This window comes from Emydura macquarii, unplaced genomic scaffold (genome assembly GCF_026122565.2).
Source record: "Emydura macquarii macquarii isolate MOO-44397 ecotype Brisbane River unplaced genomic scaffold, CSIRO-AGI_Emac_v2 contig_3295, whole genome shotgun sequence".
In the NCBI taxonomy this organism is placed as follows: Eukaryota; Metazoa; Chordata; order Testudines; family Chelidae; genus Emydura; species Emydura macquarii.
Genome location: NW_027133432.1, coordinates 7,150,546 through 7,438,903, shown reverse-complemented (window position 1 = coordinate 7,438,903; position 288,358 = coordinate 7,150,546). Strand labels below are relative to the sequence as shown.

Sequence of the window (288,358 nt, the reverse complement as noted above, 5' to 3'; positions counted from 1 at the left end):
ATATATTTTCCATCCAGTCCACATGCTTAATTATTGGTGGAAATTTAGATTCTGTCAAGCTTTCATCAGCTACTGGCTATTATATCCACATTACTTGACAGCTTTAAAAACCACCTTTTATGTTCCAAAGAGTCAATCAAAATGAACACTGCCAAAGTATGATGGAGTGTTCATCTCTCACCAGCCCTGAAGGGGTTAAGATGGTGCAGTTAGGGCCAATTAACCTTAGAGGCCCTATAAGAGAGTCTGATTTGATTGAAAATGCCTAATGGCTATTAAAGCCTAGCTGGGGAAGAAACGGGATAAGGTATAAAGTCAGGAAGGAGCTGCAGTGTGGAAGTTGGCAGCCTCTTTCTGGGTTTAGTGAGGGAAAAGGAGGAAACCCAAGGAGATAGAGAACTCCTGTGATCCTGGCCCTAGAGAAGGGTTTACTCAGAAGCATGGAGAAGAAAGCCTGTGCGAGGCAGAGTAGGGAACAACAATGTTAGAGATTGTGCTGCTGATTGTAGGGTCCCTGGGCTGGAACCTAGAATAATGAGTGGGTCTGGGTTCCCATGCCAACTACTGGGAAGAGATACAGGATTACAGGAGATGCCAACCAGACAGTGGTCCAGAGGGACTTTGGTACCCTGGAAAGGAGGACTGTATTGTGACAAATCCAGAAGGCTGAATCATGAAAGAGAGCACTCTGAATCCTAGAGAATGAGAGGTCCTGGAGGGTGAATAAGCATCAGAAGGGGGCACTAGACTAGATGAGCTGATCCTTAGACCCAGTCACAAGGGGGAGTCCCCAGTGGTGTGTGTACCATGTTACAAAATGACAACAGAATGAAGAGGTTCCCTACTTGGAATGGAAACTCTGTGAAAAATCTACATGCAGTAGGCCTATAAGCTTTAACAAATTACTTTCCAAAAATTACTCTTTTCTCCCCTCCAGGGAAACCCAGACTCTGTTGCATCTCTGAAGGGGACTATCAAAGGAGATGTAATTTCCACATGAAATTAATTATGGATTAAAAGTGAGATTCTAAGTTTTCTTCCTATAGAATTCTGTTCTATGCCCCAAATGGGACCTGATCCTACACCATTGAAGTCTATGGGAGGTTTTTTTGTTTATTTCCATGGGAGCAGGATTTGGGATCATATTGGGCAGACAAATGTATAACACATTCTTGAAATAAAATAAAATACGTCATTGGATTTGGGTCAAGGATCTGCCATTTCCATTACTTTGCTGATCACCCCAACCATGCAGCTGCTTATTGCTGCACTACTGCTTGCCAACTTCCAGGCTCAACACTGTAAGTAAATTGAATAGCCACAATGAACTGAAGGGTGGTGCTGTAACTATAAAGGAATACCAAGAAGTGGTTGGAAATGTACATGAGAACCCTGAGTTTGGAATCCTGTTGACCATGAAAAAACCCAAGGAACAATCTGAATCTAAACAAATTTGAACGAGGGGTTTCTCTTGGAAAGTGATATAAGGTGAAGCAGAGGATTGTATTTATGTCTTTAGCCAATGTCAGGTAATTGACAGTGATGGTTATCCAGCCATTCTGAAGCTTATCCTCATTAGGATTGACAGCTTCATCTTTAGACACTGAGGTGTTTCCCTGCACACTGTCAAGATAATCTTTCTTGTGGACAACATATGCCTATGTTAACCTAGTTTTTTTTATTTGGAAGGATATCAGGGATAAAGGAAAAGTAACCAATTCATTTATCATGTGTTTTGCTAATTAGTTGTTTTCTTATGTTTAAACTAATATGATTTAATTTTTCTAAATCAAATTAATGGGATAATACACTTAAACAAAATATTTAACAGAAGGATTATTAATAATAAAGTAATACAAGAAAAAATTGTCAGATTTATCAAACATTAAAAACATACATGCCAACAGAAGAGCCATAGAAACACATATAGTCAAGCAAAAATTTCATCCTCAGAAACTGTCAAATCAAACTGTCTTAAAGTAACTGCTCAGTTTTAAATAACCAACAGTTAATTCTGTCTGGATTGTTTCTCATATTAGGGTTTTATGATGTCATTCATTTTATCCTGCCTTTGTCAGATTATAGAGCCATCAGAAGGATGTCAGGATTTTTTGAAACGTTGGTAGGCATAACTTTTATTTGGAAGATTTTTGTGTTTTGGATATAAATGTGTTATTTGGGTTTTTAACAAAGCTGGAAATAAACAGTTGGTGCATGAACACTAACACAATTAAATAAATTAGAATTTGTGTTTTATGTTTCTCACAGATTTAATACACTGGAAGCCAGTTACAGGTCAAAATAATGTGAGATCTAGTCTATGGTAGTGTTATAATTCAGGAACTGAAATAATGTGAAAAGACCAGATATCATTTTATTGGCCCCTTAAGATATTAAAGGCTGTGAAAGGCCTCAAGGTAAATACTAGAGCTCACTGACATCCCAGTGTTCCAACTCTGTAATCAGATGGAGCCTGCACTTGCGCAGGGTGGAGCTGGGTGAGAAATGATTTTGCTGTCCCATGAAAATCTGTGAGATTTCCAAATCAGATAGAGCAGGGATTGAACCTCTGGCTTGCAGCCAGAATGAACAGAAGAGGAAAGGCTGGAGAATTGCAACAACACCAGGAAGAGATATGTCTATGTGATTAGGGACTCGCTATTAAGAAGAACAGACAGGCCTGTCACTAGCGCTGATCCGGAGAATAGAAGGGTGTGCTGTCTGCTGGGAGCTGATACAGGATGTGAGCTTGAGGCTGAAGAGGATCATAATGGGAGCAAGAAAGAATCCATTGATTGTCCTTTATGTGGAAGCAAATACTAGAGTGAGATTCTCACCAGGACGCATCAAGGAAGAATATGCCAGGCAGGGGAAGACACTTAAACAAATGGAGGCTCTGGTAATCATCAGTGGGATTCTATCTGTCCCTAAAGCAAAGGTTAGACAAGTTTATGATTATCCACATATAGTTCAGGTAATGGTGCTATAAGGAGGGCTTTGGGATATTCGATCACTGGGAGGCATTCACGGACCAGAGGACTGTTCTCATGGGATGGACTGCACCTAAGTAGGGAGAAAATAAGACTTCTGGGATAGAGGTTGGCACAACTGATTAAAAGAGCTTTAAACTAGGAATTTGAGGGAGACAGTTGGGAGATGCTCATGTAATCTCTATGCCTAATTCTAATATTGAGCAGGAGGAAAGTCAAGTAGGGGAGGATACAGCAGTGGAGAAAGGAAAAACAGAGGATAGGAGAATGGGTAACAAGAGGAAAGATAGTGCCAGTGCTAATGACTAACAGTCAGTCAGGTGATACTGGCAGTAAAATGACTGTACCTGATTGGGCGAGGAATCTGGGAGAAGCCAAGCACAAACAACTAAAATGGCCGTACACCAATTCAAGAAGCCTGGGTAACAACATGGATGAACTAGAATTACTGGTGTAGGAAGTGAAACCAGATATTATAGGGATAATGGAAACATGATGGAATAGCAATCATGACCAGAATACAAGTATTGAAGGGTATGTGTTTTTCAGGAAAGACAGAAATAAAGGTAACAGTGGTGGAGTAGCATTGTATATTAACAACGAGGTAGACTTTAAAGAAATTAGAAGTGATGGAATGGTTAAAATGGAATCTGTCTGGGTCAAAATCGCTTTGGGGAAGAAAGATAACAGAGGCTCCACTGGGATAGTGCTTGGGGTCTACTACAGAACCCCAGGATCCAATCAGGATATGGATAGAGAGTTCTTTAATATTGTTAATGAAATAAATACTATTGGGATTTGTGTGATTTGGGAGACTTTCATTTCCAGATATAGACTGAAGGACAAATGCTATGAATAATGGTAGGGCCCAGATATTCCTGGATGTGATAGTTGACAGATTTCTTCATCAAATAGTCACTGAACCAACAAGAAGTGATTCCATTTTAGATTTAGTATTGGTAAGTAGCAAGGACTTCATAGAACAACTGGTTGTAGAGGACAACCTTGGTCCAAGTGATCATAAGTTAATTTAGGTTAACTGAACTGAAGGATGAACAAAAATAGGTCTGTAATTAGGGTCCTTGATTTTAAAAGAGCAAACTTTAAAAAACTAAAGGAAAATAGTTAAGGAATTCAACTGGACTAAAGAACTCATGGATCTGAATGTGGAGGAGTCTTGAAGTTACTTTAAGTCAAAGTTGTGGAAACTATCTGAAGCCTTCATCCCAAGGAAGGGAAAAAAATTCCTAGGGAAGGGTAGCAGACCAAACTGGATGATCAATTATCTCAGCTACATTATTAAGAGAAAGCAGAAAGCCTAGAAGGAGGGCTTCTGGAAGAAGGGATGGATCAGCAAGGAATGCTACTTCTTGGGGGTCAGAAAGTGTAGGGAAAAAGTGAGAACTGCCAGAAGCCAAGCAGAGCTGGACCTTGCAAAGGAAATATAGCCAATAATAAAGGTTCTTTAGCCATATAAATAAAAAGAAAACATGGAAAGAAGTGGGATTGCTAAACAATGCACATGTGGTGGAGATTAAAGATAGTCTAGGCATGGCCCAACATCTAAACTAATACTTTGCTTCAGTTTTTAATGAGCAGCTTGGAGACAGTGTCAAGGTGGCTAATGGGAACACAGATATGGAAGTTGAAATTACCACATCTGTGCTGGAAGTCAAAGTCAAACAGTTTGATGGGACCAAAGCGGGGGTGAAGGACCCAGATAATCTCCATCCAAGGATGTTAAAAGAACTGATAAATGAAATTGCAAGCCCAATTTCAAGTATTTTTAATGAACCCATAAACTTGGTGGTCGGACCCTATGACTGGAGAATTGTAAATATAATACCTATATTTAAGAAAGGGGAAAAAAAAGGTGATCTGGGAAACTGCAGCCCAATTAGTTTGAATTCTGTTATATGCAAGGACAAAAAACCTTTTTTTGAAAAAGAAAGTAGTTAAGGACATAGAGGTAAATGATAATTGGGATAAAATTCAAGATGGTTTTACAAAAGGTAGATCTTGCCAGACCAACCTGATTTTTGTTCTTTTTTTTGTGAGAAGATAACTGATTTTCTAGACACAGGAAATGCAATAGATCTAATCAACTTGGATTTCAGTAAGGCATCTGATACAGTTCCATATGGGAAATTATTAGTTAAAATGGAAAGATGGGGATTACTATGAGAACTGAAAAGTGGGTAAGGAACCAGTTAAACGTGAGACTACAATAAGTCATACTGAAAGTTGAACTGTCAGTCTGGAGGGAGGTTACTATACTAGTGGAGTTCCTCAGGGCTCAGTCTTGGGACCAATCTTATTTAACGTTTTCATTAATGATGTTGGCACAAAAAGTGAGAGTGTGCTAATAAATCTGCGTATGACACAAAGTCAGGAGGTATTGCCATTATGGAGGAGAACCAGAATATCATACAGGAAGATTTGGATGACTTTGAATACCGGAGAAATTGAAATGGGATGAAATTTAATATTGCAAAGTGCAAGGTCATGTACTTAGGGACTAACAAGATTTTTTGCTGTAAACTGGGGACATATCATTTGGAAGCAACAGAGGAGCAGAAATACTTGGGTGTATTGGTCAATCACAGCATGACTATGAGTCGCCAAAAAGACTAGTTCAATCCTAGAATGCATCAGGCAAGATATTTCCAGTACAGATAGGGGAATATTACTACCATTATACAAAGCACCAGTGAGACCTCATATGAAAAACTGTGTGCACTTTTAGTCTCCCATGTTTAATAAAGATGAATTCAAACTGGAACAGGTGCAGTCAATAGCTACTTGAGATGATCAGAGAAATGGAGAACCTACCTTATGAAAGGTAACGTAAGGGACTTGGCTTGTTTAGCCTAATCAAACAAAGACTGCAGGGAGATGTGATTGCTCTCTATAAATACATCAGAGGAATAAACACCAGAGAAGGAGAGGAGTTATTTAAGTGAAGGACCAACATTGGCACAAGAACAAATGGATATAAACTGGCTATCAACATGTTCAGGCCTGAAAGTACACAAAGGTTTTTATCCATCACAGGAGTGAAGTTCTGGAGCAGCCTTCCAAGAGGGGGCAGACAGGGCAAAAAACCTAACTTGTTTCAAGAGTGAACTTGATAAGTTTATGGCGGGGGGGGGGGCAGTGTGAGGAGATTGCCAACACTGGCACATGGTCCATCTGTGACAGCTATTAGCATATATCTCCAATGGCTGGAGATGGGACATTAGACAGTGAGGACGCTGAGCTACTACAAAGAATTATATCCCAAGTGTCTGTCTGGTAGATCTCACCCATGTGCTCAGGGTCTAACTAATTGCCATATTTGGAGTTAGGAAGGAATTTTTCCTAGGGTCAAATTGGCAATGATTCAGAGGATTTTTCACCTTCCTCAACACTGTGGGCCTTGGATCACATGCTGGTTTGAACTAGAGTAAATTGTGGATTCTCTGTAACTTGAAATCTTGAAATCAAGATTTGAGGACTTTAACTCTGCCAGAGGTTATGGGTCTATTACAGGAGTGGGTGGGTGAGGTTCTGTGGCCTGCAATGTGCAGTAGGTCAGACTAGATGATCATGATGGACCCCTCTGACCTTAAAGTCTATGAGTCTGTCACATCCCAGCAGAGTGCGTTAGCCAGTGGGCTACTGGCTGTTCTGCTGGGGTGGCAGTGGGGGAGAGGGCTGCAGATATGATCACAGATTCCATCTTGAGCCTGAGAAGTGTTTCCTGATGAAAGATTTGTCAAAACGGATACATTCCCACAAAAAGCTGTGGCTTTGAATCTGCAGTTTATGTTGAAAAACTGCTCCATTGAAAAGTTCCCAGCCAGCTGTAATGCAGCATCCCACTGAAGTGAATGGGACTCCACATCAGCAGAGGAGTCCCTGATGGAAGATCTAATTGAAGCATCGGGCTTTAGTATTAGCTGGGAGGTGAACTCACACAGTTCTAATGTTAATTTTATCACAGTGATTGTAATAATCAGAGTTAGTACTTGACACGCCAAGGCTCTCCCAATGAAATGGGTACTAATGAGTTATCAGTTGTTGAGTATTTTGCGTCTTGCCTTATTGTCTAGGTTGCCGTAGCAACAGAGCTTAGCTTGTTGCTATAGCAATAGAGTTAGACTATTAGGGAATAGCTCAGCCAGTCCCGGCTGGTTTTTAGTGTAGTTCAATAAAGTGTTTTCATGGGTTTGCATCTCTCTGCGTTCCGTGCTGATTTCTCGCTGAATACAAGTATTTTTCCAAGGATTTAACATAACATCAGTCACTCCTTCTCCACAATCAGTTTCACATTGAATTTTCAAGAAGTCCTGTCAGTTGAACAGTTGTATGCCTGCAAGAGGTGGCAACGTTAATGGGAAAGTAGTGTTGTGAAAAGTATCATGAGTTGTATTCCTGAATTTGGTGTCAGTTTCTGATTAACTTCCCCTTCCTGCCCACATAGGGAATCTTTGGACTGCTGTGGAAAAGTTGAATGGCTCAGGCAAATCCCAGCCCTCTACAGACCAGCATCCTGAATGGAAGAGATCTGACCCAGCACCAGTTACTGAGAACCAGCCACGACCTCCCCAGGGACTTCAGATCAGGGAACCAGTGAGCCTGGTAGAAACCAGGAGAGGATCCTGATGCACCCAGGGCAAAGACACAGTAAGGGCTCATCCCTTTTTGTGTAAGCTGACCAATGTTCACAGTGCTTTAGCACTCATCTCTGGCCTTACCTTCAGAGTACCACCTGCCTGAGAAGCTCCCAGGGAGGGAGCTGGGGTTTGTCCAGACCATCCCATGCAGAAGCCTCAGCAGGAGTTTCTAGTCCACTCTGTCCCTATCTGTGACTCCGAGCATGCTTGGAAATGGTGTCAGAGGGCTCTGATAGCTATTACAGTTGTAATCCCAGGGTAGAACCCCCTAGAGGCTCAGTCTGGCCCTTTAGAAGCTGGAAAACTCCAAGTGGGTGGTTACATGGTTTAATTTTAAATTGGTTTAAAATCCATGTTAATTAAACTGGTGCAAAACCATGTGCGGTCACTTTTCGAGTTCAGCTAAATCATTATAAACCTGGTTTCAGTTAAATCAAGGGAGTTTTTCAACAGGATAACTAAATCAGTTTAAGGTCACACCTTTGGGTCAACTGGGGAAGCTTGTATATAGACAAGTTCTCTGTTACCTACTGTTTGTTTTTAGATATGACCAATGCTCTTGCAAAGTCTTTAACTTTGAGGACATTGATGTACTCTTTTAATCTGAACTCCAGGCTTATTGAAGTATTTTTCACTGGGGAGTATCTCTATTGTGGATTTTCAGGGCTTTTCTACAATGTACCTAGTAGTATACAAAATATTTCTGTATGAAGAGGCCTATAGTGTTTTGGGGGAGAGGAGAGGTGAGCAGGGAAGCAGCCTGACGCCATGCCAGTAGAGTCTCAGCCATTAGAAATGGGGAAAGACTGAGTAGATCATCCCATTTGGCTCTCTTCAAGTGAAGAATTGTTTCCTTTATTTTTCATGTTTTTAAATTACAATTGTTTACTTTTTTTTGTATTGCATTAACATCTACTGGCCCCTCTCATGAACCTCCTTGTGCTAGGACCTGTACGTACACAACAAAACACAACCTCCTGCCCCAATGAGTTTACAATCTAAAGATGTATCTTTAATCTAACGTTAGTAGTTTTTTGTGTTTGAATCTATTCCTGAAAGAATTTAGTTTTATTTATTTCTCTTCCACCCACTTCTTTGTTTGCATTAAGCGAAAACGATTGTGACCGAAGTTTGGTTTGTGGGACGTTTCCCCATTATCTGCTTCAGGCATCTGATCATACAAGCTCATCTGCACTGTCAGGTATGTGAACACAAATGGAGCTCTACTGATTTTAGTAGGGGTCCACCCATGATGAGCAGATTGGGGCATCAGGCCCTAAACTGGCTCAGAATTTGTCCTTTTGACATTTTTTTCATTTAAGTTAAATTAAGGTGATATAAACATTTTAAATGAATTTAGACAAGGGTGGGGAGGTAGGGCTCATGCCTACCCTGGTTTACAATTCCATGGCTATATATGTGGTATGAACATGAGCGTGAGTGAGTGAGAAAAAGAGAAGAGGACGTGACCAAAATAAAAAACATTCCCTGTGGAAAAATTAGCCATGTCTCTTCACATAATAAAATGATGTTGTTTCTAGACAATAGCCCTGGGAACATCAGCTGTCTCTCTTTAATAAGAAGTGAGCATATACCTAAAAAGTCACTGTACGTCTTAAATTTTCATTCCTCTTCCACATGTCCTGAACTCTTTTTAGTTTTTTTTTGTGAAATAAACAATAATAAACAACAGGCTGGGACTTCTTTAGAAAAAGCCTTAGGCTCCTCATGATTCACCTGTTCCACTTCCACCTGTTCTATTTCTTCCCATGGAAACACAGAGGGATCTCTGGAAATGGCTCTCCTGTAGCATTGACATGATAGTAGAAAACATTGCTTCATTTCTCAATAAATGGCCATAACATTTTTCAAATCACCTGCCAGTTATTTCAATTTTTATCCAGGCTCTGGTTGCTTTAAATGGAGTTGGGCTATTCTGAGGCATAAAGGCTGAAGATAAAACTCTCATTCCCCATTAATTAGTGTTGAATGGACTTTGTGTCAGAGACCTATGTAGGGATTGGGAAAAGCATTCTCCCTACTCCCAATGAGCAGTTTGATACTGCTACTACTGCTGGTAGTACTATGAAAAATATCCAATAACTAGAGGGATGCTCACCTACAGGGCTTTTAAAAATACTTTTAATTCTTGGTGATTTTTCCTTCCCGAATGCGCTCATCAAAACACGGGTAGGCAGAGTGCTGGTGGTTTCTGTAGAAACACAATTGTGATGACAGAAAAGTTGCTGGGTGGACACAAACCAAACAGTGTTACTTGTAACCATTTAATGAAATCATGCCTGTAAACAACCACCCAAAATCATGGTGGTTGTTGCAGTGTGGACAGATCCTTAGTTGCTGTTAATTATTCGAGTTACGGTAACATGTAGAGCCTGAGATCAGGGCCCAATGTGGCATGTACAATGTGTGTACATATATATATATAGTAAGAGACATTCCCTTCCCCAAGAGCTTAGAATCTAAATAGACAAGAGGGAAAGAGGAGGATGAAAACATGCAAGGAGAGTCAACGCAGTGATGGCTGGCAAACATCTTGTCAGCATCACTTTAATTTTTTTTCAGTTCTTATTTTTTGTTTTTTAAATGTATTGTGGGGTTGGAAGGAAGATGAGGGAGACAAGCTGGAGGGAATGAGTTAATAGGAGCGGGCAAAACAAACGGGGGTAGGAGGGTATTGCAAGGAGAGAAAACAGGAACTGGGGAGAGGAAAAGAGTGGGAGGAGGAAGAAAGAAAGAAAAAATAAAAAGGAGCAAGGAGGTCAAGAGGAGTGAGCTGGGAGTCAAGGGGCCGTGAGGGAAATGTGCAGGATGAGGACAAAGCAAACAGCCAATCAGTGAAGAGAACATAATCAACCAAGTCTATGCTGAAAAAGGTCAGTCTGGCCTCCCCAGAGCTATCAGGGGAGCAGCGGAGCCTGCGTGGGCCTCCCACCTATGCCCTTGTGCTGTTTCTGCTCCAACTGCCTCTGCTGGGGGAATTTCTGTATCCTCCAAGACTGTTTATGCTCCACTACTGGTGCGTCTACCTCCTCCTTGGCGCCATGTGGCTGCGGGAAGGGGCAGCATGGTGTCTGGTGTCCTCTTTCCCCATCTGGTCTGGGTCCAGCTAGGGGACAGAGGAGGGCAGGGGAGCCTTTAGTGAGTAATTGCATACAGTGGTGTGTTAAGTGAAGTCAATATGGCATAATCACATGCAGAGGAAAATACAGCTGTACCTTGTGGATTAACCCTCAGGGATATGCTTGTTTACCCTGAAAGTTATTTTGCAGGAGGACTGAATACCATATAGTTCATTCTGGAATCAGACAAAGTATCTTATTTAGAATTTTTTAACACTATTTTAAGCTAAGCCCTATGTTTAGCGTAGGTTCTCAAATGTTTTGCCAGGTGACATTTGCATTAATTTATTTACCTTCACTTCATTCTATGTTGCCATTCTTCTGTCTTTCCTGAATCCCATCAATGGGCCTGATTCATTGTTGTCCTGCTTCTTGTTCAGTCATTTATACCAGTGCAAAGTAAATATGAAAAGATTATGCTCTTAGATGATAAGACCAAAAGGGACCATGAGATCATCTAGTTGAACCTACTGCACCGCACAAGCCAAAGAATTTCACCAAGAGATTTCTGCATCAAACCCATAACTTCTAGTTGAGCTGTTTTAGAAAGACTTTGAATCTTGATTTAAAGAAATAATAGGGGTAAAGTACTACAATGTGGGTCTTTACACTGGTGTACATGACTAGGTGCAGAGTAATGGTGAATCAGGCCCAATAATTTCCTTGAAGATGAAGTCATCAGAACAGTTCAGAGAGCCTGCCCCTGACCGAAAAGGCTGGATGCCACTAGGCTATATCATGACTTTAAGATGTAGCCAGTATTGACTGAAGAAGGTGCAGCAACCTGTCAGGGCATCGCATGCAAGCACCCGAGATCACACATGGCTGCTGTGATACCTTTTCATGTGGTACAGCAAAAGAACATAAGACCAATGGTCCATTTAGCCCAATATCCTGTCTTCCGACAGTGGCGAATGCCAGCTGCTTCAGAGGGAACGAACAGAACAGGTAAGCATCTGGTGATTCATTCTGTTGGCTATTCCCAGCCTCTGACAAACAGCAGTCCCTGCCTATCTTGGCTAATAACCATTGATAGACCTTTCCTCCATGAACTTATCTAGTTCTTTTTTGAACCCTGTTGTAGTCTTGGCCTTCACATTCCTCTGGCAGGTGTTCCCTTATGTGCCATCCAGTTGTGCTGACCATTGGGAGGTCAATGGGGCTGGAGTTCTACTTTACTTCTGCCCCTCTACAGCCTCTCTAGGGTGCACAAGAGTGCTTCTGGCACTAAAGTCTCCCAGAAGCATAAAAAAAGAGGTATAAGGGGTTGAAAGCCTTGTTGTGCACACTCACCACCTGCACAGGACTTAAAAAAATATCCTCCCACATTTGCTTCCAAACCCAAATATATCCTAGGGGAATTTCAAGCATATGAAATGGGACTGCACACAGAGTACTTTAAAATAAACCACTGCTTACACATGGCAGTACATTTGGTTAGCTAAGTTCAGGAGTCCAGTCTGGCCTTACACTACTCTGAATATGAATTTGTGTGTTTAAATAATTGCCCTCCCCCCCACCGCAAGCTCAGCAACTTTACTTCTGTGCTCCTGTTCAGACCGTCACCACTTTTGGCTGTCATGCAGGCATGTTATAGTTTTTCTGATATGCACATTTATGCTCAGCTAAGCACGCAGCTGCCTATTCTAGCAAGGTAATATGGTATGTCTTTTTGAAAACTTTTCCTACACTGCTTAAGTTAGTTTTTAGTTTAGAATGATTCAGACTCTCCTGCTAAGGGACTCACTTCTCCTAATTAAATGGATGATGTGTCCCTGTTTGAAGGACACTTATATCATGTTTCTGATTCATGAAAATCATCTGAGGGTCCTCCAATTTTTCTGGGATGACAGAGTTTGGCTGTTCACTTCTCTGTTCCTGGAGCTCTTAATGGTTCTCTGGGATTTAAAAAATGTTATCAGATTTCTTAGTCACTGGCAGGGTACTGAGGACATTATTCTAGAAGAACCAATTGCAAAATTAGCAGCCACTTTATTATAGTCAGTTTCCTTTGGAAAGCTCTCTAGTATAAAAGCTTTGGATGTCCCCACCAGTGGGAAGCTCATTTCTCTTTAGTGATAAAAACAAAACCAGTCCTAGCTGTGATCTCTTGGATGACTATCAATCTCCAAAAGAAGTAGTTGATAAAGACAAAGTGGATAAAAGTGAGAGGGGGAGAGAAAAAGGAAAGAGAATTTAGCCAGAGGACATTTTTTAAAGTGTTTATTTTTAAGGGAAACTATAGTGAATAACTATCTAAAGTAATTAAGTGAGAATATGAATGTATTGAATGTATGAATATAAATAAATTTGAAAAAGGCAGTGCAACTTGTATGGTAATATATATATATATATATTATTTAATTTAGGAAGGGCAAATGTTCAAGTTCCTACAGCCATGTTAATTCAGTCACATTGTACTGATAGACTATTTTCTGTTTATTTTTCTCGTCGAGGGACATATTGCATCTAGTCCCGGCACATCCGTACAAGAGAGGAAGGGCACAGGTCCCCCCCTCCCCAACTTTCCTCATGCAGTAATTGAGCACAACTACAGTTCTTGCACTTCTCTGAACACAAACACTGCCCCTGGCTTGTGCCACTGAGTCACTTTGCTGTGCTGCATGAAGGAGATTTGGTCCCCTAAATCCATCAGCGCCTCAAGATTCTCACAGATTTGGAGACCAAGAAGACAGTACTACAAATGGTCCGGCAGAAGTAGCAGTGATGGCGAGATGTCCAGAGATGTGTAGCCTGGACTGGAAAGGGCTAGTCACGCAAGAGAGATTGATGGAGCTGAAGGGAGAGCTGGAGCAAGAGAAACTTGCTGCCCATGACAAACTGTTCCTGCTTGAATAGAAGAAGAGGGTCATGTCACACTCATGGGACACAGGAGGAAGGACATGTTTAAATCAACAGACCCAAGAGTTTTAAAAGAGCTGGCTGAGGAGCTTACTGCACAATTAATGTTGTCTTTCAATAAATCGTGGAGCCCTGGAGAAGGTCCACAAGAATTGAAGAAAGCTAATGCCATGCCAGTTTTTAAAAAAGGTAAATGGAATGAGCCAGGTAATTATAAGCCTGGCATTCTCACATTGATCCTGGGCAAGATAATCAAGGTGTGTAAGATAATATCAAGGGTGTGCATGGGGGTGGCAAACAGGGTTACAGACCCCCCCAATAATTGTCAGGAGCACAGAACTCCTCCAGCCCTGAGGTGGTGGTGGGGGGAGAGCAAGCTCCTGCCGCGGTTGTGGTGGGGGAAGGAAGAGGGAGCTCCTTCCCCGGCCAGTGAGTGGGAGGTGAAGGAAAAGCAAGTTTTTACCAAGGTGAGGGGGAGGGGGAAGAGTGAGCTCCTATTGGGGCCACAGCGGGGATGGAGGTAGGGGAAAGAGCGAGCTCCTACCAGCGCAAAGGGGGTGCGGCACAGAATGTGCTCCTCTGAAAGCGACCAATGTTAAATTTATGGGCATGCCCCCGGAGCAGCTGACATAGGACTCGGTTAATAAAGGATTAAAAGAGCGTAATGCAATTAATACAAATCAACATGAGTTTTAGGAAACTACATCCTGTCAAACTAACTTGATATTTTTTTTATGAGATTACAATTTTGATTAATAAAGGTAATAATACTAACATAACATAGTTAGAGTTCTTAAAGTGTTTGATTTGGTTCTGCACAACACTGATTAAAGAAACTGGAACTATATAAAATTAACATGGCACACATTAAATAAATTAAAAACTGGCTGACTGAGAGATCTCAAAATGTAACTGTAAGCAGGGAATCATCGTCAAGTGGGTGCATTCCTGGTGGGGTCCTGCAGGGATTGGTTCTTGGCCCTACACTATTTAGCATTTTTATCAATGACTGGAAGAAAATATAAAATCATCACTGATAAAGTTTGCAGATGACACAAAAAAATTGGGGAGTGGTAAATAATAAATCACTGATTCCGAGCCATCTGGATCACTTGGAACTGGGCACAAGCAGACAGTATGTGTTTTAATACAGCTACATGTAAATGTATACATCTAGGAACAAAGAATGTAGGCCATACTTACAGGATGGGGGACTCTATCCTTTGAACCAAAGACTCTTAAGGACATTTGAATGTCATACCAGCTGAACATGACCTCCCACTGTGATGATGTTGAGCTGATTTGGCTACTGATGCTGTGGCCAAAAGAGATAATTTGATCCTGGGATACATAAACGGGACTCTCAAGTAGGAGTAGACAGGTTATTTTATCTCTATATTTGGCATTGGTGCGACCAGTGCTGTAATATTGTTTCTGATTTTGGTATCCACAATTCAAAAACTATGTTGATAAATTGGAGAGGGTTCAGAGATGTGCCAGAAGAATGATTAGAGGTTTAGAAAACATGCTTTAGATGTGATAGATGCAAGGAGCTCAATCTTTAGTTGAACAAAAAGAAGGTTAAGGGGTGACTTGATTACAGAGAATGGGCATCTATATGGGGAACAAATATTTAATAATGGGCTCTTCAATGTAGCAGAGAAAGGTGTAACATGATCCAATGGCTGGAAGTGAAGCTAGAAAAATTCAGACTGGAAATAAGATGTACATTTTTAATGGTGGGAGTAATTAACCATTGGAACAATTTAACCAGGGTCATGGGGGATTCTCCATTATTGACAATTTTTAAATTAAGATCAAGTGGGGTTTTTTGTTTTTTTTTAGAAGATGTGCTCTAGGAATTATTTTGGGGAAGTTTTATGGCCTGTGTTATACAGGAGGTCAGACTAGATGATTACAATGATCCCTTCTGGCCTTAGACTGTGACATGAGGGTGTTCCTCTTCAGGGGATGGCAGGCAAATGGATGAGGATGTGATGAACCCCGGTGGTCTGTTTGTGGCCTGAGTGAATCCGGATGCCAAAGAAGGTTCTGGGATGCTGACAGTGGGAATATAGGAGGCTATGTCTTGTGATGTGTTATTTTGGAAAATGAAACTGGAGCTTTAAAGCTAAATCCAACTTTTCTCTGGGAGAGGCAGAAAATGTGAATCAGACTCTGACAGCTGACTCCAAACATACAGATGGAGGAGTCAGCTAGAGTGCGAATGGGGCAGCTGACAGTAAGAAGGAGGGCAGGTAGGATCGTCCTGCAATTAACAAAGAAACTGATGCCTGAGACTGCCAGGAAAGAGAGAGAACTTCTCCCCTCAGTCTGTCTGCCAGATGATCTGCGAAAATGTAAAGGACCCTGAGCTGGTGGGAGAGAAAATGCTGATCACTTTGACTCAGTGTGTGGGGAACAAAAGGCCAACCCAGTGTCTGTGTGTGGGCATATCAATATTCTTCATCCTCCCCACAGAGAAGCTGAAATTGTCACAGGAATTCTCAGAGCCTGACCTCCAGGGAAGTGGGACAAGGATCCAAGACCAGAGACAGGTAATAGCTGGAGACTGAGACTCCTGGAATGGACCATGGAGGGGGGGATGCAGGTGCAGCTAGCCTGAAACTGTGAAGAGCAGGGTTTGGGCAGTTTCCCATAAATAAGTCATGAGACCACATATTTAACAATGATGATACAACAGAATGCTGCCTAGCTGCTCAGTTCAGTGAGCTCCGTCCCTGCTGTGCACAGAATGAGGCAGGAATTCCATGGAAAAAATAGTATGTGATCATGTAATTAAAGCCTATATCACAATGCATATGCACAAGGGGCCTCAATTAAGGTTGTGTGGGCACCCCTAATTTTGGCATTTCCCAACCTCCAAGTGCTTGTCTTTGCAACCTTAATGTTCTTTTAATGTAGATTTTTGTATGTAATATTTAAATAAAATATAGAAATTCACTAGCTAAATCCTGTTCTCACACATGTTCATATAAATATTAATATAATATAATATAATTTTATTATGTACACATGTGTGTGGAGATATAGCTCAGACCAGAGTTCTCTCATTCCTTAGCTGCCTCAGGAGACTCTGAAAATGATGGTTTCCTGTTTACTTGTTAATTCCTGCTTATAAAATTATATCCAAATGTTATGAGTGAAGAACCTATTCCTGCTTTTAGTTGCAGTGGTGTGAATTTGGAGTCACTCTGTTGAAATTCATGGAGTTTTCCATTATCTACATTAGAGCAATTGAGAGCAGAATTTAGTACTTAATTTTCACTCCTATCACCCGGACATAATTTTAACAAAGAGAATGTGATACTTTAGTCATAATGCCACCTCCCCCCACCCAAATCCCACTTCATCTGAATAGTAATTGGCCACTGATCTTTATTCAAGATTTTAAAATCATAATCTCTATGCTGTTGTCTTGTTCTTGATATTTTCAAATACTGTAGTAAGAGCAAATTGAGCGATCACTTCAGTGCTGTCACTGATGCAGTAAAATAATAGAACAGACACTGAGCCATGCTGCATCATGGAGACAAACCACCAGGGTTACTTCAGTATGGTGAAACTTGAAAGGATGTATTTATCTTAACATCCCCTGCCCTTCACCATGCTCCAGCGTGATTTTAGGAAGATCTATTTGACTTACTCAGTAAGATCCTCCAGTCTTTGCTGAGTTTGGAAAACAAAACAAAAGAAAACAAAACTTTAATTGTGGACGTTTCCATTCCCTTCTTTCTTGGTGTTTAGAAAGAACTAGGTCTGTAATGTCTGACCTTGCTTTAATTCATGCAGAAATCACACTGGAAATTCCAATTTTCTGCCATTGGAACAGGCACAAGTACGATTCTGGAGGAGCCTCTAGCCATTCCCAGACATTGTTTATGGCCAGAGTTCAGAAGGATCTGAGCCAGCTTTGTTAGCTATTTGTACCATTTATCTTCCCCTCCCCCATCCAATCTCAACTTTTTCCACTGTTCTGAGAAAGAAGCTTTTATAGCAGTCTGCAATGCAGTCTCAACTCCCCAATAAACATCTCCTTCCCAATGTGATGTGACAGTGGAACCCATAAGGACTTTCAAATATGTTTTCAGTGACCGGGCTTGGGATCCACAGCTTTCATTTCCTCTCTATACATGTGGTGATCCAAGATTGTAAGGTACAGACAGCTGGAACATGTGCATCGGCACAATCCTGTGTCCCTGCCTCACATGCAGAGCTTGGCTAGCTATTCCCTCTTTGAATTTTACAACAACCAGAAACATGAGTGGGTTTGATCAATACTTTTACCCTAAACTAATTATTTGATTAACAAAACTTTTTTTTCTTCTTCGATCATAGAAGATTAGGGATGGAAGGGACCTCAGGAGGTCATCTAGTCCAACCACCTGCTCAAAGCAGGACCAACCCCAACTAAATCATTCCATCCAGGGCACTATCAAGCCAGGCCTTAAAGACCCCTAAGGATGGAGATTCCATCACCTCCCTAGGTAACCCATTCCAGTGCTTCACCACCCTGCTGGTGAAAAGGTTTTTCCTAATATCCAAGCCAGACCTCCCGCACTGCAACTTGAGATCATTGCTCCTTGTTCTGTCATCTACTACCACTGAGAACAGCCTAGCTCCATCCTCCCTGGAACCCCCCTTCAGGTAGTTGAAGGCCACTATCAAATCCCCCTCATTCTTCTCTTTTGAAGACTAAACAAGCCTAGTTTCCTCAGCCTCTCCTCATAAGTCATCTGCTCCAGCCCCCTAATAATTTTCGTTGCCCTCCACTGGACTCTTTCCAATTTGTCCACATCCTTCCTGTAGTGAGGGGCCCAAAACTGAACATAATATTCCAAATGAGGCCTCACAAAGGCCGAACAGAGGGGAATAATAACTTCCTTTCATCTGCTGGCAATGCTTCTACTAATGCAGCCCAATATGCCGCTAGCCTTCTTGGCTATAAGGGCACGCTCTTGACTCATATCCAGCTTTTTGTCCACTGTAAACCGTTAAATACTTTTCTGCAGAACTGCAGCCTGGCCAGTCTGTCCCCAGTCTGTAGCAGTGCATGGAATTCTTCCATCCTAAGTGCAGGACTCTGCACTTGTCCTTGTTGAACTGCATCAGATTTCTTTTGGTCCAATCCTCCAATTTGTCTAGGTCACTCTATATCCTTTCCCTACCCTCTAGCGTATCTACCACTCCCCCAGCTTAGTGTCATCTGCAAACTTGCTGAGGGTGCAATGCACTCCATCCTCCAGATCATTAATAAAGTTGCTGAACAAAACCGGTCCCAGGACCGACCCCTGGGGCACTCTGCTTGTTACCGGCTGCCAGCTAGACATTGAGCCATTGATCACTACCCATTAAGTCCACTGAGCTTCAAAAAGTTTTTGAGCTTCATGGAACTGAAGATCAACCCAATTCTACATTACTTTGCCAAGAGAGTTTCAATTTCATTGCACAGCTTTATTTTCAGGGGTTGGGGGAAGTAGTTCAACTAACTTTCTTTAATTGCAAAACCTTTGGAGCTTTTATTTTGTTTGTTGTTAGTCTGTTTAGTTTTTTATATTCTATGAATACCTGATAAAATATATTTAGACAATAGGAATGGGTATTTGGGAGTTGTATTGAGAAGTCTGAGTAACATATAGCTAATGTTCCTCACCTTAATATTATAAATCAGCTATAGTACTTTGCTAATTTGTTTAAACACTTCATTTGACATGAACCACACTATACTCCCTGATGAATAGGATGTCTTCCATAGATCCAGATGGAAATCCTCTTCTGTTCTTTGGCTGATAACACGTCTTAAGCAATGTGACATAATCCAGTACATTTATTGTAAGATAAGAGAGACTTTGAGGAACTGAATCTATTTTGCAGTGGTACTGGGACACCAATAATCAGTCCAGGTAATGATGGATGTTTCCAGACTACGGCCTGGTCTACACTGTTGGTGGATTTTGGCAGCAATCAACGGGAGATATGCAAGCTATGGAGAGTAGCTTGCGTATCTCCTGTCGACTTCCTAACTTCTACTTACTGCGGTGTGCCCACTGTGCTGCGCAGATGGGAAATGCCCTCCCATTGACGCAGCGTTACTCTTCTTGCAGGGGTGGATTAATGGCATTGACACTGCCATTCAATCGATCCCGCACTGCTGACGATGCTGCCAGCAGTGTAGGCAGACCCTTAATATCTCATCCAATGACAGGCTCTGCTACCTGCACAGTAGTCCCAAATCAGTTCAGGTCATGAATCAAACTTGGGAATTTCAATTCACAGTGCAGATCATGGCAGCTTTTCCCAAAAGCCGATCAGCAGAATAATAGCTAAATTTCTGTACTTTTTTAATACTACAGTGAAACCCCTTAATATATTAAAGGGATTACCTTTTTTTAGGAACTAATTTATTTTTTGTACCAAGTCCTTCCAGAAGGTCTTTTGTATTTTCTTAAAAATTATCAAAAAGCCAAAGACCTAGGGAAATATGAATGGAAATGGGAAAAATTGCTACTGTACCTGAGCTAAACATATAAAAATATAACCTGATTGTAATTAATGCTGGGTGGAGGGGTGGAATGCACCAAAAACATGATAGAAAACTATATATTTGATTAAGCTAGAGATCCAGGGGCCATAGTGGAAAAAAACAATGGAATCCCTCCCAGTCTGGGTATGAAGATAATTGAGGTTGAGACATTAAATTAGAATTAATTTTTCAAGTGAAAGCTAACTACGGCCAGATAGCTTTTGAGTCTGAGTTTCCATGACCCAAAAGGAGACCTCACTGCCTTCATTCCCAATTTTATTAATATTCATTATCTATATATATATACATATATATCTTGCTCTGTATTTTGTTTGATTTTTTTCCCAGAAAGTGTCTGTATCAGGCTCTAGGCTCTGTATAAACATGGAAATTAAACAAAATGAACAGACAGTGCAGAAGCTTGCTCATACTCCTCAAAACCAACTCAATTACTTAAACTAAATTTTTTTCATTTACTCAACCCACCATTAATAAGTCTTCCTTCTCAGACTACTCTATAGCTCTCATACCACTCTTTGCAAAAGGCCTATGAAAATAGATGAGGTTTTTATTATATCCTGTAGGTCAACAAATCTAGGCTCAATTGGAACAACAGAAGTGTGTTCCAGAGAAGAGGATGCCTTATGGAAAACAACATGCTACCAGCCGTGTCTGTAAAGCCAGTTTGCAGTCAGTATGAGTACATCAACTGATCACAACAGTGGTGATAGGAACAGGGAGAGAAGCAGCTTCTTGGGTAGGCAGCTCCTAAGCCATTTCGGATTCTGTAAAACAAAATGAACGTCTTAAATTACACCCAGAAACTAATCAGAAGCCAGTGACTTCTATTGCTCGAAAAGCAAAAAAATTCCCAGTACATTGGTTACAGGATCGGAAAAGTATTGGTAAAAATGATATTCAAAATTTAAATATATAGTGAAAAAGGTGTGTTTATTTAGAAAGCTTCCCATCTACAAGAAAAAAAGGCTGTATTCAAAGGAGGGAAAAGACTGGCTTGTGTAAATACTGTAAACACCCTGCCCATAAGTTAACGTTTACTTATCCTTTAGGTGTGGGATTCTAATTCTTCTCTCAGTTACACTGGTGTAAATGCAGAATAATTTTGTTAAACTTGTGTAACTGAGAACCAGAAGTTCAGTGCTGGTCTGGGAGTTCAGTATTTACCTGACTTCCCAACCAATCTGACTTATAACTTGAAGGAAGTATTTCCTACCTGCTCTAGGACCTGATCCAAAATCCATTGAAGTAAATGAAATTACTTCTATTGAATTTGGTGGGCTTTGAATCAGACCCTGTCAGTAGAACTGAGAAAATAGCCTCTATGCCAGGTGTTCTCAAGGTTTTTTCTGGGACCCCCTTTGAAAATATTTCTGGCTGTGATGACCCCCTCAAAAAGTGATGACCTCCCCATGCCATGCCACACCCACACCCCTATGCCATAGTACCCTTACTTGTGCACTGCTGCTGGGGGCAGCACCGCTTTCAGAGCACCTGGCTAGCAGCTGCTGCTCTCCGGCCACCCAGGGCTCTGTCTGTCAGTCATGCAAGGGGCTGACAGCTGCAGCCACAGCATGCGTGGGGGCTGGCAACTTGTAACCCCCCCATAATAATTTCACGACCCCTTGAAGGGTCCTGACCCCCAGTTTGAGAACCCCTGGCCTATGCAGATACCTTCAATCTGTCCATTGGCTTTCCTTAAAACAAAGAGTTACTTCCTAATACCATTTTGCCTGATTTACATCCACACCCCAAATAAAGGAAAGGAGAAATTACAGATAGAACATACATAGCTGAATGTATAAACAGGAAAAAACAAGAAAGAAGGGAAGTGCAATGGCTGACCTGGTGTTTGCTGGCAAGTCAGAGCTTGTGGAAAAGAAGACAAAGACAGTTTTAGGATTTTGGCATTTTGTGGCTAACTAATATTATTAAACAAAGACTAAAATATTTCTCTTCCCTTACCCAACCCAGAACTACAGTAGAAATTCACAGGGATGTTTGATCTATAAAAAATCATCTCTCTTTATTCAAGGTATACACCATTTACCAAATCATAAACAATCTTTTAGCACACCCACAAACTACTACTAAGCAACCTACATTAGAGAGTTTTAAGCAGCACCTGTGCTTGTAATTAAGGATTTTCCTTTTCTGTCTCATTTTAAAATGTAGTAAGCACTGACCTATAAATAGTTGTTATGGAAATAATGAGTGATTCTTTCAATGAAGTGAAAACATACTATAGGTGTGATTAACTGCACTATCATCAAGGTTCTGAGTCATGTAGTGGTAGGCCTGTAAGAGGGAAATTAGCAAGATAAAAGTCCATCTGTATTTGGAGAGAGACACAAAAAGCTAAAGCTTGTCTGATTAGAAGAGTAAGAGTATATTTTAATTTACTAATTATTTGAGGGCCTCCAACGCTACTGGGTTTTTAACTTGACAATGGTAAAGTTATAAAGCACATGAGATCAAATTTCTTACTACAAAATGATCTCGAATCCTGAGTATAAAATCAAACTGGCAAAGCTACCATTTCTAATGCTAACTAGGAAGCTTGATTTTTGAGATGATAAGATTATGGAAAGGCATTTTAATGACAAATTTCAAAATGATTTTATTTTTCACTGAAAAGTGACTGGGATGTATTCGTTTCCAAAAGCAGCAGAATCAGTGCTGCAAAGTAAACATGTGACAAAAGTACAAGGAATAAGTTTAAATATCGGGAGACTCACAGTATGTCTGTGAATATAATTCTGAATCCATAAGTCACATGGCTCCTGGTTTTTTTTTTGCACAATGCCTGTTTGCACCAACCAGTTGCATTTGCTCTGCAGTAGATAGCAGGCCGTTCTGCAATCCCTTCTATAAAAGACAAACAGGTGTTATAATGTAACTGGATCTGAGGCAAGGTAGGAGGCAGTTCTATAAGACCTATAGGATTGGGCATTTCACATTCTCTAGATGCAAGCACTGCGTTTTAAATTAACACAGGGTTGCTTTAAACAAGTTGTCAGACTCTTTTTTAATGGGACCTTAGATGACACGAGGGGAGCTACCTGCTTCAAAGAAAAGTTAGGCTGTGATTTGTAGAACAGAATACTCAGGGGAATATTCTAGGAAATGGAATAGTCTAGGAATCAGCATTTCAGGTGTCGTCATACTATCATGAAATGAGGTGGTATAAGAACACAGACAGATCTTAATATAATGAAAGTACTATGTATGTACAGCCTCTTTACCTCACATACAAATGAGCAATATCTGGAGTGGCCTATTGAAGCTCTTAACAGAAAAGCACTTTTGCAGGTATATAAATAATAATAATGAGGAGAAGGAGGTTGTTTTTTCTGTTGCATGTCACACAAGATATCTGTGTTCTCATCAGCCCTTTGCTGATGCCCTCTGATTGGCACTACTGAGCACTGTGAATGGAGTCAGTAATAGTATTGTGAATGAAGCTGAGTGAATAATTCATAACTTATTTATTGAATGTTGCCATTTTTTCTATATTCATAAGCATAATTCACAAAATTCTCTAGTTTATTAATGCATTGAAGTTACTCGTTAATTTCTTATTTTTTCCCAATATGAATAGCATGCTAAAGTTTGTTGCAAATATTCTTGAGGGAGCCACAGGATTAGAGCACCAGGGTTGCATGGTAGACAACTTCTCTCTTGTGTGCATGCTCTCTCTCTGGAAAAAATCCACTCTCCCGAGACCTCTCCCATGAGTTTTACAGCATCAGAATCCCTGTCCCATTTAAGTTTCCCTCCATCCTTGGAGTTTCCATCTTAACAATCATTTGTAGACAGTTGTTATGATCTCTCCTTAGTCATCTTTTAGCCAAATAATACATTAACTTTTTCTTCACATAAAGTAACCCCGTCACCTCTATTGTCAGTTATGTTGCTCTTCTCTGAACTTCTCCCCAATTTGCCAATATCTTTTTGTTAATCAGGTGTCCAGAATTCCAAGCCATATTCCAGGGCTGGTTCCCACAGAGTCGATCTAGGACACGTAAACCAATGCCCAATGAAGTCTGTAGAAGTCTTTCTATTGACCTCAGCGGTGTTGGAGCAAGCCCATAAAGATGGACTTGTTATCGCCTTGTTCTGTGACATATGATACCTTTGTGTATGCAGTCCAAAATTACATTAACTGTTTTGGCTGCCATAGTGAGTTGAGTACTCCAACTCTAACTTGCTGCCACTGTCACTGCTAGGTCTCTCTCAGCATTGTTGCTTCCTAGCTTCTCCTTTACACTGTGTATATTTGTTTCTCCCCAGTTGTATTAGTCTGCATTATTCCAAGATGAATCTCCTTTTATTTCACCCATATTCCGAATCCCTCTATGCTCCCTTACATATTTTCATGTCCTACTTGCTTTTTGCAGCACTCCCCCTAATTTTATACTTAGATTTCACCAACCAAGTAACAAGTGTGAACTTTGCAGGGACTGCAACAACCTTAACACAGAGTCACAGACAGCCCCCTTGGGTACTCTGGTCTATCTTGCCCTCAGGCAAGTTTGCCTTAGTGATAGATGGTTCTGTACACTAAGAATCACAACAATGTTCAGGTAATTCCCAATCCCAAAGGACCAGTCACTTACCCCAGGTCAATGGTACCTCAGATCTCAAACCAAAGACAACACTTGTAGCCAATCCTATAATAAACTAACTAAAGATTTATTAACTAAGGAAAAGAAATGAGAGTTATTCACAAGATTAAAGCAGGTAAACGTACACACACAAATAAGTCAGACTTAGGTTTCAAAAAATAATAGCAGCTGCCATAATGTGCAAGCTCTCTATGTCCTTTAAGGCTAGCCCTGGCCAAGCCCTGGGGAACTCTTGCTGATGCTTAGAAATCTTCACCCTTCAGAGTTCAAGCCTCTTAGAGAGCCCCAGTTTCTTCTGGTCAGGGATTGTTATTCCTTCCCTGCAGAGTCCTTGTGAACGTCTCCTCCTCATGGGTATGGAGAGAGCAATCAATAAAATCTGGTTATATTGACCTCTGCCACAGAATCACAGAAGTATCTGTCGGTCTGCCTTCCAATAGAGATTTGCCTCCTACTGATTGGTAATCGGAATTGTATGGCTGCCCCTGGAGTCCCAGGAAATTTTGCCTATGAACCTCCACTGTTGTGCTCCTACATGATGTGGAAGTTCCCTGTCCAGAAGGCCTCCCTAATCATCTTGGTCTGCAGGAGGGGCACTTGGAGTTACATTTGCCACTTCCGACCAAATTGCAGCTTAATGGCTTTCTGTACCAGTTCTTGGGTTGGTGCCCTGTCTCACCATTCCCTGCTTTCCCCATGCTGCATTGAAGTTCACTAAGCTAATCGGTGTGTCTCAGAACAAGAGGAGTCCGTTTCCTTTTATTCCTGTTGTTTAGGCTCTTTAGAGCCATTTTGGAGGTCTGAATACAGATGTCCCCCTTGTTGTCCACGACCACCTTGTCTGTGAGACCAACCTTGGGTGGCTCCTTTGGGCCCTACTGCTCTTATTTGTATAGGTTCCTTGCTCAAGTGTGGCCATGAAGGGAGCTCATTCCTTCTTTATGCTAAGTGATGGTTCTGAGTGAGAAGTAATTTGTTGAATTTTCTCTCTTAGCTCGGCTATAGTTGCAGGCTGTCCTGGTGGCCATGTCCCAAGTTTGCCTGTATAGTAGGGGGTCAATGTGGCGGCACAATCTCTTAGGGCATCTATGCTGTATGGGATGGTATCGACATTATTGTCCGCCCATAGCTGGGCTAACCCTGACGTAACTTGCATTAGTCCCCAGCCGGTTAAATAAGACTCCGGATCCTCATTGGGTTCTTGTGTCATGCCAGCCGCTTGCATCAGTATGTGCCAGCGCTCCATCTGAACCCCCATTTCCATGAATGTATCTATTGCATTTCAAATTTCACCTGGGGCTATTCTATCAACAGTCCCTTGTACCTCTGGCGCAGCACAGGTGACCATCGGCTGTTTTAGCTCGGCAACAGTCAGGTTTCTCTATTGGAAAAATGCAGGGCCATTAATGCCCATTTCAAGACGTTTTCTCTGTTAAGGGGTCCCAGCATCTTTGCCATTGCCTATAGGTCAGAGGCCAATAAGGGGACCATTGTGGTAGCTTTGCTACCGCCTCCCTCCACAGGTACAGTGGTTGTGGTTTGTGTTAATGCTGAAACAGGTTTCTGGGCTATGGGATCATCCCAAATATTCCCTCCCCATTCTTCGCTAGGATCCCAGGGTGCATTTTCCCAATCGGGGGTATTATTTTGGGAACCACCCTCCCATTCTGCTGCCATTACAGCCGTTATTTGGCGAGTGGCAAATCTGAGTTTCTGCTTGAGATGCTTAATGAGGGATTCACAGTGGCTGTGACCAGCAGGCTCTACCTTGCTCTAAAGTCAATTTCTGAACCATCCCTTATAATACCTGGTTTTCTCTCTCAATCTTATCCTTTTCCCCAATTTGTTCCTCCAGTTTCTTCTCTTTCTGTTTTCCCTCCCTGAGGGGATCTAACTGATTCAGTACTGCTGTTGCCAATACCCTCCATTTTTCCACTTCTTTTTCTGCTTGAATAAGTTTTTCTTGCAAAAAGGCATTCTCCTCTTGGCAAGATGCCAAGCAGGTATATGAATCCTTGCATGCTTTCCATAGTAACCAAATTGCTGCAAATCTTTTTTCGCAGGAGTGGAAAGTTTGTACAGGAGTATGTATTGTGCAAGCTTGTCTTCTAGATCCGAGATGGTACAAAATGTCAGCTAGTACCTGTGCCTGAACCTTTGCAAACTTTGCTTAAAAGGCATCATTTCTTGAACAAAGGATAGTGTCTGCTGTGTTTCCTGGCCCTCCCTAGAGGTGTCTCTAGGCTTCCTTCTCCTAAACATGTTTCTTGAATCAATTCACTTTAAACCCCTATGTCCATCAGGGTCTAAGAAAGAAACAGTATTATCCAAACTCCTATATCCTCCAGAGTTTATCAGAGAAGCAGAACTGCAAAAACTCCTGTATCCTTCAGCGCTTTAGCAGAGACACAGCTAAACTCCTATATCCTTCAGAGTTTACCAAAACATCATATCTGATCCTTTTTCTTACTACTTGGCTTACTATAGCTGAGAGTGTGCACACCAAATTCACAACAAGCATGACACAATGCCAATGTTCCCTCTTTTGCAATTCTCCACCAAAATGTTATACTTGCAAAAGAAATGATCATTGATCATTGATCATTTCTTTTGCAAGTATAACAGGTGCCATCACCTCCTTCCCTGGGATCCCTGACACCACACTGCTTCCCTCCAGTTCATCCAAAATATAGCTGCTAACATCATCTTCTTTGCCTAGTGATCAGACAGCACCATTACCCTTTGAAGCACGTCACTGGCATTTCCTTGCCCATTGTATTGAGTTTACATTTCTCGCCCTCCTCTTCAAGCACAGCACTGTGCCAGTCCTCATCTGACATTCAATTTTTTACCATGTGGCTTTCACGTCACATGTGACTTTAGCCTTATTGCTTCTTTCATTTTCTTCTCTCTCTCTGATGTTCATGCCTGTTTCACATTGCATGGAACAGCTTTCCCATCATATGCCAGGTCCTTACCTTCTCATTTCCTTCCTGAAAACTTGCTTCTTCTGTAGTACTCACAAACATTAACCCACATCAAATGTTTTCTGCACTCCAATGTTATATTATCAGAAAAAAAAGTAAAATTAGGGAACCAAACCCAACCAAAGAACTCTAGAATGTGGGTTTCCTTATCTGTGTCCATTTTTTGGATGATAATCTACCAAAGGTTAGGACTATCTTTATATTGGTGTTCTATATAACCCCAAGCATCTTTTTGTTGCTCATCAATTCTTATTTATTATTTTTTAACTAGAGATACTTGAACAGTTGAAAGTTTAATCAGGAACTATGAAGAAGTCTATCTAAAGAGGAAGGAAATACAGGGAATGTAGTATATTTTGATTTGAGAACCAAGTCTGGTGAAATCTTACTTACAAAATGAAATCAAATTGGCTTGGATGTGAGCTCAGACACATGGATTGTAAACAGGCTATAAAGAAAGGGGCGTGATAAACAGATGTGTTGTGTCAGGGAAGGTATCTGGAGACCTCTTCTTATTTATCATTTTCATTAGTGATCTGGAAGAATAATGGATAAAAAACATGTGAATGAACAACAGTGAGGCCAGAGAAATAATAAAGAACATGGAGATATAAGGAATATGAGCAGGAAATAACAAAATGAGATTCAATTTGGAAAAATGCAATTGGAATGCTCCAGGGGAAAATTAACTTAAACACAGATATACAGCGTGAAGGAGAAGTGGTAATGCCAAAGGAGATCCAGGGGGACAGAGGACAGCACATTGGATATGAATTTGCAATGTGATTTAGCTCTAAAGAAATCAGTATGTTTTGGGGCTGCATATGCAGACCTACCATATCTCTGAATAGGAAGTGATTGTCATGGGGTACTAACTTCAGTTCAGGGCACATCATTGCCGAAAAGATGATTGCAAACTGGAGAGAGTTCAGAGAAGAACAACAAAACTGATTAGGGGAACAAAGGGATTGATTTGTGAGGAAGAATTAAGAATGATAAATGCATAAGTTTTCGTGCATGTGAGTGACAAAAGTGGATATGATAAACATCTACAGGTATTTCAAGCATGTAAAACCAAGGAGGGTGTTGTTCTATTACAGTGGAACAGAACTAGGAGCAATAGGATGTTTTTAAGAAAAGGAGAATTTAGATGAAACATTAGGAAAATCTTCTTGACAGTATTTTCAACTATATGGAAATGTGGTTGTAGAGATCTGCTTGTAGAAGATTGTGATTTAGAGACACTCGCTAACATGGGACAGTGTTGTCTGAATTGGGAGATATGCCCAACATCAGATCTAACATGGCTGCTCCCAGCTGCACATCATGGGAGTTACTCCTGTCTGTGTTATTAAAGTTCTATTCCTTCTTCATTCAAGTGTTTTTAATGAACCCTCAATATCTTTACATGGTGGCAGAAGTGGTGAATGAGTTTGGAAACTACAAGGATTTGGAGGAAAACTCCTGGGTTTCCAATTGAAAACACAGACAAACACAGGAAATCTCTGAAAACAAAGACAAAGGAAGCCTTCAGCAAGTAAGTGAAAACTCTAAGAATGGATGTTTTACAACCTCCTTCCACTCTGCAAATGTCAGGCAATGTTGCAGAGAACTGGATAAAGTTTAAGCAGCGATTTCTGTTGTATTTATCTGCCACTGGGGCACAGAACAAAGATGAAAACCTAAAATCATCTATATTTTTACATGTTGCTGGGGAGGAGGCACTGGATGTTTATAATAACTTTGAGTTTCAGGAAGGTGAAAACATGAATTTAAATATAATACTGACTAAATCTGAGGAATATTGTATGCCAAAAAGGAATGTGACTTTTGAGAGGCATAGATTTTTTTACATGCATGCAAAAACCAGACGACACCAAAGAGCAATATGTCACAGAATTAAGGAAACTCAGTAAAATCTGTAACTTTGGTGGCTTGACAGAGTCTCTGATCACAGACAGACTCATTTGTGGCATTACAGACAATGTGCTCAGAGCGGGGGAGTTATCTTTGAATGAAGCTTTCCAAATATGTAGGGCTGCTGAAACGGTGAAAACACAAGTAAAACAGCTGAATTCACCAGAAGGGATTATTCATGCACTGAGGAAAGCAGCATATAGCCAGAGTCGCTCAAATCACAGTGTGGAACCAACCCCTGCTAAAGGGAAGACTGAGTCTAGACGGTCATGTGGCAAGTGTGGATCTAAACAGTATCCCCAAACAGTGTCTTGCCTATGGGAAATTCTGTCATAACTGTGGGAAACTTAATCATTTTGAAAACTGTTGCAGATCCCAAAGGCAGAAAAGTCAAGTGCATTTAGCCCTGGTCTATGCTTACCTGGAGATTCGGCAGCAGTCGACGGGAGTTACGCAAACTACTCAGAGTAGCTTGCGTAACTCACGTCGACTGCTCTGCTTCCCTTCTGCGCGCTGTCTACACTGCACTGTGCCGACAGGAACAGCGTTCCCGTCAACGCAGCATTACACTACTTGAGGGGGTGGTTTACCAGCATCGACTTCCTGATCGATTGAGCGGGTCTACACTGACCGCTCAATCGATCCAGAAAGATCGATCTGGCGGCAGCAAATTTGCCACCGTCAGTATAGACATGGCCTTAGTTACTGACACTGTGACTGAGGAGTGTTTTGTAGATGTACTGGGATCAAGCAAGCCTAATGAGAGGGACTGGATGCTGCCTCTGACAATGAATGGAACAGTCATTCCACTGAAACTGAACACAGGAGCTCAGGTTAATATTCTGTCTGCACAAGATTATGAGAGACTGAAAATAAGACCTAAGCAGCAGACCAAAAAACATACAAGTAACTGGGTATTCAGGAACAAATATGCCAGTGCAGGGACAATGCTTTGCTAGCGTTAACCATAAAATCACCATATACAGGCTCCCTTTCATTGTAGTGCCACAGATGACACCAATTTTAGGTCTGGCTGCATGTGAGAAACTCAATCTGGTAAAAGGGGTGCTCTCACTACAAGATTATACTGCACCTATGAGGCACTCTTTCAGGAATATCAGGACCTGTTCCAGAGACTGAGTTGCTTTCAGGGTGAACATACGATCTGGATAAACATGCAGGTCCCTCCAGTTATTCATCCATGTAGAAAGGTGCCATATGCACGCCATTATAAACTCAAGGCTGAGCTTGCAAGGATGGAAACAATGCACTTAATACAAAAAGTAGAGGAGCCAACAGAATGGGTGAGCTCCCTAGTCATGATGGAAAAAAGCACCAGCCAGCTATGTGTATACTTAGATCCCAGAGACCTCAACTAGGCTGTACAAAGAGAACATTTCAAACTACCAACCAGAAAAGAGATTATGGATCACTTTGCAAATGTTCAATTTTTCAGTAAATTGGATGAATCCTCAGGATTTTGGCAGCTAAAATTAACAGAGGAAAGCTCAAAATATGCACATTTAATACTCCATTTGGAAGATACAGATGTTTACACTTGCCCTTCGGTATAGCTTTAGCACCAGAGGTGTATCCCAAAATCATACACATGATCTATGAACATATTAGCAGTGTGGACAACCCTATGGATGACCTCATCATCTGGGGCTCAATGAAAGAGGAGTATGATCGTCGACTAAGGCAAGTTCTGGATGCAACTAGAGCTGCAAATCTCAAACTAAATAAGGCAAATGTGTCTTAGGAGTTAGAGAACTGACTTTTGTAGAGGACATTATTTCCCATGAAGGTGTAAAAACCTGATAAGATGAAGATATCAGCCATTGAAATGATGCCACGTCACCAATCAAAGAAAGATATTCAGCGGTTCCTGGGAATGGTTAATTATCTTGGAAAATTCATACCCAACCTTTCTGTCAAAGCAGCGGCGTTGAGACAACTCCTTGAGGACAAAAATGAATGGTGTTGGGGTGCTGCGCAGGAGGAATCATAGGAAGTTTTAAAACAACACCTGATACAAGAACCAGTACTGAACTTCTATGCACCAGAAAGGCCTATTAAGACTTCAGCGGATGCATCACAGTCTGGGTTTGGTGCAGTGATTTTACAGAAGCATGAGGCTTGCTGGCAATCAGTGGCATATGCATCCAAATCACTACCTGCCACAGAAACTAGATATGCACAGATTGAGAAGGAACTTTTAGGTATCATGTCTGCCTGTGAGAGATTCAATCAGTATATTTATGGACAGACTGTGGAAGTTGAAACAGACCACAAGCCCTGATTGCATTATTTAGTAAACCACTAAATGACTGTACCGTAAGGATTCAAAGAATGATGATACAGTTGCAGAAGTATAATTTGCTGGTGATCTACATGCCTGGTAAATTTATGTTCACAGCAGATACACTTTCCAGAGCAGTGGCACCTATGGCACCCAAGAAGACACTGAAGACAGAGGTGCAAGCCTATGTAGATATGATTGTGAGATTGATTCCCATAGCTAACAGGAGACTGCAACAAATAAGAGAGGTGACTGAGAAAGATGAATCATTGGGAATCCTTAAAGAAGTTGTAATTATAGGGTGGCCTGAAGTAATAAGCAGTTTCTGTCTTAAGTATAAGAGACTATTGGAACTGCAGACATGAACTGACCGTGATAGATGGCATGATTTTCAAGGGCAGTAAGGTCGTAATTCCACTGAGCCTCCGAAAAGAAATGCTACAGAATATCCACAAAGGTCATTTAGGAATTGAGAAGTGCAAAGAACTAGCACGAGAGGTGCTATATTGGCCATGGACCAATCACAACATCACTAATGTGGTAAGAAACTGCTTTTCATGCTTGAAATACAAGCCATGCCAACAGGCAGAGCCACTGAGACCCTATCCTGTTCCACAAAGGCCGTATGAGAAGGTAGGTATTTATTTACCAGGTATTCAAAGGATTACTTAATAGTCCTTGATTATTATTTTCTGTATCCAGAAATTTGCACACTGCACAGTACTAATAGTAAGACAGTGATCACTGTCATGAAAGGAATTTTTTTTCAGACTTGGAATTCTAGATGAGGTCTTCACCGATAATGGGCCACAGTTTTCCAGTGCAGAGTTTAGGCAGTTTCCGTCAAATTGTGATTTTCATCATGAAACCTCCAGTCCAAATTACCTCCAATCAAATGGACTGGTGGAAAGGTCTATATCAAGGGTCGGCAACCTGTGGCATGCATGCCACTTTTGGCATGCATGCCGTCTTTGAGCGGCACGTGGTGCCCTGGCTGGAGCCATGCTGCTCCATGCTCACCACCAACACAGCTGCCAGAAGGGGGGCTGCAGACCCACCCTCGCTCCCAACACTGCCGCCAGCACTGGGAGAGAGGCAGGGGGAAGATTGGGCACGGCCCTTCATTAAGGTTGCCGACCCCTGCTCTATACAGACAGTAAAGAACCTGATGAAAAAGACTTTTGACAGTAGGGATGATATGAAGCATTGCTAGTCTACAGAAGTACACCCTTGGAGAATGGCTTTTCTCCAGCTCAGCTGTTAATGGGAAGAAGATCAGATTTAATTTACCTATTACTGATAACTTGCTGTGATCTCAGAACAATGCCACAGTTCGGAAGGCAAAATAAAATCAGAAGTGGAAGCAGAAATATTATTTTGGCAGAAGGGCCCGTGATCTCCCATCTCTTAACCCAGGTGATAGAGTGTGTCTGAGAAATCACTTCTCTAATACTTGGGGCCAAAAGGGTACCATTAAAGAATAGCTACATCCATGGTCTTATGTGGTCCAAATGACCAAGGGGACACATTTTGACGTAATTGACTGGATCTAAGAGTTATCCCAGAGAGTTCCAACATCGTGAAAGATTCCAGCATATCTCCTCTGACTGATCTGGTATCATCACCACATGGTGAAGAAACTGTCAGGGAATGAGAGAACTCAGACTCAAATGAAGAGTGGGTTCTGAGGAGATCTAATCAAGTGATCAAATGTCTGGAAAGACTCATAGAAACTTGCTAGGTTATGTTGGGAAAGAGGGTGGGAAAGACTCACTTGGGAGTGATGTGCTAGTAACCTCTCCTCTTTAGGTAGTTGGCACATTGAGTTTATGGAATTGTATAATGCATGTGTTATTAGATAGCTGTAATGTGTTATTAGATGTTAGTGTATTGTTATGTGTTATTAGATGTTAATACATGCGTCATTAGATAGTTTTTTATTTGTATCTAAGGGTTAACTTGTTTTCCTTAAGAGGGAAGATGTAGAGATATGCATGTAGAAGAATGTGTTTACAGACACTCCCTAGCATGGAACAGTGTTGTGTGAATTGGGAGATGTGCCCTACATCAGATGTAACATGGCTGCTCCCATCTGCACACATGGGTATCACTCCCGTCTGTGTTATTAAAGTTCTATTCCTTACTCATTCAATAGTGTGGTCTTTAATGAATTCTCAAGATTATTACAGTGGAATAGTATGCCAACAGAAGTGGTGAAATCCCCATCCCTAGATATACAACTAGATTGGAAAGAAGCATTAGAAAATGCCTTTTTGGGAGCAAACTTTCAGTGGCTTGGGATGGATTGTCTGGCCTCATAGGGCTTTTCTTACTCTATTTCTGGTTATTTTGTGGCCTGTTCTATGCTGAACTGATAGTATCCTTCATGCCCCAGGGTCACATGCACCCTCTCAAAGCCATCAGAAGTTCCACTATTTTTTCTAATTCCATGTCCCAGTTTTCAGCCAGGCCCACCAATATTGTGCTGATAGCCCTTCCAGTCTATTAATGCTATTCTTGAATCAACAGTCAGGGTCACTAATGGGTAATATATGACTCCCTTCCATTCAAGAGCACAAGAAATAAGTTCAGGTATTGAAGTTGTCCCTCATTTGGTAGCATTACACTGTCCCATTAGGACACTGGGGAAATTCATATAATGGAAAATCTTTCTGTTCCAAGAAGCCTTGTATAAAGGGTATTGTCCTCAGTTCCTTGGAAGTTGAATTGAGGTGTTGGATGAACCTTGATATAGATTTGAAACAAAAAATATGTGAGATGTTGCAGGGCTTGCTTTTTTCCTCTCTGCTGAAGTTGCTGTTGTCTTCTCGCTCATAACAGTGCCAGATTAATCTGAAGATTAATCCCAGAATATCCAACAGAATATATATAGAAAGATGAGGTCAAGCTACATTCTTAATGTTAACAGTGGCACTGTGAGGACAGCCTTTCCAATGACTGTGTAGGTGGACATAAGCAGAGCATTCGAAATAGAATTAATTTGGGCCAAGAAGCTAATAGATTTTGGAACCCAGAAGAATGGCAGCAGATCCTTAATTGAGCTAACTTAAAACAAAAGAAGGAAGTTAGGACAACATGAATTCTGAATATACTTTACAACTCATCATTATGATGCCATTTAGTGGACAATGCTGTCACAACTGTATGTCATAGGATAGCTGCAGTGTATAAAATGATAATTCTTCTATCTTCATAATAAAAAATTGTTAACAGCTTTTGTATCATCACAGATGTACGTGACACAAACAAATGGATCCAACATGAAAGAAAAATGAGACTTCCGTGGATTTAGAACCCACTTATTTGAATACTGAAAACTTGAAGAATTCAGTTTTTCCAAGCTATATTATACTATAAAGCTAACCTTAATTTTGCCTCCATTTCTGAGATGTTAAACACCGTAGTATTTGCATACGTCAGAAATACAAAACCTCTTTCACAGAGATTGGGATATGAGGGAAGAGACTCTCCTACTCATTCTTACGGAAAAAATAGATTAGATGTCCTGAAGAAAGTTTCCAGGAGTATACCACAACACTATTAATAGAAAGCCAGAACAAAGATGTTGTAGTGGAGACAAGACTCAGGTTGAGGTGGAACTACAGTCAGAGTAAATTCCACAGTTGACAGTTCTCCGCTAAGTACACTCTTTCCTAGGCCTTGCCAGGTCCTCCCTGTGAAATGACTGCTGAAATATCCTTGCCCTTCACAGTTTCAGTTCTGGGGAGCAGAGAGAGAGAGAGAGAGGCATCCTCTCTAGAGGAGATCACTTGTTGATTTAACTATATGATACATATGGGAAGAAAAAAAGTATTCTTCCTTCTCAAGCTTTCTGAAGCATGAAAATGACCTGGCAGTCTCCATTGTATTCAATGGCATGATACCAAGCAGCTGTTATGTTACCATATCTGAATAGTTTAGAGTCAGATATGAAAAGCAGGAAAACAGATTTTGTATCAGGTGGTTAAAGAAAGAGGTCAGTGAATAGAGCAAAAGAAAAAATATCCATGAATATTTTCTCACATTTTTAAACAAATCTACTTTGTCTGTTTTCCTCTCTTGTGTGTTTTTTTTTTTTTTCTTGTTTGTTTTTTTCTTTTCTGCCAGGGTATTTGGCAAAAGCAAATTTCCTGGCAGGAACATTAACAGATACAAGAAATGTGAGATAAATATTGCAGTTTTAGAAATTAAATATTGAATCTGTGGTTGAGAATTCCCAGTGGGAAATTAAGAGTACATGTTCACTCAGTCAGGGAGCACAAATGTACCATGTGACCTATCTTTCCAATGAAAACAGCTCAAATATTTCCAACGTTTTCCTCACAAATAAGACCAGGAATTATTTGGCAAAAATTTTTGAATACTGGATAAATTCAAGAAAACTAGTAATCTCGTGTACACTTCATGAAGAGTGCATTAAAACTCATTCACCAATTTTGTGTCAAATTATTTGCCCAATTCTAATTTAAGCACCACTTGGGTGTCGTGCATATGCCAAGGTGGGCCTAATGTCTATGAAGCTGTCATTAAATCAAGATGAAAGGCAAATCAGAATTGTAGAATCAGAAGCGTATGAAATTGAACTCATTCAGTATCCAAAGAGATTATTTTTGGAAGACAGAAGAAATAATTGCATATTAAAGCCAACATGTGCTTATCTGACTTCTCCCCTTGTGGACGTAAAGATTCCAAGAAGATTAACTGACCAGATAACCGAAAGTGTGATAATTCTGTTTTTTAATGTAAATGCTGCAACTCATATGGTAGATTTAAGATGATGATCAAATTAAATGGAGAAATCACTGTTCATTGTAAATTTAGTGCTTTAAAGTATACACTGGTGATAGAATATTTGAAAATAGACTAAATTTTGCCTTCCAAAATGAGACCCAATTTGTCACCCTGATCATGGTGATTAGTATCTTATTATGTGAATAAACCCATTGAAGTAATGGACTACTTGTATAGTGTCTAACATGATGAGGGGGTGACAGAATCAGTTCCTTAAGAAGGCTTTGGATATATATACAGGACAAGTAAATCTGTCCAAAAAATGGTGCAGATGGTTCATTTAGTTAATTTGATACTTTACCACAAAAAATATTCATTAACCGAAACAAAAAGTTCAGTAACCAAATTAATAGACTAACCAATTTAATATTTCTGGCACAAAAGAATGAGGTGAAGGGAAGGTAGTCTGGCACTTCTCTATTTTCAATGCCTTGGAGAGGCAATTCACTTTCTTTACACAGTTTCACTTGTTGCGGTGATTGGAAAGCTGCACTGATTATACGGGCTAATGGCAGTAAGAGAACCAAGCCAGTTCCAAGGAGAAAAGTTAAAGGTACAGTAACACTTTAGGTTTTCCATTAGTGACAACAAGGCTCAAAAGATTTAGAGGTTCTTATGAGGTCAGTGAAGATAGCAGAGTAATTAAAGGTTTATGTAGTCAACACACAAACAAGGGAGACCAGCAGGAGAACAAAAAATTGGATGGCTTTTACCTGTGATCATTCCTGATTTTTCTCTTCATTGTGCCATTTTTAAAATATTGCTTGTAGGCTAAGTGGTGCTGATGTGCTCCACCATTCTGACTTAAATGGACAAAATGGCAGCCTGACAGTGCCAGTGTTCCTGCACTACTTGACTGTGTTTTCTGAACAGTGACGTGTCATACTTCACTGCATGCTCTTGTGCTGTACGCAAAAGATAAACACCCTGGATTATAGAAACAAATGGTAATCCCTTTTAAAAAGCTATTTAAAAAAAAAAAGTATTTATCCTTTTGTTATGACAAAATGCAAAATAAAGTCTATACGTAAGTTGTGGGTGACTGAGAACAATTAACATACCAATTTCCCCAATGCCACATTCCAGTCAGAAAAGTTCACACACCAGCCAGTTAGCATGGCAACAAAACCCCAACCCAGGCCACCCAGTCTAAAGGGTCACACCATTTGCTTAACCCAGAATACATAATTATAATGAATTAGTTTATTACTATTATTATTGTTAGAGCCCCTTCCAGTTAGCCCTCTCTGGCTGGAGGTTGAAAAATTTAGACATTCTCTCTAAATGTTGGATGGGTGGAGCAGAATGAATTCCAGAGCCCCCTCTTCCACAGTGGGGGGAAGCAGGAAGGTCAATCTCATGCAGCTGTGGTGCTTTCAGCCGTAGCGTTAGGATTTCTTTAAATATATATGAACTGCATAATTAATTAACTTTTCCAAAATGAAAAATATGCAGTTAGAAAGTGTGAGGAAGCAATACTCATTGTACTCTGATTTGGGGCCCAGTGTCTAACATCTTTGCCCTCATTCTTCATTGTGGTCATCAAGCTAGAAAATATAATGTCTTCCATCTGTCAAATATTGGCCTTATGTGATTATGCTATGCCTGTAGGACTCTCATCAAGGGAAAGCAAAAGTACACATCCCAGGATAGAGTGTGGATCTTAATTGATAAATTGTAAATGCTTTCTTATGCATTTTCTTATATATTATTACATCTCTATCATACTGATATGCCGAAATGGGAAAAACTAGTATTTCTCCAGACTTCTTAAATTTGCACTTTTGACTTATACATTTAGAGACTGATGCTGCAAAGTGTTGATCATTCCCTTAACTCCCAATAAAATCAGTGGGAATTAGGGGCATTCATTACCTCCCAACAGATGCTCAGCACCTCACTGAGATAGGCCTTTAGAGACATTATATATTAAAAATGCACAATCCTATCAGAAACTGGCCTTATTCAAGGTCAGGAGAGAATTACTGGAACTGGTGGAATTGTTTGACAAAATTATGAAGATCAGATCAAACACGTTTCCTACTGTCCCATTGTTTTCCATTCTGAATTTATAAAATCACTATCAGAACGTATAATCTGAATTGGTTCTTGCGTACCATATCAGTCAACGAGTCATTAACAAAACAAAGGTAATTGTTTTCAGTTTTTATTACTTTGTTTAATATTAAACATGCAGTAAGTTTAGCTTGTTTTATTTTCTTGGGATTTTTATTAAAATTCAGATGTGTTTGTCATTCTGCCTTATCCCACTTGAATTGAAAATGTTCTTATTCTGTATACTGTGGAAAAAGGACTTGTGCTTTTAAGTCTACTATCTCTGTCTCTAGTTCCTCTCCAGTCTGGTTTCCTCCTCTTGCACTCAATTGAAACCACTATTGCCAAAGTCCCTAACAACCTCGTCCTAGCAAAAGTTCAGAACGAGTACTCCATCCTCATCCTCTTTGATCTGTCAGCTGCCTTTAATGTAGTCGACTATGTTCTTCTTGAAATTTTGTCCCCTCTCGGTTCTCCTTTTACCTCTCTAATTGCTCCTTCAGTGTGACCTTCAGAAGATCCGCCTCATCTGCCTTCCAATTTTCTGTGGGAGTTCCCCAGGGTTTTGCCCTTGATCCCCTTCTCTTTGCTACCTATGCCTTATCTCTGGATAATCTCATCCACAAATAAGAATTCAGCTATCCTCTCTATGCTGACATTCATAGATCTACCTCTCAACTCCAGACCTGTTTCATCTGTCCATACTAAAATCTTGGCCTGTCTTTCTGACATCTCCTCTTGGATGTCTAGCTGTTAGCTCAAGATCCATATGGCAAAGCAGAGCTCCTAACTTCCCTTCCCATTCAAATCCTCCCCGCTGCCTCCTTACTTGATCACTGTGGACAACACTATCATCTTCCTGTCTCTCAGGCTTGTTAACTTGGCCTCATCTGTGATTTGGACTTCTCTCTAGGTCCTCGTGTCAGGGATATATCAAAATCCTGTTGATTCTTTCTGCATAACATCTCTTAAGATACAGCCTTTCCTATCCATCGATGCAGCTAAATCTTTTGTCCAAGCTCTAGCATCTTGATTACCTCAATGTCCTTCTTTCTGGCATTGACAAATGCAATCTTGCCCTTCTCATATTCATTCAGAATGCTGCTGCTAAGATAATTTTCTTAGCCTGTCTCTTTGCCCTTGTCAACCACCTTCTCTTTGAGTCCCTCCACTGTTTTTCACTTCTCTATCCATCAAACACATGCTGCTTGTTTTCACTTTTGAGGCAGACAATCCCCATCCTAGGTATCCGCTCTCATTTGCTATCGAGCAGTAGATGCTCACCTCTGATTGTCCCAAAATGCCAACCCCCATCATCCACTTGTTAAACTTTCTCCCATGCTGCCCCTGACACCTGGGAAACGCTCCCCCTAAACATCTGGAATGCTACCTCATTATCCACCTTCAAATCCCTCCTCATAACTCTCCTTTGTCATGATGGCTACAAAAAATGTACAATGATTAGACTGTTGGTGTGCTGGTACCACTGACTATCATGCTGATCAATGTCTCTTTGTTTACTTGTACTCCCCACTTGTGTCTGCCTGTATCCATCTGTTGGCTGTTGTTCTATGTTTAAATGATAAGTATGTTGGGGCAGGGACCATCTTTTTATTTGGTGTTTGTACAGCAACTATTTTAATGGGGTCCTGGTCCATAACTAGGACTTCTAGGCACTATGCTAATACAAATAATAATAGTAAGTCACTTACATGCTTTTGAAAACCCTGTCCTGCATGTTCAATTACACAAGCACTTTAAGGGCTATATTTTAAAGAACTTCCTCAGGCAAAATTCTTATTGAAATCAATCACTTCAAGATAAAGTGTTCTCCAGAAGGACTCTTTGGGTCTTGAATTCAGTTTTTCTCTTCCAGTGGGAGTTTTGCCTGAAAAAGGAAAAAGATTTCTTGTTTTGACCTATAACTGTGATCAGTCAATTGAGAATTTGAATACCTATACTAGCACAACAGAAGCAGAGCTAGGGAAGGAGACATATGTATTGGGTGGTCGTTGGTGGGTTTATTTTTTTTAAAGGGCAGCATTTTTCAAGAATAAGAAAATGAATTAACTTGAAACAGTGGATGATTCAAAACCTATTTGTCCATAAGATCTGATCTTACCCACAAACTTTGCTTTTTTTTTCTGAGTAATTGACTAAAACTGCAGAAATTCCTCTATATGGAAAACTGGGACTACAGGATACTATGAAAATTATTATTTTAAGTGTCTTATTGCTTGAGTGTTTATGGTTGTTTGTCTAGTTTATTTATTCCCTTGCTTGTTACTCTGTATGGTACATTATATTGACTGCAACAGTAAAGTAAAGGAGAGAACTGATGCACATACTAACTAAGCCTCCTTATTGGTAATCTTGGCCAAAAAGCTGTCCCTGAATCTAAACAGATGTTTCTGTTATTTAGACCAATGAGAAATTTATTGAGTGTGTATTTATCTTTCAAAGGAGAACGTTAAGAGTTCATGCAGGCTCAGAGTCCAATCTTTCCTGGACTTAGATTGCATAGTTAGATTGGAGCAAAACTTGATTATCATATGAAATAATTCTGCAGATTTCATAGAAGAGATTCTTTTTCCTGTTCGGAAACTGCACTGATTCATTGGCCACTTGTTAAAGAACTGGTCTTACAAAAAATGCTTTAGACACAGGTTCAATTGTAGACAACAGGATTCTTCTATCTGACCTAATTATGTCATTGTCAACTGTCATAAATAATGATTTATATTGCCAGCCAGATTAATATTTTAAAAAGACATAAAACTGTAGCCAATTTGGGAAAAATTAGTATGTTGCACCTATAATTAAAATATCTTTTAAAAACTGAAATAATAGTTGTGGAAGGGTCTATTCATGTGCTGAGCAGGTATAGCCTAGGCAGCATCAGTACTGTCTCCCCTCTACCACTAGTGTGTACTTCAGTCAGTGTACCTCAAACCTGTTCAGACACAAGAGTATCATTAGTGTCAGTTATCATATGCCAAATGTCAGCCTCAATGCCATATTTATTTTCTTCTCTGTACCTTTTCCATGCTGTCACTTATGTGAAGAATGAGCTCCCAATCCTGATTTAGTAAACCACCATCCTGTCCTCAGTCATATCCCTCTTTGTAAGTTCTTTTATGCATCTGTGAGTAGTGAGATCTTAACATAAGAAAAACAATTGTGATGGTGGCTTTTGTGCTCTGGATACTTGTTCACTAGGAACTTACCTGAGACAACCATACTCATTCCAGCTGCAGAGTGCTTTTAACAAAAAAATGGCCTGTTCGTGGAATAAATGTTTTCTGATTAGCTGTGTGTTGGGGGGAAGAAGGGGGGGGGGGTTTGATGTCTGAGCCTGGCAATGCTGCCCAGTGGCAAGAGTTGATGGCTAGTGGTATGGAAACTCAGGCTCTCCCTGCTCTACCGGGTTCCAACCTAGGCTGGCTGGTCAGATATGCAGCCTGCAGGGTGGACACCACCAAGTCTGCTTCCTCAGTCACTTCCTACCACATTCTCAGCCCTCTCCAAAGTCACAACAGGGGTTGGGTTATGAACTCACGGGGGTGTGGATGGGTTCTCACTTAGAGTGATCCGGAGGCTCTTCTCTTTCAGTAGTTACCCTCTGTTCCTGGTCTCCATGGGGACCTTCAGTGGCTCTGCAGCAAGGTCTGATCCAGACAGTATGGAGCTCCTACAGCCTCTCTGCAGGAGCTACCAGTACAGGACTGCTCCCTTGCTCTGTCTGTCTTGACTGAGCTGGGCCGATGTCTTTTGATCTCTGCCTTCATTGTGAGCGAACCCAGCAGGTGTTGCTAGGTGGAGCCTTCTGTGCCCAGAGCTACTCATTAACCCTTTATTCCCCAGTGTAGGGCCTATACACTCCATCATATACCCTCCCCCTCACGCTAAGACCTGGGGGCGGGTCTTTTTTCTGCCACTCTCCTCCATCCTGAGAGATTAAACTGGCATTCTTGTGTGCTTTCCTGGGAGGAGTACCTGGAAGCCATAGGTTTGTAGGAAAAGGTACCATCTCATGATCCAGGCATTGGTGTCTTTCATGGAGTTTAGCTACAGGAGGGGAGCGTGGACCTCTTTCTCAATGATTGAATAGTTCACCTTCCAAGGAAATAGCTTTCTACTCATGCATAAGATTGGATATTTTTTGCCCATGACCTCTTTGGACAGCAGAAACCCAAGGCCCACTTCTGATGCATCTGTTTGCAGAATGAATTGCTTCATAAAGTTGTGGTAGAAGAAAACTGGCCCCTGGATTAGCCGGTCCTTCAAAGTCCTGGAGGCCCTGCTGCAGGCCTTGATCCATTGCACTTTCCTAGAGCTGGTGCCTTTCACCATATTGGTAAGGGGGAAAGGGGAACGGCTATCATGCACCACGGCTTCACCACAGCTATCATGGTGAAGTCAGGCATGAATTGCCTGTATTAGCCTGCCAAGCCTAGAAAGTGTTGCACCTGCTTTTTGGTTGACGGTATCAGGCAATCTGTCAGTATTAGAACTTTGTCCCCCAGGGGTTCCAGCCAGCTCAACCCCATGGTGCGGCCAAGATATGTCACTTCTCTCTGTCCTAGAAGGCATTTGACCAGGTTTGCTGCCTTCTCATATCCTGCCTTCTCAAAGGCCTGAATGATTGTGGTGAAATGCTGTAGGTGGTCTTCCCAGCAGCAGCATGACTATATCATCAATACAGTTGGTTGCGTACTGGTTGTGGGGCCATAGCACCCAATCCATCAGCTGCTGAAAGGTGGCTGCCGTTCCATGTAGGCTGAATGGCATAGTCACAAATTGGTATAGTCCAAAAAGGATACAGAAGGTCATCTTTTCGCAGGAATCTGCCGTCAGGGGAATCTGCCCCTTTGTTAATGGGACTAGGCTGGTTTCCACTGGGGAGAACCAGGCCTGCTCTCTGTCTCACTTCCTAATGTGTTCTCAGCCCCCTCCAATCAGTGCCAGATTTAGGGGCAGATGACCTATGCGACCGCCTGGGCTACCGAGCTTGGGGGGTGCTGGCCTTGCAGGACTGTTTTTGTTGTTAGTGACAAAAGGAAAATAGCTGACATACAATGTTTCAGGTATTCCATATGTGGATTCATTTTTCACTAACCTCCTAGAATGTTCTGGACCTCTGTAGAATCTTGTGGAATCTTCCAGACTTTCTGAGAACTACATTTTTCTCAAACCTCCTAGACTGTTGTCAGCCATGCCCTTGCAGGTATATAAGGAGTGGGGCGTTGCCAGTCAGCCAGTGAGATATAAGAACAAACTGAAGTGAAGTGAGAGCCCAGCTGTGATACTGTGTTTTATTGTGTAGTTGTGAAAGTGTACTCGTGTTTTAAAACCTGAAGAGTGTAAGTAGCAATCACCGACAAGAGAGTCTCTTGCTTGAAAATGCCACTGGCCAGTCTTTGGATCTCTCTGACGCTGTGCTACAGTTTGGGAGGGCAAAAGCAAGAATAGCAACCTTTGTACAGAAGGATTAGGGTTATCATTCTAAGGCTGCCACCTGCTATAACACTATTTAATACTAGTCCACCCAATGTTGGTACACAGTTAAATTTCTTGACATTAGTACATTTCAGTTATTCTTAAAATTAAAAGTTTTTTATAAGCTTAGAGGAAATGAATTTTGTTTATTTGCTTATATGTGGCATGAATAAATACAGATTTACAGATCCTGGCATGCAAATTTATCATGTTATGTGACAGGGATAAGTCATGCATGCAAGTCGTGCACCTATGCATTTCAAAAGTTTAACAAATGGGCGGGACATTGAAGATGCTCCTCGTCTGAGGGGCCATTTGGTCTGGGGCTGGTCCTGCCTCCACTGTCACAGGGGGGTTCTCACTAACAGTGATCTGGAGGCTCCTCTCTTTCAATCCGCAGTTCCTGATCTCCACAGGGGCCTTCAGTAACTCTGCAACAGGATCCTGTTTAGGCAGTTTGGAGCTCCTGCAGCCTCTCTGCAGGAGCTACCAGCACAGGACTAAACGCTTGCTCTATCTGCTCTGACTGAACTGGGTTGCTCTCTTTTGAGTTGTGCCTCCATTGTGAGCATGCCCAGCAGGTGTGGCTAACCAGGGCCTTCTGGGCCCAGACCCATGGTTCCTCAGTGTGGGGCCATACACACCTTCACACTGTGGCACTAAAAGAAGTCCTTAGTGTGACAGTGAGAGTAAGCTTTTAACATGATGGCAGAATAAACAGCTCCATCAAACAAACATCCATCATAAAAAAATGACAACATCTAGATCTCTAGTAATTTCATATAGGAGAAATAAAGTCACTGGAATAGAACAATTCCATAATAAAAATGTCACCTGGTTGGCTGACAAATAGCCAAGGTTTGCTGCAATATGTAGAGGTGAACATTTTTGTGCTTTGTCTTATAAGGAAGAGAGAAAATTAATATGTGGCAGTGTTATATTCCATTGAAATGATCTAAGCATTCTATTCTAGAAAAGTATATGGAGGTAGAGAGAATGTCTTATCCAGAAATAACTGACTAAAGATAAATATTTAGGAGGATTGTTGGGGCGGATGGAAACGACATCCATTTCAATAGCCAAAGAAATGGAAATTATTGCAAGATTTATAATGACATAGACAGCATTTTAATTTTAATTCTTCCTTTCCAGTCAGTCCTATTAATAATGCCTTATGTTCAGACAAGGTAAAAAGAGATAGATGCCTAGAATTTGTTAGGTAGAATCTGAGTCATACTACCCTCAAATTGTACCAGATGGGGTTCTGACCAATGTCTAAGGGTCTTCTTAACCTCCTCAGATTAAAATCTGTCCCAAAGATAAGATCAAATAACCTACGTTGTGTGCCCTGTCTGTAATTAAGCTGGGTGAGGCCTTCACGTGGGGTCCAAATATCTTTGCCAAACAAGAGCCCTCATGAGTGAGTTAGCATTCTCAAAATTATTGATTCTCAGGATTTCAAGAAAGAATTCACTCAGCTCAAAGTATTTGGTCCAAAGTTATAAATTGGGTAGTATTCCAAAAGCATTCTTCAGCAAGGGTGTTCCTGAGAATAACAGCACTTGGCTGAATGCCAGATAGAGGACTGGGCACCAAACACATACAAGGCCAATGAAATCCAAATGGTGACAATATTCCCTCTTCTCCCTAGTCTTGGTGCTTGGAAATCAGAAACAAACAATTGGGTTCAGCAGTTTGTTCAAAACTATATCAGTTGTTTTGCCAGCCCTATTCCTTCTGATACACTCCAGGGAAGAATGAAAAAATATGAACCTAAGAATGTCCATAGTGGGTCAGATCAATTGTCCATCTATGCCAATATCCTGGCTTCTGACAGTGGCCAGTGTCAAATGCTTTAGAGGGAATTAACAGAACAGGGCAATTATTGAGTGATCCATTCCCTGTTGTCCAGTCCCAGCTTCTGTCAGTCAGAGATTTAGGGAAACCCAGACCTATTCTCCATGAATTTATCTAATTCTTTTTTGAACCCACTTATACCTTTGTCCCTCACAACATCCTTTAGCAATGAGTTCCACAGGTTAATTGCGCATTGTGAGAAGATGTACTTCCTTATGTTTGTTTTAAACCTGCTGCCCCTTAGTGCCCTGGGGTGCCCCTTAGTTCTTGCGTTATGTAAAAGGGTAGATAAGGCTTCCCTATTCATTTTCTCCACATCATTCATGATTTTATAGACCTCTATTATATCCCCCCTTTGTCTTTCCTTTCCTAAAATGAAAAGTCCCTGTCTTTTTAATATCTCCTCATATGCAAGCTGTTCCTTAATCCTGTTAATTTTTGTTGCCCTACTCTCTACTTTTTCCATTTCTAATTTTTTTTGAGATGGGGACAACCAGAACTGCATGCAGTGTTCAAAGTGTGGGCATACTGTGGATTACGATATATTCTGTCGTTTTCTATCCCTTTCTTAACATTTTGTTCGCTTTTTTGACTGCCGCTGCACACTGAGCAAATATTATCAGAGAACTATACACAATGATTCCTATCTCTCTTTCTTGGGTAGTAACAGCTAATTTAGACTCTATCATTTTGTATGTATAGTTAAATTATGTTTTCCAATGTGCATTACTTTGCATTTATCAACACTCCATTTCATGTGCTATTTTGTTGCTTAGTCACCCATTTTTATGAGATTCTTTTGTAACTCTTCACAGTCTGCTTTGGACTTAACCATCTTGAGTAATTTTGTATTGTCTGCAAACTTTGCCACCTGACTGTTTACCCCTTTTCCCAGATTATATATGAATATGTTGAGCAGCACTATTCCCAGTACAGATACTTGGGGGACCTCCTGTTTTTCTCCCTCCACTGTGAAAACTGACCATTTATTCCTACCTTTTGTTTCCTATCTTTTAACCAGTCACTGATCCATGAGAGAACCTTCTTTCTTATCCCATGACTGCTTACTTTGTTTAAGAGCCTTTAGTGAAGGACCTTGTCAAAAGCTTTCTGAAAGTCTAAGCACACTATGTCCATTGGATCACACACATTTGTTGACCCCCACTCAAAGAATTCTAGTAGATTGGTGAGGCATGACTTCCCTTTTTCAAAAAAGCCTTGTTGACTCTTCCATAACATATTGTGTTCGCCTATGTGTCTGATAATTCTATACTTTACTATAGTTTCAACCAGTTTGTCTGGTATTGAAGTTAGGCTTTCGGGTCTGTAATTGCCAGAATCGCCTCTGGAGCCTTTTAAACAAATCATTGTTACATTATCTATCCTCCAGTTATCTTGTACAGAGGTTGATTTAAGGAATAGGCTATGTACCAGTTAGTAGTTTTGCAATGTCATATTTGAGTTGCTTCAGAATTCTTGGCTGAATACCATCTGCTCCAGCTGACTTATTACTGTTTACCAGTTGGTTCCAAAACCTCCTCTACTGACACCTCAATCTGGGACAGTTACTCAGATTTGTCATCTAAAAAGAATGGCTCAGATGTGGGAATCTCCATCACATCCTCTGTGGTGAAGACCAGTGCAAAGAATTAATTTAGCTTCTCCACAATGTCCTAGTCTTCCTTGAGTGCTCCTTTAGCATCTCAATCCAGTAGCCTCACTGACGGCAGGCTTCCTGTTTCTGATGTATTTAAAATATTTTTTGCTGTTAGTTTTTGTGTCTTTTGCTAGTTGCTCTTCAAATTATTTTTGACCCTATGTAATTATACTTTTACCCTTGACTTGCCAGAGTTTGTGCTCCTTTCTGTTTTCCAATTTTTAAAGGATGTTTTTTTATTCCTAACTGCCTCTTTTATTCTGTTTAGCTAGGGTGGCATTTGTGTGTGTGGGGGGGGGGGGGGTCCTCTTACTGTTTTTTTAAATTTGAGATGTGCATTTAGTCTGAGCAGTTCTGTTGATCCTTGGGCCTTGTCTACACCATGAAACACAAACACACACACACACAAACAAAACAAAAAAAGAAAAAAATGTGTTCTTAACTCAAGTTAGCCAACTTGAGGTAAAATCCTAGTGAAGACAAGGGGTTGTAGTCTTCACATGAGTTAGAACGTTGCGTTAAAGACTATGAACAAGCCTGGGCTTTTATCTTGAAGTGCTAATTTGTGTGAAAGCTACAAACCCTTGTCTTCACTGAAATTTTACTTTGAGTTAGTTAATTCGAGTTAAGAACACATCTTTTTTGTAGTGAAGACAGGCTTATGAAGACCTAGTGTAGAATAGGAAACACATGGCATAAATTCTGCTGTCTCTGGGCTTCTTTCCCTCTCTGTACTGCTGACTCACATGATGCTGCTAAGGGATACCAGAGCCCCCAACCCACCCAGCAACAACACCTCAGCAACTCACTTCACTGCTTAACTAGAGACTACAAACAATTTATGAAGAAAATGTAATTGAAACAAACACTACTTCATCTTTCACACAGTAAAATATATAATATGGTGTGATGGGAATAACAGAGAACTGCATTTATGATGGGAACACTGTAATTTAATTCAATAGTTTGGCACATTAATAAAGAATAGTTTAAATCCCATTATTTGAAAAAAAAACCTGACATGCTAGAATTGTAATATTGTTTGACACAGTTTGAACTCTGGTGAAGAGCAGCCCTTTAAGTTTTGTAATCCTACAGCCATTTACTTGGTGGGCTGCATTATCTGATAGAATCAAGGCCAGACGAGGGTCTCTTTATTTGATTTTATTCATCCTGTTGTCACCTACGGGTTTTAATTCATGAAGCCAAAAATTCTCTTGGCTGCCCTCCCTGAGCTTCTGGGCCTGATTCTGTTTTCAATTCCAAAAGTGTAAATTCAGAGTAATTCTGCTGAGCTCAGAATCTGTTCTGTCCCAAATTCCCTGTCTTGAACTTAGGCCTAATTCTGCCTTCCTATAGTTTAGGGGGATTTCTCAGTTGCTGAGGCTGGGACTGTTGATAATGTTGAACTGCTGTGGCTGCATCTTCCTTTCAGTACTCTTTTCTTCTATGAAAGTGGCACATTTAATTTAGTTGAGGTTGGTTCTGCTTTGAGCAGAGGGTTGGACTAGATGACCTCCTGAGGTCCCTTCCAACCCTAATCGTCTATGATTCTATGATTTCATGAAATGCCATACCTCCTGCCCATATCTTGCACTTTTCTCTGCTGCCTGTTGTGCTTTTCCATGATACCAGCAAGGAACTAATGTGACCACTTCTTACATGTTTGCAGATGAAGGTATGTCTACATAGAAAGAAAAAACAACCTGGCAGCAGTAAGTCTCAGAAGCCTGGGCCAGCTGATTCAGGTTCCTAGGGCTTGCACCATGGAGCTAAAAACAGCAGTATACATGTTGGCATTTGGGTGCAGCCTGAACTCTGAGACCCTCCTCCCTCTCTGGGTTCGGAATCTGGGATCCAGCCTGAGCCTGTAAGTCTACACTAATATTTTGAGCCCCATGAGCTGGAGTCAGTTGACCCGGGTTCTGAGGATACGTCTACACTGCAATTATATACCCATGGCTGGTCTGTGCCAGCTGACTCGGACTCGTGAGGCTGTTCAATTGCGGGGTAGATGTTCTGGCTTGGTCTGCAGCCCAGGCGCTGTGACCCTCCCACCTCGAAGGGTCTTAGAGCCCATGCTCCAGCCTGAGCCCAAATATATATACTGCATTTAAACAAACCCTTAGCCTGAACCCTACAAGCCTGAGTCAGCTGGCCTGGGCTAGCCGCAGATTTTTAATTGCAGCGTAGACATACTCTGAGACTTGCTGTTGCAGATCTGTTCTTGCTCTGTAGTTTTCTGACATGCCCTTTGCCTCTTGGATGGATTTGGTTACTTTTGTGCCTCTTAACTGCGGGCAGGACCTTTCAGAAGACAAGTTTGTTTTGGTTCCTCTTGAGTTAGATCTGCATTAATGGCACAAAAGCATTACTATGAATATTTGTTCTCATATGCGAGTGAATGTACTTCCCCACCCATTTTGTGTTTACTCCTCACAAACATTTGAGCAATTGAGACTTAAAGAGGCAAATTCTCAAGGAAATGAATGCTAATCACCTGATTTGCATATTGGTGGAAATTGTTTTTATATTAGCATGTGTATTTGTGCTGCAACTGCCTGTGCTCTCATCCAATCAAGTAACACTACCATAGGGCTTAGCTGTTTCTCAGCTAAACAGCTAATCTTGATGGCCAAATGCTCACAGAAAACCCTTTGTCATCAAGTCATTGTTTAACATTTTCACACACATTCATCAAACAATTTTGAAAAATAAATAGATCTGCGTAAGGAGCCATCATCTTGTGGCTATTCCATGAGGAGAAAAAGAACCTAAGGTAATAAGTAACTTACTACAAATAATTTGTTCAGCTCTACCCCCAATGATTGGAGTTGGAGTTACATCGATTAAACGCACACATTTCTGAAAAGTAGTGTTCTATATTTTTCCCCAGGATTATTTTACAAAATCTGGAGTTGTGAGGACCTCTGCGTGGGAGATAGAAAGTGTTGTGGGGGAGAGGCCTGGATTGCTAGTTGACATTGTGTACCCATGCTCTGTATGAATGAGTTAATCATATGGAGAATAAGTGAAAGGAGGAAGGAGCTATCTATTTGTACTGTTAACAGCTGATAGGTTTCCAAAGCAATGACCAGTTCAGGGTAGTGCTGCTGGAATTGCACCATGATAATAGAATGGTATTCTGTTTCTGAGTTATAGTGGAGGCTATTCAACTGCTCTGAATTCACCTGCCTGGCTTTGTGGGACTGGAGAGAATTTTCAGATCAAAGTAAATATTTACTTTGCTACCCTTGAAGGTTCCTGGCTTGTGGAGAGTTGAACTCGCACATGTATCCTGGATGTCAATATGAGACCTGTTCTACTGCTGAACTCGGTTGAGGAAGCAGAGATCATGGCCGTTTGTAGGTTATGCTGCAAGCTAGAGATAGGATCCATGTCCAAAAGACTTCTTTTTGCTTTTGGAAAATGAATTTTTATCAAACTCAAAATGTTTTGCAGGAATGTGTTGATCTTGACTGTTCTACAGTAAAAGATCTAAATGAATAATTTTGACTTTGTTTCAGTTCAATAATGTTGAAAGATTGTTTTCTTTTATGCTAAATACTAATTTGATTTTTATTTATATAGTGCATTTAATATAATCAATATTTTATTCTATTAAGTTTTGACATTACTGAAACAATGTAAAGCAGTGGTTCTCAACCTTTCCAGACCACTGTGTCCCTTTCAGGAGGATGATTTGTCTTGCATGCCCCAAGTTTCACCTCACTAAAAAACCACTTGCTTACAAAATCAAACATAAAATAAAACAGTGTCACAGCAGCCTATTATTGAAAAATTGCTTACTTTCTCATTTTTACCATATAATTATAAAATAAATCACAATCCCACAAGTTGAGAAATGCTGATATAGTGTATAGATCAGTAAATAATTTCATTGTCTGTATGAAATTTTATTTTGTACTGACTTTGCTAGTGCTTTTCATGTCGTCTGTTATAAAACTAAGCAAATATCTAGATGAGTTGATGTATCCCCCTGGAAGACATCTGCATACCCTCAGGGGTACATGTACCCCTCATTGAGAGCCACTGATGTAAAGTTATAAAAACAAAATGTTCTGATGGTACTAAATAAAAATTTTTCAGAATTTACATTCTGCAGGAAATTGTCTTTTCCTTCCAAATTCACAATGAAAACAAATTTCAAAATGTTGGAATTTTCCACAGAATGGAAACTGCATTTTTTGACTAGCTTGACTAGCAAGTCATTTCCTTGGTCAGGAGTATGGTAGATATTCGAATAGGTATGGTGTGGACATCTGCCCTTAGGTTAATGGGTCAAAGTTAATGTCAACATTAGCAAGGTAACAACATATTAATTTTAATTGGACAATAATTGTTTTTTTGAAGTGAGTACGGAAAGGGTGCCCCTTGCTTAGGTTACATACAGCGGGAGGCTTAGTTTAATACTTCCAGTATGTAGCTTTTAGGGATTGCTCCAAAAGCTGCAGGTGTCCATGAGGTCTCTTATTGGTCTAATTCAGAATAAATTACTTAGTGTACAGTAGCAGAGAATGTAGCCACTGAAATCATTATAAGTGGTCCCCAAATGAGTGACTTCATAGGGATCCCCAGCTTTTCCTGAAGCAACCCTCATTTCTTCTTTGAGTGCTTGCTCATGTTGAGTCCATGTTAAGTGTGGGCACTGCCATGTGTACGGCTACTGGAAATTTTTGCCTTAGTAGTATCCTTAGGGTTGTCTCTGGTGCCCTCAGGAGTCCCACATTAATGCACTGGTGTATGAGGTGCTGCCAGCCCTGTGGCCCCTCAGTTCCTTCTTTCTGCCCGTAATGGTTACTGTAACGCCTTTCTCTCTTTCAATTGCCAGTGTTTTAGTGGTTGTCTTATAGTTGTTGTAAAATAGTTTTGTGTATCATTAATAGTTGGATAGCTAGGTATAATGGTCCTGTCAGGGACATTCACCTAGGGACTGGGCATGCCGCTTTCCCCGGGCTCCAAACCTTCTTCTGTCTGCCATAAGACCTTCCCAGTTAATGACCCCCATTTATTTCTCAGCAGTCTGTCTTCATTTCTTCCTGCATGGGCCCAGATTACATCGGATTGTTGGGTCCTCTACAACTATCAACTGGCTACACCTTGCAGTTTTCTCAGTCCGCCTGTGGTGGATTGCTATGGGCCCCCTGCCCTTCTGGGTGGTCTCTCCCCCTCCAGAACAAACAGGACTCTGAGGCATCACCTGTGCTCATTTATTTACAGCGTACAGATGCAAACCCCACTCCCAAACTAGGCCCACTTGGCCTTGAGGCTTTGGGCTGCTCACCTTTCCTTGGCCGGAAGGCAAGCTAAGTAGCAGGGCTTCCACCCTCCTCCCTGGCCACACCTCTCTTTGGTTCTGCTCTAGCTGGCTTTTATAGCCCCCCAGCTAGGGGGACAGCTGTTCCCACTCTCCTCATTAGGCATGGCTCTGGTGTGCTTTAATCAGCACCTTCAGCTGTGGCTTCCTTGCTTGCGGTCTGGGGCCCAACTGGCCCACTTCACCCCAGCCCACTGTGCCACACACCTCCCCCCTTTAATGAATCACCTGATTCATCCAGCCTTTCCCTCTTTGGCCTGATATACTGGCCCACGTGAGAGAGTTCCCTTTTCACCACCTGGTGATCCACGGGGTCTTCTCTAGGGGGTTGGGTCAGGCCTCATCAGCCCTTGTCCCTACAAATCCAGCATTCCTGGGGTTCTGGAGCGGCGAGGCACTCTAGTGCCTTGGGCACTACCGCAGGCCCTTTTACACCTGCCTCAACAGGTGCTATCTCTGTGGGGCTCGGAATTGCCTGGTTCGGGCACTGCTTCCACCTGTGCCCTTCTTTCCCACAATTCCAACACTCCTAGGTATCTGTGGGCTGTGAGGAGTCTGGGCTACCTGTCCTCGCTCCCTCCTCTATTCCTTGCTCCTTCCCCTCATCCTTGGGTTCCACGGGGCAGCTTTCCTTTTCCTCCTCTTGCTTGTGTTTTCTTTCTTCCGGTGGGGTCCTGTGCCCTCTTGTCTTCCTGTTTCCTTACCACGGGGTCACCCTGGCCCCCTTCCTCAGGGTCTCCTACCGGCCCTCCCAACTCTCTGGGAGGGGGTCCCCAATCATTCCCCAAGTAGGGTAACCTGGCCACTACCCCTACCTGCTGCCACTTGAACTGCCCTTGGGCCACCACGGGCACCTGCGCCAACGGATACTGCTTGGTATCCCTGTGGATGCATCTGAGGTCCACCCTGGCACCTGGTACCCTCCAGTGTGTCTTTACCAGCCCCCTCCAAATCAGCGTTCGGGTGGAGGCAGGATCCACTAGGCCCTGCTAGGGTCTTTTCCCACCTGCACAGGTATAGTGGCCAACGGCCTTACCTTTGGCCCTTCAATCCACCCACAAAAGTCCGCCAGTCTGCACTCCATCTCAGGGCAGTCCTGCTTTTTATGACCAGGGTGACCACACTGCCAGTAAGTCCACTCCTGGCTTTTGCCACCCCCTGGTTTGGACCCCTTCTTGGGTGCAGGTTCTGGGGGCCTCCCCCTGGTCCTGCTCCTTTGGTGGGATTTCCTGCCCTCTTCGGTACTTCAGCCTCTACATTCACTTCAGTCAGCCACACTGTGTTGGCTACTCAGCCCAGCTGGTACCATCGGATCCAGACATACATAGTTTCTGGTAAGCTGAGGAGGAATTGCTCTAGGAACACTGCATCCAACATTTCCTCTGCTGTCTGGGTGGCTGGCCTCAGCCACCGGTGGCCCAGTCCATTAACTGCTGGGCAAACGACCAAGGCCGTAGGCTCTCAGTCCACTTGGCAGCCCAAAGCTTCTGGCAGTATCGCTCCGCTGAAAGTCCCACTCGATCCAAGATGGCGACTTTGTCTACATCATAGTCTCTGGCTTGGGCCTCTCCCAAGGCCATATAGGATGCTTGGGTCTCGCTTCCCAGATATGGTGCGAGGTGCAGGGTCAGGTTGCCTTTTTCCAACCTGCCAACCTAGCTACCCTCTCAAAAGTTCCCAGGAATGTATCGGGATCATCCGCCGGGCCCATCTTACAAAGTCCTCAGTCCACTGTCCTGGTGCCATCCTCACTCGCTGGGCTCACCATGTGCTGGAGCATTTGCTGTTGGACGACTGCCTGCTCTTTGATGAAATCCTGGAGTCTCCACTGCTGGTTGGCCTGCCAGGTCATGAGTGCCTCTCGCTCCGTCTGGTGGGATTGCTGCATTTCTTGCGTGGTCTTGATGAGCCACTGCAGGGTCTCTTCCATTGTGGCATCCACTCTTAGCAATGGCTATGGAAGAGTCCTGGACAAGCCCCCACATGTGGTGGGTTGCCACAGGCCTCCTGCACTTCTGGGTCCTCTGGGTGATCTCTCCCACTCCAAAACAAACAGGACTCTGAGGCATCACCCATGCAGTCACCCATGCTCATTTATTTACAGCGTACAGATGCAAATCCCACTCCCAAACCAGGCCTACTTGGCCCTGAAGCTTTGGGCTGCTCACCCTTCCTTGGCCAGGAGGCAAACTGAGTAGCAGGGCTTCCACCCTCCTCCCTGTCCATGGCTCTCCTTGGTTCCTCCTTAGCTGGCTTATATAGGCCCCCCCCCCCCCAATCACCAGCTAGGGGGACAACTGTTCCCACTTGCCTCATTAGGCATGGCTCTGGCATGCTCTATTCAGCACCTTCAGCTGTGGCTTCCTTGCTTGCAGTCTGGGGCCCTGCTGGCCCACTTTACCCCAGCCCAGGCAGCTGTGGTGGGGGTGGCAGAGGCACCGAGGGGCTAATCACCTTTTACTCTGCTACACCCCCCTCCTACTATCCTTTCCTGTCCCTTTTCGGGGACCCTTCTCACGAGTAACTTCTCCTGCAGGAGGTGGGAACCCTCCTACGGGTAGGTGCTGTGGAGGAAGTCCCTCAAGGCACGAGGGAAAATGTTACTGTTACTTTCTTATCCGAAAGGCCAAATAAGGCCTTAGACCTATCCTGGACCTGTGTCGCCACAACAGATATCTCAAGAAGTTAAAGTTCCACATGGTCTCCCTAGCCTCCATCATCCCTTCTCTGGATCCAGGGGACTAGTACGCCACCCTTCACTTCAGAGATGTTTATTTCCATATCTCAATTTTCCCCAGGTACAGGGGATTTCTTCAGTTTGTGGTGGACCAATGCCATGATCAATTCATGGCACTTTCGGCCTTTCATCCGCCCCAAGATTCTTCACAAAGTGCATGGCGGTGATGGCCGCTTACCTGAGGCATCGGTGGGTACGGATCTATCCTTACCTAGATGATTGGCACCTAAGGAGTAGTTTGCAAGCTCAGGTTCAGTGCAGCCTCGATCTGGTACAGCCCACCTGCCAGTGCCTGGGCCTGCTCTTAAACAAGCAGAAGTCAACTCTGTCCCCGGTCCAGCAGATAGAGTTTATAGATGACTGAACCCAGGCCAGGTCCTTCCTCCTGGAACCCTGGTTCTCAACCATGACAAACCTCATCATTCATGTACAAGCCTACCGTCTCACAGCCACCTGGACATGCCTCAAACTGCTGGGCCACTTGGCAGTCTGTAGTTATGTGGTCTAACACATATGTCTGTGTCTCAGGCCTATACAGTTGTGGCTAGCATTGGTCTATGCCCCCACAGTCCCACCACACATCCTGTCATCCCTAACTTGGTGGACAGACCCTCATTCAGTATTGGAACGAATGCCCTCTGAGGGGCCATCTCCTTCAGTGACATTGGTCTCCAGTGCCTCAGATTTAGAGCGGGAGCCCATCTCAATGATCTCAGCATGAAAGGGATCTGGTAACAGGAGATTCACTTCCTCCACATAAATGTCAGGGAACTCAAGGCAATATGTCTGGCTTGTCAGGTATTTCTTCCCTACCTGATGGGTAGAGTGGTCCAGGTTCTAATGGACAATACTACCGTGATGTTTTATATCAATAAGCAAGGATGAGTCCATTCGTCAGCCTTGTAGTAAGAAGCTTTCCGTTTATGCAACTTCTATGTGCTGAATATCATTCATATTGTAGCATCACATCTCCCAGGTGCCAGGAAAACACTAGTGGATCGCCTCATGAAGTCTTTTTCATCCTGCCACAAGTGGTCATTCTATCCAAAAGCTGTCAGCATGATCTTCCATAGGTGGGGACTCCCCAAGTGGATCCGTTCGTGTCCAGACAGAACAGGAAGTGCCATCAGTTCTGCTCGATTGCGGTCTTGCTAGGGGCTCTATATCCAATGCCTTCCTGCTCCCAGGGGCAGGGGTGCTGATGTACACCTTTCTGCCAATACCACTGGTTCACAAGGTCCTTTTGGAGATCAAGTGGGACAAGGTGAATGTGATCCTGGTAGCTCCTAGGTGGCCGCGACAGCATTGGTTTGGCATGTTACTGGAGCTATCAACAGTAACCCTGTTGGAGCACCCACTCTGGTCAGACCTCCTCTCCCAGAATCACAGCCATCTATTATACCCGAGCCTAGTGTCCCTGCACCTGACAGCATGGCTGCTGCATGGCTAAATGCAGAAGAGTGGGCTTGTTCATTGCAAGTTCAGCAGGTCCTGATGGGCAGCAGAAAGCCCTCCATCAGAGCAATATACCTGACTAAATGGAAGAGGTTTTCCTGTTGGGCTTCAGGTTGGAATCTTTATTCTTAGCAAGCCTCAATACAATTTAAATTGGACTACCTGTTACATCTCAAGCATCAAGGCCTACCCCTTTCATCATTGACTATTTTCCTGGCAGCTATTTCAGCCTTCCATCCTCCGGTCCAAGGTAGATACGTTTTTTCTCATGATATGACAATCAGGTTCCTGAAAGGCCTGGAAAGGCTTTACCCTCAAGTTAGGGATCTTATCCCTCCTTGGGACCTGAATCTAGTCCTATCAAGGCTCATGGGGCCCCCTTTTGAATCATTGGCTTCCTGCTGTCTGCTGCTCTTCTCCTGGAAGGTCTCCTTCCTGGTGGCAGTTCCCTCAGCATGAAGGGTTTCCAAGATCAGAGTGCTCACTTCAGAAGCACCATAGATGGTGTTCTATAAGGACAAGGTCCAGCTGTGACTGCACCCAGCCTTCTTACCAAAGTTACTGTTACAGTTTCACAATAAAGAGGACATATTCCTAGCGGTGTTCTTCCCAAAGCTGCACAGATCCAGTCAGAAGGGTAGGTTGCACACCCTGGATGTTAGAAGAGCCTGGTCCTTCTACATCTAGAGGACTAAACCCCTCCACAGATCGATGCAGCTCTTCATCTCAGTGGCAGATAGGATGAAAGATCTGCCAGTCTCCTCCCAAAGGATTTCCTCTTGGATAACTGCCTGCATCAAGTTCTTCTATGAACAAGCAAAGATGCCTCCACCAGAAATTGTAACAGACCACTCTACCAGGATACAAGCTTCATCGGCAGTCTTCCTGGCATAGGTGCCGACCCAAGACATCTGGAGAATTGCTTCCTACTCTTCAGTCCATACCTTCCCATTATGCTATAACCCAGCAGGCCTGGAATGACGCCAGCTTTGGCAGAGCAGCATTGCAAATAGCACATTCATGAACTCCAAGCCCATCTCCAGAGATATTGCTTGTGAGTCATCTAAGATGGGATTGACATGAGCAAGCACTCGAAGGAGAAAAAATGGTTACTAACCTTTCATAACTGTTGTTCTTTAAGATGTGTTGCTCATGTCTGTTCCAGGATTGCCCACCGTCCCCATCGTTGGATTTGACAGCAAGAAGGAACTGAGGGGGTTCAGGGCTGGTGGCGTCTCATATACCGTCACTTGAGCGCAGGTCTCCAGAGGGTGCCAGATCCGGCCCTACAGATACCACAAAGGCAGAAATCTCCAGCACCAGTGCATATGGGCACACAGACATCTAACATGGAATGGACACGAGCAACACATCTTGAAGAATAAGTTACAAAAGGTTAGTAATCATTTTTTCTTATTCAGAAAGCTGGGGAAGGATATAGAAGTCTAGTATTTCATGTATTTCTCCGAGCAATATGTTAATTGGATCAATAATGTTTTTTCTTTAACAAAAATGATTTTGTTATTTAGAGCATGTTCTCACAAATATTTCACACATTCTGGGTGATACATAATAATAGTTTTCTGAAAATAGTTGACACAGGTTTTGAAAAAAATCAGAAAACTTAATTTTGGTCTCCTATTTGGAATTAATTGCTAACTTTAAAGTCTGTGGGCTTTTTGACCCCTGTTTGGGAATATCTTCCCACTCTCTCACAAGCAGGAAGTTTTAGAAACTAGGATTAGAGTTCATTGTAAGGAACTGGAGAGATAAATTTGTTTTTTTATTGATCCCTCGGCACTCTGAGTCATAATGTTTAAACATGGTTGTTGCCAAAAATTAAAAGAAACAGAACTTTCCTCCTTCAGTGCTTTCTAGTCTTATTGCAAACCAGTCCAGGCGGGGCCCATGGAACTATAAATTATAGTGCCTCACACAGTGATAACAGTTGCCATGTTGGAGTCTGTTCAAACACATAGGTCAAATGGACATTACGAGAGCAAGAGAAATCAAACTGTTCTAGTTGGAACTGAAAACAGGAGTGAAGGAATGTTGGGGGAGGATGCTTATCAGTGTCACATTTTTATGTCTCAAATGTGCAGTCTTCTTTTTATAGGTCTTTCTAGAAAGTACAGTACACAGTGTATACATTCTTTCTTCACCCGAAAATAGTATCCTTTGCATTTTCTCTTTCTTCCTAAGAAGCACAAGATGCTGTACACAACATCATAATTTAAAAATGTTGCCATGTTGCTTTCTGTTAGAGTGCGGAATAGTCTCCTAAAGTGGTGAAAGTCCTATCTGTTGAGACATTTAAAATTAGACAGGATAAGGCAACGAAGAACATATTGTAAGGAACAATCCTTCTCTTGCACGCAGATGGTCTAGGTGACCTGCTGAGACCCCTTAATGTCTATCATTTTCTTTTATTAGGCTTTTCTGCAGTCTTGGCCTGACCCACTAATTCAAAGACGTGCTTGGCTGTTCTTTGGACTTTTTTACATGTTTAGTTTTTAATGTGTAAAATGCTTCCTTGGGAAAGTAGGTATATAGGCCAAACATTTCAAACTGAGGTGCTTTAAAGTCAGGCTTCAAAATCCATTTTTAGACAATTTAAATGTGTCACTTTATTTTTTTTATTTAGAAGTCAATAAGATTCAGATGTCAGTTGAAATCATTGGGAAATAAATTGTTTGGCAATGCAAATTGTTCCCCCTCTATACAGGGGGATAAAATTTTCAGACGCACCTTAGCCTTCTAAGACATGTAGGGTATGTCTACTCTGCAATTAGACTCCCACGGCTGGACCGTGCCAGCTGATTCAGGCTCTCAGGGCTTGGGCTAAGGGGCTGTGTAATTGCAGTGTAGATGTTTGGACGCAGCTGAAGTTCTAGGATCCTGTGAGGTGGGAGGGTCACAGAGCCCAGGTTGCAGCCTGAGCCCAAACATCGAGTCAGGTGGTACAGGCCAGCTGAGGGTGTCTAATTTTTGGCCATAGAGTCGATTAATCACAAATACTGGCTTTTCTACGTTCAACTGTAAAAGCTGAAAAAAGACAGAGTTTCTGTTTCCAAAGATCTAGTTAAAAATGTTGTTTAACCTTTCATTTATGAATAAACGGCTAATTCCTTGCCTGCACTAAGTAAAAAAAAAGATTTAGAAGTATTGGGGAAAGCCTGCAAGAAGAAGCACCCAAAAGACTGAGGCAAAGACTGGAGAAAAAGGACTGGTTGGTGGGGAGAGAATAAAAACCCCTTTTGTCTTACTCCTGGAGTGAAGGATTTGTGTAAATGAAACTCTACCTCTACATTTATAGAACAGACTCACTTAGAAGAGTGAGTATCACTGCTTGTGCTGTCTTCTTCATATCTTTAACTGAGAACATAGCTGAAGGAATGGCAGGGTTCTGGAGGATTTGCTGGTGGTTGGAGTGGTGTTTTGAAAACTGTTTAAAATTACAAGCTATCGCTTTACATTCTAAGGGGTTTCCTGGTTCTGTTTGCAGACTAGGGGTTCCGATGAAAGCATCTAATGTGGGTCCTTAGCAGTCAATCTGCAAAAGAGCCAATCTGAAGCAAGGTGGGTTGAGTTATGCCGCTGCCTTAAATAGCAGCTTGCTATGTCTCTCTTTGTATGTGGCAGTTGTATGTCAGATTTTCGGATTCTAAGCAATTATGTTGCAATGTTTTTGATAGACTATTTGTTTGGTTTCTAACTCCCTGTGTGTATGCTGTGAATATACATTATTCCTTTATTTAAAAGAAGAAATAAGATCATTTTGGTGGGTTGTTTGGTTGTTTGTTTTTTAAACTAAAAATTAGCCTTGGAAGAGAAGCTGGCTAAAGTGTGTCTTTTGCTCATTACAAAACATATACAATCTGAAAAAAGCATATGGGCACAGTGTGTTTACTAACTATATGCAGGACCTAACTACATATATATACACTGCTATTCCAGCAGGTTTCTAGTGGCTTCTGAAGGGTATTAAATAGCAGGACCACAAGGGAGCTCACAAAATATTGAAAGGGATGCTACCAAATTCTATACATTATGAAGTTAGTGCTTTAATAAGACATGCTTTAAAAATCCATATGACATCCTTAAATCCATTTTGAATGCTGCCCTATGGCCTATATATAATAATATAAAGGAACAACTATTATGACAAAATTCATCATTGACCTTAGATAAGAGGCCAATCCATGAAAATTCTGCATCTCTAAAGCACACTGTAGCTCAGGCCATGACTGTGTATGCTGCCTTTTCTGTGATCATCTCCTGCAATTTCTCTAGAAAGCAGTTATTTCACATAAGATACTTTATTTCACATAAGATACTTATATACTCAAGGAGAGATCTATGTCAGTTTTTTAATTCATATCTGTTTTCTCGAGATATGGTGAGACTAAAGTTTGACCATGCCATATATTCTTGCAGGGTTTCTGGACAACTTCTTGTCCTCTACAGTACACAAAATGATCCACCGTACTGCTTCAGGCATAAAATAACTGAAACATCTCCTACTGTTAAGTCATGCCTGAGCTGTGCTTTATATAGAGCACTTCCTTTCACTTGCAGCTCCAGTCCCTTAGCTGAGCTACATCATACCGCTGGATCAGTTGCCAGACTGGCGGTTTAGCAGAGGAGCTGCAGTACACTAATCCCCTGTAGACTCATGGGGACTGTTTCGCTGTTCTAAATCCTCTTATTTAAGAAGATGTCATGAGTCATCCTGGCTGGGCAAGAGGTACCCTGTGGTCCCAGGTTTCTTGAAATGACTGCATTACAGATGCATTGGGTGTTTGGAGAATATATGAAGTCTGTGTTTCTCTGGCAGCTCATTTCTTGTCCTTAGGGGAGTTTGTAAAGATGTATATCATGCTGATGAAATTCCAGATGGTTCCGTATTGTACATTCAACTAGTGCATTGTCAAGCGTGGTTTTAAATGTCCCATCACTTCCTTGGCAGACAATTCCACAACATAACAGACATTGCTATCAGAAACATTCTGCTTCAGATTGTTTCTCCTGATAACTAGTTAAACCTTTTCATTGATTTCACTTAGGTCACCAAACAGTTGTTGGATGGTAACACCTTTTGCTCATTTCATTTTAGACCCGTTTTGCTCATGCAGTGAAAGTTTCCTATCCTGTTACTAATCACCCCAAGCAATCTAGCCTCATTTTCATTATTAGTAGAGATGGGCTTGAGCTACAAAACCTGGATCCAGATCCAAAAGTGGATTTGAACTCTGAACTGCCTGACATACAGGGATATTCAGATCTGGAGTTTTTCAGCCCATTATGGCAATAGGGTCAGCTGCAAAATGTGGAGTTAGATCCAGGTGTCGATTTACAAACTCCTCTCATGTATACACACTCTTTCCTTCTCCCTCTCCCAAATGTATGGGCAAATCAAATCCAGGAATATCATTTGGCTGGACCCTTACTCTAAGTGTAGCACCCTACAGTTTTAAAATGGTCTTCATTCAAGATATTATTTTAAGATGGATTCCCAGTTTTCACCACAAGCTAATTAAAGCCAGGGCTATTGGAAAATCCAGCAACTAATAAAATATTGGATATTATGAAATTTATGTTACATTTCAGTTGACAGCTCTTTCCCCCCAGGAAATTTTGAAAGGGTTCCTTTTAAGTCTTGAAACAATTAAAATTGCTCTTGGATTCCTTCACAAGCTCTGACTGGCCTGTCAAAAATTCATCTCACTCCTAGCCTATTATAAACTATCTGTCTGATCTAGTCCAGGGAACAAGGAACAGAGAATGATTACAAAGGACACAAAGAGAGAGGGAAAGTGACGGATGTTCAGAAGGAAAATAGAAGAAGAAGAAAAATAATGGAAGAAAGAAAAGGCAAAAGGGGAAAGACCATGAGGTGTAGCTGAGAGGAATCAATAAGAGCTTATTACTCAGCTGTAGGTTTTCATCTTGGGTTTCACCAAAATGGCCAGATTATAGAGCTAGTCAGACAGTGATCATTAACCCTGATTTCTTTTTTGATAAATTCAGCCTTGTTTCATTGTTTTTTTTTGTTTTTTTTCAAAAGAGAGCATTGATTGTGCAGATGTGTAACTTCTCACAGTCTATAATCAGAACTAATCTGGATGTTATATAATCTTGATGGATACTGAACTATCCATCCTATGGGAAGGGAGTAGAATCTGATGTACCTGGAAAAAGTGGAGGTTAATGCATTCAGTAGTGCAACTGTGAAACGTTTCTCATACAAAGCAAAGTCAGAAAATGTGAGGGATTTTCATGTTTCCCTTTAAGTGTAAAGAGGCAGTGCACAGAACTCACACCCCAGGAGCATCGGGCTAAAATGGCTTTAAGACATCTTTGTGCTCTCCTGATTCTAGGCTGTGCTGGGAGCTGGAGGGCCCCCAGTATAAAAGTTGCCATATGGGCCAGAGCACTGGCCTGTAATCTTAGTAATGCTGCTGCACACCACTCCCATTCCTAGCCCTGACGTTGGCCCTTCCCCTACTCCAAGGCTTGTGAAGGGGTCCTCAGAAGACAGCTTTCTGTGTGTCTCTGCAGTGCCTGGGCTGCCTCCCTGAGGTAGATTCTGGGTTTTAGAGTCCTTTACATTGCTCTAGCCCTTTTACCCTGAATAAAGGGACCAGAACAGGCTGAGGATATCACCCTATCCCTTTCTGTGAAGCACCTACCACACCTTTGGACTTGACAAATAATCATAGTGGGTGGTAGCTTGTCTGTTTTCATGCTGTAGGTTCTGAATGCCCTAGTGACTGCAGCATTTGCCCAGCCTGCACTCTGCTGGGGACGCTTGCTTAAACAAAGTTGCTTGAGACTAGAGACAGTATTTCTAGCTTTTGGGAATCTTAGTGATTTACACTGCAACCTATCCCGAGCAGACAAGTGACTGGGTGAATGGTGTGGTCTAACTGCATTAGACCACCAGTGCGTCTATGATCTACCAAAAACCAAGGTGGGATCTATGGTCCAGACTGCTCATCCTGGTGATGTGCAAATTGTCACGGTGCTTAAAGCACACCAGGTCACAGACCCAGGAAATGACATTGCTAAGCAGCAGCGGGGTCAATGAGGGGCACACCTTTTAGTACAAACCCCTCCAATTGGTTGCTTTCCCCAGCTGCTTGCCTCCTAAGATAGAGCAGCCAGTCAGAGCTGCTGCAGGAAGCAGATGGAAATCTCTCCCCATCCCCTCAGGAACAGACTCCATTCTCAAAAGTGGGGAGAAGTGAAGAGGGAGAAGAAAGAGTCCAGCAATTCAGGACAGCTCAGCTTCCCCCCCCCTTCTTCCCCTCCCATTCTGTGAGCGATGGGATAGCATTTCTCTTCCCCTTCACCTTGCAACATCCAGCCAAGGAAAGGGGAGGGGCATCCCAAGGCAGCCTCCACAGGCCCGGGAGAGGGTGGTGAAGACCTTAGGAGCTGCAGGAAGAGCAAAGGTGATGCTGGAGGAGGCATAATTAATTGCTGGAGAGGGGGCTGGGCAGATATGGGGGTGATGAGAACTCTCCACACTCTTTCAGAGCACTTTAAACACTGACTGTCACAAAGGTGTTCTTAATAAATTTGGCTTGGGACCCAAACCAAGATGCATCCTGAGTAGCACTGGTGACTTAGGAAGTACGTACATGCCCTGTCATTTTCACTTTCATGACATTTCACCAAAAGAAAATTTTCGCAAATATTCACAGAATGAAAATACCACATTTGCATGTCACCAAGCTCTGTATTCATTACTAGAATGTACATATAAATGAGGGATCTGTATTTTGAAATAGGTTTAATGATTTTGCTTTCTTGCAATTTATATTGCAAATAAATTATCCAACAAATTTTATATTACAAAACAATTCTTATTTCCGCAAAATGTATTAATCCTTTATAAGATTTCGCTCACTAGGTTGGACAACAATTTTCATCCTATCAGTTGTTCTTGGACTGTTGACTATTCACTAGTAGAGCTGATTGGGAATTTTGACAAAATGTTTTTTTGTTGAAACTGAAATTTTGCAGAAATGTACCAGGTTCAGTGAAATTTTGTTGAGAATGGTTTCTTAGGTCCACAATAGAATTTCTGGTCAAAATCAGAATGTGAGAGAGACCACACCCATAAGCCTGATGGCTAGGGTATTCACCTGGGATGTGGGAGATCCACATTCAAATCCTTGTTCTTCCTCATTTGGAGTAGGGACTTGAACCCTGGTTGTCCCCCTCCTGGGTGAGTGGCCTGACCACCAGGCTATTGGGGATTCAGGGTGGATGACTGTTTTTTCTTGAAAAAAAATTAGAAAGGTTTTTTTCATTCTGCTGCAGAAGAGGGGAAAATGTCCAAAAAAAAAAAAAAATCACGAAAGAAAGCAGTATGGGAAACCATTTCCTGCCTACTTCTATTCACTGTTTTATCTTGATGTGTAATCAGTCACTTAACTCCCATAGTTTTGGTTCCATTCCCTCATTAGATGACAAACATTTTAAACAGGAGAATAATGAATGGCAAATAAGCAGTAAGAAATAATGAGTCAGATTCTCAGATGGTATAAATCAGCTCTATTGGATAATGTAAACTAGAATTATAGAGTACAACACTAACTGATACACTAACATTATTTTATTAGATTGTCCAAGATGTCCTAAAAGTTTTCCAGATACAAAGGAAGAAATGGTCCCTGTGTCCTGAGAAACACACTATCTAAAGAGAGACATGAGGAAAGGGATAAAACATGGAAGCAAAGTATTCAGAGCAATGATATACACAGATATTGATAGTTACACTTCTCTAGTCTCAATTTTTGGTCTCTTGAGATTGCCAACAAGGATTTTTGATCATGTGTGTTACAGTCTGAGGCAAGAGCATACTTCACAGCAAATATCACTGCGGTATGTTAATATAACTGCCTGTCATACAATTTTTGCAATTATCTAGAAAACTCTAAAGTAGACTGTTAAAATTATGGTGCAGTTGCTCAGTTCTAATCAGATGTAAAAGGACAGGATGCTGATTAGTACCATGGGTATCAGTGATCTCATCTCAGCGGAATCATCTCACCAATTGGTTTCTCATATGAGAAAGCCTATGAGAAAGCCTAGGTTTCTCAAATAACCATCAGATGTTAATGTTTGCTTGCTATTCACTCGGGACAGAGAGTTGCTTTGAACCATTGCATTTTGCTTTTTTTGTACTTGTGCATATTTCTTCATCTTGTGCTGAAAATCTGAGGACTGTCATGATTTCCATCCTATTGTTTTGTGCAATTTGTGGATAGCACATTACTTTTACTATCCATAGATTAGTCCGGTTGCTGACTGATACAGAGGTGGCTGGTCCATGACATTGCTATGCCTTCATGTAGTCTTCCAGAGGGAACACTACCAAAGGTCTCACCTGTGCACAAGAGCTGCTGCTGTTAGAACATTAAACAGTTCAATGTGTGCTCTGGTACTGGCGGGTTTTGTTGTTGTTGTTAAAAGTAGCTTGAACATTAAGCAGCCGTTACGATGTAATAAGATTATGTAAAATTTGAGACTAGAGTGTTCTAAGATGATTTTTCTGCATGAACTTATTGTTCAGCTGAACTCATCTGAACCCACCCCATTGGAACATGATAAAAGTCTATCATTTTGAAATCTAGCAAATATTACAGTGTGATTTAAAAGTAGTTTCTGCTGTCTGGAACTATATCTGCCCACGAGCTTATCTGCCAGTTTGTGCTTTTATAATTTTGTATTTTCCTATTTAAAAAAAATCTCTCTCCACTGGTGTGTAAGAGACCCACAAATCTAAGGGAAACAGTGAAACTATGTATAAGGTAAACCCACTGAAAAATAGAGAGAAATATTTGTTCAGTTGTTCCAAATGAACACTTAAATTTACCATAATAGTTGGTTAAAAAAAAATTTCAGATAGAAATAAGGTTGTTTATGATGACCCACTTAGAATGTTGTGAATTTCCCAGGCTTGTTTATGCATTCTGTTACACCAGATTTATAGAGGTGTAATTCCTCTGATATAGAATACAATGGAGTTACACTGATGTAGAACACAGGTAACGAAGTGCTGGATCTTGCACTACTGATGTCAATGGTAGTTTTGCAACTCCTATTAAAGTCAATGGGAGCAGCTGCTGCTAAAACACCTCTTTAGATCAGGCCTTCAAGTTGAGGAAAAGCTAAAAAGCTCAGTTAAAAAGCTTAGCTTTAGCTCAGCTAAAAAGACACATTTATGTTTGTCTCTTTTTCCTTATAGTCTCTGGGAGAAGAGAGTGAAGTACCAGGGTGTTTCGTTTTTACTATAAAATACCATTTGTGTGGAAGATTGGGGGGAGTACTATGGAGAAAAAAAAGTAAAGAATCAGTGTAAGAAGTGACTTTGATTCTCAGGGAGCCATGCTGCTAGAAAGGGGATAATCCCACTGCCAAAATCTGATAGTGGATCGTGTGTTCTATTCTCTTCTGCTATGCTTGCTGCAGGGTAAGCTCAGGTTGCACTCTGGGTTGCAGGGTCTGTGTGGTACTCTGAGAAGCAGGAGACTCCAAGCTGTCATGTGTGTTGTGTATGCATGAGGACAGACTTGTAAAACCCAGCTACAATTAAAATCTGTTAGTCTGATTTATTGGTACAGATTTTTTTTTAAATCCTCTATAATATCATAAGACATGACTTTTTTCAAGTGCACTCAAAGTGCTGCAGATTTGGACACATCGCAGCATGTTTTCCATTTTAAGGAGTATGAATCTGACCTTTTGAGAAACTGGTACATCTGGAGTTTTCGCTGATATAATGTATTTGTCATCAGTCTTTCTGAATGAAAATGTCAATTTCTATATAATCCAAGATTCCACAGATTATAAACATAAATGATTTCATCCTTAATCCTGAACTCAAAAGCATGTCACCAATGTTTCTTCAGCTCATACATGTCAGAAAGAAAGAAAGATGTAGCACCAGCGGAAACAGATGCAATATGTCTACTTCCACTCTTTAAAAAAATAGATTTCAAATGCCTGAGATCAAATAAACACACCTGGTAAATTATATCTTAGTCCTCCTGATGGAAGCTAGTCCATTGCTCTTATTAATTCACCTCCTTGTGCCTGCCTGCGAAATAAAACAAACAGGAAGCTTGCCAATGAATCATCAAAATCAAGAGCCCTGAGTCTGGTCCATCATGTTGTAGATTCAGCCCCTCAAACCAAGATTGGCTCCTAGCCAATGTTGATAGGGCGTGTTCCAGGGTAAGGTGAGGTAAAAGCTAAATAGATAGTAAAAGTTATATACTACTTTATATACCTGTTTGTTGCTAAGGCAGATGTTACAAATCTGCTAAAGGAGTTCTGAACAACAGTTTGGAATAATACTACTTCTTTTCAGTTATCAGTCCACCTCCAACATTAATATTTGTATCCATTGGTGCAAAGTACAGCACTAGCTCAAACAGATGTGGTTCCTTTGCTCCACCTGTACTGTGATTCTTTGTTATATAAGAAACTTTTTGCTTAACTGAATGAAGTATAGGGCAAAGACGCAACCACATGTTGACTCAGGAATCATAGAATAATAGAGTATTAGGTTGGAAGGGACCTCAGGAAGTCATCTAGTCCAACCCCCAAGGACAGAGTAGGTTCCGACAGATATATCATTCCTGACTCAGAGAGATCAGCTCCCAATGTAACAAATTCATACATGAAGCATATTTAGTAAATATTTTTTCAATATATGTAGTATTTGACTTAAAAGTAACTTTTTGGCCTACTGCATAAACAACCTTGATCTTGCATTTCTTGTAAATGGAGATAATGCATAATCCACAGTAAAACAGATTATTTCTTATTCACAGAACAAGTAATTTTATTTGATGGAAATAATGCTACATAAGTTTTCTAATATTGGGTAATCCCCTGTACTTTTAAGGTAAGATTAGGTGAAGACCAAGTATTTCTTGAGCCAAGAGTTGATACAGAGCTTCACTAAATGAAGCCTTCTAGACTCTGTGACTAGGAGAAAAGATTCTTTTAAAAATTGAGTTAGCTAACATGACTCGAAACACTATTTAACACCCAGTATAGCAGACACCCAGACCTAAAGACGAGCTCTGGGTAAACTCAAAAGCTTGTCTTTCACCAACAGAAGTTGCTGCAATAACACATTATCTCACCCAATTTGTCTACTTAGTATAAACATAGTTCAAGCTAGTTCAAGGCTCCCCTAGATTACCAAACAGTGGGCTCACCTGACAATCTAATGGCCCTAGACCATTGTGGAAGCACAGGTCTCATTAGTGGCAGATTAAACACCTTACTGGACAAATAATCTCTAGAACCAGAGGCTTCCATGCTGAAAGAAAACATTAGAATTAGTTTTAGCCCAGATTGTGTAAACACTGTTGTATGATCTATTTGGTGCTTTTTTCCAAACTGGAAAGATAAAGTTTTATCATCTGGTCCTGACATCCTAATTTTTGGAACAATACCCTGACAACAGACAAAGCATAAGAGGAACTGACACTGATTCACTGTCTTTGTAGTTTCCCTGTCTTGAGGTCAACGTCTAGCTTCCCTAGGACTAAAGAAAAGTCTATCAGGAAGTTCAGGATTGAGTGGAACCATGGTCTGGAAAGTCAGTGGGGTGGAGTCAGATGGCAACAGTCTGACTAATCCTTCATCACATTCTGCAATTGTGGGTAGTAGGCTAAGAGTGCTTCTGCTCCGGCATAATGTCCAAATTCTCATGTCTGGATTGGAAACCCATTATGATCTGATTTCCTTCAGCAAGGTGAAGTAAGACACTACACAGTACACGTGTATGTCAGGCTGACAGCAACTATACATCTGTCTGGAAGCCTGAAAGGCAGATTGAGCAGCAGAGGAATGTCCAAATATTGTACTACCTTATAAAATTGTTAATGTAATTTGACAATCAAGTCAGTATTTGAGGAAAAGCAACAGAGCACACGTTATACAGTTTAAAATTCCATCAGCCACCATTTGCTTAATCATGTATGAAGGAAGGAAGAATTCTCCCAGGCTCTTAGAACCCCCAGGCTTGATTACTGTAACACATCTAGGAATGAGACTGCTAACCTTACAACAGCTTACAACCTTGTTCAGAACACAGGAGCTTGTCTGCTGAACAGCACAGGCTGCTGAGTGCATATCACCCCAGTGCCCTGCTCTCTATAGTTGGCTCCCTGTTGAAAACTGAGTTAAACTGACATTTTTAGGACCTTTCTTCAAAGCCCTAGAAGGAACTGTCCCAAGTGACCTAAGGAATTGGCTCGTTCTGTGTGATCCTGACTTACCACAACATCTATGTTCTGTTGGAACAATGGAAATGTCAACATCAGCAGTGAGGCTTGTGAGTCAGGAGGCAGAACTTTTTCATCAGCTAGCCCACATATCTGGAACTCGGCCCTGATCATGGTCAGAACGCCCGTGAACCTCAATGCTGTCATAACAAAATGCAACATACCTCTTTGATCGGGTTTACCTATAATAACCAAACACTACACAAGTAAACAAACCAACAATATCCACTAACCGGGGCATAACTGTGTGTGTGACAGAGAGTGAGTGAGGGAACTTTGCATTCACTCTAAGGGTGGGATTTTTCAAAAGTGCTTAGTAGAGTGCTAAATCTACTCTCTTTGAAGTTAACGTTGAAGCCAGTGGGGGCACAGTCAGGCTAGTACTGAAGATCCCACTCTGAGTCTATAAGGTCTGAGATACCATGGTTTTTAGCATGGTGTAAATACTTAGATGGGTTCTATGAGGCCAAATGTAGATGAACATCAGGTGAAACCGATCAGGTCTTAAATTTGGTAGGGGGTGGGAGGGTACCTCTTGGCGAGGGATATTTTCCAACAATTAGTAGAAAAATAATACAACATTATTCCCCAAGGTAAGAGTTCCTCAGTATATAAATTAATGACATTTCATAGAGTTCACTAAAGTGAAACTGTGTTCCATAAAGTAAAAGTATTAATAGTATTTTTTCTTTTTGTATGTTTAAACCCACTGAAGTATGTAATATCTTACTATAAACAATGCAGTAAGTATAATTAAGGAGCAATTGAAGTTCATAATACCACCTCCTCATCAACCTCCACACATTTAAATTAGTTTTAGGAAATGTAAAATTAGCCAAATAAGCACTTTTAGTCATGAACAATATGTCTCAGTTCAAAGTTTAAGTAGTTTGGGGATAACTGGTGGGTGTTTATAGCAATAAAAACAACATCTTACAATTAAACAGAGCTTTTAATTTCTAGAGAGCCACCCACCTCATATCTATGCACATATGTATGTATAGGGATTGTTTCACTTATGAAAGCACAGACAACGCTTGGAGAGAGGGTGTGATAGTCCATACCCCTATGTTCACCCCTTTTACAAGAGCATGATACATTATATACAAAGTATGCCTTCTGAGATATCATTTGAAAACTATTAATTTGCTGACCATTATTGTCCTAGTAAAATGTATGTGATAATATTGTATGCAAAGTTATAAGATTCTATTGTATGATATTACTAAGACATGTTCCAAGTCTGGGGACAGTCACAAACCAGTTCCCCAGAGACAAAAGGCTAGCTGACAACCAGGTGGTGGTCCATTTGATTTTGTTGACACCTGGCTGAGGTAAGTGGGCATTCATTGGCAGGACAGGATGTGGTTGAAACATCTACATCTTGACAAAGAAACAGCTTGGGGGTTCCCATCCACACACAGACTTTCTGTCTCCTGAATCTCAGCTGGAGATGGTTCTCAAAAGGGAGAAAGAACTATAAGAAGGGAGAGCTGGTGCCCCAAATGATTTCTCCCTTTCTCTCTAACTACGGCATTGATAACACTGAAGAGCAAAGGAAGCTGCATCGGACTGGGGGACGAATCCTGACTGAAGGACATTCAACTAGTAAGACTACTGAAACGTGGTGAGAGAGACTTTTGCTTTGAATTCATTTAGCTTGTTAAATTAGGCATTAGTTGTGTTTTACTTTTCTTTTCTTCTAACCAATTCTGACTTTTATGCCTCATTACTAGTAGTCATTTAAAATCTATTCTTCTGTAGTTAATAAACTTGCTTTATTGTTTTATCTAAACCAGTGGGCTTGGATTGAAGTACTTTGAAACTCAATTTGGGATAACAGGATTTGTACACATTATTTTCTATTAATAAAATGATGGACTTTTTAGGAGCTTGTATTGTCCAGGAGAGAGCTGGGAAGTACAAAATGTACGTATATGAGGAAGTCTAGACCTAGGAATATGCTGGTGTTGCCCTGCAGTGTAATTCAAGAATGGCTGGCTATAGCACTCAGGCAATATAACTGGAAGTAACTTACATGCTAGAGGCTATGCGTGAGGAGGCCAGGAGTGGTTGCTGTCACAGCAAAGCAGTATAAGAGGCAGTTTGGAGAACTGAGGGGACACAGCTGTTCATCAATCCAGATTGTACCCTGGGTAATGTTATACTAGGACCATGGCAGCTGTTCAGTAGTGCGTACTAACACTTTTTAGGATGGGAAGAGAAGAACAACATATTAAAGGGATTTAAACTGGAGGCATGTAGTTATTTCAAATTGGGTTTTCCCCAGGATACGGGACCTAGCAGATAGACTATCTCAAAAGGCGCCTGTCACCACTGCTAGTACACTGTGTCTGTAGCATTCCAGAAGGAAGAGTGATATCTATTATACTATTACCATTTTCTATGAATTCTTACTTAGTTGTTTCCTGTCTATATAAGATCAGATCTGACCCATTTTAGCTTGTGAGATATGACTAGATCATGACACTCAGTACAGTGGTTATTGTATTCTACATGTACATTTTAAGGTGTTCTGATATGTAGTGTGCATGTTATTAACTTTCTAAAAATAATTTTTAAGAGACTAAATAACTTGGTTTTATTTTCCAGAAAATACATGATGGAAGATTATCTGCAGTTGATGCAATTCAATGCAATCCAGAGTAATGTGCATAAATAGAGATAAGACAATATACATTTTTTTCTGAATGATTAACAGTATTCTATAAATGTAAAGACCAGGAACCTGGCAATATTTTTTTTTCATAAGTAATAAAGATCAAACATTAAACCAAATTCTGCAATTGTTCTTCTCATGACTTCAGTGGAGTTTTGCCTGAGTAGGGATAGTAGGACTAGCCCATTTATGTGACCAGGCCCAGGACATCCATGTATTTACTTGCATCCAGATTTCTACTGAAAACACGGAGCACATTTTTTTGCTTTATTTAGTGACAGAGTTATATGCTTTGGACTATAAATCCAAACTTGGGCACTTACTAGACTCTGAGGGTCTGAAGCACAAGCCCAGCATCCATAAACAAACATTATTAAAATGCCTCAGACATTAATTTTTGGATGTTCTAATTTTTATATATTTGTTTTGTTTTAACGTATTAGCAAAAGCACAGGCAACTGCACTGAAGCCCTAAATGTTAGAAAACTGAGCCAAAGAAATTCATGCAATATCAACTGTTACTTGACTAGTAAGTTGTATGGAGAATAAATAAGCTCTGAAAGAACACAAACAAGAGAAATTGGCTTAAGGTTTCCCACAGACAGAAAGGTCGACTTTTGATAAAATCCTTGTGCTAATTGTTTATTTCCAAGTGCCCCAAAGCAAGCTAGATGCCTTTTAGAAACAAATAATGTTGTTCCTGCCTAAGGAACATACATTCTAAATCTGACCGGACAAAACTAGTAATGGTCAGCAATGAAAAAATTGGAAGGAATAAGGGGAAAGGAAGGACAAGGGTTACAATAATATCAAGTGGCTATGCAGTAAGACATGTTCACATCTTGGTTATAATAAATGAAAAGCTTAGGAGTTTCCTACTGTCTCATTGTCTGTAGCACTACTGAACAAGATGGAAAGTCATAGAACTTCACAGTAGTATACATTGTCTCATTCTGCATATTAAAATAGTAGGCAGGAGCAGAATTCATTTGGCTATTCTGTAGTTTTAATGAAAGATTTCTGTGGTATGCTAGAACAAATTTTATTAATAAGTCTGTTTAATGCAAATCAGATGTTTGAAGAATGCTTTACTTCAGTATCAGCACCTCAACTGTTTACTCATTTTTGTCGTTTTGTAAAAAAGTGATGGATAAATGACTGCAGGTGGGAGGGAAATACAATGAATCTGTTAATATTGCAGATGAGCATTATAGTATTTATGATATGTCAGTTGCCTAATATTTTTGCAATGACAGGTGCAATCATACAATGCTTAGGATCCTCCCTCCCCAGTTCTTCTTTATCATAATTTTAAGTAAGAGTCTAGTATAGGTTATGATAGAAGGAAAAAATAAAGTTATATGATTTCTGGGATAGGGAATCAAAAGCAATCTTATAATATATTCATACCTAGCTTACATAAGAATGCAGTTCAACCAGATATGGAACCTGGTAATGAAATATTTACTCACATAAAACTGCTATTGACTGAGGCCCATAATTACAAATTTTGGGCCAGAGTTGCTTCCGTTGATGTCAATGGGAGATTTGCCATCAAAGTCAATGAAGGCAGGTTCAGGCTCTTGAATGAAAGGCACAGCTACATGTGTGTATGTATTGCCTGTCATTTATCTCCAGAACAGGTTTGTGCTCCAGTGTTTGGAGGCCAAAACCTTGAAAAAAAATGTAGCTCAACTTGCCCAACTGTCAGTGGCTGGTGTGGAGCTATATGTTCTAAGGAAATTTATTGGATTTTGACACTATTTGTGCACTGTGATATTGCCAATGCAAACGTGGCAGTAGAACAGGCCAACTTTTTTTTTGAGGAAAAATGGGTTCAGTGTTCATTAACGAAGGTTAAAAAATGAACGAAAGAGGGTTGCTTTTGCTTCCTTTCTTGCAAAAGTTTTGCAACTGTTGAGTGTTTGTTTCAGAGGCACTGGGCCAGAAGTGGACATTCTGGCACAGTAAGGACTGAAAGATCAAGTCCCCAGCTTTTAAATGTGTTCATACACTGTCTAGTAGAGTGCTCATTTTGTCCCTAAGAATTCCTTCTTTACAAAGTAATGTCCTAGTTCTAAGACGTGCTGAGCATCTGCTTCTCTCATTGACGTAAATGGTAATGAGTGCTCAGCATTCTCACTCTCAAGAAAAAGCCCAAATAAAAATGTGTGTTGCATGGCCAGAATACTTTGCCGTGTGCAAAATATAGATGGCAATAAATGAGACAAAACTTTACTGCTTCTATAAAATCCCAAACTTCTTAATTAGAGTTGGCTGAAAAAACGTTGAACATCATTTGTGACAAATTTTCACTGAAATTTTGAATTTTTAAATTGTTACCAGTTCTCCTTTCAATAATTTGCTTGTCTATTGACATAACATATGTCTTTGTGATGCGGCAGATAGGCACACTGGCAACAAGAGGATTAAGGAGAGCTTTTGGACCCAGTAACCTTGCCTGCTACACTGCAGCCAATGTGAAGCATGAAGAGAGGAATTAAAAGGAAGAGATCTAGACCAGGGATTCTCAAACTTTTTTTTGTGGGCCCCCCCTTGAAAATATTTCAGGCTGTGATAACCCCCCATGCCATGCCATGCCACCCCTACCCATGCCATGCCACCCTTATTTCTGCGCTGTTGCAGAGGGCGGTGCTGCCTTCAGAGCACCCAGCCAGCAGCCGCTGCTCTCCAGTCACCCAGCTCTGAAGGGCTCTGGCTGTCATCCATGCATGGGGTTGACAGCCGCAGCCATGGCATATGTTGGGACTGACAGCTCACAACCCCCCATAATAACCTTGTTACCCCTTGAGGGGTCCAAACCCCCAGTTTGAGAACCCCTGACATAGACAAACTGAGGGCCGACCAGGAAGGAAAGTAAAGCTTTGCTGTTTCCTTGATGAAGGAAGTCTTGTTCCAGCCAACAGCCTAATGCAGTCTGCTACATGGATGAGCCATTTGGTGGATGGGATGACTAAGTCCAGGAAGACGGACGACAGGGAGACAAGCCTGGAGCAGGAGGGTACAGTCCTGCTGACAAACTCTTGGATGACCCTGATTTTTAGTTCACTGTTTTCATTTTTGTTTTGGACAGGTCAGTGAGGGGCAACACTTGACAGTTGGGGATTCATGGCAGCACAGCTGTGCCCTGATAGGCCACCAGGAGGCTACTCCTACGCAACCCAACTACAATCTTATAATAGTACTTCATGTACCTTTAGAGGGGGCATTGTTTTGCACTGCTCACACTTTTTCCCTTCTTACTTGAATAACTTGCTTTTCCAACAATATATACGGAAAACTGAAAATGTTTGATAAAGATGTTAGAATTTCCCTGGAGCAGAGGTAAATGATCACTTTTGAGTTTTGCAATTACAACAACTTAATGTTATTTCATTGCTTGTTAGAGAATTTAGGTGGAGGGAATATTTGCAAAGGACACAAAGCATTGTCAATTTAAAGAAATGTTTAGTCTCTGGAGAAGAAGAAAGTGCGCTCAATTTTGGATTTTGAATACCTCTTCCCACACAAATTTCCAAAATTTGAATATGGAGTTTTTGGATTTGTTCATTTACCAGACAAGTACTAGCTACAATTCTGGTTCAGATGGGATTTCAGATTCCAAATACTAATAAAGTTTAAGTGTTCAGTTCTAGAGTTTTAATTTGGGACCCTGTCTACTAACAGTCAGTTCATGCCTATTTAAATCTATGTGGACAGAAAAGACCAATGGTTTAATGTTTTCCTGTAATTAAGAGAAAAAACTGTAAATGGTTTATAGGAAGATGTTCCCTGAAGAGTGGAGTTAGCCCAATTTCCATTAAGCCTATCTTTTCTGAAAAAGAGGAGAAGCAATCAGAAATAAAATTGGCAGAGGTGTTTGACTTGAAGAGAATGAGTAAATGAGATCACATCAGTCCCTAAATTCAGTCTCTCATACTTCACTTTAATCATATTTGCGGGATCTAATTTAAAGACTTCCAGCTGGTTTACCATAAAATAGAAAATTACTGTACATGCCCATATTCCCCATGATTATCAGGGTTTGAAATGACCCTATTTTTTATTTTAAGGGACACTTTAATTACCTTAAACTAGTCCAAGTGTTGCTTTGTGTCTGTATCTGTTTATTGTTCAAAATACACAATGTCTTTGTAAAATAGTGGCACATTTTCATCAATGATCTGGAAGTAAATACAAAATCACTGCTGCTGAAATTTGTGAATGACACAAAGATTGGTAGACTGATAAATAGTCATGAAGACAGGGTAATCAGAGAAAGCTGGATTGCTTGGTAAACTGGGCCCATTCAAACAAAATACAGTTTAAGTCAGCCACATGCAAAGTTATATGTCTAAGGAAGCAATGCAAGTCAGACCTACAGAATGGGGGACTGTATTTTGGAAAGCAATGACTCTCGACGGATGTAGGGGTCAGAGTGGACAAGCAACTGAACATGAGTTCCTAGTGTAGCGCTGGAGTGAAAAGGACTAATGTAATCTTGGGATGTTGGGACAAGGGGCTCTACTGTCTGTTTATGGCACCACCTCTCAGCTGTTCAGGGAATTAGCTCAGTCAAGTCAACACCCCCGCCTGCAGATGTATTCTCTCTCTTTCACCCTGTGCGGCCACTGTCTCATTCCAGGAGCCACTGCCTCCTCTTCATGACCAGGTTACTCAACAGTTTTCCCTACTTTGGGGTACCAAAGTCCTTCCACACTAACAGTCTCAGTCAGTCTTCTCAGGCACTGCTCTGAGGGTGCCACTTCCCCAGTCAGGGAAGCTGGATTCACCCACCCATTACTCCAGGTTCCAGTCCAGGGACTCTGGCAACTGTGGTCTGCTTTCCCTGAGGCTCTGATGCTCCTTCCCTGAAGTCTCTCCTACAACTTCTGTTCTGTCCCCCCCAAGCATACCAGCTCAGCCTCCCTCCTCCCAGGAAGTAACTACAGATTACTGACACCTATAACTTCAAACACACATTGCTTCTCCCAGAAAGTGACTACAGACTACTTCCTCTCTGTGGGCCCAGTTTCCTGGCTTTCTAAATCGGGCCCAGCTCCTCCTGCAGCTGGACTTCATCGGCCAATTAGGCCTTAGAATCATAGAATCATAGAATCATAGAATATTAGAGTTGGAAGGGACCTCAGGAGGTCATCTAGTCCAACCCCCTGCTCAAAGCAGGACTAACCTCTGCTATATCATCCCAACCAGGGCTTTGTCAAGCCGCAGCTTAAAAACCTCTAAGGATGGAGATTCCACCACCTCCCTAGGTAACCCATTCCAGTGCTTCACCACCCTCCTAGTAAAAAACTTTTTCCTAATGTCCAACCTAGACCTCCCTCCCTGCAACTTGAGACCGTTGCTCCTTGTTCTGTCATCTGCCACCACCGAGAACAGCCTAGCCCCATCCTCCCTAGAACCCCCTTTCAGGTAGTTAAAGGCCGCTATCAAATCCCCCTCACTCTTCTCTTTTGCAGACTAAACAAGCCCAGTTCCCTCAGCCTCTCCTCATAAGTCCTGTGCTCCAGCCCCCTAATCATTTTTGTTGCCCTCCGCTGGACTCTCTCCAACTTGTCCACATCCTTTTTGTATTGGGGGGCCCAAAACTGGACACAATATTCTAAATGCGGCCTCACCAATGCCGAATAGAGGGGAATAATCACTTCCCGTGACCTGCTAGCAATGCCCCTCCTAATGCAGCCCAATATGCCATTGGCCTTCTTGACAACCAGGGCACACTGCTGACTCATATCCAGCTTTTTATCCACTGTTACCCCCAGGTCCTTTTCTGCAGAGCTGCTGCCCAGCTCGTCGGTCCCCAGTCTATAGCTGTGCATGGGATTCTTTCTTCCTAAGTGGAGGACTCTGCACTTTTCTTTGTTGAACCTCATTAGATTTCTTTTGGCCCAATCCTCCAGTTTGTTTAGGTCACTCTGTATCCTATCCCTACCTTGCAGGGTATCTACCACTCCCCCCAGCTTAGTGTCGTCCGCAAACTTGCTGAGGGTGCAAGTGGCAAGTGCACTGGCTTTCCTCCAGGTGCAGCTTGTAGGTTAATTGGTTTAATATACCCCTTCAGGCCTTACATATGGTGGCTATCCTGTCACAGATGTATAAATGGGAGTAGTAGGCAGCAATAAGGAGATGATGTTACCTCTGTGTACAGCATTGGTGGGGCTAATACCGTGCACAGTTCTGCTATCATCAGTTTAAAAAAGGATGCTGTTATTTGGAGAAGTGAAGAGACGAACCACTAAAATGATTTAAGGGCTGGAGAAAATGGCTGAAGTAAGAGACTTAAAGAGCTCAGCTTATTCATCATATCAAAATGAAGATAGAGATGTGACTTGACTTCTGTATATAAGTAACTTCATGGGGAGAAAATGCCAGATACTAAAGGACTCTTATATAGTGGAGAAGGGCATAATGGTTAGAATCTGATGCTAAACAAATTTATATTAGAAATTAAGCACAGATTTTTAACAGTGAGGGAGATTAACTATTTGAACAAATCACCAAGGGAAAAGGTGGATTCTCCATCTCTGTTGTCTTTAAATCAAGAGTGGATGTCTTTCTGGAAGTTAGCCTATAGCCAAACAAAAATTACTGAGCTCATACATGGATGACTGGGTGAAATGTAATGGTTTTAATGATCCAGTAGTCCTTTCTGGCCTTAAACCTTCTGAATCTATGAACTTTTGGCAGTGTGCTGAAAAACTCTTTGACTCATTAAGAGTGCCACAAATTATCTTGCTATTCAGACTGATCATTCCATTGCTTTCTTCTACGAGAGTGGCAGGTCATCTTTATCTTCATGCCCATTTCTATGTGTCAGCAGCTTGATTTTATCATATTCATAAAGTCGTACATGGCTCTAGTGTCTTCACAACCTTATGGCTGTACCGACCAATATTTTCAAATTAATTTCAGGGACATTTGTGGTGATGACTGGGCCAAATTTGAGTGAATTGTTTTGTTACCTGGTGTGCAGGGTTGCTTCTCCACTCAGGTTTGACCCACCAAAATGGTTGGGCCATGCCTGGATGCCTCATCTCTACCCTCCCTCTGGCTCCGCAGCCTATACTGATGCACGTATGTGGCTGACGTGTATGGTTGTGGGTAATATAGTTAAATTTTTGAATTTGGCTTAAATGGATGCTTTTTGTTATATAGAGATAGATAACATTATTAAATCAGGAGTCAGGAGTTTTTTGGTTGTAAATGGGAATCCTCCTGACATACTGGCATACCTCTTACCACAAAGGTACCAACAATAGAGCATATAGACAGAGGATCTTTCATTGATAAATCAGCAGTCCCCAAAATATGGTTCACAGACTAATAGTAATCGATTCTGTCCTTGGCTGTAGTCTGTGCACAGCTGAGCTGCTGTCTCTGCCCCTTGATTCCACTGGCTGGGTGCCAGAAAAAGGAAGACAAGAGGCCACTGTTATATAAAAAGAGCCTTTCCTCTGACCTTGTACTTGTAGGCCCAGTTGTAGTCAGCTGCAGGTCCAGAGCCAGCAGTCAGACGAAACCACCTGGTGCTGGAAGGAAAGTATCTGGGATCCAGGCCTTGTACCCAGTCCAAGGAGGTACTTTAGGAAGCTGAGCTGGGAGCCATCAAGGGATGTAAGCAGCTGTGGAACTGAGGCAGGAAATGTAGTGCCAATTGAAGGAGGGGCTAAAGCCTGCACACAGCAGCACAGAGCTAGGAGATGAAAGAGCACAAAGTAGGGTTGAGGGTGGAAGGAAGGAATGTGGGGAGAGAGAGACTGGGCAAGAAGGATCCAGGGAAGTTAAAGGATTACATATGGTCTGTGGGGGTTGGAAAATGGATTTGGATCGGGCAGTGGGAGGTTGAAATTAAATTGGTTTTGTGTGGGGAGGGGAAGATGAGCTCTTTAATGTGACAGTTCTACTGTCCCCAATTTCTCAGATTCTATTCCCAGTATTTCTTTCCCCACTGAGCACATAGATGAAGAATTTACCTACATTCAGGGAATTACTACAGCTGCTAGAGAGATATTATGGGATTGAGCAGCAGAGAATGATTTGGGGAGGAAGAGGTGGTACATAATATCTTTCTATTAAGAGTTGAATGCTATGGAAAAGTTTGGGAACCCCACTGATAGAAGAATGGCTGCTATGCTAGGGGAGAGATCAGGTTGTAGTAATAATTTGTGGTGTAGATGGAACAGATAGGTGGGATACGTCACAGAATCCTAGAAATTAGAGCTGGAGAAGACCTGTTAGGTCAACTGTTCATTCTCCATGCCAGTTCGAGATTGTTCCCTGCATTTTTTTTTATGCCTTCTATCCAGCCTAATTTTAAATGGCCTGACTGATTATTATTCTACAATCAAATAGAACATGCTGTTAGGGAGCTCTATTACCTAAACATTGCTTTCTTTAATTTCATCCCATTACTCCTAGTTATTCCTCTCCCTCCATCATGCTCATATTGCTTAGTTCAGGAGTATGTAGGTTGCCCTTGTAATCTTTTCTCCTAAATTAATTTCTCAGGCCACCTAATCATTTTTGTTGCTCTACCCTGAACTTTACCCTATAAGTCTACAGCTCTCTGGTATTAACGCAGGAAGAACTGCTTTGTGATGTGTTATCTCAAATATAAGCCAAAATTACACTAGTCATTTTGATGGCAAGTCCTATTGCAAACTCATATCTGAAGAACTCAGGTTTCTCAGCTCACCATTTTCTCCCTCTCCTTGAACATGCAAAGGTTTTGAGGTAGGAGGGCCTGCAATATATCTTTGTGGGTTTCCATATTCACTGAATCATTGATCATTTCAGATTTGCTCACTATGGAAATAAAAAATATATATTTTTAACCTTTTTTCTTGTAAATCTGAGCCCCACAAACTCACCCTTGGCTCTGACTGTCAGGCTGGTTCTTTCCATTTCATGCATCACTAGTAATAAGGGCTCTGCTGGATGAATTACACCTATGTGATCTTAGATTCTCCACTATGTCCAAACATACAGCGGCTCCCATATCCTGGTGGGAGTTAGAGCAGCAAGGGTCCTACTCTTACTTTTGTCACTGGTGTGACAAGGTGGGTGAGGTAACATCTTTTATTGGACCAACTTCTTTTGGTGAGAGAGACAAGCTTCTGTCACTTGTATAAGCTCAAGGATCAGGACAAGTGGAATTTGGCTCTATCTCCACCCAGTACTGCTCCAGCCTGCTTGTGGCACACACCCCCTTCCCCCTTACAGCAGGATGAGGGTGCAGCTGAATTAGGAGGTGATAAGGAAGATGGGAGAAGGCCAGGACCAGCAGGATTTTCCTCATCTACAGGGCCTGTTGACATAAAGAACTGCCATCCTCGCTATAATGGAGAGGCTGAGCAAGACAGGAGTTGAGAACAGGAGCTGCTCAAATGCTAACTGATGAATCCTTGGCTGGTTCTTTGATTGTTGAAACTCCAAGATGTGATGTGTTGCCTTACTAAAATTTGCTATAAAAGAAAAAGGAAAAGGAAGCACATGGACCTCTTTTTAGTTTACATTATTTTAAAGCACCATCTGTAACACTGGTGCTTTAAAATAAGGTAAAAGGAATTCAGTGTACTCCCTTTTTCTTTTATAGTAAATTTTAGTATCGATGAAAGGTGAGAGTTTTGACTGAAAATAAGTCTTGCAATATGAAGTCAAAAGTTATATCAAAGGGGGAAGGAATAAAATATGGAATTGATAAAATGTAAAACTAATTCCTCCCTCTCCTCCCCCCGCTTTCCTCCATTATTTGGCAATTGAAGTGTCCTTTTCTAATTTGCATTGACTGTGAAATGTGAGTACTGAAAACAAAGCTTAGAATGAGAATGAGCAGCTGGGAGGAGAATCATATTGTTCAGGAGAGGGGATCACAACGTTTCTCTTACTTTTTGAATGCTGAAAATGAAAGTTTGAGTGGCTAGGATGGGTAGAAGACAGGGAATGCTGGAGAGAGATGCTACCAAATAAAAGGGGCATGTTTTTGTTTTAAAGCTAAAGTAGCAAATGCTAAAAATGGTGATGGGGTGGAAATGAACAGCTGAGAGCCAGATGAAATGAGGTAGGATGAGAGAAAGAGACATTAAATTTTAAAGTTACATTTTTCAGTATAAAAAGTTAATTTGGAGTGGAATAAGAAGCATCATGTGGGTAGCTAAGTCAACAGAATGGTTTTTCTGGCATAATTTCTTCAGAAAGCAAAGGAAAGTTAATTTAAAAAAAAGACAAATCCTACCATATATTGCATTACATATAAAATGGGATCAGTTGCAAATAGATAAACTAATTGTCTGCATAAATGATTTATATTGGAAGTGGAACTAAGATTTTAAGTGGAATTAACCAAAATTTTGCAGTAATTGTCTGTTGAATAACTGGTGAGTAGCTTTAGGTCCCAGTCCTCCACCAGGATCTAATGGAAGTAAAGGTCTGCCTACTCTGATCTCATTGTAGGATCAAAGACTTAGTCTCCCTGATCCTGCAGGGAAGGATATTTGAAGGTGATAAGTGACTGTGCAGTTTCTACTATGTTTTCGGTAAACGGAGTGAATGTTATATGGGATGGGAATGTGAATATTATAAAACACAGCAACTCTATGTAAATCACTGTCCTCTGTGTACTTAAATGTCTGAATTCTGTCCTTTGATATATGCAGACACCTCTTATAGAAGTCAACAGAAGCTCCCAACATGAATCCATGGGCAAAATATGGCCTTTAAATTATGTTTAATGTATATCTTGTATTATTCATTGCTGAAAGATCTGTAACTATTTTTAAAAAAACTCTGCTTTTTACTAAAATAGCTCTGCTTTTTTTATTCAGTTTAATAACATAATAGTGTTACTATAATAAATATGTCAGTGTTACCATGATAAAGCAATTAACTTTGTAAATTTGGTATAGATCTTTTAAAAAGATGTATAAAATTGGCTTGTCTTTTTATAGTAAAGCATTCTATTTCAGTGGTAATTATATCTTAGAAACTATGTAAGTTAAACGTATTCAGATTTTTTTAGCAATAATGCACAGGTAAAATTTCCTTAGAAAAATGTCTTCATGTACTTTGTTGCACTCAGATAGCCAGAGTGCTTAGGAATGAATTCTCAAAAAGTAGCACAATCACTCATTCCTACTTGGTTTTAAAATACTGACAGACTAAGAAATATGAGACGTGTGATGCAAACCAACAAAAGCAAGGAAATTAAAATTCTTAAAGCTGACATTAAGGCCCAATCTTATGTCACTGCTAAGAGAAAAATGTCATCTTGATGTGAAGTACAGTAACACCTTTGCTTTAAGTTATTCAGAGCCAGCCTTGTCTCACAGGTGAACATGTATTTAAAAATAAAAAATAACACATCAAGGGATATTTAAGAAAATGATCTAAGGTAACTTTCTTTTGGATTTCTTATTGCATATGGTCTTTTTAATTTTGCCTTTTACATTATGAACTCTCCAGGGCAGAGACTGTATTGATAGCTGTGTCTTGTATATTATCAACCCCATGGTTTGTGCTTAGTGGTAGTAATAATAATAATAATAATGTGGACTCACGGAAATATATATCAAGGCTTTCATCCTGTAAAGACATGCTAGAGCGATTTCTTGGTAGTAAGGAGAAGTACGGCAGTTTTTTCACTATCTATAAAGTCCACTAATTAGCAATCATAAGGCCCGGTCTAAAGCCCACTGGGAGGTTGTTTGATTCTTTGGATCAGGTCCAAGTAGAAATTATGAGACTTCTCTTGCTCTCATAGAAGTTTTTTGAGAAGTTTTGCCATTGACTTCAGTGATCACAGGATTAGGTCTTGTTTTTTGGTTTGTATGAGGTTAGTAAACATCAGTTGTTGCCTCAACTATTTTTTTAGTACATCAATAGTAAAATGATCTTAAAAGTTCAGATTAAGTTCAAACAGTAACTCAGTGCACTGTACCAAAATTGAAAATAATGCTTAAAATAGCAAGTCTGATTATGCATTTCATATTCTTAAGGCTGACTGGATCAATAAGCTTTGAGTTCAAATTTAGTGTGTGTTACTCTTTCTCCTCTGTTTAGCCTGAGGTCCAACCCAACAATTATTAAAGAGATCAAGGATTTCATAATGAAGCTGAATGAGAAAGCAGAAGTATTAGCACAGAAAATAATATATCGTGGTCCAGCTGGCTATGAGAAAGCATGTGCTACTGTCTTTCTCAAGAGGGAAGCAATGCTGAATGACACAATTCTCTACCTTACTGCCTTGACACCTCTACATCTACTGTTGAACTGATTTATTTTTTTGGCACAGGTTTCTATTGCTAATATGCCTGAGGTCCAACTCTTTAGTTAAGAAAATAATAATAGCCAAAAAATAAATTCAAAGCTGATGCTGTCGGTGGCTTTATGTGTACATTAAACATCGAGAAGATCATTTCAACGGATTACTGAGGATTTCCAGTGACAAGTAGCTGGTGTTTATTACTTTGCTGTGATATCTCAGCTTCAGAGATGACAAGCCTCCTTCCAAGCTACCCACAGGAAGTGTGAGCATCTCTGAATATAAGAGCATGCCATACCATAAGCACAAATGAAAGTGATATTAATCTAGATGACTCACCATAAGAGGAACAAAAAATGGCTGCATTGAAAAATATCATCTGAACCTTTCTGCAGCTAGTGATTTATTGTTATAATATTATCACTGCTGTGCTAAATAAAAACAAAACCCTTCAGAAGGTCTATAGAGTTGCCAGAGATGTTGGTGCACTGCCAAGTGAGATCTTGTGGGAGAGATTTTAGGGGCCTGCGTTAGCAGAAGCTGAGAGAATTGTTACCAGTGGCTGGGATTATTGATATTTTCAGTTCTCAAGTGTGATTTTGTGGGAACTGGCTCTGTAGTCTAGTGAGAAATCAGGGTTTGGGCCCCTAGCCTGTGCCTCACTCCGTACGCTAGCTAGCAGACACTAACATTTCTGCACAGGTTGGGGAGATGGTGCTTGGGACTATATCATCCTAAATTTGAGATAGCATTGGAAAGGGCACATCAGTTGTGGCAGCCTTTCAGCTACCTCCCCATTAAAGCAATACATACAAATCTGGTATCCTCTGCAGCATACGTTCAGTGCCTGCAGCATTTAATTTGAATGTGCACTCACACACCGAAATGGTTACCCGTGTGAGTTTGAGTAAATGAATGTATGTGGTCACTCCCTACCTAGAGAATAAAGTGACCAACGACAGACCTTCCCAAATCCCCTGAGTTAAAAACATCTCATTCAACTCCCTAAAAGCCACAAAAAGCTTCCCAGACCCTTCAGGAGACAAGTCCCACAATCTCCTGCAACTTCCCAAGCCCTCCTGACCCCTCTGTGACCTACCAACCCTTCCATCTTCTCACAGAGATCTTCCCAATGGCAATTTCCAGTGACAATATGTTTATATGAATGTGTGTTGGCTTTCTTTACAGAGAATCCATGGACAATTTCCCTCCTATTCAAACAGGCTCCTGGAGTAACAACAGAAGTTGTCAGTTCAAGCACTTTATCTGTATCAGATCCCAAGTTCTTGTGACTGCTTACTTTAGAGCCAAGAAAACTCGTATAGCTCCCCTCTCCTCAGCTTCTTGCATACCTAATACTAAAACAGCTTATGCAGTGAGCGACACAGTTCTTGCCGAACTGATATGAATGAATATACCCGTCAAGTTTTTGTGAAGCTGCAGGAATACCCTGGACTATTTTGACAACCTGGCTTGTACAGCTTCTGTGACACAGTCAAGGTGTTCATGGTGGCTGCTTGCAGAAACATTTATACAGTGTAGGCATTTTAGAGACAAATACTGAAACAAGCTCAGGAATTTAAGCAAGGGGTGCACAGGTTGGGGTCAAGAGTCCTTATGTAATATCCATTTGGGTTTCCCCCCAAAGTTTCCTTCTACTGTTTATGAGGTCACATTCTTGGTGGTCCTTACCAAGAGACACCTTGAAACTAAGGACTATGGCAGGGGAAACATTTCTGTCCAACTTAGGCAAACTGATATTGGACTCAAACCGAATGTTCATTATTCCCAAAATAAACCCAGTTTTATTCATAGTTTTCCGAGAAATGGCTTTACCATTTGTTTTTGGAAGATCTTTCATATGGCAATGATGGCACATTTTGGTTGCCCTCCAGGCTCATCAGTATTTCTAAATCTGTAAAACTGAACATCTATCTTCACCATCTTATTTTAGAGTTCACTTGCTCAGAGCAATGACAGCATCATGGACTGAGAGAGATTGCATAGTCCAGCAGTGAGAAGTTTGGATTCAGTTCAGGCAACCTAGGTTCTATCCCTGGGTCTTTCATTGACCTGTTATGGAAAAGGCATTTCACCTCTGCCTCAGTTTACCTCTCTTTAAAATGAGAATAATCTCACTTATCCTCCTTGTGAAGTGATTTGACAACTGAGGATGAATAGTGCCAATTATTATTTCTATAGTTCCATCTAGAGAAATTAGTAAAACAGCACATTTTTCATCATTGCACTCCCTCACAAAGTAATTTTTTTAAAGTGCAATCCTCATCTGATGCTACATTCTGCTGGAAAGATTTCCTCAGTTTATTTTAAAGACAATTTATTATTCCATTTGCAATCTCCAATTCTGTTTGGGACACTACTAACAAAATCCCATTATAGGATCTGTAGGGCTACATATGGTGCTGAATATGAAAATTTCTTTACGTGCCAGAAAATGATCTATCTTCTAATTGACAGGTCCATAAATCTGATCCTCCCTATCAAAATGGAGATATAATTGCAGTAAGGATAGGAGAACTTGAGGTTTCTTAGATCTGCAGTAGGATACTGTATTTCCAGACCGGAAGAAGAGCTTTGTGTAAGCTTGAAAGTGTGTCTCTCTCACCAACAGAAGTTGGTCCAGTAAAATATATTACTTCACCCACCTCATCTCTTTACAAATCAGAACATTTATCCCTATTCTATTACAATTATTAATCCATATGTCATAAACTGGCTGGCCTTTTAAAGGGAGTTGGACTCAGACTTGCTTGTGATGGCAGCTCTCGCCCCACTTATCCAGATCAGCTGGGGATCAGATGTCTTGGGTCAATTATCAGACCTACTTGGGAAGGAGTCAGGAGATTTCCATAAGGGATTAGGAAAGCTCAGCTGGGAAGAAGAGCACTAGGAAGGAGGTTGTCTCCTGTGACAGGCTTTAAAAGGAAGGTGGCAGGACAGAAGGTGGCAAACCTCAGACAAATGGCCTGGCAGTAGACCCAGGAATTAGGATCCAGTTGATGGAGAACCAGACTGGGGAAAAGACTCCAGGGACAAAACCTGAGGGTCAGAATCAGGTCTCCATGGAGAAAATCTGGAGGGTCAGCACTCTACATGAGAGCAGGGCAGAAGGATTTTATAGTTCCTTTGGGACTATAGTTCATTATCAAAGTGTCCTAGTGGGGTGTGCTGAGAGAGCTGGAGGACCACAAAGGGGTGCTGCAGAGGCTGACCCTGCCAGACCACAATAAAATAAAGTATATTTCAGCTTTGCGCTGGGTGGGCTCTTCCATGAGCTAGACTTAACCCCGTGCTGGTATAGTAAATCATAAGTCTCCTTCTGCCCCCAGAGTTACAATTCTGTTCATCTTAGGTTTTTATATTGATATATCACTCATCATCACAGTGGTAGATCCAATGCAGGATCTGTAGACCTATGTACTACAAGAAATTTTTTTTCTAGTAACTAAGCAATTTTCCTATTACACGCATCAACAGTCCATCTATTTTATTTGTCAGCTTCTCATTTTCTTTAAAGAAATGTTTGTCTGTTGAACAAATGAACATGCTGTCTGTTTCCTTTGGGGAGCTTGCTTGTTTACATGCCTTTCCTGTATTTTGATGGGTTTTTGAATTTGGATGGTCATAGCTTGTGTTTGTACAACTTGCATTTCATGCCTTTGTTTATTACAAAAGATTGGAGGGGTCTTTCTAAAAGGAAGCAATCCCTGTGCCTTGAAGCTTTAGAGCGTAAGGAGCTTTCTGCTCCCATCTATTGGTAAACAGTGGAACTATGGCTACAAAGAGCTTCATTTCCATATGCTTTCTACCCAGAATTCCTCTGGTGACACCTTTGAAGTCACCATAACTGTACACATATTCAGAATTGGGTAGTGGAATTGACCGGGGGGGAGAAGAGTTTTTGCCTTATAGTAAAAGTATTCCCCTTTGCAAAGACTTTGCACAAGGCTTTTTGTATGCTATTGTTTTTCTTCCACTGAGGCGCCTGTGCTGTTGGGAGGACTCTTTGGGAGAGAGGATACAGAGGGGGGGGTATCTCAATGGAATGAAATGCAGAAAAGTTCCTTGCTGAAGCCATAAAGCACAGTAACAGAATGGGATGAACTCTGCAGAGGACCATTCTACTAAATAAATTGAAATACTATTGTTGGATTATGTAGTGGATCCTCTAGACAGCACCAGGCAGCACTTCCCAAGGAACTGTTCCTCAGGACTCCAGGTCTATGCCATTTACTGATGCCAAATTGTGAGTAGGGTTTAATGGATGAGGAAAAGGAAAGTAATATGGTGAAGGGATATTTGCCTGTTGAAAGTTGTGATGGAGCTTAATCCCCATCATCTGTAAGGCAACAGAGAGAACCTAATTATTATGCTCTGGACCTGGGGGTTGATTAACTGATTGCCTCATGGCTAGAGTAGTAGGAGCTAGGCTGTATAAAGAGCAGAGAGTGCTCAGCTGGAGAGGGAGGCCCCAGAGAGAAAAATTAGGGAGAGTTCCTCCTTCATGGGAAGGGACTCAAGGAAGGCCTGGTAGTTTGGTAGAAGCCCCAGAGAAGTGAAGGACTTGTTTACCAGGAGCAGTGAAGGACCTTTTTGTTTAGAAATGAATGTCTTTAGGGAACTTGTGACTTGGCCAGAGGTCTGTGCCACAGAGGACCCAATAAGGCAGTCTGGAGAAGGGACTGAGCGGGAGTGCTCATAACACCAGAGGAAGTGTGAGAGGCAAAGTTCCTTGCAATGCTGCATCTGAGCACAAGACGGTGCCCTAAAGGTAAGTTTATGTGTTTACAGATGTTCACACTGGTGGGTGGGGAATGGAGTTAACAGACTCCTGCCAAAGTTACTCTGGAGGAGTGTTTGTTTATCATTTGTATTGATAGATTGTTGCTGTGTTATTCCCTTTTCTTCCAATAAAGTTTTCCTTGTTTTATAGACACTTTTAGTGCTTGCATGTGGGAAAGTTCTGCCTATAAAGGGAACCCAGGAAAGGTACTTAGTGATCCCTGAAATTCTGGGTGGAGGTTTATTTTGGGTGTTTGTTAATTTTGAGAGGGGGACCCCTCACTATTTGAACATTGATTATGTTGCTGCAGACAATACGCTGCAGACGGTTTCAGAGCATAACCCATCCAGCTTTAGGACCCTTGTGCATACCTTTGAAAAAACGTAATGCAAGCTAGGTTGATGGGAGTGGATGAGGATAAGAAAGTCAGTTCTATCTTAATCATCAGAGAAATTTGTAGACAGTTAACACTCATCACCGACTGATGAAATAGTACTTTGAGTGCTGTTAAAAACAATGCTTGCCACTAACAGTAGACGAACTTACTGCAGTTCTTGTGGAATTTCCCTTTCTAAGTATAAGGAAGAACTGCAAGTTTCAGGATAAAGATAAATATGATGCTGTAAAGAAGTAGTTTCAGTACTCAGAAAACAGATCTGGTGTCTGCTTCTTCATTTATGGTTTATGATATTCACGTTCTGCTGATTATAATTTGTGTGTACTATCAGGAAGCTTTCCTTCTGTCAAAATTAATGTTGTTCTACTAACTCAAGTCTACTTACTATTGCTGGTTTAAGAATCAATTGAGTGCTTTGATTTCCCCCCGCCATACTGATGAAGAACTTCCTTTAAGATTTCCTTGGGTACATTATTTTCATATTCCACAGTCTCAGATCATGGGAAATTTTCTAAATCCTTCAAATACTAGGAAAGACTATTATAGAAAGGCAAACAAGTAGAAGTGTTGATCCAGCAAAGCATTTTTGTTCATCTTTTAAGCAAACATGTATTCCCTTTGACTTCAGTGAGACTACTCATGGTTAAAGCTAAGCATGTGCTTAAGTACTTTGCAGGACTGGGGCCTAAATTCATAAAGTCTAATTGATGTAGGGGTGCATATGGAATTGTTTGTCTAATACTATTTAAAACAATGCCATACATGTAATGTCTGGGCATAATTGTAAGCAATTATGACCTATGTTCCTTTCAACAAGTTTGAGTATACAGATATTAAAAGATTTTTTTCAACTACCCACTCCATTGTTGCTAACTGCATGTCAGTAACCTTACAAATACCCTTTTAAAACTTGTTGACAGCTTTGGGAAGCTATGTACCATAAAATGACGACAACACAATTTGACCCCAGAAGAGATCCCTAAAAATTATGTCTTATAAAATCATGAATAAACAAGTTGTTGTGTGTCGTACATTAGAGGAAAACGACGTTGTCAGTCAAAAGTCACTTAGTTGTTCAAAAGATGAAACCCTTAGTATTTCTTAATATTTCCATTGTTTGGATTCACAGTTCAAGCTAAAACTCTAATCAAAGGGAGTGGGCAACTATCTAAAACAGGTGACACATCAGGAAGACATCTGTTTCCATGAAAGAGGGGTGAAGTTAGCTAACGAGAAGTCAAAGCTATTTTCCTGTGATGAGGAGGAAGAGGATGGTTTAGGATGGGAGTGGGATCTGGATCAGGCAGTGCTGCTAATGTGAACTGGAAATTTGGGAAATGTTAAGTTAGGGGAAAGTTTGTGTGGGAGAGGGAGGAAATTGTGACTGACTAGGTCTCCAGAAAATAGCATGATGAAGTTAGTTGTCTTACAGCAGGCAGAGAGATTGAGATTTTACTGATCTCCTGTGAAAGGGCAGAAAATAATTCTGAGAGAGAGAGAGATTGACAGTTGCTTTCATAAAATACAGTGTATTGGGAATGGGTCTGCTCAAAGTGGTGTCGGGTTGGAGTTGTGCATGGATTTTGCCAAACTGGGAGTTTGAAAGAGAATTGTAAATCATCTATCTTATCCATTTTATCTAAATTCCTAAAGTCAGCAGGAAAGATGGTGGTAAAAGCTGTAAAAGTCACTGTGTAGCTTCTTTAGACAAGTAAGGACCACACATGTTTTGTAGGAATCCTTTTTTAATTGTGCAAAGGCTAAAGACAGCTGGGTTGCTGCACACTGGTTTTTTCTTCATATTATGTAAAAGGCATGAGTTCTCACAGCTATTTCTTACCAATGTGCAATAGGCATTACAAAAATATGCTGCAGGAAAAAATGAAGTGCTCCAAAAATAGTGTGGTCTCAAGATTCAATTAAAATAAGTAAAGATGGATAGAAAAGTAATTTCAAGCCATAGATGTGAGAAATCCCTTTCCACCACATCATATAATCCTATATTTCTGTCTTGGAACAATGACACAAAGCATGAACTAATCTGGCAATTTTCAAAGTAATGAAGATACTGATTCTATGAATGCCACCAGTCAGAGGAAGAAAGAGACTGAGCTTTCTGATTATGTTTATATAAGTTTTGTATTTCTTACCAACTTTCCAGTTACTATGGAACTCTCAGCACCCGCCAAATAAGTGTTCAGGATGTCACATTCATTTTATTTCACAAATGTCAAATGCTTCACAGCACAGAGACTTGGACAAACCCAATGCTTTTCACTCCTGTTTACAGAAATTTAACCTTTATACAGCCAACCTGACATTAAAATATTAAAGACATCAGCGAACATAAGAGTTTGTTGTTGTTTTTTTCTAATGACAAAATAAGCTTATTTCTTTGTTCCAAAAATGTATGTGTATTGTGCTTGCAATATATTTGATAGCCCTCATCTGTTGGGATTGGTGAACCAGTTCAGCTAAAAGAGGAGCTGGCCCAAATGGTCTCCCAAAACTCAAACCAAGTCTTAGACCAGCATAACAGGGTTTATTCTTGTTATGGTGACAACTTAGTTTTAATGCCAGTGTGTCAATAAAATATACATTTCAAACTCACATACTGTAGGCAGTGTTCCATTTCAGGAAGGAATCTGTCATGTACAACACTCTCAGCGCACTTACCACAGACAAATCAGTGTTTATAGGCTGCTTTTGGTTTTTTTGTGATTATTCTGTTTTCAGCTTCAATATATATTGGGACCCTCCAAATCATCTTTTGGTGAGCCCAGGGGCAAATATAGCTACCACATCCATGAGACAGTTAGCAAAGACTTTTATTTGATTTTTGTTATTAATTCCACATCATCCTCATCCAAAGTAAATAAGACAAGAACACTTCCCACAGCAGCAGGTTGAGAGTAAGAGTGATCTATTGTTTGTTTGTTTGTTTTTTTGTAAATGTGAGTTTAGCATTCATGATGACTAATTGTTAGGTTTAGCCTCTTTATCTGATTCCTGACAATCCAAGCATGTGGTGTCTACTTCTGCTGGATCTACAAAAGCTGGGACATAAAAAATCAAGTCTCATTTATCATCCATCATTAGGCATGGATGGATGTGGATATTGAGAAGATGTCTTCCCTCTTTTATGATCTAAACAAATCTATCTAAATCTAAAACAATCTAATCAGTTTTCCAGAAAAATAAAACACAGACTGGTATCAAAAATGTCTATCTTGAAAGCATCTGCCAAAGCAAAACCAATAAATCTCTAATGGGCACCTGGTGACAGCAGTGATTACTTAGGTTTCCACAGGGAGGAAAACACTATAATGGATTCCTAGGGTTACACATTGATTTGGGAGTTAGATACTGTACTGATCATTCTGAGTCTGAGGGACCTGCAGCTACAACAACCCAAACAACAGAAAATATTTATTTTAAAAAATTAAGGATCCTTCACCCCAGTGCTATATCACATGCAACACAAGCCGTTATATACTCTGTATAGGAGCAATAAAAGTGGGTATGAAATGTGGGACCCAAGAGAAAAAGATTTGTGATGTGCTGGATAGGGCTGACTGGAAAAAAAGAATTCTATTTGGTAAAAATTTTTTAAACTTGTTTTCATTCTGCATCAGCATGAAATAAAGACCTATACAAATCTTGAGAGAGAGACCTATCCCAGAATATCCAATAGTTCTGTGGTGAGGGCACTCAGTTGGGATTTGGGAGGTTTAAGTTCTTGCTTTTGTCCAATTTGAAGCAGGGACTAAAGGTCAGATTTATAAAGGTATTTAAGCTCCTGACTTCCCCAGGCCCCAATGAATAGTTACTTTATATACATAATTAAGACAACTCCAATAGAACAAATCAGGTGGAGTAGGGATTTGAACCTGGGTCTCCTACATCCCCTGTGAAGCAAATGCCCTAACTACCAGGCAATTGGTTAGTCTGAAGGAAGGCTTTTTTTTTTCTTCTTCCTCTTCCTTTTCCCATTTAAAAAAAAAATGCATCCTACACCTGAGAGGTTTTTTTTTCAAAACAGATGCATTTCTAAGAAAAGTTTCAGTTCTGATGACTTGGCATTTTCAACAAAAATCATTTCACTGGAAAATAGCTGACCAGCTCTAGCGCTGAGATACTGTCATTTGAATTTCATGTCTTGGTAAACTCAGCTGGGAAGTGGCAAAAATCAGGACTATAGATTAGAAAGATAAGTATATCTGAAATTAAATTTCTGGGCTGAATAACGTAATGTTTTGCCTATTTGTCTCACACTCATAACTTTAAGGAAGGGTGATGATTAGATTAATCTGTTTAGAAATGTTTCCAAGACCTCTGAATCTCACTACTAGGGATGTTGAAGTGTCATACAGGTATTCAGGCACTTTACTACCTATGCTACTAAACTTGTGGTAGTAGTGACGTGTTCTTGGCAAAGTTCTTGAATGTGAAATTTTCTATGGAAATTGTTGTTCTGTGTATAACCTGACAATGGTTGAAATGCAGATTGGCCGGTGCTGTGATGACATTCTTCCCCACTCACAATAAAGCCTTCTGCAAGGGACCAATTATAAATAACAGGCATGAAGTTGCAGGAAGCATAGGGTAAAAGGGACTTATGGGAGGCAAAGGGTACCATTTGAGTATATTTCCAGGGAATTATAGAAGGAAACATGCTGGAACTCTAAGCATGGCAGAAAAGCATTGTGTACATCTGCACGGATCGTTCTGCTCTTCTGCAAATCGGTGGGGATCGTGGGCGGGTCCTGCAGCCTGTTCCATAGGAAACAAACTCTGCTTCTCAATAGAACAATTTGTGGGGAAATTGTCTCAGAAGGGCCACAGACAAAGGATCTAATATCACTGTGCAGTAAAAGGAATGTATTCCCCAATAAAAACATATTAAACAGATGGCAAATGATTGCACCTCTAGCAATATATATATATTCATATTAGTATTTTAATCCTGCTTCCAAAAAGTATACTGCTTCCAAAAAGTATTCTTAAACTGCTTGATCTGAAACACCCCATTTCTTGTTTCTTGAAGTAGAAATAAATTAATGGAGATTTATTGTAGTCAGAAACATCATAGATATATTAAACACCTTCCATTTGGTAGGCTATTCTGGTTTATATGGATTTATTCCAAATACCTAGGAAATTTGTATCTCTCAACATGCTGAAAATTTCTGCCAATTTGTAGCATCATAATTCATGGGGGTTGATTCTGAACACTTTATGATCAGTGTGGATATCAGTGAGACATGGTACTCCCAATTTGCAGATCAATAAGGTTTAATGTGCAAGGTTTTCTATAAATATACTAGTTAGATTCAAAGCCTAAAATTAACTACAATATAGCATACTCACTAAGCCTGGAGAGCTAAGTAGTCACTCAGAAAGCTGTGTACAGGAATGGCTTTCTTCAGGGGCCTCACCAGGGAGTCAGTGGATCCTTTGGTCCAACCTGCAGCACCTCCCACGGAGTCAGGTGTTGATGGAGCACCCCCTTTATCTAAGTGGTGACTACTTATACCCTTCCATAAACAACCTTCACCTAATTATCTTTCTCATTATCATATATGCTAATTACCTACATTGGGTTTCCACCCTTAACTACATTCCATTCTCACCATAATAACTGGGGTCGTCAAAACAACATCTGGTGATAGGAGGGGCGGAGTAAAATATGTCCCTTGGCAATAAAACTGTGTACCCCAGACGTTCAAGGACAACTTGTTGTTCCCATCACTGTTATCTATGTGCAGCTGCAAGCATACAGTATCTGTATTTTGTCTTGCTATGTGCCGTGCTATGCAGAAACTGAGACATCTATACTGTTGTTCAGTCTCTGCCAACTGGAAGATGTCATGCTACAGGGGTCAGAATAGCCAAGCAAGCAACTGAAGCTCTGCTAGGCCTGTAGGACAGTGGTCAAGCAACTCAAATTGTACTGGGCCTCCAACAATGAGTAGTTGGTATAAAAACTATATTGTTGCTTCACATTGAGAAATTTGGGAATTCGAAAATAGGAAACATTAAAGAGAGTTTCTTGAAGAACAAAAGAAGCAGAGGAATAAAATAAAGCGTATCATTGTGGAATTCCTCCAATGGGACAATTACAGAAAACATTCTTCTCAGCAGGCTGAATGGTAATAACTAAGAATTTAGTCCTGTTAATGTAAAGCACTTTATTGGTATAATTTACATTAGTGCAAATCCAGATATCTCTTATTTCAATAGAATTATTATATGGTGGCAGTGTGGTCCAGTGGCTAGGGCAAAGAACTGGGACCTAGGAGACTTGGGTATGACCTTGGAGAAGTCACTTCACCCTTCCATGCTTCAGTTTTCCCATCTGTAAAATAATTATAATAATGGATAATGTAAAATGCATTGAGATCTTTGTGTAAAAAATGTGATTTAAGAGCCACATATCATTTATAACTCCTTCAGGATGACCTCATTAACTACTCAAATACCATGGCAAGTTGCTAAACATGTGTTCTGTACAGCAAATACACACTGAGAAGCTCATTTAAGGGAACAGCCTATATCAGAGTAATCAAGTCTCTTCCTCTTGACAAATTTAAAAATGCGTCTAAATATGTGGAGTTTTTTTTATGTCTATTACCACAAGTTGCTGTACTGTCCTGGTGTATATTTAGGATAGTGTGACTGACAGACTTCTATCAATATTGACCTCTATCTGCAATTATTGCTACAGAGCATATAATGCACAATGTCTGATGTTGAAGTGATTGTTTCCTCAAGGGGGTTTACAGATCACAAAGGCTGCAATAATTTGGCCTAACATTTACAGCCGAGCTGCACAATCCTGGAACTCTTCAGTTTGCAGTGGAGTTTCTGACCTGAACCCTGCATCTTTGGTTTTCAAATGTTGAAAATAACCAAGCCCAGCAGGTTCTCTTGGAGATTCCTTGGTCATTACTGCTGAAGTCTGACCCTACTTACTGTTCTGTGTTTTGGCAGAATTAGTGGACCTGACCTGTTGTTAGTGTCCAGCTCGGCTGCTGATACAGCTGCTCACTGACTGGTTATCTTGTACGCTAAAGTTGGGGCAGGTTAAATGAAGTGGTGCATTTAAACACTATCATCCACCTTTCTTCCTTCCACAAAGTGTAAATGTAGGAGTCTGGAACGTCCTCCTGACTGTCTCTTTGGAGGTTCCACTTTAAAACTCTGTCAGCAAAATCCGAGGAGACAAGTGCTCCAAAGTCTTTTTTTTTAATGTTTATACTCATTATTGGCATTCTCTGCAAAGCAAGACTCTGAAGTGGCTTACAAAGCAATTGAAGCCATACACAAAAAAAGATGCACTACACCATTGCTTGCTTGGTGTCTTGAATATATTGTATTATACTGGATACTATTAACTAGTCTGTTCCCTCCACAGCTAAAGCAAAAGAACTGTGAGGATGGTGTTCTTCCTAAGGCTGTCCTTTTCTCTTGAATTCTGAATTATTTTCCAGTTTCTTTTTCACTTTTCTGACAATGGAGGGGTTATGGTCCACTCTTTGGCCCTCCCAAAATTCAGCCAGGTTTATCCCCCAAGCTCCTGGATATTTGTAGAACTCCTGAAAACTGCCAGAAGCTAGAACCATCTACAGGGAGGCTTTTTTGTCTCATTACTGTGTTGGAGCATCCCTGCCCTATACCTGTCTTCTTCCCTTTTCAGTCTCCACGTCTACCTTCTTGCATATACAGGCCAGCACCTGGGAGCAAGTAGGCACCTGCCTTCTTAGGGGAGGAAGAAGAATGGGAACATGCAGGGATCGTAAGGGGACTTACGGTCCCTTTCTCTTGTCTCAAATGTATTGTTTTGTCTTTTGCAGAGGCACATTCTGTTACCTTGCAAAGTTGTCCTTTTTGTTTCAGTTTTCTTCTCTGTAAAATGGGGGTAATATTTACTTACTGAGACGAACTCACACGGATTAATTATATAATATTAGTAAAATGTGTGGAAGATAAAAAACTGTGAACCTGTGAAACCTCAAGAGATCTCATTTGAACGTCTAATGATGTTTGGGTTTCAAGGGTTCAATGGTTTCATCTTGTTTGTGCTGGGGCACCAAAAAAATAAGAAACAAACAAACATGCGCCTCTTATTTCTCCGACCACTTTTCATATATGTTAGAGGCTTCTCCGCTCCCTTTGTTTATCTTCTTTTATAGATTGTAAGACCTTGGACCAGGAACTCTCTACCTTTGTGTTTGTTTAGCACTTAATGAGGGTCTTGACCCTTGCTTGGGCCTCTGGGTGCTACTGCAATACAAAGAATTAATATTAATGGCTTAACTTTTCAAAAGTGATTACTGATTGCCAGGTGTCAGTTTTTAGATGCCCAACTTGGGACACCATAAACGATCATGATTTTAAAACTGTGGGTCCGTTTTAAAAACTGGCTCTCTTGCATTGTCTCAAGTTGGGCACCCAAAAACTGGTGCCTCATGAGTCACTTTGAAAATGCAGGCTAATAATAGTAAAGCACATTTTCCTTTTGGACCAGTTTTGTATTAGAGTGCACAAATGGACAAAAATGCAAGTATTTCAGAAACATTCCTGCAGAATGCCATGCATGACGAAAGACATGCTGACATAATGTCAAATAAATTTCAAGTGCTTTTCTATGGGTTTTTAAAAAAAATAATATTGCTCAGTAGCTAGGGAATGGTCAGTTTGGGTTATATGTGCGCCTCAGAGGCCCATCGTTTATCTCTCCCTCTCTCTGTAAGTGTTCCAAGCTGGTAAAACTTTCAAATTCAGGTTGCCAAGTGTATGTCTGCATAGCAATTAAACACCCATGGCTGGCTCATGGCAGCTGACTCAAGTTCATGGGGCCCGGGTTGTGGGGCTGTTTATTTTCTGTGTAGATGCTTGGGTTGGAACCCTGGCTCTGAACCCTCCCCCTCATGGGGTCCCAGAGTCTGGGCTCCAGCCAGAAGCTGAACATCTAGACAGCAGTTTTTAGCTCCATGAGCCTATGTGCACTGGATAAGGTAGGGGTGGGTGAGTGCAGAGGGGAGGAAGAAGGGTCCCATGGGAGGTGGGGAATATATGATCATGTAATTAAAGACTTCATCATAATACAGTGCACAGTGGAGGCTGTGACAGAGTGCTGGCTGCAGCACCTGGTTGATGAAGTTGCTGTAGCATAGGGAAGGCTACAGGCAGGCTTAATTGGAAGCAATTAGCCAGTTTCTGTTGGGGGGATTATTGACTAGTGGGTGGTAATTGCTGGGCTAATGAGACAATTGGCTCAGAAACTGCTTGGATATATATCTGGGAAGAAGTGGGAGTCACAGGAAGCTCAGGAGGTGAGCTTGGGAGAAAAGTCAAGTTGTGTGGCAGTTTCTTACTGCTGTATAGTTGTGGTATGCTCTGTTATGTGTTGAAACTGAAAATTAAATACATGGGATGAAAGGGAAACTGCCTGGGTGTGTTTGTGTCTGAGACCGAGAAAACAGGCTAGGTAGCATAGCTCACTGGGTAGCTGAAGAAGTGCCTTGTGATAGGGGCATGCGAAGGGTTTCACATCCAACCCTAATTCTGGCATTTCCAGTCTTCTGGGTGCTTGACTTTGCATGCCTATTAATAAGGTTAAGATTCTGTCATAGATGTTTTTAGCAAAACTCAGGGAAAGGTTGCAGGAAATAAAGAAAAATTCATGGAAGCCTGTGACCTATCCCTGACTTTTACAAAAAAAAAAAAAAAAAAATTGGAGGTGCGGGACAAATAGAGCTGTTAGGACTTGCTGCTGCTCCAGTCCCAAGGGGACTGCTTCGGTGGCTACGGGGGGCTTGGCTGCCAGTCAGCTGTTGGGTGGCAGCCCTGGAGGGTGACAGTTACTCCAGCCCTGCCCCAGAAGTCACAGAGGTCCCAGAAAATCATGGAATCTGTGACCTCCCTGACCAAATTGTATTCTTACTTTTTAATGTCCTCTTAATGTATGTTTTTGTCTGTTATATGTATATATACACATACACACACAGATGTAAAACTGATGCCATTTTTAACTTCCTCCACTCATTTGTTCAACTAAAGTGAGGTGAAAGCGATATGCCACTAAAGATTGAGTCCAAAACAAAAAAGGTAGCGAGAGAGGAAAAATATATCTTAAAATGTTGCTTGCAAAAGAGTTGGAATCCATGATGAGAATACCAGGGATATTTGGTAACAGCTGAAAAGAAAGTGACACTTTTGACAAGGGGAACAAAGCAGCTGGACTCTCCATCAAATCTTTCTTCTTTGACACAAGAAAAGCATTTATATGTCTAGCAGTTAAATTCTACAAAAGATGTGACAGAAAAACTGCTGGCTGTCTCTCTAAACCATCTCCAAAACTCTTGAAATAGTCGTTCAGAAATGTTTATGAAGATTACAACTATAACAAACCAAACTCAGGCAACTGTTATATAAGCAGATCATGAAGAGTAATATACAGAAAGTTCAAATCAATTGTGTCTTCAGAGAACAAAAGTTTCTGGGCCCGATTTTGATTTCACACGTGTTCTTGGCCTTTAAAACTCCATTGGCTGCTCTGGCATCACTCCTGATTTACCCCTTGATAGTTCTGGCTCTGGATCTCTCTAATAACTCACATCTAAATAAGTAGAAGGGTTTGGCTGTGAAATTCATGTCTTTTTATTATTTACTGGTTTATGCTTCAGAGCATAAGCCAGCTTCTACCTATTAATGGTTAGAAGAGAGCTTTGCATGAGGCAGGCTATGTCATGCCTGCCTATCTCACTGAGTTGAGGGTGTGAGTCGTGTTTGCTTTTTTTCTGTCTCTTTGCACTTTCCTCTGAAGCATCTGGTACTGGTCATCATCAGTGACAGAATGCTGGACAAGATGGACCACTGGTCTGATCCAGTATGGCAGTTTCTATGATAGCATCTATTATGTCCTAGACACTTTGCAGACAGAAGTAGGAGCAATCCCTGCCCCCAAGATATCACAGTGTAAAGAGACACACACATACTCCAGTACACAGTTTAGAGGGATGGGGAAACAGGGTGGCATGACATCTGTGTTTGCAATGTATGCATTGCATGCCCCAGGATTGGCTGTGCCCATGGTGTGAGGTCACGCCTCATAGAAGATGCCATTTTGCATACAAGAATAGAATTGTATGCCGGACTAAAAGTGTCATGGCACACCATTGGGGATACAACATAGACTTAATATCTGGATCTCATTTTTCCTTCAGATGGGGATTTGCATATTCGGGAAAGGGAAGGTTTTTCAGACCCATATGTCACTCACTGTACTTATTATTTTTTACAAAGCAAGGTTCTCTTAAATAAAGATTAGCCTTCACTTGTACATCACTGTGGAATTTTACTTTGTAAAATCTTCTCTCACAATATGGGATAAAATACATTATTTATCTGAACACAATAGTATCAGCTTTTTCTCCTTGGTGAACTTTGTGTTGCTGAAGACAGGGATTTTAAACCTTTTTATGCATTTGTGTTCAGAGTTGTCATGTATTATGTTCTGCTGCAAGCGCATCATAAGGTTCTCTGTTGTCCGCAAATGTCACTTCAGAAATTGAGAACTGGTTGTTCAGTTAAAAGCTAGGCTCAGCACAAGCGGATTGTATTCTAAACTACCTTATACTGTAGCTATTTGTGGCTACTGTACATCTCGTATATAAATAGGGGACAGTCATCCCTGTGTTTTCCTTTATCTCCATGTTTTGTGAAGCTCAGAGAATCAATAGAAATGCTGGTTCATCATTCCACATTTCTGCAGTATTTTAACACTCAAACCTTCTGGTATCTGGTGTTGCAGACTTACTCAAATAGTGCAATTTACTTTGTAGATTAAATATTGGCACAAAGGTACAGAAAATGAGATTGACAACATTGTAATTGTCAATACCCTTACAAGTTTGTAATATTACAGGAATTTTCCTGTGTAGTTCTTGAGAAAAGCTAGTGATGGAGCAACCCAAGAAGTAGGTTGCACAGACATGGCTAGACTTGCTCACCATATGGAGCAAATCTAACTTTTCCAAGAGACTGAAACAGCACAGTCATAGTTTGTTTTAATTCAGTTTGTACTGAAAGAAATCTCCATTTGGAACTTAAAAGGTGCCAGTATTTCATTCAATAAAACAGAAAAGTTAAACACTGCACTCCCATATAATATTATTTATAAACAGACCACTACTTCCCTCCAGCAAAGCATACAGTGTAAAAACAAATATAACAGGTACTCTGCCCTCTTAAAGTACCAACACACACATCCAGCAAAGATAGGTAGAGGAGTTAGATTCCTGCTTCTGGTGTTTTACTCTAGGCTGACATGGGGTTGGGAGAGCTCAAAGCCAGTGTGTTCCACATTTGAAGGATGGTGGCAAAACGCCTCAGGTTACTTAACTAGCCCTGTGGTTATTTAAGGACCGGAGGTTAAATTCTTCCTCAGCCAGAAAGATGGCAACCACAAAAAGAGACCTAGGGGGTGAAATGTATAAAGTGCGCGTGGGAACAAAGAGGAAGAAGATTCACAGTACTCTGGTTGGAATGTGAAAATATTAAACAGATGTGATAGGAAAGTGTGGCACCCCAGCCAAAACGGATCATTTTTTAATATATATATTCCACAAAAGAAGTTGGAAAATCGCAGTTGACTAGAGCAATTATGCTTGTTTACTTCAAAAGCAAATCTTGTGTCTCACACTGGAGACGGCAGTTACAATTAAGGGGGGAAATGCATTTACTGGGAGGTGTTTTCACAGGCTCAATCTTAAACTTGTAGCACCAGATTTTTCAAACTAAGGTGCATGCATTTGTGAGGTATACATTTGCGGGTAAATTAGTCTAATGTGTGGGCACAAATTTATTGGCAAATATGTTTGAGGGGACTTTTAAACCAAAGTATTAGCAATTATTCAGGAAAAACAAATTTAAAATTCAAAAATATCTTTTAATCAGAACCATGTTTCTTATCCAATCAGAGACCAAAATAATATGATGCAACCCATGTGTCCAGTCAAAAGTAAAGCACACAGCTCAAATTTAATTTATTAAGGGTTTTCACAGAACTGCTCTTGAACAATCTACAGGCCAAGAATTATTCAGAGAAATTTTGTTGAATTATTGCAAATAATAAATTCACTTGAGAGAACCTGTGACTTACAGACAAATCATGAGCACAGAGACTCAATTTGTGGAAGGAATTATTCCTTGTGACTTCCTCTCTCTCTAATATTGTTGCAAAAGTCCCCCCCTTCCATCCCCTCGAATAACTAAGGATCCACCTAACTAAACTTGAGACAAATATGGAAAGCTCTGAAATGTTAATATGTGGATTCTACTTATGGGTGGGCCAATTCTTTGTTTCCTTTCAATAATAATTTCCAACAGCTTTGAAAATGATCACTGTCAGATGGGGTGCAGCTGAAGACACCATCATCTTTCTCTTACAATGTAGTCAGTCTCTGGAGTAATAAAATTATATGGAGGTATAGTGCTTTAGCTAGCTGTCCTGAAAGGTTTTGCTCTGTGGAACTCTCATGCCTGTACACACCTTCGGGAGCACATTAGTGAGAGGATAAAGGTGTTAGGAGCAAACTGGAAGACGGCTGTTCCACTAACATCCTTCATTTTCCCAAACGTTGCTAAGGATGGTTTGCAAAATTAATGAAGTAACAGCAAAATTCCTTCAAATTAGGCAGACGGTTTTCTCAAGTACAGTGGTTTGATCAAAATGTCTCTAGCCTTAGTCACAGTGTAAGACCTAGCTGAAACAAAAATGCCGTTGAGTTTTTTAGTGCAGATTTTGTTCATTAAGAGTATTTTGCTGTACGTGAGCAATTTTGTATTTACATGTTAACAGCTGTACAGATCTAAAGGTCAGACCTGCATATTATTTCACATCTCAGATACTTGTTTCTTTTCTCCAACTTTATTTTAATATTGTCTTTTTTATCGTAACTCTTGTAGTTTTATTTCTAATGAAGTTCAAATCTTTTTGGATGATAAATAAAGCAACAATGAGAAATGTTTCTCTCATTTGGCTTCCAGATCTTAATCTCCCTTCCCCCCCCCCCCCCCAACTTAGTCTGTTTAACATATTACTTTCTTTATTCTCAAACTTCACATCACAGTATTTCATGTATAGCTCTTGCATGCCATCCAATGTTCTTTATAATATCCTTTTACATAAACTCATCTTAGATTTGGTTACTAATTTCCTACATACTTCATGATTGTCTTCATACATATATGCTTAGCTGCTTTCACTCAGGGAAAGGGTGCTGCTTTTGCAGATACTTCCTATGTGGTGGTGGCAGTAAATATTTCTTAACAGAGGTGAAGCAGAGAAAGTCCAGGGCAGCAATTAGAGCTAAGTCTTTTATTTGATATCTCAATGAATTTCCTTTGGATATGCTTAAGCCTTCCTGGCGGCTGCTTCCTGTGACCATTCCTGATCAAATTTTTTGGCATTAAGTATTTTTTTTAAAAGTGAGGATGTGTCTGTGTTTGTGGTTAATCATTAAGACAAATTTTAAATGTGAAGTCATGGCACTATTCTTGCAGGAAGTGCTTGGGAACGTATTCAATCAGGGAAGGGAAAAAAAAAGCCATGTGATGTTTCTGACCAGTTTAATGTATGTTAATCAACATTAAGTATAGCTACCTGTTTTTTATGGATCTGTAGTTCTGAAAAATATTTGCAAAAAATCATGAAATAATTTTGAATAAAGAATAAAATTCTAGGAAATTGGGATCTATTTGCGGATTTTCCATGCTATGAGCAGAAAGACTAAATTAACTGGATAAATTATTGGTTGCGAATTATTCATTCTATAGAATACAGAAATACGGGTGCAGGTTGAATCTTGGAGTAAAAGGTGCAACTTTACTAAGTGAGGTGTACTATCATAGAGCTAACTTTGGCCCACTATATTTGGTAAGGTTGTATCACACCTACGTTGTCCTGTCACATTTTGACTATATATAACCTTAATCCATTAGCCTTTCTAGTTACAACTGATTTTTTTCTCTTTTATTCACTAAGATTTAATCAAGAATATTTGATTGTTTTCAGTTCAAACTGATTTTTGGGGGGTTTTCCAGCCAAACACTGCCCCCCTACTCCCAAAACAAACAAAATCTGAAAATAATTGTTTGGGCTGAATTAAAGATATTTAGAATGTTGATTCAAAGTGACATTTCAAATGAGATTTTGAAATAGTTAATTTCGAAACTGTCAAAACATTTTGACATTGCCACAAAAGATTTTCAGCTGAAACTATTTCCTGAATTCAACACAAATTTGTGAATAGTTTTGATGCCCCCAAACTGCATTTTTTTGGTGAATTTACTATTGGACAAAAAAAAAAAAAATTCACCCAGATCCATTCTTGATGTTTTAATACAAATAATTTCTAAAGAATTCCTAAGTAATAATGTACTTTCTTTGACCTAAGATATGGTACGTAAAATGTTTAATCTTAGCTACCACTCATAGAATCATAGACGATTAGGGTTGTAAGGGACTTCAGGAGGTCATCTAGGCCAACCCCCTGCTCAAAGCAGGACCAACCCCAACTAAATCAAACTGACAGTATAAAGGGGATGGATAGGAATGGACAGTATGTAGTATCTATCAATGTTTCTGTGTAATTACATGCACTTGTTGACCTACAGACATGCCAACCTGTCATGTCTCTTTGAAAGACCCAATCACAGGACCACCTATGCCTGAGTCGATAAGCTGAGCAGCGTCTGTCTGGGAGAATATTTGGATGTTACGCCTCCCAGAAAAACCCATATGCCATAAGAAGTGATGCTTGCTGAAGGCAAGATTCAGCAGGTGGTTCTCTTTCCTCTACGACAGTACTGAAACCCTAGTGTTAATATTTGAAAGCTCTTTCAACATAAGTAACCTTATCTAGTTATATATTTTATAATATATAGAACTATAAAAATTGTAAGTAAATATTAACTGCACATAAAATAATCATCTTTCTCCTTTCTAATGTCTTCTGATTCCTAACTTTTCCTTCCAGGAGGAGAGGTATAGGAGACTAGAGATGCCAATTTCTTTCAGAGTTATGGTTGGCGATATTGGGCATACTTAATTGTGTTCTGCAATAGCAGACTGACTGATTACTTTACAACTCTGGTTATTGATTACAAAATCCTCAGTAATGTACTATTCTTATATGTAATGCTACAGCTGGAGCTCGGTGAAATTTTTTAACAAAATAGTTTATTTGCCAAAAATTGCAGTTCTGAGTTGACTGAAACTATTTGTGAATTCGGGTTGAATTTGGCAAAAAAAATTTTTTTTTGCTGAAACTATCAAAAATGTAACAGCTTCAAAATGTTGCATTTTGAAATTTAGTTCAATGTATTAAAAAAAATTAAAAAAAAAAAACAAAACACCTGAAAACAAAATGGGGGGAGAGCACTGTTTCAGGTCAAACTAAACATTTAGTTTGACATGAAATTAATTTTTTTTTACTTTTCTGTTTTCATGAGGAAAAACAGACATTTCTGCCTCTGGTCAAACAGAAACTAATTTTTTCTTGATGTTTCTGCTCAGTGGCTGAACAAAAAATCAGTTGTTGGCTTGGGTCTAGCTACAGCTCCTTTGTAGTTACAATATATAACATAGCTAACTCTCTTTTACTGGAGGGAGTTCGACAGTTCTGTATATTTTAACACTGCAGCAACGTTAATCGCAGCATGTTGACTTCCTGTCACTTAAGGATTGCAACTGAAAATCTGGTTAATATCTCCTTATCTGTTGTTATAGTATGCTCCCTTTTAACATAAAGAATGACTAAATGCAGTTACACTGGTAAAAAGTTCCAACCAAAACTGTGGGATTACAGAGTCCTAGAAATTTCAGGGTGCATAGGAGATATAGTCTATGAATAATTGTTTGTTATGTGGATAGCTGTTTTATCTAATCTTGCCCCGGATATTATTGAGAGGGCAACAAGGAAATAATCTGTCATTTATCTGGCATGCATGGATACATGATTTTCGGCTTTAAAGACTATTAATTTATTACTTATTGAGATTACTGTCAGTTTCTTTCTTACTCACAGACTATCAGTAAAAACTGATGTTCATTTCTAAACTGACATCTTACTCTTGTACTCCTTTCTCACTCTGATACACACACACAGAGGAAGTTGCTGACTTCTAACTTTAGGAAAGAATGAAGAACTGGAGTTGTCGGATCTCTGTCTGTTTTGGGAGAACTCCCGAATCTTAAGAGCAAGTCCTGAAATTCCAAGAGACTAGTTTGTGTGGGAGATCAAGGTAGATGGGATGTGACATGAACTAGACATGTTATTTTAAACCTGCTCCCATGAGCATAAAGACTCGTTTGCAGCTTCCTCTCGTACAGTTCTGATTTTCAGTGCCAGTAAAGGGTTGGCTGAAGGCAGGATGCGTTCTTTGTAACTTTTTGATAGACCATTTATGTTGCTTGTTATTTCTAGGAGCTTGTAGTAATTGGAGAAGCATGACCAGTAATAAGTCTAACAGATAACATGTAAAGACTAGCAGTCAGATGTGCCTTTTAGTTTTGAAAAAAGATATGTTTAGTGCAGCCTGTATCCTGAATTCATGGCATTTTGCCCAGAGAATGAAATCTAGCCCAGCAATAAATCACCAGAATTTGCTCTGTTTGACTGTATTAAAGCAATAGCCTGAGAAAACAAGGACCACCAACGAAGCTGTTACAGCTCCATATATCTTCCATAACTGAATCACTTGTATCTTTTAAAACATCAACTGTTACTGATCTGAGTACATTGTTTAGCGATATCGGATTGTGCGGTTCATCACCCAACAGTCTGTGCTTAATTTTCAGAACTGCCCTATCTAGTTTCCCTAGTGAATGTTTTGCCAAAACACTATTGGAACTATATTAGTTATATTAGTTGTTTTCACATATTGCAAAGCTTCTAATCTTGCTATGACAATTCTAATCACCATTTCCAGGTAACTTAGAGATTGAAATTGAATCATTGAAATTTGCTTTAGACTGAAAGATTGGAGCAATTTAAAGGGCAACTAATTATATTGCTAAAGTTTTCCACTGTTTGAGCCCTATGCTGCTGGACTTGACATGTTATCCTGCATTTATGGATCTTAAGACTTGTTTTGCTTTTACTGCTTGTAACAATATTTTAAATCCTACGTAGTTTGTTTCCTTAATGTGGAAAATAGAACAAAATGACAGTCTTCAAATAATCCAAGTTAATTCTTTGTACACATTAAGCGCATGTCCATTAATGTACACATTAAGCGCAAGTCTTTTTTTTTTTTTTTTAGAAGGTGAAAATTTTCCTAGAAAACATCCAGCTGCTGATGGGCATTGCTGTAAATAACTAGTCTGAGTTCAGAAAATCAAGGTTCTAGTTATAGGCATAGTAGCATTTGTAGGAAGGTAAGTAAGTTTGGTCTAAATGATAGAAGATCTGGGTGCAATTCCTTCTGGTTCAACCATAGACTTCCTGTTCATCTGTCTCTATCCCCCATCTGCAAAATGGGGATAACATTTCCCTATGTCACAATGGTGTTGCTAGGTTAAGATCCATTAATGATTGTGAAATGCTCAGATACTGGGGTGATAAGAGCCATACTAGTATCTAAATAACTAAAATAATGAAATTGCATAAAGAATTGTCAAAAATGAATGCTTTGTTCATAGAGAATGCTGTGCATCATGGGATATGTAGCTTGGCTGCAGATCTGGGCCCATCAGGGTGAATGAGGCTATGAAAGACCTGGAATTAGAACTTCCATGTAGCACCAAGGCAGACCATACAGATTTAGAGATTAATATTGATCAGAATCAAACAATTTCATCTAAATTTTCCTGATGGAAACTTCAGTGGAAATTGATCTTCTCTCACAGAAAATTTCAATTTTGACAGAATTCCATTTTCCAATGGGAATGTTTTGTGTTAAAAATGTTTTGATCAACCCTCATTTTAGGAAGTAACGTGTCAAAACAGGAAGGGAAGAAAGAAGGTAAAATACACACCCGTCTTGATTTGAATATTTGTGTCACGAGATCTGAAACACTCAGAATGTGGTGCTGGCCACAGTTGTTGGAAACAGGATACTGGACTAGGTGGACCTATGTGTGATGGGGGTGTACCTGGCCTTTGCAGCTTCCTGTACAAGACCCCATGGTTCTACACCACCCAGTCCCAGGAAGTTGCAGTGTGGGAGGAATGGAGCAGTGAAGGTGGCTTCTCTCGGCCTGACTAGAGAGACCTTGTTGGAGAAGCCATTTTGGAAATTACAGAGATCTGGTTCTCGAAGGGCTAGTGACAGCCAATCAGAGCCCAGCAGTTTCAGATAAAATGAGCTGCAGACCCTAGCAGGGACAGTCCCTGGCTGGGGCCAGAGGAGCAGGAAAGTATGTTCCTCTCTGGCCAAAGAAATCCCGGCTAGTCCTTAGGATCATCTCTGGCTGCACTTGCATAGCTGGGTTTGCAGGGAGAGGGGGACCTGAGAACCTTGACCCTGAGCTACAGGTGAAGATAAGAGACCCAGGGAAGCAGCAGCAATGAACTGGAATTGAGTGGTACATGGCTGCTGTGTATAGGGCCCCTGGGTTGGAACCTGGAGTAGTGGGTGGGCCTGGGTTCACCCACCAGCCAAATTGTGTCCCCCTGAGAAGGTGGACAAGCCTAATCTAAGCCCAATATGGGGACAGGGCTCATTTGGAAGCCCGGTTGAAGGGCTGAATTTAAAGGGCTCAGAGCCAGGGCTAAAGACCTTATTGAGAGCACAGGCCATTTATTTGTTGGATTCTCATCTATCCCGGAAGTGGTTCACTTTTACCGTGTGACCCAGCTGGAGGGCTAAGCCACTGAAGACTGTAGGCTCTCTGGAACCTAAGTGCCCTTAGTTCCTTTGGATCTCTTGTCCCTCTTGTGTAGTCACCTCATATGCCCAGAGCCTAAGCATAGTTTTTTGGGCCCAGTACAAACTTGTAACATGGGCTCCCTCCCATGTTACAAATCTCCTAGATTTTCATATCTCACAGGATCTGGACGATAGATACATAGATACAGGGAAATAAGTTTCTACAAATATCCTTAGGCATGATCTACAATTTAGCCTCATTTTTTTCCTCATGGTAATGGTGGTTGCAGCCTGGGTCGGGCCCCCCCGGGCCTCTGGGACCCAGTAAAGTGTACCCTTCCCCCCAGTGTGGGGGCCCTGCATATGACTTGGGTGCCACTGTCCCCCTCATGACTCATAGCATCCACTCCTTCTGGTGTCTCTCTAATGGCTGGACCTCAAAGGAGTGCCTGCCTCCAGGTTCTTGGCTGATCTGCTGTACCTTGGCACCTGTTTTCTCTGATTGTTGGCCATCTCCATCCTTCTGGGCACAGCAGGTCTCCCCGCATTGGTAACAGGATTTTGGTCCTATGTCCCATCAGCGCCTGCCTTGGAGTGCTTTTCCTGTGTGCCAAAAATGCTAACAAGGGTCTGAAGCAGAAGAAACAACTTTGTGTAACAGTTTCTTAGCTGTTTTCACGGCTGATTCCATCTGACCATTACTTGGTGGGCATGCTGGAGAGGCATTCTGGGGGTCAAACTCCCATTTGTGTGCAAATTCCTCGAATTTTTCTGAGGCAAATTGGGATCTATTGTTGGTGAATACTGTGTCCAGATTGCCATTGCTTGCAAAATGGGCCTCCATTTTCCCAGTCACTGACTTGCTTTTGTGTCAGGCACAGCCTCAACCTCCCAGAAATTTGAATAGTTGTCCACTGTAATCAAGTATTGCTTTTAATTGACAGTAAATAGGTCCACCTTTTACCATAGTCAGGCAGACACCTTATATGGTAACAGAGTCTCTTTCTGATGGCAGTTATCAAATAACCGGCAGGTGTCACACCCTTCTATCAAGGAAAGGAGTTGTGTATTAATTCCCAGCCAGTAAGTACACTTTCAGGCTTATCTAAGACATCTGTTAATGCCCAGAAAGACGGTATGTATTTTTTGCAACATCCTTACGTAATGAGGCAGAGACAATAGCTCTCTGTCCTTGAAATATGAATCCATCTTGTACATCTTTAAGCTCATCTTTAAGTTGAAAATTAAACATTGTTGCACACAGTGGTTGGTATTGTTCCTTGTTGCTTCCCTGTTGCAATAACCTGAACCTGATATACTCTTGGATTCAAAGAGAAAGTCCTAATATCAGCACTGCTGTCCAATGTGCCATCCCACCTCTTGTAAAGTCTGAATCTTTCTGAGATCTTCCTTTGCTCTTGCACACGCTACTAAAATGATTCAACTTGCCACATTCCCTGCAATGCTGTCCTAGAGGCACTTCTCCTTTACTCTCTCATGCAGTCCCCCCATAGTCAATGCATCTTACCATGGATATGAACCCTGTCCACTTGCTCTCCTTTGCTGTTGTCTCACAGCATGTGTTTCTCGTGGTGGTGTGTCTCCTAGGGCTTTCATCCTTTCCCTTGAAGCTTCTGCTGCAAGACCCATATCTAAGCATCTCTCTAATATGAGCTCACCTCTGTGGAGTAGCCATTTCCACCAGTGGTGATCATCCTTCCGCCAGGTCTAGTTGGGCCAGGCAAGGTTTGGGTTTGGTTTGTGTCAGCAAAATCTAGGCCTCCAGGGGGCTTCAGACAAAGATCCATGTCTCATACTACCAGCTGCTGCACTGCAGACAACTCAGAGCTCAGATGCTGCCACCATGTTTCATTCACCACGTGATCGCTGAGTGAAGGTTAAGTGGAACAAATGGAACTTTACTGCACTGTGCACTGATCTGCCCATGTTGCTTCTAGCCTGCCACCCTGCCCTGTCAGTCCTGCTGGTGAGCCATCAATAACCCTCCCTCCAGGGCAACAGTTCTCAAACTGTGGGTCGGGACCCCAAAGTGAGTCAGGACACCTTTTTAATGGGGTCGCCATAGATGGTGTTAGATTTGCTGGCATTTGCTTGATTCTGCTTTGTCTAACCTTGTCAGTTGACTGGCACTGTAAATTAACCACAGCAGTGTCAGAGAGTGATTCATATCCAGATCATCAGACCATCATCAGCAGTAAACTTATATGGCCGGAGAGGGCACAATGATGGGTATTGCAAGTTGATGGTACTTTGTAATTTGTTAGTTCAATATTGTTTCCATGATGTGGTAACATCTGTGATAACATCCATGCTGTAGTAATGTCATTAAAGTTAATATTCATTCTGTGTTATAAGAATAATAAAAAGAATGTCTTATATTAATGGTGTGTGAAAATGCCTAAAAAGGTGTAATTGTGTGTGTGTGTGTGTGTGGGGGGAATATTTGCAATGTTGTGGCCCAAGAAATAATAGCTTTTTATGAAATGTTACTGTCACATCAAAATGAAAGATGACTCCAGGATGGAGAATTTGGCATAAATTCTCAGCTCCATTCAGAGCTACGGAGGTGAAGGGTAGGGGCAAAAGTGGCTTTAAGTTATCTTTGCCAATTTCTGGCCTTCTGACAGCTGTGTCAGTCCCTTTCTCAAATTAGAGAAGTTTTGGCCATGGCTCCATCCTGCTTCCAATGTGCAGACAAGATGGGCGGATTTTGCTATGGAGGGATTATGCCAGGCAAGGAATCCTCTATACCAACTGCCTCTCAGCTCACAGTCACTGTGAAATATCCAGTTTCTTCACTTGTATCTATGAAATTCTTTCAACCCCTCATGAAGGAGAAAGATCTACAAAGCCTTCCATCCTTTGTGATATTTTTGCAAAATTAGACCGAATGGTGAAAATCTCTAAATTTGAGCATTCAAATTTTATTGCAAATTTCCCACAGCTCCAAGTGATGTTACCAAAGCGTTACAAAGCACCTGACGATATTGTCTTCCTCTGTTAGGGTTGACCCTGCAATGGGATCCGTTTGGATGGAATCTTATGCTCCGGCGGAGATCACTGCAGTGTTGTTTTAAGACCCTGAAGGAGTGAAACTAACTGAAGACCCTATTAGACAAAAGGAAACAAAACAGGCATAAAAAGCTAGTCACATGGGAGATCTGGGCCTTAACCAGTTAGCTTTAATAGTTGCTGGTATCATTGGGGAGCACTGTCCATATTTCCATTGATGAACAGTCTCCTCACATCATGTCTTCTATCTCTCTCCTCTTTTCCTTTATAATAAATTTAGTTCGTTCAACATTATTCCTCTATACTTTGTCCTCTACCCCTTCAGACACACACACATCCACATTCAATAACATATTGATATTCAATAACATATTCAATAACATATTGTTATTCATATTTCATATGTATATTTCATACGGATTCATAATTCATATTGTTGAGAATTTCAAAGTTGAGTCGGGGGGATTTAACCACACGACTGTTAATCAATGGGTAGCGTGGCTAGATGCTCTAGACAGGGGTGGGCAAACTTTTTGGCCTGAGGGCCACACCTGGGTATAGAAATGTTTGGCGGGCCATTACTGCGGGGGAGTGAGGCTGGGAGGAGGGAGTGGCTGCTACGCTCTGGCCAGGGAGCTGCTGGGCCCACATGGTGGAAGAGGGGCGGGAGAAAGGTGCAGGACTGGGAGGTGGAGCGGCCGCTGCTGTGCTGCACAGCTTGTTCCGAAAGCTTTCCGCGGACCACCTGAATGGAGCTCATGGACCACTGGTTGAGCTGGAGGGCCTGATGAGAAGTTCAGATGGGCTGTATGCGGCTTGTGGGCCGTAGCCATATACTTTTGTACCTTTGGAGACATTGCTTCTCCTTCCCCTTGCTGTTACAACAGTGAAGATATGCTGAAGACTCTCTGGACCAAATTTTCAAATGTGTTTGCAAAGCATTCATCCACAATGTAGTGTGTGAGCACACCCCCCCCCCCCCCAGTACTTCAGAAAGGGATTTGTATGACTAGTAACTGCTAAAAAAAATTTTACATGGCTCAACAGGTTTTTTAGTTTGCATTTCTATTCATAGAGGCATGTCTTGCATAAAAAGTAATCAAGACACAAATCTTGTAGGTATAATATATGTCCCCAGCTTTTCCTCTAAGAACTGCTCTCACAATTCACCACTAAAAACTTCAATTGCTTTCTTTCTGAATAGATCTGTTTACAAGTAGCTGCTGACAAAATGCCATAGATTTCCCCAAATGACATGACAAACTGTCTGAACTAGTTAACAAGGACTTTCTCTAACTACTACAGGATGTGATGCAATGTGAACACTTTTTAGGGTTCTAAACTATGAGGTTGTTTGTTTAGCAAAATACTTTGCTACTGGCTGGACTGATTGCTCTTTCAGTACTGTACATGAAACATACCCTGAGGCCTCAAGATGAGAAAAATAAATATTTGCAAAAAGTGGCTGTATGCAAAGGGATTCCTTAGTCTGGTTTCTCTGAGGCTTTTCATTTTCCTGCTGTTACTCTCTTTAGAAACATACAAGCAGAATGCAGTGGTGCTGGTGTGACATACTGGGGCACAATCCAGACCAGTGAGGGGCTGTGTCACCCCTGCCCTGCAACCATGAGTGCATTACGTTGCCTTGCTGTAGTAGCTCCTACCTGGGCCTCTCACAAACAGCCTTCCAGCATGCAAGCCACATCCTGAGTGTCTATGTAACTGCAGCCTGCCAGCTACACCCTGGCTCTCACCAGCCGTGGTTATACTGCAGAGTGACCTCCACACACGCCCAGTCCCGGATCTTCTCCCAGAAATATGTGCCCAGCATTCTCCTGGACAGTAAATATATTAAGACCATTATTCGTTTAAGGGAATAATATACCATCTTATTTTAGATCGAGAACCCAGACACTCCAATTTAAACACGTTGGATTAGAAAAACCAGTAAAACAAGTATATTAAATACACAGAGAGAGATTTGTAAGTGAGTACAAGTAATGAGGCACAAAAGATAGAAATGGTTACACGATAAATAAAGATAATTCACTTAATAATAAATAAAGATAAGTTAGGAACTAGTAAGCATTCTATTTTAACGAATTATATTAGATTAAGGCAAAGTTTCTCACCATGTGCTCCAGCAGATTCCTGACCAAACTCTCAGGTCTGGACCCCCTTCCCCAGAATCCAGCAGCTGTTTTCCTTGGTCGTCTTAGATGCAATGCCAGAGACAGAGAGGAGGGTGGCTTGGGGCATGTATACACTGCAAAGTTAAGTTGACATCCAGTTAAAATTGCTATACCAGTGCTCAAAGTGTAAACCTCAGTCAAAATAAGAAGCTGTGCATAAACCATGGTTTGCTGCACCGTGTGACATACCGATACTGGGGCACAATCCAGACTAACGAGGGACTGTGTCACCACTGCCCTGCACCATTGGGTGCCTTACAGTGCATTGCTGTAGTAGTAGTATCACCAAGGCTGGTGAGGGTCAGGGTGTGGCTTGCATGCTGGAAAGCTGTTTGAGAGCAGCCTAGGTAGGAGCAAGGCATTGTGAGGCACCCAAGGTTGCAGGGCAATGGTGACGCAGTCCCTCACTAGTCTGGATTATGTCCCAGTCTGTCACAGCTGGATAGCAAGAAGGGAGTGTAAAAGAGGCTAATAGGTCCTGTGAGTTAACAGAGGAGGCTATAAACAAGGACACAAATACCCTTTAAAACAGTCTATTACAGGAATGGGTGGATGAGGTTCTGTGGCCTGCATTGTGCAGGTCAGACTAGATAATCATTATGGTCCCTTCTGACCTTAAAGTATGAGTGGTTCTCAAACTTGTTTTATTGGTGACCCCTTTCGCACAGCAAGCATCTGAGTGTGATCCCCTCGCCTCTGTGGGAGCCTGCCGCTGGGCCCTGTGGGCTTCCCACTCTGCCTCCGCCCCAATCCCTGCACTGTGCCCTCTTCACCCTTTAACCCCTGCACCCCCCATCCTGTGCCCACCTGGGGAAATTGACTTGCTTGCATGGAGAGGCTGGTATTGCTGCTCGCTCCTATCTCAAAATCTGCTCCTCCATGCACCCCTAGGGGCTGTGAGGGGGAGAGCAAGGTGCAACATCAAGGCTCCCTGCATCCAGGTCATTTTCCCAACTGGGCTGCAAAAGGGGAGGGCAGAGAGTGGAAGCTCCTGATACTCACCTCACTGCACAACCCAGGAGGGGAAATTGACCTGGATGCATGAAGTCCTGGTGGTGTTTCTCGCTTCCCCCCCCCATTCCCCCATTCAATATCTGTGTATCACCACTCGCCCTCTCCCCCCATGTTCCTCTGCCAGGAAGAAGCAGGGAGGCTCACAGCCCCATGACCCCCACATAACCATATGGGTCATGACCCCCAGTTTGAGAAGCAATGTTTTAAACAGTGTCTTAACCCAGGTGAATGCATGATTGCTTTGAGCTCAGCATCAATCATCAAGGATAATCAAAATTAACATAATACAGAAGGAGCAAAAATATGCAGCTTACTTTGTAATAGTATATGTAAACAATTATCCCATTCAACCAGAGCCAAGTCCTGAATTTCTTAATCATCTTTATGATTATACTTGCTTATGAAAATTCTTATGGCCCTAAGGTATGTTAAATTCCATCTTCAGATAGCAATTTAAAATCCAGTGTTAGTCTTCTCTCCATATTTAGTACATTTTCAGAAGTCATGGTAGCTTTTATATATTAGGAAAATTAACAATTAAATGCATGCTAGCCTCACATCTGTTTCCTTTGAGAGCATTTTTATCTGTTATTTAACTCTCTATTTTCTAACTAGTGAATTCTGCATGCCTTTGTATCATAAAGAGAAAAAATGAAGAGAGGAATATTTTAAGTGTTCAAGTTCAGCAACATTCTTAGGAGTGGGGGATTATAGATACCTTGCCAGTAAATATATTTGAATGATACCAAAAGTAATATGTACACAACATGTAATGAACAGAAGAACTTAAATCAGATAATTCCATGTGAGCTTTTAAACCTTCAGCTGATTTTTGTGTTCTGTTTCTTTCACTGTGTCCATGAAACTTTAAAAATTCCCATGTGAAGGAGAAAAATATGTAAAGATAGGTATTTGGGAAACTCTGACAATGCAGCTGGAGAGAGAGAAAGATAAACACATCAGAATATGCTTTAGGGTCAATTCTGCACTGGGACCCTTTCACAGGGCATGCAAACCCAGACAGACCGTAGAAGTATTGAGCCATTTTACTCTCTATGGTGGGGCACATGCCAGTCCAGAGATAATGGGAAGGTGTCTTGTTTTCCTCATGTGTAAAGGATGTGGGAGTCGGCATAGCCCCTGGCACATGCTTGGGAATACCCTAAACTTTCATCCTTGCTTTGGTGGCCCATGTGGGCTTTGTTGCAATGAAGAATCACAGTGTGTATTTCTGTCCTGACCATAATCTCTCCAGCTTCTACTATACCTATGCCTCAGAACACCCTGTGCACTTGTTGAAGGGGAGGTGACATAAATGCCCCCTGCACCAAGGATACATGATACGGAACATATGTCTGCCCTTTAGCTCATTTATAAAGGTCTGTGTGGCACAAAGGGACTATAGGACTCCATTGTGTTTTTGCTGTGCAGAGGCTACTGTTTGACATGCAGAGGGACTTGACAACCAATATCATGCATGCTGTGGAGAAGTGCACAAAGGGGCCAGCAGGCTGCCTAGAGAAATTTTTGATTATGCCAGTGGATTTGTGCCACTGGTTCAAAACCTCCAATAGGAGGAGATTCAGAGGGTCCCATCATAGGCTGTAGTACTGGCTACATTGCAGGTACAAAGACACACTAAATTCCTATCTGAATAGTGGGCAGAAGAATCACGCTAACTACTTTGTGTCCTTTATTTTAAAATGAGATCTGTGCATTAAAGTGCAGTTGTATTCTGTAAAGTCTGTGTTAATAGCATCCTGGAGTTCCAGCTTCATTGTGTCTCAGTTATTTCCAGCTCAGACTTACGCAGTTTAAAAGTTAAAAGTTGTGGGTTTTTGTGGCATTACTCATGATACAATCTGGACTGTTGATCAGCTGTGTCCCCTCAGTTCTCCAACCAGTGGTGCCTTTTTGCACTGCTTCGCTGTGAGAGCTACCACTCCTGGGCTGCTCACACACTACTCCAGCATGTAAATTATTCCCAGGTATCCTGTATGCCTGTATGGGTTCTATAGCCAGCCACCCATGAAATACACTGCAGGGCAACACCAGCAAACTCCCGGTCCCAGACTTTGCCCCAGTAATGTGCCTCTTTTGCTGCCCAGCACCCTCCTGGACAATACAAGCTCATATAAAGTCATTTCATTAATAGTAAATATGCACGAATCCTGTTATCTCAATGAAGTTTCCCAAACACTAAAATCCAAGCACACTGGTTAAGATCAAACAAGTTTATTACCTATAGAAAGATAGACTTTAAGTGACTGCAAGTAATGAGGTGCAAACACCAGAATTAGTTACAAAAAATAAAAGGTAAAAAGCAACTAATAACTTAACAAGCTAAACGAATTCAAAGCAAAGTTCTATCTCACCACATGCTTCAGCAGTCTTACTGGCTGGATTTCTTTCAGCCAGGACCCCTCCTTCACTTCATTATTACTTTCCTTGTAATTCAGGTGTTGTTGATACCGTGGGCAGAGATAAAGGAAGGCGTATTTGGGGGCATCTGTTTCCTTTTCTTATAGTCCTCTTTTTCTTTCAGAATCATCTCCAGCTGAGGTTCAGGAGACAGAAAGTCTGTGGAGATGGGAATCTTCAGCAGTTTCTTTGCCAAGATGTAAATTTTTCACTCTCACCCTTTTTTCCAGTCAAAGAATGGCCACTTGAAGAGTCCATTCAATCTTGTGGACACCTGGCTGAAGGGTCAGTTTGCCTTTTGTTTCTGAGGAACTGGTTTGTGGCTGTTTTTGCAGACTTGGAATATGTCTCCGTAATATCATATAGCCAAATCTTATAACTTTACATACAATGTTGCCACACACATTATACCAGGATAATCATGATAACCAAATTTTGAGTTTTCAAATAACACCTCACAAGGCATACTTTGTACAAAATGTATCATAGTTTTGTAAAGAGGGTGAACATAAGGGTACAGACTGTTCTTTTTTGTTTTTGTTTCCTTTCAGTCCTGCAAATTCCCCTGGGATCTGAAAGTCTAGCTGGTGTTCCTTTTCACACATCATCACCAGTAATAAGGATTCTCCAGGCAATACTCTGCTCACCTGTGCAACCCACTGAGTTCAGTTAGGTAGCACAGGTATAACTAAGTATCTCCACTGGGTTGTATATGTGTAACTAAGGGCATAATTCGGTGATTAGATAACAATGTTTGGTTTTGATGCTTGAACCAAAATACAGTACTGTTCCCCTCTCTCTTAGTCGTCTTGCCTCTGCAGGTGTGAAAACCAGAAAAGAATATCTGTCACCAATGTTAAACAGATATAACTGAAGCAGAGCTGGGCAAATATGGCTAACTGTGTTCAAACATTCATGCCAGTTTCAATCAGTAGTATGGTATCACCACGTTCATGCCCTTTATTATTTGCTATCTGCAAACATTCATGCTAATAGATTCTTGTTCACCCAAATGTTTGGCGAATGGCTGGTCTTTCTGCAAATAGCCATATTTACAGAAGGACAAGGGTATTCATGCATGAACAGGAGGATTACTATTTTTATTTGCAATTAATCCTTTCTAGTATTTGTTTATGTAAGTGGGGAATGGGCCCACTATTGCGGGGAATTATCCTGGCTTATACACTACCCTGATGGAGTTGGCTAGCAACAGAATCTGAGTCCGTGCTCCCACTCCCTTTATCCAGAGGCCTGCCTGACCTCAAGGGCTCACCTCCCACTCTCCTTTGTTGCAGAGTCCTTGTAACCCCAATAAGGCTGGCCCAGGATTCCTAGGGGCTCGACCCCCAATCTTGCTGTGGTCACTTAGGGCAGGGGCTAGGGTGTCCCCACTCCAGGGTACTAACTCTACACTGGGTGCTTCCCTGACCCACTGATCATTGCATACAGTGCAAAGCAATACAATTTATTACACAAACAGCAATCAAAAATCAAGTTTAAAGAAAAGAAAAGAGGAGAAAGGTTAAACACCCAGCACTGTCCCCTGGTATGGGGGCACCACACACAGCATCCCTGGGGTGTAAGGGACATTCACAGTCTGTGTCTCACATGTCATAGGCCTCCTGCCCAGGCCCTGCGCTGCAGGGATGCTGCGGATCAGACGTGTGCTCTGGCAGGGGCCAGGTGCCCCAGGCTCTAGGGAATGGGGTCCTTCTCCCCAGCGTCACGGTCCCCCTCTGAGTCCGGCCTGTGCGGCCTCTTGGCTGGTGGCGTCTCCCTGCACTGGGCCCTGCCCAGAGTCCCCCCCACCCTGCTCATCAGCTGCTCACCGCACCTGGCTCCAGACAGCACCAGCTCCACTCTGCTTCAGTGCGGCTCGGTATGGCTCTGCTCGGCTCGGCTCTCTGGGCTGCTCCATGGGCCCCTCTGGTTCTGCTGCTGTGGATCAGCTCAGAGCCCTGGACTGCTTCTCTGGCCTCCACACACAGCTCCAGATGGGTCCAGCCTCAGCCCCACTCTGCTCAGCCTGGCTCCTTGGGCTGGCTTCTCTGGTTCTGTTGTTCTGGGTCTTCTCAGCTCAGCTCCCTGGCCTGGCTTCTCTGGCTGCTTTGTCCTTAGCTTGGCCCCACTCTCTGCCCAGCACAGGCAGGCAGCTCGAGCTCACGGGAGAGGAGGGAGGGGCTGTTCTCCTGGCTCCCTCAGTGGCCTGCATGCCCTCTCAATCAGGCTAACCTGAGTTGTCGTCTCCCCACTGGCTCAGGGGCCTGTCCATTTCAGGGTCCTGCTTCCTCAAGAGATGCCCTTCAAAAAGACCCACTAAGTTTCAGTAAGGGGCCAACAGTCCTCTTACATTTACATAGTTTCAGTCAGCCATACAGGGAACAGAAACAAATCATGGGACAGAGGGGGCCAGTCATAAACCACGAATAGATGTGTACCGAATAGTCCAAGTGAACAATTCATGCTACTACCTAGACTGCAATTTGTTGGCATAACTATTCAGTGACTGCTTGTGAATGCTAAATACAGAATCAGTCTGCACACTATTCATGAATGCTGGGAAAGGGCTGAATTTGTCACATAATGTAATTGTAACAAGGAATTTGACTGACTCCGTTTTTAAATGCACATTGGAAGCAAAAAGGAAAAGAGAAATATATCACTGGAATTTGTCTAATCATTCAGTGGGATTGTTGCTGAACCGGGTGGGGGATGATGACAGTAGGCTCCCTTCTGTCCTGCCCTATCATATTTGCACTCCTCCTACTCTCCTGAACACAGGGACTGATCAGTGTCAAGCCACCCAATAAGTAGGTGAGCAGAAAGAGGAGCTGCAGCCTAATCCATTGGCCCCTGCATAGGTGAAGGGAAGTGCATACTGCACCGCTGAAGGCATGCGGCAGTGAGTACAGCCCTTCTAATCCCTGGGGTGTTCTGTGGGACACATTGTTTCCCAGGACTCCGTGTTCTGGCTAATAACCACAAGAGACCAGTATGTAGTGAGCAGAAAGTCACGGTGGTACTGTGGGACAGATTGACCTGTGCCATGATCCATTTTGCACAGAAGGGGGTGGGGGGCCCTCAGGCTGCAGACCACGCTTCCTGGATTTTCAAGCTTCCTTGAGCTAGGTTCCAGCAGCCTGCTTTGACTTTTATAGCAGCTAGCTATGGGCCCCAAAGAGCCATACGTAAGCTGTGAATTGGTGGAGCTGTGCCTTTCCCCACCCCCCAGCAATGCCCTCTTTCTCCTCTTAAACATTATTTACCTCGGTCCCTCTGATTCTCTGTCTGTGGCACATTATAGTCTAGTCTCCTGTGGGCTGTAACTCTTTGGTCTAATTTGGGTTGTTGGGTTTAATGTGCCGGTGCTAGGTATGACGGTGGCCTGTGACAGATAGGTCAGACTAGATCACTAGATGATCTGAGAGATCCTCCTGGCCTTAAACTCTATGAATTATGTTGGGGTGCGTGAGGGCAGCTGGTGCAGGAGTTGGCTCTAACAGTGTCCCTTTCTACCTAGCAAGGGATTCTCAACCAGGCACCTGTGGCCAAAATTGAGACCCTTTGCACCACCCAGTTGGGCACATAATGTGGCCCTGCATTTTTAAGAATGATGAGGTTTCTATATGTTTGTGAGACAACGTTGCGAGCTTTGATTTTTGGGATGTGTAAACTCCAGTGGTAGTAATTTCATCTTTATAATGGAAATAGGCTCTCTCCTTTCAAATATCTAAGTATCTCCGTGGATGACCCAAAATGATAATGCACAAAGACAAGTGCAACTTGAATCAGATATAATTCTAGGTACTTCAGGGCAATATCCTCCAGATTTCAGCTCTGCAGAAATGTTTAAATCATACTGCAGGCTGTTAGTAAGAGTGAAGTGGCCTATAATAAAAAATGTGACTATTCAGACTAGGGGCCAAATCCTGAGAGGTTCTGAGCACCTACAACGCCCATTGAAATGTGGTGGAGACTGCAGTTGAAAATAGGGTGGTTAAGGGATTAGGTTCAAAAGAAGTGCTGTGGGAGATTCAGAGTGCTGGAAATAAAGAAATATTGAATCAGTTGAGGATGAAACACTAATGCTCGTTTTTCATTTGAAAAGGTGTTGAGATACTGGGCAAAATCCCTTTCAGTACTTCATGGTATCATTTCAAGAGTAGTAGGAGGATATACATTTATGAAAATTAATGAGAAAAAATCCCTGTCCTATTCTGAGGAATAATCCTGTGTGTGTGTCTGTATGTGCATGTGTGTATATATACCTATATATGTACGCTACTGAACTTTAATATCTATATCACAGCACTCTGTTGGCTAGAATAAGAATGGCTAGACTGTGTGACATAGGCCTGATGCTGCTGATGTTTGACATAAAAGCTCCTTTAGCTCAGGCAATAGTGCTTCTGGAGCTAGAGGTTCTATCTCCATTGCCACTATGGAGCTTCAAACAGCCAGGGAATGCAGCATGGAGACAATCGTGGAGTTCCTACATAGCCATCAAGCTGTTACAAAAGGGGCTATCCCTTTGTGTTTATATAGCACCTAGCACAATAGGGCACCAATTGTGATTGGGCTTTCTGGGTGTTACCACAGTATAAATGTGAATGATATCATTAGTATAATGATAATGGGACATTCCTACTACTTGCACACACTCCTGTATAACAAAAGCTGTTTCTGGAAGCCTGTCAATATTATGTGTGAATTTTCAGAAGCTAAGTCTTTTCTCACTAGTTTTTGAGGGACTTAATGTGCAATATAACAAGCCGAACAATCTATTAATATCACCTAGACTACTTCCTTCTCTGGTGAATGCTTTTCGTTCTTCATTTTGTGCCATTTCTTATATCTTCTTTGTGGTCCTCTAAGTTTAAATTATTATTACTTATTTATAATACAGCACCTGGTGGCCCCAGCTAAGCTCAGAACTTCGCGGGACTAAGCTCTCTACGAGAGAGAGAGAGAGTGCCTGTTCCAAAGAGCCTACAATCTAAATAGACAAAGCAATGAGATTGGAAGAAATGAAGTGTGTCCATTTTTTACAATATGGGGAACTGAGGGACAGAGAGACAAGGCCAGTGAGCGTGGAAGAAAAGTTTAGCCACAAGTCCTTCCTCTAACAAGGAGCACTACTGTCTTGCATACAGCAGTCACAACTTCCATCACTACCACCCACCTGAGAGGGAGTGGTGAAGAAGCTGGAAAGTGGCTGCCTGCCTGGAGTAGGGAGGAGGCGTGCTGGCTGTGGACTGGTAGTACAGCATCTTGGCTTTCGACCCAGCCAGTCTGCCTCACTTAAACTTATTCACTGCCACTGCACCTGGGCTGACAACGAGAAATCACGGTGAAAATAAGTGATCAATCTTGTTTTACCATTTATTTTTCCTCCAACTGATTTCCGCTTTTGATAATAATTGCTAAAGATGCATCAACTGAGAATTCTATTAAGAAGGAGTCCGATGTTGTATGAAACCGTTATTCTGCTCTAAGCTCACTGACCCTGAATAGATTGAGTATGTGTGAACCTATACCACAAAAGAGGAGTGTTCTAAGATTCCACGTGCCTGGTTTAGGCTAAACCATGGTTTAAAATTGGCTCATAGAACTAGTCCAAAAATAGATAAAATACATTTATTCAAGGTTTAGCTGAAATTAACATGCCAAAACCAACTCTGCTGAATGAGCACAGCAATAACTGTATTTCATTTGTTGCTAGTTATGTTATGCTATCTGAGTAATTGATTTCTGGTTTATAAAAAGGTAAAAAAAAACCACGGAAACATTAGCCTTGCATAAAAGGGCTTAGTATCAACACAGTTAGCCAACTGCCACGTGCTCAGAGCTCAGTATCTTGAAAAAGGCACTGTCAAGGTAAAAATTCCATTAAAAATATTCTTTACCTTCCCTGTGAGACAAATAACATTAGATTAAAATGGAAAGTTTAACAGATCTCATTTACTCTATTTCCAGGGAAACTCACTATTTAATTTTTGCACTTTACTCAGCTTGGATAATGAAACGTATTTACATGGAGACTTAGCGTGCAGCAAGCCACGGTGTGAATCTACAAGCTTCTGCACACGAAGGCACGAGCTGCATGTCGCCACCATTAGGGTGTGTCTACACTGCACGCTCCTTTTTGGCGGTGTGTAGAGTACATGCACGTGTAGTCTCCCTAACGTGGGTATAAACTGCAGTGTGGGATGGCTTAGGTGAGTAAGACACTCCTGAAAGGTGTGGATAAATCTGCAAGTGTGCACCCTCCAGGGCTGTCTACTCACCCGAGCCTTGCCTCCCTGTCTGCACTGCAATTTTTAGCAGTTTAGTGTCCTGCTGTCTCCCCGTTACTGGAGCCCTTTCCTGATGCAGGAAAAGACTGGCCACAGGGAAAGGCTCTGAGAAGGGGGAGGCGTCAGGTAAAGGCTCTGGCACTACTGGAGCTCTTCCTCTCCATAGGGAAAGACTTCTGCAGTGGCAGGGGGGCAGCAGAAGCCGTTCCCTGCTGCTTTTCACTGAGACGTGTAGCTACACACCACAGGGCAGATACAGCAGGCTTTTCACTGGCATGTAGTTACATGTATACTGCATGCCACTGCTGCCGTAAGTGGCATGTAGTGTAGATGTAGCCTTAGTGGCTGTGTGGATCCTGCAGTAAAAGATGCCCGTATGTGCTTTGACATGCTGTTAGCAGTAGATGAAGGCAGACAACAGAACTGTTAGTGCACAGCAGCAACATTTACATGGCCACTTGCTGTGCTGTAGATTCACACCCTGGTTTGGTTTCCACTACAGCTCCATATAGACAAGCCCGAAGCCTCAGGTCTGAAAAATCTAGGATAAAATCGTAGCCCCATTGAACTCCATCTTAAAACGCCCATTCGACTTAAGTGGAACCAGAATTTCACTCCTTCTTGACAGGCTTCCTTCAAATCTCAGCGAGGAGGGACACTTTTTATGCTTCCAAGGTAGTTTGAGTATTTAATTCTATTCCGTACTATATAAGGTCTTATCCAGTGCTCATCATGGTAGTATCTGAGCACCTGAGTCCCAGGCAGGTTACTGGGTAAGGGACTTTGAGATGAGTCCTTAAAAATATAATGTATTGTCTTTGTATGGTCATGTGATGGGGTGTATAAATCCCACACTGGTGAAAAGGGGATAAAGAGCTGCTCTGAGCAGGGTTGGGCCCACCTCTTTGGCCCTGTCTGTCATGTCAGGTAGAACAAGGGTTTAAAAACAGGAATTTCTAGACAGTTGCTGGGCAGCTGTGGGAGAAAGCAGAGAGCAGCTCTACTGTTCCCAAGAGGGACTCTGGAAAGCTTTAGGCAACTGCCCTCAAGAAGGTCACACACTGATTCTACAAGAATCTACAGCAGACTCTCCAGTATAATGGATGGGCAGGATAGATTTGGCAAGCCCCAAGGTGAGCCATTTAGTTGTCAGTACTGCTATCCTCAAGCCCTCGCAGGGCTAGGGGATCTGGGTCTATACTGAAAAGACTTGGGGAGTGGGAGCCAGGAGCCCCATCCCATTTGAATGCTGTCAGATTATTCAGTTTGATTTGGTATTGCTGAGACACCTGTTCATGCAGATGGGGTTGCCGAACAGATTTTGCAGTGCCCAGGCAGCAGGAGGCACTCATCAGTAACGTGAGAACTGTGCCAGGCCGGGAATATTCTCTAAGCACTTTTCATCAGAGTAGGGATTGCCCAAAACAATTCTTAAACCCACCTGAAAGTCATGAGTGAGAGAGAGTCCAGCTCCAGGTTGGTGAGGTATTTAAGCATGTGTCTGAACTGAAGACCGTGGAACTACTCCTGTGCTTAAAGTTAGACGTGTTCTTAAATACACTATAGGCCAGATTCAGCAAGGTAATAGTGCACTAATAACCCTATTAAACCTTAAGGTTAGGTATATATTTAGTCTGATATATTTAATATCCCTTTAGTTCTCATGCATGAACACAATTCGGAGTGCATGTGCAGATTAAATTCCAAAATACTTTTTGTACTGAATTGTAAGAAAAGAATATTCCTATTCCTATTGGGCTTTTAAAGGGATTTTATAAAAGTTTCATTGACAAAACGTCCAGTAAGCTTCAGTATTTGAGTGTCCCCACTGCCAAAGATTCTTCTTGGGTTAACTTTTTTTATGATGTGTAGATGCTATTCAAGGGAGCAAATTCTGATGTTAGTGATACGTGTAAAAGCTGCACTAAATTCAATGAAGTTATTCGATATGATGGGAGGTAGAATTTGGCCCATGTTTTAGAAAAACATTTTAGCTCTCAGGGTTTTTATTTTTATGTGTGTGTGTATACTATTCATTCACTACATTCTTGGACAACATGCACACTGAAACAAAATAAGATATATCCTTTTTAAAATCAGCAATCACAAACTAGCACCATAGGGATCTCGTGTCTTTGCCAGTGGAATGTATCATATAACTGCTATTCTCTAAATGGTATATCTGTTAGCAATTCTAGTTGTAGACATTCCTCAGGCAGATATCTTGTAATCTAATTCACTTCAATTAGTTCAGACAAAAAGCTCTCTCACTTCATGTAGTTAGACCCTGTCCCCAATAAATTCTGCCTGTGCTCTGTCAGCATATATGGTAACTCATTTCTCATATAATGAAACTGCAATTTGTAGCTTTTTATCAACAAATTGTCTTAGGGAACCACAAAATCATTTCTCACTCTTTCTTAATTTTTAATGTCCTTACCATATGAGCAATTTAGCTTAATAAAAAAGGTAAAGTGAGGAGGACTGGAAAATTATACGCCTCCCCTTACCACTAATAAAATAATAGTTTTTAGAAATCTTAGAAATTTAAACAAACACAGAACTGGGCTTTAGGAATCAGATTCTGTCACCCTTACTGTGTTGAATAGCACCTTATTCCATGAGTAATTGATTTCACTGGGACTACGTTTAGGATGAAGGGGTACTGACTGTAAATAAGGATATCAGAATCTGTATCTGTGTTATGGGGGAACTATGGGGCCTAAACAATAAATCTTACCAGGAGTGTTTAGATATATTTTTGTGTTATGTGGTGGTTGATGGCCCCAAGAGCCATGACTGCGAATTCACAATATGGTAGGTACTTTACAATGAAATGTGATAAATATTTGTTTTCTTATCTTCTAAGCTAGAAACTTAGCCTCTTAACGCTGCAACTGCATTGTAAAAACTCATTGACCTACTTTAACTTAAATATATATTTGCCTAGTCTTTTCCAGCAACATGTACAGGTATTTATAATCTATTTTCCATGCAGTTAGTTTGGTTACATTGATACATCTGTCTTGTGCAAGAAATTGATACCCAGTATGTAACCCTCTCTGTTGTGCAAAGAGTCAAAGTTGTTAATGCTTATGTAGGCTTTACATACCTTCAGGTTCAACTATTTTCACTGTGTCCTATAGAGTGCTGTGAATCCTATAGAGTGCATGCATAGAATCTGGCATGATGGCTCTTGTGGTGCCTCCTTCGAAACACTGCTGAAGTCAGGAAAAAAGGATTTTGAGATGAATTTGGGAGCTGAGGATGATAAATGCACATAAGTGAGCAGGGAACAGAAATGCCCTTTCTGAAGTGCAACCAACACTGGAGGTTGGGTTTGGAGAATCTTGTGGTGGGGAGGCAGCGCAAGAAAAGACTAGAGTGATATTAAGGGTGAAGGATTAGGTGGACACTAGATCCTTTCTTCACCTATGTTGTCAACAACTGAACCATACTTGTATCTAAATGGTGGTATCTAAATTCGTACAGGTGGCAAGCAATACTCCCCCATGTCTGAAAGTTTCCAATTATTTAATGGGAATTCTTCCAGAGAGAAATAATCACCATTACTATCACTCTAGCCAACATAACCTAATGGACTGAGCACAGGCTGAAAGCAAAGAATACTTGAATTCTAACCTGTGCCACCTCCTTACTGCATGGCCTGGGGCAAGTTACTTAATGTCTGTGTCTCAGTCTCTTCAGGTGCAAAATAGCAACCTCCCACATAGGAGTACTGTGAGATGTAATTAGTGAGTGTTCATATAGCATCTTGAATATGCAAAATACTCCATAAGGTCAAATGGTGCAACCCTTACTCCTACCATTGGAGTAAATGGACTACTTGTGTGAATAAGTGTTCACCAAAGTCAGACCGAAAATGTGCACTGTCCTTATCTCCATGACCTACATCTTTTACCATGGAAATGTCTGTATATCGATAGCCCTTATAGTAAACTACCAATAGTCAAAGTGTTTTTTTGTGGAATACTAAAGTCTGTCCCCTCTAGGGTAAAATGTCCTGGAAGCAATTTTTGGAGCACAGTAAATAACGCTTCAATGTCTAGTCATGCCACCCCATAAGAGGATGAATGAGTTGTGCAAATACATTCCACTGGTGGTCTAGTAATAAATTCCACTTATATCAACTACATAAGAAAGAGAGAATTTTTTTTAATGTTTTAAGATTGATATTCTGATCAAGAATGTATGCAGAGGTCACACATCCAGAGTTAATTAATGAGTTGAAACTTTTTTATTCAGTGAAGTTTCCAGGGACTTTCAAGATACTCATAATTCACAAAATATATAAGAACAAACATGCTGTTAAAGGGCAAATCCATTTCAACAATATTAACATCCTGATATTCATTTCCCTGATAATTCTGCGGTTTAGGGTGGAACATTTGAATTGTAGGGACAAATTCTGTTACATTGGCAGAAATCCAAAGTAACCCCATTGGCTTTAACTATCAGCAGAATCTAGCCCATTGTATTTCCTGACTTTCAAAGTTCTATTTGCTGGACTTCCCAGCAATTTCAGAGCTGCAGTATCAACTGCAAGGTTGGGAGAACTCTCTGAGGCATTTAGAAACCACTTGATACATTGGGCCAAAATCTGTTCTCTGGTTCTGGCCCCCTCTGTGTTTCCCAAGTGGTGCAAAGGGGCCAGAATCCGTCAGCAGCTGCCCAGCTGAGAATCATCCCAATGATGCCAACTGCCCATGGCCTATAGGGAGCATGTTGAAGGGAGGAAGGGACATGTGGGGACAGTGTAGAGTACAGACCTCTTTTCCCAGTTCTCAGCCCTTTAGGGTTCCTAGCCCTTTAGGGTTCCTAGCCAGTGCTACAAATTTAATCAGTTTCCCCCACCCAATGCCTCCAGCTGCACCAGGCAGCTGTCTGCTTGACAGAGAATCTGGGCCATTGTTTCTAGATTTGGAACAGCATTCAAAAGTTTTGAGGTCTGAATTCCTTTTGGTAATTGAAAATGCAAGTTTGGGACTGCTGCATATTTTTTCAAACCTTATCTTATTCACTGGTATTCTTATAAATAGAGCAAGAATTATTTCCAGGCAGGAATCCTTATTCTTTGCATAACTCATGCTGCTGCTAACTTAGGGGAGAAATACTTTTTTTCTCTTGGAAAAACATTTTTGGAAGATGACAATAACTATGAAACCCAATATTTAAAAATAAAATCTAGAGGTTTCATGAAATCTTTAAACATTTGGTGTTTTCTTGCACTAAAACAGTAACTGCTTCAAGTTCTTCTGCAGTGGAAAAAACTCTGGCTTTGGTAGAGCGGATTTGTCCTTTCCTGCCTTTCATTTATGTCGTATCATATTTTGCACTGTCAATTAAGTTTCTTCACTTAGGTCTGAGGTGCACTGAAGTTAGCTGAATTATTCTGTAATAATCTTCTCTACAAATCTGAGCCACTAATTCAATTGTGAAATAGACTTTCCTGGTCATTTCATCCCAGTGGGTAATCTCAGTTTCAACACAGAATTTAGATTCATTGGGCCTGAATCTGATCTCAGATTCACTAGTGTTAATCAAGAGTAACTCTGCTAGAATCTGTAGAGTTACCAGTATAAATGAGATCAGAATCAGGTTTATCAAGCCTTCTTTGCATCTTGAGAATAAATATAAGGAGCCTGGAGGCTTTGTAAAAAGAACCTTGACTAGATAAACTATTGATAATAAGCAAGATACTGTACCGTGACAGAGTGAGCAACATTCTTTCCCAAGGATAGCTTTCTGAAAAAACCAATGCTTGCTCTTATCAACTCCATTATTACATTACATACATTATATGACCTATACATTCCCCACTCAAAGTAATGTTTTACTGGTCTGAAGCCAAGTGAGTATGCAACTGACATAACATATATTCAGCAGAGTACATTCACTAGCGTTTGACTTTTCATGAGTAACAGAAATGTTTGATACCGAGCATTTGGGAAAGAGAGCCTTTATTCTGTCCCACAGATCTCTTCACATTTGCAGGCCTCTCAATTCCCGGCACATAATGTTTTAAATATTCAGATTTGTTTTCTTTGAGACATGTCAATTAGCAGCAGTACTATCAAATTTCAATATCAAATCCTTGTATCAGAATGATACGGTCACACTCATGTTTTTGTGCTTTGGTTCATCCCAGACCTACTGCATCTATGAGAAGGCAATTCAACTGAAATGATTAGAGCTGGATTTCAGGTATCCCAACAACTGTGTCCTTTTAGCTCAGAGGTTCTCAAATTTATTTTTATGGGACCCCCCCCTTTGAAAATATTTCAAGCTGTGATGACCCCCCCAAAAAAGTGACGACCTCCCATGCCATGCCACACCATCCTACCCTTACTTCTGCTCTGCTGCTGCGGGCGCCGCATGCATGGAGGCTGACAGCTTGCCACCCATTCCCATAATGACCCCCAGTTTGAAAACCCCTGTTTTAGCTTGTAATGTCATGTGGAGGTGGGGATGACCTACATTTCCGCACACCTCCTGTTTTCATCTGCTGTTGCAATGCCAGTCTCATTGTGGAGCAGAGTGATGGCACATTTCAGAGCTCCAGAGTGATGGAGAAGAATTTTTAAAAAGGAAATCTCCTCATCAGATTCTGGAGGAAACACAACCACTCTTTTAAGAGCTGATTTTTTTTTTTCACTTCCAACTAACTTTAGATTTTTAAACTCAAAGGCAAGACAATTTTATTTTAAATTCCCTATGTTAGTTAGAACAGTTACCTCAGAAGATAAAGTGCTGAACTTTATATATACGTAGATACCTGCACCAACTGTAATTGCCACTGGGTATTAATGATAAAACTAAATTTGGTATTAGAGGTATTAATACTTACACTGTCTGTTGTGGAAGGAGGATCAGGCTCTTTAACTCCAAACCGTAGTTTGGTACTTGCTTCTAAGTGGCCATCTGTTCTTTATTGTCTGTCCTTCTATCATCTGCTCCACCAATTAGAAACAACATTATGAACCCAATACCTAGATTCAAGGAGGCAAAAGATCTGACAATCAAGGCTACTATATAAGCACGACTTCCTTTCTAGGTCTCTTTGCCCCTTGAACTGGAAAAATGGAATGAATATTCATATCCCAGTGTTTGGATCCAATTCTGTCTTTTCTTTCTCATTCAGCTCCTCTTCCTTAGAAGGAAGGAAGGGGAAAAAAAAAAAAACAGCTAGGAGGGAATAAGAAATATGGATGATGAAAAAGGAGGGGACGAGTGCCGGGACAGCATGGAAAATTCCTTTTGCAGACATCTTCACCCTGTAGCTACAAGGAGGTGTCTGATGAGACAACACATGAGCCTCCTTGGAACCACAAGAAAATTCTGTCCTCGGCACTTTACCTTCCTGTCAGGCTTTTCTCAGCTGAGATGTACCCAGAATGAACCCTGCCCCACTTTTGGGCTGGCGGCTCAGATCATTCTCCCAAAATGAGATTGTAAACAAAGTCTTTTGTATGCTCTGTCTAAAAGATCTGTTGTGTTACACAAGTTCTGAAGACCAGGATACCTCCACCATTAATAGCTGCAGCAACCAGAGTTGCACAGCAGTATAAATATGTTGTGTAAGTAAGAATTTGAAGAAAATTTTCTTATCAGATTATGTCAGAATGTTGTTTCTGACAAACACTTGTATAGCACTGTAAGAAAGGATACGCTCTTCCTCTACAGGAGAGCTATATATGAAAAGCACAGAGTGGATGATGGGCCTAACTATAATTTTCTCCTTTCTTTTCTTCATACACAAATAGTTTATCCTCTGTTGTATTTGGCTGACCCATTCAAAAGACATCTGTCACCTGTATGTTGGCCAAGGAACATCCTGCGTAGCTCAAATCATTCAGACCCTAGCCTTCCAGGACATGTCTTTTTTATGAAGCTTTTTCTCAGGACTGTACTTCCATCTTGCCAGTCATGTGTGACCAACATTTATTTTATTCCCCTCCAGTCACCAGTCCTGAAGCCACTGCAAGCCAGTCTTTAAACGCTTGAACTATATTGATGTGATGTCATGTTGGGTGTAGTGTTCCCTTACCAGTGTTTAAGCCATCTGCTAATGAGAAAATATGAACAACATCAGAAACATCTCTAACCAGATTTGAGCGACCCTTTCTCTCATTTCCCCAATTGTTTTATTGTTTCTCTACTTCAGACCTGGTAACTAGTAAATCTGTCCACTTTATAAGGGTGATTTAGTGGTTTTTTCCAAATAATCCATTGGAACGCATCAATGGATCTCTTACTAGAATTGATGGTGCCAGAGGAGTATTGAAATATATGATACTTATTACCTTCTACTTTCAAAGTCATCTTTAACTTCCACTTGGTGTTACAAGTTTTGACTATATGGAATGCTACTTAACACCATGTCATGCTGCAACATATGAAGAAACAGTTGCATTTCCACTTTCTGTTTATATTGGTGTATATTGGTGTTCTGAGGTGAGTGGGAAAATCCCTTGGGAATACAGTCCTTCAACCCAAGCTTTTAGACATACAGGAGTACACATACTGGTAAATACCCTAAAAAACAGTGCATGTATTCATCCTCTTTACCCCTTTCCCATGAGGAATGAGGATTCACTTTTTCTTTATAATTGTTCCTTATAAATACTTTGCTTTCTCTTTATTCCTAGTAAAATATCCCCCTTTTTAAAACTCTTTTCTTCATCCTATGTATGGTAATTTAAATGGTGTGAAATGGTCAGTCTTTGCTTTGTAAAAACTGCAAAGATGCTCAGACAACTTTTTAAAGGTTTTATTTTTTTTCATTTACTTTTGCAAATTCACCTCTGAGATAGCTGACAACTTTGTCTCACCATAACAATTATTTTGCTGTCAGCTAAATTCTGTTTTTCTTAATCAAGCAGAACTCACAATGAAGTCAGAATAATCAAAAGTTTAATTTTGTGTTTTATATAATCTGAGAAATCAGTCAAGAAACTGAGAGCCCATAATCTTAGTCTTAATTCATTAATATTAATAAGACACTACAGGTGAAATGCTGGCCACACTGAAGTAATTAAGTTTTTCTATTGCCTTTGATAGGGCCAGGGATTCATTCTTTGCGTTTGCTTATGCAGCACAAGAGAGAGGGGGTGACATCTGAAAGGCACCAAGATCACATTAGGTAAATAGTATGAATCTCTTAGTTGTCTAGATGCTGAGGGTTTGTGTAGACAAGGTAAAAGACTCTAAATCCCTTAACAGGATCAAAGATTTTTTTGCAGTGCACAAAAGATATTTGAAATTCACCCATGCAAAATATAAGGGCTTTAAAAAGAATTAATGAGCCTAAGCAAATACATTGTAACTAAGAAATAATATTTATTATTGTACATTAACATCTAAATCAACGGCTGAAGGAATGCTCAATGTGCTAATGAAGGCTGTCTGGGATCACAAAGCAGCAGAGGGTTATAAACACAGGGTCTTTGGTTACATAGAGATACACTTTTCCTGGCCATATCTCCGTAGGTCAAGTTACACAGACTTCCAAGGAGAGATGCTGGAAGACAAAGCTAGGCACAAGTATTACTGAGTTTCCATCTGCATGTTGGTAGATTTGTTTATATTCCAGATAACTTCTGTTTGGATAGACTCAGACTGTGGCCTTAGTGCTCGCCTGCAAATTGAAGAAAGCCTGGGGAGCTGCACTTAGCCAGCCAAAATTCATCTTGAGGGCTCCAGAGCCATACATAAGAGCAGGGCAGCAACTAGAGAAGCTTAGCAAGTCTGCAGTCCCCACTGGTGGACTGGTGGCAGTCTGCAGTTCCCACAGCTCTAGTGATTGGCATCGAAGGGCAACACCTTATTCTCAGTCTTTGTACATCCATGCAGGAGCTGACTACAGTCTGGGTGGGCCCAAGTGACTTTCTCTAAATATTAGATTTGGTGATTTAGTGGGGACATACACAAACATGAGAAAAGGTACATGAACTCTGCTGCTGAGGTAGGGATGAGATAATGGTGTGATCGTAAGCTCCAAGGTGAGGGAAATGCAGTCTGAGCCTCCATAAGAGGAGATGAGGACACTTGGACAAGTCAGGAACAAGGAGGGTTTAACATCTTTCAGGGTATAATTTGTGGCATCAGCCACTGCATTTGTAAGTAAATCTTCACTTCCATTAGCGCTGGAGGCGTTTTCACGTGGAAATCTGCTTTTCGTGCTGTTCAGAAATGGAAAGTGGGACATCTGCAAAGATTATGGATCAGTCACATTGCAGAAACTGCCTTTCAATATAGCAGAAAAAGCCTTACATCTTTCATTTCCACTAATCAAAATTCAGAGAGATGAAAATAGTACTTTGTTCATGTTACAGACAGTGTATATGGAGCACTCTAAGTTCTGCTAGTGCCTGGTTTGTTCATACATCAGATAAGTTTCCCTTAGTGATCTTTGTCTGGCGCGCTGAAAAAAGCCCCACAGCCCTAAATTCACAGAAGGGTGCACACATCTTGTATGATTGGTGATTTGAGCTTTCTTTGGCTTTCAAACAGAGAACTATAAATGGCACAAGTAAGGGCTTGTTGATGATAGCAGGATGCCACCAGCTAAAATTATTCAGCAGAATGCCAAAGGTTCATTGAAGTCTATTATAAAAATTGTGTACTTTCGTGGGGGGAGGGGAGTCAAAAGTTCTTATGGATATTGAAGCTTAGGCAGGAAATAAACACTTTGAAATTTGTTATATTTTTATTGATTTTTTTCCCCCCTGAAAATGAAAGTTGGAGTCTATTTCTGCTGTTTAATTAGTGGCATCACTTGTAGGAGCAATAGACTTTTTACTGAAAACAAGTCAGGTGTTAGTGAACAAACACCCTATTTAGTAAATGTAGTGTGGGAGGCTAGGACATAAACAGTGACCCTTGGCTCTCATGGAAGTGAGTTTGCTGGAGAGGCATCCTCCCACCTCCTCCTAGTAACTGGTGAAAGTGAGACAGCATTTTAAGCTCAGGCTGATTCAGTCCTAGCAGAGGGAAATGACAGAAAGAAGTCCTGTCTTCTCTGCTGGAACTGAAGGTGACTTTTAATTGCGTTTTCTCTGTTACACTTGGACAAACTCTGTTTCGTTTTTCTCCCAGAATTTTGATGTTGTCCTTTTTAATAAGCTTTTATTATTGTTTTGCAACTGTGTGAAAGTGGAGAATGTATACACCCAGAGTAGGGCCCTGCAGGAGATGAGAAAATACATAAATAATTGTGTGTTCTTTAAAGATTCAAATGAATTTGCCTTCAAATTCTTAAGACGCATTTCCTCCATTCCCAGACAGGCTAAGACATTAGCCTTTTTATTCATTCAGGTTTCTTTTGTCTCATAGCTACTGTGAACTAAAGGGTTAGCACTGGGGTGATGAATGTAACTTTGTGCTGAAGAATTAGTATGTTAATCACAGATACTACTGTTAATTTAAGTCTGCAAATTAGGCCCTGATTCAAGAAAAGCACTTGGGTATGTGCTTATGTGCATTAATGACTTGGATAATGACGTGGAGAGTATACTTATACAATTTTCAGATGACACCAAGGTGGGAAGCGTTGAAAGCACTTTGAAGGACAGGGTTAGAATTCAAACAGCCTTGACAAATTAGGGAATTGGTCAGATGTCAACAAGATGAAATTCAGTAAAGATAAGTGCAAAGTACTTCACTTAGGAAGGAAAATTCAAATGTACGTCTACAAAATTGGGCCATAACTGGCTAGGTAGTGGTCGTATGGCCAAAAAAGATCTGAGGGTTATAGTGGATCACAAATTGAATAGGAGTGAACAATATGATGCATTCTGGGGTTTGTTAACTGGAGTGTTGTATGTAAGATGAAGGAGATAATGGTCTCACTCTATTTAGCCCTGGTGAGGCCCCAGCTAAAGGACCATGTCCAGTTCTAGGAGCCAGACTTTAGGAAAGATATGGACAAATAGGAGAGAGTCCAGAGGAAAGGAAAGTAAGAAAAATGATCAAAGGTTTAGAAAACCTGGCCAAGAAGGAAAGATGAAAAAGATGAAAAAAAGGCATGTTTAGCCTTGAGAAAAGAAGCCTTATGGGGAACTCGTTAAGTCTCCTAATTTGTTAAGGACTGTTTATAAAGAGGAAGGTGATCCATTGTTCTCCATGTCCAGTGAAGGTAGGACAGGAAGTAATGAACTTAATCTTCAGCAAGGTAGATTTAGGTTAGACATTAAGAAAACTTTTTAAATGTATCGTCTGGAATAGGCTTCCAAGGGAGGCTTTGGAATCCCTCCCACGGGAGTGGGAACATGTTGGACATGCTCTAGGTTTACTTGGTCCTGCCTCAGTGCATGGGGTTGGACTTGATGACTTCTCGGGGTCCCTTCCAGTCTTACATTTCTGTGATTCTCTGATTGCTGAATTGGGATCTTATATGCTGTGCAGCACAGATTTCCCACCTTTCCCTTCACAATCCCCCCCCCCCCCCCCCCCCCACACACACACACACACACACACACACACACACACACACACACACACACACACACACACACACACACACACACACACACACACACACACACACACACACACACACACACACACACCAGAGCTTTATTTTGGACCCTGTAGAGTTAACAACCCAAATTCTTTGGAGGGTGTTGAAGGTTATTCTTCATAATGACTTATGGAAATAGTTGTAAAGTGACAATACATGGTACCATATAGCATTCATGCCAGTCTTTCCTTTCCAAAATGTTTAAGTGTAACAGAATTAGACTGATGCCCATTTTTCTCAACCATGCTCACAGTTTGACCTTGAATAATTTTCTCATTATTCAACCAGTTCTGTCCTTGTGCCCTTCTCAGTGAAGAAGGTGCAGAATACTTCTATGCAAAAACTATTACGTTGTTTATGTCAATGACTGGAGTGGATGGAGATGGCTTGAACAAATGACTGTGATCATGGACACAAACAACTTAGTAATGATTGCATGGATGATCATGTATTATGCTCAGTCCTCATTGTAAAAGGGAAAATTAAAGGCCAGTCAATTCAGTGAATGCATTTAGTAATTTTTATATAATCTTACTCTGTATGGATGAAACACAGCATTGTGGGGACTGTGTTCAAAATTAAGCAAATTATTTTGTCTATCTGTATTAGTATATAATGTATGGAATTTGTCTGCCTATTCAAAAGTATGTTTTGTCTTCTCTTATGAGAATAAAGAACAGCTTTGTGAAAGGCAACAGATTGTTAGATGGCCCTTCTCCAGTTATTGCTTTCTTTAATTTTCACTAAGCAGCAGAGGAAAAAAAAAAAAAAAACCCAAAACAAAACAAAACAAAAACCCTAACTTCCAGCATCTGGTAAATTACTAATCATAATTTAATGCTGAATGTTCTGATGATACATTCCTTTTCACAGCTATATCTTATGTACTGAAAAGTACCTTTCTTCACCTCTAAAATGAAATCACACTAAATCATATCAGTGAGAAATCCATGAAATAGTCTTTAACTAATCCCAGGTTTGATTTAAACAGATTCCAGAATTATTAATAAGTAGCACCAAAGCAGAGTGTCAAAATAGTGACTACACACAAGTGCTGAATCCAGCTAAATACTGTGCACTAGATTCTCAGTCCAAGTTCTATTTCCTTTGTGCCACCTTAGCAAAGGGGATGTACTCTGTCTGACATCCACTAGGGGAATTCTCAACTGGCGTAAGGTCCCATAGGATGGACTTAGGTCAGGCTGGGAGTGGGACAATCTGAGAATCATGAAGCTGTAATTGGCTTCCTGAGGACTTCCCCTCCTCAACCTCCCCACCCCTGACTTTGGCACCAAGCATATCCTGGTGCAGGAACAAATATAATCTGACCATGTTTTTGATCAAATGTGCAAGCTTTGGAAAAGGTTCATTCTCTTTTCTGTCAGGTGAAATTCTGTCAAAGTGAAAGCAACTGGAAATATACAGCCTGACTGGATTTCAATCCTTCAGTCCCATGCATAGAACACAAGGAATCTTGATTATCTTTGGAGAAAATTCAAAGTTCAAATGAATAGCTTTTGATTTTAAATTATCTTCAAAAGACAGTAGCGGGTTACATATAAAAGCTCTGGCACTTGAATGTGTTTTATTAATTACAATTGCCTACAGTAGGCAAGCCAGACATTTGGGGTGAAATCCCCCTTTTAACCAGGTGAGTCTTTGAAGCTTTTCTATCATTACTTAATTAGTATATTTTTCTTAAACTTAAAATACCTGCTCTCTTCCTGCTACTAACATGTACATCATATATTGCTGATCTGGGTTTTTTAGTTTACAAAAGTTTACAAAAGAATGCTTCATAAAGTAGACGTTGGGCATTCCTTTCTTTATATCTCTCTCTCACACACACACACCCACTCACACGTGCGCACCCACGACGGGTGGAGGGAAAAAAAAGTGGTATTCTTCCAACTTTTCCCACAAACTAAGCTCTTCCCACTTGAGACACCGCTCACATTTTAATGCATTGGAATGCCTAACTTTCACACAGTTTTATTTTCAGGAGCTTATAGCATAAAATATGACTTTTAACACAACTGGGAATTTGATAGGTGGCTTCTTCTCTTCGATAGAAATGGTTTTCCGTACTTTTTATTTGTCAGACAAATCCAAAGTTTCAAAAACAAGAAGTCGAAAGAAATCCTGATTAAAAATGAGGGTGATCTCAGAGATAGACACTGCTCCTAATACAGCTGGATTCATTAGTCTTGACCAAATGGAATGATAATTCCATGGGAGAAAACAAATGCAGAACAAATCCCACCCACTGCTGACACTTTGATTATATTCAATAGGATTTATCCTTTTGGAAGGGCTCAGCCAAGGTTTTGGCATGCTTGTCATTTTTAGGGCACTATAGGAATAAATCCTGTGAAATGTAATCAAAATGTGCATAGAAAATGCTTGGTGTGTGACGTCTCCAAGAAAATCAGCTCTTTTAGAACAGCTGTTTATCTACGGGGCAGCTTCATAACTGGCATTCGTATCTGCTCTCTAATGTACTTTGTGAAGTAAAGAGCTGAATTGAAAAAAGAAAGGAGTCTGGGGTTGCCCCTACACTTGCACCAAAATCCTTTGTGAATAAATGCAAGCCCCCTGGTGGGGAACAGCTGTAGTCCCAATGTTAATTAAATTTAAAATAAAAAAAAAAATCCCCCAAAAAACTCCTAACTTATATTTAAGCAAATGCAGCAGAAAATAGTGAACCCTAACTTATTGGACAAAATGAGGCATTAACTTAGGCTTCCTGAAACCAGAGAGTATGTCTTCAGGCCACCTTAGCCATGCATCTCTTGCTGCTTACTTGTGTTACCATGGCTACACTCCTATTTTTTACTTGTGCTAGCTAGGTGAGAGCTCACAAAAATATGTACACACAAGCAGGAGAATCACACCTCTAGCTCCTAGTGTAGACATAGCCCAAGTGGCTTCCTTAATTTTCTATGAAATGCCTAGGCACTGAAGGATGTTGGACACATTTCTAATTTAAGCAGGTCTATCCTTGATCCTGTTTGTTTGCCTCATAACTTGGAGTTATTGTAATTATGTTTGATATGTGATTTTGTTGTGTGTTATCTGGCCCCAAATCTTGGGCCCAGCCAAGCTGCATTTGGAACTAGACCCAAACAGGGGTAAAGGTGGCTTCATTCTACCATCTTGGTGGCTCCCTGATTCTGATGCTGGCTATTGGCTTAACTTACAGCGGCTTTAGGGGTTCTATGTTCTCTTGCTGTGGTTGCTTGTGGTCCTAGGGGCTGTTTCAGCAGCTAGAAATATGTGATATATTGAAAACGGTGTTAAAATTGTAAGCTCTGACTTTACATTTCAAGGTGTTTCCTGGCCCTGCTTGCAGGTGAGTGTGCTCTGTGAGGAGGCATGTGATTTGGGCCTACCAGCAGTTAGTCTGCAGGGAGCAAGCCTAAAGTTAGGTGGGTGCTTTGCTGTTTAGGGAGCAGCCTGCTTTCTCTCCCTCTGATTTTGGATTCTTGTGTGCTAGTGTTCTGATTTCTACAAAACAAAGTAGTGTTACTTTGCAACCTTCCAGGAGGACTATTTGTTTTTATCTAATTTCTCTGTTTGTATGCCATGAACATAAAAGAATACAGGAGCACAAAGATACTTAAGCTATGCCTCCTATCTTTGGCCCCACTCCCTATGTTGTAATATTGCAAGAGGGGTTGGCATACAGCTAACATTCTATGGAGAATCCCCATAAGACGTTGTCAGTTTTGTGGTGACAAAATGGCACAAAGAGGCCATTGTGTAACTGAGAATCTGTCTTAATGTATCAAAGAATCATTATACAGTATAACTTAGAGGAAAGTCAATAGTACTTCCTAGCAAAACTGAACTCTTATTTATTTCCCAGCAAAAGAGTAAACCATAGCTCAATGAGTCATTGCTATGTTAGCTTAATCATACTTTTTTCTGGGGCAAAAATGTAGGAAACAAAGATTTTTCTATTTTAAATTACAGCAACGGAACTCTCAGATATAAATACAAGCTCTACAGCTATGGGATAACGCTTAACCATCAAACCTTTGCCTGCCTTGGGATTTTCCATCTGTGATCTCGCCACTTCGACATATTTCCTTATGATGATTTATGCAAAATTATGGTCCTCATCTTGCCCAAGGTTCAGGAGAATGTTGAAGCTTAGAGCCTGAAAACCCCTGGCAAACTTTTTTTTTTTTAATCCAATTTTTTTTTTTTTTTTGAATAAAAACAAAATTGTTTAGACATTTTACAGCATTTTACAATGTATTACCTAAGTTTATAGCAACTTACATCATTCGGGAAAGACTGTAAATTGAGGGCAACACCCAAATAGAGGCTCAATAAACAGAACGGTTGTTTCTGAGCTTTTAGAGCTGAAACTGAAAAATTAGGAATTTTATTCATGTCTGGGTAGAATCATTTAAACTATCTTTTTCCCAAACTCTATATTCACTCATATTTAGGCTACCTCTCTGTTCAACACAAATAGTGTATAGAAATGCCTTATAAGCACCATCTGTTCCTTTCATAGATACATGACAGTATGACATTAATAGTGACCTAGAATGCTTTTTTGCTGGTGACAAATTAATCCAATTTGTTTTAAAAATACGCTCTTTTGTTGTTGTGTGGAGCAGTGAGCTCATGCAGGAGGTTATTGCACCAAATGTTCACTTTGATATCTAGGAAGATCACAAGGAAAATGGAATTGAAGTTTTATACATTCTTTTTCACAAAACTTGGACTGAGAAGAAGAAATCTACAAGAAACCTACAAGAAACAAGAGGATTATAAAAATACTGCTCGAACGTGCAGGAATGAAATCAGGAAGGCCAAAGCACAATTAGAGTTGCAGCTAGCAAGGGACGTGAAGGGGAACAAGAAGGGTTTCTACAGGAATGTTACCAACAACAGGAAGATTAGGGAAAGTGTGGGCCCCTTACAGAATGGGGGAGGCAACCTAGTGACAGAGGATGTGGAGAAAGCTGAGGTACTCAATGCCTTTTTTGCCTCTGTCTTCACAGGCAAGGTCAGTTCCCAGGTTGCTGCACTGGGCGGCATAGATGGGAAGGAGGTGAACATCCCGCAGCACTAAGGAACAGGTCCAAGATTATTTAGAAAGATTGGACATACACAAGTCCATGGGTCCGGATGCAATGCACCCGAGGGCGCTGAGGGAGTTGGCTGATGTGATTTCAGAACCATTGGCTATTATCTTTGAAAGCTCGTGGCAATTGGGGGAGGTCCCTGGTGACTGGAAAAAAGCAAATATAGTGCCCATCTTCAAGAAAGGGAGGAAAGAGGATCCGGGGAACTACAGACTGGTCAGCCTCACCTCAATCCCTGGAAAAATCATGGAGCAGGTCCTCAAGGAATCCATTTTAAGGCACTTTGAAGAGAGGAAGGTGATCAGGAAAGTCAACACGGATTTACAAAGGTAAAGTCATGCCTGACCAACCTGATTGCTTTTTATGATGAGGTGACTGGCTCTGTGGATGTGGGGAAAGCGGTGGATGTGATATACCTTGACTTTAGCAAAGCTTTTGATACAGTCTCTCACAGTATTCTTATCAGCAAGTTAAAGAAGTATGGGTTGGATGAATGGACTATAAAATGGATAGAGAACTGGCTAGATCATAGGGCTCAACGAGTAGTGATCAATGGCTCCATGTCTAGCTGGCAGCCGGTCACAAGCGGAGTGCCCCAGGGGTTGGTCCTGGGGCTGGTTTTGTTCAACGTCTTCATCAATGATCTGGAGGATGGGGTAGATTGCACCCTCAGCAAGTTTGCAGATGACACTAAGCTGGGAGGAGTGGTAGATACCCTGGAAGATAGGGAGAACCTAAACAAACTGGAGGATTGGGCCAAAAGAAATCTGATGAGGTTCAACAAGGACAAGTGCAGAGTCCTGCACTTAGGACGGAAGAATCCCATGCACAGCTATAGTCTGGGGACTGATGGGATAGGCAGCAGTTCTGCAGAAAAGGACCTGGGGGTAACAGTGGATAAGAAGCTGAATATGAGTCAGCAGTGTGCCCTGGTTGCCAAGAAGGCTAATAGCATATTGGGCTGCCTTAGTAGGAGCATTGCCAGCAGATCATGGGAAGTGATCATTCCCCTCTATTCGGCATTGGTGAGGCCGCATTTGGAGTATTGTGTCCAGTTTTGGGCCCCCCACTACAACAAAGATGTGGAGAAGTTAGAGAGAGTCCAGTGGAGGGCAACAAAAATGATTAGGGGGCTGGAGCATAAGACTTATGAGGAGAGGCTGAAGGAACTAGGCTTGTTCAGTCTACAGAAGAGAAGAGGGGGGATTTGATAGCAGACTTTAACTACCTGAAAGGGGGTTCAGGGAGGATGGAGCTAGGCTGTTCTCAGTGGTGGCAGATGACAGAACAAGGAGCAATGGTCTCAAGTTGCAGAGGGGGTGGTCTAGGTTGGACATTAGGAAAAAGTTTTTCACTAGGAGGGTGGAATGGGTTACCTAGGGAGGTGGTGGAATCTCCATCTTTAGAGGTTTTTAAACTGCATCTTGACAAAACCTTCGCTGGGATTATTTAGTTGAGGTTAGTCCTATTCTGAGCAGGGGGTTGGACTAGATGACCTCCTGAGGTCCTTTCCAACTCTGTCGTTCTTGCCATGAAAGAAAAAATAATCAGTTGCATTGCTGAATGATACTAGAAAGAGGTAAGAGTTAAGGGAGAGAGCAACCAGAAAATCAAATGAAGCTGGAAAATAGACTTGATCAATCTTCTTAATTGGCAGCATGGTTGGCTTTGAAGTTTTTTGAGAAGTTAGCAAATGTCATCAGCCAGAACTTTAGATGGTTTCTTTTGTCCCCGTGCTTCACTGATTGATAAGAAAAGGTTTCGTATTGCAGTTTATCCCATGTAATCACCTGATGGGGCCTGTGACCTCAGAAAGTAGAACATTTGTGATGGGAAAGGAGGAGAAGAGAAGGAAGAAAGCAATCCCTGTGACTGAAATTTCATGTTTATGTTTTTCATTTAATTCCCCTTGGTTAAGATGTATTTTCTATACTATTCTCTCAATGTCTAATGGAAAATCACCAGTGTGATTATTTGCATGCTTCAAAGGAATGTCAGTAGTTCATGAAGAAAAAAGAGACTGGGGAAGGAGGGTCAGTTGGTGCTAAGTAATTTTTATTCTCATTGTTAAAGTATTAAGTCCAAAGAATTTTTAAAAATAACATAAATATTTGTATTCAATTGACAGTTTCGGCAAAGCACACAATGTCAGTGTCTATATTGTGTCATTCAGTTCTGGAGCCCAGTTCTCAGAAGTTATGAAAGTGAAAACATGGCCTGCTGGACGCATGAATCCTATTAAATTAATCTGGTTGGGATCCAGATAATTGTTTTTCCTGCTAAGATTTTCCTGTCTCTTTTTAACTAACATGAAGTACCAGCATCTCGCAAACTCTGTACCTTCTTCTTACTCCTTCATGTTAACTATTTCTTCCTGTTAAACTTGCTCCGAGGGATGGAAGGAGATGTATCTTATTCATTTTGTACCCTCAAACCAATACTATGTCTGCAAAAGTTTTGCTATTTTACCACTCTCACTTGTTTTCAGATCAGCTTAGAACACTCTGGGCCTGATTCTCATCTGACTCTAGTGATGTATCACTATTGACTTTACTGGAGTCACTCCTGACTCACATTGCTGTAAATAATATCATAAACGTGCTTACAAAGCCTGGCATACGTTCTCACTCTGTCATTTTTCTGGCTAATAAATGCTTTTGGCAAAGTTGCCCTTAAAAACTTGTCAGTTTTGCTTTAGATAAACAGATATGGTGGCCTATTCTTCCCATGAAGACTACCTAGGGAATAGGGCAAATGCTTCAGTAATATTGTTTAGTTCCTTGAGGCAATTGGCAAGTTTTTAAGGGTGACCATTATGTTCAGCTTTTTCCAATGAAAAGACCCTCATTCCATTCTGTTTATTTATTCCTTAATGAATTCTAGATCTCAGTTTATTCTTAAAAATACACGTCTCATAATTTCACCACACAGCCTTTTGTTAGTTTCTGTGACCCTCCTGTTTTACTCCTGGTGGTGGTTCTTCTGTAGGGCAAACTCTGCACTGCTGGCAAACTGCCTTGATGCACATATAGAGGTCAGTCACACCTGGCAGGCATGGGCCTATCTTAGGGGCAGTAGGCCTCACTGTCCCAGCAGGATAAGAATGCTTCTCACACTTCTCAGGTGTATGGGCTTATGCCTACTGCTAAATTCCATAAGTGGGTGTAGTATGCACGGCCCTCCATAGCTTTCAAGCTGTGCTGGATGGGGGAAGGCAGGCACTACCTCCTCACCCCTTTTTGGGGTGCTGGCAACAGTGCTTAATTTGTGCCAAGGCTTAATTTGTGCCAACCTCTAGGCTTGGCAGTTCACAGCCCCAGTGCCTCTGGGCTTGCCACATCAGTTATGAAAGTAAAAAAAAATTGCTTGAGCCTTAGCACCTCTTTCATTACAAATTAAGCACTGGCTTGCAAGGGTGATAACGAGAGAACATTTGTTGTTCTTGGGTCAGTGCAGGGACCACAGTTCCTATAACTAGCATGAATTCAAGGAAGAGAAGTGGTTAATCTCCTTATTGCCTCCCCACAAATCCTTGCACCTGTGCCAAGAACAACTGGTCCTTAGTCTCTCATGGGGAGTTAATATTAAGGATCCTATTCTGTTCATTGAAATCCGAGGTGTTCTGCTATTGACTTCAGTAGGATCAGGACTGGGCCTTTAATAAATTGTGACTAGTGACTTCAGGTAATACTAAGAAGACTGTCCCTTTAAAAACTCTCAACAGGAAAGAGGTAGCTTCCTTTCTATCCCTTTCCTTACATTCTCTGGTATCTTCTGTTCTGGGTTATCTCAGTGCTCCGCTTGGTTACCCCATGCACCCTTCAGTGCTTTTGTTCCAGTGGGCTGCTTGCCTCCTGGGTGTGTGTAATACCTGCCACTCCTAATTGAATGATTGCTGGGATGCCTGAAGAACTGTTACCTTAGAGTAAAGGGGACAGCAACATACCCGGCTTTTTAGGTTAAAATCAAGATTAGCCTTGCAATTTTGCTGCACCTACTCAATGGTAGCTTTCATGTTCTGTAGTGTTTGGCTTGGGCAAAGTTAGGCTGGTTCTTCTCTATGTTAAGAAAAAAAAAACCAGTCTGTGAATCATGGGTTTGCCTCAAACAACATTTCTGATTTTTACTGAAAAATACCTGAAGTTGTGAAAGTCAGGAGAAGTAATTGCAATGTCTGCACGGCTAGCAGGATAGGTAACATTCCCATACCCAGCCAAAGGGCTTCTGTAAAATGGGTTTGATAAAGCTGTAGCAAGAAAATATGAGCACTGCTGAGGTGAAAGCATTCCTGTAGGCATCTGCCTTTTTTAAAAGTGCAGTCATATATTCTGAAAAGTTAATGTACAAATGGCAATGTCCAGTTCCATGTCTGTTTCGCAATGGCGGCAACATAGATTGAGCTCATTTTACAAGTAAAATGATAGCTTTTTAAATTGACAGCCTTTCAAGCTCAGCCTGGGATTTGAAAGCCCATCCTGTGTTCTTCCTGGCTCACACCTCACCACCAGTAATGAAGATTCTGCAACTGGAATTTAGCTGACAATCCTGTTGGTGACGTCTGAGCAAGAAAAGAATCCAGTTCACTCTTCCCAAGCGGGGCAGGTTTTCTAATGCCAACAGGATTAAAAAAAATAGTATAAACTTACATAATTAAAGCAAGAAAACAGGGCTTTGGATACATATAGGAAGCAGATTTTATTGAGTAAGGAGATGTCATTTACATAGTCACTTTTCTGACCATAACTATACCTTAAAAAGCCTATCAGTAGCTCCTAAGCAATAATGCATGATAATGTAACAACTGTACCAAATAATATTTATGCCTTGCTGATACTTCTTTCAAACTAGGGTCAGAGGACTTATTTACCACATGTACACTGATGAAAATAGCATTACAGACATTTTCCCAGTTTCCCTAATTCCAAGATCTCAGACTGTGTTTTCATAGTGGCAAAGAACTGCAATATATGTAGGACACTTCCTACTGATTCAGTGCATGTTTAATTACAGCTCATCCAAAGCTACCACTTCCTTTGCGTTCATCACCACAGTGGCCAGAAGCACCCAATAGACATCGTTCAGAAATATTCATTTGACAGGCAAGATGGAAAACTGATGACAAACACAGAGTTAAATACAGAAAAGGGAACCTGTAGAGAGTAAATTCTGCTGTTGTTTATTTTGTATGTTTCCAGCCAATGCATATGTTTTTGTGAGATTAACCACTGGAAACTGCTCAAGCAAAGTGAATCCTGCCATGCTGAACCAAGCCTGAACAGGCTTCATTTTTACTACACTTCTTGTGAATAAAGTTTAGAATGGGCTCTATCAAAAACATCCTAGAATTTTACATTCTTCACTCCTGCATTGGGGATTTACAGATAATTTTTGTTAGCAATGAGTAGGTATTATAATTTCATTAGAACTTTGTCGGGCATGAACAGGAGTCCGAGAGAGATACCTATTTCAGATGTTTAATATTTTCAGAAACAAATAGTCTACAAGGTGGAAGGAAAAGCATGTCAGCAGACAGATTGCAAGACTATAGAGGTCTCTGACAAGCTGAAAAATACAGAGAGGTGTAGGAAAGAAAAGCCCTGTTTCTGAGTGGGGATCCAAACATGTGTGTCATATATTCCAGGTGAGTGCATTAATCACTGGGCTAAAGAAGGTGACGGTGGGAAGTTGGCTGGTGGCACCATCTCTTCCTCTTCCTGCTCTGGTGGGTTTGTAAATGGCTGAAGCTATTTGTGGCAAATTTATGAAAAGTTTGGGGATGATCAAAACTTTTTGTTTGAATAAACTGTTAGTCTGAAAATTTCACCCAGCTCCAGTCTAATTCTATCCCCATTAAGGTCAGTAGCTAACTCTTATTGACTTCAGTGGGACAAGTTCAGGCCTTAAGTAAAATGCCTCAGCAAAGCAAGCTGGGAATGGGAGTACAAACTGAATCTGCACAGTAAAAGTATAGCTGGGGCTGGCAGAAGCAGAGATTGGAAGCAGCTGCCATGAAAGTGAATTATTAGCATGTATGTTTATGTTTGTATACTTGCACAAATGAAAGCATATGTTCTGGTGTACTTTTTCTGCTTTGCCAGCTATTTTCCCCTTATTTGACCTGTTCCTGTTATTCACTGTTCAAGTTGCTTCCACTTGGACAGTCTTGACTAATTTAGGTTTTCATAGGTATGATCTCATTCAGTTAGCATATATAAATGTATAGAATCCTCTAGTTTAATAACTATGTATTATGATACTAAGAAACAGTGAAGCAGCATGATATGGTTCCCAACCTAGCAGTTAGGATGCCTGGGTTCTAGTTTTGACTCTTCCACAGGCCTGTTGTGTGTCTCTAGGTAAGTCTTTGTGCGTCTCTGTAAAGCTGAGGTTAAGATACTTACCTTCCTTTCTAATGTGTCTTGAGATTTTTCAATGAAAAGTACTATGTAAGAGCTAAATAATTAATTTGTGGCAATTAAATGTATTGTTACCAGTTTTTCCTATAATGTGGAGTGACAGGTCATAGCAGGGATTCAGATAGGAAAAGTGAAAGTGATTTGTTTTTGTTTTTTAACAACTTTCACTACAACCTCTTATCAGATGAATTAGGTTTTTAAGAATACAGGGTAAAAACAGAAAGGAAATGGCCAAATGAATAATAAGACCTGCAATGTCATACTACTTTATCAGAACCGCATTGGAAGGTAGACAATTGTTAATTTATCCCATTTAATACAGAGGTAAGTACCAAGCAGTAAAGAAAAAGAAAACTGGAAATTTCACTGGCATGTAAGAGTTGGCATCACTCAAAATTCTATTGCAGCAAACTTAAAGGAACTCCTAAAGTAGTTTGACCCTGTTCCACTAATGTTCCACTTGTGGAATTGAAGGGTATCATGATGAAAGGCTGGAATAGTAGTGATGTTTCTCTGTGGCTATAGGGATTATAGAGTTCTCTGGTGCCTGGGAAACAGTAGTAATTTCGTCAGATATTCGTAATATTCGTCAGATATATTGATCGGTAACTCTCAGGAGGAATATCACCAGAGACACACGTAACCCAGAACACTAGCTAACTAAAACAAAACAGGATATTTTCCTTCAAGGACAAAGAAAGTTAGTTAGACTAATGACGTTCTTAAAGAATGATGGGAAAGTGAATAATTGTTTACATTAATTGACTAATTTTGACAATTGATCCCACTGATTATAATACATATGGGAACAAAACACAACAGTGAAGGATGAGTCATTTTAAGCAAGAATTACTTCAGGGAACTGGGACAAGGAATAAAGGTGGGCTTGATGGACACAGACGCACTTCTCTGAGATACTTCCACTGTCAAGCGTGAATGAAGAAATCCAATATAGGTCCCCTATTGCCCGTGGTTCAGAGAGGAAGGGTTTGGATGCTCAGAATACGACAATGACAATTAGCTGATTGAAATGGACTCTAGCCTCCTAGGCTGAAAATTTGACTGGATTTGTTAAATTGGTTTTGAAGTAGGTAGTAAGTGGGATAGGGAGCTTTCACTAACTGAAATAACAGTATGTAATTTCAGTTTACAAAATATGATAGTTGATATAGACGAAGATTAAAAGCATTAATTTACCAATATATTGGTATAACAAATACAGGTAGTGTTGCAAACAAGTATTAAATATTAGAGGAGTTCCTAAATAATGCAGAATATGGTGTAATGGTGAACAGCTATAGACTGGGGACCATAACAACTTAGATGTTTATTCTCTTAACAGTAGTGTCATTCTCAATTAGTATAATCTGTATTGGAGGCAAGAAAAAAGAAGTGTTAGAAATATATGTCAAAAGTAGTGCTGGGTGGAAAACAGGATAACTATTTAAGTTTAAGTGAAAAAAAGAGTTTCATGGGATTTTTCAAAAGAAAGGTAAGCAATATTTTTCATTTAAAATTTTCTGGTCTGAAAATCTAAAACAGTGGTTTTCAAGCTGTGATCCATGGACCGCCTGGGGTCCACAGATTATGTCTAAGATTTCCAAAGGGGTCCGCACCTGCACTTGAAAATGTGTAGAGGTCTACAAATGGAAAAAGGTTGAAAACCAGTGATCCAAAAAGAAATCAAAATCAACCTTTTTCCGTGAAAAATTTCTATTTTGAGGCAACCACATTTTCCATCAGGAACATTTTTTGGTCAAAAAAATGTTTGACTAGCTGGAGGCAAAAATATTGTATAATGCCAGGGAGCGACAACTCGACAGTGATGAATGTGGTGATGAAATTTAGTCCTATGTTGTGCTCTTGTTATTTCACATGTTTTTTCTCTTGCTCTCTCTTTCCTTTCCTGCCGACATAGCTACTGCCACTCGTTTAGGTGGTTTAATTATGTTGACAGAAGAGCTCTCTCCCATCAACATAATGTGGCTACACAAGCACTTATGCCGGCAAAACTTATGCTGCTCAGGGGAGTGATTTTTTTCACATCCCCTACGCAACAAATGTTTTGCTGGCATAAGTGCTAGTGTAGACAAGGCCTAAGTGGGTGGTGCACAACTGGTTGAAAGACTATCTAGTTCCTTAAGTACCCTAGGATGAATTTCATCAGGTCTTGCTGACTGCAATACCTCTCACTTACCTAAATATTTTTTAACCTGTTCTTTCCCTATTTTGGTGTGTGTTCTTTCCCCTTGTTCTTAATATTAACTGTGTTGAGTATCTAGTCACCATTATCTTTTTTAGTGAAGACTAAAGCAAATTAGGCATTAAGCCCTTCAGTCTTCTTGATGTCTTTAGTTATTAGCTCTTCTTCCCCACTAAGTAGAGGAACTACACTTTCCTTCATTTTTTTTTTTGCTCCAAATGTATTTAAAGAATCTCTTCTTATTGCCATTTATGTCTTTTGCTAGATGTAATTTATTTTGTGCCTTAGCCATTCTGATTTTCTTCCTCCATTCTTCTGCTGTTCTTTTGCATCTTTCCTTAGTCCATGTTTCCACATTTTGTAGGATTCCTGTTTCATTTTCTGGTTATTAAAGGGCTCATGATGGAACCATATTGACCTCCTACTATTCTTCCTTTATTTCCTTCATACTGGGATAGTTTGCAGTTTAACATGTAATATTGTCTCCTTGAGAAACTGCCAGAGCTGTCCTGAGCTCCTTTCCTTAGATTTTCTTCCCCTGGGACCTTATCTACCAGTTCTGAGTTTGTCTGGTTTTTTGGGGTTTTTTAAGTCTATTGTTCTTATTCTGCTGCTCTCGCTCTTTCATTTGCTTAGACCCAAGAAATCATCATTTCATGATCACTCTCACCCAATTTGCCTTCAACCTTCAGATTCAATACCAATTCCTCCCTGTTGGTTAGAATAGATTCTAAACTAGCTAGCTTGGTTACTTCCTGAAACAAAAAGTTGTCCCCAATACTTTCCAAGATTGGAACTGTTGTTGTGTTTCGATGTATCACTTTTCCAGCAGATGTCTCGATAGCTAAAGGCCCCCATTGCTATCAGGTCTAGTGTTTTGGATATTTGTTGTTTGTTCTAAACATGCCTCACCACCTCCTCTTCAGGATTGGGTGGTCTCTAGTAGACCCCTACCTTAAACATCGCCCCTATTTTTACCCTTTTTATCTTTACCAAGAGCATTTCTTCTGGCCCCCAGAACAAGTGTATCCATTCTGGTGCCATTTGGAACACTTCTTTCCTTTTTATTCTGTCCTCCTTGAGCAAGCCGTTGCCCTCTATACCAATTTTCCACCAAGTCTCTGTGATGCCAATGAAGTTATGATTTAGTTTATGTACCAATACTTCCAGTTCTTCTTGTTTATTCCCCTTACTCTTTACATTTGTGTATAAACATCTAAGATGTTCAGCAGATTTCCCCTACTGATTTCATTCTTGTTGCTTGTTACTGTAAATTCTCCTGTCTCACCCTTTGCTCTCCTCTCCCCTCCCCTCCATCTAGCTCTTTGTTAAGGTCCATTTTTTGTACATACCTGTGGGCTTTTGTCACTTTTGAGCTTAGTTGAAAGCCTTCCTCACTAGATTGGTGAGTCAGTGCACTAAGATGCTTTCCCCCTTCTTGGACAGGTGGACTCCATCTCTTCCCACCAGACCTCCTTCCTGGAATAGCATTCCCAAAATAAGTTCTGAGTGGAAACTTCCAAAGTCAAGATGTCTGCCTAGTGTGATCTCCACTCGTGCAGGCAGAGGAAAAGCTAATAGTGGTGCCATACCATTTTCTTCCTATTGCAAGTTCTTCCTTTTAGAGTGCCTGCAAATTAAGGAAAGGAAAAACAAAACACACAACCCTACCTCCCTGCCTTAGTCAGCTGGTTTAATCTCCCAATTGCCTTCATTTTACTAGCCCCCATGAGCCTGCATTTTTTTAAAGCCCGAGCCCTACACACAGCTGGAATGGGTGACTCCACCCTTCTCACTTAGCTGCTTCTAGTGACTTGCCTATCTGTTCAAAAACTGTACTGCCCTCACTTCAAAAAGTCCTGCTAGAAGGCATGGCAACCTAGTCCAAACTTTCAGAGGGGTAGCCGTGTTAGTCTGTATACATCAAAAACAACAAGAGTCTTGTAGCATTTTAAAGGCTACCAAATTTAGTTTCTGCAGGCATAAGCTTTCGTGGGCTGTAACCCACTTCGTCAGATGTAAGGAATAGAAATCAGGGAGGAGGTATATATATACATATAAGGGTAAGGAACAACAATGGGGAAGTCCAAACTGTGAGCAATCAAGTCTAGATTTCACAACACAACAACCAGCCCAGAATCCTACCAAACTCAATGGCTAGTTCCCAGCATAGAACATGCTCCCCTTTTGCCACCCAGAGTTAATCAATAGCAATATGACAGAAGTGTTCCAGAGATACTCACCAGGTGGCCAGCTCCCTTAGTCTCCCAGCAATGTATCTGACTTCAGGAAAGTTTGTAGTAGGGATATCCTGAGGATTAGTGCTAGGTGCCTAATAAAGTTAAACTGGGAGAAAATAAAGTGAGTTGGAAATATGCAAACTAATGCAGCTTGGAAAAATAAGTTAAATACAGATACTCATTGAGATGAAGAAACCGAGAAAACAGTAATGCTTATAGACTCATAGACTTTAAAGCCAAAAGGGGCCATTGTGATCATTTACTCTGACCTCCTGCACATTACAGGCTACAGAACTTCACCCACTCACTCCTGTAATAGACCCCTAACCTCTGGCTGAGCTACTGAAGTCCTCAAATAATGATTGAAAGACATCGAGTTACAGAGAATCCACCATTTACTCTAATGCTGAAAGACACTTTTAAGGGTTAGACAGAAAATTAGCAAAATTAGGTATGAGTTTGAGATGGGGCAGGAAAAATATTGGGCTACAAATACATCATCATGGAGAGTAGAAATAATGATCACTTTGTATATTGTTATAATTTGACCAGACCTGGAATATTACATTCATTGCTGGGCACCACTTGGCCAGAAAGATATTGATGAACTGGAGAGAGTTCAACTTTGCATTGGCAGGGAGGTAGACTAGACGGCCTGATGGGTCCTTTCCATCTTAAATTTCCATAATTCTGTAACTGAAAGCATTAATGTTGTTCCTGAGATTTGGGTGGATCTTTGAGGATTTGGAAGTTTATATTACAAATAGAGCCCTGACTTATAGGAGAGGTACAGTTTTCCCAAAAACTTATTTATTAAGTTTTTATTGTTATTTATTATGTTATTATTAAGAATGTATTGCTGAGCTGAAGTTAAGTAAAGAACTGACTGCGAGACAGCATCAACTAATAACTGGAAAGGCACTGAGAGAGAGAGAGAGAAGGAGACCTAGTTTGAAGGGAGAATAGTAGAAAACGAAATGAAATTTGAAAACATAACTGTGAGCTACAAAATGAACATTGACTTTTTCCTAGCAGACTCAAAAATGGAAAAGTGTATGTTAGCTAATTAGAAATGGAGAGGGCCAATTGATAAAAATGCATATATTTGCTGATGCCACTATAGCGCTAAGAGTTTTGCGTTGGTTGGGGGAAGCGCTTGTCCACTGGTTCCTCAGGTTTTCTTGTCATCTACTACTGTGTGTGAATACTTCCAAACAGTTACTATCAGTTTTATTACTCTGCTTGATATTTTCACGATCACTGCTTTAAAACAAATTAATTCCTTTCTTGCAGCATAATCTCCCACTGCAAGTATTAATAAGGGGAAGTTGTCTGAAGTTAAGTTCATTCTAAAGTAAAAATACAAGTTGATTTGAAAAAAATATGGTAGACAAATTTGTGTGTCTTTAGTGACAATTGGAAGTGAGTAACCAAGGGTTCGTCGTTATGAAGCTTTCAGTTTGGGATGAAAAATTATTTTCCAAAATGGTGTTTACAGGCACTAGGGCTGAATGACCAAGTGGTAATCCACAAGGGCCTAAGTTAAACCATCAGTGAAATGAAGCCAATGACATACTCACTGCATTGAGATCTCTCAGAATGAAAATGCTAGAAGCACTAACTTAATAAATAATATAATATAACATAACATAATATATAAATATAATATAAATATAATGTATGATATAATATAATAATTAATTATGGCTGTTCTTGTAATATGTCCAGACAAAGACAAGTAGAGATGCTCAAAATCTCATTAGAGTCTAATCCCATGACCCTGTTTCCAGCCCATTTTGTATTCTTAGGAGTTCTGACAAACCTCAGGCAGGCATCCAAACTTTGTGATGCTTCTTTAACTGAATCTGAATTCTGAACTTTATGATTCATCCATGTATGCTGCACAATCATACACTGTAAAGTTTGAGCCATTTATTGAAAAGTTTTGAAAGATTGAAAAGAAATGGATTTGGAGTTCTCATCCCCTATTGCAAATAATTCTAGGCTCCCTGATAGTTTGGAAAAAAAAATTTGTGAGTAAAATTGCATGGAACAAATTGGCAAAACTTATGCAAGGATTCCTCTTTCCCTCCCCCCTCCCAGTAAAAAGTCATCCACAATTTCACCTAGTTCTAGAAAAGGAAATGTAATATAACAGATCTTTTTTAAAAAGTGGCAAGAGGTACAATGAGTTTTTGTTTTGTTTTTTAATTTGGTTGAGGATGAACTTTATTGTTTTCCTCTGCCTTGCTGTGCAAAAGTTTTTTAATGCACAAATTCACAAGTAAGAATGTAGAAGCAACTGCAATCACATGGCCTAAAGGATTTTGTACAAGGCTGGAATGGAGTCTTAAACTTAACTCGCAGCTTTTACCACTGACGACTCCTAATATTTTGCATTTTCTGAGCACAGTATAAATATTTTATATGTATTATTACTAGCAGTATTGATATAGTCATTAGTGTGACAGATATAAAATCAAATGTAGGAAAATATTAACTAGTAAAATTCATTCTTCATTTTGCAGCTGGAGACATTTAGGAGCAGGAAAATTAAATGTTATGGATAATAGGCTCTAGCAACCCATGCTTTGGAGCAGCAATTTGAAATTTGGGAAAAGGGGATTGAGCTTGGATGAAAAGTTTGAGAAGAGGCACTGGAATTGGGATTTAGTGGGGACAGGGAACACAGGGAGAGGGACAATGGTAGGCTTATGGGGAGAAAGACAGATAGGACAAAGAGGCAGAAGGTGGACAACTGGGACTTACTAGGCTAGAAGACTGAGAGTGAGGTGGTGTAAGTGGGATAGGGAGTCTGGTGGGAGAGACTGGGACTGATTGGACAAGAAGACTGGGTTGGGGATGAGAAGTCTGAGGAGTGGAGACTGGAACTGGCGAGGTGAGAAGAATGGGACTGGGATGATAAACCAGGGGTGGAGAAGAGAGGACTGGGACAGGGACAGGTTCAGGCCATGAGGCAGAACAAATAAAGCTTAGGAGAATCAGGAAAAAGAGTTTGTCCACTGGAGAATACTCCCCTCTGGAGCCAGAAATGGAACCCAAGATTCCTGAGTCTCTCCATAAATATCTGTGAAATCCACTGGTAAAATGTGTGTCTCATCTCCCCTCTGGATCTGCTCCACACAGAAGATGACAGCCAACTATTGCTACTAGTTAATCTATAAGCTCAAGTGGCAGAGGTCTGTGCAACCTTAATTTGGCCCTCCATGTGTATTCATTACAATATATTCTTAAATTATATGATCATATGATATGTTTTCCACATGTAATGTTAATTCTGGTGTTTCCTGATTTTTTGAGTGCTTGACTTTGTAACTGTAACGTTCTTTTAACATAATGTTTGTGTGTAATTATTTTGTGTACATTGTTGGGCAACTGAGTAGTAGAAAACTTGAAAAGAATTGCTTCTAAATGGTTTTTAAACAAAGTGGGAATTTTGGTTGGTGACTGTAGAACCTGTTTGGCTTTAAAGCTACTGAATATATATATTCCACTGGGGATGGACAATTTCATTGGGAAGAAATGAGACTACCTAATAGGGCTGCCGATTTTGGTTGGACGTATCCCTGGAGGTTTCATCATATCACATAATCTTTAGCTTTAATTCCTGAAGACTCCAGAACAATCCTGGAGAGTTACCAACCCTACTGCCTAACAGTCATCTATGACATATTTATAAATATGTTTCATGAGATGTTGAATATCCTTTTGCTCATACTGCATGTACAGTGTATCAACTCAGTACCAATAATCTGTTTTTCACATTTAGGGCCTTAATTTATTTTTTTTTTTATTTAGGGTCAGACTTACGTTGAGTACCAACTTACTCCATAGATAGTCTTGTTGATTTCAGTGCTCCTATTCATAGAATAAGCTGCTATTCCATATGAATTAAAGGTGTCCAAATCTAGCCTTAAAGTTATTATTTAACTTTTGGGCCACAGCATACTACCCAAATGTAGCAAAATAATGAAAAAACCTTATGAGGCTGACTCAAGAAAAATTTGTAAAACTGGTTTTACCAGATTACATGGGATGCATTTACAACGAGATCTGCATTTTTCACCAGAATCACCTCTCTCGTGCCTTCCAATCCAATTTCCAAACACTCTGAAATTACCAATAGTTTTTCTATCAGAACAGATATTTAATTTCAGACTCTCTTTTCTGTCTCCTGCCATATCTAAACTTTGATTTCTTCTAAGTCTTTTTAAGAAGTGTTCAGCATGACCCTGCAGAGGGAAAATACCAGGATTGCAGTTCTCAGCTTCTTTATTATGAAGTGGAAATATTTTTTTTGTTCATTTCCCAAAGAACTCGTGCATGTTGTCATCATTTTTTATTCCCTTTGTTTTCCAAATGTGCTTATTAGAAGATCTGCAAGATCATTAGGTTTTAGCATTGATTTTTTTTTCCTTGAAGGGAGTTAGGAGAATGTGGGAGAAAGGCTCCCCATCTTGTGCAGGAATCATTTATTTCAATGTTCAGAATTTCTCATTAGATAAACACTAACCCAGATAAATATATATTACACACAATACACTACAGTTAAATAACATTATTAAGGTTGCAAAGTCAATTATTCCAGAGTAAGCATATGCCAGGATTAAGGCTGCCTGTGCAACCTTATTATAGTCTTTAATTTACATGATCACATTATTTTTGCCACAGGATCCCTGCCTTATTCAGTGCATGGGCTGCACCTACCCTGGAGATGAATCAGGTTGTGTAGTGAAGGAGACTGTTGTCTGTAAGAACCCTGTCTTGTTTATGCAGAAGTTGGAAGGTGTGTAGTTAATGAGGCAGGGAACTGCTGGAAGACAAAGGATGATCTCATGGTTAAGGCACTTGAATGCTGCCCTGGAGAACTGGATGCTATCCCTGCCTGTGCCCCAGAGTACCTATGTGATGCTGGGAAAGTCACTTAAACCAAATTTTTCCCGGGTGATCACAAATTGTATGTGCCTCATTTTCTGGGTGCCCAGCTTGAGAACTTGAGGTCTGATTTGCCAAAGTTCTGAACACTTTCAGCTGCAACTGAAGTCAATGGGAGCTGTGCTTGAATATTTTAAATGTGCTAAGTACCTTGAATGTTTTAAATGTGCTAAGTACCCTGAAAAATCAGGTCCAAGGCATCTCAAATTGGGCACCCAAAATGTATTGTAAACTTTTGACCTTAATCTCTCTGCCTCAGTTCCCCATCTGTAAAATGGGTATAATACCACCCCTCACCTCACAAGTGTATTGTGAAGTTTAATTAATTTTTGTGAAGTGCTCAGATATTATAGTAATGAGCACAGAAGAAAAGCCCATGAAATTGATAATTGTGTCATCAGAGTAGGGTTTGAACAGCATTCAGTAAATAAGGCCTGAGAAGAAACAATGAAGAGAAAACAAAATATCAAATAGCTGCTCATGAAATAAACAGCATCCATTCTGTGCAGTGAATAAGGCAGAGGTTCTGTGGGAGAAAACATGATGTGATCACATAATTAAAGACTGTATCATAATGCATATGCACGAGGACGGTGAATTAAGGTAGGAAAGTCTGATTTAATTCTGCTGAGATGCTGGCAGACCAGGTGCCAGCTCATGCCAAAGTCCCCATGCCCCAGTGGAACACTGACAAATATATAGTTAGCATCAGTCTGGCTCCCAGTGTTAGTATTGTTAAAATAGGCATTACAATTATTAGAATGGGTTTAGTGTTTCGACTTACTTGAATGCTGGAGAGTTGCATGCATTAATCTCACTTATAACATCCATAGCCCATACTGTAAGGTATTATTTGAGCAGTTGTATTGTAAGCCTCTCTGTCTGTGTAAATCACCAGACAGGAGACAGACTTTAACTAGTGTAAGTGTTAATCTGCAACAGAAGGTGTTACACCATACCCAATGGGAAAGGTCCATCAACATCAGATGGGCTGTTGTGGGACATCAAAGAGGACAAAAGACTCAGTCATCCAGCTCTCCCCTTCCCCCCCACACCAGTAAGATGAGTCATAAAAGTGAATTTCTCCCTTCAGCTGAGTTTGCAGCTCAGAGCACATGGCAGGAAAGGGATAAAAAACCCCAAACAGAAGGAACTGATTATCTGTATGCTTCTTGAACTGTGGAGGAAAAGATGTACTATGCATAAGCAAGATACCTCCAGTGCTTAACGTAAGTTGGCCCTACAGGTCATATAGAGTTTGCTTATTATAGAAGCTTCTATTACTTTTGAAACTCAAGATTGTAACTCATTTGTGTATACAGGATCACCTGCTTTAATATTGTAAATAACTCCTTATTTCCTTTTCTTATTTAATAAATCTTTATACAGTTTATTATAGGATTGGCTATATGAGTTCTCTTTGGTGTGAGATCTAAGGTGCAGTTGAGATAAGTGACTGGTCCTTTGGGACTGGGAATAACTTGAATATTGTTGTGATTCTTGGTGTAGTGGACCATCTATTACAAAGATATGCTCACCTGGATGGCAAAGTAGATCAGAGTACCCAAGGGGACTGTCCGTGAATCCATGTTTATTGTTATAGTGCCCGAGGAGTTTACACTTGAGAATTGGATGGTGAAATTTAAGTATAGAATTCACAATCAATCTGGGGTTTGTGTCCTGCTTTTTAACAGTCTGCCCTGAGGTTTGTACTCATGCTCTGGCATCACTGCAGGCAGCTTGACCCTGGCATTTCCTAACTTTTGTGTGTTTGACTTTATAACTTTCCTAATGTTCTTCTAATGTAGCTTTCGTGTGTGTGGTTTCCTAGGATTTTTAAAAAGTCAGCTCGAAAACCAGAAATTCCATCACAAGAGTTATTGACACCAGCATGGTTGGAACCTTTACATTCACTGCACAGACCTCTGCCACTAGAGCTAATGGAGTAACTGATAGCTGTAGTGGGTTGTCATCTTTTCTGTGCACCAGAACTAGTGGGGGATGAAACATTTTGCCAGTGGATTTCACAGATATTTGCTGACAGCAAAGAACTGTTGAGATGTGGGGATCTTGGTTTCCATTCCAGGCTCTGCAGGGGAGTATGCTTTAGGGGGCACAGACTTCAACAGATTTGTGGGAAAATGTAGTGGCATCAACATCTTAAATGTTCCTATGGGAAAATGTTGATTTTCTTTCATTCAATTTTTAGGTTTTTCTGATTAGAAAATTCTAAATGAAAATTGTGCTTAGCTTTGAAAAAATCCTGTGGACAACTCAATTTTTTTTTCAGTCAAAATATTTAGCAAGGATGTTTCCTGTGAAGTTTTTCCACAGGAAAAAATTGGGTTTTCCACTCAGCTCTACCTTTGACATCTATTGCCATCACTTTCTGGCACAGATTATACCAATCTTCAATAACACAACTGTTAACAACTGGGGGAGTTATTTTCTTATCACCATTACAGCATAAACACCATGTATGTCAATGCTTCAGGGCAATGGTGTCCCTCCTGGCCAAGTGGGCCATGTCCCTGGTGCTATCCGCTCATCAGGAGTGTCAGTCTATTCTTGCTACCCCAGAATCTGGAAAACTCTCTCTCTGATCTCAGGTCCATCAGGGGGTTGTGGGAGGGTTCCAGTTCAGGGTCCTAGAGCTAAACAAGCAGGATCGGGTTTCCCCAACTCTACAGTGCCCTGAGTGCCTTCCTACCTTCCCCCAGGCTTCAGTAGGCTCTTCAGTCTGTTGGTCCATTTGTCTCTTCCTGGGGTATTGTCCCTGGACAGCTCCTTAGCTGTTCCTATCTCCAGCCTGCTCACTCCTCTGGTAGCTACCCCACCCCACCCCTCTGTTTTCCAGACCCTTTTTCCTCCCAACTGCAGTGAGACTGCTAATTAGCAATGGCCAGCAGTGCTTGTATTAACCCTTTAGTTGCTGGGTTGGCTTGGGGTACATATACCCCATGACAACATTATTTAGGAACTGTCTACTACTCAATTCCCCTTTTGCGACCCTGTGTGTATTACTTTATACTGACATATTAGTAAATTGATGGTCTTATTTTTCATCTGTTTCAACTATTGTGGTTTTTTTGTGAGCTGAAATAATTATTTAGGATAACTGAAAGCTCACTATCCCATTCCCTCACTGGCTTGACCCCTTCTGCCCTAATCTGTACCTATCCCCGTCCTGTCTTTACTCCATCACAGGGTTGTCATCCCAGTCTCATTCTTATAATGGAAATGTCAGTAAAACTTAATAATAGGCAGGGCTACTAACCCTGCCTATAATTCAGACATCAAGTATCTCCAAGTACATAAATAGTTTTGCTGCGGCACAGAGAAGTTGTACTCAAACATCAAACTCCTTAAATGTGCTCATTTGTGTAGAGCTGGGCAAATAACTGATTCTTTGGTTCACCAGTAGTGCCAAAAGTGGTGCTAATAATACATAAAATTGGTCTGGTGGAAGTGAATCTGAAAACTCAGAAAAATTTTGGCAAATTGAAAAAGTCAACAAAAAGTTTGCTTCAGATTGACTGGAATGTGTGTTTTACCTGAAATTAACTGCTTAGTGTCTGGGCCCTTTTGCACATTAAAGCAAAAGGAGTGAAGGGCTATATTCACCAAATGGTTTGAGCAGGTGATGAATGTGGCGCTCGCCTTATAACTTTTAGCCCAGTGGCTAGAACACTGGGGTATGGGAAACTCACCCCCTACCCGATGTGGAGAAGGGTTTTGAACTTGTTCCGACATTGTAGGGAAGTGCCCTAGCCACAGAATTATAGGATATTCTGGAGTGTGGCTTTCTCAATCTCTCCTGTTGAAGCTGTTCCACTGTGTATAAATAATTAGTCACTAGATTAGGGAAAATGAACTTGGGTCTCCTCCATCCTGGTGAGGGCCATAGCCACTGGGCTGTAGAGTTATTCTCCCTTTCTTGCTGGCTCAATTGCTATTCAAGTACATAACATGGAGTACCTTCAATGGGAGAGTTATGTGGTAGGGGGCTCCTTCTATCGTCCCTCTTATGTGAATGATTCTGTCACAGGATAGTCGATCTCTGTGGATACCCTGGACTACACCTGGATCTATAAAGTGCTGCTAGTAGGCAGCTGGGAGAGACGACTGTGGCAGGCAGAGTCCAGGAAGGAAGGACTGAGACAAGCAATGCCCTGGGCAGCAAAGGCCACACAAGTGTGGAGCTAACTCCTCTGGTCAGTCTCTGGAGCAATGGGGGAAGAGGGGGCACAGGGAAGCAACCCTGAGGCTGCTGCTCCAAGGGGAGTAGAGCTGGCTGAGGCTAGGAAGCTGCCAGGAACTGGAATGTCAGAGACCCCTGGGAGGAGTGAAGCCTGGGGGCCAGGTACTGACTTAAGACTGCACTCTGGTTGCTTGCTTAAACTTTTAAACAAAAGAATAAACCTCCTTAATTGGGACTGGGCATGGCAATGCATGCTTGGAGCCAGGTGTGGTGGTAGCCATCTTGGTGACAGATGCCTAAGTCCCAGAAAAAAACATTTCAGTGAATTCATGTCATATTCTCAACTAGTTTCAGATTGATCAAAATATGCATTTTCTGGCAAATAAACTGTTCATCCAAAAGAATTTCACGCACTCTGTGGTTGTGCTTTCATTTACATTACTGCACGACACATCTGACAATGTAAGCAATGTATTAATTTGTAGATGGGGAAACAAAATCCACTTTAGATCTGATTTAAAGTCGATATGATTCCTCTTACATACTTCATGAACTCCTTTAGTGATAAAATGCGTCAGTGGTAGAAAGGATACAAAAGTTTCCAAAGTGTTTTGAGTCTTCTTTTCTTCAAGATCCTGTTACAAATGAAAAGGTCTTCATGTGGTACAACACTGGAATCTTCATTTGAGCCTACTCTAATTGATACTCCGTGTTTCCACAGGGGCTCAGGTTAATATGACCCAAGATGGCTCCAGCTGTAATTTAATTTGTGCATGAATTAAATGGTTATCCTTAAAAGATTATTACAATTCTAACTATAAAAAGAAAAGTTTTATTCTGAAGGAAGCAAGCACAGAGAGAATATAAAATAGCAACCTTTGCTGTGGCATTGTTACAGAGATGGCTGGGAATCCGATTTGACTCTTCTTTCCCTGCGCGTCACAGTTCCAAAATTTGATTATGGGTCAGACCCCAAATGAGAAGGGCTTGTTTCCTAAACCCACTCATTGCGTTCAGCTGTGAGGTTTTTTTTCTATCTCTTTTGGGCTGGATCCTCAGTTGGCATAAATCAATGTAACTAAGATGAAATCAAGAGTTAGCAGCGGAGGTTATGGCTCTTTTCTTTGTTTGGGTGGTTGTTTGAAAAGTTAGGACTAAAAGCTGCATTCTCCTGTATTTAGAATCCATGTTGTATTGTATCAAATGTTATTGTTTGATTATATAGAAATGCATAGAGCGTTGTAGAAATTAATAAATAGGCTTTTGTTTTGGCCCATTAAACTTATCTTTTCTAGCAAATTCATTCAAATTCATTCGCCCACCCCTCACCTCACAAAAAGAGAGGGAGAACATGACCAAATATAGAAGGGCCAATTCTCCCTTGTTACTTCCGTGCAAATCCATATACACCTATGGGGTTGCTCTGGATGATTTGGCTGGAAAGCCATCCCGTGGTAATTATCTGTCTGGAAATGAAGCAGCTAGGGCATCAGCACAAATCCAATGAAAGACCTGATATTTATACATCTAGATACATTATCTGTTTGAAAACATTTGTCTCACTGGAGTGTCAGTGTCTTGTGCTGCGCTGTGGAACTAGACACGCTTTTTACCTATCAGGCTCCAAATAAAGATGTATATTCTGTCTGCTCATGGAATGAGTTGGCATGTAACATTAGCAGCTGCTGAATATTGAATTAACTCTAGAAAATCCTCAATTTGTTTTCATGATAAATGATTCACAGTTGTTTCATAAAGTAATATCTTTCTGAAGGTAAGTTTTGGCATTGCATTGCAGTTTGAATGAAGTATGCATGACTGGTAGCCTTGGAGAAGTTCAGGTCTGAATGAGTTATATAACCAAAGTGTTTCTATAGCTAGTGGATGCTAAACATGTGTCTACAGTTAGTGAATGAAAATATGTGCAGTATATAATTTTTATTAAAACGAAAAGTAAGAGAAAGAAAACATAACTTAAAAGTGGAAGTGATGAAACCACATGACAGACAATTTTCTTGTAGTATTTCCAGCCTTCCAGGAAGAAATCTTTCATGACACGCTCTGCATCCCAGTTTTTGCAGCCCAAAGATGTTGGGATAAGCATCCAACTTCTGGTTACTTAAAGTATCCGGACCACTGCTTTGAGGTTTGTCCATACCCATTCATTACAAAGCAATTGGATGTTTCCAACTGGTGATTCTTTTATAATCTACTCTCACTGGGCCATATTCTGCTATTAGGTACAATGATACAACCCTACTGAAGTCAGTGGAGTGGCACTAATCTAACTGAACAGAATTTGGACCACTCTGTTCTTATATGCAGAATAAACATGCTGAATCCAACTCTCTTATCAATAAACATCAGTAGGATTATGCCAGTGTAAATGAGAATAGATTTTGGCCCACTGCATGATACTTATGAAATATCCCTTATTAAATATGAACTGTGTATGTGATATATATCCATCACTATTGAGAAAGATGGGATCAAAAGATGACAAAGAATTACACAAAATGAGTGCTGAATCTGCCTGCAGAAATAGTCAGTTTGAACAAATAATCCAGACTCATCAAAAATGCATCATGTCTATTGGCACATTAACAATCTAGATAAATGGCACTGCTAAAAAGAATGAAATATTGTGCAATCAGCACAAGCAGTTCCTTGCTACCCATTCCAGGACTGGTCTGGCTAATTCGCATCCTAAAACCCAACATCTGTTTGTCAGTTACATACAGCTTTACAGTTTGTGAGCTGCTGGTGATCAAACTGTACAATGTGCCACATTGCAGCTGCTTTACTTAGACTGGTAGGGACAGAATCTTCTTTCTTGCTGCGTTAATTGTTTGTTTTTCTCCCCTCAGTATAACATTCTCTGCTAACTTTGCTGAAATCAATGAGTCATGAAGTTGGACAACTACTTTTTGAAGAGAGTTCATACTTTACCAGATGGGTTGTTCCCATGATCACCTTTAGTGGAGAGTCAACAGTAGGATACAGTAGATCCTCATGAAAAATGGCTTAGACAGCAAAATGTAGATACATAATGTATACCCCAAAGAAGATCCATTATTATAATCTCATGGAGTCTAAACAAGTCATTTCAACTTAGTCAAGTTTCCATGACTGCTAAATTTTTTAACAATTGACAGACTTTTAAAGTATCCCATAAGAAAATGTGAGCTAAATAATGTGTCCCAGCTTTGAGAGGCCCGTAACAGTATATTTTAGATAGCAGAATTTCAAGGATCTGCTGGAGGTTTCTCCAGTTAATATGCACTAGAAATACAAAGGAAATCTATTAATTTCTTCAACTGAACCCCAGGTAGCTGAAAATCCTAGTTAATTGATATTCAGTATTGCTCCTCTTTTGTTAATAAAGCTAGACAGACACCTGGCAGCTTTTCAACCATTCAGTTGGTTGGGAAACCAGAGTGTGGCTTTTCCAAAGTTGGTTGGCGACTCATTTTGATTTGAGACCATTAAGGTCTCAGATGTTCTCCAAGACCTTTTCAAAAATTGATTTGTATTGTAACTATGACTGGTATTAATTATATTGAGAAAATGGAATAATGTCTTTTACAAATAAAATACCATACATGCTTCAGCAATCATTACAGCAATCATGTTTGCACTGCCCAATACCAAATTATTAAGATGAGACTTTCATACTTGGAGAATGGAAGAAAGGGGGCTGTTAACAAATGTTTTTTCTTTAGTGCTATTGGTGATCTTTTGTTTGAAGAATGTTTTTCCACACACATGCCTTTTGTTTTGCATAATCATGATTTGTTCATGATCTCAACTTATTAACATGGCTGTGACTGCACTGTCAAAAATTCAGAGGATGGTCTGGAAGAGGAGGGAAAGTCTTGTGGTTAAAGCCAACTGGACTAGGATATAGCAAATCTGGATCCAGTTCCTGCATCTGCCACAAGTTTCCTGTGTGACCATAGGAAAGTCAATTTTTTTATGCCTCACTATGCCATTTATAAAATTAGGATAATACTTATCCCATCTTATAAAGGTGTTTTTGAGGAGGGCATATTCATTAGTGCTGATTCAGCTTTTAGCCACCGAGATAACGAAGACCATATAGATGGATAGATTAATACTTCACAAAGTGAACCAATATAAAAGTATGACAAGGAAATATCTTGAAGTCATCCAAAGCGGTTTGTAAAATTGTTCCATCTTCAAGATACCAAAATATATTAACGATACTTTGAGGTATTATTTTGTCAATGGTAAGTGGATGAGTTTTACAAAACATGTTGGTTGGCTTTAAAAATATTTATCATAGGCTTATGTTATTTTGTTTCCTGCAGCAAAAGACAACCCTTGTTAGAGCATCATTATTTTTTGGACAATGAGGTCATTTGAATACCTTTCTGATAGATTCTTTAGTATTGTAATTAAACATTTACTTTCTGAGCCTTACCTATAGAAAGATTCCAGAAATGGTTGTGTTGTTGTAATTCATCTTGGCCACTCACACTGCTCTGAAAATGTCAGGGAGCATGTTATAATTTGAGTGGCATTGGTATGAAAAAATACCATGGGGCACTATTGTTTTCATCTGGAAATCTGACTGCTCTATCAGATGATTCCAAGAGTACACTTTCACTGTTCTCTTTCTCTGTTTACATGAAGGGCATTAAATAGAAAATCTCTGTTAATACACATTAAGGGTGATATCTTATTTGAACTCAACTTGGGAATTAAAAGTTATAATCCCCTCAGCAAACGCACCCATATTTCCATAGCAAGTCATCAGAACTATTAGCAGATAATGAGGGCGAAATCCTGGCCCCACAGATGACTATGGCAAAATTCCCATTGTCTTCATTTGGACCAAAATTTCATCTGATGTGTTTAGAGGATTAGTATTAGATTCCCAACAGACTGCTGATAAGAGGCCACCTCTGAAAAACTGTGACTCTCCAGGTTTTTGTTGCCCATATTTGAGTTATGCATTGATGAAAAGTGGAAATGTTAACCGAAAACCACATGAAACAGTGTTGTTATGATGGAGGGTCCTGGTGACTGCCAGGCAGTGTGTTTTGATCTATGGGCCTTTAGCGATCTCACTGAAGCTGATTAGCATGTTAGCTACCTTTCATTCAGGTTAGATGTGGGAGCAATTAAATCCCCATTTGTTTAGTGATAGCTGAAAGAATAGACGCCTCTGCACAAGATGCTAAATCACATCAGAAGGCCTGAGCAACTGAATGCAAATACAGGAACTGGGGGCATTGATTGGTGGAGCTGTGTGTGTCTGTATGTGTGAGAACAGAAAAGTCCAGAAAGCCAGGAAAAATAAAACCAGGCAAGAACTGGTGAGTATGGCCATGGGAGGAAATGAAAAGAGAGAGTTTCTTTTGGGCAGAGTACTAGCTGCCTTGGATTTGTGAGCAAGGAATCTGCCTCCTGCTGTTTGTTCCTACTGTGTTCAGGAAACTGGACTTCAGATACATTCTTTGTAAATAAACAACGTCACACCAAAGAAACACCTGACTCAGACTTTGTTTCTCCTCCTAATGGAAACAAGCGAGCAAGGCCCTGAAAACTGAGTAAGTGCTTGTACCAAGGTATAGCAGGATTATATTATCCAAACAGATAGGATATTTAGCAAACATTGGGGGCCCACTTAACAGCAGTCATCTGTGGGTTATCAAAGGGTTCTTTGGTTGTCTGTGCTTTGTAACTCATATCTTCTGACATACCTTGATTAAAAAACATTGAATGTTAGTGCTAGCTAATGCAGCGTTGTTGTGGCTGTGTTGATCCCAAGATATTAGAGAGACAAGGTGGGTGAGGTAATATCTTTTATTGGACCAACTTCTGTTGGTAGGAGAGACCAGCTCTTCATCAAGTTGGTGTAAGCTCGTCCCTCTCATCAACAGAAGTTGGTCCAATAAAAGGTAGTGTTAACTAATAGTGTTGGATTTACAGCCTTGGCTTTTTTGTTTATCTAGAGTAGAGTAGCAGCAATGTACCTCTATCCTGTTTCTCCATGCCCATTCAGTTTTTGGCCTCTCCTGAGACAGGCAACAAAATTGGTTCCAATTAAAATGATGAATTTTGGCATGTGGACACCTACCCACTGTGAATTGGACTTAGAACAGCAACTGATTTCACTATGACAACCAAACATCTGTCAAATGGTAACAACATATTTTCATTCACTGGTGACCCTGGGCCAGATTTGAACTGGTAATCAAGAATTAAAAGCCTTCATATTCCATTACCAATACCCCCTCCTTACCCATTTGGGCTCAAACACTCTTAAATACTGGCAGGGTCCTGAATGACAGAGCTTAATCCACACTGATAAATAATATTTTTTATTGACTTATCCAGTATGAGTGAGTCACATGTGGAATTATTTTAAATTAATAGAAAACCAACCTTGTGGAATATACAAGTCACTCTGAAATTGGACCCTAATAGCCATATATGGTTTTCAGTCCAGGGCGTCATCCTCCATTGATGTCAATGAGCCCTTCACAGATCAAGGGAAGAATATGGATCAATCCTATAAATTGCTGAGCACCCTAATAAGAAATTGAATGACTTTAATAGGAGCTGAGGATACTCAGCACCTTGTAGGATTAAGCTCTATGTAATGAAAAAATACATTTGTCTTCAGACTGTCATATGACAGTGGATCGGATACTTCCATTTGACTTATGTGGTGGATATTTTTGCCCTGCACAGAACATTCTTCTAACGCTGTATACCAGAATGTGGGAGGAAGGACGAAAGGCATACCCAACTCTCCCATGGGCAGATGTGGAGGAATAGTATTTAGAGCCAACAGGCCTCTACTGCTGTTTTTTAAGTTTTGTTTTATGTGTAAGTACAGCTGTCAGTCCTTATCTGAGAAGAATGTTGGCACCACGTCCAGGTGCTCTGAGTCAGTTTGACAGTGAATTGTTTGCAACAGCCATTCAGACAGAAAAGAGAGCTTCCAGGGCAGCATCTTTGGTAAGGTTTTTTGACATCAGAAATGCCCGGGCTTTAAAGTAAATTGTTATATTTTAAAGACCATCTGATCCTGCATTGAAAAAAAAAAAAAAAAAAAAATAATTGGTAAATATTCAGTTTTAGAAATGTGTGATTGTGTGTGCAAACAAAGGACAATGAGTGTTGTATTTTGTATATTTATGTTTGATTGTGCTTCATTAAAAAGGGCAGAAAGAACCTGTTTTTACAAGAGCTAGCTTTGTCCTCTCCGCCCAACTCTAGAATCACTTAGCTGCCTGTGTAATCATTTCCTTGGCAATTATATATGATACCACAAAAAGGATAATGAGTTGTTATCATTTATATACCTTCAAAAGTATGCAAGGCACTTCAGTGACTTCAGGTGGAGAATTTCTTGCTTTAGGAGAGGAACTCTTTAAAACACAGGAGGGAAATTAAAAATATAGAATACCAAAATATGATAGATCACTGATTTTTTTCCTAAATAAAATGTTATTCAAAGTTCTCCATGAGTCATCATCAATTGTTTCATAAACTATTAACTGTAACAATGCACATTAAAAACTTTATAAAAGTGCTGCAAAAATATTTACCAAAGATACGGACCTTGGAAACTTCCTTTATGCTGTTGATTGACTCTCACGGAGAGTTTACTGCCTAGCTGATTCTGAGCTGCTGGCTTTGGCACCTACACCATTTTCATGTAAAGGTCAGGTTTTATCCTTTCATAGATGCCCAGTTAAGTCTCCCTGGCTCCATTCTCTTCATGTTGCCCATTCTTTGAGGTTCCTTTTGGTGCTGCATACAGACATCAAACTTTTTTTTCAACTTAGTCTCTTCAATAAGAGACATATTTTTGGTTTGTTCTTGGCTGACTTCTTGTGAGGCACCAAGAAGGTACTCCGCCTAAAACATTCATGCATCTATTTACTGAAGGTGAAAAATTTTACAGAGGCTTCTAAGGTGTCTAATGTCTACAACAGTGTCCCATTTTATTCATGTCCTGAGGTTTTCCCCAGTAAAAAATGAGAAAATCCGTTGCAAATGACAGTAAATAGCAAACTAAGAAATAGTAGTTCTTTTTTTCAGTGCACCAATATGGGAAAAGGCTATGCAACATCTTCCATCCACTCTGTGGCTGTCTATGGACCTAGGTGATATAGGCATGCCCAGGTAGGCATATTATACATGAATCTGACCAGCTTCTTGTTACTTCACCAAAGTGGGGGTCGTGTGTTGTCTTTGCCAAAAGTTAAGAAATGTTTTGAGAGGTAAAATATTATATTTCAAAACTGTTGGAGATGAACCAGTCCCCTGAGCTGAGAGGTCTCAGAGATAACTAACTCAAGAGTGAGAGCAATTGACATCTCTTGACCCCTGTGTTTACAGCCTGGACCAGATGCAGGTCTGATCATTTACAAAGACAAAAGAACACCAAGAAAAGACTCTGGATATGGAAGCCTCAGGGATGAGCTGAAGTTAGTGAAATGCCCTGATTATAAAAAAAGACAAAAAACTTGGAAACGTAGAAAAGAAGAAGAAAGGGTTCAAGATGTTGTCCATTATGGAGGTGACAGTCTGCCAGCATGAGGGTCTCATAGAAGGTGGATCCTAGAGCTCTGGACTGGACAAGCACTATACGGACTGACCAGTGAGTGAGAAATACCTTATTAGATTGAAAAGGAATTTGTTAATAAGAATAGGCCCTAAATTACATTTTTATATTTTTCTCTTTATCCATAACCTGATGTTTCCAATCCTTTTACTTGCATCTATTTTGGATCTTTTTTCCCTAAGATGTGTTAAATTGACCTAAATTTGGTTTTACATAGACATGACCAAGTGCCTTGCACTAAAGGGTGTTGAACTGAGGGGAGGCTGGTGAACCAGGATTCACTGCTTCCACTGAGACAGATGTATGTTGCAGGTGCCCAGAAGATAAGGGAGCGGGCACTCATTTGTGACGCTAATTGTTCGCCTGTAGAGGCAAAGAGAGGGGCTCCCAGAGCCTGGAGGGGAGCGTTTGCGCTGCTAGCATAATTGACAGACAAGACTCTCATGTAGTAAGCTGGTGACAGAAATTCAATGTGGGTGTAGTGTTCGGTATTTTTATCTCGATGGCGGAATGGAGCACAATGGCAAAAGGATGTCAAAAGTGCTTATTTATTACATGAGATAGCATAAGAAAGACAGACAGGAGCGGGAGTCCTTTACCATACAGGAACTGCAGCTCCGGCACAAGTCTTAAGGCGGAAAGTACAATGAAAGTACAATTAACCACAAGGATATAAAGTAGCAACTTATAGGCACAGGACTTATTATTATCATAAACTGAGCAATCGCAGCAGCAGCTGCAGTTAGTGAACAGAGAAGTGAACCTTAAGCAAGGAAGGGATCTGCCAAGAGGATACCTACAGCAATATACTCCTGGGGGCCCATCGATGTAAGAGAGCTAGCCTTATCTAAACGTGTGCAGGGACGCTTACCACTGCAAGAACGAGGGAGACCCATACTTCGTTCTGATAAGCGGGTGACGTACGGGAACCGCCTGCCCGAGGCATCCGCTAGCGCTTCCACAGATCCACGGAGAATCTCAGCTTGGGGAGGCTCTCGGGGGACTGATATACCCTTTTTCCCCCCTCACCTTGCAGCAAGCCTTACCCAGTAATACATGACGTATATCTCAATCCCAGTAGGGATTGGGCCTTAACACTTAGTTGCTATTAGTCTATTGGTAGTTAGCTAGGGACCTTCTGGAATAAGGTGACGTTAGTTGTTTACTTCAAAAAGAACTCAGCCATAGTCTTACTTCCCCTTTATTATTACTAAAATAGGGACCTTTTAGCTTATTAAGCATTAGCAAATGTCTGTGGTCGTCTCAGGATGCTCCAGACCCCAAGGCACTTCCTCCTCTGGCCTAAGGTCGGGCAGAGGGCAGCGTCTGGTTTCTGCTCCTGAGAGGTCTTAACTCTTGCCTTTCTGGCTTAGCATTGCTTTCAGGGCCTTGCTCTTGTCAAACTATACTGATTTCGCGTTACAAAGTCTTGTGCGCCCTAACAGTGGGTAACCCCAGCAGTGTCACAACCTGACCCCGAGAGCTGCTAGGCATACCGACTTAGTGATTTGGATAGGAACTGTGGGTGCTCAGCATGGCTAAGAACTGGACTGTTTTAGAGAAATAGAAAATATATGTTTCATTTTACAAATGTCGTACGACAACTAGAAAAACCTGCAGAATTATTACTTTAATTATTATGATGGTGTTATTTCTGAAGTGTGTGCAATATGTGTAGTGCTGTGCTAGAGACAAAATAAAGACACATGCTGCCACAGAGGACCCGATCCTGCACCATGAAAGTCAACAGGTGGTTTGTCACTGACTTCAGTGAGTATAGGATCAAGCCCCAAAAGCCCAGTTCTGCTGCTACTGCTTTGCCTTTGACTGCAATACATATAACACAATTCCCAAAGAAATTACAATCCAAACTTAGTTGAACTGCATGAAATATTTGTGAAGCAATGTTTGTAGTTTCCATCTGGCATGTTGTGTTATGTTTTTGGGGGTTTTTTTTAGTGGCTGCTTTAGTGACATTTGGAGTTTTATGCAGAGGCCTAAATCAAAAACTTATTTTGCTCATAAAAGTAGAGGAAAAGTCTTTGTTCGTCAGTTTCATTTCATAGGCAAATTTTTCACATGTAGATGCAATGGACATGGGCAGAAAAACTATTTGCACTCATGGATGGTGCAAATATGTTTATTTTTGTGATGTAAACAGCCATATCCACATGTGGATTTGGCAGTGGCACCCTATAGTGTCTGATTGTGAGGTATAAATGCCCATTTGAGCAAATAATTACAGGTTTTTGTGTGTGTGTCTGTGGCACCTATGTTTCAAATCAGAATCTATGTAAGACTGTGCAGTTCTTTAGCACCTTCTATCTCAAAGTGCTCAACAATTACAAATTTACCCCTATGCATGGTGCAACCTCTGTACACCGCTGAAGTCCCACATATATAACCTGTGCTGAGGACTTAAGTGGTGCATAGAGCTTTTGAGAAGGCCATCTGGACTGTTTGTTGTAAATATCAACCATTATCAATTAAATTTGGCTCTGCCCTTTTGAGACCGGTAACTACTGTTATCCCATTTTATCAGATGGAAAAACTGAGGCATGGAGTGATACGATGAACTTTACTTTGGTCACCGAAAAGCTTGTGTTAAAGATTGTGGAAAAGAATCAAGAACTCCTGACGTCCAGTTTTAACACCAAGATTAGCGTGCATCCTTCCTGCTGTATATGGTATGCAGTCTGCAGTGTAGATTGTGTGCAGCGCTCCAATACAACTGAGAGAGAGATGCTGTGTAAAGATCCAAGTTAGAATATATGTAACGTATTTGTCGTCTTGTGGACTGCACCCTTATATTTTGATACATCTGCGGGAGGAATATGCAGTTTGGGGGAGAGATCTGAGATGCAGCCTGTGGGAGAGGAGACACACATTGTGCTTTCTCTCTCCTGGGGGTTCTACTGTCATTCTTTCTTGAGAACTTGAGATGTTCAGTTTGGGTGAGCTGTGTCTGCTGCAGTAGCACTGCTGTGCAGTGGTGCTGGAACTAAGGGTGCTGCGGGTGCTACCGCATTCCCTGGCATGAAATAGTAAAATACCTGGTTTCCATCATCAGCACCCCCACTATAAAAGTTGTTTCAGCACCCCTGCTGCTGTGTGCGTCTCAGTGAGAGAAGTGAAGTGAAATCCTGGCCCTGTTTAAGTCTATGACAAAACCCCCCCTGAATTCAGTGGGGCCAGGATTTCACCTAGAATCTCTAAGATAGCAGGGTGCCAGAATATTAAAAGTTTAACTACACCTTAGCCATCAGGCTATTGGCTATTCTGAGGTGTGTATCTCTGCCTCACCTGTTCAAGCTCTTCCCCTTTGTATAAATTGCAAAAAGTGTTCACTAGGCTAGAGGGGGAAAGAAAATGACTCTATAGCCTGGTGATCTGGGCTCTTACCTAGGAGGTTGGGAACATCTGGGTTCAACTCCCTGCTACAATGAGTATTTACTACAGAGTGGAACTGAGAGAGATCAACCCCAGAATAGTCAATTAGCTATTGCTAAGTTCATACTCCTGATCTGAGTTCAAGTCCCTGATCTAAAACAAAATATTCCATCTGAGTGTCCTAACCACTGAGCTGCTAGCTATAAGAGGATGACCTTCTCCTCCATTCTGTGAACGGAACTAAGTCCCCTTGTGATTCTAGCCCCTAAAATGAAAACTTTTTGTTCGAACAGTTCCATTTTTTTCTTTTGTTTACTGTTCAAAAGCAATTTGCCAAAATCAGCACCAATTTGTGAAATGTCTGGTTGGCACAAATCTTTTTTTTATTTTTTGTGCGGGAGGATGTGGAAAAAAGGTTCAGACAAACATTTTTGCCCCACTTATTAGTGATCCTTAACAGGACCTCAAAGCTATGCACGACCTTGACAATCAGAGGGCATATGCCTTCAGTAGAAGGCCGGCTTCTCAAAATGTTTTGCTTTCCCATTATCACCTCTGTCTTCTTGGCTTGAACTTGAACCAACTGCTTTTTGTGCACAGATTTATTTCCGTCAGGCCCTGACACATTTGCTTAGTGGTGCTCACCATGACTGCTGATGGAGATACATTTGTATCTATGTATGGGGTATGAAGCAGGGTGAGCTGTTAACATCTTTTTATCATTAGAGAATATGATATCTCATAATATCCACTAAAGATGAATAGATGCTCTTCATTAGTGTTTTTAAGAAACAGGAGGAATTGCACATCCTGACTGTCTGGGATATGTCTGAAATGAATGAGCAAAGCCAGAATGAGCACCATCCACTCCTGCTAAGTCTGGTATGTGAGTCAGCAGTAATTTGTGATTAATCATGCCAAAGGCTACTGAGGGATGTAGTAGTATAGCCATAGATATTTGTCTTCTGTCCATTACCATTAGGAGACTGTCCATCAGTGTACCCAGAGCTGTTTGTAGGTCACATCCCAGTGTGATCCCAATACCTGATTGTGAAGGGTCTAAAATGTTCTTGGTGATCATGTCTTGGTAGAATTTTCCAGTCATCATCTTTTAGGGAAAGGGACGTTGGAGTTGGGGGAATGGTTGGTCATTGATATTAAGTGAAAGGTTCTTGTGAACTAGCTGGAGTATTATATACTTCAGAATGACTGATAAGATAGCCTTTCTAAGGTTGGTTTTCACCTGCCTTACATGCTGCTTACATCCCTTAGTGACTCCATTTATGTGATTGGATTAAAGAAAGATGTAGAATGATCATCTTCTCTACTTTGGTTCCTTCCACACCAACACAGCTATCTCATACTCAGATAATTACTGCCTTACAGCTGGAGGTACTAAATACTATTATTTTAAATTTACATCTTCCTATGTTGAGGTCTTCCTGCAGTTTATTATTGGTAAACTATATTGTTTGCAACTCAAATGTTCTGGTAATTTGCAGTACATATGGAAAGTTTTTTCCCATTAGATATATTAAGAGCTATTTTTCTTTTCTTGGAAAATACATTTTTTAAATAACAAAGTAGTATATATCTGTTTGTGTCCAATGTCATAAACAACCATGTTTTAGAGTCCATTCTTGGTACACTGCCTGCATTTTAAATTACACTTTCCATGAGAACTCGTCTTGTCGAGACTGGTGCCAAAACGTCTTTTTTTAAAAAAAAAAACTGGCATTAACTTACCCCCTTTATTTTTGACAAGGCAAATTTCCTAAAAAAGGAAAAATGTGAAGTGCAGGCACTTTACCAATATTGCACTCTGAAAGCGTTTTTGCAATTAAATTGTAGCTTTTGGCAAAACTCTCCAGTTGGCATAGCCGTTTACTTGACATTAATACTGAAAGGAACCACCATTTCTTTGTGTTTCTAGGTGAACTTCTGTTATCTTTGCATTTGTGTGGAGTTGCAAAATTGGAGTGGAATATGTTTTTGGACATCTGGTGTAATAGGCTGAATGTTACACCATGAGAACAAGATAAACTTTCAGACACTCTTCAGTTGTAGATACTGGGAAATTAAATAGAAGCCGAGAAGCTTGAAGAAAGTCATAAAAAATAAAATGCACTTGGCTACTTTACCATGGAATAAACTCTTGGCCTCATCCTTCTCTATCATCAGTTTTAATATGGAACAACTCTGGTGTAAGATCTGAGTCATGCTCTGTATACTTCCTATCTGTGAGACTTATAGGGCCCTTGTTATTATAGTAGCTAGGTACCTCACAATCTTTAATGCATTTGTCCTTACTGTGTAGTAGGGAAGAATTATTATCCCCATCTTACGGATGGGGGGTACAGAGAAACTAAATGACTCACCCAAGGCCCCACAGGAAGTCTGTGGCAAAGCAGGGAATTCAACACAGGCTTCCCAAGTTCAAGGCTAGTATTCTAACCACTGGAACATCATTCCTGTCCTGAAGCTTAAAGCCATCTTCCATGTTAACATAGCCATGTTAATTTTATATCATTGTAGTTTTTAATCAAAATCTCATGCAACACTAAGTCAAATGCCTTACAGAAGTCTAAGAATATTACCTCAATCCTGTTACCTTAATCAACCAAAATTTCTCATAAAAAAACAAAATCAAGCAAACGCGATATAATATTTTGATGAGATTATGGTTGATAAAGGTAATGGGGTTGATGTAATATGCTTAGTCTTCTGTAAGGTGTTTGACTTGGCATGGCATTTTGATTAAAAACTAGAATTATATAACATATAACATTAAATGAAATAAAAGCTGCCTACCTGATAGGTCTCAAAGTAATGGTAAATTGTGAGTCATCATCAGTCGGGTGTGTTTTTTTGGGGAGTCCCCAGGAATCGGTTCTTGGAAGAAAGTATTGGAGGAAAATGAAACATCATCACTGATAAAATTTGCAGATGATACAAGTTAGAGAAGTGGTAAATAATAAAGAGCGATCTGATACAGAGCGATTTGAGTCACTTGGTAAACTGGGCACAAGCAAACAAGATGTATATCTTTGTTTGTTTGTTTGTGCATTTTAGTATAACTAAATGTAAATGTATTTATTTAGGAACAAAGACCATAGGCCGTATTTACAGAATGGGAGACTCTTTCTGGGGAAGCAGTGACTCCCTGAAAAAGGGAGTGATGGTGGATTATCTGCTGAAAGTGAATTCCCAGTGCAAAGCTGTGGACAAAAGGACTAACGCAATCTTTTGATGCATGAGTCAGGTAATCTTAAATGGGAGTAGATAGGTTATTTTAGCTCTGTATTTGGCACTGCTGCAACCCTGCTGAATGCTGTTTCTTGTTCTGTTATTCAGAAAAGATGTTGATAAATTGGAGAGGGTTCAGGGAAGAGCCATAATAATGATTAAAGGATTAGAAAACATGTCTTATAGTAACAGAGTTGAGGAGCTCAGTCTATTTTGTTTATCCAAGATGAGGTTTAGGGGTGATTTGATCACAGTCTGTAAGTACCTACATGGGGAACAAATATTTAATAATGCGCTTTTCAACTGAGCAGACAAAGATATGACATGATCCAATGGCTGGAGACTGAAGCTAGACAAATTCAGACTGGAAATAAGGCATACATTTTTAACAGTGAGAGTAATAAACCACTGGAACAATTTACAGATTCTCCCTCACTGATACTTTTTAAATCCAGATTGGATGTTTTTCTAAAATATATGCTAGAGGAATTTTTGGGGGGACATTCTATGGCCTGTGTCAGGCTGGAAATCAGAGTGTGTGATCACTTCTAGCCTTGGACTCTGTGAATCTATCAATCTCTCTCCTCCCCATCCTTTCCCATTGACAATTTTGGCCAGACCAGAAAATCTGTCCTCTTACTTGGATTAGTATACTCACATTAATATAATAATATGTAGCTCTTACAGCATTTTTCATCTGTAGATCTCAAAGTGCTTGACAAAGGATTTGAGTATCATTATACCCATTTTACAGATGTGGAAATAGAACTCTGGTCATGTCACTCCAAATCTAGCACTATATCCACTAGACCGCATTGACTCTCGTTCAGCAGTTTGTTGTTGTTTCAAATGCTGGCTAAAAGAAAGTGGATTTTTTTAATTTGATTCTTCTTTCCATGTACTGTGTCCAGTGATGTGCCAAGTTCTTTGCTCTTTCATATGGTGTTATTTTTCTGGCTGATAGCAAATGCCTATTTTACAACAAGAATGTTTAATGCAAATTGTTTCTGTCTGCCGTCAGCCTCTATATGCACTTATTGGTTTGTCAAGCTAGTCGGGATAAACTACATGGAGTAGTCCATCTTTTAGAAAGTGTGATATTAGGTTAAGTGATTTTTCCTCAGATTATCAATTATAAGTATTGGAAAATATAGTTGCCCTTCATGTAAAGAGTAAGAATTGCACTCTCAATGGAAAAAAATATGGATCTTAAAAATGAATCTCAGCTTTTCAGTGTTACCAAAACATATTTCCTTAGTAAAAAGCACAAAGAGCTGGAAGACAAATGACATAGGCAAAGTCCTTTTTTCTTTAGTAAGGATTAAACGAAAGAGGGTGGCCATTCTTTAGTTCATAAAAGAATTCTGAAACATACTAATATAATTAAAGATACACTACTGGGCCAAATTCTGTTGTCAGTTATAACAGTGCCACTCCATTAAATTCAATTTGATTTTTACCAGAAGAGATTTTAAGTAATGTAATGCCAAGCACAAATGGGAAATACGTTTGACCCATTTCTGAAAATTCTCTCCACACATTTTTGATGGTGTTGTGACAAAAGCATCTGCAGCTTAAAACGTTGCATGTAAACAGCCTTAGTGAGGGGAAATGCCTTTGATAGATGGAGAGATTTAAAATATTATATGCTTTTGGAAAGCCAGTTCTCAGCACTTTTCTCTGTACATTTAGTAAAAATGAATTTTCTTACAGTGGGGAATTAACATTGATCAGATTTTATGATGAAAGAAGGGATATAAGGAAACTATCTTCTTTTGGCTCACAGGAGGAGGGAGCTGGTTCACAGTATAAGCAGCAGCCTGGATGGTGAGAAGATAACAGGGAGGATGAAATGGTGGCAGAAGTCAGGTGTGATGATTAGATGCACCAAAATATTTGGGTAATTATCTGCCCTTTGCAATCATGAGTTTGCATTTTGAGCAGGAAATCTTATAAGACCTAACATCTTCATGAGGCTCCTGGGACATCAGTGAAGGAGAATTTCTTACCCAAGCACTTCAGACAGGGTTTGGTTTAAGTTTGGGTCTAAAATCGGCAGATGGCTTAGAGAGTTCTCATTTTACCTGACTTCATTCACACATCCCTAGCCACTGCGTATGGACTGTAAGAATCCAGGTTAAGTCTCTGCAATATTTTCATATACATTTGGATGCACATACTGGGTATGCCGCTACTGGTGTGTACGGGTGGGGTGGGGTGGAGTGGGGTGGGGAGGGGAGGAGACTGTCTGGTTACTTAAGTCCTCTGTAATGTCAGGCTATGGTACCAACAATCAAGGAAGATTGCATTTTGTAGAGACCATTTCTCATAGGTAGTATGTCTCCCTGCAATATAATTCTTCTTGAGTGTTCTGTAGATCTCCTGGGGCTCTCCTGAAATACCTGTAACGTGTAATGAATCTTTCTGACGTGGTTTCATTGCTTTCTCTCTCATGGATTCCAGTTTGTCACTTTTAAAAATGTTTTATTATATTGTTTCTATGGCATACAAGTTCCTTCTCTTATCTGGAGCTCATGCTATAACCGTAGGGTGGTTCTGAAGCTGGGGTTTGTATTAGTCCCTATAAAACAATGTCAAAGACATTACTATGCCAGTTATGTCTTGCTTCATTTACTGAATCAGCCATTCGCTACTTGATGACGTCAAATTATTATTGTTCCCCCTGGTTGAAGGTATTTGTCATTGACTTTGAAAGAGGTCCCCCGTGACTCATAAACTCAGAGAACAGCTTTTCTTAAAATGATGATTAAAAGCTCTTCCTGTTCACTGCAGTACCATGGCACAAGGAGGGTAATTTCAAGCTTTTGCAACTCCTATAAGATCTATTATTATTAGGTACTTTCTCAGCAAATGTGTTAAGTGTTCCTTGTCTCATTACTCGAAAGGCAACCTTATCTAGCTCTGTAATTTTTCTATTTGTTAAAATGTATAAAGTGAGAGCCTGGCTGATGCTTTGCAGGTGCGCTAGAGGGAGGGGATAAAAGGCACAGGCAGTTCAGCAGCATAGCTGAATTTCAAGAGAACATTCCTTTTGTTTGGCATACTAGGGAGGTAAACCAACTCTTATGCTAGTTAGCACACCCAGTCCCAAGAGAGCATCGTCTGCCGGTTACTAAACACGGCCAGCCCTATTGTTGCCACCTAATAGCATGTGCTAGCTAAGAGTGCATGTTGCTCCTTCTCAAAAGAGCAACAGTGTGAGGTTGGCCATGCCTGGCCTTCGCTATGGAATTCAGCCCTGGATTTGTGGAGTAGAAAATATACCTGCCAGTGTTTCTGTTCCCCATCCTGGCCCGGGCCAGGGCAGGATTTGATCCATAAAAGTTAGATGTGACTAAAAGAGGTTACTAATGAATTGTATTGTAGTTGGAGCTGTAAAATATTAAGACACAACACACAGAGTAAAACCCTGGGGTCTTCAAAACACAAAAGCATGTAGATGGTTACATTTGGGTAAGGAAGCTGAAGGTAAATATATGCAGTACTTCTGTCTTTTCTTTCAGATTGGTACCAAAATATAGTATCAGGTTTTGTTTCAGTATTTATTACTGGAGCCTGTGAGAGTGCTCTCTTCCTCTCCCCCCCAATTTTAATCTGCTGTTGTTTAAAGCTATTGGAAAAGTGTCTAAGTATAAAGGATGATGTTCCACCAAGTGCAGGTGGCCAGTATAAAACCCTGTACATCACTTAAGTCCTTTGATTGATCTGTGCAATAGAGGAAGTGGAGAGCGTAGGCAGAGCAGCAGTACAGGGAGAGATGGCATGGAGAATGAAGTTGCTGTGCACCCCCCCTTTGCAAAGGAGAAATGAGGTTTACTGGATGAAGATAGGCTAGGCTGATCTGTAGGATGCCATTGGAGGACATCTCTGGATGGGCCACATAAGCCATACTTACCTGAATCCAGTAACCCAAAATCCTGGCACAGAGATCAGAGAACTGTAGTGTCCGCGATTATTGTCTTTAGGGTGGCTGACGGTTTTGTTCCACCCACAGCTGATGTGGAAGTCCCCACAATTAGCCAAGTTAGGTGATTGTGCATGGGAGTTAGGGGAACTATTTTCACCCAGAGAGAATAAATAGGCTTATTGTAAGGCAACATACCCAAACCACACTGACTGGCTACTGTCTTCTCCCTCACAGTGGTAGAATCCAGCCTCACTCCCAATTTACAAAATAATTTGAACAGAAAGTATGAACTTAAAATTACACTTCTAAAGTTAGTATATCTGAATCTGACTTTTCTGTTTACTTGCTTTGTGCATTTTACAGCACTTGTGACAATAACCATTTTCACTGTCTCCCCTGTTGCTAGTTGGAGGTCACTTACACAGAAATATGGGAGAGGGTTTTTTTAAAGTAAAGAAATGGTAATATTGCCATTGTAATATTGATGGGGTATGGCGTAGCTATATAACCTGAAAATACATTCATCTTAATTTGAAATCTAGTCAATTAAAATTTAACAGTGTTTCTTTAAAATTAGGAAAGCCTGTTTTATCTTTCCCTGCATAGTCACAATTCTGGTGGAGTATCTGCTATCTAAATGTACAGTCAGAAGCAAAAATGATAATGTAATTACATTTTGTAAGTGTCTGTTCACATCTCCATCATATCATTCATGCATGACTGAGCTGTGACACCGAGTGACTTATTTTAATATACTGAAACTTCATTTTTATTTTTATCACATAACATCACTGATTTTCATCTGAAAACTGCTGGGGAAAATATTTAATTTGCAGGCACAATGAGCCTCAGGTATTTTGGGACATCTACCATGGCAGTTCCATTGAGTTATATTGCCTGGCTTGAAGATACAGGAAATATATTTAGATTCCAATAGCAACAAATGCCAAGCTCGAGGGCACCATTGCCTATTATTTAATAACACAGATCAAAATATAAGCAGAAACTGAGCAGCAACTTCCATCATCTACAGCAATTGTTGTTAGACCAGGAAAAAAAAGACCTGCCTTCCCCAAATATTGCCTTTTCAAGAACCAGTCCCTTCCCAGTGGTCCCATGAAAAGTTGGAGTTTGCAGTGTACCATGATCGTCAACTAACTTGTACATTGCCCAGTTCACTGTCAATCCTTAATAATCCATAATAATCTCTCTGTCACAGGTGGACTGAACACCCATGTCAGTGAACCTTGTAGGCCACAATCACAGACCCAATTCAAAGTTTTTTGGGAAGTAGATCATGCCCTGTGGACACAGCTTGGAAGGGCATTCCTCAACTCCTCCATGCAGAAGACAGCTCATGTGCTTAGTGCCATTCCCCTGAGCCTTTGAGGAAGCTTCTCCATGAGGTTTGGGTGTCATGTGGGAAGCAGGGTAAAAGAAGAGGCAGGAGAAAAGAAGGAGTGGAGGGGCAAGGGACATACTTATCTTCATCCTTGTAGCCCCAGGGCATTTATGTGTCTTCCACACCGATAACCCTGGCCTCCTGCAGATTCTGGAGGAACCATTAAGTTTGGGGGTAGATCCCAGGCACTTTCTGAGGGAAGGCAAGCCCCATCGCTGGAAAATCCTTGCAGAAATTTCCATGCAAATGCCCCCTTCCACAGTTTACAGAACCGTGGAGGGGAGACATCATCAGTCTTGTTGTTTTTATTTATGCTGTCCTGAACAAAACAGCATACAAAAGGCCAAATTCTGGTCTTGGCTTCAGTTTTACACCGGGGTAATGGAGTAGAATGAGATCTTATGTCCTTTAAATCAGTGCAAAAGGGAAATTATCTACAAGGTCTCTATTTTAGTCCTGACTTTTCCTCTCCTACAGGGCTTAGAAAGGCTGTAGATGAATGGAAATAGAATCAAATGTGGATTGGAAGGTTCCTCGGGGGGTTATTTGCTTTCATTTTAGGATTTGCGGAAACCTATTACTCTAGTCTGTAGCCCTTTAATATGGTTGGCTTTACTGGTCTTAAATTGATGACTCAAATGTTGATAGGACTCTGAGGTGGAAAAAGATCAATACACATGGGTCTTTCTCAGTGTCAGACTCTGCTCTCCGTCATTTCTTGTGATTTATTTCTCTCAAAGCTATCACAGCAGCAAACCTTTTGCACTAGGTGATCTGTTTTATTACATGTCTGCTTTGCCAGTTAATTGAGAACTTACTCAGGGAAGAGAAATAAAAGAATCTGTTCTATACCAGGTTTCAGTGGGTACTGAACTCTCCTGAGCTGGAGCAAAGTGTTTGAGAACAAGTCATTTAAACAATGTTTAAAATACCCTGGAAGTTGCAACTTTAGTCTTCATTAATAGAATTTTTTACAGGGATCTTTGTGCATCTTCTCCATGACTGTGACATACCAGCAAAAACATCATGTTGAAAGCTGGTAGTTGCTTGGATAAAGCAGATCAGTGGGCCTTTGCCAAGAAGATTAAAACATTTAATTCTTCAGTATGGTGCCTCTGGGCTAACTGACAGTGTGCAAAGTGAAGCACTTGTATAAGTCTTTGCAGGATTGGGACATTAAGTCTGGCCTGCACTAGAAAAGTTTTCCCAGTCCAGCTATGTCTGTTAGTGTATTCTGAGCCAGAATAAGCTATATGGATATAACCACTTTTTTACTGGCACAACTGCTTCCATGCTAGAGGTGTTTTGCCACTTGAGCTATACTAGAATGCTGAAAGCAGCAAAACTTTCTAATGTAGACAAGCTCTTAGACTGAAAGCTCTTTGGGGCAGGGAACTATCGTTTGCTATATATTTGTATGGCATCTAGCACAATGGAGTCTTGGCCTGGCTGTGGCCTCCAGGTGCTGCTGTACTATAAATGTTAAATAATATTTTAAGTTGCTAAAATGGGAAATTGAAGGACAAATCTAAGAACTACTTTTGTCAAAAAATGCTAAAGAGCACACACACTACAAGAGTAGTTACCATGTTAAAAACATACTTTTTAGTGATGTCTGAAAAAAAAAACCCAACCCATCACAGTACTCCTATTAAAGGTAATGGGAGTCTTGTATTCACTTCAGTGGGAGCAGAATTTTGTCCAATGATGGTAAATGTTAACAGATTGCAGTATTGTCAGCATCCCAAGATTAAAATTAGAGATGATCCAAACTGATTTAGAAAAGTTTGAATAGCTTGAAATTTTGATGGAAAGGAAAAAGTTACTAGCTAAGATATTGCTTGGGAGACATTGTAATGGCCTCTGTCCGTCATCCTAAGATTATGCGGATAAGGCTATCCTTCTGAACTAGCTCCAGATGAGTTTCTCTTCCCTTGACCCAGTAACTACTCCTTTTATAATGCAGGTTACACTTCTTTCCAGCGTTAACAACTTGCTAAGAAACCTTTAAAGAGCTGTTGACACAACAGGGAATACTCTGGAAAACATTCTATTTAGAACAATTTTGCAGATATGGTATTACACAATTTCTGTCCTCCCTCGCCTTTTTCCATTTTTTTTATTTACAAGAGAAGTTTGCATGAAAACATGATCATTACTGCTTGGGTGGTCATCTTTTTCTTCTGCTCACTCCTCATTTAAAGTAATACTTTTCTGCCTGTGACATCAGAATCATTTCAGTAGCAACTCTTTGTTATGTCAGTAGCTGAAGCTGTGTATCAGGCTTATCTTCAGAGGGCTGATCTACACACAGTTTTTGCATAGGAATAACTATTTCAGTTAGGACTGTGAATTTTTACTAGAATAGTTATACAAATCCAACCCCTAGTTTGGATACAGCTATATTCGTATAAAGGTGCCTTATACCAGTATATTTTATATCCTCCTTCCCGTATGGGCATAAGCTATATCTGGTAAGCACCTGTATGCCACAGGAGGTTATACTGTTTTAACTATACCAAAATAGTTAGAGGTAGAATATTTGAATGTAGTAGACAAGCCCTTAGAGGTTTTACAGAGTCTTGTGTTATCTGTATTTTTCTGATTCCACCGTACCCTCAAGAGAAACTTGTTCAGGAGGCTTTGTGTGTCTCCTTCATGACACTTGATTTTTCTCAGAAGGCAGAGTTGGTTTTTTTTTTTTTTGGTACATGAAAATTTTCCCACCTGGATGAAAGACTACAAAAAGAGGGATCAAGGGACTGGCAATATTATACTGAGCCTTTCACAGAATCCTAGAATATTAGGATTGGAAGGGACCTCAGGAGGTCATCTAGTCCAACCCTCTGCTCAAAGCAAGGCCAACCCCAATTAAATCATCTCAGCAAGGGCTTTATCAAGCTGGGCCTTAAAGACCTCTAAGGATGGAGATTCCACCACCTCCCTAGGTAGCCCATTCCAGTGCTTCACCACCCTCCTAGTGAAAACGTTTTTCCTAATATCCAACCTAGACCTCCCCCAATACAACTTGAAACCATTACTCCTTGTTCTGTCATCTACTACCACTGAGAATAGCCTAGCTCCATCTCCCACTGGAACACTCCTTCAGGTAGTTGAAGGCCCCTATCAAATCCCCCCCTCACTCTTCTCTTCTGTAGACTAAACAAGTCTAGTTCTCTCAGGCACACCTCATAAGTCACGTGCTCCAGCCCATTAATCATTTTCATTGCCCTCCTCTGGACTCTCTCCAATTTCTCCACATCCTTCCTAGTGGGGGGCCCAAAACTGTACACAAATACTCCAAAACTGGCCTCACCAGTGGCAAATAGAGGAGAATAATCACTTCCCTCAATCTGTTAGCAATGCTCCTACTAATGTAGCCCAATATGCCGTTAGCCTTCTTGGCAATAAGGGCACACTGTTGACTCATCTCCAGCTTCTTGTCCACTGTACCCCCAGGTCCTTTTCCACAGAACTGCTGCCTAGCCTGTTGGTCCCCAATTTGTATCAGTGCATGAGATTCTTCTGTCCTAAGTGCAGGACTCTGCACTTGTCCTTGTTAAACCTCATCATATTTCTTTTGGACAAATCCTTCAATTTGTCTAGGTTACTCTGTATCCTATCCGTACCCTCCAGAGTATCTATCACTCCCCAGCTTAGTTTCATCTGCAAACTTGCTGAGGATGCAATCCACTCCATCCTCCATGTCATTAATGAAGATTGAACAAATGAACAAAACCAGCCCCAGGACTGACCCCTGGGGCACTCTGCTTCTTATCGGCTGCCAACTGGACATTGAGCTGTTGATCAGTACCTGTTGAGCCCAATGATCTAGCCAGCTTTCTATCCATCTTATAGTCCATTCATCCAACCCATACTTCATTTGAAGCCAGTTCAGATCACTAATATTCCAAGAGAGGGAGAATGCTCCTCAGCTGACCCTGCTTCACCTTTTCTTTGGAGAGGTATTGTAAGTCTCCAGGGATGTAACTCATACCTTGGTTGCTAGCACCTAACTTCACTTTAAAAAAGAAAATACATAAAACACTACATGTCTGCATCTGAAGACAGTAGTAAAACGTTTGTCTCTAGATTCTCTCTTCTAACTTCCCCAGTTCTTTTCTTGCTTTGGGCCCCATTTAGTGTTCATAATAGGCTTCTTGAGTGATGCATGTCTGGATATGCTTCCAGCAAATCTGCCTGGAATAGACTTGTTATATAGTTTCAAATACCTGCCTTCACTGCCTAGGGCCTGAATGTTTCGAACTACCTTGCCTCCTGTGATGAGTTCACTGGCTGATAGGAAGGGAGAAAATAGTTTGAGTGAGCAATGTGACCCTTTTTACAGTAGTGAAGTTTCACAACACACAGAATATTCTGAGTAATCAATCCATTCTTCCTTTGCCAGAGGTAACAGAACAGTCATGTTTGCCTACAGAGAAATTTAAATCCTTCCTGAAAAAGCAAACAAGTACTTTCAGTCAGAATGAGCTTTCTCTTTGATTGAAAGAAGCAAAAAAAAACCAAGAAGGAAAAATAAAGAATCCCAATCACTACTGAGTGTTACTTAATGCTTTTGTGAATGGTTCCTTTTTTCCACCTTATTGAAGAGACTCACACTGGGCTCAAGGGCATCACTGCTACTGACCTTCCATTTATGTAGAACTTTAATCCAGCAAATGCATCTGTGACTACTCCAAAGCCACTTACCAATCTCATTGAAGGCTAGAGCTACACGCTTGAATGAGTTGGAGCTGGAAGTGGCTGGTACAGGCAGCTGAGATCTTACTCTGCTGAATGGTACAGTTGCCTGAAAAGATTAAGAATCATTGATTATCCTAAAACTACCTGAATAGAATATGGGCATTGGGGAAAACTCATAATAGCTGAGAATCCCAAAGATCTTATATGGAGATGCCTTCAAGCTTCAAAACTGGATCCAAATTTTCTCAAAGTTGGTGGAGAAGGAGCTTGGACATGAAGGTTTGGTTTAATTCATTATGACCTTGCTGCAAAGTTTGCATCTGGATCTAGACATCCACAAAGATTGTGGGATTTGATGTAGCCTTTTCTCTGGTTTTAAAAAGAAGAGTTACTAACAAAATCTTCTCCCATGACTAAGGCATCCATATAAATGCTCTGCCCTTTTCCAAGTTTGTGACTGGCAACTCCACTGTAGAATACTGTAAATTTTCCTATCTTTTGGGAATGTAACCAAATACAAATATGCAAAAAAGTAGCTTGTATGCATTTCCCCTTAAAAAAAAACAAACCAACAATATACAAAGATCATCTAGAATGTTGCTTATCATCACTTGTCAGTCACTTTCCATAATAAATATTTTTAAAATAATACACTATTGTCTTAAAAAAACAAACCAACAATATATAGAGATCATCTAGAATGTTGCTTATCATCACTTGTCAGTCACTTTCCATAATAAATATTTTTAAAATAATACACTATTGTCTTAATAGTGCCAGGGAAAATATTGTGCTAATTTTTCGCTGGTCTTCCATTCCTCTTTGGTTTCCTTTATATAAAAGACCTATTTTACTGATTTAAATAAATAGCAGTCTGCAGTCTGCAAAACCCTGAATTAAAAAAATGTATACTAAAGTTCTGGAATTTGCAATTAGTGTTTTACAGTAAATGAGACATTTGTCTTGTGGTATCATAGAGGAAACTCATAATTGCTGCTATTTTTTAATTTGCAGATTTTAATTAAAGTCAGTCATACAGTTGCATTTAAATTGTTCAATTCAGCAGGGACTTCTGTTATAGTGTACACCTGTATATAGTTATACATGCAGAAGAATTCATTCTGTTCAAACTTCCAACATTGTAGTCAAAAGAAGAGAGGATCCTGTTGTTTGGCTTAAAAACAGAAATGCTTTTTAAATTTATCTAGAATAAACACATTATACTATTCTAAAAAAATGGTTTGATATTTAATATTGTGAACATATATTTAAAATATCTAAAACATAAAATCCAGGTAATTCTTATGTTAGGTGGACAAATCCATTTGAAATATTTCCTCTGCCCATTATAAACTCTTTTTGTGCTGTATATAGAATGATATACACAATAAAACTACATTACTAGAATGTTAAGGTTGCAAAGTCAAGCACTCAAAAGTTAGGAAATGAGCTTAATTCAGCCCCTTTTGTGCATTTGCACAATTACATGAACATATGATTTTTTCCACAGGACCTAGGCCTCATTCAGTGCGCAGGATTGATGTTGCTCACTGAATGGGTAGCTATCCAGTATTTCTATTTATCTTTATCATTTATTTTATGACCCAGGTCTTATTTTACTGCACACCTTGCAAACCCTGCCCTGGATATAGAATTATTAAGTTTTTCACATTTTTATGACACTCATCATTGTAGTATCAGAGCACTTCACAAACATTAAAGAATTTATCTTCATAATACCCCTGTGAGATGAGTGGGTATTATCCCCATTTGACAGCTGGGGAACTAAAGCAGAGAGAGAGATTGAGGTCAACTGTCTGCTAATTTTAAATGCCCAATCTGAGACATCTAGGGCCCGTTTTTCAGAATACTTAGCATTTTTAGCTCTTTATATGTTTAAAGCACAGCTCCCATAGATTTTAGTTTCATCTGTGAGTACTCAGAACTTCAGCCAATTGGCCCAGGACATCTTAAATCAGGCATCCAGAAAATAAGAAATACACAGTGGCCCACCTGTAAAAAGTTTGGTTTAAGTGACAGGGCATTTCTGTAGAGGCAGGGATAGAATCCAGTTCTTTAGGGCACCATTCAACTGCCTTAACCATGAAACTGTCCTTTCTCTTTCTGCAAGTCCCTGCCTCAATCACTGCACACCTCACAACAGCTGCAGCAAATAAGACAGGGATCCTGTAGAAAACAGCCTCATTCACTACACAACCCTGATTCATTCCCTGACCTCCGTCCATCTTGTGCTTTGGAAAAGGCAGGGATCCGATGGGGAAAAAATAGTATGTGATCATGTAATTCAAGACTGTCTTGATGCTTCTTTTTTACCCCCTGACTACTGACATTCTGACAATGCTTCACCACTTCTGTTTAGGAAAATATAGTAATTTGCTACTCTGGTTAACTCAGCTGGACCCTAATCCTCCAGTCATTTCACCTCAGTAATATCAAACGTGGAAATTTGAGACTGCCACTGGCATGAATCCCATTGAGGGGCCAGAGGGATGTGATACACTGCTCCCCACTCCATCCTTTCTAAGCCTATGCAGGGAGAAACAAGAAAAGAAAGTTCTGCCAGCCCCCTCCTATCTTCTTTCCAAATAACAGTTACTAAAAGTTCTTGAAAAGAGGATAAATTGAAACCTTTGTGCCTGATAATGGAAATTTTAGCATCAGACATAGTAAAAAAAAGGACAAAAGTTACAGAAATAAAGTAAAATAAATGTGTGGAGCCAAATCTTCAGTATGTCCCCAAAACACACATATGTAACAGGAAGTTGCAGCCATTTGCCCAAATCCGAAATGGATTTGATTTGGTTAGAGTTGTCTGTAAGGTATGAAATTGAGTCCCTTAGAAAGGGAGTGGGAAAATGAAACGAATAAGAATTACTAGTTACATCTTAAAAATGTAACTCTTCCCCTTCTCCCTCTGTATTGATTACAGAGACCCAGGTCTCCTTATCTGGGGTGAATTGGATGTTATTTTTATTTCCAGTTTATACAGACTCTAACGGCCACCCTGAATAGTCTCTCTAAATGTTCATAGCTAACAGCACACCCTATCACTTATAGTAAACAAACTTCAGAACATTTCATTCTTTATTTAGTAAGGCTTACTTGATGTTAATTAGTTCTTACTGCCTTAAATTAATAGTTTAAAACAGCCAAATTTTGGTATAACTAAAACCTATGGCTAGCCACCAATCTAAATTCTCCTATCGTCCTTCTCTTTTAGTATAATAATTTGAACTCTAACTATACACATTCTGTCATCACAGCAGAGCAGTATGACTCCTTTCCCCTTCCCCCTATTCCTTATTTGACTGTAGATTTGAGAGTCAACAAGGATTACATTTTGTAAAAAATTGCAAAAAATACACTTCAAAACCCTCTGTCCTCTTATATACACATTTAGATTCACTTCACATGGGCATACTGCCTAATTGACTTGAATGGGAATGCATCGCATAAAATCATCTGCAGGATCGGGGCCTTTGTGCAGAAAGTGGCAATGAAATGTTATAGATTTCCAGTAACTGAGCTTATTCTTCAGAATACCGAGTTCCTCATGATGGCAAAGCAGCAAGTAGCACTGAAAAAAAAAATCAAAGCTGTGTTATAAAATAACATCTGCAGTAAATATATTCCATTAAATAGTCACTATTACACATGCACATGTGATATAGGTATAGGTAAGTGTTAATATAAAAACTACACTGTAACCACCACTGTGATCTTACCTAACAGAAAAAGTAGGGTCAGATCCTCCGCTAGCACAAATTGGCATAACTCCATTGATTCCAGTGGAGCTACACCAATTTGTGCAATATTGCTCAGCAGCTAAGAGGATGTGTGTCACAATCTCTGTAGTAAAATCAAAGACAGCAGTCTTTGAAGCAGGGTGGCAGTCAAATCTGCCATCAGGAAAACATCAAAAGTCAGGACAGAATCTAAGGAAACAAACTCCCTTGCGGAAGTACAATCCAAATAAATTGTAAACAGGTGATACATTTTGACAACCAGATTTTTAAAAAGTCTCACACTGATGGTTATATACACACAGATAGTATTTGCCTCTGCTGTCAGATATGCTTTTGCAAAGAATATGTGAGTTTGTTTTTCTGGCCTTAACTGTATTTGGCGTGGCTGTCAAATAACACACAGAAATGATTAATGTGCTTGTAAAAGCAAGTAACGTCAGAACCTGGACACACATGCATAACCGGGGGATACCTTTCTGCTACTTCTTCAGCAACTATCTTCCTTCTAAAGCTCTGTCAATAGTTTTTATGCCTCTTTTGTGTCAGCATGCACTCAATGCATTTATGTGGCACTGAAGCATTTTCTTCTCAGAAAATTTTTATCATCTTTATTCATAGTTGAGTTTTCCCATCAGATTATAAAAAATGGTTCAGGATTTCTCTCTTTCTAAACAAGACCATTAGAGACTGTCCCAAAGTATCCCAAATATAGGGCTCAGTTATGAGCTATTTTATACACCTGTGCAAGGGAGTACGACGGCATAAGGGAGTTACTCTTGCTCTGGCCACTTGCCTCACAGTATAGAGAACAGTGTCTTGGTACTGCTGCTCCCTCTCTTGAGTTTGTAGGCAGATGTGGGGGAGAGGGTGAAGCAGTAGCTCTGCCCCGTCAGTCCCATCTTGTGCACCAGCCAGCACAGCATAGCTGGTGTGCTGCAGGAACAAGGGAGGAGCCCAGAACCAAGCTGTGACTGAGAATCATAGTCTGGCTCTTGAAACAACACAACTTGTTGACCCTTGCTCAGGGCTCCTGGCAAAGCCACAATTGAATCCCTACTGAGCTCAGTTCTGCTTCACTTCTATTTGAAGACCACTGAAATAAAGCAGTTCATTTTTGTAAATTTCTTGAGTAGCCACTGAAGGCAGGTTTTACTGAAAGTCAGATGCTCAGAAGGTTATCTGTGCCAAGAAGTTTAGCAACATTACAAAACCTGCCTCCAAATTCTACATACAAGCAAAAAAACCTCTTACTTGTTAAACTACCATACCAGCTTCTAGCAAAAATAATCTTTCCAGGTGGAAGATCCACAAATTATCTGCATACTCCGTAAGAGGGAGTTATGGTCTGGAGTAATTTGGGTCAGGTCAGGTCAGACACCAAAATACCACGTACTTGATCCCTGGAAAAATCAAAGAGAATTACTACAGGAAACTGATAGCAACTGAAGGCTTTCTTTGAGTAGCAGTAACTGGCTATTGGCAATTATCCATATCTCAGTGGGGAAAATATCAAACATTTCTCTGTGTGTGCATGTGCACACACACACATGCACATACCTAATCATATCTCCCTCTAGTGGCTGACACAACAGCTATACCATCCTGCTACTTACAACTCAAATGGTAAAGGTCCCAGGTACCATACCTGCTGATAACCTTAGTGCATGTCGCTTTTTGCTGCCAGCAAATGAAGTTAATCCTTTTGCCCAAGTGGTAGGGGTCTTGTGGTTTTTGGTGCTGGAAGTCCCGGGTTCCATTTCTATTGGTGACCGTGGTGCCTGTATATAGGTGTACATAGTGGGTAAGGATACGGGGGGAGCGGGGAGCTTTTCAAGTGGTGGACTTCATCTTAGACTGCAAGAGGGTTGGAGAAGTTTGAGGAATGTTTTCAAATGTCTTGGCCCCTTGCAACAGATTCTGCCTTATTGGTGATAGCTCAGGGCTTTGTATCAACCACCACACAATACCCTGGTTTTAAAATTTCGTATGTCTCCCTCTTCACATTCCCTGGCAGAAGGGCCATGTCAGTCAATAAGGAAGTGCCTGTTGAAGGTAGGGACAAAGACTAACTGGTGTGTGCTACTCTCTGGCTATTCCCAGCTGGTCTGTGGTCTCTTGGAAACCAAAGCAAACTGAAGCCAGGTAGAATAGACCCAACACTCCACGTATCTGGATTGAGGAAGAGAATCAGGGAACTGGAATTGATTGTTAGTTCTCCTTGTCCTGGGATGTGAAGAGTGGCTCTGTGGGGAAGTTCCTCTGTCAAGTTCCTGTCCTGTTCTCCCTGCAACAAGGAGTTGATTTGGATGTATCAGTTTAAAAAGCTCAGGGTGTGGCTCAGGGAAATTGTTATCAATTCATAATCAAATACACTTTTTTTTTTCTTAATGCAATCGCCCTCCAGAGCATGCTGTAGGCTGGTTGTAGTGTGCAGTTTTGTAGAGATGCCAGGCATTACTGCTGCCCTAACTTGACAGGGCTGTGTAAGTTATGTCCAGGGACTTTTAGGACTGGGAGGGTGCAAAGGTGGTTTGAAACAACTTTAGCTTCCTATCTCTTTTGCCCTTGGTTGCGCGTTCTTAGGGGTGCAGCACAGAATCTCACCCCTAAGTGTAGATGTCCTACACTAGTGTAAAAGGTAACTTGCACCCCTGGGACTGACCTGGGTTGCCAGTGGGGTAAGGACACTGTCTTCAGGCCTGGTGTGGAAAGAGTGAACGTTATGATTTATGAACATGTGTTAGAAGAAGAATCGTACTTAAATGACTGCGGTTTTGGTGACTAATGTTTCTCGGTGGTTTTATTAAACAAAAGAATGGGACTTTCAGTGCTGTGAAAAAGATAAGGGAAAGGTCAGTTTGTGTCATAGCCTATCAGTTATTTTAAAGCAGAGATAGCTAATTTGAAAATGCAGCTATTATCATAACTGCAAAAAGCATTCCACATCTTTGAAGCCTTGCCTGGTTTTATGTAGATAGCTGAAGAAGGCTTTTTTTCTGAGTGGGGGGAAGGGACCTTTTATTGTTTGCCAGTTGATGTTGCTTTTCTACATTACTTTCATGTGTTCTCTCATAGTCTTCCAGCTCAGTGGAGTCCTGATACGTTCTTTGGGTGATGCAGCAGTACAAATAATTAATAATAAAAGTTTTCTTTGGACTAACCTCTCCTCTCAGCAATGGGGCTGTGTCAGTGTACCTGGGAGCTGACTCCAATGAGGTGTATCCTGTTTTCCAGTTCATCTGTTCAGAAAGCTGTGAACCAGAGGCAGGATCTGTTTCAGGTTAACACGGCATGTTTTCACAGCCCTACTGTATAAAGCCTCTTTTCTTTGTATGCTTGAGGTTACTGTTAATAGTTACAAAGAGTTATTAGGCCCATATAGTGTGTTAGGTTAACACTGTAGCTGCTACCTTAGAATGATGGTCGTCTTGAATATGACACGGACTGAATCGGTGACATAAACATTGAATTTGTTTCTAGGAAGATCTAACAATTATTGTTTTTCTTCTGCTCTTCATCTGAGCATGTAGACATGGCATGCATGAAAAAACATACAATTATAGCTCGAATTATCACAGATATTTCAGTGATGGGTGTCTTAGAAATGCACATCACAAAAAAACGGCAGGAATAAGTTAAACTGACCACTTTTCTGCTCTTGTTCAAGAAGTGGAACATACAACATCAATTCTAAATTTCTTGGAGTCCTTGCATGATTGACCTAAAGAGACAAACCAATAACTGACAAGTTAGAAATAAAATTAGCTAAAAGCAAAGGGCCAAACTTGGGTACAATTCCACTACAGATAGTGCAGTTGAGCCCACTTATACCAGATCTGGAGTTAGCCTAAAAATGTAGAACATCTGGATCTTGTGCTATCAATCTTAGGATGACATAATTGACTGATGTGATCTGAGATTACAATAGGAAAGAGTTTGTTCTTATTTAAAATAAAATGTATTGAGATCCTAACTGATGACAAATTCAGACATGATGTATGCAAGCCTATTGAAGCCAGTGGAGTTGCACGTGTTTACACTTTGACTATATTTTAAGTTGCACCAGTTTAACTTTATTCTGCTTTAAAACCTAATTTAGTTAAATTGTTTCAAAACCCTGTGTGAATGGTGTAAATTTCATAGAAATTCATCATCATAGGATCATAGAATGATAGGATGGAGGGCTGGAAAGGACCGCAAGAGGCCATAAAGTCCAACTCCCGACTCTGAGGCAGGATGAAATAAACCTGACAGATGGTTGTCCAACCTGTTTTTAAAAAACCTTCAGTGATGAGGATTCCACTGCCTTCCTTGGAAGCCTAGTCCAGAGTTTTACTACACTGAAGGTTAGAAAGATTTTCCTAATATCTAACCTAAGTCTCCTTTGCTGAAGATTAAGCCCATTACTTGTTGTCTACCTTTGGTAGACATGGAGAACAATTGATCACCATCCTCTTTATAACAGTCCTTAACGTATTTGAATACTTGCCAAGTCTCCCTTCAGCCTTCTTTCCTCAAGACTGCACATGCCCAGTTTTTTAACCTTTCCTCACAGGTCAGATTTTCTAAACTTTTTATTATTTTTGTTGCTCTCCTCTGGACTCTCTCCAATTTGTCTACATCTTTCCTAATGTGAGACACCCAGAACTGGGCACGGTACTCCAACTGTACCCTCACCCAGTGCTGAGTAGAGTAAGGCCTCCAGCATATTACATACAAGACTCCTGTTAATATGTCCCAGAAGATTAGCCTTTTTCACAATTGCATCACATTGCTGACTCATTCAGTTTGTGATCTACTATACAACCCAGCTCCTTTTCAGAAGTACTACCTTGTAGGCAGTGGTTTCCAATTGTATAGTTGGGTATTTAATTTTTCTCTCAAGTGTAGTACTTTGCACTTGTCTTTATTGAATTGCATCTTGTTGAATTCAGACTGATTCTCCAATTTAGCAAGGTCATTTAGAACTCTAATCCTGTCTTCCAAAGTGATTACAACCCCTCCCAGCTTGATGTCATCTGCAAATTTTATAAGCATACTCATATCTAAGTCATTAATAAAACTATTTAATAGTATTGGACCCAGACCTGACCCTTGATATGCCATATTAGTTTGATAATGAACCATTATTCTTTGAGCATGGACTTTCAAACAGTATAGTAACTTCATCTAGAGCATATTTCCCTAGTTTCTTTATGAGAATATCATGTGGGGCTGTGTCAAAAGCCTTATTAAAATCTAGATATATCATGTCTAGTACTTCCCCCAGTGGGTATAGGCCAGTGGATATAAATTTAGATTAATCTGAGATAACATACATCAGTATTAACCAGTTTTAGCTCAAGTTTAGAATAGCCATACTGACTTTTGCAGTAGATTAACTGTATCCGTTTAAAGTCACACCTTTAGTAACATTTGAATATAGACAGGGTCTGAGTCTGAATTTGTCTGTGAGCATAAACTCATTTTGATGTAATGAAGGCAAGATTGCCATTGTCTCCCTTACAGCTAAACCAAATATTTTTCAATTCCTCATCCCCTCCAGTCCCAGTAGCAGTGTGGGAGTGTATTGTTTTCCACATTTTCAGACAGCTCCTTGTATCTCATATATCTAAGGCTATGTTTACACTGGCAGCAGCAAATTCGCCGCCGCCAGATCAATCTTTCATGAGTGGTCAGTGAGACCTGCTCAATCGATGAGGGAGTATACTGAATAAGTCTACCCTCAACTAGTGTAGCACTGAGCCGACGGGAACACTGTGAACAGTGCGCAGAAGCAGTCGATGGGAGTTACGCAAACTACTCTGCGTGGTTTGCATAACTCCCGTCGACTGCCGCCAAATTTCCCGGTAAGTGTGAACAAGCCCTAAGAATTAATGAGCATATTTACTAAAGATACTGTGCCAGATCTTCTGTTGTGGTAGACAGACATAATTCCATTGACTACAGTGGAGTTATGTCCAGTTACACTAACTAAGTAGTTCACCCACAAGATTTTGTTCTGAAATTAGGCACAGATGCTCCGCAAACAAAGATTTTCAGGTAAAAGAGACAATCTTGAGAAGCAGACATTTTTAGTAAAAGCTCCAGATAAATGGCTGTTAGCCTGACCTCTTTTGTGGGTAGTTGTAATTCTCTAGTTCTGAGGTGTGGAGACTAAAGTGGGTGTGATACTATTCTTGCGTGGCGTAATGCCCTTGTTATCTTCAATTAACTGATGGCAACCTGGAATGCCAACCACTCTGTGCAGCATCAGCATATCTGTTTGAAGATGAAGGGTTGGCTTTTCTTGTACAAGCAGAGAAAATGTAAGTCCCAGCCCCAAACACAGTGATAAACAAGCAGCCTTCAAGCAGTTATTCATATACCTGATGCAAGTATTATATAATGCCTTTGAAGTTCAAACCAGACGTCCTACTCTGACTGACATCTGTGAGAACTTCATGAATATAAGAAAGTATGGACTAAGTTTTGATATCTATGAGTTTTGATCCCCCTCCTGCTGAATATCATAAATGTATTAATACTAAGGAGAATATCTTTTAACACAGTATAAAAATCTGTAGACCAATTAAACCATAACATTTCTTTGGATTTATGTGGCCCAGCATAAATAGATACAGAGGGACTTATTTATTATCACCACAAGATGTCTGCAAACTATCAACATCTTCTCGGCTCCATTAACTCTTAAAGGTGCTGTATGTACCCTGTGAATTGTACCAAAGTATCCTTATATACTTTGTAATCTTACTACCATATATGTATATGGAAGCTATAGTACCGTGTTGCAGATGTGGAAATAATGCCAATATGAAGAAAACCCCTCATTTCTTTCCATCAGAGACCACAAACAGCTAAATCCTGCTAGAAGAGCACATAGGGAAAGGAATCTATTATGAGCAAACTCTGCATAGAGATTTTCAATTAAATCATGAAAGATAGCTGAGTTTTGGTTTCCAGGTGCCTGAGGTTTTCCAAAACTGTCTTCCTTAAATAACGTAAGATTTTAAATGGTCCTAAATCAGTTTTGAAATTAATTCCTTGTTGGAATGAATGAGAAGTTAAATTATCAGTAGCAAACATAACCTTCTTATAAATATTACAAGATTTCCTACTAAAATGATGTAAGAGAGGATATTGCACTGTATAACTAGTGAAGCCATTCCAAAATGATTGAATCCCAGTTCAGTGAGAGCAAATAATATCGCATTTTAATCCTATAGAAGAACCCTCACAGAACCTTCCACATTATGTACCCAATGGCAGAGATAACACAAACAAAATCATGTTAACCTAACCTCTGTGTAGAGGATGTGGCCGGATGTGGTTGGGTCTCTGAAGAATCACTTTATCAAATTCATAATGATCTGTGAAATGAAAAAGCCCTGTTTGGTGCGCGAAAATTGAAAACAGTGCTGTGAAGCCCCTGCTGTGCTGCACCGAAAAAATAACATCCCACCACAATAAAATGTGAGGAATTGACAGCTGCTGATTGGTTTTTGTTTTGTGTTCACTGTAATTTCTCACTCTTGCTCTCTGGGATCCATGAGTATGCAGCTATTTTAATTGTAGTTCATATTCCTTCCAAAATTTATTTTCCCCTTACCTGGATGAACATTAAAAACACCAAGAAAAAGACAGCTGTGTGAAATTCACAGAGTTTAGTTTACATTTGTTACAAACTTTCACGAAAATATGTGCTAATACTGTGGCACTTCACTATGACAGAAATGCCAACATTTTGTATTCATAATCCAAACTCCTCAACTTCCCAGATGGAAAAACTACTTTACATGAATCCTTATGGCCTCAGAAAACGACTGAGGGGAAGGAGGGTTGAGCTCTCTCTCTATAGATTTATATAAGATCACCCACTGCTACAAATCTATAGGGTTGATTTTATTTATACGTGTTCTCTTACAGAGGCAGTAAGTAACACTGGCAGCCTGATGTAAGTTATGTGACTCTAAATTACAACCTACGCTCTAATATAGGTAAACTCAGAACTGGAAGTTGAAAGGATTTAAAAACAAAACAAAATCAAGGGCCCAATTCTGCTTCTCTGGAAGTCAGCATGAAGTTGGCTACTAGCTTCAGCTGGACCCCAAGAGTGGTGGAATACTACATAGCTGTATGTGAGAGAATGTCAAATTTTAGCACCATGTGGAGGTGTTGAGTTATTTAGGTGACTCACCTTGGCTGCCTGAACAGGATCTGTTCAGCTCCAACTCATAGCTTAGTACCTCTCTGAGGAATGAAGTGCTAGCAAGAGGAATAGGAAGTCTGCTCGAGAAAGGCTTTTTTATGATTGCAGATGAGCTTTGCTACTTCTGATAAGAATAATGGCAACCCTCAGGAACCAGCTGCGTTTTGGACAACATATGATCGAGTATGGTTGTGGGAAATGTTTTGGAACTCCACTCTCTCAAAGAATGTAACCTACAGAATAGCTTTAAAAGCTTTCTTCAGGCCTGAACCTTGCTTAGTTTTTCCATAAGGAGGCTTTGCATGCAGTTATTATTGTCAAAGCATTTTGTAAGAGCAAAACACAGAGATGAAAATAGCTCATTTTTCACTTTTTGTCACTCTGGCAATAAGAAATAGGATAATTAGCTAGTGGTGCCATTTTTATTTATTTATTTATTTATTTGGTACTTGGATCTCTTTTAAAAGTGCAGTTTTGGGACTTGTTCTATATTCTGCTCTCCTCTTCTATTATTTCTGTCTCCACATTTAACCCTTAGCTTACATTCAGCCACAATAAAGTCTTCTTTTTGTTAAAGAAGAGGATCCAGTGAGCTTTTCTTAACATTCCTTTTCTTACCACCCCCATTCCATTAAATCACGTGCTTTCACTGGTTTGAATTCCCAATGGCTCAGTAACGTGACTATCAATTGATTTTTAAGTTTGCCCTCTTCTGTGAACCTTGGAAGTAAAAAATAAGGATTTCCATTGCCTGACTTTGAGAAGTTCTCAGAGTCTTTAATTCTCCTCATGGTGGACGGGTATTGACAGCATGAGTACCTCACAAGAAGCACTCAGTGCCCCAGAGGACGGGTTCTCAATAAAGATGGGGCTGATGGGTGGACTAGGCTAACTGGAGAGTTGGTTCCCCAGAGCTTCTGCTGAACAGTTAGCTGGTGCTACTGCTGTAGTAAAAAAACAGAACAAAACAAAACTATTTAAGTGGTGGAAATGGATAAATACAATATATAGGAAACTACTTTACATGAATGCTCAGCTAACTGGGTTAGAAGTTCTTATTATGAATAAGATAGATACAGTGTGTACTTTAAATCCAAACTTCACTGTGTGTTATTGAGTCAGCACAGAAGTAAATGCTAGTTCACAAAAATCATTCCATCCTGCATCCTTGGATTCTAGAGCATTCATATGATTGATTTCCTTTTTCATGGCCTTAAAAGAGGGCAATTAAAAAAAAAAACACAACAACTTACATTGACTTTTCCAGAATATTCCCACCAAATCCCCAGTGCCAAACGATTTCCACTCAGATAGCCGTGCCCAAGTCACTACTGCTGTGAACATCATTAACTCAGGATCTGTGCCTCATTGCACCCAGCTCGGAGCGTAGTTCCATTTCTAGAAAGGGGCACTAGCTAAAACTAGCACTCTGTTGCATGTAGTGATGTTTTTAAGAATGACCTGTCCCCTCAGCTTTCATGGGTGCAGTCCGATCTGGCAGACTTGACTTGAAGTGTCACCTCCAAGGCACTGTCCCCTCCGCCCTAATCGCTGACACTGCCGAAATGAACAGAAATCCATTATGGATACCAGGTTTTTCTGTTTGGGGCTAAGGGCTGTTGGTTGGAGGGAGAGGAGTCGTTCTGTAATTAATGCCACATTGTCAGAAGCACCAAGTGTGTACAACACTGCCCAAGTCTCTGAGATGCATGCGGGCAAAGATTCTGAGCTAATGCTATGCAAGAAGTGTAAATTATGAAGAAAAATAATAATAATTAAAAATAAATTATTATTATGGTGGTGCCCACTGTGTGCTAGGAACTTTCCAAACACTCAAGAACCAAACTCCCAGCTCCGAGGAGTTTACAATTGAAATGGACATCTAATGTTTATTATTAAAATAAACAAGCAAATAAAACCTTTTTAGTGACATCCCCGCGATGTGTTGACATCTAAAATGAGTGAGCACACACCATCTTATCACTGCAGCCCTCATCTTTCCTCCCTCTCCCACCTGTTCATGTATCCCACAAAGTTCGTATCACGTACTGTCAAACCATATTAAGATTATAAAAACCATTGGGGGAGAAGCTTCCTCTTTCTTTCTGTCCTGAAAAACAACAGCACACATTTGTTTAAAGTATTAAGATACTGATTGTCAGATGATATAGTTCTATAGAAGCAAAATCTTATTTGACACCCTACACTTTTCTAGTTCCTATCCTAGCTAGCATCTAGGAGTTCTGTACAACATACAGTCAAATAATTAGAACAAGCACAGGCTATGGAACATACTTACATTCATTAGAATGCTTTCAAGAACATGAAAGACTTTAACCTATTGTCAGCATAACAGCATCTCAGGTTGGTGATATTTGCTGTCTCTGTTGGAGAGGGTTCTATATTAGTTTTCTACCGGGGAACATGGTCCACAGGTCAAACTATCAAGAGATAAATATTTTGTATTGTAGATTTCCAGGATTGCTACATAACTTAAAAACTTTAAAGGGAACCCATGAAGTGAATGAAGAAATTCATTTTTGAGCTAGTGATTCAGAATGCTGTGGCAGGTTTAGTCAGCTGGAGTCTTCTGCTTGCCTATTATAAGGCCAAATGTTAGGATGTTACAATAAATAAAATAGTCAATTTGTGAAGTGACAAATGCAGGAACATTAGCAGGCTAGTGTCAGCAGGGAAAAGAAACCATTTCAGGCTGGAGATCTTTCTCACATGACCAAAAAAAAAAAAAAGGTCGGTTACTATCTGATTCAGAGCTAACTGAAATGTTTAAGTAAGAATTTAAAATGATTGACTTTTTTGGTAGTAATATGTTATTCACCATTTGAGTTGGAAGGTGGAAGGAGCAGTTGACAAGCTGCGTTGGTTTTATTTTATTTTATTTTATTTGCCAAAGGAGGGGCTTTCATTTTTACTGGAATGGAACTGAACATTAAGCGGCTTTGAGACATCCAGTACTGAAGTAACAGAGACACATGATGGCTTGGGTCTGAAGCCAGTGGAAATTTAAAGGCTAGACATAATGTTGGCCAGGGCTGTACTTATAAGAATATATTGTCTCGCTAGGCTGAGGACACATTTCAGTTCCGTTTCGGGGAAAAAATATTAAAACCTTGAAAAATCAGAGATGGCAAATGCGGAGCAGGTGGTAATTCTAGTGCTCCATATTATATCCCCACAATTGTTTGGGTTCTGTGTTGAAAAGGCTTTTAAATAACTATGTATCAAAAAACTGGCATTTTTAACAAGTTGTGCTTGATCATATGGAGTACATTAGAAGCAACTCCTTTTCTGAGATCCCACAATAATGCAGGTGACAATGTCAGTATTTTAGAAAACAGTACTGGAGTTAATACCCAGGTGTGCAAAACCCCTAGTTCTGATTTTCCTTTGGTACATGTTTAAAAATTAAAAAAAGGCAAATAAACCTATTTAACATGCATTACAATGCTCTTGTCTGTTGGAATGTGTGAGGGTTTCATCCAGATTATTGGACACCAATCAAATCAGGCCAGATTCTACCTACCCCTTCCAGAGCGGCAAAGCACTGGCAGGTGATAGCCTAACCCTCTCAGAAGGGTCCAGCTGGAGGACTGGGACCAGTTCTGGGCATCACAGTTTAAAAATTGGAGGTAGACCAGAGAAGAGCAATGATCAGAAGTTTTGAAAGCACGGTGAGGAACAGTTGGTATAACTGACCCTGTTCGGTCTAGAGGACAGATGGATGAGGAGAGGGGCTTGCGCAGGAACAAAAATGTGATGGCTTTTGGAGGGGCATGTTCTGTGGCCCCACAGTGGCCCTGGGGCAGGAGAAGCTATTAGCTCCCCTGAGGCCTTGGGGCTGGAGAAGCTCACTCTCCCACCCCAGGGCCAGAGGAGTTCTGTGCCCTTCCCAATTATGTTTCCCCCCCCCCCTTGTGCATGCCCCTGGATGAGCAGGAACACGAGAACAGCCTTCTGGGTTGTGACAGGTTGTTATAAAGAGTAAGGGCTAGGGAGATTCTCAGCCGTTGCAGACAAAGAGCTTGGGGACTGCTCTTTCCATATTCCTCTGGGCAGGCCCACTGACAGCAATTCCGGGCCTCAGAGCAAAACAGTCAATGGCCCCCTAGAAAGGGATGGCTGAGGTCTGAATGGGCTTCTGACAGAAGATTTTACTTATTTATTATGTGCCATGCAGGTTCCCAGGTGGCAGCGGAGATGGTATCCGCTACTCAGAGATCACGGATGAACTTGGGAAACTGAGTAACAGATGCCACCTCCTCAGCTGCCTGGGAACCTGCATGGCACATAATAAATAAGCTCAGCTCAAGGGATGGATGAAGAGTGCGAGTGGCAGGGGCCTCAGGGGAAGGGGGTGTGTGGAGGAGAGGGGAGGGTACATATCTATCCTCCCATCCACCTGGGTCCTTTTAAATCGCCGGGCCCCTGGGCAATTGCCCTCTTGCCCCACCCTGTCACTGAGCCTGCCTCTGGGCTTCCCAGCACCCCAAAGGGGATGGCGAGAAGGTGGGGCGATGACTTTGCTCCCCCCACTAGGGAGGGTAGCAATCTGCTCCCCATTAAGGACTGCAGTAGTGAGTACACTGCCCTTGTGTGTTCCGAAGCTCCAGGAAGTGTTCCGTTCCCCTGGGGGTGCCTCCCAGTGCTCCCCCTTAGGATTGTGCAGCTCTCCGTGGCTCCTTGCCATGGGCTGCACTTCCAAGGCACAATCCACCCCCCAGTTCTTCTTCAGTGAAAAGATCCCTACATTTGGTTTGAACGGTAGGTTGGGATGCACACACATATGCTTTCAATTTTTATAAAAATGCATTGGCATATTTCTTGTATTTTACTTGCTTGTGTCTCTGTTCACGGCAAAGCTTTCTCTTTTCAGAAGGAAAGCTGCTCAGATCATCATTTTCTTTATAGTGCTGTCGTTTTCTTTTGTTTTTATATCTTGTCTCCCTGGTTTGTTTGGTTTTTTTGTAAATTTCATTTTCTTATGCAGAAGCCCTGATCTTGCCATATCTCATTGCTTTAACATGAAGCTGCTTTGTCTCTCTCAGAGCTTTTCACGCTTATCATTTAAAATGTACTCTTTTCTGTGCCCTTTATTGTCTGTCTTTTCTGCATAACCGATGAGCCCGGTGGTGATCCTTGGAGTTTCTGACTGATCATTCTCTTGGGGCAGGAGTGGAGAAGTTTGCCAGCTCTCTGACCTCAGAGCATTTGCTCCCACAGAATCGGCTGCTCTTCCAGAGAGCCATCCGGACTCTGGAGCGCAGAGCTTTATGCATCTATGCACTTGTCTTCTTCTTTCTCACTCTGTCCCAGCCGCCCCCATTGCATTCCATTTGCCCCTCTCTTGTCTGCTGACCCTGATCCCCAGCCTGGGGTGAGGAGAAAGAGAGGGGAGGGGCGAGGGTGTTTACAGTACAGAGGGGGAAAGAAAAATGAGTTAATGGGTCATTGAAAATAGTTTTGTCTACATTCTTCAGAACATGTTGTCTCAGTCACTTCTGCATACATATGCATAATCTTAATGAGAATTTTGTGAGAACAGAATTCCTGGTGCAGCAATTTGAGTTGTAATTAAAGCGTTTTAAAGAAATAATACGTTGTCGGCATATAAGACTTGTTTGTTCAAATAGTTGCAGGACATTTTATATGGCAAGGTGTTACATTTTAAGAACTTTAGTTTGAGCAAGGTCAGCTGTGTTATTTTTTTTTTGATCTATTACAATTCATAATTATCTTAGGGCTTGAATTTGAGTCTATTCAAGTCAGTGCCATGAGTTCACTGAGGTTTTTCTTAATATTTGCCACCCTTGCACTGTTACAGGTAGAACTCTACTGGAGGTAGCAATGATGGGAATTCCATTCTTCAAAGACAACTCTCTGCACAAAGTTTGTACATCAATATAACTAAATGTGTTTCCTGATTTGGTTAACGTGATGCACAGACTTGTTTTTATACACCAGCTCTCTCTCTAAAAAAGGCTGCATCATAGCTAAGATGCCGGTGGGTCTTTTACATTAGAGCTCCAATTGTTGCTTCCAATGGTGGAAATTTTTTTTAAAAATTTCAGTGTAGACACAAGCTCATCAAGTTTTACCATTGATTTAAATAGGAGCAGGACCTGGGCCCTTAAATGACACATTAGCACAAACAGAAATATGTCATATCAAGGCAGTATGCTGATTTTCAGATAAATTGTTAAGGTAGGATAATCACTGTTCTTTGAAAAATTGTTTAAGATGGATGTTGTACAAAGCATTAAAACACAAAAACCACCACCAGAGGCTATGTCTGAACCGTTTAGGAGACAACAACTTTGAGATGGGTCCAGACAATAACCTGCAATCTGTTTATTCCCAAACTTCAGAGTTTCAGAATCAGAAATTGGAATCAAATTTTGTTTGAAGTTTGGCCACAAAAGTAACTCCTAGAATCCAAATCCAAGCATGTCCAAACTTGGGAGGAAGTCTAAATCTGGATCCACATCTCATTTTTTGAAGCTTGGACCTATATTTAATAGATATGGGAAATAGCCCAACATGAACAAAAGGTTTCACAGTATAAAACGATAGTTGGCAAATACTGGTTCACATTTGTTAACTTCTATTCTTGTCAATAGGCTTAAGGACAACATCAGGTATACCCTTTAAATAAGTTTGCATCTACATGTGTGATTAACTCATTGACTAGACCAGCAGTTCTCAAACCTCATTGCACTGCGACCCCCTTCTGCCAACAAAAATTACTACATGATCCCAGGGGCTGTGGGGGGAGGTGGCGGAACTCCAGCCCCGCCACCCCATGCTGTAGCCCTCAGGCTTTGGCTTCAGCCCCATGCAGTGGGGTTCAGGCTTCAGCTTCAGCTCGAGCCCTGGCAACCCCTATTAAAATGGGGTTCCAATCCACTTTGCAGTCCCAACCTACAGTTTGAGAACCGTTGGACCAGACAAAGTCCCTTGAATGCATTGATCTGTAACCCTTCCCTGGGTAATTGTCTGGACTCTTCTATTAAACCTGATCCTGCTCAAAATCACTAGCAAGAACACTGGTTACTACTATAAATAGTTCCATTGAAGTCAGCTGGGACTAATCAAGTAGTACGCACAGTGCTTTTTAACCAGTATTTGGAAGATTGGGGCCGAAGCCATTTAGAACATCTGACACTTATCAGGGTGTTTTTACTGTAGTAGTAGTGTGATACATAATATATAATTGCCATCAATCACTTTCCCTTTCTGTATTTCAAAATGGAAAGCAGGTCTGCAGTGACAATGTTTCAGAAGTATAACATTTGTTATTTATATCTTAAAACTGGAAGAGAAGAAAACAAGGGCCATGCTCTGAGGAGCTTACCATCTAAATAAACGAAGTCCAGATAAAGCAGAGGGAAGGGTTGTAACATAAAAGCAGAGTGTGTGAGTAGTAATATTTGGAACAAAATAGATAAAATATGTATAAGTTTTGCACGTTACTTCAAAGGGGAAATTGTGGCTACTCACTCAGAAATATTAATAAGGAAAATATTAATATTAATTTCAAATGGAAAACCTTAACAATTAAAGTATAAACTTTTTTTTTTCAGGTTAGCTCATAACAATAGCAGCTTTATCCAGCAAGCCAAAAGAACATAGCAAAGTTGCTAAAACGGGAAGATTCTAGACTCATGAAAGCATACTCTGGGATGGAGTCAGAGAATAGAGACAGTCTTTACTTATTCAACAATTTTTCCAACTGCAATAAAGTAAGCAATTCATGAATCACTTAAAAGCTGGCAAAAGTGAATAAGCTTAGTCCAACAATGATGAGCTCATTCCCTGTCTTACCAGGATCAGATCTTTTCAGCAGCTGCCCTCCTGCGTAGGACCAGGTCCTCTGCTGGGATATGCATGAGTCACAATAACCAGTTTACACATGGTTCCTGTTGCCTAAGCAGGCAGTGCAAGGTAGTAGGGTAACCTGTCCACATCGGAGGATTTAGTACTCTATTTAGAACAGTAAAGAAGGAGACTTGGAGGTAGGTGTAAAAATCTGCATGGAACTTTGAGACAGGAGCACTGGTTGCAGAATAGAAGAGTTTGGAGGAAAGACCAGGAAGCCAGTCTGTAGGCACGTGGCTGGAATGTTATCTGAAATTGCAGCTCCTTTGTAAATAGTTCTCCTAAAAAAGAGCCAGTTTAATTTTAGAAAACATGGAGCCATTTCATGTTATTACCCATCACATGGTAGATGAAATAGTGGGGATAGGGTGAGTCCAGACCCCACCTTGGAATTTTTGTGTTGGCCTACAAAACTGTTATTCCCCACCTACCCAATTTAGTTAAATTGATGGAAGAATTGTTCTGTCAACCAAGCGTTGTGTACACAGGACTTAGGTCAGCTTAACTATGCCACACAGGGGTATGAATTTTTCACACCCCTAATGCCAACTTAATTTTCTAGTATAAGACAGACCTAAAACTTCAACAGCAGCTGATTTTCTGAATCACTACACCATTAGTGCTCGTAGTAGGGAACTATATGAGTATCGTCAGTCAGAGAAGAATTACCTTTTCCTAGGAGAATGCTCCCCACTTTCCCATACAAGTACTCCTCCAATAATTTAGGAAAGAACAACAGTCCACATTTATATTAAACCCAGACATTCTTGTACTACAGTAAATTTAGTATGGTAGGGAAGGTAGCAAAGCTAAAGTGACTCATTTTAAAGCCAATTTTCAGTTGCTTCTCCCATGAAGATTTGGGGTCCCTGCTGAGTCTAATTTTATGTAAGAAGCTTTTTTTGGACTGTATATCTACAACTGCAATGTAGTTTTACAAAGGGCAAGACTGTTACTTTAAAAGGAAAAATAGGAATTTTTTTTGCACCAGTTATTAAAACATGTCTTTTTGAAGGCTTCCCCCTCTCACCCAGTAGTTCTGAATGAGGTACATTTTGTCTTTTTTTAAACATTCAGAACTGACAGCAAACCAAAAAATTCATTATTCACACAGCTCTACTTCTATAGTGCTTTGCAATCCTTACATAATTAATAATCAAAACTTCCTGTGAGGTTGATAAGTATTATTCTCAATTTACAGATGAGGAAACCTAAGGTAAAAAGGTTAACTAAATGGAAGAAGATTAAGGCCACAGGAGTCAATATCTGCACCTGGATTAGAGAACAGGCAATTCTTGCTTTCAGTCCCATGCTTTAAATCTCTACATCAAGCTACCTTTTATGCTTTCCTAGGTTAGCTAGGGAGGTGATGGAATCTCCATTCTTAGAGGCTTTTAAGGTGTGGCTTGACAAAGCCCTGGTGGGATGATTTAGTTGGGGTGGTGCTTTGAACAGGGGGTTGGACTAGATGACCTCCTGAGGTCCCTTCTATGATACTGTCCTCTTGTAGCCGGAAAGAATGGTCTAAATTCAAAGAATAGAAACGAACAAAAATAATAAGTAGAACAATGTTTTATTAGATTGCACTGTACATATTGAACAAAAGGTTTACCATACATCACCATCATGATGATAAAGAGGTTTACAGTAGGATTCTTGGAAAGATAAAGAAATGGTATGTGTAGGGAAAGTTATAGTTCACAAATGTGACTTTCAGCAGAATAAGGAAAAAGATCAGGCTCTTGGTTTCCTTTCTGTAAAGGCTCTTTATTAAAAAAGGAAGAAAATCTATTTAGAGAGAGGAAATTGATTAAACTTGCCATAGGCATGATGTTTAACTATCCATTAGAGAGTGAAAATAAGGATATGGGAAAATTGTGAAAGTTCTAATGAGGTGGTGCAATTCATTAACATTTTAGCAAAAATATTGATTGGAATTTTCATTAAGGACTGGAAAAGTAAAGACAAGCAAGTCTGCATTTCAGTCTCTCCACATGAAGAATTTTGTTTGCATTCTGAATACTAATAAAGCATACATTGCATGTTCACCTGATGTAGCATACTTTTTTAATGATATTTGCTTCATACTTCTCCAATAACAATATGCAATATGTGTGAAATGTGTGAAATAGCATGAAAACAGTACAAATGTATTAAATCAATTAGAGCATAAAAGGAAAGTACATCAAATTACATTTTGGTACCTAAAAAGGGTATTGTTATTTCTGGCAAATCAATATTTTGAAATTCAGCTACAAATGCACAAAGGACGAAAGTTTAAATCTGGAATATTGCTTTTTGCAAAATACATTCAGAATTATATATAACTGGGAAGTGTGCATGAAAGTGCATGAATAGCTATATAATCCTATTTGAATTCTTTTGAAAATCTGATCATAAACAAATCATTTTAATGTTACAATTTGGTATTTTGTAACACAGTACTTTACACAGATATTCATCTGTTACTACTTATGACAAAGCCTAACAGCATAAAACAGCCAAAGCCTAGCAGTGAATCTGGCCTTAAAAGTTAAAATTTTAAAAGTGATTTAAGATTCAGACTAAATATTTTCAAATTAGAAATATCATGTCGTTACATTCCTTTGGGTTTCTTATTTAATGTTCATATATGAAATGTTAACAAACAAAACACAACCAGGGAATTCTCAGACACAAACTAATTTATGATGGAGTTAAGATGGAGATTACAGCTAGGGCACCCATACAATCTTCCCGCTGCTCTGTAGTGACACCATGAGAAAAGAGCAGAGTAAAAAAATCTAAGAGATAAAACAATCGGTTTAGTCCCCGAACTCTGCATGTCTAACCTTAATATGTTTGGATTTCTTTTGAACTTAATCTAATTGATTTTCCTTGGTAGATAATGCTAGATTTTGGTACAAACTTGTATTTTATCCTAAGCTACTGATATATATATTCTCAACCTTTACTCCATTTTAACATAGTTTTTATCTGGAAATATTAATATATGATCCAGAGCCTATTTTGTGTTAGAATGTGGCCTAATAAGCAATTCTTCTGAGCTAAAAGATGATAAAATCTGTTCCTTCTTTCATATATAATACATAGGCACACAGATAGTGAGCAAGAAATACAAATGTTTTATTAAATATTTACAAAAATGCATGCATATTCTTTAGTCATGGATTTCAAATAGTTTTTCATGAACAAAGCAGCTGATACAAGGGGCATCTCTTCTCAAAATCACTGGTGTGAATATTTAAGCTGCAACTGAGTAATCTGATCAGTTAGAAGTTGTTCGGTTCTTAATGGCCCTAGTATATTAGAAGGGTGGCACTGCAAAAAGAAAAATGTGTTAAACCAAAATAAGTTGTAACAGAATTGACCTGTAATAATAATAATAATAATAATAAATAAAAAATACGAAAGAAAGAAAATAATAGAATTACCCAATAGAACAAACTATTAAGTCTGAATTAAGGTAAAAATAAAATGATTATGTGCCCAAAAGTATGTTGGGTGCCTCAGTGCTCAAATAAGATGACATGACTCTCGTTTAAGCAATCTTATATTGTAGTTTGACATAATACTAGAAGCAAAAGAGCTCGGAGAGGCTGGAGGAGGGTAAACAGGGATCACAGTAATGAGATTACAGTGTTAGCAGCAAAACTAGTGCACCGCATGTGGGGCAGAATGTTTGGGGATTTTTTTTTTAATAGCTCAAATAAAATCTCTGCTCACTCATTTCTTTTTAGGCATCACGTCTAAGGTGGGTCATAGGAGTGAGGGGGATAATGACCTGAGTACCAGTTCAGGGAGAGCATAGAGAACAGCATGGGTCAAAAATGGAGATTAGAATGGGAGAAGAATGCAAACAGCGCATAAATATTTGCATCACCGAGAAAGTGAAGGGCAGCACATGGTAATAGGCAAGGTCAGATAAGTTGCAAAGGGCCAAGTTCTGCAAAGCCTTGAAGGTGAGGAAAAGAAGTTTGAATCTGAAGAGGTAAGAAGGGTGAGGAAGATAATGAGGGCCAGAGTTTTAGCAGTGTGGACAGAGTAAAAAGGTATGATCTTAGAAGTGTGAAGTAAAGATTTGGACACCTCCTAGATGTAGGCAAAGGAGAAGGAGAGAGATGCACCAGGTCTGGATAGGTAGATTTGTGAGACTGGTTCTGACAGGCTGCAGAACCTGAAATTGGAGGGATCTCCGTCAGAGAGCGACCTTCTTGCTCCTTCATATTTCATATAAGGAGTGAGTGTGAGTAAGCTATGCTGAGACTCCTTATTTTGTGGCTCCAAGGCCCTCTAGGCTTGATCAAGTGTATGGAGTTCACTAGTCCTGTGGAACAACTCCCCTTTCCTCCATTCCCTACCACCCACAAGGAGTGAGACAAATACAAGAGAGATAGTGGAGTAGAAAGGTGGTGAGTGGGAATTATTGATCTTTCCGGGGTTTTGCCTCCCAATTGCCTTATATTATGCTCCTATGGCTGTCCCTGACTGGGACCATTTTCTGCTACAACTCTCTCAAGTAGCTAACTGAAGCCTTTAACTGCCCCCACCCAGAGGAGCTCCTGCCCACCCCAAAGAGTCTCAATCCCTCGCATAGAGTTGCTTCCTCTGATTGGCCTCTGGTGTCCTCCTCCGCCCTCAGTCAGGACTTTTTCTGAGTCCCTGTCTCCCACCAGGGAGACATGTATAAAGCAACATACGTAAAGAATGAAGAATTGTCATTAGAAGCTATCTGGGGGGATTAATCGTTTGTAGGGGACAATGGATAGAAATAGTAACTGAATCCATAGGAGAACAGATGTGATCACCTAGACAAAGAGTTCAGAGAGAAATAGGTCAAGGTCAGGGTTCTGTGGCACCCCGCACTAAGAGTGGGAGAGGATAGGAGCAGGACCTACCAAAACAGATGCTGAAGGAGTGGCCAGAGAGGTAGGAGGTGAATCAAGAGAGGATGTGTCAGGAAAGGTAAGGGGAGACAACATGTCAGCCAGGAGGATGTACTCAGCAGGGACAAAAGCAACAGAGATGATGAAATGATTACAGCAAGAGAAAACAACCTAGCACTGGGAAGAGGCAGAATGAAATCAACCTGATAGAATGTAGTCAGGGAATAAAAGCTACACCATTTCAATAACTGGGGGTAAGACCACACCAGAAGAAGAAACAGTAGTAATTAAATTAATTGTTTGTTAAAATAAAAGGAGTCCTAGATCCTCCTGCACTGGCAGGGAGATAGATAACAAGGTTGCACTATATCATAGCTAGTCTCTGTCTTTTGTGAATCAGTGAAATTTGGCTTTTTTTACAACGTCCTCTATGGAAAGATGGAATTGGGAACCTGGGTTCGTCATAGGATGAGCCAGGCTGAACTCCAGTGTAGATACAGCATGATTTATTGGTGGTAATGCAAGATGCGAGGATACCGAATTAAAAACTCTCTCTTTTCCAATCCAGAAGCTCATTGAGATGTCTGTGTGGCGAGCTGGAGAATTCCACTGCCTCAGGACACTGACGAAGTGCTCAGTAGCCTGCTGTGAAGTGTCAGGGACGCAAAATGAATGTGCAGAAAAGTGTTTTCACCGTAAGCCAAGGAACTACTGTGTCCTGCTCAGTTTGACATCAGGTGATAACCACAGCAGCTCCCACTTTTCCCCAGGCGAATGTTAGAAATAGTTGTCATGTTAGTATAGATAATCAGCTGTGTTCAGTATGTACTGTAAGAAAGCAGGATTCAGCCCTTTGCTCTAACAAGGGTGCCCCATATTTTGCTGAACTTGGTTGACCTTGTACACTCCAGTGAGACAACCTGAGTGCAAGCACTTTGTGGGTGGTAAAGAGGAGCCCTGTTGAAACATGGATGGAATTTTACAGATGCAGTGGAAATGAGATTTGTTCATCAAAGCACAATGGGGAGCTGAAGGTCAGAGGGAAAATAACACTGGTTGATTGCTGGAGCGGAACAAATGTAGGTGATATGTCAGAAGACTGAAAGGGACCCTAATTTGGTCTGACAATAAAATATGGTGAACTAATTTCACACATAGTTACCCAAGTGCACTCTTTGCAACAGGCAGTATGGGATGCAATTGACTAAGCAGAGCCAGAGAGCCAGTTTAGCAAAGCAATGGGGTGTGCAGGCAAATCATCGGCTTTATTTTTCTGCCATTCAGTGGCATTTACATTGGAATGAATGATGGAGGCCAGTGTTCATTTTCAGCTTGATTGGCCAGCCAGATGATACACACTGGATTTTTAAGTGATGTTCTGCAGCTTGTCCCACGAGGCAGTGAGCTCTCTGACATGGGGTTTTGGCTGTTTCAGACAGCCAAACAATAGAATTTTTCTGGCTGTGACTTGATTTGTAGGTTGAATTTTACCACCATGATCAACTTCATTCATACAGACAACTGGGAAAGGATGAGATGTGGAAGAAACACAGCCGAATACCAATAAAAAAAATTCTAGAGAAGTGAATCCATTCCATTTTTCTTGCATTTCAATATGAGAAAAAAATAGACTTTTGGGGAATGCCACTTAGACATGAATAGTAATTTAAGTATGTGGTGCACAAGATAAAACTGATGATCCTTGTGCTTCCCCGGTCTTTATTATATCTCCTGAGGAACTAAAGTACCAGTGTGAGCAGGCAGGGAAGAGAATAATTGCAACCTAAAAACACTTTTCATATTATATAAACTGAGTAGATTAAAAGGTTTTTGCAGCAGCCAGTCAAGCAAATTTGTGGAAGGCTCATTCTGCAAAGCTCATCTTTCTCTGCAAGGTTTAGGGCCCAGTCCGTCTCCCATTGAACTTAACAGAAAGACTCCTTTTTACTTAAATGGAATTTGCATCTGATCCTTAATGGGAATTTTGTTTCATGCAAGGTTCTCCTCTCTGAACGTCTGGGTCCCTGTTGACTTTTAACAGCTGAGGAAATATAAAATGTCAGTATGAGATGAGCTCCTTTGCTGTTTTGGACTTATATTTTGGTTCTCATCTAAGGAGATGAAAGGACTACGCAACTATTCAAAGTCAAATTGGGATTCCATTGACTTTTGTACAACAGGTGCCCGTGGAAACTTTTCAGAGCCACAGGATCAGACTTTAAATGTCATTTCTGTAGTAACATATTGTCATGTGTCAATAGCAGAGCTGGTCAGAAAATGGAATTTCCATGTCACGGGAAATTCTGAAATTTCAAAATTTGTTTTCTTTCTGAATTGGCACAAAAATTCAAAATTTACTTTGGAGCAGAAATGCTGAAAAAAGTTGTTTTGGAAAGATCAAAATATTTCAGAGGGAAAAACATGTAGATAATGTTGAAACATAATGTAAAATACTAAATATCATATTAAAATTAATATTACACTATAAACTTTGAAATGCAATAAATCAAAATGATAGTGAAAAAGAAAATGTTTTACATTATTAAATGAAACGTCTTGACAATATTGAAATGAGAAAAATCAAAATAATTTGTTGACACTTTTCCACCAAAAATTCCATTGAAATTGATACGTTCCTGCAAAACATTTTGATTTCTATGAAACTGCATTTTCCAATTAAAAATTGCTCCATCTATCATTTTTTGACTAGCTCTAGTCAATAAGTTGTATGTAGCAGGCTAGAAACATTTAAAAGTATAGAATATTATCAATAAAAATGTGTACTTAAAGGAATGTATGCCTCTCCAACCCCTTTCTACTTTTTTTAAATTACCTTATTTCAAGCAATATGCCATATTATAGACTATGTAGCAACATGGCCATAATATGTAAAAATCAAAGTTAAGTAGATATTCACCATTCCCGCAGGCAAACATAGGGTAGCAAATACTTAAGTTAAGAAACATTCGTTTCATTGGTGTTTGAAGTGCATGATAGTACATTAGTCAGCCTTTTCTACTGGCACTAAGAACCATCAATCATTCCTAGTGCACAAAATAAAAGATTTGATATATTTAGCCAACAATCCAAATTATTAAAGCTGTGAGAAGCTAAGAATTAAATCTTTCAATAACCTCATATGATGGTCTATTCTGGTTGAGCCAAACCACATGATACTCAATAAATGCACTTTTTTGTGACGCAGGGGAGGAAGTAGAGAAAGGTTGGACATAGGGCTTAGTTGTGGCTTTCGTATTGAGGGAGAGTCAGAGTCTCACCATTCAAGTGGGAGCTCCGAGAGGCATAATTCTTTGCTCCTGGAGCTTCCAAGCATGCAGGAGGATGCAGCCACCACACTATTATTACTTACCACCACGGTTTCAGAATATTTTCCACTAGTATTCAGCTGCGTTTTTCACATCTCATCCTTTCCCAGATGTCCATGAGAATGAAGTTGATCATGGTGGTACAATGGTACTATTACATACTGTGACAGGACTAGACCTGATGGCTATAGAAGGGTGCTGGAAGGCATATATATATTAGCTCTAGGCTCAATAAATCCTTATTCCCTGGGTGATTCAGCTCGGGTTACTCATTACTACTTACTTATAATTACTACTAATTAGGCCAATTAGGCCATCTGAGGCCAATTAAGGTGCTTGCCCCAACAGTTAAAAGCCTCCATTTCAAGCAGACATGGGTGGCTGGAAGGGAGTTGAGAGAAGGAGCCGCTCCACTCCGCAGCTTGGTGCTATCATTGTTGCTGCCACAATACCAGATATGGGAGCTATGGAGAAGCCCGTCTGGGTGGGGCTGAGGGTCATAGGCCCAGAAGCCTGAAAGATGACCCCATTGCTCAGGCAGTTGAGTGAAGGAGTTGAGGTGGGGGAACCTCACCCCAGACAGGGGAGGATCACAGAGATGGAGAGGCTCAAGATGAGGAAAGTGGAACAACCCTCCTCCCTGGTTCCAGGAAGTGGACCACAAACAGCAGGGCCACGGACAGGCGACCCAGGGAAGGTAGTAGGTCTCATGGACTAAGCAATTTGAGGCTACTGCTTGCAGTGTCCCTGGGTCAGGGCCAGGGGTAGAGGGTGGGACTGGGCCCACCCCTGCTCCCACTCAGCCACATCACCGGCGTCGCTAAAGAAAGCACAAGACTTGCAGGAACAGAATAGGCCTCCCTTGCCACAACTGGTGTCAGCAGTTGGATTCTCGTGCACAGCGGCTAAGGGAAAGAAAAATAAAAGAGAGAAATGAGAGGGGGGGATTTTTCTTTTCCTCTCCTCCCCAACATAATGGATGATGTAGTAAAGGCACTTGTACAGGCTATGGTGGCCCAGCAGGAGGCCACCAGGGCCCAGATGGCCACTCAGCAAGAATCAATGAGGCTCCAGCAAGAGACCAACCAGTTGTTGATCAGCCAGGCCAACCAGGATCGGGACCTCTTGCGAGAAGTGGTGGCCCAGCTGAGGACCCTGACTTCCCAAACCCCTGGGCCGGACGGGATGTGAACACTATGGGCCACCAGCTATCTGCAGAAGATGACACTGAGGATGATGTGGAGGCTTATCTCCTTACCTTTGAGAGGATTGCCACATGTGAGGCTTGGCCCCAGGCCCAGTGGGCTGCTATTCTCATCTCCTATTTGTTTTCAGAAGCCCAAAAGGCCTATTATGACCTATCCGCAGTAGCTGTTACTGACTATCCCCGGTTAAAAACAGAGATCCTGGCTCGATTGGGAGTAATGATAGCCGTGCGGGCCCAGAGGTACCACGACTGGAGGTACGAGGAGGGCCAGGCTCAACGGTCGCAGCTATTTGATCTCTCCCACTCACACAGAAGTGGCTGTAGCCAGAGATCCATTGGCCAGAAAAGATCCTGTTGACCCTTGTTATCAACCGGTACATGAGGGGGTTGCCGCCAGACCTCCACGCTTGGGTAGGCCAGAATGACCCCTCTTCCTATGATGACTTAATTACACTAGTAGAAAGGCGGGTAATGGCCAGGGGGCTTTCCCGGCCAGCCATAGAGGACTTGCCTCGGGTCAGACAACCTACTCCAGTTCCAGGTATCCAGACACCCGAGAACCCGGGGAAGACCAGGTGGAAGACAAGGCAAATGGAGGGCCCACCGGAGGCCACCAAGGGACAGGGAGATGTGAGCAGGAGGTAAAGGACAAAGGGGTGCCTAGGGCCTCCTACTGATGCTATGCATGTGGGGAGTGGGGACACATAGCTGCCCAATGTCCTAACGCGGAAGAACCCATGCAGTGTAACCTGGGAACCTGGGCAGACTTCTGCAGCCTAATCCACCTTGTGGGGGTCGCCCTAACCCCCCATAGATATACAAGGTCTGTGAAGCTAAACGGAGTCAAGACCCTGGCGCTGGTGGACTCCGGAGTGCCATTACGCTCATTTCGGGGAAATTTGTAAAGCTCAGCCAGTTGACACAGGCTAAATGCACAGGGGTAACTTGTGTCCATGGGGCCATTAGTTACTACCCCCCACTCCCACCCAGCCACACCATTGGCGTAGCTGAAGAAAGCGCAGGACCCGCAGGGGCAGAATAGGCCTCCCTCTCCACAATACTTTCCTTGGGTGTCCAGCTGACTCCACTGGCCAATGCAATCGGGGCAGGCCCCAGGCCATAAAACCTCACCCAGCAATTCCTGAATCAAACTCACAACTTCTGTTTGAGCTAGAACATCATATTTAGATTTATAGAGTGTATTGCTTTATAACGTGTTTTCAGAATAGTACAGGGACTATTGTGACAATTTTCTGCACGAAGTGCAAGGGAAGGGAAGACTTCCTGAACCTTCTAACCCTTGTGGATCCATGCAGCGATCAATGAAAATCTGGTCCATGGTGTTCCAACGTATCTGACATGCTGCACAACATATGGAGAAAATTCTTCCTTCGATTGCCACCTGACCTCAATGGAGTTGCTCAGTTGTAAATGGGAGAAGACTGATTCATGGTACCATGGAAGGGTAAAAAGCTATCGTCATTAACTGGAAAAAGAACATGCAGAACAAAATAGATTCCTATGGAGCATTTGGTCCCATGATATCTTTCACAAGTATAGTAGTTAGTGGGATCAAGCCTGCCCACACTGAAGTCAATGGCAGGTTTATTATTGTCTTTAATGAGCAGGATACAGATCAGTGGCTCATTTTCTCTTCACTTCTAATCATAAGTGTAGGACTGGAAAGGATCCTAAGAAGTTTTCTAGTCTAGTCCCCTGCACTCAAAGCAGGACTAAGTATTATCTGGACCATCCCTGACAGGTGTTTGTCTAACTTCCTCTTAAAAATCTCCAATAACAAAGATTCCACAACCATTCTAAGTAATTTATTCCAATGCTTAACTACCCTGACAGTTAGGAAGTTTTTCCTAATGTCCTATCTAAACCCTCCTTGTTGCAATTTAATCCCATTGCTTCTTGTCCTATCCTCCAAGGTTAAAGAGAACAATTTTTCACCCTCCAACTCATAATGACCTTTTATGTATTGGAAAACTGTTATTATGTCCCCCATCTGTCTTCTCTTCTCCCAACTAAACAAACCCAATTTTTTTTTTCAATCTTCCCTCAGAGGTCATATTTTCTAGACCTTTAATCATTTTTTGTTGCTTTTTCTCTGGGCTTTTTCCAATTTGTCCATATCTTTCCTGAAATGGGGCACCCAGGGCTGGACACGATACTCCAGCTGAGGCCTAATCGGCGTGAAGTAGAGCAGATGAATTATTTCTCGTGTCTTGCTTACAATACTCCTGCTAATACATCATTCTAGGATGTTTGCTTGCTTTTTTTTTTTTTTTTTTTTTTTGCAACAGTGTTACACTGTTGAGTCACATGTAGTTTGTGATCCACTATGACTCTCAGATCCCTTTCTGCAGTACTCCTTCCTAGGCAATCATTTCCCATTTTGTCTGTGTGCAACTGATTGTTCCTTTCTAAGTGGAGTACTCTGCATTTGTCCTATTTACTTCAGACGATTTGTCCAGTTTGTCCAAATCATTTTGAATTTTAATCTTATCCTCCAAAGCACTTGCAACCCCTCCCCGCTTGGTATCGTCTGCAAACTTTGTAAGTGTACTCTCCATGCCATTATCTAAATCATTGATGAAGATCTTGAACAGAACCAGACCCAGAACTGATCCCGTGGGACCCCACTCAATATGCCTTTCCAGCTTGACTGTGAACCACAGACAACTACTTCCTGGGAATGGTTTTCCAACCAGTTATGCACTCAACCTTATAGTAGCTCTATTTAGGTTGTATTTCCCTAGTTTGTTTAAGAGAAGGCCATGAGAGACAGTATCAAAAGCCTTACCAGAGCCAAGATATACCACATCTACCTCTTCTTCTCTATCTACAAGGCTTTTTTACCCTGCTAAAGAAAGATATTAGGTTGGTTTGACATTTGTTCTTGACAAATCTATGCTGACTGTTACTTATCACCTTATTACCTTCTAAGTGGTTGAAAATTGATTGCTTAATTATTTGCTCCATTATTTTTCCAGGTACTGAAGTTAAGCTGACCGGTCTGTAATTCCCCAGGTTGTCCTTATTCCCCTTTTTATAGATGGTCACTATATTTGCCCTTTTCCAGTACTCTGGAATCTCTCCCATCTTCATTGAATTTTCAAAGATAATCACAAACAGCTCAGATATCTTCTCAGTCAGATCCTTGAGTATTCTAGGATGTATTTCATCAGGCCCTGGTGATTTGATGACATCTAACTTATCTAAGTCATTTTTAACTTGATTTCCCTATTTTAACCTCATTTTCATTGGCATTCATTAATAATTTCTTTAGATGACTTTCTGTATTTAACTCAATGGCTGACCTGCAGAATCTTTCTTTTCAAATATGGAAGTACAGAGAATGTCAGTATCATTATTTTCATGTATTTAAGACAATGATGGAATTTATATATTTGCTGAACCTACTGATGAAATATATAATTTGTTGTGAGGGTTTTTTCCCCCGTGTGTGCTGTCTGGGATGAGAAGTTATGGCCAGCAGAGTTAAGAACAACAAGAGGAGTTTTTAAAATATATTAGGAACAAAAATAATCCTAGATGGAAATAGTAGATTCATTATTAATAATGCAGAAAAGGCAGAGTATTCAATAAATATCTGTTCTGTATTTAGAGGGGAAAATGATGTAGTTACATAATATGACAAAACTCTTTTCATATCACTAGTATCTCAGGAGGATGTTTCACAGCAGCTATTAAATTAAATAGTTTAAATTCAGGTCCTGATGACTTGTATCCAAGAGTTTTAAAAGAGTGGGCTGAGAAATATTAATGTTGATTTTGAATTAGTCTTGGAACACTGGAGAAGTTCCAGAAGACTAGAATAAAGCTAATGTTGTGCCAATATTTTAAAAGGGTAAACAGAATTACCCAGGTAATTATAGGCCCATCAGCCTGTCTGACATCAATCCTGGGGAAGATAATGGAGTGGCTGATATTGATAAATTAATAAAGAATTAAAGGGGGTAATACAATTAATGCTAATCAACGTGAGTTTATGGAAAATAGATTCTATCTAACACTATCTTTTTATGAGATTGCAAGTCTGGTTGTAAAGGTAATAGTGTTGATGTAATACACTAAGACTTCGGTAGGGCACTTGATTTGGTACTACATGATATTTTGATTTAAAAAATAGAAAGATATAAAATTAGCATTGCACACATTAAATGGATTAAAAACTAACTGTTAGATCTCAAAATATAATTGTAAATGGGGAAATCGTCATCAAATGGGTGTGTTTCTACTGGGGTTCCACAAGAATTGGTTTGTGGCCATATGCTATTTAATATTTTATTAATGACCTGGAAGAAAATATAAAATAATCTCCGATAAAGTTTGCTTATGATACAAAAAAAAAAAAAAAATTGGGGTAGTGATAAATAATGAAGAGGACAGGTAACTGACACAGAATGATCTGGATCATTTGGTAAACTTTGATTTTAATATGGCTAAATGTAAATTTATACAAAGAATGTAGGCCATACTTACAGGCTGAGGGATTCTATCCTGGGAAGCCATGACTGTAAAAAAGATTTGGGGTTCATGGTGAATAATCACATGAACGTGAGCTCCCAGTGCTATGTTTTGGACAACAGGGCTAATATGATCCTTGGTTTCATAAATAGGGGAATCTTGAGTAGAGTAGATAGGTTATTTTACCTCTGTACTTGGCACTGGTGTGACCACTGCTGGAATGTTGTGTCCAGTTCTGGTGACCACAGTTCAAGAAGGATGTTGGTATATTGGAGAGTTCAGAGAAGAGCCACAAAATTGATTAAAGAATTAGAAAACATGAATTATAGTGGTAGACTCAAAGAGCTCAATCTATTGAATTTAAGAGAAGGTTAAGTGGTACAGTGATGACTGTAATTGCCTACATGGAGAACAAATATTTGATAATGGGCTCTTCAGTCTAGCAAAGAAAAGTATAACACGATCCAATGTCAGGAAGTTGAAGCTAGGCAAATTCAGACTGGAAATAAGTCATAAATTTTTAACAGTGAGGGCAATTAACCATTGGAACAACTTACTAAGTGTTGTGGTGGATTTTATATCGCTGGCCATTTTAAAATTAAGATAAAATGTTTTTCTAAAAAATATGCTCTAGGAATTATTTTGGGGAATTTCTATGGCCTGTATTATATAGGAGATCCGACTAGAGTATCACAATAGTCCCTTCTGGCCCTGGAATGTATGAATCATATCATATAAATAATTCAGCTACCGATGGTTTGGGTTTGACAACTCAGTAAGACAATGCAGTTCCCCCTTTGCATGAAGTGGACTTGTAGCTGAGGCTGTCTTTATATTCACTAGCAGTGAGGTTTCAAAGGGTATTCTAAGGCTGTGGTCTGAAAACTATCTGAGGAGAGATGCTCTGGATAGTGTGGAAGGTTACAAGGCAGGGAAGTTCCCCAAAGCACTTCCTTCCTTCCACCAGCATCACTTTAGCCATGCCTGGGGTCAGCTGTAACCAACTGCCGTTTGTCCAGTGCTGATTTCTGCTAAGTATTGAAAAAGCTGGGAGATGGCGTAGTTTACATTTTGCATAAGGGAGACATTGAGTTGGATGTCATGCTTATACTGCTGGCACGTCATCCTCTTTTGCCTTAGCAGCTCTATCAATAGCTTTATAAAGATGCTGAACAATAGGAATGAGGGAACTGAGCCTCGTGAGACATTGTAGGTGAGAATTCTGCAGGTGCAGGAGCATCCCATAAAATCTCTCTGGGAGAAGGACCTGAGTAAGTTCAGGGTTTGCCAATGCAGACCTGCAGTCTGCTGGAAAGGAGTCAGGAGTATTTGGTGTTTCGCAGTATCAAATGCCACAGAGAGGCCAAGTAGGCCTTTAATTTACTCACTTTAATTTATTTAATCTATTTCCTGTTTAGGGCACCCATCTCTGAATGCTGTAAAACAAAAGCCATCATACAAAACCATTTAAAAAGCCAAAAATAATTAAACAAATTAAGTATACAGGCAAAAAACCCAAGAAATTTAGCAGAACATCGTTAATGGCAGAGAACATTATTAATTGTAGTGTGTTCCCTTCACTTCCTGATGACAAAACACTATTCTTAACTGGCCCCCAAACTTGTCGAAGGGGGGAGAAAGGACTCTATAGAATAGCTGCTGAATAAAAACATATAGAATTGTGTTATCAGTTATAATGAATGAAACAGTGATTTCAAGTATACAGCCTTCAATATGGCCACTCTGCAAAGTTTATATTAGCAATTGCCTTAATATACACTTTGGGCCCACACATTGGCTAACTCAGTCCCTACTGGAGCCATAGAAGCTCAGCTAAGGGACTTCAGCACCTTGCACGATCCAACCTTGTGTTTTGAAAAACTAATTACAATCAGTGTGTAGAGCTATGATTGCAGAAGATTGTGATTTAAAGATGCTTCCTAGCATGGGGCAGTGTTGTGTGAATTGGGAGATGTGCCCTATATCAAATCTAACATGGCTGCTCACAGCTGCACACCTGAGAGTCACTCCTGTCTGGGTTATTAAAGTTCTATTCCTTACTCATTCAATAGTTTATACTTTAATACAGTGTTTTGAAGCCCAGTGGCAGTGTGTGAAAGGGACTCGTTTCAAACATGCATGGATCCCTTATTTGATTAATTCATGGCTTATTCAGGGGATCTATCTAAGAAAATCATAATTTTTTAAATGTCTTGCATCTGTTACTTGCTTCCTCTGAAGACCTTTGACTTCCCCTCTGTTAGACCACAGAATGGGAAAGAAATGTCCTCTCTGGTTTAACTACAGCTATATTGTTTGTTTAAGTTAGAAGTGCATGAGCAAAGTTTGTGAAAGATTGTTTTTAAAGGTCCCTTCCTACTTGGAAAGAAGCCTGCAAAAAGTGTCTCTTTAACAGAGTGCTCTTTTTCCTTTAAGCTCCTGATCCCAGGTGATCATGTGGACTCCGAGTTCCCATAGAAGCCAGTAGGAGTGAAAGGTATTTGTCACCTTGAGACATCAATCTGATGTAAAAATAAATAACACTTTTAGCATTTCAGAAAAAGGTGATGGTAAAAGAAATGCTGACAAGTTTGCATACATATATATATACTAAGGTTTTCTAGGTTAAAAAAAAATTCAGACCCAGTTGTGAGGAGTGGTCAGAGTAAGGGAGCATGATGGTTATTACTAGGAATCTTATTCATGGTCTGAGACCCTATGCTTTGTGTCTCAGCACAGATCTTGCAGTTCATGGAGAGTAGGAGCTTTGGTGTCTTTAAGCTACTTTTGCACTGTCCTAATCCTTGGCCCCTCTGGGGGCTGCAGTTGCCGCCATCATAATGTAGACATCTCTGGAGGTCCATCAGAGCAACGGCAGCATCCCCAGGTTGCCCTTTGGGCAACAGTACTGCTTGGAATTCCTGCAGCACTCTTTGCTGAAGCTCTGCCCCCAACACATCCCTCCCTCCTCAGCCTTGTCCCTGGCATACGCCCTATGCCAAGGCTTTCAAGGGAGTTCTCAGAAGGTAACCTTCTGACAGTCTTCCACATTGCCTGTTCTGGAGGAATCCTCACCCAGCCAGACACAGGGCTTTTACACTGCACCAGTCATTCCATGCAACATGCAGGAGAGGGGTGAGGATCTCACCCATGGAGTATAAAGCCCTTATTCAGCAATGTACTGACGAATTCTCAGCTGCCTGAATTTAGGCGCATGCTTAAGAATCTTGCTGAATCGAGGCCTAAAATATGCTAATTTTACAATCTCCACAAATACGCAACATGTGCATTTTATAAGTTATGCAGTTATGGCTCAAATAACTTAATAGATGCTCTACATTTGTGGGTCTAATTGTTTCCCTTTAGTCATCCTCTCCTCTTCCATGCTCATTTTCTCCCTCGACCACATACACTCATGTTAAAGCCAACATGCTGTCTGTCATGCTGCCATGCTCATCACTGCAATATTTGCAGTAAATAAATGTGAAATCTATGGAATTTATTTTTACATTCAAATTGTGGGTAGGAGAGTTTATATTGCAGCATGCATTATAAATACTATACAGCAGGAATTACCCAGAGCTTATCTGAACTTTCTTGGTAGGGAAATTTTGCTGAAAAAGTCATGTGATTAGGTTTTCTCAAGAAAATTCAACAAGTGCTTCCTGATTTTGGCCAAGAGGAAATGCCCCAGAACCTTTATTTATAGTACATTGGTGTTTTCACTTCTAGAAAGGGAATGGGCATGTGAAAAAAGGGTAAAATTTTCATAAGTGCCTCTATGACTTAAGTGATCAAGTACCTAAGGCCCAGATTTTAAAAGGTATTTTAATATTTAATATTTCTGTGCTTAGCCATGCAACACCTAAGTCCTATTTTCAAAAGTGACTAACCCCATGAGTCAATGGGATTTAGGCTCCTAAGGGCCTTAAATCTCTTTTGAAAATGGGATTTAGGCAGTGCTTAATTTGTAATGAAACTGGCGCTGGGGCTCAAGCAATTTTTTTACATTCATAACTGCTGCAGCAAGCCCAGAGGTGCCAGAGCTCACTCCTGACTAGCCCTGGCACAAATTAAGCATTGGATTTGGGCATTGCAAATTTTAGTGCAGAAACACCTAAATACCTTTAAAAATCTGGGCCTAAATCTCTTTGGAAGATGGGATCTAGGGCCAGATATTTAAAGAGACTTAGTCACCTAGCAGGATTTTCAAAGGCATCTGTATGCCTAGCACCCATTGAAATCAATGGGAGTTAGATGCCTAGGTGTGTTTGAAAATCCCAGAAGGTATCTAAATACCCTTAAAAATCTAGGCTGTAGGCTACCTAGGCACTTTTGAAAATTTTATCCTTATTTTAAATTTTTTGAATCTCCAGAAAGGTTTGAGGGTAGGTCTTCACTGAGGGTGACAAATTCGCCACCCTCAGATCAATCTATCCAGAATTTCCAGGTAAGTGTAGACCAGGCCTGAGTTTGATTCGAGCTTTGGGCAAAGCTTTGAATCTGTTTCCTGTGACCCAGGTTAGCACCAAAACTGTGTAAGACCCTGATCCTGCAATCTGATGCATGCAGGTGAGCCCTTATGCTTTCAAGGAGTCCCACTGAAGTCAGGAAGGCATGGGCTATATGGATGAGAATGCAAGATCAGGCCATAAAGCTGTGTAGTGCTGGTCTTTGAAAGGTGTGATGAACCTATGAGACAAATTACATACTGTTTTTCAGAGTATTCTGTAAGCCCTAACCTTTCAAATGATATTGTGAATTCAGTGCCAGATGAAGTGAAGCCTGCCATGCTTTTCAGGGTCTAAAAATCAACATGTTTAATTAGCATATTCATTCTGTGCTTTATCTGAAGAATAAGTAAAAACTGGCAGTCATGGTCAGTACATGCAGGTTACAGGATTTTGTAGATTCAGACATGCTGGTCAAAGAGTAAAAATGCCTTTTGTGTTCTCTCAGCATTGCTCTTTGGGTATTTTGAAAAAAGTAGAAAAATTCATGGCATTTTATAGAAAACAAAAAGAAAATTAGCAAAATATTGCAGAAGTCTGGTGACGCTGCAAAATTCACATTGAAATGTGTGAAATGACAAATTCTTCCCCTCCTCTCCAGCCCGAAGTTATGAATACTGGATGAAGTAGTAAAAAATTTTACTTTTGTTAATGATCTTTCATTGACAAGAGATGGACTCCGTGACACTTTAAAGTTCCCACATCTCTAATATCTCCATCTTAGATTCGCAAAAGCATGCAAATATTGTACTATAGTCATTGCAATGTCAGTTGAAGTGCATTGACTTTGCAATGGAAGATCTTGATGGGGAACATATTTTAACTGAAGTGTATTGGACAACAGGAGGCTTTTACAGCAGCAGCTAGTGGTACATTGTAAACTTTTATTATTCCTTCTTTACAAATCTTGTGCATAAATGACCTTTTTCCCTGGCTACATACTCCAAATAGATACAAAAACAAAGAGGCACAATTATTACAAAGTGCAAAATATAGATCTGTATTTAAAAACACCCTTGAAAGGTATTAAAAAGTATAAATCTTAAACACTAATCTATGCTAGCCAAAAGTATATTTTTATGCACATTATACTAAAGTTTTCTCTAGTAGGTTTGAAGGTATAATCTGTTCAGATTTTAAATATTTTCCCTAAAACTCCAGGTGAGGAAGGAGTCCCTGTATTTAACTGTAGTCAGGCAAAGTTTAGACCATAATGAAGAGCAAATATTCTAAGACACAAAGAGGAGGTCCAGCCCATCCTACTCTAAAAGCTCAAAACTACAGTCTGAAAATAGATCCATGGAGATACAAGATGGCATTATTAATAAATGACCCCCATTTCTGTTTGATACTTCCTCACTCTGTCAGCTTCCCTGTTATTCTATAAAAGATACTTTAGTTACTCTGAAAAAATCTGAATCTTCTTATGAATAAAGATTAAGTACAAGCGTTTATTGTTGCCCAGGCTGATGGTGCTCTTCGGAGTATTAATTAATCAGAACACCCGACCGTAGGATATCGGGGAAATCGCTACTGAAAAGACAAATAAGCAATCTATATTCTGATTATATGGGTCTGATCCAAAGTGTTCAGTGAAGTACAATCAGGCCAACATCATGAGTTTTTTGGTGATAATTTAGTTTGTTTATCAATTTGTGCTGATCTGCACTTTCTCTCAAATTTACTCCCAGAAGAAGTCCTCCTTAATCTGTGTACTTGATAAAGAACATGAATATCACTACATCTAGCTATCAGTTAAATTGCCAGACTGCATCTGTACAGTGCTTTTCCTGTTTTCATCTGATATGAGTCAGAGGTGATTAGTATGGTTAGAAAGTAGCTTGACAGCCTGCTGTTTCCCTGAGGGTTCTCTTTTTGGTGGGAGGAAAATCCTTCAGCAAGAGTGCACAGTAAGAAGCAAAAGTATTTTGAAATGATGTTATTCACCTAATGCTTTGGTGAGCGAGCAAAAGATTTGCTTTGTCTGCCAGGAGATAAGATTTTTTTTCCCCCCAGAATGTGCAAGTTCATGTCTTTATATGATGAGTACAGAAAAAGCACAGATTTACATAATCAATGTTTAACAAAATTAAGGGCAACAGAGCTTGTGAAAATGATTAGCAGAATAATAAACGAAAGTTACTGACACCATCTCAGCTCTACCAGTGATTGAATGAAGACAATCATTAGATTTGTTTTTAATACTAGGTTTCAAAATATAGCACAAATGAGCACTGTGGGGTTTGATCATTTGACAGCAAAATTAGCTTAAGTCTGTTTGTAAGAGGGAGAGTAGTCTATGTCATGGGGAACTAGCCTGTTGGCTGTGAACAGGCAATAGCTGAATAGTAATCATTACTTTCTACAACAATGACACTTTAATCATGAGTGAAGTAGTCACTTAAAAAAGGCTGATAATTTTCTTCAAATTTAAATGTCTCAGTGGTTTTCCTTAAACTAGTTTTAATCTAATATGTGTCAGTTAAGAATATGAAACAAGGCCAGTCTGAAATATTTAGCTTGGACATTTTTGAAACATAGAGTTTCATCCTTAACTTTAGAGAAATGTATATTTTTTCACTCTGCCATAAATGAAATGTAGGTGACTGGATTTTTCTCAAAATACTTTTATGCTGACATTAAAGTAGCAGTCATGATAGTGAAATTGCTCATGTGAGTAAAGTTATATGTGCAGTTGACTGCAACACTGTGGTCTAAAAGCACTGCTGTTTCCATTAGCCCTGGAACTGTGGGAAAATGATAGGGTTTTTTAAGATTTTTTTTTTTTTTTTTTTTTTTTTTTTTTGGGTACATAACCACATTCGTGGCATTGGCAGTGTAGCAAAATGGTCTGTTGGCCAGAAAGAGTCAGGATTTTATTCTTAAGTGTTCCCTCTTATTTCACAAATTGCACCTACAGAAATGCTTTTTAGGGCAATATTAACAGGAGATATAACACTGAAGGGTAGGAGTCACCTATTTAAACAATGTAGGTTTTTCACACTTTTCCTAGAATGGAAGTACAAAAGGGTGAAGAGGTTAACCTGCTACCATTTTTCAATTTGAAAAAAAAATGCTTTCTGATTTGAAAGTTGTCTGCAGTAGAAGAAATACAGATTGGAAATAAAGTAACATACTTCTCAGTCAAGTAAAGATGATCTGTTCAGTAAGAAACCTAAACCTGAGACAGTTTTGTATTGTCCCTTTGATTTACATCCTGATAAACTGAATGAATCATCCCATACTGTACGCAACACTAAAGTTTTATTTTCACAGGACAAAGACTGTTCCATTAATTATACAATTCATTTAATAAATCAGGAATTTTAGGCTGAGTCATAAGCATTGGAAGCAGGATTAACATATAAAGTTGTCTTGATAAGTGAGTTGATTCTGGATATTGCTAGGAATTTATCTTATAAACTGTTTGAACCTGTTGTTTAGTTGGCTGTGAATTGGTGTTTCAAAATCAGTGTGTGTCAGTGTGATAATTGAGACTACAAAATTATCCTAATAGTGATCTCAACTGTAAGAAGTAAGTGTAAATTCATAAGATGTCTCAATAACCTATAACAATAAATGTTGTTGGGAAAAGGTCTGAAAGAGAATGTATCCAAACCCAAAGGTCTACGGCTTTAACTCAAGGACTGAGTTAAGGTCATGCTTGGTAAACGAGAAAAGTGTGGAACCAGAAATCAGTGAACCAAAATTGGTGTGTTGGAAATTAGGCCTAATGGGTGGACAAAATATAGAGAGATGAGCTATTCCACCTACCATTCTCTTTATGGGTTCTTAAAGAAAGACTTCAGGGAGAAAAATTGGCTAATGGAGCAAGTTTCACCATCATGGCTGCCATCCCCACGATCTCCTGGGTCCCTGGACCATCTTCATCCTAATCCAAAAAGATGTCTTGATCAGATTGGACCAAAGAGAGAGGCACCTGGATGACATGGCCACCCCTGACAACACCAACTGAATCTCAAACATCACCTGGGATGAAACAGAATCAGACTTTAACAGCAACAACATGAGCTCCAGCCCAGCTCAAGTAAATTATTTTCTTTCCCCCAAAAGGACAGCTATTACCATTTTGACACCATCTAAGAGACTCAGACAAGATGATTTTCCTTATAAAAACTCTCTCTAGCTAAAGGGAAAGGGAATAAGGCATTGTAAAAAGAAAGCCTACCTTAATATTTTACATTTCAAATGCCTTAATTGTTGTTCCTTTTCTTTATCTGGAATAAAAAGTTAAAATTAATTAAATTTAATTAATTAAAATTAATGGTTAAAATTAAAAAAAAATGCATTCAAGGACTGATCCATTTGGTATTTTAAAAACAAAATAAAAACTTACCAGAATAATTAATCTTAAATATGGATTTTTTCACTTGATTGAGGACCACAATCTGGCCAAAATCTTAAGGCCAAATTTAGGCCATATTTTACCATTGCATATGAGTGGGTAATTCCCCTTCACTTGAGTGAATATAGACCATCAATAGTGGTTGGAAGTTAGCTCTAAGGGTCTTATTAACACACACCTGGAAAGCAGGCTGATTCATGTATGCATGCAGCATGCAGAGACTGTCACTGGTCTATTTATAGACTGGGTGAAATTGTATATAGCAATATACAGTAAGATTTTTAAGTTGTCTGAATCTGTATTTGCTATTAAGTCACTAATGTGTATTTTTAAAAATGTCCAAATGTTTACGGAGCTTCAACAAAACATATATTCAGTCTTTTGGGTCAATGATCAGAAATTCTGAAAGTCCCCGTGTTTTTGTATATTAATAATATCCATCTGAAAATGGTCTGGAAATATTCAACAGAAAAGAAGATGGAGGGTCAAAACTTAATTATTGTTATTTATTTATTTAATACCACCTAGAGGCCTCAATCAAGATTGGGTCAACTTTGTGATACGCATTGTATACAAATATAGCAAAATAGCAAATATAGTCCCTGCTCCAAACAGCTTGCAATTTAAAATTGTCATCAGCATAATGACATAATGGGCCTAATTCTCCATTGACTTGCACCTTATGTAGTCATTTACACCTGGAGAAAGGAGGAGAGGTAAACTCCACCAATGTGGTTTGGTAGCATTTTATACCTGTGACCGAATGCACCCCTGTATTTGCACCCTACACATTATTGTAATAATCTTTGTACAAAATATACCTTGTGAGGTATCATTTAAAAATGAATAACTCACTGGTCAATGATATCATGATGAAATGCGTGTATCAACATTATATGTAAAGTTATGAACATAATCTGAAATTAGGTCTGAAATATGTTTACGAGACAAGGCTGGATAAATCAGTTTCTCAAAGACAAAGAACAAGTTGACATTTTTAGCCTGGTGTCATCAAAGTTGATGGTCAATCACCTATCAAGTGGAAATCTTTGGCAAGGAAGCGGGGCAGGAACGAACAGATCTGTGTCTTAGCAAACAACAGCATGGAACTTTTTTTCACCACAAGACTCCATGACTTCAACCTCACAGTGATAATGAACTTTACCTAAGGGTAAACCTCAGGAAAATGCATTTTAAAGGGTGACTGAACTAAAAAGTGAGGGACAAAAACAGTTATGTCTCCCTGTCCATCTCTCTCTTTCACCTAAGAAGACAAAAGAAACAGCTGTTGGATGTTGGGAGCAGATCCTGACCTGAAACTTGGTCAGCCCAGTTGCTGGGAGCACGTGGTAAGAATCTTATCTTAAATTAGACTTGATTCAAGTTTTAGCACTAGAAAGTGTTCAATTTTTTTTTCTCTTGTAACCATTTCTAACTTTAATGCTTTATACTTGTATTAGCTTAACACCTACCTCTTGTAGTTAGATAAACTTGTTTTATTCTTTAATCAAAACTAATACAGTGTTGTGAACTGTGTGGGTAATTCCTTGTATGATAGAAAACTGTTGTATATTGATTCCCTTAGTGAGGCAACAAACCTAATATATATGGATTGTTCAGGAGAAGGCTGGACAGTGCAGAACACATGTTTTGGAGGGAAATCTGGGACTAGGAGTGTGTTGAGGTCACTCCGCAACTGGTAACCAAGACTGCTGGAAGCCAGAGTATGTGTGGCTGGCAGGCTGCAGCTGTACATGGATGCTCAGGGTGTTACTTGCATTCTAGAAGGCTGTTTGTGAGCAGCCCAGGTGAGAGCTCCAGCACCAAAGCATTGTGAAACATCCAATTTTGAGGGCTGGGGTGACACCACCTCTCACTGGTCTGGATAGCACCCTGGAATGTTGTAATTGCACAGTTTTAAGAACTACACCAGGTTCAAGGCAATGGGGAATCAGGCCTATGGTGTAGTGCTTTTAATCCTGAATCCCTTGAAAATATGCTCTTCACCATCAAATTTACCTTAACTTGCTTATTTGATAGGTCCCTGACTTCTTTGTGAGCTAGTGAGACATGATGTGGCATCTTTCCAGGCAGTATTCTGTCTGATATGGAGTTAGTCTGAAGTTCCTATCAGCTTTCTTAAAGCACATATTGTTAAAGTGAAATGTTTGAGGTTGCAGGTAACACCAATGTCAACTGTAGTTCATTAGAACCTCAAGCAGATGGCCTCCTGGCAGCACAACAAGACACCTAGGATGTCTAATGAGATGAATTCATTGGAGGACCTAGACATTCCAAACCTTTAGGGGAGGACACATGTAGCTTCTTGAAATAAAATGATTTATCTTTGTTAGCACTTTGCTTGGACTGCCATTCTGTAATTCTGCTTTTAATCATTCTACTTGCTCACTAAAATGAAAGTTGTTCTTTCCTGTGTTTGGGATGCTGTCTGGCCACTTAGTCCCCATGTATCTTCAGGATGATATGCCAGATCAGGCTCCTGCCCCCAAGTCTTATGGGACAGCGAGAGAATCATTCAAAGGGTTCTGGGATTTGAAGCGCAGCTGGTGGCAGTAATGCCTGTAGCAAGCAGTGTACACTACTTTTCACTTCTGCCATATGAATAGGAAGTATGGACTTGTTACCAACCCCTTGAGGACCCAATAGATAAAGTAACCTGATCTGGCTCCCTCCTGAGGCTGAATGTGGGGCAAAGGTAGCCAGGCAAACCCCCCTGAAGATCTAAGGAAGAAGACAAGGCAGGAGGTGTGGGTTCTACCACCACTGACAATTTGTAATGGAGGTGATAAGGAAGCAAGGCCCATGTGGCAAGGGACACAGAAAGAAAGCTGATAGGAGGAATGTGCAAAGTGTGTCAGAGCAACTGTGGTCTGTTTTGTGATTTCTGAGATTTTAATTTTGCCATCTGATGTGAATTCAAATTCAAGTGTTTGTCAAGATTTGGACAAAATCCAAACTGAATTCAAACTCTGGCACTATTTGAATCCAGATCTGAACATAGCAACCTTTCACCCATCTCTGATAATTTATATGCAGGTTGAACTTGTCTCTCATCTCTAAAAATCAGGCCACTCATATATAGGCAATCATATTTGAAAACATTGGCCTAAAAGTTTAAAAATATATAAGATGTGCAATAAGGGAGATTAGTGTCATAGTATAAACTGTAATCTTTGTAATTTCTTGGTCTCTTTTTGCTGGATTTTTTAACCTTAACACTGCATTCACATTAAATTGACATGATTTAAATATCCAAAGAGATATTAGAGATGGGTTCAGTCTGAAAAGTTCTGATTTGGATCTGCCACAAAGAAACAACAAACTAAAAAAACAAAGACAGAAAGGAGTAGATTTACTTGCTGATTGCCATAGACATATGTGGATTTTTTTTCTGTAGAATATGCCTAGTAACTTCTGAATTCCTTCTATATTTAAATCTTTCCATAGTAATACAGTGGGTTGCTGTAAACATTAATGTGCCTGCCATTTCTAAAGGGATTCTGATGTAAACTAACATATGGTTGATTATTTTTCCCCCTTGACATTTTAATTTTAGCACAACACTGAGGTGTTACTCATGGATAAATGCCTCTTGCTCCTGGAGGATACTGACTGGCATTGTTAATGGAGTAATCTAGCCCTTGTCATGGAAAAACGTCTGTCTCATATAACTAGAAAAGAAGAGAGAATTTAGATCCAAAGAGTACATAAAGCCACACCCAGGTTAATGAATTAGGGAAAAACAAAATACTATGGAAAATGCTTTACATACAAAGATATCAGTGTTAAAATAATTCAAAACATAGATTTAGTTTCCCTAGTTCCTAATCTATTGTCTCCAAATCTCTGACATTCTTAAACAAATTTTTCACCTCGAAAATCTGTTTCTGTTGTGTTTACTCTACTTGCAATAGTCTCCTCCTTTCTCTCTTATTTCATTTAGATAGAAGCGTTTGGATCAACATTTTTAAAAAACCCTGAACTTTTATTATTATTTTTTTAGCATTGACAATTAACTCAAGCTTTTTATTTCTCTTTGCTCAGTCCACACTCAAATAATCAAGCCGAACATTTGAGAGACAGCCACTACCACTTATTCTCAATAGGAGGAATGAAAGCTAAAAAGCTAAATGAAATATTTGCTACCAAACAAAATAGCTGTTTACTATAATAATATGAAGATTCTTAATATTCTTTTGTAGACTCAGCCATTACAGATATGAGACACTTTTAGGCAGTTTATGGCAGCAACTCATGCATAAATCAGAAGACTTTTTCTCAGTAGATTTAGTGATGCTGTGTCCAAAAATTCAATATCTTTCAAATTCAAATATTTAATAAATGCAGCAGTGAAGAATAATTTCTGCCTACCATTAGATAGGCTAATATGTAGCTACGTGAGAGAGAATTCAGCCAGGACACTGGGATCCCCTACTTCTTTGAAAATGGAAAGCCAAGCTTTTGAAACCACCACATTTGAATGTGGGCTAATTAACAGGACATACTCAAATACCAATCTGTCCATTTTGTACACTAATCTGCTCATCTGAGCATCCAAAACTTGGGTTGCCCTATTAAGGAGCAAACCTCTATAAATTAGGTTTAACCTAAACATTTTAGTCTCAAGTTTCAGATCCAGCATTGGCAAAACCTTAAGACACTTCCCTGAGGGTTCCCCCGCTCCCCCCCCAGTTTTGCCTAAAAATGTGCTTTTGCCATCTGTGACATCTTTGTTTGATGGAACAGGAACTATGTGCATACTGTGAATGAAACATTAGCAAAGAATATGCAAGTGTAATCCCTGAGGGTTTGTTTGTGTATCTAATTTTTCCTGCTGAGCCAGGGCAGGATTCTGTTAGATACAATGCCACTTGCAACAGTAACCTCAGGACAGAATCTACCCCAAAGACAAACAGGTGCTCTGAATTGGAACCAAGCAGGTTAAATGCTCATTTTCTGTGATTTCATTGTCCAGTTGTGTGTTTGACTCCTTTAGATGTAAGTGTTGCTCCTTTTAGTTTAAGTGGGTTTCTGTGTAATAGTTTGGAATGGAGATGGGGGGAGTGGAGAGGTGATAAAGCGTGCACTCAGACTCTGGACACATTTTTGCCAAATGGAGGCAATGTTTTGTACCCACTAAGGAGTGACAAAAGATTCTTCAGCTCCTTACTTTTCTGATGGTGTGGGGAGAAGAAGTTCACATTGTAGTAACCCGTTGCCTAGATTTTTCAAAAATTTTCAAATTTTTCAAGGGAGTTGCTGGTGGCTGGACATCTTTGAAAATCTGGCCAAATATGCTTCCAAAGAAGGTGCTGCTGTGTAGTAACCTTGGGGACTGGCCTGGTTAACGTACTGTCGCCACACTTTGGAGCATATTATTCTTTTTCTGGCTGGCCTCCTCCAACTTCCACTGTTCCTTATAGGCCCTGCGGCAGCAAGCCCCCATCACCTTAGAGACTCCTCTATCCCTGTCCCCAACTGTAGACTTTCCAGCTTAAATCCATCAGCATCAGGTGCTAGCAAAGTAGCCGAGTATTACCATGCCCTTCCATCTGCAGATTGTGGCCACTCTTGCCTCTGCCCCAGCCTTAGAATTCCATGCTCACTCACTGCAACCTCCCCATTCATCTCTCTTCTCACTCCCACCTGCATTCCCTCATGCTTTCAGGTCAGATTTCCATACCTCCCTGATCCCAATTAGATTTATCCTTTGTCACCCCTCTGAACACCACCTCAACACCATCTACCCTCTCCTCACTGGATATGGATGGAACTTTGCTTTTTTGGGGGGTAGGTTTAATCCATATATACCTTCTGGTGATGGAGGAGGAGGGGAAAGAAGCATATGGAGACCAATCCACTCCTGCATGGCGTTCCTATCCCCTGTCCCTGATCTACCCACAGTCCACAGGACCACAGGAGCATTTTGTCCTTTGTCCTTGGAAATTTAATCGTAAATTTATGCTTCCTACTTCTACCATCACAACCTCTTCTCCAGTGACTTTTTGGTACAACTGGGGCACATCCTAAGAAGATGTGGAGATTATATTCTCAACAGAGGCATCTTCTGGCTGTTTATAACATCTGATCTAAAGGGCCAATCAACATTATTTCCCTGTTCCTGGGTAGTTTTATGGCTTCATTGTTGCTTATGCACTTCATTTAATAGCTGGAATGGTATCAGGCATTTCTCAGAGTCAGAGGATCCAGGATTTCTCATTCAGCATGAATCATGCCTGAAGGAATTGGAGGCCAGAATGTTATTTTTTTATCAAACCCTTGGAATATCAGAACAAGATTTCTGAAGGAATACAAAAAGTATTTTTGTTATGTCTCCAAAAGGTGCTACAACTGAGTTCAAATTAGGTGCTTCAAGACTTGCCAGGAACTGGCCCCTTTCTTGATCATGGGACCTCCTTACAAACTGTACTTGATGAGGTTACACCCTCCATAACAGGTTCCTTGTGGCACCATTTACTATTTATTTATCAAGCCAAAACACCACATCACTTTGTAAAGATTGCTTGTAAATTTGCTACAAGGTGTAGCTTGTTTTAGGTGGAAATAAAAACATCCCCATTGTGACCCTGAGATCATTTTAGATTCTTGAGCTACTTGAGAAAAGTTACTTTCTAGTTTCTACCTTCAAAACAAGACTCTTGGCATACATCCCAATTCTTCATTATGTCAGACCCTTCAGCAGATTTGGCTGCTTTGTCTGTTATGCAGAAGGCCAGAGATGCACATCCTATCTTTCTTTACCTCTTAACATCCACATAACTTTGTAGACTTGCATGCTGTTTATGTTTTTAAAAAGCTGCTGAACTAATAAGAAGTGTGGGGAGCCGATGCTGTCAGCATTCACTGACCTTGTCCTATCTCACTGTAAAGTGGTTGAGGGAGCTAAACAATAGTAAAATACTGGATAATGAATTCACTTCTTTGAAGGTACTATCAATCCTTTAGTTGTAAAGAGCAAAGTGAAGAAATAAGAGGAGACTTCTTTATGAGGAAGGATTGTTTTTCCCAGTAGATCAACGGTGCATTTCTAGGAAATATGTTCCTATTCAAGTTCTGTATCATCTCCATTCAGTCTCCTTCAGAGGTAGTCAGCTTGAAACACTATACTTGAATACTGATGTAATTCGATGTTTAACCGCAACAAATGTCTCTCTTATTCAACAGTGGTATAAATTGGTTGCATTAAACCCTATTAGCATTGTTGTGATGCCAGCTTTTATATTTGTTTTCCTCCTCCAGACTTGTGGGGGGTGGAGTTCTTGCACCTAATGACTTTTCAGATTTGTGACATTTGTTCAGGATGTTTGCTAAGCTATGAGCATTTAGCATCCGGCATCCGGCATCCTTTGTCTTCTTTCCCAAGAGCACTTTAAAAAGGTGACATTTAGTTGTTTTTTTTCTAGTCTCAGCACATTCTATGTAGTTACAGCAGTATGGTGCATTTTACTAAGCGTGTGTGTGTGTGTGTGTGTGTGTGTGTGTGTGTGTGTGTGTGTGTGTGTGTGTGTGTGTGTGTGTGTGTGTGTGTGTGTGTGTGTGTGTGTGTGTGTAAATGTAGACTATTGTAATAAAACACTGGATTATCTTTTTTCAGGTACCATAGTGTGCTAAAGAATGAAAGACAATTTCAGTTGTAATGTTGTTAAATAAAATAAGAGAAAAGAAGTAAATACTCCATTTTCTACTCTGATCTAGTTAATCAGCCTTCTATAAAGTGTTTAAGAAAGTTGGGTCGAATTAATCCTTGATGCACACGGAAGATAATGAAGTTACTCCAGGGATGCATTTAGTCCTTTGTTTATAAATAGCAATGCCAGTTTGGGATTATAAAGTACATTAGAATGAGTTCCACAGTCTGAAGTCCAAACCCATTACATGAGCCCTTTTCATTCGGCACTGCACACCTGGCTCTTAGCAACAACGCTCACTGCTTTTACAGAGCGGAAGGTAGTTTGTACTTTCAGAGGACTTTGTATGTAGACAATTTACTGCTTAGGAGGATTTACTGAGGGAGGAGGGGAACAATAAGTGAGTGAATTAATAATCATCTACCTTGACAACTGTTTTTAGCAAATTTGCCTTCTCAGATCCACATGAGAACACCCTTGTTATCAGTGCTACCAGCATCAGTCTGGAGGGGAAGATGAATGCTCTGCTGTGAATATGAAAAAAAACAAAAACTTTTGCCCAGTGTCTGTCTATTTAATTTAAACATTATTTGTCAGGTTGTCAGGTGATGTTTCTTGGATGCACCTGGAATATTTTTTATTACAGGCCATATCCTGGCCAGCTTCAGCATGAATGCACAAAGACCAGGAAAGGAGAGTGTGTTTAAAACAACACCCCCACCACCTCACATTTTCTTTTACATTTCTTACAAGGGGCTAACCCTCACTGGAGTGCACAATCCCTGATCTTACCTAACTCCCTTGAAAATGAAGAAAGACTCAAGAGTCAGTACAATGTGAGGAGAATCAATGTTTTTGATCCTAAATAGGTCTTCACATCCATGGCTGATAGCAACGGTTTGGAGCTCTCAGCACCACAAGACCACTTTCTTTGCAGTCTTTGTGAACTATTCCATGCATTAACCCTATATCAGTATTGCAATTCATTAGAAACTCAAAATTTAGCCCAGGTTGGTGGAAAGGCTTACTAAATTTTACAAATCTTCCCTCCCTTTTCAATTAGGTTACTTAGGAAAGGAAGAGTTGATACAAAGTAGTAACTGGTGAGGTCACTTGCACTGAGTGAAGGTTACTTGGGCACTGGCCAGACGTCTGTGTGCATCAGAGTGAGGTAGAATTCCCTTTCAAAGGTGTATTGACAGTCCCTGTTGGTAGGGATGTGGATGTTCTCTAATTTTACCATCCAGGAAACACCAGGGTCAGAGACAGGTTGTGGCCCTGAGCATTGTTAATGCTTCCAGGGTTCTTGGCTTGTTCAAATACTTGGGAAGAGGACATGGTGTTTTTGATCTTGCTCTCAACTTGTTATTCTTGGTGAGAGACTTTTTTTGTGAAGTAACAAGATAATTCCTTGCAGTGGGAGACACTAGGTTGCCTGGAGGCATTCCTGTTGTATGAAACAATATACAATTTGGAAAAGTTTAATGGGACATAACTTTGTTACCCCTATGCAGAAGAGACATGTGCTCTCCTCACTTCCTTCATGGTTTTTAAAAACGTTTTCTGGTGCAGTCTGTCTGTGCCAACTTTGTTTTCTATCAGCCTCAGTCCACTTTTCTGCCTTCCCTTTCTTTTGGCTATGAGGCCCGGTCTACACTGCTGCTGGCGGTTGATGGGAGATACACAACCTACATTATGTAGCTTAAACAACGAGAGTCCTGTAGCACTTTAAAGACTAACAAATTTAATTTCTGCAGGCCTAGGCTTTCGTGGGCTGCAACCCACTTCGTCAGATGCTGCAGCCCACAGGTTGCAGCCCATGAAAGCTTATGCCTGCAGAAATTAAATTTGTTAGTCTTTAAAGTGCTACAGGACTCTCGTTGTTTTTGCTGTATACAGACAAACACGGCTACCCCTCTGGAACGTTTCATTATGTAGCTTGCGTATCTCCCGTCGACTTACTTACATTGCCGTACCGTGGCATCTCCACTGTGCTGCATTGATGGGAGACGCTCTCCAGTCAACTCAGCCTTACTCCTTTCAGGGGGGATGGATTAATGGCATCGACCGGAGAGCACCCACTCAATTGACCCCACTGCATCAATCACTGCAGTCCCAGCGGTATAAACATACCCTTTGTTCAATCTTCAGATCTGCCAGACTTCTTTATCTCTCTGAGCCTCTGTTCTCCATCTGTGAAATGAGGATAATCAATGTCTGTGAGAGCTCCAGATATTGCAGGATGGGGCCATGTACATACCCAATAGATAGATTTATGTGGGCCATAGGGTAGGAGAGTGTGCCCCAGTGCCAGTCTGTTAATCACCATTCCTACCCTGCAGTCCACCCTGTCCCACTGTTCAGACTAAAAGGATGTGAATAGGAATGTGCACCAAAGTGCTGCACTGTGGCTCTCCATGTAGATGCTGTGGGCAAGAACTAAAAAGTCCGGAGTTTACTCCTCAGTGGACTCTGAAGAGGATTACATTAGTGCCAGCTAGGGACCTTTAAGTTCACAGGTCCACACACGGGAGTTACAGCGCAGCACTTTGGTGTGCACTGCTATTCACACCCTTGGTCTGAACTGCAGGATAGTGTACAGATGCCCACAGTTACTGAAGACTTGTTGTAATTAGAGCTCGTCAAAAAATACCAGTTTTTTTTCCCCAAACATTTTTTTTTATTTACAACAAACTTTTCAGATGTTATGGTGAAAAGCAGAGAACAAAATTAAAACCTTTCAGTTTTTGAAAACCATTTTTGGTAAACATTTTCAGTGTCCAGCAAAACTTTTCTGTTTCCAAAGATGAATGCTATCAAAATCCAAACGTTTTTACCAACTTTTTTGTTCTGTTTTGTTTCTGCTATTTCTCAAGAACCTGGAAGTTTACTTGGGTCAAAAAGCTATTTTTCATTGGGAACACCCCCCCCAAACTTCTGAAGAAAATATCTTGCCCATCTCCATAGTCATGCTTCTCCCACATGCCTTCCTCTTTGCTGAGAGGACTAGGCTGTAAATTTTGAAATTTAGTATCGTACATAATTTGGAGGGGTTGACCAGGGTGAGCCGTTTGTTCTTGCAGGGAGCTTTCTATCTGAAGTAGGGAGCGGTCTTTCCAAAACAGGGAGTAAGTCTTTTGTTTCTTGTATCCAAATCCAGTCCATGGTGTGGTGAGCTGTGTTTGCATGATTCATGAGTTTCGATTATCATTGTCTCTTCTGGCCTTAAAGTCAATGGCAGAGGTGCCAAAGGTGGAGGGATAAAATAGCAGGCTTTGTGGCATTGAGTAAGCCTTGCAGTGCTGTAACAATATATCATCTACTTTAAAAAAATGCATATCTAAACCTGCAGAATATTTCAATAGACTCCCTAATTTCTAAAACAAAATATGTATATTATAATGAAGAAAAACAAATGTACTTTTCAATTCTACCATGCGGTTAATTTCAAATCACATTTGAATTGGCAGCTTGCAAGTAAGACTTGCATAAAGTTATGCAGTGGCATTATTGAATATTCTTGAGATACTTTACTTTCCCAACTACACTTTGCTCTTTCAAGTAGGGCACACATCTGTCAGCTGCCTCTGCTTCCATTTTAGCATACATCTCCCTCAGGAGAACAATGGTTAATTAACCAATTGTGCACAAGGTATAAAGGGTTTAATGAGAAGGAAGCTATTTAAATTATTGTTCAGGTCTTCTGCATGTCATGCAAAAAAAAAAGACTACTCGGAAAAATATACATGATCAAAGCAATTATTTTCACAGAATGGAGCTTAGCATAGTTAAGTATAATGCAGAGTTGAGACTGAACTAGCTTTTAACCTCTAGGTGGAAGCAGTCCTGCAAACAGGCAATATCTTTTCTTCGGTTGTGAGTAGCATGCCTATCTCTAGGTTCACTCCCTGTTCTCATATTCTCAGGACTATCCTGATGTTCTGTGGTTCCTGTGTCTCAACAGCAACATGACAATAGGACTCAAATTCTATTGCTTGGCTTACTAGCCATTACAGATTTACTTTACTTGTGTCAGGCAGATCGTAAAGACAAATAAAACGTTGCTTGAGTGACTAATCTCTCTAAAGTTTAGGAAGTGTAAGCAGTAGTTCATGTTATGCAATTAAACCCAAATCCAGCCCAAAGGGCTCAAACCAAATAATCAGGATGGTTGCTAAGGAAATGATCTGGGAAAGAGGGAAAATAATCTCTTCCTCTTCTAGGCCATTGAACAGCTACAAGGGTGCTCTGTGGTTTCTGCTGCAGCCAAGTTTGCAATAGCTCCACAGCTCTAATATGTCCCCTTCACTGTGAAGAGTGGACTCCTCATAGCAGCAGATTCTCTGGTCTTGTCCCCACCTGACCTCGGTGCACTGGTACACAGTAGTCAAAGACATTGGGAGTTGAATGAACTCACTTGACTCCCACTGACTTCTGTTTTACTTTTAAAAAATGTGCATCTTGGCTTAGACCTTTGTTGCTAGAAGTCTGATCAGAGCAAATTTTCACTATTGCATCATAATGCTATGAGAATACTAATTCAGAGCCCAAACTGCTTAGTATAAACACACACACACACCCTTATGGTAAAAAGGGAAATGTTCGGAAAATGTTTCTCAGATTTAGAGTGCAAATTTTTTTGTAAATGTTAATAACAACAAACAGGACTAGTCATTTGATATATATTTTGCTCCTACACAGATAATCCATGCTCATAGGTAGTTTCATATGTTGCATGGCAAAGTTGTATCCATGGCCACAAGATTCAGTTTACACAACCATCATATGCAAGGAGCTTTAGATTCAGCACAGAACATTACACAGAGAACATTTTTAATTTATTTCTAAATTCCTATTTTAAAATTCACTTGAATCACTTGATTTACTTTAAAAAAATCCCTATTGATAACAATTTCTTTGAAATATTATCTCATTCTTTTAAAGATTATTTTATGGTCATCTCCACAAGTTGAAGAATCTTCACTGGAAAAATCATTCTTTGTACAGTTTTCTCTGATGCTGAGAATATTCACATGTAGTAAAAAGAAGGAGATTCTTTCAGATTCTTTTAATTTTTCCCACCTGGAGTCATCATGAATTCCCCTAAAATTAGTCAGTTTGAAATTCACAAAGGCAGTGCACAGTCTCCCGCCCATAGAAATTATTGTAAGAACCAGACCTGTCTGCATTCGTTTTATGGCTTGCTGTACCTCCTATAGATACTATAATCCATTTGCAAGCATTTCCTTAACTCTGTACAAATCACAACATGTAAGCCTGTCTTTTCCCTTTCATGCAAAGAAAAACATTAATATCCCTTTCAGTAGTGAAACACTATCAGTGTTATTCAAAGGCCTACGCATTAGAGTTTGGAGAGTACATACTCTTCCCAGAAGTGCAGAAATGTGAACTTTTGATCTCTTGACTACTAGGTTTGTCTGAGAATTTACATCAGAGTCTGTAACAATGCTACTTATCTGCAGGGCACTGAGCATTCTGACACATTTATTTGCAAGTTATTTAACCCTTTGTGCCTATACTGGCACTTATGGATCCTTTGACACACACCCACTTAGTCCATGGCTAGCACTTGATTTGACACAGTCCCCACTCTGTTATTGCATTATAACAATTCAATATTGTTATTATTTCTCCTCTACTAGTGGCCAGAAGCCACAATGAGAACTGGATCCCATCGTGCTAGTGGCTATACAAATATAAAGCAAGACATAGACCATGCCTTGAAGAACTTATTTAATTTAAGACACAAAGGATAAAATTTTCAAAAATAACTTCAGTTTGTATTGCCACCAAACTGACTCTTATTTGAAGTGTTCTCTAGGGTGAAAGGTTGCCCTTCTTTGAATACTGAACAACCAACAAAGCTACAGTAAATGTCCTGTGACCCAACCCTACATCATATTAGTGGATGCATTTCTAAATGATATACTCTAGCTCAAGTTATTGGCTCAGCATAGGATTTACTGGGTGAAATTCTATGACTTGTGTTATGCAGGTCAGACTCGATGTCCTTAATGATCCCGTCTGACCTTAAAATCTATGCATCCATGAATTAATTTACACTAGCCATTTAAAATAAAGAACAAGGTAAGGAGAAAGAAATACAAAGAGCAAATTTATAGAGCGAGTTTAAAGTCTAAGGTATCTAGGCATTGCTGCACTCAGCATTGAAATGCCTAACTGATTTAAGACCCTCAGGGCATCTCTTCATGTACAGTGATATAGTAGTGCAACTGCACTGGTTAGCCGCCTAACTGATTTATCCTCCTAAATCAGTCAGGTGTCGCAAAGCTGAGCATGGCAACACTTAAATGTTTTTTAAAATCTGGGCCTAACTGAGATAAAAGGATACAAATATAGAAAACTGCAACATGGTGCAGGTTTGGGGAAAAAAATCAATAAAACCATCACTTACATAAAAATATTAGATCAACACAATAAATGTAGAATAAGCCATAGCAGTTATCCACCATATTTCCTTCCCTCTCTTGGTTAAGAGATTTGAAGATGACTTCCCTCTATAGCACAGGCATACAACCTTTAACCAACAAAGGGTGGGGGAGGGAGGGAAAGTAACCATAAGGATTGACATGCTGGATCAGTCCAGCTGATAAGGTCCAGATAGTCTAATATACAATACGACAGTGGCTAGGACCAAAGAGTTCAAAGAAAGGTGCAAGAAACCCTGCTGTAGGCAGTTATGGTATAACCTGATTCCAGGGAAGCTTCCTCTCAACCCCCAATATTTAAAGGTTGGGTTATGCCCTGTAGCATGACGTTTCTTTCCCTACCAAAACTTTTTTATTTCTTTCTAACAGTGGAAAATATTTGGTTCTGTATCTGCTATGAGCTTGTAGTATATAATTCAATTAAAGATTTTTAAATGAGGATGAAATGGATAAAATGAGGATAAAAAATAAGCCCTAAATCCCTACAAGACATGAAACTCTCGGTCAAAAACCTTCTATTGTGGTAGCTGAGGACAAATTGAAAATACAGGCAAAATAAGTTTTTGCAAAAGGTTAATCAACATACATGAGTGACACATGTTAATGGCCTGAGCCTCTCAAAATAACGTGAGAGTGCCTAGCAACATCTCAGCGATATAATACATCCGTTAGCTGCTGCTCCCTGCGATAAGCAAAAGTTCAGTGTAAAGTGCAAACCAGGTCCCACAGATCAGAAATGTAATGTCCATTACTACTGCACAAAGCCCCAATGTGTCAAGAAATATAATTGCCCTTAACATCTATATGAACACAAAGGCACAGTGCATTGAAATGGTTCTGCAACCTAGCAGGATGTGAGTTCCCCTACCACAATGGCCACTGTCATTTAGACATGCTGCCCGTCAGCCAGCTAGAAGGGAGTGCCCTGTCTTGGAAAAGTGTATCTGCATCAGCAGTTAAGCTTTGCACCTGGAAATCTAAAGAAATGGTGCAGTAAAGGACAATGTGGGATTTTCACTATACTGAGGGCAGAGTCACTATGCCTAGTGCTATGCTTAATTAAGTATTAGAAATTCCATCCACCCACATCAATGGGTGGGGGAAACTGATGGGGCCAGAGATGAAAGGAGAACAGTCCCAGTAGCAAGAGTGAGGTACTTGCCCAGGGACAATAAGTAGTTCCTCCCATAGGGGTCTCTGGCACTAATTAACCAGCTAGGAGAGAGGCATGCTTATTGGCCATCATTCTCCAGTTCCCAGGATTTAACCCAGTGCGGGGGTCATGTGGAGACACTTTCGGCTCTGTTCCAGCTGCCCATGCTATTCACTTGAACTAGGAATGAGAACCTGGCCTGACATGGTGTGGGCCTAGCCCATTGCCTGTTTTGTGGCTCAGGAAGGAATTTTTTCTCCCTTGGGCCAAATTAGCAGTGGACCAGGGAGCTTTTTGCCTTCCTTGCGGTACCTGAATGCCACAGTGGGTTAATTAGGCATGCGCGTGGTATCTAAGTGGTGCTGTTTACTGGTCGCAACTCACAATTGGCTTCCAATGTGGGTGAGAAAATAAAATGAACGGTTCCCAGAGGTAAAAGACCTGGGATTTTGGTGATGGGCCTTGGGCTCATTGGTTAAGGTGAGACCTTGTAGCCTTTGCAGGCCGAGGTCCCCACACTGCTGCACCCTCTGTCCCTCTTGTGGGGAGAAGGGTGCTAGGACTCAGAGAATGCTGAGTTCTGGGGTATAGGCTGAGAAGAGACACCCCACACTATGGGTTATGTGATAAGGAGGCCTGTAACCCCTGCCCTGGAACCAATTAATAGCCTGCTATAGGAGAATGTGGGTGATGGGCAGCTAGTTCCTCTTTCTTGTGTTAAAAGTTTAATAAAAGTTAGGGCCTGCTACTTAATTCCTTGCATGTGTCTGTTCTCATTTTGCTAGTGTATCCATATCAAATACGGTTTAGTCTGTCTCTCCACAAAGTATTTGATCTAGATTACATTAACCGCCCCCCAAACACATTAAAATAACATTAAGATTGCAAAGCTAAGCACTCAAAAATTAGGCAATGCCAGAAAAAAGGCTGGCTGTACAGCTTGAATTTAGCTCCCCTTGTGCGTATACATTATGAGGCAGTCTTTAATTACATGATCACATATTATTTTTCCACAGGACAAAATATTGAGAAAGAGTAACATATTTTAACTGACAGAGAAAGCAGACATAATTTTTACTATCTGAAGTCAGTGGGTTTTCCCATTTCAGCCTATTTCTATAACAGTTAAAAGGTCATTCACAGCCACTGCTTTTAACTACAGAGAGGTAAATGATCCGTATAATGCCTATTGATTGTATTCAGTGCTATCAAGTATGTCAGGTTGTCTATATTTCGGAGGCACTGGTCCAGACTCTATGTTAAGGTTGAGTTTTGAGATTTAAATAGTTTATTAGAGCAGGTTTTGCCACCTCACTGTTCACCCCGTTTTCTAGGTCTTTTGTGAGTATGTTGAATAGCATAAGTCCCAGTACAGATCCTTGGGGCCCTTCTATTTACTTCTTTCCATTGTGAAAACTGACCATTTATTCCTACCCTTTGTTTCCTATCTTTTAGCCAGTTACTGATCCATGAGAGGACCTTCCCTATTATCCCGTAACTACCTACTTTGTTCGAGAGCCTTTGGTGAGGGACCTAGTCAAAGGCTTTCTGAAAGTCCAAATATACTGTATCAACTGGATTACTCTTGTCCACATGTTTGACACCCTCAAAGAATTCTAATAGGTTGGTGAGGCCTGATTTCCCTTTACAAAAGCTGTTTTGACTCTTCTCCAACATATTGTGTTCATCGATGTGTCTGATAATTCTGAAGTTAGGCTTGCTGGCCCATAAATGCCAGGCTTGCCTCTGGAGCCTTTTTTTTTTTTTTTTTTAAATGGTGTTATATTAACTATCCTCCAGTCATCTGGGGTAGAGATTAAACTCTTGGATAAATACCATCTGGTCATGGTGATATATTATTATTGAATTTATGAATTTGTTCCAAAATCTACTCTATTGACACCTCATTCTGGGACAGTTTCTCAGGCTTGGTCTACATTTACCTTGGTGATTCGGCGGCAGTCAATGGGAGTTATGCACAGTACGCAAAGAACTTGCGTAACTCCCGTCGACTTCTGTGCATCTCTTCTGCGTGCTGTCTTCACTGCACTGCGCCGATGGGAACTGTGTTCCCGTCAATGCAGCACTATGCCACTCGAGGAGGTGGTTTTAGTACATCAACTTCTTGATCAACTGAGCGGGTCTTTACTGACTGCTCAGTCGATCCAGGTAATTCGATCTGATGGCGGCGCCTTTGCCATCGTCAGTGTAGACATAGCTTCAGATTTGACACCTAAAAACAATGTCTTAGGCATGGGACCCTCCCTCACATCCTCTGCAGTAAAGACTGATGCAGATAATTCATTTAGCTTCTCCACAACAGCCTTGCTAAAGGAACACTCGAAGTCCAGTGGCCGCACTGAATGTTTGGCAGGCTTACTGATTCTGATGTACTTAAAAAAAATTGCTGTTAGTTTTTGCATCCTTTGCTAGTTGATCTTCACATTCTTTGTTGGCCTGCTGCATTAACCTTTTACACTTGATTTGTCAGAGTTTATTCTCCTCTCTATTTTTCCTCAGTAGGATTTGATTTCTAATTTTTAAAGAATGCTTTTTTGCTTCTAACCACCTCTTTACTCTGCTTTTTAACCATGATGGCATGTTTTTTTGCTCCTGTTACTGTTTTGTTTATTTTAATATGGGGTATACATTTAGTTTGAGCCTCTGTTGTGATGGTTTTAAAATGTTTCTGTGCAAATTGCAGGCATTTCACTCTTGTGACTGTTCCTTTTACTTTCTGTTTAGCATCCTCATTTTTGTATATGTAAGTGGTCTATTAGCCACTTACTGAAACTTAGTGGGTCTTTTTGATTGGCCATCTCTGGAGGAAACAGGACCCTGGAATGGACAGCCCCCAGGGCCAGTGGAGAGACGCCAATTCAGGTCAGCTTGATTGACAGGGCAGACAGGCCATTGAGGGAACCAGGAAGGTGCGGGGGGAGGGGGGAGCCCGGCCCTCCCTCCCTGTGAGTTGGAGCTGCATGGCTGGGGCAGAACTGACAGGAGCTAAGGACAAAGGAGCCAGCAGCTGGAAGAGGAGCACAGAAAGTTGAATGGAGCCGAGCTGACCCAACCTACAGCAGCAGAGCAGAGGGGCATCCCAAAGAGCCAAGAGCAGCTGCACTGAAGCAGAGCGAGCTGGGGCAGGAGCCGTCTGGAGCTGGGTGTGGTGAACATCTGGGGAGAGCGAAGGGGACTTTGGGAGTGTGTGGCTACTGGCAAAGCAGGGGTCTGACTCTGTCCAGGCCCTGGCTACGCTGCAGGGATGCAGTGGGCCTGCAACGTGTGACACAGAATGTGAACCTCAGAGACACTGTTTGTGGTGCCCCGGGCCAGGGGGCAGTGTTGAGTGTTTTCCTTTAAGCTTTCTCCTCTTTTCTTATTTTTTAATTGATTTGATTGCTGTTTGTGTAATAAATTGTATTGCTTTGTATTGTATGCAATGATCAGTGGGTCAGGGAAGCTCCCAGTGCAGAGTTAGTACCCTGAAGTGGGGACATCCTAGCCCCTGCCCTAAGGGACCACGACAAGGTTGGGGGTTGAGCCCCAGGAATCCTGGGTCCAGCCTTGTCAGGGTTACAGGCACCCCACCACACAGGAGAGTGGGAGGGGAGCCCTCGAGGTCAGGTGAGGTCTCTGGGTAAAGAGAGTGGGAGCAGGGACTCAGATCCTTTTGCTAGCCAACTCTACTGGGGTAGTGTACAAGCAAGGAAAGTTCCCCACAATAGCGGGCCCATTCCCCAGCTTACATATAGTTCCTCTTTTTGATGTTAAATGCTACTGTGGTGGGTTTCCTTGGTATTTTCCTGCCTACAAGGATCATAAATTTAATTACATTATAGTTGCTATTACTGAATAGTTCAGCTATATTCACCACCTGCTCCACTTAAGAGTAAATCAAGAATTGCTTTAAGAATTGGGTTCCAGAACTAGCTGCTCCAAAAAGCAGTCATTAATGTTGTCTAGAAATTTTATCTCTGCATCCCATCCTGAGGTGACATGTTCCCAGTCAAAATGGGTATAGTTGAAATCCTCCATTATTATTGGGTTTTCTGTTTTTGTAGCCTCTAACCTCTCTTTGAGCATTTCACAATCACTGTCACCATTCTGGTCAAGTGGTCGGTAGTATATTCCTACTGCTAAACTTTCTTATTGGTCAGGCAGGCAGTTTCTATCCATAGAGATTTTATTAAACAATTTCATTAATTTAAGATTTGTAGTATTTAAGATATGTAGTATTTGTAGTATGCCTTCTTTTTCATATAGTGCCACTCACCCACCAACGCAACTTACTCTGTCATTCCTGTACATTTTGTATCCTGATATTACTGTGCCCATTGATTATAATAATTCCACCAAGTTTCGGGGATGGCTATTATATCAATATCATTTAATATCAGACACATAAGTTCACCCATCTTCTTATTTAGACTTCTAGTATTTTATAATATTTAGATATCAAATCAGATAGGATTTGAGTAACATACTCTGTTAATTCATTAATCATGTAAAGACTACCAAGCTAAAAAATGCTGCAATATGGTAAAAAAATTATGACGATCGTATAGGAGGAGGAGAAGGAAGTACAAGTGATCGAAAAGCAGAACAAAATCTAGCTAAAGAAACAGAGGTTCCCAATGTGGGGCTCTTGGATGTGTTGGAACTTCCCTTACAGAAAAGTTCTATAGAAGTTTAATAGAAAATAATATTTTTCCCATAGGGTTCTTGGTCTGTCCTATAGAACTTAGTAAAAAGATTTATCCTTATAGTAGAAAGCTACAAGATAGATAGAAAGAACCTATTAAAAGGATAATATTTTCTATTACATTCTATATGTTTTAGAGTATTGTCTGTATAGCCCTAGTCACTTTCTATGTAATACTACTAATTCAATCACTGTTAAATTCTATGAGAGAGAAGCCCTGTATCATCTGAGGCTGCCTACAAGATACATACTCCTGCCATGGCCATGCCCCCTGAAAAGAACTGATGTAAGGGAGACATATGGAGGAAGCTATTGGCAGTGCACAGCCACTGTCAGAGACTGAGATTCAGAGCTGAGGGTCAGAATTGAGTTGCCTGGAGTGAGGCAAAGCAAAGGCTAAGCTGTCTCCAAGTTAGGGGCAGGCGCTGTTGCAGCTATGGGTGAATGCTTCAAGCAGCTGCTTCTGCTGGGCTTCAAATCTGGTCAGCTGACTCTTCCCACCAAGCAGGTGGTGTAGCCAATTATGCAGCTTACTGTAAGGCCAGTGGCTCTCGTTAGGTTGCCTGGATACTGGCTTTGCTGCAGGCCCTCATTCCTAAGACCCACAAGTTTCAGGTCCTACAAAAAAGCATAAACGATAGAGTTAATTGAAAGTTTTCAGGGGAACAGTTGATGGACTGAAAGCGTTCCATGGGAATGTCAAGTCTGTCAAAACTTTTGATGCAGATCTGGCAGCCAGCCTGATCCTTAGCTCTAAGGCTCATGGGCTGCCTGGGTCCCCAGCTAAGTGGGTTGCACAGCTCTCCAGGTGGACAGCTGATTTACTCCTCAGGTTGGCAGACGGAATCCACAAGCTGGCTTGCTGGCTGGTGCTCCCTGTCCAGAATTTTTGAAAAATTCCATTTCTGTTCTTCCAAAATGGAAATTTTCAAAAATTTCTGTTCCATGGAAAATTTAGCATTCCTGACTTTTTGTTCCAATTCAGAACATGTGAAACTTTCTGTGGAACAGAAATTCTGCTTCCTGCATAGCTCAAATAAGCAGCTGCTTATTCTTGAGTGTGATCAGCTGGCACATTTTCCGTTAACTAGTTATTTACATATATACAGACTTAGAGCCTTCCTGTAATACCCCTGCCCAGCCAGTGCTGTCTGCTGTTGGATTTAGAGCTAAAGCTTAGAGAGAGCATCACTTGGGGGTAAACACTGTTAAAATACTGAATTAGTTTAATACACATTTTATAAGGACAAGAGAATTCTTCTGTTTAAATGTTCACTGAGCCATGGTGAGACCATCAACATTTTTTCATCATAGGGCTTGTCTACACAGTGCATGAGTCTGTATCAGTGGGGTAAAATTCTAGTGAGCATTAGCGTGTCACAGACTAACTGGCTCTTGTGTACTCTGATGGTGCACACTAAAAGTTCCCCAATGTATGCTCATGTTGTACTGTTTGAGAAAAGACTACACTGATGCAGATTAGAAAAAGTTCAGCACGAAAGCTGGGTCCCCTCTGGTACACCCCTCTGGTGAAGACTAATGCACTGTGTAGACAAGCCCATAGCCTTTTGTATTCAATGTTAGTTTTAGTTCTGCAGATCTCTGTTTTCTTAATTCCATGTGGAGAGAGCAATGACATCAGGAAGTCGGATATATTCTGCTGAAAATCCCCATGGAAGATCATAATAAATAAGAATGGTGGATAGTAAATTATTTTAATGAATATATTTGGCAGCTGAACAATGGAGCTACAATCTCTCCTGTCTTTCCGGTCTATTTTACCTCAGCTACAATTTAATGATCTCTGCACATTTTCCTTTGCAATCTGTAAAATCTCATCAGGTGACGCAGGCATCATGAATGCCAGAGTTCCCATTTTATTTCTACAGTTTTCTTTTTAAAAAAATAAAAAAAAAAAAAGTAAAGAAAATTTCACTCCCGTACATGATAAGCAACATGGCTTGAAACAGACAGCTCATGCTGCTATATTTTAATGTGTGGTCATCTAGAGGAATGCCAGGAATAATGTAGATATGCTAAGGACCAAAGAGTATTAAAAAAAATTAAAAGACACCTATGTGAAAATTATACAGAAAAATATTGCAGGTGGCTTTGCACAATGATGGAGCAAAAAACATTTTTGCTGCTGCAGCCTCCAAGTTTTCTGCTCTTTGTGAAAGGAAGGATAAGCATTTTCACTTTGAAAATGGAAAAGTTCACAAAAAACAGGTATAAAATTCTGGTGGATTCTGTTTGATTAAAACAAAAGGAAAAATTGCACTTCAAAAAAAGGCTCTTCAGTTTATCACAAAAATATCAAGAAGTCAAGGCAGATGTTTTGGATAGCTTTGATTGCTTCCTGTTATGGTTTGGCACAATCACAAGGTTTCAGACTGTCCAGGAGGCAGAGATATGAAATATCTCAACAGTTGATCCCTCTGACTGGTTAAAGACTTTTGCTGATCAGTTCCAAAGAGTTAGGTGCTTGACCTACTTAGATAATTTTAAAAATCCCACTAAGTACTTAGCTGCAACTTTAGGTACCTAAACACCTTTGAAAATCTGTCCCAACGTGTTTTCCATATTGTGTGTGGGGTTTTTTAAACAGTCATAGGAAGTTGATGTTTGGACTGAAGTACACTTTTCTTAACTACTAATAATACTAAGGACTCCTTACAGAAAACAATAAGAAATCCTGCTTGATAATCAGTAGCATTATCAGCCCCCTAAGTTGCTGAAAGAATTACTAATTTGAACAATAAATAAAATTAAACCTATATATAGTGCTAGAAACTACAAAGTAGTAGCAATGCTGGCAGTCATCCACATTAGCATTTAATGTATGTGCATTAATGCCATTAGACCTCCAGCTACTCCAGATGCAGTAGCAGTATTTAATCCTTTGAATTAAAAAAATGTTCTGAAGCAGAGACCTGATTTTTCTCTCACTTACACTTATTTTACATTGCTGTAACTTCATTCACATAGCAGGGTTCCCTTAGATTTACACCAGCTAAAGTGAGAAGAGAAGAAGGCCCAGCATATCCATAAAATCTCTGTTGGTGCTTTTACCTCTGGGAGCAATTGCAAAATAATTCTTAGCTAACAGGAAAATGCAAGTGAAAACACTCAAAAAGTAGAAATACAGAAAATCATGAATGCAGCTGAAAAAATAAAAGGAAAGTTTGATGATGATTATTAATCTTGAATCAATCCTTTTTTGTTCTTTAGAGCAAGTCTGTACATATTGATGCAGTAAATTACCAGCTGTTTCTTTCCAAAATGAGCGTCTATGTATAAGGTGACTTTAACTTTAATACGTTGAAAAATGATATCATGTGTCAGTTTAAGTAGAACAACAGATGGGTTTAAGATTCTGAGAATATACCTATTGTTCAGGTTTACCTTGTTAGTGCTTGTTAAAACTGAGGCTTATGTCAGTTTGGGAAATAATTACTGACCTGACAAAACAAGTTATTAGTCTCCGAAATGATTCAAAAGTGAGGTTTTGAGATAAGGAAGGATCCTTATGAAAATGGAAGGGAGAACGTCAGTGCTGTAAAATAAGTGTGTTGTATGTGTGTACTATCTGGTCTGGTTCAACAGTGTGTTAATAAGCTGTTTGCTCTTTGTAGATATTTGCTGTATTTTCATTTCTTGTGCATCTGTCCTGCAGGTGATAGCAAGATGATTATAGAGCTAATATATCAATGTTTTTTTCTCCCCTTAGATGATTTAACTGGAAGGGATTAAATCCTTTTGGTTCATATCCTGGCTATGACATTGCTTATTGTGTGACTTGGACAACTTGCTTAAGTTAAATTTTCATAAATGTCCAGTATTTGTGGTGCCTAATGTTTTGGGTGCCCAACATAAAACAACTAAGGCATTGTTTCCAGAGGTGCAGAGCATCTGCAGTTTCCACTGAATTGGATTAGAATTGTGGGTGCTCAGGACTTCTGAAAATCAAGCCTGAGTAGCTTCAGATTGGGCAGCTAAAAACTGAAGTATCCAAAGTGCTGATTATTGGCTCTTTAAGAAGCCTGTTCAAGTCCTTGATAATCACTGTCATTATCCGTCCCATAGATTGCTGAGAGAATTACTAATTGAACAATGAATAAAATTAAACCTCTGTGGAGACTCACCAGAGTTCCAGATATGCATGTTTGGGGAGTAGTGGGAGCAGGCAATCTGGCTTGTCTGTACTGGAGTCTTTCCATCCCAAAATCCAGAGGGAAACTAGTATAAATTACTGCTGAACAGGGGTGTGACATTCCCCTCTGCAATCTGGACTGGTGTATAGTTGTATGACCCCAATCCCTCACTCCTGGAGCCCATCTTGCTTTGTCTCACTGTGTGAACCCCCACACACAGCTTCCTGCAAGCAAGCAGCCCTCAACTCAGTGAGTGAGTGCTTCTGACCAGCCACCTATGGGATTATGCAATCGAATGACCCCAGCAAACACTCCAGTCCCAGATGCAGCCCTGGGAACCTCTGTCTTGCGATGTTTAGTTTTGCCCACGGAACCTTGCAAGTTTATAATTAGTTTGTTAATTTATAAAAGAAATTGATATGCACCAGCTCTATCACTTTAAATGAAGTTTCCAACACACACTAAACCACAATCTCTGCTTTAGATAAAACAAACAAACACATGTATTAAGTAAAGAAAGATTGTAAGTGATTATAAATCAGAGGAATATAAATCAGATTTGATCAGGATGAAATAAAAGCAAATCATATTCTAAACTAAACTTAACATTTTCAGTAATCTTACAAAATTAGATAATGCTCACAACAGGCTGGCTGACTTCCTTCAGCCAGGCCCTCTTCCTGTGGACAGTCCTTCCGTTGCTTGATGTTATTTTATAGATTGCAGGGGAAGAGAGAGAACTCCCAAAATTTCCCCTTTTTAACATGTTCCTTTGCACCTCCCCCACCCCCACCCCTTCAGGGTCAGGTGATGAATGTGCATAGATCCCTCCATGCCCTGGGTCACATGAGCATCCCCTTATCAATGCTTAGGCTAGTCCATTGTTCCTGGAAGAGCTGGGTTGTTTTATGTAAGCCTTAGTGAGGTGTGAACTACATCTCTGCTTTAGGAGGGTTTTACTTAGATCTGCCTCAAGCCATGAGACACATATTTGGGAATATTACGTAGCAGAGCTCCATAACCATACATATGTCATTGCAACAAACATACCACTATAACAATAATGTTCAGTATGTCATGAGCATTCCAAAAACACCTTACATGACATACTTTGAAAATACACAATTACATTATAAGGGTGAACATGAATGATACACAATCAAACCATAAGGGTATATATGGGAAGCAGTGTGTCACAGGGTGCTTCTGGGAGAAGCCACAGGTTGGGATTGCTACGGACAGCTTTAATTCTTGAAGGAACCATTCCCTTCATAGATGGCAGGGAGTAAGACATGGGTGGTAGTGCAGAAGCAATGGGCCCCTGTGCAGAAACTCTTTGCCTCTGGTAGATTCAGAAGGGCTGCAGATTTGTGAAATGGACCTCCCCCTCAGGCAGATGTATCAGCAGAGAACTTCATGGGTGTAAACTCACACCATTGCACACTCAATCTGCTTGGGTTATTCCTATGGGGAGGGGAGTAGCAGACTATATTATTACAACTTAATCCCTTATGTACCACATGATAGAGCTGATGACACATATTTTAGACAAGCCACCCATAATTTCCAGTGGTAACCAGAGTATCCCTTATAGTTGAGGTCAGAAAGGCTATACAGAAGCTGCATGCTTCTAGCGGATAGGCAATCATTTGGTTAACCTAACCAGAAGGGTGATTTCCTCAGGAATTTAATATATCTGAACAAATGACTTATTTTATTTTCATTAATTAAGCCTCTCACCACTTTCATACTTCAAATTAAATTTACAAGGTAGAGCACAGCAAAACCAAAGAAGTAATGCTGGGAATTCAACAAAAGGGTCTACATTTGTCTTTTGATATAAGTGATAAGAATTAGGCAGTTTGTATATTATGTACTACCTAAAGTAGCCAAAATTTGTGTTGTTTTAATCCTGCTTTCTAATAGTATTTTATTGCTCTAACAAATTGGGAAAACGCATTATGTTGATTTGTCTTGAATTCTGTAAATGTTAATATTATTAACATAGCCAATTTACTGATATGATTCTAAAATATTGCTCCTTGAGCAAACAGTGTTCCATATTTAGGATATCTATTCCTCTTTTTTGTTCCATTTCTTTTTCAGGCTGTAATTTTTAAAAAATGTATATTTGTGTATGGAGCCGTTTAAAAATGGATGGAAGAACTGAGGTCTCACAGTTTCTTATTTTAGGCTTTATTGTTGGTAAGAATTGCCTTCTTTCTTTTTTTCTATCTTTATTTTTTATGAAATAGGTGAAGAATTTTTCATCAGGAAAACTGGACAATCTTTAATAGTATTTGAACTGATTAACTTATTTTAAAACTGCATTTAACAAGAAGCCCTTTAAACCAATGCTAAGAGAGTAGAGAATACAATTTTCAACACATGCATTGCCAAATATAGGAAAAAATACTTTGCCATCTGGATTAACTTTGAGAGAGAAAATGTGTGGATATCTAACCCATCTTTCTAAAGTTAATGCTACTTAATGTATAATATCAAAGGTAGGAATAACTAACTAAACTCATATCTTGTGATCCAGATACCCAGTCTGTAATAGCACATAAAATACAATGTTTGTTGAACCTAAAACTTTCCATTTGTTACAATGCTGAAAGCATGAGTATAGTTGCCCAAGCAGCTGGTGTGCTGGGACCACTTCTTATCATACTGCTCAGAATCATTTCAAATACTTAAAGTTAAGCATGTGCTTAAGTGCTTTCCTGAAACAGGGCCTAAAATATTTATTTATTGTTCAGTAAAGACCAAATCCTACAGTCTTCCTTATTCCTTTCTTGGACAAAAATCCTATGGATTTGACTGTATGTAAATATAAGATATTACTACTAATTATTAGTACTTTATTATTTTGTTTTGTTCCCTATTCCTAATATTTTGTTTTTTCAGTACTTTATCTTATTTCCCTACTTACAATAACACAAAACTGGAGTAACACAGTGGTGAATCAAGCCCAACTATTTTTCAACTAATCTGAATGTTGTCATCCCAAATAGTTATGCCCTTCTAAGCAATTACTAACATTAAAGTATTATGTTTCTTCTAGACTTGACATGTAAATGTAAACCTTTTATCAAGATCTATAAATTGGCTGTTTGAGGACTTGCCAACTAGTTACTTAGTTATTAACCTTTCCTAAATTGGGCCTTGACTAATGCTGAGCTAAATTTAGCTTTTTGGGGGGTTATGAAACTTTGTATTCTGGTCAAATAGCTACATTGTGCTGACAACATGGTGGTCAATTGATCTTATTAAAAGGATTATAGTAAAAGAGAGATTATTTAGACATGCTTAAAAAAACTTGGCTTTTACTACCTTGCTTAGATTGCCGCTGAGGAATATGCCAGAGGCTTACTTAGAAAAACCAAAGCTGAATGGTTTGAAAGAATTCCTCATATCTTACAATGCTAACATTCAACTCCAGGAAAGGGTCAGTGCCGTGTCCCATGTTAGAGAAACTAGACCCAGCTTTTTCCTCAGCTGATACTACTAATCTTTGTAATAATTTGTTGAACTTCTGATTTGAAAACAATATATTATCTGTCTTGGTCTGTGATAGGGTTAAAGTGAAGTCTCTTTCCACTGAGTATATTCATAGACCGCTGACTTAAATTATAGATGCTTTACACAAACCCCAAATCTAACCCAAATGGTACCTCATATATTGAAATTTTATGTGCCTTTGCACATATTTCAATGCTGATTCATATGTTTTTCAGTCAGGAAGAAATTTCTCCTCAGTGGACTTTCTCTTTATCCAACACAGCAGCTCCTGCTACTTCCAGAAGTGTCAGCCTCCATTTTAGGTGCAGCTACTGCTTAAACAAGAAGGTCCCACAATTACCAGTAGGGACAGAGAGTTAGAGACCTCATTTAATGTAAGTTTGATTTTATTAGGTGATTAGTTAATGCTGTGATGAGCATGTTATAAATACTTAGAACTTAGTGGATCTCCAGCCAGGCAGTGCTTGGGGGGACACATGATTCTTGGGGGTTCTTGCCGGAGATGAGATTGCTGTTGGGGAAAGAGGTGGAAATATCAGGACCAAATGTTGCCCTTTCCTTTGATGCTGATTGGTCAGGGTACTAGAAAATACAGCAGAGGATGATGAAAAGGGAGAAAAAGGGGCATCAGGGCAGGGAATGATACCAGAATTCTATCCCTCACTCGAGCGTGTTCACAGTTCTTCCATTTTAAGCACTTTTAGATCATTTATAGGCAAATATATGAGTTATTTTATGAGGTGAAAATCAACTTCTGGGAATTTAGTAATAACCTGAAAAGTGTTTTTGAATGTTCCTGTGCAATGTTACTTGTAAAAATTATGTTAACAGTGTTGACACCTCTTCAAAAAAAGATTAAAAGCATGAAAAATATCAGAAAACCATGATTGTTTCTGCTTTTCTTAGCCAAAAGATAGATAGTTTTTGTTCTCCTTTCCCTGGTTTTACTCAGTTTGTTTTCTTCTCTTTCATCTGTATTTTTATACTTATCAGGGCCATAAATCCTTTTAGATCAGGACTGGCTAGCCATTTTGTTTGATCGGGGGCTGCAAAGCATTTAATATAAATGGCCATGGGTTGTTTCTTTTCCAGTTCAGTTATTTGAATGACATGTTTGGAATTGCCCTCCAGTGGTTTCACTCAGACCTAGAAAATGGGACAGTTGGTGATAAAGGGAAGGAGGTCTGGTGGCTATGTGCAGCTTTCTGACTGGATCTGTTGATGGCTACATGGGCTCCGGCTGCATGAGCTGCTGTCTCAGCTTGTGTTCCCACTATTCTGGTACACAGATTCTTGGAATTAGCTGCACTAAGGACTGCCACAAGATCAAGAGATTGCCCCTGCTTTATCTGAAGCCACATGTTTACAATGGGAAAGCAAGGTGGATCCAAGGACTAGCAACCCCTGTAAAAAGGAATAGGAATGCCTGAGGAATGGTTTATCTAGCAGGCCTAAGAAAGAGGGGTCTGACTAGGAAGGCTTGTGAAGGAGAAGCTTAAAGAAGCATGGCAGGAAGTAGTCCAGGGAAGAGAAGAGTAAGACTGGCAAAGACCCAGAGCTTAACTGCTTGCTTTAAGGCCCTGGACTGGAACCCAGGGTATAAGGTAGGCTTGAGTTCCCCAACCATCCACTGCAGCGTGGTGTTGCTTGGGGCAGTGAATGGGAAGACTGGCTGAGTAACTGCGGGAGTGACATAGACGGGGCAATGGGCATGAGGACTGCCCGCTGCTCTTGTGCAGACAGATTTTGAAAGACTACCCCAGAAGGGGACTCACAGTGTGACCTGGCTGGAAGGCTGACTCATGAAGCAGCCCATCTCTGAGTGGGAGGAGGAGAGCTGCAGCAGTGAAAGAGAAGAAAAGGGGTGCTGGAATGGGAAATTCAGCTAATCTCCAGAAGGGCACACCATTCAGTGGTGAGTAGAGCAACTAGTGACAGTATTATATGGTCTTTTTGCTTTTATCCATTTGAATGTTAAATGTGACTTCTAAATTGTGTCTTTCTATGATTTAAGGAGTTGATTTTACAGTTTGTTAATGTTCCTTTTGTTTTTATTTAATCAATACTGTAATTGATGGAAAGATGCTTTATAAATAGTGCTGAATCAGATTCTAAAGTCACTTACAGTGCTATAAATTGGGGTAAATCTATTAAAATCATTATAGTTTCCCTGAAGTAAAACTGGTGTAAATAAGGAGAACCAGACCCATTATTATGTTTTCTTAAAGTCATCTGACCTCCCTCAGAGCTAATCAATCACTTCAGAAAAGACAAGAACCTAGATAGTGAAGTTTCCAAAAATGACTATTTAAATTCAGAGATGCTTTTTGAAAGCTATGAGACAAGCTACAGTGAAATCCTGACCCCCATTGACTTCCCATGAAGCTAGGATATCACCCTTGACCTCCTGTATCCAGAATATCATAGAATCACTATTTCATCACATCTTTGAAAGCTAGGGCTCACCTGCAATGGTGAACTAGTTCAACAATAACATATTTGAGCCTGACATGCAATGGAAATTCCTCATAGAATTCATGGGGAAATTAATTGTCTATGTATAGTCACCAAACAGCCTTATTTTTTGCTATGTAAACTGATGTTCTGATTCAGACAACCTTCCATATATTGGTATGTGACTACTGCATGAAGGTCAAGTGAACACTTAGTAATCTAGCCAGTTTTGTTGTATAAAACCAACTATTCTGTTTTTGCATTTGATTTTTCCCCCAATAATTCCATGCTAATTTCTCCTTTTGATGCAGTTTTGCTTTTGTTATTGTACTGAGCTCAAAGACCTTTATTTATAAAAAAATAAAATAAAGCTTTTGAAATTTTCTTTAATCAGTCAGACTTTATGATACAGTGACCAACAAAGAAATAAGCTTATCCTTACACTTTGCTATTCATAGGGTAGTTCTTTGTGGTAATGCTTTGAGTCTTGAGATAGCTGGAGAAAGTGTTATGAAGTCTTCTATTTATAAAAGAATTAAAGAATTCATTTATATAGAATAAACTGCAGCTGAATTGGGTAAAAGAGAAAGCACACTGAAGAGATGGAGACAATGGAACAATTCCTCAACAAGTGTAAATAATTGAATTCAATGGAGTTACTCTGATTTATGACAGCTGAGGAACAAGGCCCTGTATGTACTTTTAGTCAGGTTTGCACATAGCCATCGGTTGGAAAAGACAAGCTTTTCTGTTCAGTATCCTAATTTTCAACTGACTTAGCTATTTAAAATTCGATCATTTCTCTGATCTTGGCTTCATGTAACTGTACATTTTCTTTCACCTTTCGTATCTATTTCCATAGTGTAGCTCCAGATTGAAATTCCTTGGCTACTCTCTCAGATTAGAACAACACTGTTAGGACACCTTGGTGAGAAAATGGGTATGACTTCTGGCAGCGCCTGAGCCCTCATATTACTGATAAATCACCAGAAGGAATGTTTCCTTTCCATGACTCAGAGCTTGGTGTCTCAGATTCCAAGAAATGCTCCTGTTTGATGGCTCTGCTTTCTGTAGCCACAGTCAACTTCATACCTACTGGTCAACAGAAAACTCAGGCACAATGAATCATTCAGCCCTCTGTACAAAGAGGGAAATACTTGGATGGCTAGAAGGCAGGGTAGAGTTTCACTTAGAGCTGCATGAATTTCCCTGAAACTTTCTTAGTAAAACAGTATAATGTTGTTTTTAGTATGTTCTATTTGTCATTCAGAAACACAACGCATTAGCAGCTCTGATCTCCTGGGCACTAAAAATATTTGTTACATAAGCAGATTGAATGAAAGACTGAATGAAGCTTTTAACTCAAATTATTCTTAAGCATATTTCCATTGCCCCGGCTAAAAAGCATAGCTCTTGTAAAATTCTACGTTTGAATCATCATTTATTTACAAGACCTGGCATTTTCAAAAATCCTCCAGGGGAGGGGAGTGAGGAGAGTTTTTTCTTAGTGTTTAAACACACTGACATTCATGCGTTCACAGAATTGACCCATTTTTTGTACATTTTACAGTACATGTCCAGTACTTGCTGTCAGTTGTATGTCATTGTATATTTTCATGTTTGCATAGCTTTTGCCAAAGAAGCAGGGCTTCTGTGGATAGTAACCCATTGTGGATCCTGCATCATGAAAAGAAATAAGCAATGATATACTGGATGGAGTGCATTAAATCTGTGTAACAGCAGAGAAGGGTTATTCAAGGGACATTGTTTCCTTACCCATCTGTCATGTATAAGGTAATTCTGTGGAATGTTAATTAGGTGAAGCAAAATTATGTTAGTGTCCTGAATTCCTTCAGAAAAATCTATTTTCAGGAGATGATTTGTAAAATCTTCATGCTGCTAAGTTTTAATTTCTTTCACTCATATATATATTTAATGAAAAAAATCTTATTAACTGCACTTCCATTGAAATGTAATATTAGAAAAATACTGATAACTTATCAAGCATCTTATTTAAAAGAAGCCAGTCCTGACCAGGTTTCTTAACTTCATTTTGAGGAACAAAATGTCCTCATGTTCATAATATTTGGAGAAAAAAAGTGCTCCAAAAGGAAAGCTGTAATTGAAATACATCTTAAAACAACATTTATGGGCCAAGCAAATAAAGCAAATGTCTGTCTAAATTTAAACTAGTCTCCGTTCAGAGCTTTGCTAAGAAAAACACCAGACCTCTGCTAGAAGGGAAAAAAGGGTATGTAGCCAAATTAACCTGAAAAACAATAAAACCAATAACTGTGAAACAGAGAAAGGTCTTGGAGAGAGACATACTTCGTGTGAAATCTACAAATGTGAAGAAGGGAAAAAAATTCTTAATTAGCATCAGACACAGATATGAAATAAAAATGGTGGTGCACAGGATGTAGGAAAATATTTCAAATATTTTAGCACTTTAAAACATCAGACAGTTTGAGACAGTTCTGGATGATTTATTCCCTTGGTTTGGAACGCCTAGCAGACGTAATAAAATTTGCAAGAACAGTAACACAGTAGAGTGAAATAGCAGGAAGAAACAAGTGTAACAGTAATACAAGCCAGTATTTTGTAATTTCTATCTCTGAGAGGAGAAGACAATTAATGGCATTAGAATAAAAACAAACACAAACGTTTCTAAGTTCTCTGCAAAATAAAATTCAGAAAAAAATTAATTTAAGCTCAACCTCAACTTTATATTCTCATTATGAATTATTTTTTATTTTGATATCATTTCAAAGCAAAAACATCAAAACATTGTCCATTTCAACATTTTCCCAAAATGAAATTTCTGCGATAATCAACATGCAAAGCATTTCTAATTCAGTGGAAAAAGAGTCTCTACAAGTATTTCCAACCAACTTTAATATGCATATTAAGTATGTGCTGCCATACCATTTTAGAACATCCTTGCCTTGATACATACCTGCGTACTATAACCATTAAGATAGCCACTTAATTAAACAGATTAAAATGGTAGAAACAAAATTGGTCTTGGGAACTAGAGGCAGACAATTTACATGAGATAGAACTGAAGGTGGTATCTTCATTCTTGTTATGATATGTTGCTTTTGTAGAAATTTGGTAGTTATAAATGCTCCCACAGCCAAATGAAAGATTTTTCTCTAAAGTTTTTCACTCACTGTTTCTCTTTCAGATTAATTTTATTCCCCCCACCGGCCAATCACAGATGCCATTTTATATAGCAGACATTGTATACCTATGGACCTTTAAAGTAATTAAAGAATTAAACTTGTAATTGAAAGACTTGGGTTCTGCTACACATTTTATTCTTGCACAAAGGAATAGAATCTCAATTCATTCCTTCCTCCCAGGGAATAGGTGTGAGGTACTTCCAGGATGCTGGATCCAATTAGGAGCTTTTCTGTGTTCTGGTGTCCCAGAACACCTGAGAGGTAGGGATTCCACAGTATGGAAGGGGAAGGTGTTCAATTTAATATAAACTTGGACATGCTTATGGATTTCTTCTACTCTTCAATGACTTGCAGGGGTAAATCTATGCCACAGCAGCTTTGCCCCCATTCAAACTGTGGAGCCAGTTAATGTCAGGTGAGATTTTTCTAAAATACCAAAGGTATGTCCACACAGCAAAGAAAAATCCATGGCTGGCTTGTGTCAGCTGACTCGGGCTTGAGCGGAGGGGCTGTTTCAACTGTGCTGTGTATACTTCAAGGTTTGGGCTGGACCCTGAGCTGTGGGACCCTCCACCCATAGGGGCACCTTAGCCCTGAAAGACCGAGTCAGCTGGCACTGGCCAGTTGAAGGTTTTTCTTTCTTGTGTAGACAAGCTCAAAGTGATTTAGGAGCAGAGCTTGTCTGGATTTTTTGGACAATTTTTTTTTCTTGGGGAAAATACCAATTTGTTGAATCCAAAACTTTCCTTGAAAATGTATCCGTTTCGATTAAATTCACTGGGAAAGTTTTTCAGGTCTCAGGTGGAACTTCTGCTCAGAGAAGAACGCTCAGAATTGCTGACAGCCCATTGGTGAGGGCACTCTCCTAAGATTCTGCCTGATTCAGAGCAGGAATTTGAAAATGGATCTCTCCTACTTCCCAGGTGAGTGCCCTAATCAGTGAGCTATGGGCTATTCAGGGGAAATCTTACCATCTGATTTCTCACACAAACCTTTGGAAGGTTGCGGTTTTTTGTTCTAAATCAGAATAAACAATGTCAAACTCAAAATTCTTCATGAAACAGAATACTTGTTTTTGTTGCTAGCCCTGTTACGAGCACAATTCCCGAGTCTTGTGCACCTCAGTCACTTATGTGATTTTGAAAATTCATAATTCTTATGAAAGTTGCCAGACTGCCTTTATGTATAATAATTATTAGTACTAAAACAGAAATATCCTGCCTGACAAAAACACCCCATGTGGTTACAGTTGCAGAGTACATACTGTCAGCCCTGAGCTGCTATGTAACTGCTGTGCAGTGTTAAACAGGCTACTTATTATCTTTCAGTGACCTGTGAAGCAGTGCATCCATATATACAGTAATTTGTAAATCAGTTTGAAGTATGGCTGAAAAGCTCTATATAAATATCAATCACTAATTCATAATAAAAGTAGGTGTTCTGTCATACAGGTGTAATTTGTAAAGTGTGTTTAAAAAGAGAGGCTGAAAATGGCTGAGAACTTACAAGTTTGAACAGTAACAACCTACAGATTTCAGTGGTGATTGAACTTGTGGTATTCTAAACAAAACTCCCAACCATGCTTATAGCTAGTTCCACCGCTTCACATTAACTCAGACATTCTGGGCTGCAGAGTGACAATCTTGGAATCGTTGTATATAGATAAAGAATATGGAAATCTGTATTGAGGAAATTGCTATTTAGAACTGAGGTCATGTAAAACAGATGTTTTGTTTTCTGCCTAAGTCCATCTGAGGCTTTTTCAAATGGACTTTGTACAGGTTCATTTATGTGGAGGAAGCATTTAGCTCAGTTAAGTATTCCCCTCTTCCCTCCCCCCCGCTCTCCTTTTAAATCTTCTTGATTTTGAAAGTGCCTCCCATTCCCCCACCACACTGCATGGTTGTGAAAAGAATGCTGATGAGACAACTTGGTGTAGTTCTCAAGTTATTTTTGGTGCAAAAATAATTTCACTGAACAAACAAATTCATGAAAAATATTTTCACTGGAACAGTTTCTAATGCCAAGGATGTTGAAAATGTCCCTACATCATCCTAATAACAGTGGCACTTAAGAATCTAGGGTTCTTCTTTCCCCTATTGAATCCTCTCCCTATTGAAGTCAACAGGAAAACTCACAATGACTTTATCAGGGCCAGGATTTCATCTCAAGAGATTTCTCCATGGCATATTACCAGTGTAAAATATTTTAGTTCTACAAGAGTTAATCTTTCTGAAGCCTCCTTGATTCCCAGTTTGTCCTCAGTAAGCATGCTCCACCTGCAATATAAGGCTGTGTTACACAGTCTAGAGGGCAGTGACTAAGTTTGGACCCACAGCATCAGGCATATTGCAAGAAGCCTACTGGCTCGTAGCTCTCTTAGTAATAAGCAAGTGTTTGCAGCATTGGGCCCTAACTTATTCCACTGATCTATAAAACTTCTTATTCATACTGAATCAGAATTTCAATATCCCTAGAGCAGTGTTTCTCAATTATATTTCGCTGTGGCACCCATGCGCGGCCATGCGATACCCTCCACCGACAAGTCCAGGAAATCTTCCCCTTTTCGGCGGCGCGGTGTAGGCTGGTTTCGGTGGCGCGCTCTGTAAGCAGTTTTCGGCGGCGCAGTCAGCTGTTCAGCGGCGGGTTCACATCGGTTCGGCGGCGCCATCTACTGTTCGGCAGCGCGCTCACGGCTTTTCGGCGGCGCCATCAGCTGTTGCAGGGTTCCGCAGAACACTATTTGAGAAACACTGCCCTAAAGCAAAATAAATTCTAATAAAGAAAGCTAGCTTGTATCCCATTAACTAACAAACATTTAAGGTTGATTGCACTTGGACTTCCAACTACTTGAACATCAGAGTACTTTGTTTTTTATCAGCAATATGAAATAAGTGTTATTTCAAGTAAACATTATTTAATAAATTGCTGTTTCTATAGTATGTCCAGTGCTGGCAAAGACGCTTTCCTCACCTCTTCTTTCCCTCACCCTTTGTCTACCTTATCTACTTGGATTGTTAGGTCTCCGGGGCAATGTTAGTTTCATTGTTTTTTTTATAGCCCCTAGCACAAGGAGTCCCCAATCTCACATGAGGCCTTTATATGTTGTTGTAATAAATAGTAGTAGAGCAGGGAATTGAACTTCTGAGTCTCAGTCCAGAGTCTTGTCCACAAGATTCATCCTTGTGGTATGAGAAGGTGGTTGAATTATTTAGGGCTAAATTCTACACTGATTCATACCTGTTCAACTCTAGTGCAAAAGGTTACAAAACACCATAGGACAATGAGAATGTCTCTAGGATAATGAGTTTTCCAGTCATGGATTTTGTGACATCTTGTTTTTTGGGACCCCTGTGACTGATGAAGTGACTTAGCAGGCATTTCTGTGGCAGGGATGTGAAGAAGGAATTGCCAAGGAAGAATGAAGACTGAAGAAAAAGAGTACGAGACAGGACTTCACATCTACGTAATTCAATATCCTGTATTGTGAATTGTGGGTCCAGTCCTGAACTGCAAGAACTTCAGTTCGTCATACTTGGAAGGAGGTGCCACACAAAGTCAAGGAAAATATAATATTTATTAACAGGATTTGATGGAACATAACTAAAATATTTTATAAAGAAGGTTCAACCACAAATTTTTAAAAAATTAAGGGAATAAACCTGCCAAATGTTACCATCTCTGAACCTGTCCTCTTGCCATCCTCCTGACAAGAAAGAACCAGGGGTGGAAATGATACTTGGGGAAATCCAGAGACATCACTGGTGAGCAGTTTGTGGGGGGAGGCACTTCATGAAGTTGCAGGACTCCTGCAGGCACATCGTTCCCCTCCTGGATGCTCAGGGGCACTCCCCTGCAAGGGGTTCCAGATGCCGGTGGACAGTGAGGTCTCAGGAGTCCTCCAGGCTCAATGTTCTTCTCCAGATCACTCAGAAGAGTCCAGAAGGTGGCAGGTGTTGCTGATGATCGAGTGATTCTGTGGCCTCAGTAGCAGGCAGACCCTGAAGTCCATTGCTCATCAGTTCAATAAGCCTCTCCATTACAGGATGTGCCTGTTCCTCTGGCGTGTCTCCTGCTCCAGGAACCAATGTCATCATCAGTGTCTCTTCCTGCTGAACAGCTTGCTCTTCCCATGCCCTGTGGTGCTCAGATTACTCCTGGTTCCTCCTGTCCATCCTTACGAGCACTCTTCCAGGGTCCTTCTCCATCTGCTTCTGCTATCTGTGGGGTGCTGCTCCTGCCCTCCTGGCAGAATGGTTTCTCTCTCAGGAGCCAAAAGTCCTGCCATTTCAAAGACAAGGGTAGCATAATATATAATTTCCTTTAGAAGAAGCCGAGAAATCCCTCCACATAACATAACTTTGCTACAGAAGGAAGGCCACAATATTGACACTTTTCTGTATTCCAGGAATATGGAATATCATTGCCTCACAGACAGCTTTGGCAGCCCATGGGGAAGAAGTAGAATTACTAACGGTAAGAAAAATGTGCTAAAGTTTTAAAATATTTATAATTTTCATAGTGTCATGGGGGTGGGGAGAAAGAGTTCCTTCCAGGGGCTATGTTACCAGATTGAAAGTTCTCCCTTAAGTCGGGACAACATAGCTGTCCAAGGTACCATAATGGCAAAAAGAGAGGTGGTTTTCCAGTCCTGTGGAGGAGATCTGGCAATCTGTGTTTTGCTAATGTTTCTGCTAATGGTTACCCCTCTACATACTGCTGAATGGAGGGATTTGGTCAGCTATGAAGCTGGACCAAGCAGATTTGCACAGCTGTTGAAACTCAAGTACTAGCTGGAGTTTTTACTACACCAGAAATTTGCTGAAATAGGCTGAAAGGACTGGGAGACAGTTCAACTGGAACTTGTCCATATTCTCAGCTAACACAGAATTTCTGTGCAAAGGGAGATGTCAGACACCTGGGACCGTAAAAATTCTGTAATCTTCCAAGGGAGAAAGGACTGCTGTGACTAACTTTTCCTAGACAACCAAAGTATGCTACAAATTTGTTCTGTTCTCTTCCTCTTTCAGACCTAATCCTTCCTCCCCCTCATACATCCTCAACTGGGTCCTCTCTGACCTGCCCATTCCCTTCCCCAGGATGCATGGCCTGGGACCATTGCTGCCTGATTCTGGCCAATAAAGGCACAGACACAGGGGCACATTAATTTTTTTATTAATAATCTGTTTAAGAAAGTTTTAGCCAAATGCATAATAATAATTATAAATTAAGGATTTTATTGATTCCCGATGAACTGTGTCTGGCTTGGGGGGCCATTTTGGGGTGGAGAGGTGTGGGGGCTGGATGGAGGGGGAAGCTGGAGTTTGGTAAGGGGATGGGGCATGACAGTACCTTGGTTTCAGCACTGCAGTTCAAACTCAGACATAGAAATGTGTGGCATAGTATCCAAGGAGGAAAAGTCACTGCACCCTACTTCAAATGCCCTGGATCTCAAAATTAGGAATTTAACACCAAAGTAAAAGGACATATTGGTGGGATCAGTGAGAGGCTGTTTTAATGTACCACCTTCAGGTCTGCCTCTGGCTTGTCGGGGGGACTTCCTCAACCAGGTCCTCTGGGTAGCGGCGCAGAATCACATGCTCCTCATCTTCCAGGTCTTCTGGGGCTTCCTCTAGTCTCTGCTGTTTCCTCGCCCTGGCCCTCATTGGCATCCTGTCACACAATCATGAGCCACTTCAGGCCTTGCACTGGGTGCCCTTGAAAGCCTCTGGTCATGAAAGGGGCATGTACAATGAGCCCTCTCTGAGTGACTGCTTGAAACTTTTGCCCTCCTGTATAGGAGCCTCAAGGGCTTGATGCATTCCTGGCACAGAGCCAGAGTCCACCTGCTCCAGCCTCTGTGAAATTTCCTGGTACAGGTGAATGTTCCTGCTGCTCCAGCAGAATTTGTGAAGCACAGCGTGCTCTGATGACACAGAATTCACAGCGGGGTGTGGTCATTGGGCCAGTGGCTGCTCTCCAAGCAGGATCCATGTTCACTTGTACTGATCTGTACAGAGTGCAGCAGAAAAGCTGTTCTGCTGTGGTCAGCACACTTCGCTACTGCTGGTGAAGACAGGAGGACAGAGACCTTCATAGGTTGGTAAGGGTCAGGAATGGGGGTGCATTGTGGGAATGGGGGTGGAAGACCACTTGAGACCCGGCACACACCTCTAATTCTTGTCCACACTGAAAACTGGAACAGATGTGGGGTATGTACTTACCACTTTATTCATCCTCTACTCAGCTTCAGACATGTGCTTCTAAAGTTTAGGCACAGATAATAGGGGCAACAGGGCCCCTACTTCACCTTTGGAAAGATATATTCCCAGTAACCATAGTTCCATCCTTATCCTTCCTCAGTGTCTTTAGGTAGGTGTGATGGGGTGTTCAACCCACACAGGTAGTGAAATGCTTAATGTGGGCCTGAGAGGCCAATTAACACATGGTTGCACTTGTGTGGGGGGGGGGAGAGATCCAATTAAAGGTAGGGCCCTACTGTGGGAGGAGCTGGATGATTTCTATAAAAGGAGGAAGCCTGGAGCACAACAGGGCTGCAGGGAGAGAGGGGAAGAACTTAGTGCACCCCCAGTAGGTAGTAGAGCGGACAGAAGCTTCAAGAGGGAATTTACACCCTGGCCCTGATGGGGAAAGGGAAGCAGGGGTGAAGAAGTCTTTGGAAGTGGGCCTGAAAGAAGGCCAATGCACACGCAGAAGTGTCTTATTTTCAAATATAAATAATATATTTCCAAACAGAATTAAAAAAATAAAAAAAACCAGGCTTCAGCAAAGCTGATAGCAGCTTTCATCACACAGTTCACTTCAACCTGCCTAAGCTGATAGCAGACTGTTTAAAGTTCCTGTGGCTTGAGGAAAAGCCAGAAAAGGGGACGTTTACCCACCTAAGATTTTTAATTTCAATACTCAGCTCTGATTAAGAAAGGAGGGGGAAAAGAAACATCACTTTTTTTGGAAAATGAAATAGTTTAAATCCTTGTTTCTGTTCAATAAAAAGCCTCTTCACTGGAATAGGGTGGGGTCTAATGACACAGCAAAACTGAAAGGTACTGCAAATTTTATCTCCATTGTTTGTGCTCTTGTGTCCTCAGTTAAGGTATCCTCTAAAGCAACACAAGGATGACTCAGGAGATTGGTAATGGGCTACAGAGTCTTTCATTTCTACATTGTGTCTCCAAATCGGTCCATGTTGATAGTCATTAGTGGCTGTGTGGCCAGAGCTCAGAGTCTCAATCCATTTCATAGTGGACAGGTATCCTGTTGTGACCATCTCAATGAGCACTTATTGGCAAACACCAGTAGGACAAGCTGGATTCCCAGATAAGTCAATGAAATGTAGATCAGCTCAGTTGTGAGCGTTCTTACTCAGCGGCCGTGAGGCTTTGAGGTGAAACCAAACTATTAAGGGGTCATGTCACAGCCTGTCCTGCAACTAGGGTTGCCAGCCCTCCAGGATTGTCCTGGAGTCTCCAAGAATTAAAGATTAATCTTTAATTAAATATTGTAATGTGATGAAACCTCCAGGAATACATCTAATCAAAACTGGCAACCCTTCCTGCCATTCTGGGTGCTTTAAAAACTATGCTCCTGTGGCCCGTAGCCCTGACACCAAAAGCCAGCATACAAGTCATGCCCTGGCTTCCATCACCCAGTTACCTTTTGCAGAGTGACCCAACATGTCACCAGTCCCAAATTTCTCCAAAAACAGTCTGCCCTGTAGTGTCCAGTGTTCTCGCTAAATAATTACAGAAGTTAAGTTTGTTGCTCCCTTAAAGAGACTGTATCCAGCAGCTTGTTACCTTAAATGGGATTAGCACAGAATTTTAATCAAAGCATTTAATTGCTTTATGGTAAAAGTAAAACTAATTTATTAAACAAGTGATACTAGCTATATGGAATAAAGACAGAAAGTTACAAGCAAACAAAAATATCCTTGTAAGACTACAACTTAATTGCAGCAAATTACAATCTTTGCCTAAGCAGGTTTTGCACCTACACTTGGTTTCCAGAGACATCAACTCCCTGGGTTGAAGGATCCAACATTCTGTATCTCAAGAGCTCTGGCCCCTTTAGTGCCTCAAATAGTGGATGCCAAAAAGGCCTTTTCTCGCTGCTTATATCTTCCCAAAGTTCATTGACCCTGCTTCAAGGGACAAGAAACTTTTTTGGGGGTGCAGTCTCCATCCCCCATCAAGATGGTTAAGAAGTATCTTTCCCCACTTACTCTCCTGATGGCTTTGTTTTCCTTGCAAGTAAGTGTGATTTTCTTTGTCCTTGATCATAGCTTGCTTAATTTGCATAAGAGACACATTCAAGAGGGCGGAACCACATTCTTTTGTCTGGAACAGGCATGGTTAGGCCCTGTTTGCCAAATACATTCAAGAACTTATTTGCAGCACATATCTATAAAGTCCTTTGGGGGTTTACCATACATATGTCATGCAAAAATATTGATTATCAGGGAGTTATTAGTTTCAGTGATATATTACATGCCATCCTTTGGGTATACAGCATGACAACATTGTGCCAACTGGCACTGGGATGTTTTTAGGGTCACACCAGCACTAGAGATTAAGGAGTCATAAAGCGACCTTTATGCCTCTGCACAAGCTACCACTATTCCCCTTCCCACAAAGGACCACAGAGGTGAGAAAAGGATGGAGCTTTGGCTCTGACCTCTCTATGCAACAGCCAGCACAGCTGAGCTGAGGAAGGGGAAAATAAGACTTGTCTACACAGGGAAATTTACCACATAATTACACCAGTATACTTATACTGCTGTAGTTATACCACTCCCCCAGTGGACACTTATGCCAGCAGGAGTGCCTTTTTCCAGTGTAGTTTATACACTTCCAGAGTGACAACACCAAACCATTGAAAGGCACTCTTATTCTGGATTAGGAGTGTCCACATAAGGATATGTACCACTATTACTATATCGGTAAGTTTCCTTGTGCAGACAAGCCCTAAATTTCAGGAGGAAAAAGGCTAGCATCACATATCTTCCCCCATGAAGCATGAGGGAAGGACTTGTTCTGCTCTTGGGGCTGTACAGCTATTCATTTCCCCTGCCTCAGGACAGCTTGCAAGGTGCCATCCTGACCCTGAATGAGCAAGGAGACTTAACTACCTTCTCTGCAGTCCATTTCAGTCAAAGTTACAGCACCTTGGCAGGGTCATGTGGGGAAGCTAACACTACCATTACCCAGGATGTACTTGTTCTGTTGATAAAAAGAACACTTCAGTCCAGGGTGGTCACGTTTAGATGTGTGTATATACTCACAAATATAAAATCATACATTTTAAATTTCCTGTAAAAATGAAATAGTTTTCCTGTGTTCCCTTCCTTTAAAAATATTTACAACTGAACAAACTTTTTGCCCCAAATGATGTTTTCAATATGAAGGGGAAAAAAAGCCATTCTACCAAAGCAATAATATGCTTCACTGTTGGATTTTTCATATGATAATTACATTGCTCTGGTGGCAGGAACAATTGGTTTTTTGCTTCATCCTGTCTCAGTTTTGCCTTATAACACAACAAGTCTTTCTTAAATTAAAAAAAAAAAAAATGAAGCCCACCCACCTACGCTAACTGAGCTCAAGTTGGCAGGTCAGCTGTCTCTACAGCATACATAATCTATGCCAGGGAACACAAGTTGGGGTCCAATGAGAGCTCCCACATTCAAATCACTTGAACAGTGCGGAGCTCCAGTGATGTCATTTGAAAACTCGAACTGACTTATGGGACCAATTGCAAGATTTTGCAGGGTTTCACCCAGGAGCCAATAATATGGGCTGCTTTTTTGGATTTGCTTCTCTAATGTAAAACCTCAGAGGATAGCTTTTAACATTTGAAAGCTCCCTTTCTGATTTCTTTTTCTTTTTTCTCCAGTGTAAATTGGTATCTCTGTGTTATCCTTTACATTGGTTTCTTTTTTTGTTTCCATTCACTTCTTTGCTATTTTTGAGTGGACATCTGTTCTGTATTAATCTAAATGAAAAGAGACTTTTTCTATTGCTTTAAGTGTGTTTAACTGGTGGGTTTTTTCCTCCCATTTATCTTCTAATTCAAAGCAATGTGTCATTTCAATTTGGAAAAAAACAAAAAACGTGTTTTTTGTACTTAGTCTCTTCAACTTACCTCCCCACTGCTTCACACATAACAGTATCTATACACACTCCACTCACACATTTCTGAGCCACTTAATCTGGAATCTGAAAACCCAGGAGCTAATAAAAATGCCAGTTCTGGATAATCAACTGCCACTAGATAGCCTACAGAGCCATATGAGGGCAACTTTGTTGGGAATGATGAGTTGTTATGGAATTAAACGAAGAGCTGTGGAAGTGGCAAATAGCCAGTTGTTTGAATTGAGTCCTTGACTGTGCTAAATTAAGTGAAACTCCAGGAGGAGTTCATAACATTTCATTTTCTTCCACCATTCTCTTCTTCACCATTCACTTTCTTCCATGCCATTTCTAGTGCCTGGAATGATTTTCATTTAGGAGCTGCTCCAAAGCAGTGGGCTTTGAATCAGGTCTGTACATTCTTTCTGAAAACACTTTTCTTCCATGATGCCTACACGGATTCATATCAGTGTTGTGCTTTTCAGAAAGAGAAATAATTTGTTTTTCGGCACAGGGGAAACTGACCAAAACAGCTATAGCGGAATAACTATTCCACTAAAGCTATTCTGGTATAATTTAGCTATTCTAGAATAACTTCTCCAGCTAGACACACTACTCTATTCTGGAATAAAAGTGATTTTACTCCAGAATAATTTACTGTGCTTCCAAAGAGGAATAAGTATTTGGCTATAGCTATGTCAGTTAATTTACCTGTGTATACAAGCCCTGTGATACCATTATATCTGTTTCTCAGTGTGTTCTTTACTGACCTGTGTTTGTCTTTTCGATTTTAAACAGAAGTTACTGCTTTACAACCATTACAGCAAAGTAGTGGTTGTTCTTATGCAATATTATAGATTAATAGACTTTAAGACCAGAAGGGACCATGATCATTTAACCTGGCCTCCTGTATAACACAGGCCATAGAACAGGGGTTCTCAAACTTGGGGTCAGGACCCCTCAAGGGGTCATAAGGTTATTGTGTGGGGGGTCACGAGCTGTCAGCCCCAACACATGCCATAGCTGTGGCTGTCAGCCCCGTGCATGGCTGACAGCTAGAGCCCTTCAGAGTTGGGTGGCCGGAGAACAGGGGCTGCTGAAGGCAGCACAACACCCAGTAGAAGCACAGAAGTAAGGGTGGGATGACAAAGAGGAGTCATCACAGCCTGAAATATTTTCAAAGGGGGTTTGAGAACCCTGCCATAGCACTTCCCCAAAATAATTCCTACAGCAGATTTTTTTTTTAAAATCCAATCTGGATTCAAAAAGAGATCAGTTACTCTCACCATTAAAAATGTATGCTGTATTTCCAGTCTGTATTTCTCTAGCTTCAACTTCCAGACATTGAATCATGTTATACCATTCTCTGCTGGATTGAAGAGCCCATTATTAAATATTTATTGCCCATGTAGGTACTTAGACTGTAGTCAAGTCACCCCTTAACATTATCGTTGTTAAACTAAATAGATTAAGTCCCTTGAGTCTGTCACTATAAGGCATGTTTTCTAATTGTTCAATCATTCTCCTGGCTCTTCTCTAAACTCTCTCCAATTTATCAACATCATTCTTGAATTGCGGGCTCTAAAACTGGACATGGTATTCCAGCAATGGTCACAACAGTGCTGAATACAGAGGTAAAATAACCTCTCTACTGATACTTGAGATTCCCGTCTTTATGCATCTCAGGATCTCATTAGCTCTTTTGGCCATAGCAATACACGGGGAGCTCATGTTCAGGTGATAGCCTTCATGACTCCCAAATTTTTTTGAAGTCACTGCTTCCCAGGATAGAGTCCCCCGTTCTCTAAGTATGGCCTACGTTCTTTGTTCCTATACATATACATTTACGTTTAATTCTATTAAAATGCATTGTTTGCTTGTACCCAGTTTACAAAGTGATCCAGATATTTCTTAATCAGTGACCTGTGCTCTTCATTATTTACCACTCCTCCAATTTGTGTGTTATCGGTAAACTTTATTAGTGATGATTTTATGATGTCTACTAGGTCACCACTATTAAATAATGTAGGGCCAAGAAGCAATTCCTGAGGGACTCCACTGGAAATAGCCCTGTTTGTTGACAATCCCCCATTCACAATTACATTTTGAAACCCATCAATTAGCTGGTTTGAATCCATTTAATGTAAGCCAAGTTAATTTTATATTGTTCTACTTTTTTAATAAGTGTCATGCAAGTCAAATGCCTTATAGAAATCTAAGCATATTATGTCAACACTATTACCTTTATAAAAAAAAAATCAAGTTGCATAGTATCTATTAATTAGCTCTTTAATAATTGAGTCCCATATCAGCAGGTCATCCTTTTTAAGAAATTGGCACATTAGCTTTCTTTCAGTCTTCTAGAACTCCCCCAGTGCTCCAAGATGTATCAACATTAATGAACTTCTCAAAAAGCTTATTAAAATCTCTTGGATGCAAATTATCTAGAACTGCTTATTTTAAAATATCTAATTTTAATATTCTCCAGAGATACTAATGGAATGGAAAGAGTGTTATCACCATATGATGAGACTATATTATATGTTTCTCCCCAGATACAGAACAGAAATATTTATTGAACAGTTCTGCTTTGTCTGCATTATTACTGATAATTCTACCATTTCCATCTAGTCTGTTACTAGATACCCATATCATAGCCAGGATTTTATTTATTTTATTCCTAATATATTTTTAAAAACTCCTTATTGTCCTTAACTCTGCTGGCCATAGATTTATCTTGGTGTCCCGTGGCTTTCCTTATCAATTTTCTACAATTCCTAGCTTCTGATTAATATTCATCATTATCAACGTCCCCTTCTTCCATTAGTTATATATTTGTTTACAGATGCCTTCACTCTCACTCTAAATGAGGTCTTAAAAAACCAGCATAGCCTTCTTCTTCAGTTGTGGCTTTTTGAGTAAAGTATGCTTGAATGATTCCCAGTTATCATTCACATTTTTCTGATTAAATTCTTCCTCCCAGCTGATCTGGCTTATATTGTGATCAACTTAGTGAAATTGGTCCTATTAAAGCACAAAATATATATATTACTTGTCTGGACATTTCTCTTGCACTTTATGAATGTGATCAAGTCATGATCACTTGTATCTAAGTTACCATTAATTTTTAGTTCTGTGATCAGTTCATCTTTATCTGTTATGACAAGGTCTAATAAAGAATTCCCCTCTGTTGGCTGCCACACTTTTTGTTAGGAATTTGTCATCTATTATATTTAGAAATTCTAAGAATGTTTTAGTACTGGCAGTAGGAGACCTTCAGCATATGTCACTCAAATTGAAGTCACCCCATGGTCTCAGCACTTTTTTCCCTACACATTGTAGATTGGTGCATAAGGAGGAGGTCATCCTGTTCCCTTGTGTGATTTGATGGTCTATTGCAGACACTCCAGAGTATCCATCTTATGCTTTATCTGTTAGAATACTGATCCATAAACAGTCAAGATCATTTTCTTTCAAGTTATCAGTTACTTGGAAACAGGCAATGCCATTTTTAACAGAGTGCCACACCCTTTTCCTTTTTGCCCACTCAATCCTTCCTAAATAGGAAAGAATTCCCAGAAACACTGCATTTTTCCATGTTAATGGAACCAGTTTGTAGGCCATCCTGATATATAGCGGTTATTGAGAAAGGATGGCACTTCAAAGTCTGTGTCACTGCTTCTTCCATTTCACAGATCTTCTGTCAGAAAGGGCTCATGATGGGAATACAGATACTATCAGCCTCTGATTCAACCCAAAGGGATACGTGTAAGAACTAGATCACCAATTACAAGCGGTATCCTGAGAGTGTTCTGGGCTGCATGAGTTCTCACAGATTACTCATGTATAGTACAGATAGTTGGTATATTTTGATGAGAGAGCCCAGATCATGTAGCCAATGTTTTCCTGAAAGTTGGAACTCCAGATCATAAATCCAACACATTTCAGGAGTGATAGATTCCAATACATGATGAAGGAAATTGAGAAATACATTCATTCATGTCTGATGCGACTGCCCTAAGTTAAAGTTGTTTAGATACCAATATTAGAACAAATATATAAACTTAACAGGAACTAAACTCTCAAAGATTAATTAGTTCTCTTATTGAAACTTCTGGTTAAGGGCATATAGCTATTCAAAATGCAACTTTCATATCTTATCTTTTATATTATGACCTTTAGTACATTGATGAACAACATAGAAAAATAAATGCCTTCTGGTTATGTAATTTTTAATTCATACTTTGGATGGGAAAGGTTGATCTGTATTCTTAATAGATGACTCAGTTCTTAGATCAATCCCTCTGTATTCCCCTTCTTTGTGCTCACTGAGGTGTGAAATTATTTTTAATTGAGTTTGAGAAACTTAAATTCTTAGCACATTTCTTGAGGAAAGTGGTGGCACAATGTGGGGGTTGAAAGAATTAAAGTGTATTTGTTCCTTAGCTGTTCAGTGGTCAGAAGGAAATATCTTGCAGAAGTCTTATTAGAGACCTTCTGTTAGGACCCCCCCCCCCCCCCAGTACTTTCAGTTCTTATTTCGCTGACAGAAGCAGAAATCCAAAGTCCAGCAGAGGCAATATGACAGGTATATTGGGATCTTTTCAAGCAAGCATCCATTAGGACAAATCTTCCCCCCTACTTCCTGTTTTACCTCAGTTTTTATAATGTATCATAACCAATCATTTCTTTAACAATATTACAAGATGATTCTTTAACTAACCCTAACATATTGTAACATAATTATTTAACCAATCATATCCCACCACCTTAACTGATCACACTTAGTTATGCAACAGACAGAAACCATCAAAGAACCAGACAGAAATAATTCAAATAGATAATAGAGAATTGGGTACTATAAAAGACAAAACAATAATGAGTGTAGATTTTACAACCACAACTGTTGATAAGTAATTCTTTTGCCAGATAGAATGCTATCAAACCAAGTTTCCTTTAAACATTCTAGGATCCTTTCTTTATCTGGAGGTTTTAGACTAGATAGCTGTCTTAGCAGCCTGGTATTAGATGTTATGTTGGAATGTGTGTATGTGACTGCACGCTTCCCAGCTTATGGCCACCACTCCTGCATCTGAGCCAAAGTACAAGGCGTCAGACTGTCCCAGTGAGAGAAGGCCTGTGCTTTTGATTCTTTGTTTTATACCCCTATAACCAGCTAAATGATAAGGATATACTTACAAAACATGGGCCTTTACAGGCAGGCCTGAATATCTATATACTAATACCTAACTAGTATAGCTATAATACCTAGCAGTGACCATATGGTAATAAACCTCCTTTATAAATAGCTATGTATTAGCTATCATCCTGGAGAAATGGTGATTACTATGAATTTATATAATTACTTTATTTTATCTCATGGTAGTGACTCACTATTTTGCACATGAAATAGTGATCTCTAACCCTCCAGTTGTTTTATCCGTGTACAATTCATGGCAATGAAATTCGCCACATAAGTGTTTGTATGTTATGTTAATAGAAAACAATACAGAGAGGAATTGTTCCTGAGCAGATTTCCAAGGGCAAGACACCAAGGAAGACAAAACTGAAAACAATGTAGCAAATATTTTGAAGACATTGGGGTTTCAATGCTAAAGAATTTGTTTGAGATAGGAAATGTATTTAATGCTTTCACTTCAATCTGGGCATTTCTTCTCTTTGTATAGGTGCTTTGAGCAAGGGGTTGGCTAGATGACCTCCTGAGGTCCCTTCCAACTCTAATATTCTATGATATTATGATTCTCTCTCCCTTTCTCACACACAATTTTGCACAAACCCTTGAACATGTTTTCTTCTTAATTGTTATGGTTAAATATTACTTGTGAGGCTCAAATAGTAAATTGAGAGAAATATATCCAAAATAATAGAAATAGAATGCTGGAGATTTGAATAGGTTGGTACATCTATTCTTGATGTCAATTTTCTGCATGATCTGATCTCAATTACTTAGCAGGCACACTCTTTTGGAATGCAGAATCAATGGCACCAGTAATCATCACTACCTCTTCCACATCATTAATTCTTTCATCCAAAACTTTTTTAATCTCCCCTTCCAAAGTCTCTGTGGCTACATAATTGGGATTCACTCAATCCAGAGTTCCTGGCTTTTACCTCAGTGCCTTTTGGTAATAGGACTTCCCCAAGTCTCCCTTCTCCATTTTTGTTTCTGGATACAGTTCTTTCCAGCAGTAGCTTCAGCCTCTGGCAGATATTGCAGCTTCTCCTCTCCTCTCCTCCTTTTATAAGGATCAGCCAGTTAAGCCGCAGATCTTTTCCCAGGTGCAGCAGGCGGGCCTAATCAGCCAGCCAGTCAGCTAGCTGCTGGCCTCTGACCTCAGTTGAATGGTATCCCTTGTACCATCACAAATTTGGAAAAAAAAAATGCGGAATTTGTTGTGTGTTATTCAGCCAACTGTGATAAAGATATAAATATGATAATTTACAAATTGTTGTGAAGTTTTATAGTATTACATATGGAAAATTGATTTTGGTTTCCCAAAATATCTGGTGTCTGTTTTTCACACATTCATGGTGTGTTGATTTGAGATTAGAATGTCCTGTTGCAATTAGAAATGAAAATAATACTGAGAGTAGAGCCAGAGGGTTCAGTTTTAAGACCTAGATTCAGCAAAGTGTTTCAGCATGTGCTCAACCTTAAGCATGTGCTGAAGTGCTTTGTGAATTGGAGCCTAAATGGTGCAGCAATGAATGCACAGGTGTATTGAATTGAAAATAAAAAATGCTCAGGTGAAATTTATGGATAACACAAATTTAAAGTGGTTTCAAAAAGACACACCAAAATCCATAGACTTTTAAAACCACATGATATTCCAACATATTTACTATTTGAGGGACAAAAAATAACTTGTTTCTACATATTCCATCTCTAGTAGCTATTTTATGTTTGTCTTTAATATGTCTTTCCTTAACAGAGGCTAAAAAGTCACAAAAGAGGAAATAGGCTGCTTTGCAAAATATGCCAATACAGTTAACCCAGATCTGCAGTACTGTATGGAATGCCTGAATACACCCCTGAAGCTTCTGTGATGTCAGAACCAGACATCCCTTGTGGCCGATGACTGGATTCCATTCAGAAAGTGCTACTGAACTCTCTGGCCCTATACCAATCTGCTAATTATTCATTAACAGTATGCTGTTTGCTCAGTGAATTGTGATACAGTTAGCAACGGATTAGATCAGCTGATAGTTCAGCAGGTTTTTACTGTAGTCCACAATGCAGAATTTGTTAGGTTTGATCAGAGCTCTGGGTTGGATAGCATTTTTTTTGTCTAAAAAAAATCATGTTTATTGACCAACCTTTTTGTTTATCTTGTTGATAAAACAAAATTCAGGTTTCCTGAGGCTTGCTGCTTCTTCTATTTCCTACTTTTCCAGTGGGAAGGTAGGGAGAGGAAATGAAGACATCTGTTTCTGAATATCAAAAGCATTGAATTATTTTCAAAATGAACCACAATGAAAATTTTCATTAATCATAATATCTAAGCAATCCGTTAAAAATTTCAAACATAAATGATTTTGTGTGTGTGAAAGAGAGAGAAATATTTGGCCATTTTTTAACTAGCTCTAAATATCAGATGGATTTTTTTTTTCTTTTAATTTAAAAAGTCCTACCACTTTTTTATTTTTATAGGGAAATCAAAAGTATTAAAACATGATGAGAGCAGTTTGGGCCTTTCCCACCCTTTATTATCAATGCCCCCAACAAGTCTGTCTACACTGTGACTCTGCTATTCCATGACTTTTTTACAGCAAAATGAGAATGAAGAAAATCCCATTTCTGAAGCATTCTTGGTTTTAGCCCTTCTGTGCAAAGCCTACCCGCTCCTTTTAAATTCAATTAGTTCTGCCTCAGGGAATTTATTTTGGATCTTCTCTTTTTTTCCACCCCCTATCTCCCAACACTCTGTTTCCAAACAAAACAACCTCCTGTTTCATGACCTCTTCAGCCCGGACGTTAGCTTACTTTTGGGAACAATTTAGCCTGCTTGATAACTGGTCTGTTGCTCTGCCTCATGATGTTTGTCTTGTGTGCCTCTACCACCCTTTGTAGAGCAATTTAAAATGCCAAAAAGAGCTAGAAGCTTTTACATACTGTAAATTAAGACCTCAATGGACAACTAATCTAAGCCATGCTAGCCATTAAGTATGAATCAGGAGATATTTTTAAAAAATTTTTACCAGAGCCAATATGCATGACTGAGAAGCATTTGCATGTATTATTAATAGCTTTAAATAACCTAACACCTGATTTTCGACCTGTTAACAACTTCCTTAGAGAGTGCTAGTGGATGAATAAATCACTGTGCTTGGGTAATCACACTAATAACCCTGAAAAGAAAAGGAAAACAGATGGTACAGCGAGAGTGGCAGTGGGTTCCCCATGGGTTTTTCTACTCAAGAAAGTTGCACGGGTATTACTTAAGGTATGAATTTAAACATATATAGTTAAGTATATGCAAAAGCCATTTTCACACCTTATTTCTGTGAGTAGCTTATTCTAATTTAATGTGTGTCAATTAAAAAGCAATTTAACTAAATCAAAATATGTCAGTTTTATATTTAAATGAAAGTGTGCACACAGCAACTTGTATTGGTTAAATGATTGATTTATGTTATGCTAGTGCAACTTTTTCTTGTGGATGTGCCCTCAGAGAAAGCCAGAGAAGTATCTGATGAAAAAGCCAAAGCCACACCAAATTGCCAGTGAGTTAGACCTGGTCCTTTCTTACTTATTTGAGTTGACACATTAACAATGCTATCAGGAGGCTGGAGCAAAGACTTAAACATGAATGGCATGGTTGAGTGGCAACCAAGAGGGACAAATATTTGAAAGGTCTAAACACCAAGAAGGAAGAGACAATATTTGATGTGATAAAAGGAGTTAAAAGTAGACTGAAAATAAAAAAGAAGTTGCCTGACAGTGAGGTGTATCCCACTTCCCAGCGGACATGATTGCAGCACTATCATTTGGGACTTCTAGAAACTAGATTGGACAGGAAAATGTCTTGTAGTGAACAACAATGCACTGGCAGGGATAATTTCTTCTTCAGGCCTCATCTGTAGGGTTCTCTTGCCACACACATGCCCAGTCAACAGAATATATTATGTTTATGAAAAGTGCAGCCTTCAGTGTTTTCATGCACTCAAAGAATAGACATATTACAAGTTGTGCGCTGATGCAGTTTAATCTTGCCAAGTCACAGAGCCCTGACTGTGTTCTTAGGGGATTTTTCTGCTTCCTATGTGTTACGGTGCATGATTTAAACTAAACAGCATGAACCTTAACAAACCAAGTAAGTTTATGTCTGCTCTGTTGGGTCCTTATTCATACATTCAACATCAGGTTCTCCACACTAGCCTGACCAGTCCTCAGAATGGCCAGGATGGAGTGATAGACTGTGCAGAATGGCTCCTGATACACTTCACAGTTGAGTCCTGCAGAGAAAAAGAAATGCCGTGAGGAGTTCAGACATTATGTGCCTCTCATTTTTGTCATCTCTCTGCACAATTATTCCCACCTGTTAATTTTTTCTGCACACCTTGGAATGTTGTTCTCCCTGGCCTAACTATTTCTCTTTCTGAAGTATTAATCAGAGCATGTTGTCTAAGTATTCCAGGATAGGAAGCCTGGTATGTGCTTAAAGCCTGGAATTTTTTCTGTGTGTATGGGTTGCTTGAGGATATGGGTTTCCTTTCCATTTTAGCTATACCATTTCATCCAAGTTCCTAATGAGTAACTATTAGGTTAATGGGCTTTGGCTTTGGCAAACATGTCTACAGACACCTAAAATTATGCACATAATTTTGAGAAATGTGTGAAAGTTTCATATTGACTCCTGCACACACTGTAATTTAAGCTTTAGTTGACGATCACTCATTTCAAGTGTCAGTGTGACTTGGAAGAATGAGTACAGGAGTGAGAAGCCAGATGTCATGAGTGCTGATCCCACCTCTGCCACTGACTTGCTTTATGGCCTTAGGAAACTTACCTCATAATTGCCACTCTGTTACAAACTGCAAGTGGGAAACTGACTTTGAGAGTTGCTTTTTATATGTTTTTCAGACATTGGAAGGCAAGGTCATAACAAACTTGAAATACGTGAGAGGTTAGGTTTGATATACCATGCAGTAGAGGGCAGTGGTACGCATATACATACAACCATCTGTTTTACAAAAAATAAAAGGGTTTCAAGAAGTTTGGAAATGCAAATACTCAAATATTACATCACATCATATACTCTTTCAATAATTCAGATAATTAAGACAGTTGCTAATCTGCTTAAAAATTAGAAGAAAAGTAGCATTTATACTGCCAGCAGCTGAGAAGTGCTAGACTACAGTGGCGTAGTTTGTGGGCTATTATGGGATTTTGTGGGTTTCCTTTAAATTGGTCCAGCCACAGCAAGATCGGTTTAGGTTAATAAAATAAATATTATTTGGAATAACCCATCCTCCCCGAGGTCTCACAATAGTTGGTGTTGGTAAGACTAGCAGAATGGAAAACAAAAGAAGTTCATGGAATTTCTGTACATTTTAGAGGAAATTGCTACAAATGTCTGTTGTTCATAGTCGTTTTTCATTATTTTTGCCTTTAATTCCTTATTTGATAGGTAAACATAGTTACTCTTGTGCATCAGATGCTCTTACTTTTGTAGTCAAATTAAATTCAGAACTGCTCTGTGGACAAGTTATCCATTTAACTAGAGGGAGAATATGACAATGGACATTGAGAAGAGGTATAAACTAGTTAGTAGAATTGTTTCGTCTGGATACTTAAAGTTACTGTTGAGTTCATAAACATTCGCGTTCAAATCCCTGTTTCCTTATCTGTGTAATTACTAATATATTTGGTAACACTAACTCTCTTCTGATTCAGGGTCTGATTCACAGGCTTCAAACACCACAAGCAGGGTGTAGTATGGTTGGCCGTCCCTCTCTGTCAGTCTTGGAGGGAGGCCATACCTCCTCACTACCCTGCTTCGGCAGGGGTAGTCCCAGCTCGGGGCCGGGGGAACAGTCTCTGAGCTGTAGCTAGTTTAAAAAGTCCCCAGGCGGGACAGCAAACAGTCTAGCTCCCCAGACGGGGTTGCAAACAGTTCAAAGGCCACCAGGGTGGTCAGGGAAGGGAGAGGGGGACACAGGCCCACCCAACTCCACTGCATCCCAGCCCAGGTCCCTAGCTGTGGCTGAGGGGTCAGCCACGGGGTCCGCAGGGTCCTAACCGAAACATGCTGAGTCACCGTCCGGCTCCCTGGTCCCTGGAGTGTGTGGCCTTTCCGCTGGGCTACTTCCTTCCCCCTGTCCCTCGGGTACCTGGTATCCTGCCATACAGTCGTCCTCGTCAGGGTAGGTGCCCAGGGGCAGGTTGTAGAATCCCTCGATCTCGTCAGAGGGTGGCAGGTCAGGCAGCTCTTCGGGGCTGTCTGCGGGGGGCAGTTCCTCCAAGTCTGGCCTGGTCAGGGCCCATGCCTCGCCATCGTCCTCCTCCAATTCCAGGGGCAGCTTCTCTAGGTCTGGCCCCGCTAGGGCCACGTCCTCCGCGTCTGCATTGGACAATTCCTCCAGGTCTTCGCCCCTCAGGATTACCGGGTTCGACGGGGTGGGTGGATCCGGGGGTACCACTGGGCCCTAGGTCTCACGCTGCTCCTTCACCGGCGCCCGGATGCCAGCCCTGGTCCACTTCCCTGGCTACCCAGTCTCGGTCGGCTCGCCTGGGTACCAGGCTGCAGGCGGAGCTGGAGGGACGTCCTTCCCTTCCGGGAGCTGGCCGCCAACTGAGCACCTGGACCTCTCTTTTGTACTTCTTGTCCCGCCTACTTGCTTCCGGGTTGGCAGACAGGCAGTCTCTGTCTCCGCCCCCACAGGCCCAGCCTGTTGGTCCCCATCAGTCTTGGAGGGAGGCCACACCTCCTTACTACACGGGGTCACCAACAGGGAGTGGAAATATTTGCTGAGGCACGTAGTTACAATCATAGCATTTGTAGCCCCTCGAGATGCTGATATAACAGGGCTCCCTGTCTTTTTCTGGGAGCAGGGAAGTGAGAGAAAGCTCTTTAGTCCAGAAAGCTATGGAAACTGGCTGTGCTGTTTCTGATTCAGAGCCTGCTTTTATTAAGGCCTCCAGTCATTATAGAAGCCCCCTCAAAAATTCAGAGAGAAGTGGCTTCCCTCTCCTAAGGTGGAGTCCACTTAAGTAATGCTTCTTGAAAATGGGCCTCCCTATGGAGTTCAACATTTCCCTCAGGTGCTACACGGAGAAAGAGATGGACGTGGTTGCAAGGAAAATCTTCAGTCTATGTGCCAGCCAGTTCTCTTCAAGCACACACTCCTCATATTGCAACCAGTAATTAATTTTCAAATAGGAGCAACTTAGCCAGTTAGCCAAATGTTTCAAAATCTAGTTTGCATTATGACCTGCTTGGATTTTAAAAGTAGTTTTTGAGTTAAGTGCTCAGAGAAGCAGCCCAAAAAGAAAAATTTCTGTTGGAGGAGCAAGGCAGGATGGCAAGTTATGTCCTTGTCTTAAAACAACTAAGCTGTTTTTTATTAGAAAAAAATAATTTGATAAAACACTGTATGACAAGTTTCAGCCCGGTATAGACATTTATGTTCAATTTGTAAACAGCTGAAAAAGAGGAGTTTAATGGCAATGTTGACAGTTGCTTACTAGCTTTGAATAGCTTTGTAGTAATACAGAAGATGACATCAACAATCCTCCTGCTCCTAATGAATATGATATAAATAGTTGTACATTATTCTAAATGTGTAAAAAAGTCCTTATTCAGAGAAGATTCTGGGATGGTCCCCAAGAGTTGTCATTACTCCAGGAATTAACATTATTCCTTCTAATAGTAATGTATGAAAGCAGGGGAAAGAAAAGGCAGCTTTGCTACCACTGACCTCTTAAAAAAACTGTAAATAGTCACTTTATTTATCTTATGCTTTAAACATGAATTGAGCTCTATTCCTAACTTTGAATGTTGTGTTGTGTGTATTCACTTAGTCTGGTCATGCCAAGGTGCATATAGGCAATTAAAAGTTAGGTGATGGCACCAGGGTAGTCAGGCTTCCGTCACTGTATGAAAATAAAGATCCTATGCGCTGAACTCAGGTTAGCAAAGTGATCTGCAAGGGCCAGATTGTGGCTGGCACTTACATTGGCGTATAACTGACTCAATTTTGGAAGACAGCATGGGTCTAAATCAGTTATCCGGAAGTGGTATTGTCTCACTGTTTTTTTGTACTCCTCCATCTGTCTGGCTGTATCCATCTCTTCTCTCTTATCTTATACTAAGATCATAAGCCATTTGGGCCAGGGGTCCTTTTTTGTTCTATGTTTGTACACCACCTAGCACATTGCGATCCTGGGTGCTACAAGAATACAAATAAAATAAGAACAGTAGCGACACATCTGACTCTTATGTGCACCTCTCATTAGAGGGGGACAAAGACCCACACATACATAACCTGGCTA

General features: G+C 40.4%; 1 long non-coding RNA gene across 1 annotated transcript; it reads left to right on the top strand.

Moving 5' to 3' along the window:
• Positions 1 to 89,675: 89,675 nt before the first annotated feature.
• On the top strand, positions 89,676 to 208,400 carry LOC137143075 (uncharacterized). Its single transcript, XR_010917101.1, has 4 exons — positions 89,676 to 90,002; positions 90,374 to 90,527; positions 206,532 to 206,596; positions 208,291 to 208,400. It is a non-coding gene; the product is annotated as an uncharacterized lncRNA (long non-coding RNA).
• The last annotated feature ends 79,958 nt before the right edge of the window (positions 208,401 to 288,358 follow it).